Source organism: Paramisgurnus dabryanus, chromosome 4 (genome assembly GCF_030506205.2).
Source record: "Paramisgurnus dabryanus chromosome 4, PD_genome_1.1, whole genome shotgun sequence".
NCBI classification, from domain to species: Eukaryota; Metazoa; Chordata; class Actinopteri; order Cypriniformes; family Cobitidae; genus Paramisgurnus; species Paramisgurnus dabryanus.
In genome coordinates this window covers 20,932,148-21,220,505 of record NC_133340.1, presented here as the reverse complement: position 1 = coordinate 21,220,505, position 288,358 = coordinate 20,932,148, and the positions used below count along the sequence as shown (strand labels likewise).

General features: G+C 37.0%; 13 protein-coding genes and 1 long non-coding RNA gene across 16 annotated transcripts; 4 read left to right on the top strand and 10 right to left on the bottom strand.

Moving 5' to 3' along the window:
• Window positions 1–7,577: 7,577 nt before the first annotated feature.
• Window positions 7,578–56,445, top strand: LOC135760368 (uncharacterized). The gene is made up of 19 exons (XM_065274329.2): window positions 7,578–7,652; window positions 14,876–14,917; window positions 21,670–22,047; window positions 22,143–22,187; window positions 32,884–33,249; window positions 36,416–36,793; window positions 36,884–36,940; window positions 41,185–41,216; window positions 44,417–44,479; window positions 44,598–44,772; window positions 46,267–46,386; window positions 53,387–53,568; window positions 53,697–53,861; window positions 54,857–55,063; window positions 55,141–55,373; window positions 55,528–55,594; window positions 55,677–55,768; window positions 55,845–56,007; window positions 56,276–56,445. Exons 1-19 carry the CDS (start codon window positions 7,631–7,633, stop codon window positions 56,318–56,320), a joined length of 2,832 nt encoding a protein of 943 aa, XP_065130401.1. The 5' UTR covers window positions 7,578–7,630; the 3' UTR covers window positions 56,321–56,445.
• Window positions 56,446–109,061: 52,616 nt separating this feature from the next.
• Window positions 109,062–125,768, top strand: LOC141282097 (adhesion G protein-coupled receptor E3-like). Its single transcript, XM_073814585.1, has 9 exons — window positions 109,062–109,175; window positions 120,240–120,421; window positions 123,473–123,637; window positions 124,311–124,517; window positions 124,588–124,820; window positions 125,039–125,105; window positions 125,184–125,275; window positions 125,352–125,514; window positions 125,655–125,768. Exons 1-9 carry the CDS (start codon window positions 109,076–109,078, stop codon window positions 125,766–125,768), a joined length of 1,323 nt encoding a protein of 440 aa, XP_073670686.1. The 5' UTR covers window positions 109,062–109,075.
• Window positions 125,769–127,491: 1,723 nt separating this feature from the next.
• On the bottom strand, window positions 127,492–129,728 carry LOC135760369 (uncharacterized). Its single transcript, XR_010537410.2, has 4 exons — window positions 129,654–129,728; window positions 128,253–128,677; window positions 128,103–128,173; window positions 127,492–127,934 (listed from the first exon to the last, which is right to left on the bottom strand). It is a non-coding gene; the product is annotated as an uncharacterized lncRNA (long non-coding RNA).
• Window positions 129,729–136,277: 6,549 nt separating this feature from the next.
• On the top strand, window positions 136,278–173,360 carry LOC135760440 (adhesion G protein-coupled receptor E1-like). Its single transcript, XM_065274425.2, has 16 exons — window positions 136,278–136,305; window positions 136,531–136,908; window positions 136,995–137,051; window positions 139,515–139,889; window positions 140,054–140,091; window positions 141,130–141,192; window positions 141,281–141,455; window positions 141,578–141,697; window positions 142,409–142,584; window positions 143,740–143,904; window positions 171,935–172,141; window positions 172,238–172,470; window positions 172,633–172,699; window positions 172,772–172,863; window positions 172,940–173,099; window positions 173,218–173,360. Exons 1-16 carry the CDS (start codon window positions 136,278–136,280, stop codon window positions 173,308–173,310), a joined length of 2,427 nt encoding a protein of 808 aa, XP_065130497.1. The 3' UTR covers window positions 173,311–173,360.
• Window positions 173,361–175,427: 2,067 nt separating this feature from the next.
• On the bottom strand, window positions 175,428–180,811 carry dnajb1b (DnaJ heat shock protein family (Hsp40) member B1b). Its single transcript, XM_065270952.2, has 4 exons — window positions 180,690–180,811; window positions 178,253–178,726; window positions 177,017–177,588; window positions 175,428–176,919 (listed from the first exon to the last, which is right to left on the bottom strand). Exons 2-4 carry the CDS (start codon window positions 178,470–178,472, stop codon window positions 176,680–176,682), a joined length of 1,032 nt encoding a protein of 343 aa, XP_065127024.2. The 5' UTR covers window positions 178,473–178,726; window positions 180,690–180,811; the 3' UTR covers window positions 175,428–176,679.
• Window positions 179,381–192,438, top strand: tecrb (trans-2,3-enoyl-CoA reductase b). Of its 2 annotated transcripts, XM_065270951.2 has the most exons (12): window positions 179,381–179,473; window positions 181,941–181,991; window positions 183,577–183,628; window positions 183,824–183,868; window positions 184,434–184,537; window positions 188,643–188,758; window positions 188,921–189,026; window positions 190,197–190,269; window positions 190,543–190,586; window positions 190,678–190,735; window positions 190,810–190,898; window positions 191,231–192,438. In XM_065270951.2, exons 1-12 carry the CDS (start codon window positions 179,459–179,461, stop codon window positions 191,402–191,404), a joined length of 927 nt encoding a protein of 308 aa, XP_065127023.1. In that variant the 5' UTR covers window positions 179,381–179,458; the 3' UTR covers window positions 191,405–192,438. The 2 variants fall into 2 exon arrangements, with proteins under 2 accessions (XP_065127023.1, XP_065127022.1); XM_065270950.2 differs by lacking the exon at window positions 179,381–179,473 and having other exon boundaries at window positions 181,690–181,991.
• Window positions 192,439–193,457: 1,019 nt separating this feature from the next.
• ndufb7 (NADH:ubiquinone oxidoreductase subunit B7) lies at window positions 193,458–195,648 on the bottom strand. The gene is made up of 3 exons (XM_065270945.2): window positions 195,373–195,648; window positions 194,653–194,821; window positions 193,458–193,633 (listed from the first exon to the last, which is right to left on the bottom strand). Exons 1-3 carry the CDS (start codon window positions 195,482–195,484, stop codon window positions 193,552–193,554), a joined length of 363 nt encoding a protein of 120 aa, XP_065127017.1. The 5' UTR covers window positions 195,485–195,648; the 3' UTR covers window positions 193,458–193,551.
• A 568-nt stretch (window positions 195,649–196,216) lies between these two features.
• Window positions 196,217–208,698, bottom strand: LOC135752468 (transitional endoplasmic reticulum ATPase). Its single transcript, XM_065270943.2, has 19 exons — window positions 208,463–208,698; window positions 206,554–206,665; window positions 206,314–206,486; window positions 205,846–205,988; window positions 204,161–204,291; window positions 203,913–204,044; window positions 203,698–203,800; window positions 203,325–203,458; window positions 203,111–203,246; window positions 202,829–202,941; window positions 202,572–202,736; window positions 200,108–200,230; window positions 199,871–200,018; window positions 199,716–199,780; window positions 199,386–199,564; window positions 199,177–199,306; window positions 198,436–198,594; window positions 196,666–196,817; window positions 196,217–196,579 (listed from the first exon to the last, which is right to left on the bottom strand). The coding sequence occupies exons 1-19, from the start codon at window positions 208,486–208,488 to the stop codon at window positions 196,483–196,485; spliced, it is 2,421 nt and encodes an 806-aa protein (XP_065127015.1). The 5' UTR covers window positions 208,489–208,698; the 3' UTR covers window positions 196,217–196,482.
• A 3,265-nt stretch (window positions 208,699–211,963) lies between these two features.
• samd1b (sterile alpha motif domain containing 1b) lies at window positions 211,964–219,470 on the bottom strand. 2 transcript variants are annotated; one of them, XM_065274397.2, is made up of 7 exons: window positions 218,072–219,470; window positions 216,565–216,844; window positions 214,872–214,954; window positions 214,050–214,110; window positions 213,647–213,737; window positions 213,273–213,393; window positions 211,964–213,020 (listed from the first exon to the last, which is right to left on the bottom strand). In XM_065274397.2, the coding sequence occupies exons 1-7, from the start codon at window positions 219,194–219,196 to the stop codon at window positions 212,871–212,873; spliced, it is 1,911 nt and encodes a 636-aa protein (XP_065130469.1). In that variant the 5' UTR covers window positions 219,197–219,470; the 3' UTR covers window positions 211,964–212,870. The 2 variants fall into 2 exon arrangements, with proteins under 2 accessions (XP_065130469.1, XP_065130468.1); XM_065274396.2 differs by having other exon boundaries at window positions 213,647–213,752; window positions 218,072–219,456.
• A 2,262-nt stretch (window positions 219,471–221,732) lies between these two features.
• prkacab (protein kinase, cAMP-dependent, catalytic, alpha, genome duplicate b) lies at window positions 221,733–237,794 on the bottom strand. The gene is made up of 10 exons (XM_065270627.2): window positions 237,288–237,794; window positions 232,383–232,444; window positions 231,353–231,481; window positions 231,177–231,275; window positions 231,017–231,099; window positions 227,835–227,961; window positions 227,049–227,144; window positions 226,819–226,941; window positions 223,956–224,120; window positions 221,733–223,012 (listed from the first exon to the last, which is right to left on the bottom strand). Exons 1-10 carry the CDS (start codon window positions 237,331–237,333, stop codon window positions 222,887–222,889), a joined length of 1,056 nt encoding a protein of 351 aa, XP_065126699.1. The 5' UTR covers window positions 237,334–237,794; the 3' UTR covers window positions 221,733–222,886.
• Window positions 237,795–239,190: 1,396 nt separating this feature from the next.
• Window positions 239,191–243,882, bottom strand: asf1bb (anti-silencing function 1Bb histone chaperone). Its single transcript, XM_065270944.2, has 4 exons — window positions 243,382–243,882; window positions 242,629–242,744; window positions 241,834–242,010; window positions 239,191–240,067 (listed from the first exon to the last, which is right to left on the bottom strand). Exons 1-4 carry the CDS (start codon window positions 243,488–243,490, stop codon window positions 239,876–239,878), a joined length of 594 nt encoding a protein of 197 aa, XP_065127016.1. The 5' UTR covers window positions 243,491–243,882; the 3' UTR covers window positions 239,191–239,875.
• A 1,626-nt stretch (window positions 243,883–245,508) lies between these two features.
• On the bottom strand, window positions 245,509–251,937 carry LOC135752212 (uncharacterized). The gene is made up of 5 exons (XM_065270620.2): window positions 251,808–251,937; window positions 251,214–251,678; window positions 251,030–251,139; window positions 250,850–250,953; window positions 245,509–248,390 (listed from the first exon to the last, which is right to left on the bottom strand). Exons 1-5 carry the CDS (start codon window positions 251,908–251,910, stop codon window positions 248,249–248,251), a joined length of 924 nt encoding a protein of 307 aa, XP_065126692.2. The 5' UTR covers window positions 251,911–251,937; the 3' UTR covers window positions 245,509–248,248.
• A 4,172-nt stretch (window positions 251,938–256,109) lies between these two features.
• Window positions 256,110–268,074, bottom strand: LOC135760423 (uncharacterized). The gene is made up of 5 exons (XM_065274407.2): window positions 267,915–268,074; window positions 263,414–265,390; window positions 263,205–263,314; window positions 263,019–263,122; window positions 256,110–256,288 (listed from the first exon to the last, which is right to left on the bottom strand). The coding sequence occupies exons 1-5, from the start codon at window positions 268,069–268,071 to the stop codon at window positions 256,147–256,149; spliced, it is 2,490 nt and encodes an 829-aa protein (XP_065130479.2). The 5' UTR covers window positions 268,072–268,074; the 3' UTR covers window positions 256,110–256,146.
• Window positions 268,075–283,482: 15,408 nt separating this feature from the next.
• Window positions 283,483–287,333, bottom strand: LOC135760495 (C-type lectin domain family 4 member E-like). Its single transcript, XM_065274489.2, has 3 exons — window positions 287,223–287,333; window positions 284,253–284,356; window positions 283,483–283,708 (listed from the first exon to the last, which is right to left on the bottom strand). The coding sequence occupies exons 1-3, from the start codon at window positions 287,322–287,324 to the stop codon at window positions 283,567–283,569; spliced, it is 348 nt and encodes a 115-aa protein (XP_065130561.1). The 5' UTR covers window positions 287,325–287,333; the 3' UTR covers window positions 283,483–283,566.
• Window positions 287,334–288,358: the final 1,025 nt, after the last annotated feature.

Genomic DNA, 288,358 nt, shown 5'->3' with positions numbered 1-288,358 from the left:
CATCTAAACAAGAAGTCTGAGATCAGTCGCTAGATTTTCTTCTACATCAAGCAATAAACAAGCAGTCATAATAAACCACTGTTGTGATTACTAAAAGAAGACAGGCAAGTGAAGGTCAAGGGACAAATTCCTAACTAAAGGAAACACTAATCAAAATAATGGTGACTTCAAATAAATCTAAAACACACAGGCACGCGGGAACCTATTTTGGACCAGAGGTGCTGCATAACCATATAATGGATGTCTGATGTTTTCTCCCCCAGAAAATGTTTGGGATTTTGACAGCTAAAAATTTCATTTTAGCACAGTCATAGGTGGAGGGTGAATCAACTGTGTTTTTTTAATTTCACTTTTCATTAATTTAATTGTTTTTCTTTATAAACAAGAGCTGGACTGACGTGATTGGCTATCGTCTTTTGCAGCACCGCGATTTAAACGCTGAATAGTGGACCAGTTAGAAATGCCTGGAGGTGGGGCATGCATTGCAGGTTTTCTTTCGGGCATCCTCGCATTTTGTGCTGTGCTTAAAAACAATTCACTGGTGCTCTCACGTTTAAGACGTAAACACGCGGTCTGTCCCTATAGATTAAATCTTAAAATGCAAAACAAAATGTAAATAGTTTTTTCCCCAAAACCTCCAAGGTGCCACTTGCCATAGCAACAATTTACACCTCCAAGCATAAACGCCGCCCATACATTTTAAAAAGCTATACGTTCAGAAAGTAATGTTACTTTTAAAATAAAGCAGGTATAGTGTATGGGTGATTTGGCATGGCAGCCAATAATAACAAATAGCCATTGCCTTACCTCATGAAGCAAAATACTGCGTTTGGGCCTAGTCGTCTCATCATATGTGTTAATGATATCTTTAAACTTTAGTGCTGTTGTTATATTGACTGAAAACTTGAATTTGATGGGATGTTGTTGTTCTGATCCTTCTTGGTCTTGATATGCGTGTATATCCATGTTTGTATATGCTTAAAATGTTGGCGGCCTGTATAAATTCGTATTAACCTAATTTTAGGCTCAGTGACAACAATGGTTTGAAAAAAGGAAAACAATTGAGTAACCAATACGTGAAATTGGCATGAAAAAGGAAGTTGTGCCGCACATGTGAAAACGCGGACACACATCACTTAAACGCTCGGAACATTTTGAGCTAAATTCAAGCACCTTCACATTCCTATCTTACAACAGTATATCTGCGCTACTCACCTGACCAACGGTGAGCTCGAACTTCCAGAAGCTGGTGGAAGGCTCAATATCTAGTACCAGTGCTTTGATTGGCTGAAACGCTCGGGGCACGTGGAGTGCATTCCAGGCAGTGCTGCCTTGAAGGCTTCGTTGAGGGCCTAAAACACCAGCGAGTCAAGAGCTCACCTCCTGCTGAAAAACTGTGCTAATTAGCAAATCCAGGGGCCTCATTTATAAAGCGTGCGTACGCACAGATTTGATCGTAAAGTGTGCGTAGGCGAAAATCCACGGCAAAGTCCATATTTATAAAAAACGTCTTTGACGTGGAAAACTGCTTTGCGCCACGTCAGGGTCTGAGCAGACGTACGCACTTTTGCTTGTCTGATTGCTGCAGGTTTTTGGAAATATAAGCCGTTCTTGCCGTTTGAAACTGGGTTTAAAGGGGTCATATGATGAAAATGTTAGCATTGCCACTTTGTAGGTGTGAGCAAAAATAGGTCATTGAAATTTGGCTTTCATTATGATGTCATAAGGATATCTTATTAGAATAATACCACCTCCTTAATCTGAACTCTCCAACCACTGCACTGCCGTTTAGTGCAGAGAGAAAGAGAGAGAAAAGAAGGACTTGACAGCACAATTGAGTTTGAATTACAACAAACCACCATCATTGTGATCAGTGTTTGCACTTCATCCGCTCATTTGCATTTTAAAAAACACACCCAAAACGACACATTTTTGCTCAAACCTACAAAGTGGCAATGCTAACATTTTCATCATATGACCCCTTTAAACATTGACAAGCGCTTTTTATATGTCTGACATTAATTACGCATCGTTTAAAGGCGGAGATCTGAAACTGCTCGGCTGCGCGCACAAGTTCAAGTTCATTTCTGATTTATAGATTTGAAAGGGGTACGCGCGTTTTCTGCGCGTACGTTCGGTTTATGAATCACACGTACGCATTTTTGTTAAATGATCGTAAGATCAAATTTAAGATGGTTTTTACGCAGCATTTTATAAATGAGGCCCCTGGTGATTGGAACAAAATACTGGAGAGGATTTTTACTCATGGCACATGGTTTACCCACCTCTGGTTATAGCATGTTAAAATTGCAAATGTGTAGGCCTGCACCATCTTTGGGTGTGTCCTTTAAAATGCAAATGAGCTGATGAAATGGAAACATTGATCACAATGATGGTGGTTTGTTGCAATTGAAATTCAATTGTGCTGTTAATTATTTATCTTTTTTCTCTCTCTCTCTCTCTCTCTCTCTCTCATCAAAAATCAAATTAAAGTCTTCAGGATCACTTGGAAATTAAATTCAGGTGTGTTTGATTAGGGTTTGAACTAAACTCTGCAGGACAGTGGCCCTCTAGGACCCAGGGTTCCCCACTCCTGTTGTAGAAAATGGCTTACCAAAACTAAGTTACTGGGTAGATATTTATCACATTTTCTAGGTTGATAGAAGCACTGGGGACCCAATTATAGCACTTAACACTGTGAGTTTTACTGCCTACAGCTTTCAAGAGGTTGAAATGAGTTGCATTGATTTAAAATGAGCAGAGGTGTAAAATCCATGTACCATGAGTAAAAGTCCTCTCCAGTATTTTGTTCCAATCAACTGGATTTGCTAATTAACACAGTTTATCAGCAGGAGGTGCACCTCCTGGCTCCTCAACAAAGCCTTCAAGGCAGCACCCCGAGGGTTTCAGCCAATCACAGCACTGGTGCAAGATATCAAGCCTTCCGACAGCTTCTGGCAGTTTGAGCCCACCGTTGGTCAGGCGAGTAGCGCAGATATGGTAAGAAAGGAATGTGACTGTATTTTAATTCAGCTTGAAGTGTTTCCAGCGTTTAAGAGACGTGTGTCTGCGTTTTCACGCGGCACAACTTTTTTTTTCGGGCCAATTTCACATATTGGTTAAACAATTGTTTTTCCTATTTTCTTACCATTGTCGCTTGGGATTGGGGTTAAAACAATTTTGTTAAAACAGTTACATAAAATGACATCCTTACCCAACTCTAATCCCAAGCAAAAACAGTTTAAAATTCTAACAAACATATAAACCAATGCTTAAAATGACATCCTCATTATGCCAAACCCAACTCCTCGCGCGAAAACAGTTTAAATCAGACATAAAACACAAATCTAACCCCAATCCCAATCAAAATTTGAAAAAAGGAAGAAGAAAAAAATGAGTAACCAATGCGTGAAACTGGCACGAAAAAGAAAGTCTTGCATTGGACATGTGAAAATGCAAAAACCAACACTTAAACGCTTGAAACATTTCAAGCAGAATTTAAAAACAGTCACATTCCTATCTTACCATATCTGCGCTACTCACCTGGCCAACGGTGAGCTCGAACTGCCAGAAGCTGGCGGAAGGCTCGATATCTAGCACCAGTGCTTTGATTGGCTGAAACGCTCGGGGCACGGGGAGTGCCTTCCAGGCAGCGCTGCCTTGAAGGCTTCGTTGAGGGCTTAAAACACCAGTGAGTCAAGAGCTCACCTCCTGCTGAAAAAACTGTGCTAATTAGCAAATCCAGGTGATTGGAACAAAATACTGGAGAGGACTTTTACTCATGGCACATGGATTTTACACCTCTGAAAATGAGTAATAAATATACTTTTTCAGACATAGTTTTCACATCAATTTGACGTCTTATTTCCTGACATCAAATCAACATTGATTTAATGTCAATGACATTGACCTGAGATATAGGGACCAGAAAAACCATGCCAGATTGATACCTTTGTTGGGTCTCTTTACAACCACAGGGAAATAATAACAAAACATAATAAAAATATGCATATTCATTAATAGTCTTTAAAGTTAATAGTCTTTAAAGTGACAGCACACCAAATAATCCTTACAGTAGTGCAGAGATGGGCAACTTCGGTCCTGGAGGGCCGGTGTCCTGCAGAGTTTAGCTCCAACCACAATTAAAAACACCTGAAGCAGCCAATTAAGGTCTTACTAGGCATACTAAAAACATTTAGGCAGGTGCTGAGGCAAGTTGGAGCTAAACTCTGCAGGACACCGGCCCTCCAGGACCGAAGTTGCCCATCCCTGCACTACTGTAAGGATTATTTGGTGTGCTGTCACTTTAAAGACTATTAACGTTCACTTTTGACATAACTGAAAATAATTACATGGATAATCGCGGCACTTGTAAATATGTCAGTTTGAGCGCAGGAAAACATGAACTGAGTTGGGCTCTGCATGAAGCCTTGAAATGAGGCTTTATGTCCTTGCTTCGGATGATTGCACACACAAAACTTCTCAAACAGTGCGTGATAGGTGCATTGACATTTCTTTCACATCATCTTTGCTCGAATGTGTAAACTGGTAAGGCCTCAAACAATGTGCAATTGATAAAATGTTTGTTACGTCGCCGCACTGGTACAAATGTGCATGTGACAATTCTGTCAACTACAGCCCAAGCATCATTCACACTGAACGCAGGCTATACTGTAAGTTGCCAGGTTGATGTCACAAATTGGTTGAAATTTGTATGATGTGTTGATTTTGGGGTGTTTCTTAAGATCTGTCAACTTGTGAACAATGCATTACTCATATAACAAGGGTTGGGTTATACAAATGATAGGAAAAACAAGAGTGTTTATGGGTATGTGTGCACGTGTGCATTTGAATTTAAATTTGAATTTGAAGAGGAAAAAAAGAATGTGGGTTTAAATTTCCTTATCACGTTGATGAGCAGATAATTGTGCTGATTTTACTTTTGACACCCAAATGTTTACTCAGTTTATTTTGCTGTTGGAAGACCACCAGATTTAAAACTCAGGTAAGATTTTGTTTCTCCTGATAATAAATCTATTGATAAACAGCCAGCAGTACAACATTTTGTGTATTTAGTGGTGATTTTGTCTTTATTTCTGGAAATTGAGCTTATATGCTTTCAACAATATGATGGATAATGATTGTGACATGCTGTTGAATAATATGACTGGATCGCACAGTATATTATTAAGAAAGGAATAATTGACAACATATCATTAATAAGTAGTCAACTTAATGCACTCAAAATAATGCAATGTTTTGTTAACTTGTAAGTAAACATGATGAAGTAATGAAGAACTAACTGTATTGTAGTGTTGTAGTCAAGTCCAAGCCGAGACAGAATCGAGACAGAATCGAGACCGGGTCAATCACGCTGTGTTAATTGAATTAATTGATTTCACCTGCAGTGTGTTGAAGTAACATTGAAGCAGTGTTAGAGTCAATTGGATACTTAAGTGAAGATTTAAGTGATGTTTTTTTTTTTTTTTTTTTTTGATTATTGAAGACACCTGATAATGAGCAGAATCACTGAAGAAAAAAAAACACAAAAACTACAGCTGACTTCCAGCCACTGCCTTAGATAAAATCAACTCAAAAGACATTTAAATCTCTCTTATTTCCAAACAGGCTGTTCTTATTTCTGTCAGCTGTCTGCATTTGTCTGATTTTTTTAAAATCAGAGTTTAAGATGTTGATGTTTTATTGAAAATGTTAAGTCACCCTAATTGTGATCAGCGTTTCCTTTAGTTGGACAGTTTGACTCTTTGCTCTGTGTTGCTGTCTTTGTAAAAACACATATATTTTGGCAAAGAAAGATAGAAATAAAATACTATCATAGCATGTAAAATAATTTTTTTTTAAATTGTGTCTCTTATTAAAAGGCTTTATTGGGTTATAGTTGTTACAATAAGAAAAAAATCCTCACAATGAAGAAAAAAATCAGGTGTTTTTAAATCACTTTATTTTTTTAACGCACCTCCAGATATCAAGAATCTGCACATTAATCACAATCATGGTGACATAATTCATGTTCCAGTGCATTCTGGGACCCACTCCAATATAAACTCATGACTACCATAATGCATTATGTCACCATGATTGTTATTCATGTGCAGATTCTTAATATCTGGCTGTGTGTTGAAAAAAATCCCTAATATAAAAAAAAATAAATTTATTAACACCTGATTTTTTCATTCTGATGATTTTTATTTGTTCTAATAGACAAACTGAAAACAAGTAAATGCTTTTTATAAAAGACCAAACGAACAAAGGATTTTTCTCTTACATAAGCTATGACAGCTTTTTGTTTCTAACTTTTTTACAACAATTGATGTGTTTTTACAAAGATTAATAATGAAGCGTAAAACTGTCCAACTAAAGGAAACGCTGATCACAATTAGGGTGACCAAACATTTTCAATAAAACATCAACATCTTAAACTCTGATTTAAAAAAAAAAATCGGACAAATGTAGACAGCTGACAGAAATAAGAACAGCCTGTTTGGTAATAAGAGAGATTTAATGTCTTTTGAGTTGATTTTATCTAAGGCAGTGGCTGGAAGTCAGTTGTAGTTCTTGTGTTTCTCTTTTCTTCAGTGATTCTGCTCATTGTCAGGTGTCTTCAATAATCAAATAATCATCACTGAAATGTTCACTTAAGTATCCAATTGACTCTAACACTGCTTCAATGTTACTTCAACACACTGCAGGTGAAATCAATTAATTCAGTTCTTCTTCTTCGAGCTTATTGGCGGCTAATTAATTCAGTTAACACAGCGTGATTGACCCGGTTTCGAGTCGGTCTCAGCTTGGACTCCACTACAACACTACTGTTTCTGTACTGTGTCTTACGGCTCCATAAAGGATTAGTCAATTTTCTTAAAAAAATCCAGATAATTTACTCACCATGTCATCCAATTTGTTGATGTCTTTCTTTGTTCAGTCGAGAAGAAATTATGTTTTTTGAGGAAAACATTGCAGGATTTTTCTCATTTTAATGGACTTTAATGGACCCCAACACTTAACACTTAACTCAACACATAACAGTTTTTTTCAACAGAGTTTCAAAGGACTCTAAATGATCCTAAACGAGGCATAAGGGTCTTATCTAGCGAAACAATTGTCATTTTTGATGCCAGGATGACATGGTGGTGAGTAAATTATCTGGATTTTTTTTGAGAAAATAGACTAATCCTTCAACTGCTTCACAGATAAATAATGCACACATTAGAGCCTTTGTCAGCAGCAACAGCCCTGTGGTATAGTGGATGTACTGTAAAAAACGTGTAAACTCATCAATTTATGTTTTGATTAAATCTACTGTCCAAATATGATTCCCATTTACCAAAAATCTTATTTACACATTTCCTGGATTAACACAATTAAATGTGTAAGTAAGGACATTTTTTGTTTCCATAGTATTTAGATTGTGTTTGTAGCTGTGCCTTCATTCCTGCTTCTGGATTAAAGCTAAAAGTTTTTGTTTCATTGCCTCATATGTGTTTAATAAGAGCTGAAAGATCAGGACTATATTAGCAAGAGTCAGATTTTACTCTAATCTAATTTTTTGTCTCTAAAGAAACTCAACCACTGACTTTGGATGAAATAGAAAGATACTGGTCTGTCAAAAATGTTGCCAACCTCTTTTAAAAGTAAGTGTATTTTCTTGCTATTCAAGAGTAATTAATACTGATAAAGATGGTTTCAGCAACAACAACATAAATAAACGGCTTTTGTGGCCCAAACTTTAAGTCCTAATTATATCAAAACTGACAATTCTTCTTTTAAAATTGAATATTGCAAAGTTTATTATAAACAATTGATGTGTGGGGTCATTATTTTTCTTTCTTTTTAATTAAAAAAAAAAATATATCTGAAAATGTACTTCTGCCCTCTAAAGACAAATTCACACTGGTCAGACAACAACCAACTCCAACAGACACCAACATTCTAAAGTCTCATTTACTTTGATCCAACAACTGCCAACAGGGGTTTCACACTGGTCAGACAGACTCCAACAGACGCATCTGACCAGTGTGAATTGGCCTTTATGGCGATCATTCTCTGATGACATCACCTAAACAGCTTGTGCAAAAGCCCAGCAAACATAAGATGTCTACCCAATGTACAGATCATGTCTATATTAGGTCAGTTGGCCCAGGATTTTATCTGTACATCTACACAACCTGCAAATCTGGTACAGAAATGTAATTGTGTTGTTAGTTCAGTTACATTATACCGTTACTTCTGACCAATCAATGCAATTAATGTGTACTTCCAAGTGATGTTATGAGCCACAAATAAGTTGCGTTGTTAACAAACTCTTTGTACAATAATAACGTGTTACAACAAACACCATCATCAAGCGCACACACTACAATATAAAAACGAAGAGTCAAACTACCCAACTAAAGGAAATACTGATCATCATGATGGTGACAAAACATGTTCAATAAAACATAAGAAGTGAATTTGGTTTGTTTATTCAGTATGGTCATACTTCAAAACAATGCTTTGTTAAAACAACTTTTTGTAACAGTGATGACATTGTTTTAGAGAATGTACATGTAACAATTATCCAGCGAGAGCGCGGATAATCCAGGGAGAGTGAAGTTCACATCACTTCACTTCAATTATTGAATGAGAGAGAGAGTGAGAGAGCATGAAAGAGAGCATGAGAGAGAGAGAGAGAGAGAGAGAGAGAGAGAGAGAGAGAGAGAGAGAGAGAGAGAGAGAGAGAGAGAGAGAGAGAAGCATGAGAGAGCAAGATTGCAGACGCAGATAGTTAAGGTGGAACTTGTATATTTGGGAATTATCTATAAGCAATATTTCTGAATTTTTTTTCTTATATAAAGATTATATATATACATATAATGTTTAAAGTTTTACTTTGCGGGAAGGTCCCCTTGACATCAATATTGGATGTTCAGAACACGTCATAAAAATACATCATAAAACCATTAATTCTGGCTCCTCATGGGACCCTGAAAAAACGTCTTTTTGAGACGCCTTGCTCAGTGGGAGTGTCCGTTAAACATGCCCCCATTTACCCAGCTACCATACCTCTCTTTACACCACAGTGATCCATGCTCACCAACTTCTTTCATCTTTAGGAAACCAAAACATTTATCTTTTCAACAAGTTAATTGTTCCAAACAGACCGGAAGTTAACTTTGGGCCAGGCGCGTAACGTGTGGGCATCAGATGAACAAAAACCTTCTTTTAAATAATGTGTGTGCAGACCAAGGTTTTTCTAAATATAATTTACATCAGTGATCAGTGATGTGATACATCAATCTACTAAACTCTTTCGCCGCCATTGACAAGTTGTCTCGTCAATTAAGAGAAAACGCTTCCCTGCCAATGACGAGTATTTTTCAGCTTTCCGCAATACCGCTATTATCGACCAGGTTGTACTCTTCCACAACTTATAACATTTATATTTTTTCATTTAGCTGTCACTTTTATCCAAAGCAACTTACAATTGCTGTATGCAGTGGTCAACAATCCTGGTCCTGGAGGGCCAGTGTCTCTGCAGAGTTTAACTCCAACTCAAATCAAACACACCTTAGTACTCAATTAAGATCACCGAACTTTTGATGAGTGAGTATATCAGTTATGTAACTACCACCACAGAACTGCACTATTAGTTTGACATTAATATCACAAACATGTTTTAAACACACCGGGGATATTAATGTAACCAGAGAAAAATCAGCAAGCAAGATGTTGAGGTTCAAGGGTCCAACTAAAACAAACATTGATCACCATAATGGTGACTTAAAATGAAACGAAACATCAACATCTAGACCAAATAAATTAATTTTGTTTTCTACTGAAATATTTTTACAGAACATTGAGAAATAATGTTTTATAACAGTTTTAAAATTATAAAATGCTATGTTTCTCTATCATTTACATAAGTTATGTAAGTTGTTTAACCCTTAAACAGGCAATGTGCACCACGGGATACGCTCTCTTCAGTGTCTTGTTTGGGGCATAAAAAAGATTTTTCAATCAAATCCTTATATCACTTATCAAACCTTGGTCTGTCTTGAATATGTGGGTAACATTATTTGCTTCAAGTTTTTTTTAATCAATTGGTCAGCCTGACCTAAATCCAACATGGCCACCGGTTTTGCAGGACAGTCAGATTTTGTGGTAAGTAAATGAATATTAATCTTACTTTTCTTCTTTAAAAAAAATATTAATACTGCTAATATTAATTGTGAACATTGTCTTGAGGTGCTAAAGAAAAAAATTTGGTTTTATGTTGTTTATTTTGTTATTTAGCGCATTTTGAAATATACGTATCCCCTGAGATACATTGCCTGATTAGGGTATAAAAAAGGGATTAACCACAATATTGCCTATCTTTGTATTTTGAGTTGAAAAATGTAATAAATGATCAAATTTGCAGGTTAAACTGATATTCGTATATTTAGGTGACTGCATCTTAGCATTTTAACTGGATATTTTCTTTCACGGCTTCACAACAGCTAATTTTATGGTATAAGGAATAATAGGGAATATGAGTTATAGAGCTGATACCAATGAATTCTTCAGATTTTGAGAAAAGTGATGAAGATGAATTTTTTTGTGACAGTGCAGTGGTGTATTAGAACCAAGAAATTTTGGTAATTTTCCTCATACCAGGCATGCATTCCTCTAAATTGCAGCCAATAAGAGGCCTCTGATTGAAACACATATAGACCCATATAGTTTACATTGAGGGGTAGGTCAGGTAGTATGCAAAATTAATCAATTCTTAAATAATTTACCAAACTATTATTATCTAAAAAAAATATATTTTTGGCAGATGGAGCAGAAAAAGCACCAACGAAGCCAATGAAGACATTCAAAAACTGCTCATTCTTAGTTAGGCCTACTTACATTTAGTTGTGTTATTTACATGCATTGTTACTAGTAAACCTGTTGTTTACACTTTTTAAAATCGATGAAAAAATATGTATGGCATGTTTTAGAGCAAGAGAGGAAGTCAGAATCACATAATTTTTGCTGCAAATAAAAAATAAATTTTGATGACTTAATCCTTTTTTTATACCTTAATAGGGCAATGTATCCTGTGAGATACAACTCATAAAATCCAGAATATATCAAATATTTAAAAAATTCCTATGAATATCTTTTACATAAGTCCAGATGATACAAAAAATGTCATGAAATGATTTTTTGCTCAACGTTTTCCACTCTTGCCTGTTTAAGGGTTAAAACATGACATGTCATAACGTTTGAAAATGATAGAATGTAACATTTCTCTAACATTCAGACAACCAAGAAATGTCTTAATACATAGGCAGAAAACATTTTTGGGAATGTTGGAAACATTCAAGGAACGTTCTTAGAACTTTTCTATGCTAGCTGAGAGATTGTTCAACACTAACAAGCTGATGAACTGAATCAGGTGTTTCATAAAAGGAGACATCTAAAACTTTTTGGAAGGAGAGGCCCAAGGACTGGAGTTGAGAACCACTGCCTAGTACAACTTTAATTGGCTGTTTCAGATGTGTCTAATTATGGTTGGAGCTAAACTCTGCAGGACACCAACCCTACAGGATTGAAGATGCCCAAACTTGAAAGTAGTCCTCAGCTGACACACACAGACATCAAGAATCAGCATGTGATTCTCAAATATGGTGACAAGAGAAAATGGGAAAACAGTTCAGCTGCATAATTTATTTATGCTGCAACGCATGCTGGGAGTCATGAATGAGTTTTGTACTATGCTGATACTCAGCATGCATTGTATTTAAGATTCCTATAACTACCGTAACAATGAGTTTCTGTAACATTATTAGACTACTATAAGGGGTTGCCACCCATCTAATCACATATGAGCTTCTGTATAAAGTCAGTAAGTTACACATAAACATGACATGTACAGCATAACGGTCACTAGTCAGTGATTACAACTTCTTTATACTTTTTTTGCCATACCCAATGTTTTTAAAATGTAAAGTCCAAGCCAAGGATCAAGAGTCCTACTAAAGCAGGGGTGGGGAATCCTCGGTACTGGATGGCCACTGTCCTGCAGAGTTTAGTTCCAACCCTAATCAAACACACCTGCATTTAATTTCCAAATAATCCTGAAGACTTTGATTGGGTTTTTAGGTGCGTTTCATTAGGGTTGGAACTAAATTGTGCATGACAGTGAACCTCCAGGACCAGGGCTCATCACCTCTGTACTAAAGCAAACGCTGATTAAGAGAATGGTAACTATTATTTTCAACAAAAAAATCAACCGTCTCTGACGGTTTCCCAGACAGGGAGAGTCCTAGACTAGAGCTGTCCAAACTCAAAACAACTTGCACTGACATATCTTAAAATACATCAGTGCCCTTTGTTTTGAAATGTTTTTAGTTAGGCATGTTTGTTAAACTGTTAAATTTCCCAATTAAACTAAGGCCTATTCCTGGTTTAATTACCTTTCAGTAAGAGCTAATGTACATATAAAATAAAATCTAACTGATTTGTAAAAAGTGAAGATGGTAATGCTGTTTGTGGAGTTGTTTGATGATCTTCTTGTGAGATCTTAGGAAATCTGAGTAAGTCTGAGTCTCATCTAAGTCTGTAACAGAGGTGGGTAATCCATGTGCCATGAGTAAAAGTCCTCTCCAGTATTTTGTTCCAACCACCTGGATTAGCTAATTAGCAAAAATTTTCAGCAGGAGGTGACCTCCTGACTCGTTGGTGTTTTAAGCCCTCAACGAAGCCTTCAAGGCAGCACTGCCTGGAAGGCACTCCCCATGCCCCGAGTGTTTCAGCCAATCACAGCACTGGTGCTAGATATTGAGAATTCTGCCAGTTTATGGCAGTTTGAGCTCACCATTGGTGAGGTGAGTAGCGCAGATATGGTAAGATAGGAATGTGACGGTATTCGAATTTACCTTGAAATGCCTCACGCGTTCAGGTGATGTGTTTCTGCGTATTCACATATGTGGCACGACTTTCTTTTTTGTGCCAGTTTCTTGATTGGCTACTCAATTGTTTTACTTTTTTCAAACCATTGTCGTTTGTGATTGGGATTAGATTTGTGGATTTTGTCTGATTTTTAAACTGTTTTCACATTTAAAGGGGTCATAGGATGAAAATCAGACTTTTTTCATATTTAAGTGCTATAATTGGGTCCCCAGTGCTTCTATAAACCTAGAAAATGTGATAAAGATCAACCCAGTAACTTAATTTGAGTAAGCCATTTTCTGCAAGCATGTGAAAAATTAGGTCGTTCAGATTTCGCCTGTTTTGTGAGGTAGGTAGCAAGGCGAATTACAATAATACTGCCCCCTTTATCTGCACTATTCAACCACAGCACTGCCATTTAGTGCAGAGAGAAAGAGGGAGAAAAGAAGGACTTGACAGCACAATTGAGTTTCAATTACAACAAATCACCATCATCGTGATCAGTGTTTGGACTTCATCCGCTCATTTGCATTTTAAAGGAAACACCCAAAAACGGCTTACTTTTGCTCAGACCTACAAATTTGCAATTTTAACATGCTGTAATTAATAATCTGTGGGGTATTTTGAGTTAAATCCTCACCTTCACACTCTTGGGACACCAAAGATTTAACTTACATCTTAAAAAAATATCATAATATGACCCCTTTAAGGTGGAACTTTATTTATGAGCAGTGCTATGTTTTTGAACACTCATTCATATGTAAAGATTAAATTTTTTTAACAGCTTAACAAAATTTTCTACAAAAATACATGTGATGTTTATGTTTTTGGACTCAGAACTCATAGACCAAATTTGTATAAAATGTTTTTGTATTGATTTCCCAAACCAATTTTGGACGTCTACCTGATGTCCAAGAGGGGTCGTAGTCAGACGTCCAGATACTGTACCAGATTTGCACGTTGTATAGACATACTAGCCCAGTGGTTCTCAACTCCAGTCCTCGGGACCCACTGCTCTGCATATTGTGCATGTCTCCCTTATTTAACGCACCTGATTCAGATCATCAGCTTGTTAGGACAGATTCCATGAACTGAACTGAGTGTTTCAGATATGAGAGACATCCAAAATGTGCAGAGCAGTGGGTCCCGAGAACTGGAGTTGAGAACCACTGTACTAGCCTATAATAATACCTGCAACCAGGTTGCATTAGACTTTATCATGTCTCATTTACATGCTCAACACCACGTGAAGCAAGCAGATGAATGAATGATGCACATTTGCCACCAGCTGCTTAATATGGGTGGACATTTCATTTACAAGTTACAATAAATCACCCTCAGTATAATGTCAAAATGAGGCATGGCTTTCAGATTTTTTGTCACTGCTAAAAATAGTCAAAAGATAAGAACATTTTTAACATGACCTTTGCCTGGAACGTCCATTGACACAGGGTAAATTGTTTTCTTTTTTAAAACTTGAATATTTTTGCACATGAACTGCCAAATTATGGCTAAATTTGAACCCACAGTAAGGGCAATAAAGAGTGTCCAGCCGTACTGTATTTTCGGCATGCGTCTTGATTGACAGACATGTTGTCCAATCAGAAATAAGTATTCCATTCATGCAATTTTCTGGTTTGTAGATTTGTCATTGTGTTTTATCATTTGTTGATTTATTTTCTGACTAGTTATTTTGATTGCTGATTTGTTATTTTGTTTTCTGATTTGTTGTTTTGTTTTAAGATTTGCCTTTGTGTTTTTAATTAGTTGTTTTGATTTAAGATTTGTTTTCAAGTTTTGTGCTTCTCGGACACAGTAATATAATTATTTAAACCTATTTTCAATACAATACAAGTGCTCAACTATTCCAGCATCCACACACATCATTTAGTAGACAAATAAACAATCAATTCTTAATTTATGCATTATTAATTTTGATTATATTTTATTTCAGATGTTTTTAAGGCTCTGTTGACCATCATCTCTGTTATGCCGTGTAAGTGTAAACCAGATGTGTTTTCTTGTTGATTGTGCAAGTTTGACATTTGTCAATTATAAAAACCACACTTGTAACATCTGCATTTAACTTATACCATTGAGATGTTTACACATACACTGCAAATTGTGAAAACTGCAGTGCCCGGTGAGCAATTGGGGTTAATGTGCCTTGCTCAAGGGCACCACAGTCGAAACTTGGTGGCCGTGAGAATCAAACTGGTGACTTTTGGGTTACAGAAATTATACGAGATACAGAAACAAACACCCTTTATTAAAAATTACAACATTTCACGTCATGCTGCAATATCACCTTAATTTAACAGCTCGTTGTCATTAATTCCTTAACGTAACATGTATTAGCAACCAAACTTGACATGAAAAACCTCTGTATTTAATTAAAATGACTAAACTATTGTTTGTTAATTTTTTTAATGGCCAGTGTAATTTTATTTTAGCTGTAAAAGACAGGTTAAAAAGGAAATAATGATTTTCAATTAGACAAATGTAAAATGCACTTAGAAACATCCTTCAGTGTATTGGGTATGTGAAACTCTCAGATGTACCCCTCTCCTCACACTGTCTTGCACTTAATTTGAATAAATAAACAAAATACAATTCAAATGTGCCCTTATGATAAACATTCATTGATATGCAATACCAATTTTGTAAACACATGCAGATTTTTTTTTTTCAGTTTTTGACAGTAAAAATTACTTTTTGCAACGAAAGTTAGAAATAGAAAGTTATCATAGCTTATGTAAAAGAAAAATCCTTTGTTAATTTTTTGTTTTATTAAAATGGTTTATTTGTTTATATTTATTTCGTCAGAATGAATAAAAATCATCAAAATGAAGAATGAAAACAAATCAGGTGTGTTTATAAATCTCTTTTTTTATACATTGGAGGATCTTTTTCCATCGCAAAGCCAGATATCAAGAATTGGCAAATAAATCACAATCATGGTGACATAATTTATGTTGCAATGCTTCTGGGACCCATTGTAATATAAAACTCATGACTCCCACCATGCATTGCAACATGAACTATGTCACCATGATTGTGATTCATGTGCCGATTCTTGATATCTGGCTGTGTGTTGAAACAATTTCCCCAATGTATAAAAAAATAATATATAAACACCTGATTATTTTCATTCTTCATTTTGAGAATTTTATTTCTTATAGAAAAACTACAAACACATTGTTTATTGTTGTTTATTTAACAGGACAGCGCATTTTAACAACAACACATCTGTAAAAAAGCCTTTTTAATAAATGACCAAATTAACAAAGGATTTCTCTTTTACATAAGCTATGAAAGCATTTTAATTCTAACTTTCTTTGCAAAGATTGATGCGTTTTTACAAAGACAACAACTTGAAACAAAGAGTCAAACTGTCCAACTAAAGGAAACGCTGATCACAATAACGGTGACCAAACATTTTCAATAAAGCATATAATCCCTTAAATGGTTATCTTAGGTAAAGGTAATCGTAAAGTGTTTCATGACAGCGACCCCGGTTTGTTGTTATAAAATACTATTGTTGCCATGGAGACGCAACAGAAAAAACTTAAGGGTTTTTCTGCAACACCCTTAATTTTAAGGGAAACATAAGGGTGAACTTAAGGGAAAATTACACTTAAGGTGCTTTATGCAACCGGGCCCTGGTCCCAATTATACAACGGATATTTTTTGTCCAAAGTTTTTAAAACTCCTTAATGACAAACTGCTCTAAAAAGTGCAGGATCTCATTTATATTATTGACAGAAAATAAATTTTTGATTAGTAAATTAATTAGGTGATGATCTTTACCATTACATACCAACCACCTCAGGATTATTTTATTAACTTCACATGTTCATAACAAATGTGGTGCATTAACATAAAATTAACACAACTAGGGATAAAACTAGTAAGCAAAAGTGAAGGGTCAAGAGTCCAACTAAAACAAACACTAATCACAATAATGGTGACATAAAATTAAACAAAACATCAACATCTAAACCTAATAACTGAATTGTGTTTTCTACAGCAATTTATTTACTGAACATTCAGAAATGATGTTTTATAAAATATATAACAAATTTAATTAAATAAAATATTATAAATTATAAAATAATATTAAAAAATAAATATAATAAAATGTTATGTTTCTCTATCATTTACATAACAATCAAACAAGTCAATATAATAAACAGTTGTTGTTTTAAACATTGTGTGAACATTAAAACATGACATTGTCATAACGTTTAAAAATGGTAAAATGTAACATTCCTCTAACGTTCAGACAACCCAGAAACTTTCTTAGAACGTCAAGAAAACTGGACACTTTTTACGTTGGCAGAATGTTTTTGGGAACGTTGGGAACTTTAAGGGAACATTCTTAGAACTTTTTTCTGTTAGCTGGGGAATTAATTAAAGCACTGTCAAACACCCCCACATTCTGCACTCACTTCAAACACCTTGCTGTTATCTTAAAAGTAACTCTAAAAGTAAAAGTAACTCGCAATGTATGCAAAGTGTCTCTCTTCCTATCAGCGCCGATCAACAAGCATTTAAAATGCTAGACAGGAAGGCTAGAGGGGATGACTTTTTATTTTTATTAATCTTCGTGTTCTGTTATAGATTAACACATGGATACATACAAACATCTTAATACAAGCAAAAGATTGGCTAAATTAAACTGCCCATATTGTGTAAAAGTACACAGCCCACTTTGTCGGAATGGAGGTACCGAAACGCCTCTGAGCTTTTCAGGTTATTAATTGTATTTCCATCCATATATCGACATGTTGTCTGCCCGTGATGTTACCTTAAAAGACCCATGGCATGAAAATGTTAGCACTTTGTAGGGGTGAGCAAAAATGCAAATGAGCTGATGAAGTGCAAACACTGATCACAATGATGGTGGTTTGATGCAATTCAAACTCAATTGAGGTGTAAATTATTTTTTCGCTCTCTCTTTCTCTCTGCACTAAATGGCAGTGCAGATTAAAGGGCCGGTATTATTATAATAAGATCTCCTTATTACATCATAAGGAGAGCCAAATTTCAATGACCTAATTTTTGCTCACACCTAAAAAAGTGGCAATGCTAACACTTTCATGCCATGGCCCCATTAAGCAATTTTGAGTGTGGCATGGTTGTTGGTGCCAGACGGGCCGGTCTGAGTATTTCACAATCTGCTCAGTTACTGGGATTTTCACGCAAAACCATTTCTAGAGAAGAATGGTTTGAAAAGAGAAAAACATCCAGTATGCGGCAGGCCTGTGGGCGAAAATGCCTTGTTGATACTAGAGGTCAGAGGAGAATGGGCCAACTGATTCAAGCTGATAGAAAAGCAACTTTGACTGAAATAACCACTCGTTACAACCGAGGTATGCAGCAAAGCATTTGTGAAGCCGCATGGGCTACAACAGCAGAGGACCCCATCGAGAACCACTCATCTCCACTACAAATAGGCAAAAGAGGCTACAATTTGCACGAGCTCATCAAAATTGGACAGTTGAAGACTGGAAAAATGTTGCCTTGTCTGATGAGTCTCGATTTCTGTTAAGACATTCAGATGGTAGAGTCAGAATATGGCCTAAACAGAATGAGAACATGGATCCATCATGCCTTGTTACCACTGTGCAGGCTGGTGGTGGTGTAATGGTGTGGGGGATGTTTTCTTGGCACACTTTTGGCCCCTTAGTGCCAAATGGGCATCGTTTAAATGCTGCAGCCTACCTGAGCATTGTTCCCGACCATGTACCCACCCATTTAGCATGCAAACCATTGAAACAATGTTAAAAACAGTTGACTTGTCAATGTTAACTGCATATGTTATATTTACAAGAATTAAACTTCTTGATAACATTGTTTTATTTGCAATAGCAAACGTATTTTAAAACACTGCTTCAGCAGCCAAAGAAAACTTACCGTTAAAACACAAGAGTAAAGGGCCCAACTAAATTTTGTGATTTGTTGAAATGTCAATATTTTTTCAATATTAATGGAGGGTGCAAACGTGATATTGATTCAATGGTATTAACATTGAAAAATCAGCGATTTTTTAACATTGTTTCAATGGTTGCATGCTATCTGGGCATCATCTGATGGCTACTTCCAGAAGAATAATGCACTATGTCACAAAGCTCAAATCATTTCATATTGGTTTCTTGAACATGACAATGAGTTCACTATAATAAAATGCCCCCACAGTCACCAAATCTCAACCCAATAGATAGGATGTGGTGGAACGGGAGCTTCGTGCCCTGGATGTGCATCCCACAAATCTCCATCAACTAGATGGATGCTATCCTATCAATATGTCACGGAGTGACTAGACAGGGCGGAACCAAAAGTAGAGTGAAGAAGTTCCGCCCGGGCCGGTTTGCACGGACACCGGCACTTCCGGGTTTCCCGGGGATGCCCCGCAATCACCATAATACGGCACAGCTGCGTGAGCAACGTGGCAGATGACGATTGGACGAGCCACGCTGAAGAGAGGAATATAAACGGAGAGAGTAGGAGTCACTTGGAGAAAGTTTTGATCGCGTTGGATGTGTGCTGCGTATACCGGTTGGGTTGTGAGTCGTTCTGGTGTTGAAATACGTTGCTGTGATACGTCTGGGTTCTGTGAAGGGAGAAGAAACACCGTTCAAAGTCAAGTAAGAGTATCTTGTAATTGAAACGTACCCATCTGCACCTTTTGTTGTTGTTGTCTACACGAAGGATTGGGAGCTCTGCATTAACGGCATTGTTTATATGGGAGACGTCCTGAGGAAGGAGAAATAAGGAGAGAGAGAGAGAGAGAGAGAGAGAGAGAGAGATCGGTTAGAGACCCGCCAACTGTGAGTAACAGCAATTCAGCGACTAATATTGGATTGCTTGCATGTTAAAGGAGAGTGTAAACCATTTCTGAACGGCCCCTCTAGATGTGTGTAATAGGTGGGTGAGCCGAGGGGTGTGTGTATTGAGTAATACTGGACAGTGAGAGTTTGCCATCAGGTTGAGGCGCTGTACTACGTGGCCAGTACCATTCTACCCTGCTATTCAGGCACAGTCCCACCAGGAGAGGAGTACGGACCCTAACCTATCCACTGGAGTGTGTGCTGTGCAACGAGTGAGTGATTTAATTTGACGTGAGTACACAAAGCTTTTGAAGTGTTGTGGTGTGTCCTTGTTGTTCGTACTCACCTTAGGAGGGATTGAACCCTGTGGATGCCATTGGGGGCCGCCTTGACGGTGTGTGCCCAACCAACTCATTTACGCTCTGTAGCGGTGTCCAGCAGGAGCTACGTGGAAACACCGAGTGAGATCTTCGCCTGCCTAGGGAAGAGGACGTGCGGTCATTGGCCGTTTGGAGTTTACTCAGCGGGACGTAGCGTGTTGGCCCCGGCCGTGAGTGCATTGGACGGTTGCGGTGATGTATGGATTTAAATTCTGAACTTACCTTCTCATGAGCTAAAGCTAACTTACCCAGAAACGACCCACAGCCTTAGAAAACCTGTAACGCAAGGAAGATACTTACCTTTGCACGGGCTAAAGCTAACTTACCCCGCCACGACCCACAGCCCTAGAGAACCTGTAAAGTAAAGAAGATACTTACCTTCGCACGAGCTAAAGCTAACTTACCCAGCCACGACCCACAGCCTTAGAGAATCTGTAAAGCAAGGAAGATACTTACCTTCGCACGAGCTAAAGCTAACTTGCCCAGCAACGACCCACAGCCCTAGAGAACCTGTAAAGCAAGGGAGATACTTACCTTTGCACGAGCTAAAGCTAACTTACCCAGCCACGACCCACAGCCCTAGAGAATCTGCAAAGCAAGGAAGATACTTACCTTTGCACGAGCTAAAGCTAACTTACCCAGCGACGACCCCTAGCCCTAGAGAACCTGCAAAGAAGGGAAGATACTTACCTTATCGCTGGTACAGGCACCCAGAAAGAAGGCATAGTGTGAGTGATCCAACGAAGAACTTACTTTGTTGTTTATTCTGCCCTCAGGAGGAACGAGGCGCGCCACGGAAAGTCCTTATACGCAGGAGGTGGGCCGAGGATGAAGGAGCTCCGCCCGGCCCTTGCCCTGTTGTCCCCTGGCCCCGCAGAGAAGGCTTCTCCCCTCCAACGTCCCCGGCCCCGTAGTACTCCCTCTGAGGGCGAGAAGCGAGACTTTTTTTAGATTCCCTTTCCCCATTCCCCACTATAGTTTAAAACAATAAACTTTATTTAAATTATTTAAAATTACTTATCTCTTGTTGCTTGGTCATTGGAGTGCTTTTGGGACCTCCTCGAGGTGGAACTTGGGAAAGAGCGAGACGCACACAGTCTGTGGTCCGCTCCGACCTGTGACAAATATGGGCCAATATTTCTAAAGAATGTTCTTAGCACCTTGTTGAATCAATGCCACGTAGAATTAAGGCATGTCTGAAGGTGAAAGGGGTTCAAACACAGTATTAGTATAAGTCCTTTAGGTGAGTATATATATATCACTATAACAAAGTTATTTTGCTACAAAAAATTTGTATTTGTCTGATAATGTAATCTTAATATGATGCTCAATGTACACTTAAACAGCTTTAATTAAGCTCTTGAAAGAAAAAATCTTCATTTTATGTGAGCGTATTTAAAACCATGAGCACTTTTCTTGACTCAAAGCCTATTGTATAAAAATATTTAAAACCATTCAGCCTGATTTTATTTTATACAATAAACCACACATGCATCTGCATATATTAATTATTTCCTAATGTTTTCATCAAACAGATGATCTCTCTGCTGACCCCTGTGAGAACTACACTGTGCTGGACAACACTTGGAGAGCCACCAACTATTATTCCGGCTCCATGTGTGACACCTCTGTCAGTTGGGTCGGCTGGTATCGGCTTTACCTTAATGGCCAAAATGTTAGAATGCCAGAAACATGTGTTATTAACTATAGGTGTGGTACTGTCTACCCACTGTGGCTAAGAGGTGGACACCCAAAACCTGAGGATGGAGTGGTCACCAGAGATGTTTGTGGTTATGCGGACTATTACTGCTGCTATTATCAGTCATATCCCATTAGAGTCAAAGCCTGCACAGGTGGTTATTATGTCTATGAGTTTGTTAAACCAACTAGATGCAATATGGCATACTGTGCAGGTAAATATGTTTCAGTCTGTCTACTTGTACATTTAAGATTTGTTATAAGATATTTCTGTCTTTGTTCATTTACTACACTTCATTAAACTTTTCAGATCTTAGCAGTGTTAACTCCATCAACACAACAATCAGTTCAACAGGTACAGTAATGTAAAGTGTTGTGTTGTCTGTGGTGGTGTGTAAGGGTTCGTTAAATGAAGGGCTTGACATGAATTTAACTGCCTTCACTCTTATGTTGTTGGGAAATTATGTTTTGTATATGATTAGAGTTGAGTTAAAGGGGTCATATTATGAGATTTTTTTTAAGATGTAAAATAAATATTTTGTGTCCCCAGAGTGGGTAGATAAGGTTCTAGCTCAAAATACTCAACAGATAATTTATTATAACATGTTAAAATTGCCATTTTGTAGGTCTGACCAAAAGTGTGCAGTTTTGGGGTGTGTAATTGTGACTGGATTACAGTCAAATCATACTAATAAGGCCCGCACTTCAGGCTTTCAACCAAATGAAAAGGACAAGCAGAGACAAAGTCACAGATAACAAATTTATTAATCAATTAAATTACTAAAACCACATTGAGCGAGACAGTAAAATTTAAAAGACCCTTTTGACCAATGGAAACAGGTCAACAAAATAGGCTTTGTTGTGGTTGGCTTACATGGGCCGTCCACCATACACTGACCAACACAAACAAATTCAAAAATTACAAGAAAAGGAAAAGGAAAAAAGAATAAACTAATCAAGTTAGTTTATTTTCTCTGATTGCAATAAACAATTTACTGCTCAAATAATAAACACACACTTCAAACCAAATAAAGAACACAAGTATGTAAATCCACCCAACACAAACCAAATAAGGTCAAAATAAGACAAATTAAATAAGAAAACACAATCCCCACAATAACTACACTACATTCTTGAGCAGTTTTAATGTAAAGCAAATCAAAGAAATAATACCACTCGAATAACAAAACCAAAATACTAAATCAATTCAAAAAAACAAAGCCTAATAAAACTATTATACTTATACTAATAATGAAGAAAAATAAAGCAACCAAAGACAAAATTTCAATACAACTCACACACACCACACACATACAACCAACAAATACACACAAACCAAAAGATTATAACACAATCAATCTGCTCCGTAAATGAGCAGCATTAATACAAAAAAAACAGGAAATATCACAAACCCCAAAATCCAAAATAACCAAAATAAATCAATAAATAGACAGGTCTAAATAATAATACCAGATAATGTCAGTAAAAGAAAAACACAATTTTACGTTAACTTCATTGTTCACACAGAACAAATACAATGAGCAAATAAACACAGGTCAAAAGACTACACTTGATCTGCTCCGTTAGCGGTATCCATACAGAAGACAAAAAGAAATAACAAACCCCAAAATAACTGAAATGACTAAATCAATTAATAAACAAATCTAAATGATAACTGATAATTTCAACAAAACCGAAAATAAAATAAAGAAACAACCAAACAACCACACAATTTCAGTTAAACACACATACCCAACAAAATACAATCGGCAATAAATGAAAGTCAAAAGGATTGCGTCACTATTAATCTGCTCCGTAAGTGAGCGGTGTCAATATGCAGGAAGCAACCCAAATACAATACCCCAGATTTCTAAATAACTAAGTTAATAAACCATACATAAAATTAAGCCAGCGAGGTGGCGAACCCCATAAAATCCCAAAATCAAGTTACGGGTTTAGAGCGGCTCCAATGAGCCTCGTACAGGCATTAAGAATGTTCAATGAACTTGCGAGCGCTCGATACAACCACGAGCGTGCACTGCAAACCCGCTTCTCAGACGGGAACGCCGATTTAACCGCAGCAAAGCAGCAACTGGCACTCTGAAAAACATTAGACATACATTCGTTTGCTTTTCTTCTTCCTCCCCACTCCTCTCCCATTTATAATCACACCAGAAGGGTAGGGAAAAATAAAATTACCTTTTGCGTGTATAACACTCACATACTCACAACGGATGCCTGGATATACCCGACTTATCTAAAATAACACCAAGCAAGCACATTAATCACACCTGTGAATTAAATAAACTTCCCCACGAACACCCGTATTCTAATTTGTATAATTCCCTCCCCTCTATACCCTCCAATTTAACCAAACCTACCTTTACCGAGGAGTGAAGGAGATACAAGACCTACAGCAACAGGTCACATCAGTACAATTGGCACGAAGAAAGCGAAATCACCTATGCCGATATACAGCCACAGGTCACATCAGTACAATGGCACGAAGAAAGCGAAATCACCTGTGCCTATATAGCTACGTGATTGCCTGACGTACGCAACCACGCACCTGGTGCAATCTGTCCGCTCTTTTAAAGGGCTACGCCAACTATTGTTAAAGGGGCAATCCCACTACAATCTACCCCGGGATTTTCAATCATTGTCCCAATGATTCAACCTTCTACAGCCAAGGGCGGAAATGACAGTCCCTTCCCGGTCCCGGGAGGGAGTTCTCAGCGGGCAATAAAACGCTAGCGGATACATCACCAATTACAGTCCTGGGCAAATGATAACGATTAGAATGTTTCCCAGCCGTTGTCCTAGTCGATCTCCGTACGCCCTGTGCCCCCATAGTAGAGACCTCACTAGACGGCGAATTTAGACCAGAAACTAAGGGGAGGGTCCCTTCAGATGTCACATTTGGAACAACCTCCACAGCGGCAGGCGGTAAAGGTTCGATAACCACCATCACAGAGTCCCCCTCATGCAACCATTCCTGACAATCTTGTCCCTGTAAACCTAAATCAACATGATAAGCCTGTTGTACAGTTTCGGGAGCCAGCTTCAACAGGGACCTATGCACGTGTTTTACCCGAGTGCGCTCATTCAATGAAGATATACTATACACCTGACCACCTTCCTGCGGAGCTCTTACTATTTGATACAGAACAGTTGACCACAAATTCTGAATCTTGTTACGGCCCCGAACTCCACACTCTCGCAAGTGTACTAACTGGCCCACGATTAGTGGTTGACCCCTTACTGTCTGATCATACAAGGTTTTCCTATGTTCTGCAGCGGCTTCAAGACGGGCTTTTACACGTCCATATGTTACTCTTAGTCCCTCCTGATGCCTAGCCACCCATTCTTCCACACTACCCCCAACTGGATCCTCTACTCCTGCTAGCAGAAAATCTACCGGCAGCCGTGGAGTTTGCCCAAACATCAAAAAGTGAGGAGACTCACCAGTAGTCTGATGGCAAGTGGTGTTATACGTAAAGACCACCTGTGCCAAGTACCGAGTCCAGGAGCGTTTCTGTTCAGGTGGAAGGGAACGAAGGAGATCGTGCAGAGTTCGATTGAACCGTTCACACTGTCCATTACCCTGAGGATGGTATGGAGTTGTGTGAGTTTTCTGAATCCCATAAAGATGACACAATTGGGCAATCACTGCACTCTCAAAGTTTCGACCCTGATCAGAGTGAAGTCTGGCTGGCACACCCAACTTATAAAACCACTCCTGGACCAGGACATTGGCTACGGTGGTCGCTCTCTGGTCCCTAGTTGGCACAGCCAATGTGTATTTAGAAAATACATCAGTCATAATTAGGACGCTTTCCCGTCCATCACTAGATGGTTCTAGGGTGGTAAAGTCAACAGCCACTATTTGGTTGGGCTTGGATGCCAACAAGTGTCCCATAGGAGCACGAGCTACTGGATAACTGGGCTTTGAAATAGTACACTGTTGACAGTTCTGACAATGCTCTTGTACATAGGTGCTCATATTTGGCCAATAGCATCTCCTACGAATTAGCTCATACGTCCGTTCCCTGCCTTGATGGCCATGCCCATCGTGCAACTGCGTAAATACCTCGTTCCATAAAACCTCTGGTAATACCAATTGGTCCACCTCCTCCCCACCATCAGGGAGTTGGAGGTGGCGGTACAACAATCCCTCCTTAACAAACAATCGACCCCATTGTCGCAAAAGCTCCAGCCCAGATTTCGACATTGACTGTCGCTCTACCTTAGAAGGGTACTTATTTCTGGAAAAAAATGCAAGGAACTCACTCAATGTTGGATCTTCTAACTGCATCTGCTGGAGCTCTTCCTTAGAACGAAATGGGAAGGCGACAATGGCATGTTGCTCTGCACCTACCAACTCACCTTCATCCTCCTGTTGGATGTCAACTGTAGTGAGTGTCTGGGGCAATGGTGTACCAAAGGACTGTGTCGAAATGCAGGAGGAATACTGCCTTGATAATGAATCGGCATTACCATTAACCCGACCAGGGCGATACTTGACTTCAAAATCAAAAATTGCCAACTGAGACACCCACCGCTGCTCAGTTGCCCCCAACTTGGCTGAATTCAGGTAGCTCAGTGGGTTGTTATCTGTATAAACGGTACACTGATGACCCAGAAGATAATCCTTAAATTTTTCCGCCATCGCCCATTTAAGGGCGAGGAGTTCAAGCTTCATGGAACTGTAATTTTCCATATTCTTTTCTGTAGGCCTCAGCCCTCGGCTGGCATAGGCCACTGGCCGTAACTTTCCACCTTGCTCCTGACTAAGCACCGCTCCTAATCCCAAATGACTAGCATCGATGTCAAGCACAAAAGGCTTCGCAAAGTCAGCATAGGCCAACACCGGAGCTGCCACCAATTTCCCTTTGAGAGACTGGAATCCCTGCTCACACTCTGGGGTCCAACAGCTCTCTATGGGTCTACCGGAGCCCCTCTTTTTCTTTGTCCCACCCAACTCTGCTACCAGGCGATGCAGAGGGGCAGCCAACTTGGCAAACCCCTCTACAAAACGCCGATAATAACTCACAAAGCCCAAAAATGATCGCAACTCTGCAACGTTACTAGGTCGCCTCCATTCTGCCACCGTACTAATCTTACTGGGATCGGTAGAAACTCCTTCCTTTGAAACCACATGCCCCAAGTAATGAACCTCCTGACGGAAAAAACAGCATTTCTCCAGTTTGGCCTTTAAGCCCTCCTGCTGTAACCGGCTAAAAACCAACTCCAATCGTGCAAGATGTTGGGCAACATTGGTGGAAAAGACAATAATATCATCCAAGTACAACAACAAGGTTTGGAATCGTTGATCTCCAAACATACGTTCCATCAACCGTTGGAATGTACTTGGGGCATTGCACAGCCCAAAGGGCATCCGATTAAATTCGAAAAGCCCAAAGGGTGTGCAAAAAGCGGTCTTACCCTTGTCTTGCTCTGCCACAGGAACCTGATTATAGCCACTTACTAGATCAACCGTTGAAAACCACTGAGCCCCAGAAAGTGCATCTAAGGTCTCTTCGATGCGGGGCAAGGGAAAAGCGTCCTTTCTAGTCTTCTGATTTAACTGTCGGTAATCGACACATAACCGTATGTTGCCATCTTTTTTCTTAACGACAACTATAGGGGAAGCAAAGGGGCTACTACTTTCCCTAATCACCTGACTCGCTAGCAATTTTTGCACATGTTCCTTAACCGCAACATAGTCAGAAGGGGGAATTCGCCGATACCTCTGCCGAATAGGAGCAGAATCCAAAAGTGGGATCTCATGTGTGATCAAGTTGGTACACCCCAAATCAGAATCATCTGTTGAAAATACAGATCTATATTTACCCAACAGACCCCTCACCTGACTCTGCTCTTCTTCAGAGAGGTGCGAGAGATCCATCTGCTGGATTACCTCTTCTACGCCATCAACACTTCCAACTTGCGAAGAAACAACAGCCTGTTGGCAATCAACAACACCTGGACGAGTAGCAATAATCTCCCCTGGCCAGCTCATTGGCTGGACCTGACACAATGTCCCCACCACTTGTCGTGGTTGCAGGAAGACATCAAGTTCACCCATGTTAACCATAGGGACTTTAGTAATACCACCTCTCACCGGAACCAGGGATACAGATGCCAACAAGCCAGATGGAAGTGGATTCCCATTGTCTAAAGGCTCGTAAAGGGCCATAGAAAGTAACCCACACTGTACAGCACAAGTAACTGGGACAAACTGCAAGGAGTTTGCTGGAATGCGGACCACATGTTTACCCCGGACACGTACAGGCCCCCCACTAAATTCTGACCCCTGAAAGCAACCAGTCTGGCAACATTGAAGTGCCGATGTCCACGCTGGAACTTCTTTAACTATAGGGAGATTAAACAACTCTGGGCCATGTTGATTAAACAGCTCCTGAAAGCACTCACCTATAACATTCATCCCCAATAGACCTGGCAACCCTGATGTAGAAAGAACCTGAGGAGGATCCTTTACAACAAGGACACCCTTATTGTGAATACGTCTACCCAATACAACAAAATCCAACTCCAGGTATCCTACAAAAGGAATAGAGAGACCATTAGCGGCCCGAAGCTGCAACCATCCACATTCATTCAACCTTTTCTTACCCCAGGGCTCAAAATGAGCCAAGAAGAAGCTCTCTGTGACAGTGGTTACCATGGAACCTGTATCCAATAAGCATGGAACATTAACCCCACCCATATTAACTACAACTGAGGGGCATTTACCCAACAAAGTAGAGGGTCCACTACCAGTGGGGGCAGGGGCCCCTGAGCCAGGCCCTATCCCTTCCGAACTGTGGCTCATCAGTTCAGAGGGTTGCAGTTTTCCGCCTGCCCATTAGGAGGCACTACATTCCCATGTGACAAACGAGCCCGTTGATCTCTAAACTGAATCTGTCCTAGTGTACAATTACGAGCAATATGCCCAGGCTGATTGCATCGCCTACAAATGATAGGGCCAGGCTGCCTGGGACGGTTACCTACACTCTGGGATTGCAGTTGCCGTAAACTTTGAGTCAGTTCATTAAGTTGTTCTTGCTGGGCCCTCATCATTCTCTTCAGTTCTGTGAGCTCTGAAACATTTACCTCTGATGGACTAGAGGAATCTATCTGTCCCTGTACTCTATACTGAAGAACAGAGGAAGCTGGGAGCGAATGACTCCTCTCTCTCCTCTCCGAATGAAATCCCTCATCCACCCATCTTATTGCCTCTTTACGAACATCCAGAAGGGTGGAATCAGGGTCCAATCGAACAAAACGTTTGAGCTCCCGCCGCAAACCACTATCCAGCACATGCTCTACAAACTGGTCTCGAAGTAAAACCACTGAATTAGTCATACCTCCAGGGGTATGTTGTACCACCTTATCCATTAATGCAAAAAGAGCATGGGAATACTCCTGCAAGGACTCGCCCTCAAGCTGTTTACGAGAAAAAAAGTTTTGCTGCAGGGCAATATAGGACTGTGAGCACCCATAAAGTTCCTTCAAGATAGAGAACACCTGTTCTGGTGTTTCCCTATCTCCTCTTGCCCTATACTTAATCTCATTCTTGGCAGGACCCTCTAAGTGATCTATAACAAATAATGTCTCCTCAGCTGAAGGCAGATGTCGAACCCGCAAGCAGGCTTGTATCTCCTCCACCCATTCAAACACATTGTCTTCCCCTCTACCACTAAACATACGACCCCTCCGTTCCCTAGGGACGTAAACGACTCGTTCAACTATGGGGCTAGGGGCAGGTAGGACATTCACAGTTGAGGGGCCCGCCGCTCCAGTAGCCTGGCCTGCTTGCTGTTGGTGCAACCGCTCATTTTCTCCCCTCAATGACTGCACTTGCCTTCTCAACTCCTCCAATTCAGCCTCCATATCTACAAGCTTCCCCCCCCCCAAAAAAAAAAGAGAGAGAGAGAGAAAGAAAAAAAAAGGAAAACCTTACCACTTAACCCAAATCTCTTCCACTATCACAATCCTGGCTGCTTCGTACCAGCTGCTGCTTTGCTAAAAAAAACACCAAAAACACAACAACACACAACCATACAATTCTTCTCTGCGACTGTCTCTGCTTGTCACTTCGTCCTGCCGACTACGCCACTTGTGACTGGATTACAGTCAAATCATACTAATAAGGCCCGCACTTCAGGCTTTCAACCAAATGAAAAGGACAAGCAGAGACAAAGTCACAGATAACAAATTTATTAATCAATTAAATTACTAAAACCACATTGAGCGAGACAGTAAAATTTAAAAGACCCTTTTGACCAATGGAAACAGGTCAACAAAATAGGCTTTGTTGTGGTTGGCTTACATGGGCCGTCCACCATACACTGACCAACACAAACAAATTCAAAAATTACAAGAAAAGGAAAAGGAAAAAAGAATAAACTAATCAAGTTAGTTTATTTTCTCTGATTGCAATAAACAATTTACTGCTCAAATAATAAACACACACTTCAAACCAAATAAAGAACACAAGTATGTAAATCCACCCAACACAAACCAAATAAGGTCAAAATAAGACAAATTAAATAAGAAAACACAATCCCCACAATAACTACACTACATTCTTGAGCAGTTTTAATGTAAAGCAAATCAAAGAAATAATACCACTCGAATAACAAAACCAAAATACTAAATCAATTCAAAAAAACAAAGCCTAATAAAACTATTATACTTATACTAATAATGAAGAAAAATAAAGCAACCAAAGACAAAATTTCAATACAACTCACACACACCACACACATACAACCAACAAATACACACAAACCAAAAGATTATAACACAATCAATCTGCTCCGTAAATGAGCAGCATTAATACAAAAAAAACAGGAAATATCACAAACCCCAAAATCCAAAATAACCAAAATAAATCAATAAATAGACAGGTCTAAATAATAATACCAGATAATGTCAGTAAAAGAAAAACACAATTTTACGTTAACTTCATTGTTCACACAGAACAAATACAATGAGCAAATAAACACAGGTCAAAAGACTACACTTGATCTGCTCCGTTAGCGGTATCCATACAGAAGACAAAAAGAAATAACAAACCCCAAAATAACTGAAATGACTAAATCAATTAATAAACAAATCTAAATGATAACTGATAATTTCAACAAAACCGAAAATAAAATAAAGAAACAACCAAACAACCACACAATTTCAGTTAAACACACATACCCAACAAAATACAATCGGCAATAAATGAAAGTCAAAAGGATTGCGTCACTATTAATCTGCTCCGTAAGTGAGCGGTGTCAATATGCAGGAAGCAACCCAAATACAATACCCCAGATTTCTAAATAACTAAGTTAATAAACCATACATAAAATTAAGCCAGCGAGGTGGCGAACCCCATAAAATCCCAAAATCAAGTTACGGGTTTAGAGCGGCTCCAATGAGCCTCGTACAGGCATTAAGAATGTTCAATGAACTTGCGAGCGCTCGATACAACCACGAGCGTGCACTGCAAACCCGCTTCTCAGACGGGAACGCCGATTTAACCGCAGCAAAGCAGCAACTGGCACTCTGAAAAACATTAGACATACATTCGTTTGCTTTTCTTCTTCCTCCCCACTCCTCTCCCATTTATAATCACACCAGAAGGGTAGGGAAAAATAAAATTACCTTTTGCGTGTATAACACTCACATACTCACAACGGATGCCTGGATATACCCGACTTATCTAAAATAACACCAAGCAAGCACATTAATCACACCTGTGAATTAAATAAACTTCCCCACGAACACCCGTATTCTAATTTGTATAATTCCCTCCCCTCTATACCCTCCAATTTAACCAAACCTACCTTTACCGAGGAGTGAAGGAGATACAAGACCTACAGCAACAGGTCACATCAGTACAATTGGCACGAAGAAAGCGAAATCACCTATGCCGATATACAGCCACAGGTCACATCAGTACAATGGCACGAAGAAAGCGAAATCACCTGTGCCTATATAGCTACGTGATTGCCTGACGTACGCAACCACGCACCTGGTGCAATCTGTCCGCTCTTTTAAAGGGCTACGCCAACTATTGTTAAAGGGGCAATCCCACTACATAATTTAAAATGCAAATGAGCGAATGAAATGCAAACACTTATCACAATGATGGTGGTTTGTTGTAATTGAAACTCAATTGTGCTGTCAATTATTTTTATTGCTCTCTTTCTTTCTGCACTAAATGGTAGTGCTGTGGTTGGATAGTGCAGATAAAGGGGGCGGTATTTTTGTAATTCGCCTTGCTACCTACCTCACAAAACTGGAGATTTCTGTTTGACCTTAATTTTCACATGCTTGCAGTAAAAAGCTTACCCAAACAAAGTTACTGGGTTGATATTTGTACATTTTCTAGGTTGATAGAAGCACTGGGGACCCAATTATAACACTTAAACATGGAAAAAATCTCATTTTCAGGCTAAGACCCCTTTAACAAAAATTTACTTGCTTGAACCTTGAGCTTGAACCTTTAAATGTATACACCACTGTATACACCAAATTCAAGACTGCATAAAATGTATAACACTGCAGGTCAATAGCAAATATTTAGCCCTGATATGGTTCTAGAATGTTTATTTTTTTATAGAAATTGAGATTTTTATAGTGTTATGTGACATTGGTCGCTAGTGCGCAAGCAAATGGACCAATGAGCAGACACTGTGTGTAGGTAATGGGAGTTGATTGTGAATGTGTTTTTATATCAAGAATCCTGCTAGTTTATAATGATTTACAATATTAGCATTACAGCGAAATATCATGCAGCCTCCCAGGATGTCATTTTGCATTTAAATAACTTCTAATAGCCGTGTAAACACATTTGTATCTGTTTGTAAACTGAAAGGATAAACTGCATTCAAACAATGTTTATTAAAAACATGTAAATTAAGAGAATATTTTAAAATACTGAGGTCCATTAGAAGAGCTGTGATTTACCTGAATTGCTTATTGTGATGGGAGGAACACTACTTTGAAGTTTTCAGAAAACAGTGTTTTCATAACAGATAATTTCTCTGCAGACCCCTGCAACAACTACACTGTGCTGAACGATTCAAGAAGATCCACCAACTATTATTCTTCCTCCTTCATGTGTGACGTCTCTGTCAGTTGGGTTGGCTGGTATCGACTTTACCTTAATGGCCAGAGCACTCGAATGCCAGAAACATGTGTTGAAGAAAACATGTGTGGTACTGCATATCCACTTTGGCTTAGTGGTGGACACCCAAAACCTGAGGATGGAGTGGTCACCAGAGATGTTTGTGGTCATGGAAACAACTACTGCTGCTATTATCGGTCAAATCCCATTAGAGTCAAAGCCTGCACAGGTGGTTTTTATGTCTATGAGCTTGTTAGACCAACTACATGCAATATGGCATACTGTGCAGGTAATTCAATTTTATTAAACTTACAAGTCACACACCAACCTAGAACGATTGAGCTGATATGTAGTATTGGATAAATAATATATATGAGGGCATTTTTATCTGTTTATAAAGTAAAAATGTACAGTTACACAAGTAGTTCTTGTGGAGAACATTATCTCCTAATAAATGTAAAATCAAAGAAACAGATCATACCAACAACAAAGAAAACAAATAAACGTAAATTTAGTCAATCTATTAAAATACTGACATCTACTACACTGTAAAAAATTGCTGTTAAAAAACAGCCAAATTTAACAGTATGATTCTGTTTTTTAACAAAAACAGAAGTATACTGTTAAATTCTGCATTCTGTAAAAAAAACAGTTTTCAGAATAATGTGAATTTACAGCCCTGAGAGTCCACCGTTAAAGACTGTGTCCCAAATCACACCCTACACCCTCATTCACTATTCCCTACATTAGTTTCCTAATGATCCACCTGAAATCAAGTCAATGAGTTCAAGTACTGAAGCATTAATGATGGACACCTGCTGCTAATAAACAGAATCACTAAAGAAAAGATAAATACAAAGATAAGACATGAGCAGAAACACTTACAGACACAAAGACTTAGATGAACATCAACTGAAAATAACAGAACACATTACATCTCTCCATATATCACCAGATGAGAATTAAACATTTACACAAACACCATTACCATCTTCACTTATAAACCACTTTGACTTTATTTCTGTTATACATTTACAAAAGTTCTTACTGAGAACAAACAGGTGTTTACTAGACTTTACAAGCATTTTCTTTAAAGTCACCATTATGGTGATCACTGGTTTCATTAGTTGGGCTCTTGACTTGGTTTTCAGTCTGGTTGCTATAACTGTGTCTTTATGATGCATGTTTGTTATGGCAAAGAAAACCAAGAGATGATAGACTCTCGTGAGGTTGGATGTCTGAATATTGATCAGTAGTTTGTCTTACCAGCCTTATGAAGCTTAATCATAAAAATTAGTAGTTCTTAGGAATGTTTATGAATAAGTATTTGCATATTTGAATCAGAATCATTACATTAATTATTAGTATAAGAGTAATCTGATAGCTTGACAGAGTTGCCTTCAAATGTATTTTTGCAAACTTGAAAACAGTCCTCAGCTGACACTCACAGACATCAAGAATCAGCATATGATTCTCAACTAGGGTGACAAAAGAAAATGGAAAAACAGTTCATCGGCCTAATGAGTTTTGTACTATGCTGATACCCAGCATGCATTGCAGCATGAAGCTTTTCATTTGATAGTCACCATTGTTGAGATTCATAGCCTGATTCTTGATGTCTGTGTGTGTAGTTTGCTGGTGTTTTTAAATTTCATTTAATCCCAATGTTTTTAAGATTCCTCTGGCTACCTCAACACTCAGTTTCTGTCACATTATTAGACTACTATAAGGGGTTGCCACCCATCTAATCAGTTATGAGCTTTTGTATAAATCAGTAAATTACTTTTGACTCATGAGACTTACACCATAACAGTCATTAGTTAGTGATAATACTTTATTTATACTTTTTTGCCATATTCAATGTCTTTCAAATCACATTGATAAGCATGAATAATTATAACACCAAAGGGGAAACCCAAGGATCAAGAGTCCTAGTAAAGTAAACACTGATCACGAGAATGGTAACTATTATTTAGGGATTAGACTATTAGACTAAAGCTGTCCAAACTCAAAACAACTTGCACTGACATATTTTAAAATACATCAGTGCCCTTTGTTTCGCCTGAAAATGCACAAGTTATGTTTTTAGTTAGGCATGTTTGTTAAAACTTGTTAAATTTCCTAATTAAACTATTCCTGGTTTAAGATAATACCTGTTTAGGAAACCACACCGTATGATTTATTTCTCAGTAAGAGCTAATGTACATATAAAATAAAATCTAACTGGTTTGTAATAAGTGAAGATGTTAATGCTGTTTGTGGAGTTGTTTGATGATCTTCTTGTGAGATCTTAGAAAATCTGAGTAAGTTTGAGTCTCTTCTAAGTCTGTAAGTTGAGTTTCTGCTTGTTTTCTCTTTTACTTATTTTGTTCATCTTTTATTCAGTGATTGTGTTTGTTAACAGCAGCTGTTCATAATTAACTCAATCATCACTTTATTATCTCATTAACTTCAACATTGGGTCTGTTTCTTTTACTCTTTGTAGTGTGGACACATTAAGCAGTGTTCTTTTGACACCAAGGATTTTGCGATGGGGTTTAAAGGGTTAAATATGTAAGATATAAAAACACAGAATGCTAATGTTTTTTAACAGTCCGAAGGAGACCGTAAAAAAACATTATCTTGCTGGCAACCAAGCTGCCAGTTGATTACTGTTATTTAACAGAATGTGCTGTTAAAAAACAGAAAACTTAACAGTCAAATTTGCATACAGAAATATGTTAATTTCACACAGACATTAGAGAAAAGTCCTTGTATTTTGTTTTTTAAATCATGTGAACTTAAAAACTGTTCAGGGGATTTACACAAGATGATAATGTGAGAGATCTCTAAGTGTTTAATGTTTTGTTTTGTTAGTATTTGACTCAGTTTTTGGGTTACCATTGTGCTGAAGAGTAGTGTGGTTGTTTAGGTCAAGGATGGGCAGTAGATCATTGATGTTATGCTGCCTGTTGTTTTATTTTAAAGCAGTAACTGTGTAGTTTGCTCATGGTGAACTACATGAGATTTGTGTGAAAGTTTAAATGTTTGCAGTTCAATTTTAGAAGTAATATTTGTTTTCAGTGGACTCAAATTAATTAAGTTCACAATACTAACACCACCATGTAAATATATTTATTTATAAACTTGAATGGATCAGGCAATTGGTTTCCTAAATGAAATGAGTTTCTTTCAGGGCATTATAACATTAACATACTGTTAAAATAGGAGAGCTGTAAATTAACGGAAGTAGAACTGTATTTTAACAGAGGCAGAACCGTAAAATAACATTATCTTGCTGGCAACCAAGCTGCCAGTTGATTACTGTTATTTAACGGCACAATTTTTTAGAGTGTAGACAAGCTGTATTTTTTTTTTATAATAATAAGCTTTTAATGCAGCTTTTCTTAGACTCTTAGTGAAGAGAAAGAAAAAGCTTTAAAGTTTTTGAGGAAAACAATGTTTTTATTGAACAGATGATTTCTCTGCTGACCCCTGCTACAACTACACTGTGCTGGACAATTCAAGAAGAGCCACCAATTATAATTCATCCAACACGTGTGACAGAAATGTCAACTGGGTCGGCTGGTATCGGCTTTACCTTAACGGCCAAAATGTTCGAATGCCAGAAACATGTGTTGATAACTCAAAGTGTGGTACTGATGCCCCACTGTGGCTAAGAGGTGGACACCCAAAACCTGAAGATGGAGTGGTCACCAGAGATGTTTGTGGTCACCATGACAATTACATCTGCTATTTTCAGTCATATCCCATTAGAGTCAAAGCCTGCACAGGTGGTTATTATGTCTATGAGTTTGTTAAACCATCTACATGCAATATGGCATACTGTGCAGGTAAATACTTTATGTCTGTGATTCTTAACTCCATTTGTGATTGTTGTGTCTCTGTTCATTAATTCAATTTAATCAATTAAATAATTTCAGATGTTGACAGCATAAACAAAACCTACATAAGTGTCACGCCAGCGATCACCACACCTGGTAACGATAACATTCATTAGTTTATATTTCAAATTTTCACAATGTCAACTGTGCAATGCATGTTTAACAATTACTTTTTGGCTGCATTTACACTTTGCATTAACATGCGATCTCTGTGATCCGTTCACACAGATCCGATCATCAGTGTATCAGGACACGGCACGTTTACATTTGTCAACATTAAAGTGTTTTCTGTATCTGGATGTGTGATCGGATCACTTGCGGGGAGACGCGCTGAATGAATAGCTGTCAATCACAGATGGCTACAGCTGTCTTTAGCCACATGATTTAGGGTTGTCGCGGTAACCGCAATCACGTATTGTAAAGTGTTACTGAGAAGCCAACAGCAGAGAATAACTAGCAACCCCAATAACCGTGATGTTCACATTTTAGGCTTTATTTATTTCTTTTTTAGCATTAAAGGCTTTATCTTTGTGTATCTGCAACGTCCGCACCGGGGATGCACGTTTATTTTTGACAGCTGTCAGTGAGAGGAGATGAAAGTGGGTGGGGTTTTGTGTGACGTTGACTTGTAAATGCAAATACGATGGCTGGATTGCGTTTACATTACACTGAGATCCGATCACAAAGCATCCTTGACTAAGGGGCTGTTTACACTTGGTATTGAGGTGTGTTTTCATCGATCGGATCACAAGTGGACGAGAGAGACACATCACGTTTATACCTGGTATTTAAATCCGTCTCTTTTGTCTACTTTCGACCGTTTCTGTCCTGAATACTGTGAGGGGTGGTCTGTCGAGACGGTGGGCGAGTCTCTCTGCTGTCATTCAAACGTGAGCGGGAGTAATTATTACGCAAACTAATATGCTGCACATACACAGTAAAACTCCCAGTGTTAAATTAACACTGCTGGGAGCATATATGGTCCCACTCTACAGGGTGTTAAATTTACACTGAATCAGTGTTAAAGTTAATGAGGTAATGAAGTGATGATTAAGACATTAATGGTGAACACCTGCTGGTCATTTCATGTCAAATCAACTTCATTTTAGAATTGTTCCTGTCTCTAAGTTTTTATTTTATTTTTCTGGAGAAAGTAATACTAAAATAATGAAAAAGGTCAACATATTAAATGCAATAGATATATAAAAACTGCTGTGTGTATATATGATTCTATCTTACAGAGTTTTAAAAAGTTACACTGAAGCAGAGCCATCTTTAACTTTTGCCTCTCTATCATCATCTGTGTTTGAAACTTAAAGTTACAACTTGCTTGTAGAGTTACATGGATGATAAGTTTAATCTCTATACAACAGCTGTATTTCTGGTTAATAAAGTGAGTCACCATTGTCCCGATTAGTGTTTCCATTAGTTGGGCACTTGAGTCTTGAAGATTAGAGTTGGCCTTCTTTTGTTCATTGTGTTTATTAAACACATCTGTTGGAGCAGATGGAGGTGACACAGATGAAGTTATAAACTGTTGGTGTGCTACAGTAGTTGTTAAATATTGTGATTCACTGATCTCAAACAAAAAAAAAACACTAAATGTAAGTTACATTTTTTTATGTTCAGTCAAACCTGTGATGTTCCTATGCTGTAAATCCATACCCTTAAAAGTTAATTTTTTTTACACAAATCTAATCTGTGGTTTCAGTCGGACACCCTGAGACATCAACAATCACCCTATAAAACACAATCATGGTGACAATCAACAACAAAGCTTCATGACATCAACAATCACCCTATAAAACACAATCATGGTGACAATCAACAACAAAGCTTCATGCCGCAATGCATGCTGGGTACCAGGATTGTAGAAAACTCTTTCATAACTCCCATCATGCATTGCAACATGACACAGTTGTGCAACTTTCTTACCATTTACTGTCACCATTGTTGAGATTTGTATCCGAAGTCATGAAGTCTCTCTAAAAAAAAAACTATAGAATCAAAGCACCCTTATCCAAAACTATGTAATTTGCATAGAGAAACATTTTTTATGCTTTTTTTCTTCACCTTTTTCATATCATATCATATATTAATGTTTTTAAAACAAGCAATTTTAGGTGGGTTGATAAGATTTTTTCTACATCAAGCAACAAACAAGTGCTTTTATTGAAACACTGTTGCAATTGCTAATATTGGAGAGTTAGTCTAGTGAAGGTCAAGGGACAAACACCTAACTAAAGGAAACACTAATCACAATAATGGTGACTTCAAATGAATCTAAAACACAAACTGGAGATTTATTGTGATAATTTTTGTGATAAATATCCATTTGACTTGTGATTACATCGTATCAGAAAGAAGATTTGTCTACTAAATCACATGTGTGGATGCTGGAATAGTTGAGCACTTTTATTTTTTCTGACAACAGTTGTTTAGAAGTTAAACTTATCATCGTCTACAAAATAGCTCTACAACAAAGTTGTAAGTTTGGGTTTCAAACAGAGATGATGATAGAGAGGCAAAAGTTAAAGATTGCAGCTTTTTACTCTGCTTCAGTGTAACTTTTTAAAACTCTGTAAGATAGACTCATATATACACACTGCAGTTTTTATATATCTATTGCATTTAATATTTTGACCTTTTTCATTATTTTAGTATTACTTTCTCCAGAAAAATAAAATAAAAACTTAGAGACATGAACAATTCTAAAATGAAGTTAATTTGACACAGAATGACCAGCAGGTGTTCACCATTAATGTCTTAATCATCACTTCATTATCTCATTAATTTTAACACTGATTCAGTGTAAATTTAACACTCTGTAGAGTGGGACCATATATGCTCCCAGCAGTGTTAATTTAACACTGGGAGTTTTACTGTGTAGCTTTGTATGTTAGAGTCTGAATTTTCAGCGCAATTGATGAAATAGGATCGCGCAACATTCACACTTTCAAAATGAAAATACGGAGACCAGCGCTGCTTTAGTTTTATCAATGAAAGGCTAAAAATCCAGCTGTTCACCGTGTGTTCACGGCAGAAGTCAGAAAAATACGTAAAACTTCTGTTTAGTACCTCAGATTAGATAAATTGGCAGAGAGAAGGTGGTTGCGTGTGGCTGTTCGAATACATTCAACCACATGTGTGTTTACACCACAAAAGCAATCCAATCGAAAGGGGTTTTGAATGTGGTTGAAAGTGGTCAAAAGTGGACGAATTCAAAACTTTTTGAACACCGTTTACACCTGGCATTAACGTTGTCCACTTGTGAACCGATCGACGAAAACGCATGTTAATGCCAAGTGTAAACAGCCTCTAACTCTGCATCAGGACACACAGATTGGATAACATTCCAAACACAAACGTGTTTAAACTTGTCTTTTCAATGTGTATGTGGACAACATCTGGATACAGGTCGCATGTTAAAGGACAAGTTCGGTATTTTAAACTTAAAGCCCTGTTTTCAGATTGTTTATGGTCAAATAGAATGGTTTTGACTGAAATTTTGACATTTTCGGCTGCCCTGAGAATTTTCGCGTGTTTGTGTTTCAGCTCAGACCTCTACAATGGGTTTAATGGTGCACTGGAACAATCCTTCCTAAAATGCATTAAACTTTCGTTTACAAAGACGTGAAACTCACCGAGTGGTCAGGGGTGTTCACTGGTATGCTCACACAAAAATCGCTCTAAAAGACGCATTCCAACAGGTTTTAGTTTTTACCAACTCCATTGACTGTATTAGACGTCCTGTGAGGTACGGTATTACTCCGCGCCGGGAACTTTGTTTCTATTCTTGCAATTGGCAAAGGCGGATTAGCGCCACCACCTGGGCTGGAGTGTTTATTATTCAAGCTCTAAGCGGAAGAATGTACGGGTGTGAGGCGTTTGGGGAAATAGGTCCACAAGTTAACAACGAATGCTAAAACAGCTGTTGGAAAGCATCTTTTGCAGCGATTTTTGTGTGAGCATATCAGTGAACACCCCTGACCACTTGGTGAGTTTCACGTCTTTGTAAACGAAAGTTTAATGCATTTTAGGAAGGATTGTTCCAGTGCACCATTAAACCCATTGTAGAGGTCTGAGCTGAAACACAAACACGCGAAAATTCTCAGGGCAGCCGAAAATGTCGAAATTTCAGTCAAAACCATTCTATTTGACCATAAACAATCTGAAAACAGGGCTTTAAGTCTAAAATACTGAACTTGTCCTTTAATAATGTTGTTTATAATATACAGAACTGACCTATTGGTTATCTTCTAAATTTTCTCATGTACTTGATTTGTTATATTGATTTGTTTCATGGCTGTAATTTTCATTGTGTTTATGAATTGTTTCAGGTTTAAATATAACACAGCTTACAAATTGCACGGTAAGTTTAAATATTTTTTAGCTAACAAATTTCTATCAATTTCAAGAGCAGCACAAATAGAGAGTATAATAATTTAGCCTTTGTGGAGGTGAGATGCTAAATGGTCGTCTGAACATTCTTTTGTTAATTATTTTGGTTAAAAGTTGATTTTACTTCAGACTATAGTTACAAGCCAACATTTTTCCTTTATTCATATTTTGCTAATTATTTGAGTGACAGACATTGTATCTCATTTATTACTTTCTCTGACATTTTTTTCTCAATTCCGCTGACATTACAATATTAAAATATTTGTTTATTGACAAGCTGAATAAAGATAATTTACACAATTTTTGTATAGTGTACATTTTATATTGGTCATACCCAATCTCTTTTTTTAATGAGATCTACAGTTTGCGGGATCCCTTGAGTCAGGAAGATAATAATACTAAGCAGAAAGTGGGGGAACACTAGTTGGGTGCGGGAAAAAATTTGTGGGAGTGGGACGAAAAACCTCTAGTATAATGTGGTCTGTTCATTCACTTTTATTTATTTTCTAACTCTGTATAAAAGCAAAACAATAAACTTCATGATACCTTTAAAGGGCCCATGGCATGAAAATGTTAGCACTGCCACGTTGTAGGTGTGAGCAAAAATGTGTTGTTTTCGGTGTGTACTTTAAAATGTAAATGAGCTGATGAAGTGCAAACACTGATCACAATGATGGTGGTTTGATGCAATTCAAACTCAATTGTGCTGTCAATATTTTTTTTCTCCTCTCTTTCTCTCTGCACTTAATGGCAGTGCTGTGGTTGGATAGTGCACATTAAGGGGGCGGTATTATTATAATAAGAGCTCCTTATGACATCATAAGGAGGGCTAAATTTCAATGACCTGATTTTTGCTCACACCTACAAAGTGGCAATGCTAACATGTTCATGCCATGGGCCCTTTAATATTAAAACTTCTTAACACGCACCGGCCCGGCGGCGGTCCCTAGGGGGCGTTTTTACGTGTTTTTGTACTTTGTTTAACATCAAATATTCAATCAACAATCATAAACTTTGCATTATTTGAAAGTTTAAACACTCAAAATTCATGTTCTGAGCTTATTTTTGCAATCAATACACTGGTGTGGATAAGATTAAATAAAATGCAGACGGAATGCATATAAAAAAATTTGTGGGTACTCACATGTCTTGCCATATGGTTCTGATCATCTCTGACAATTCCCAAAAACTTCAACGTACATTGCAACGTAAGGGTCCACTCTTCAAAAAGCATCCCACGTTTTAATCCAAAACAACGAAAAATAGTGATAAATCCAGCAATACCCTCCTTTATTTACATCCGCGCTTCCGCTAAGTATGATCGATCATGTTTATTTTCTATCAAATATCGAGTTTTATCAGTGAAAATCCATCTCTTCCTGCTTCGTTAGACTCTTCCGATAAATATCCCGCCCTATTTTTCTGTTTTGTTCAATCAGATAAGGTTTGACAACTCAAAATGAATCGGGAACACCGATTTGCCCAGACAGATGTCCTTCAGCTAACCATAGGCTTTTGACTGGATTACGCCAAAACAAAGCCAGCCAATGCTTAGCCAGCAAAGTTTTGATGGGCAGGGGTAGTAACCAATCATGAAACGATTACAAGGATTCAACTTACGTCAGTAAAGTGTACTTCTGCGCAAATCTACAGAAGCGCATGGATAGGAATGCCCACGCCCCCTCCCTGCGCGTTTGTTTGTTTGGGTAGCATAGCAGCCGGCTAGGCTCTCCGGAGCCGCTGAGAAACCTCTCAAAGGTTAGATATAACATCTCCATTGTGGATTGTCGACTGCAGAGGACTTGTTTGTGTTGAGAGTGTTTTGGAGAAGTTGATAAAGAGCATGATCGCGGAGCAAAGATACAAGATTGGATATAAACAAACCGCGTCGTCGACGAGAGATGGACCGGACTATGAGCTCAGCTGCGCTCGCTTGGATAAAGTAAGTGGATTCTTTTGTTCATTAGTTATTTTACGTTACATTTCTAGTTTCTTGTTAGCTGTTTTGATTATAAAGTAACAGTGGAGATGACTAAAATACGAGTTTTACATGGTTTCATTTTCTATGACATGTTATATAAATGAATCATTTTTATAGCTATATGAATCAAATGCACAGAATATACAAACTAAAAACAAGATATGTGGTGGAAAATATGAGTATTACCAGCTGAGAAATATAGGTTATTTGGCAAACATAAGACATTTGTAATTATAAATATATTCATGTAATGTGTGTATGTGTGTATGTATTATGTTCATGTATATTACATCATAGTTTCTCATACAAATAGTTGTATGTCTCTAACTTTTGACTCAAACTAAAATCCTCTCTTGCTTTGTGTGTGTCTGTGTTGTGTTGTGTTGTGTTGTGATGTGATGTGATGTAACAGGTCTTCAGCTGACATCCAGAGGAGGACTGGAATCTGGAGTGCATTCATGAGCGACCACATTCAAAATAGCAAGTATTTTGTTATAATGTGCAAATGTTTTTTTCTGAAATTGTTTTTTCTATGTGCTTTGGTGGGCAGAGAAGTTCTGAATTGATATACATCATGTAATATGTAGTCCTGACTCATTTTCTTTTGATAATCATGTCATTTTGTTATCATGTGTATATTTGGAGTTTCCAAGTGCACTTTTTCTGAAAGGACGCCTGGACTTTTTTGAAATAAAAGCTCACAGAAACAACATTTTTTGGAGTATCATTCTCAAATTTGAATCACAGCATGGTCAGACATTCAGTTTACCTATATGGTTTCCCCAGGTGTCTCAGATGACCATTTCATACCTTTTTTGCTAAGTGAATGTTATTTAAAGAAAAACGGAAGTCATTTAATGTATATTTTACCTTGTTTTACTCTGTTTCTTTACTACTCTGAGTTGTTATGACTATTAGGCAACAATATGTCAAGTGTCTAGTTTCAAACAAGACCAGAATTATGAATATAGACCATAGGGTTTAAGAGCTGCAGACGTTTTAGTTTGGAGTTGTCGTTTTTCAGAAAATGCTCAAAAATAGAAGTGCTGGCTAACAGGTTAAGAAACATTATAGAAAAAATACCTAGCACTACTCAACAAATACTGTTCACAGTGTCAGTGCCACAACCACCCTCTTCACTAGTCAACCAAAATCTGTAATATGTAGTATCAGTATGTTCTTGTCCACAGGGAACTTCTTGCATACAGAATCTTCTCGAGCAGTTAGAAAATATTACAGTTCTCAATTTAACGGTAAGTCTTTCAGAGAAAAATTAGAAAATATTTGTATTAATAAAAACCAGTGCAACAAATATTTGTTAATTTGTTAAACTTTTTTAAAACCTAGCTATTTCCTTACTTCCTGAATTAGGATGTGATCAAACTTTTGGACATGGTCTTTATGACTTTAGAGGAGATAAACTCATCATTCAGTGACACAAGAAAACAAGCGTCAGATGTGTTAAAAGTCAGTGAGAAGCTTATCTCAATGTTGGTGAAGCCAACAAACACCTATGACAATGTCAGTTTCACTCGTGCAGCTGTGGGTAAGAGAGACACAACTATCACTGAAACAATATACAAGTAAGGAATAATTGACGCCAGGCCATTGAGTCATTTAATAATAATGCACACCCAAGGTGGTAATGCGACACGAAGCGAAGCAGATTGCCATTACACCATTATTTTCAAATAATTCAAAGGACCAGAGTTGATTATTCTGTTTATAAGACAGTTACCACAGACATTGTTCTGATGGTTATTTTAAGAACATTTATCAGAATAAAGCATAGACAGCCCTGGAATAAATTGCAACCAGAGGCATCATGCCAATTGAAACTGAGGGGACACGTGCCCCTTCAGATTTTTGAGCCAAGTGGATTTTGCATGCAATCTCAAAATCAGTTCAGCATCTCTTCATCTGTAACTTTGTTTCATGAACAAAATATAATCAGTGAATTAAAGGGGTTGAGGGCTTAAACCAGGAACAAGCATTTTGATTGGTCGTTTTTGTGAACCAATCATTTTCAGAGAGAGAGAGAGAGAGAGAGAGAGAGAGAGAGAGAGAGAGAAAATAGTTGACAGCACAATTGTTTTTCAATTTTAACAAACTATAAACATAATAAATGTTTGCATTTTAAAGGACACAGGACACACCCAAGAATGGCACACTTTGCTCAGGCCTACAAATGGGAATTTTAAAGGGGTCATATCACAAGGCTTTTTATGATGTAAAATAAATAATTGATGTTACCAGAGTACATATGTGAAGCTTTAACTCAAAATACCCCACAGATAATTTATTAGAACATGTTAAATTTACCACTTTGTAAGTACGAGCAAAAATGTTCAGTTTTGAGTGTGTCCCTTAAAAATGGAAATGAGCTGATAAAATTCAAACACTGATCGCAATGATGGTGGTTTGTTGAAATTTAAACTCAATTGTGCTGTCAATTTTTTTCTCTTTCTCTTGCTAAGGGGTGGAATTATTATGTTGGTAACACTTTACAGTAAGAATTTATTAAACTTAGTTTGTGTTTATTTCGGCATTTACTAATATATTTATAAAATTAAGCATTAACAAATATTTACTAATACAACCTTATTGTAAAGTATTTATATAGTAGGCTAGTTTTAGAAAACTGCTTTGAAAGCAATTAAATAAATAATAAAGTGAAAAATGTAAATTACAGCATTACATTTAGATCTGCTTATGTTGCATCAAAGGTTTCTTTTTATTAACTGTTTTTGCAGTGTTGATCATTACAGACATTCTCATACGTGACTGCTGTGACTTTATCATTTATGTGTAAAATAGCAATGAAATCATTCATAAAAGTTTCCTTTTTTGTGTAGTTATAAGAATATGGCATATAAAAGGTTTTGACGTTAATAATTATGATAACAGTATGAAGGGTAGCTGTGCACATGTGCCCCCTTAAAACATTTTGGTGAATGATGCCCCTGATGTGACTATGTGCTCATGAAATAACCTTTAATGTTTTAGATGACACAAAAATTTGTGTTTCTTTAAAAATCAGAGGCACAAGTCTTCATGGTTGGACCGCGGGCCACCTTAAATAAAATCCCCCAGCTCGACACAACAAATGCTTCTATAGACATTGATCTCATTGGGATCGCCAAGAACAACAATGGAACAGGTATGCAAAAAAGAAATGCTCACCACAGCCAATAACTATTGTAACAAGACATTATCAGAAAGCAGATGTATATAGTTTCATTTCATCTGTAAAAATAAAATGAGTTAAATATATTCATAAGAGTTGCTAAAGATATTTCCCTATAAAGATACTTTGGCTATACATCCTTGCATCCTTATTGGCATCTTCTCATCAAATTGATTTACATGTCATTCAAAATAATCATGGAAGACACAAATTGTGGTTTCCATTAGACTCTTTCTTGCTAGATCATGGTTTAGACATTTTTATATATTGATTTGTTAGACAGATAGGACAAAGACATAGTATGGTCCTTAGATTGACCAAAGTCTTGGCCAGTCCTGTATTTCAGATGAATGACCAAACTTTTTATCTTTCCTAAAATGTTTTATTGCTGATTGATAGAGCGAGTCGTAATCTTCTGTCATACAAGAACAGCATAAATGGCAGGAACCAAACATGTCTTAATATTTTTTGAATAACAAGATTACCATTCAATAATTGTCACTGTATTACAACCCATAGGGGTAGGATGCAATAAATAGTCAGTTGTAAAAGACTTCCCTAGCCTTCAGACCTAAGTGTTTTTGTTTAGGTTATAAAGGTAGAAAGCAGCAAAGGAATAATGGACAATGGCTCGTTGAATTATTCAACAAAAAAATGCACATCCAAGGTGGTAACCCTGCAAGTAAGCCTACAATGGCCCTTTATGGGCCCACTTAGGGCTAGTCTAAGGGCCCCGCGCAGGTTTGCTCATTGGCAAAACGTTGGCCCTTTAGCGCTGGCCCTGCGCGGGCAGCCCTCACTTAGCCCCCAGGAAGCCCTCATACAGAAAAATCCCCAGAGTTAAATGAACACTGCTGGATGTATATATTGTCCCATCTTACAGAGTGTTAAAAAGTAACAATGAAGCAGAATTAAAAGCTCTGTTATCCTCTTTCTCAACATCTCTGTCTGAAATCTAAAATTACATTTCACATCTTACTCGTAGAGTAATTTTCTTAACTTATGTTAAGATGTTGGCTGTTTCATTTAAAGTCACCATTATTGTGATCAGTGGTTGTTTTATTTTGACTTTGACTCTTGATCGTTGGCTTGTTAGTGTTTTCTGGCTGCTATATCTAAGTGTGTTTAAAACACATGTTATAGCAAAGAAAAGACAATTGTAGTTGAATACTGATGGTTGATACATAAACATTGTTAAACATAATCATTTAATGAACAGATTTATTAATATAGTTTTCCCCCTCATCAGAAGCATCATTTTCTGTTAATAATGAAATACTACAGTGTAAGGTCCAAAACTCTCATAGCAGTTTATTATTCTGAAGGATTTTGATTGTTTGCACATAAACATTAACCGCTGACCAATGTAGATGCACAGACATCAAGAATCAGAGTATGAATCTCAACAATGGTGACAAAGAAAATGGTAAAAAAGGTCATTATTTATTCATGCCGCAGTGCATTCTGGGAGTCCTGGATGAGATTTGTAATTTGTTGATACCCAGCATGCATTGCAGCATGAAGCTTTTCGTTTTATTGTCACCATCATTGTGATTCATACTCTGATTCTTGATATTTGTGTGTCTACATTGTAGAGCAGTTAGTTTAAAGTGTCAGTGTTTCAAAATTCTTCAGAAAGACAAACTGCTAAGCGAGAGCTGGATCTCATACTATAGTATCACATTGTCAGAGAAAGATCCTTCTGATAAGTGTGCAAACAATAAATTAATACATACGTTTTTATGTGATGATGTTTAGACCTTATTTACTAAACTGACCAACACCAAAGGATCACAAGCTGCCATAACAAACATGTCTTAAACACACAAAGTTATAGCAATCAAAAGACTGAACAAGGCAAGAGTCAAGAGTCAAGTTTAACTAAATCAAACACTGATCACAATATTGGTGACTTTAAATGAAACAAAATCTCAACCTAAAGTAAGAAAATGAATCTACAAGTAAGATGTAAAATGCAATTGTAGGTTTCAGACAGAGATTGTGAGAAAGAGGATAACAGCGCTTTTAATTCTGCTTCATTGTTACTTTTTAACACTCTGTAAGATTGGGACAATATATACATCCAGCAGTGTTCATTTAACTCTGGGGATTTCTCTATGTGAGGGCTTCCTGGGGGCTAAGTGAGGGCTGCCCATGCAGGGCCAGCGCTAAGGGGCCAACGTTTCGCCAGTGAGCAAACCTGTGCGGGGCCCTTAGGCTATGCCCATACAGGCCCATCGTAAGCTTACTTGCAGGGAATGCAGCGCAACTTGAAGTAGAGTTGACCTCAGAACAATTCTAGAATGTAAAATTGAAAAAAAAAAACTATTCTCATTGAATAAACAAAATATAACACCTCTACCATAACTACTGTACTCTAACATAAACCAAACCACAGAAATATAAGACAAAACGGCAGGTCAAAAGGATTATCTGCTGACCTTGAATGTTTTTAAGAAAGGTTACACAAAGTTTACAAACAATGGTTATTTAGATGTTGATCTGGCGGCTGATGGAGCCCTGAGCTCCTCGACCGGCACAAACATTTTTAGTTGCCAATCACAGTGATGAGGTGGAGATGCAAATTAGTGATGGGGCAGCAACACGCTTTGACACCCTTAAACTACGGGTAACACAGTTGCAGAGGTGTCAAGTAACGAAGTACAAATACTTCGTTACATTACTTAAGTAGATATTTTGGGTATCTATACTTTACTGGAGTAATTATTTTTCAGACGACTTTTTACTTCTACTCCTTACATTTTCACGCAATTATCTGTACTTCCTACTCCTTACATTTTGAAAATCGCCTCGTTACTTCTATTAATTTCGGCTTGTTTTCTTTTTTTTTACTTGTCATCGTTAAAAAACCTATCTTGATAAATTGCATCATCCAGATGAATGCGATTGTGGTTGGATGAGAAATATAAACATACACCATTCCAACTCCCTATTGGTTTGTACGCAATCCCCGCCCCCCAGCTGACTGCAGGTTATCAAAGTTTGTTCGATAACGCTGCAAAGATAACATAAAAAAACCGCGAGAGCGATTAGAAAGCATGCGGAGCAGTTTGCTCTCGCGATGCTTTGATATCATCCACCATCCGTTTGTACAGTAACAGAATGCGGCATTCTGTCTTCAAATGGAAAAGTACGAAATAAAACTCGCGCATCACTTTCAGGTCAGTTCACATTCACAAGCCTGTGTAAATATATAGCTGTCTGCTGACACCAACTCATCTGTGTGATTTAAATAGTGTAACAATACCAATTTATATCATGTTACTTCAGTTGTTCAACTTAAATGACATTGTGCTGCGTTGCGTTTTGAAGCATGGCAAATATATCTATGCCAAATACATCTGTTGTTTTGTATATGCTAATAAATGCCCTAAATTTTATTTGCATTAACTAAACCTACTTAGCTGAATGCTTGAGTGTTAAATCAATGAAACACATAACCATACATACCAACTTTTGCTTTTGTTAATAGACATCAGCTGTTTCCTTAAACCTGACTTTTAATTTACTTACAAGTAAGACATTTAGTAATTCTCCAAAATTGCTTGGATTTATACTGACTAAAGTAAAGTATATTAAAGTCCATTAGCTACACAAGTACAGATGCAGAAATATAGGCTATAATATATAATTGCATATTTGTAGTTTGTGTTGCTGTCAAAATACAATTATAAATGAGAACAATAGCATATTTCTATTCTCACAGATACTATAGTTGTGTGTGATTTTGTTGTTTTTAAACTAAAGAGGGCACCACTGTAAAAGTTTGGCCAGCAGCGGCCCTGCTCTGAAGTTTGACTTTTTGCACCATTAAAATATTTATAGGCAACATATCTTCCTTTCTATGGAACACATGTTAATGCTAAGTAGTACACATATATGGTTCTTAATGCAGTTGTTATCAAACTTTTTTTTGCGGCCTCCCTTGTGTACAGTGGATTCCTTCGCGGCCCCCCCAAAGAAAATGTATGACACAAACATTCTAAAACTTAAAATTTTAATTAAACAAAACATATTAAATTATACAATTTATTGATTTTGTTTAGTAGCCTAATTTTTCTGAGGTTTAATTACACAGAATTTATAATAAAGTAATGTATTTCATAAAATATTATAAAACTGGGGCCCCTGGCACCATCTCGCGACCCCCAGTTTGAGAACCACTGCTTTAATGTATTTGTTTGCATTGTATTGAAATGCGTTCATCACATATGGGCATATACCGTATGTGGTTGAAACAGATAGCCTAGTGCAGGGGTAGGCAACATGGAGTGCCGATGTCCTGCAGTGTTTAGCTCCAGGTCTAATCAAGCAGACCTGAACAAACTAATAAAGGTTTATAAAGTCACCTGAAACTACAGGTAACCAAGGTTTTATAAGGGTTGGAGCTAATCTGCAGGACATCGACACTCCAGGACTGACGTTGCCTACCCCTGGCCCTAGTGCATCCCAAATTTTTTAACATTAACATTTTAATATATCACTATAGTTATTATGGTCTTTAGGAACGTTTTTAAGTGTAGTGCACAATAGGCCCCTGTGGCGCGGCCTAGGCTTTTTTCTGTAATGACATTATTTTCCTTACATTACTTTTACTTTTATACTTTAAGTAGTTTTGAAACAAGTACTTTTTCACTTTTACTTGAGTAAAAAGCTTGAGTTGATACTTCAACTTCTACAAAAGTCTTTTTAAACCCTAGTATCTATACTTCTTCTTGAGTAATGAATATGAATACTTCTGACATCACTGCACAGTTGTCAAAAAACTGTCAATAACCTTCGTTAACTACTTTTTCAAAAATGTACCAGAGTATATTTTCATTTTGCTTGATAAAACTATACAGCACAAGATATGGCAGTGAACCAGCTAACAGAAAAAAGTTCTAAGAACGTTCCCTGAAAGTTTTTAACGTTCCCAAAAACGTTCTGCCAACGTTAAAAGTGTCCAGTTTTCTTGACGTTCTAGGAACGTTTTTGTGTTGTCTCAACGTTAGAGGAATGTTACATTTTACCATTTTTAAACGTTATGACAATGTCATGTTTTAATGTTCACAGTCACACAATGTTTAAAACAACATCTGTTTATTATATTGACTTGTTTGACTGTTATGTAAATGATAGAGAAACATTGCATTTTATTATATTTATTTTTTATATTTATATTATTTTATTATATTTATTATATATTATATATTTATTATATATTATATATCTATTATATGTAAGTTTAGATGTTGATGTTTTGTTTCATTTTAAGTCACCATTATTGTGATTAGTGTTCGTTTTAGTTGGGCTCTTGAGCCTTGTCTTTTGCTTGCTAGTTTTTTCCCTGGTTGTGTTAACTTTTTGTTAATACACCACATTTGTTATGAACATGTTAAGCTAGTAGTGTAATTCTGTGGTGTGGTGGTTGGTACATAATGGTAAAAAATCATTCCTAATTAATTTACTAATCAAAAGTTTATTTTCTGTTAATAATGTAAATGAGAGCCAGCACTTTCACAGCAGTTTGTCATTAAGGAGTTTTAGAAACTTAACACAAAAAAATATCTGCTGTATAATTGGGACGCACAAACATCAAGAATCAGACTATGAATCTCAAACATGGTGAAAAAGAAAATTGGAAAAAAAATCTTTATTTATCCATGCTGGGAGTCCTGAATGAGATTTGTAATTTGTTAATACCCAGCATGCATTGCAGCATGAAGTTTTTCATTTAATTGTCACCATGGTTGAGATTCATAGTCTGATTCTTGATGTTTGTGCGTCCCAATTAAACAGCAGATATTTTTTGTCCAAAGTTTCTTAAATTACTTAATGACAAACTGCTGTGAAAGAGCTGGATCTCATTTACATCATTGACAGAAAATAAACTTTTGATTAGTAATTAATTAGGAATGATTTTTTATCATTATGTACCAACCACCACACCACAGAATTACACTATTAACTTAACATGTTCATAACAAATGTGGTGTATTAACAAAAAGTTAACACAACCAGGGATAAACTAACAAGCAAAGGACAAGGCTCAAGAGCCCAACTAAAACGAACACTAATCACAATAATGGTGACTTAAAATGAAACAAAACATCAACATCTAAACTTACATATAATAGATATATAATATATAATAGATATATAATATATAATAAATATAATAAAATAATATAAATATAAAAAATAAATATAATAAAATGCAATGTTTCTCTATCATTTACATAACAATCAAAGAAGTCAATATAATAAACAGTTGTTGTTTTAAACATTGTGTGACTGTGAACATTAAAACATGACATTGTCATAACGTTTAAAAATGGTAAAATGTAACATTCCTCTAACGTTGAGACAACACAAAAACGTTCTTAGAACGTCAAGAAAACTGGACACTTTTAACGTTGGCAGAACGTTTTTGGGAACGTTAAAAACTTTCAGGGAACGTTCTTAGAACTTTTTTCTTTTAGCTGGGGAGAATGTAATGAGAACGTGAAACAGTAATGACGAATTAAATCAACAGAACGCAAGTGCTACAGATATACAGATATAATGCTCTTGCCCAAACGCCTCCATAACTGGAACAGATTTACAGAAAATACTGTAGTTTTGCAAAAAAAAGTTCAGGCAGTTACACATACTATTATATAAGTTTGTGTAACATGTCAAGGGATTTGTTGGCTAATTTTAATGTAAGTCCCAAACTCTTTCTATGTCACTGTAAAGTATTGTTCTGGTGTAAATGATGTTTGCTTCATATATGAATTATATTAGAGTTAGGTTATGAAAATTTTTTCTAAATGCATTTTCTTACTTTATCAAGCTATTTTTCATTTTTGTTCAAAAACTGGTTGGCCCAAATTACATCTGTGATAAGCAACCATCAGCAGAAACATTATTCAGCTTTGCATTAAAAACGTCATATAAATAGGATTGTCCTTCTCTGTATCTGTTGCAGGATCAGCTGCTGTGGCTTTCATGAGCTACAACACAATGGAGAACCTACTGAAACCAGACTTCTTCAACAAATCGAATAACACAGTTAATACCATGATGTCTACTGTCATCTCTGCTACTCTTCCTAAAACCACCAACACAACCCTCACCAAACCAGTCAACTTCACCCTCAGACACATCAGAGTGAGTTACTCTCATTGACTTTTCATACACATTTACTTTTGTTGACTTTTGTCAGCAGACCAAGCAACAGTTTTGCATATTCTAATTCTAAATTGTACTAATATTTTCTGAATTTTTTTCATGTGAAGGAGTTTGTATCTGGAGGAAATCTTTCCTGTGTGTACTGGAACATCACTGAGTGGATTGTAGATGGTTGCTCTGTTGTACAGACCAACAACAACTACACGGTGTGTTCATGTGTTCATCTGTCAACATTCGCTCTCATCATGCAAACCAGCAGCAGCCCATCAGAGGTAAGACAACTTAAAACAGATGATTTTTATCCATATATAGCTCGCAAGTGCTTTTAACCCTCAAAGCATCAATTGCATTTTTGGCACAAATTACAACAAAGCAAATGTATTATCCACCTAGTTAATTAGCAATATATGCCATTTATCTAAAACTACATCAATAGTGACCAGGTTCAATTATGAGTTTAAGAAAGCCACTAAATCCACTCTGCATTTGTTTCAGTACTTGTTTGTGTTCTTGTGAAAGTCTGTGTTGTGCTTTAAAAGTTCACATCTTCACAAGTGTAGTTTAAATTCATGGTTGTGTTCTTAACTCAACTTTTTTATCAAGGATGCAATGGGAGGTGCATACTATCCCAAAATGCACTGCACACTTGTGATGCATCGGGATTTTCAAAATCTTATAGTGTGAGCATGTATGAGATTTAATATAATCTGTCAAGATGTATCTAAAGCAACAAAGTTTTCCCAGACAGGGTTTAGGCTAATCCAGGACTAGGTTTTTACAAACATACCTTACAAAAACACTACAGGTGTGCATCTTGAGACAAAACAATGTCACCGAGATATATGTTAAAATATGTCAGTGCAAGGTGTTTTGAAATTAGAGCAGCTCAAACTTGCATTTTAGTCTTGGACTAGGATAAGACCTGTCCGGGAAACCGCCCCTAAGTGTTTGTGATCATGCACTGTAAAAAGTGAAAGATGGATCTACTTTAAATATTATTTCAATTTGTGCCACAAAGAAAATTATGTTTGTCCATCTTAAAATTTAAAGTGAAAAAACTTTCTAAAACTGCTTCACAATTGGTAACACTTAAAAATGTAATCTTTTTCAACTATTTGAACTTTTTTATTAATTTAAAGAATGTTTTTAAGTTAATCCAACTTGGGGCTAATTTTCAGTATTTACTGAACACAGAAATGTGCTGATTGATTGCAAAGACTGAGACATGTCACTAAGTTTGACTGTTCGATGTGACATATTTTCTCAGGATGATCATCTGATGGAGTCGATGAATATGGTGTTTGTGATCGTGGGTCTGGTGTTTACTAGTTTGGCTCTGTTGACTTTGGCTTTCTGTCGATGGAAACCTGGAGTGAACAATGTAGCTCGAATCAACCTCTGCATCAGTCTGCTGTCTGCTCATCTTCTGTTCTTACTCACACAACGATTCCTGACTCTAATAAAATATTACAAGGTAAGATGTTTAAACCGTTTTAATTACAGTATACTAATGAACTATACAGTGCACTAACATACTAACTCTGTCTTCAGGAGTTGTGTGCTGTGATATCAGGAGCTCTTCACTTCTTCTTTCTCTCCTGCTTTGTGTGGATGTTCATTGAAGCTGTGCTGCTCTTCATCTGTGTGAAGAACCTATCACAGATCAGCTCCAGACAGAGGGCGATGCTTAGCAGCAGATTCTTGATTGTGATTGGATATGTGATTGCTTTTGTTATAGTGGGCGTGTCTGTTGGACTGGTTCCTGAAGGTTATGGCAGCGAACAGTATGTTTAAAGATTTATATTATATGTCTGTTATATAAGTGCAGAGACATGTATACCATGACAGACAAGATTAAACTCTGTCAGTCATGTTAATATTTCAACACCAGACAGCTGAAAAGTATATTCAATGTTTTATGGCATTTTCTGTAAACAGATGCTGGATTAAACAGGAGAAAGGGTTCATCTGGAGTTTTCTGGGACCTGTTTGCTTTATTCTTGCAGTATGTTTAGTTTAGATTTTTTTTTTTACTCTTTTAACCACTGGAAAACAAAGTGATTGTTTCTTTACTGTTTTTTCTGCAGATAAACACGATTCTCTTCATCAGTATCATCATCAGTCTAAACTCAACTCTCAAAAAGCTCAACGCTGAAGTTTCACAGATGAAACAGACCAAGTAAATATCATTTTTAAGAGAGAAACAAATATGGACAGTAAAGAAACCCATGGATAATTTTTATATCTCTCTACAGGATTATGGTTTTTAAAACTCTGGCCCAGTCTGTGATTCTTGGTTGTCCCTGGATTCTGGGTTTCTTCACTGAAAACAATCAAATGATGAAGATTCTCTTCCTGATCCTGAACTCACAGCAAGGAACCTTCATCTTTCTGGTCTACTGTGTCCTCAGTAATGAGGTGAATCATCATTTACTCCATATCAGACTCATTCTGTCATCATATTAGATACACAATTATTTTAATGCTACCTGAGATAAAACCACACCCTCATGTAGCCCTAAACACATAAGGAAGAGAAGCAGGGAAGTCAAAGCTTTAGATTTCTGCACGACACCAGACAGAGACAGAAAAATAATAATAACCGATTCCTGTATTCTTTGTTTTATTTGTAACTTTTTGTGCAGTGTTGTAACCTCCTTCTCATCTCATCTCATCTCTTGTTCAGGTCAGACAGCAGTATATGAAGTGGATGAGAGCTCTCCTCCCTTGACACAACCCAGAACCATTAAAAGTGCCCTCCAACAAACATTAATAATTACATGATTTATGATGAGGTTGAGAAACTGATTTAATCACTGTTTTGTAGTTTATACTTATTTAATCAAAAAGAAGTATGGATCTCTTCAAATATACTTCAAATATAACATCCCAGATAGCATGCAACCATTGAAACAATGTTAAAAATCGTTGATTTGTCAATGTTAATACCATTGAATCAACATCAGGTTTGCACCCTCCATTAATTTTGAAAAAATATAGAAATTTCAACAAATCACCATTATCGTGATCAGTGTTTGCGTTAGTTGGGCCCTTTACTCTTGTGTTTTAATGGTAAGTTTTCTTTGGCTGCTGAAGCAGTGTTTTAAAATACATCTGCTATTGCAAAGAAAACAAAGATCTGATGATATCAAGTTATTTAATTTTTGTAGATATACCTAAATGATTTTAATGAAATACTGTTAAAGTTAAACAAAAAATGTATTTTAACGGTAGTAGTTGGAAACAGTGTCATGTCTGTTATTTTGAGGTTTACAAAAACACATTTAAAAAGTTAAGCTACTGAATCTATGTCTGACATCATGAATCGGTCTATAATTCTCATCAATGGTGACGATCAACAAAAGAAAGCTTCATGCTGCAATGCATTTCAGCAGTTCATCGTTTTATATGAATTTGTTTGATGATTGTCACCATTGCTGAGATTTGTAGGATGAGATATGATGTCTGAATGTGTCAGCTGTTTTTCTGTTTGTCTTTTCACAGTGTATTTACAAACCAAAATAATTATAAATGTCAAAAATGGATCAACATAATCATGTAAAGCAGCTTAATTTTATATAATCTTGACTTCTTCACAAAAAGCAACCAGTTTCAACTTAACTTTGAAACACATCTTTTTTCCATTGCACATGTGTTTTAACATAAAAACATACAAAAACTAAAAAAGAAAAGAAAAAATTAACTTAGTGAATAACAAGAGTTAAGGACCCAACTTAAGCAAACACTGATCACAATAATGGTGATTTGTTGAAATCTCAATATTTTTTCAATATTAATGGAGGGTCCAAACCTGATATTGATTAAATGCAGTTAACATTGACAAATCAACTGTTTTTAACATTGTTTCAATGGTTTGCATGCTATCTGGGATGTCACAAATTCTCTTCTTAGATGAATAGGTTATATAAGTAAGTTTTAATTTTATACCAGCTTTCAGCACTTTTTTATTTTTTTTGGGTGTTATCATGAGCATTTATGTTTCTCCTTTATTATCCTACATAAATATTTAGTTTTAATATATAGTTTTTAGAAATAAAACATATGAGCTATGCAGAGTTTGTTGTACAATGACAGATAAAATAGATGTTTCAGCAACACATTTATTAAATAATTATATCTTGCATATTAATTGTTTTCGCCATTTTATGTGTGATTATGTATTTGTCTTATTTCGATGATTATATATTAAATTATTTGAATATTATGTTAGTGTCATGCTTCTGTGTGCTCTAGGTCTTTTATTATGCCTTATAAAGAGCTACCCACTGGCCCACAACAAATATCAATGGAGTGGTGAAGGGATCTCGTGTTCTTTCCTTCCTTAGCGTTTTATAAGAATAATTCAATTTATTAGGTTTTAATTGATTTCTTTGACGTCTGTAATCTTGACTCCAATTTATAAATTTTCAATATTATTCTGATCACAATTTTGTATTGTTACGTCCTCTGTGGACATATTTATTATGTAATTTGGGGTTATTGTGACTTCAATTGGGCATCTCTCTCTCTCTCTCTCTCTCTCTCTCCTCTCTCTCTCTCTCTCTCTCTCTCTCTCTCTCTCTCTCTCTCTCTCGCTCTCTCTCTCTCTCTCGCTCTCTCTCGCTCTCTCTCTCTCTCTCTCTCTCTCTCTCTCTCTCTCTCTCTCTCTCTCTCTCTCTCTCTCTCTCTCTCTCTCTCTCTCTCTCTCTCTCTCTCTCTCCTCTCTCTCTCTCTCTCTCTCTCTCTCTCTCTGTGTGTGTGTGTGTAGCAGGTTGCTAATTGGGCTCCAGTTGAAGGACATCAGTGAGTGAACTGCAAACCAGCATAAAGCCCGGGATACATTGCACGATTATTGGCTGTCCCAGACAAAAGATTGCTATTGTGAAACAATCGTCGTGATTTCTGTGATCGTGGCTCTTCGTCGGTGATCCTGTGTCTTACAATGAGAGAGGTTCATATGGCCGTTTTCCCTGTCTTGAGTCCAAAGATAGCCCACGATACTTTTCTGACAGTGTCAGAAATTTGGCATGATCACCGCACAGTGTGTTTGCTGCTACGACCTGTGTACTGGTATTTGTTTACCACGAGCGCACGCTGGTAACGTGTGACGCAGCTGCCAAAGCTTCCGTGTCATCATCGTACAGTCTACATGCCTGTCGTGCCCGAGTTTAAACGATCCATGTCGCACAGTGTGATAAGTTAATGATCTTATAGGAGTGCAAAAATCTTGCAGTGTATTCTGGGCTTAAGAGAGCAGTGAAATCAAGTTTGAGTGCTGATTGCAAAGCGCACACTCTTTGTCCTGATCCAGAATTGTGTAGACCAAGTGTGGTCTGAGTTATTTAACTTTGTCAATGTTCAGTTAACTGATGATTGTGATTCAGCAGGCATTGCTGAGGACTTTATATTTTTATTTTATTCTTTTTACTTTCTGAGAATGCGTGTTGTTCTCAGTTTATGTAAACACTTAATTTCTTTATGTTGATGAGCCGTGAGATGTTTATATTTAGTTAGAAAGAAAAGTAACTGTTTGGTTTGTTAATTTCTTTGGTAGTTATTTAGAGGTTATCTTAATAGTTAGAATGGCTTTGTTTGTTATGTTGGCCTTGCCCTCTTCTGAAGATTTGCTTATTTTTATAACTCTTCAACATCAGCAAATAAACTAAGTTTATTGATTAATTGTGTTGTGCTGTTTCTTTTTCTGGATCAGGGGATTGATGTGACCGTCAGTCATTTAATTTATTTCGTTTTTTAGTTCCTTATTTAATTGTTACAACCCCTCCTTCCCCTAGACTTAAAGGAAGGAAGTAACAAGTGGGGGCTCGTCTAACCGTCCAATTTCCTTAATACAGTTTGTTCATTTTTATTTTTGGATCATGAATTGGATATTTCGCCGTGATAATTCTATGCATTTATCGGCCAATTGCAACCTAATTAATTCAGAATCGTTGAGGTGAGTACTCTCTTTTTCTCTCATGTTTGACTGTTTTCAATTAGAGGTAGAAAAAGAATAAGGGAGAAATAAAGGAATAATGGAGTTTGATCTAACCACTTTCACTCTTGCACTTACGTTAGAAGTATTTGATAATTGAAGGAAGAAAGAGCATATATTTTAAAGAAAAGAGTTGTTGTTGGAAATTGCTACTCTAGTAAATGTGTACAATAAATTTTTTATCACAGTTAAAATATCAGAAGTAAATAAACTGAGGACTGTGCGTTATTATATTCATTTTCATGCAGATGCAATCCCATGGACAAAAATATGACAGCAACTCAGCTAAAAAATTAAATTAAGCATAATACTTTGGCATACAAGGCTACGAACTTTACAAATGTTTGTCATGAATAAAACAAAAATTCGCTGAGCCGGGATTCGAACTCAGATCACAGATAGTACATCTGCCCTAACCGCTGCGCACAGAACTACCCACTAGACCAGCGATAATGACAAGTGAGTGCATAAGAAATGTCAAGGCAACTGTTTAGATGTAAGAGCACCACAAACACTGATATTAGTGACGTAAGTATATTTATTTCTAAAATGACTGCAAAAAAAAAAAAAGTATTCCGCTCACATAAATGCAAGTGGATATGACAGAAATCCACTCAGGGTCTCAAAATCCTCTTGCAACATGTACATTTCTACAAATGAATGCAGCAACATCATCTACAGCAGGGATTTTCAAACCTTTCCTGGAGGACCACTAGTACTGCACATTTTGCATGTTTCCCTTTTGTGACACACCTCATTCACTTACCTTACACACCCAGTTCAGGTCTTGCAGTCTCTACTAATAAGCTAAAGATTTAAACCAGGTGTGTCTAGTGAGGGAGACATGCAAATTGTGCAGTACTAGTGGTCCTCCAGGACAGGTTTGAAAACCCCTGATCTACAGCAGTGGTTCCCAAATCCAGTCCTCGGGACCCCCCTCCCAGCATGTTTTAGATGTCTCCTTATATGAAACACCTGATTCCACTCATCAGGCTAGGCTGGAAGGCTTGATTTTTTTCCCAAACCAGTTCAGATAGGAGTTTTACTTAAACATGAGCTCAGGGGCAGAAAGAAATTTGATTGGTTCACAAAAATGACCAATGAAAGTCCTCAACCGGAGCCTTCAAGGCAGCTTCTGCAATGAAGCAGTTCGAGCTCACCGTTGGTCAGGTGAGTAGAGCAGATGTTAGATAGGAATGTGACTGGTTTTGAATTCAGCTCGAAATGTTTTGAGCGTTTAAGTTACGTGTTTCCACGTGTCCGTGGCACGACCTTCATTTTCGTGCAAGATTCACGTGTTGAATACTCAAATTTTTTTCCTTTTCTAACCATTGTCGATTGGGGTTAGATTTGTGGGTTTTTTTATTTTAAACTGTTTTCGCGTGAAGATGAAGTTGGGTCTGGGTTAGAATGGCAGTGGTTTTGTACGTTTATTTGTCAGAAATTTAAACTGTTTTCACTTGATGTTGGGGTTAGAGTTGGGTTTGGATTAGGATGTCATTTTTTGTAGCAAAGTTGTTCTAACCCCAATCCCAAGAGACAATGGTAAGAAAATAGGAAAAACAATTGGGTAACCAACATGTGAAACTGGCACGAAAATGAAGGTCGTGCCATGGACACGTGGAAACACGTAACTTAAACGCTCGAAACATTTCGAGCTGAATTCAAAACCAGTCACATTCCTATCTAACCATCTGCTCTACTCACCTGACCAACGGTGAGCTCAAACTGCTTCACTGCAGAAGCTGCCTTGAAGGCTCCGGTTGAGGAATTTCATTGGTCATTTTTGTGAACCAATCAAATTTCTTTCTGCCCCTGAGCTCATGTTTAAGTAAAACTCCTATCTAAACTGGTTTGGGAAAAAAAATCACGCGGCTGGCAGGAGCCTGATGAGTGGAATCAGGTGTTTCATATAAGGAGACATCTAAAACATGCTGGGAGGGGGGTCCCGAGGACTGGATTTGGGAACCACTGATCTACAGGATCCTCTATAAAAGCACTTACAATTTTAGTCACTAGACGTCTCTGCACTTAAGTATATCAAATTGGCTTTACTAGTCATTTCAATATACTATCTACATTTTTTTGTTTAAATTTAAGTGTAATTTATAAAATATATAAAGCACTAAGGTAAAATGATTTGCACTGGCAATTTGATTATAAATTAAATACAGCTAAAAAATATTTTACAGTGTACATGATAAAAATGTGCGCAATGAATGAATGTACTAAAGCAACTAACAAGATTAAACACAGCTACTCCTTTAAAAATGGGGAGGAGACAGCAAGAAACTCTGAGTTTACAGAATAAAACCTGCTCCCGACCAGGTTAGGTTCAGAGAGTAAGTTACCCCGGAAACAGACTCTGAGAATAAGTTACCTCTCCTTCTGAAACAGGCTTGACTTACCCCGCTGTCTCAGGTTTAACCTACCTCCCTTTTTGAAATGGATAACTCAGAGTTTCCCTTATTTCAGGGTTAACAAACTCCGAGTTTTCACTTAACCACCTTTCTGAAATGGGCCCCAGCAGAACCACAACAACTACAAAAAAATAAAAAATTCTTGGTGGAGCCAATATAGACAGCAAAATCCCCAAAGTTAAATTAACATTTACACTGCTCAGTGTTTATATAGATCCACACTACAGAGTGTTAAAAAAGTAACACTGAAGCATTTTACGTTTTACTTGTAGTTATTTATTAACTTAGGTTTAGATGTTGGCTGTTTCATTTAAAGTAACCATTATTGTGATCAGTGGTTGTTTTAGTTGGACTCTTTACTCTGTTTTTGACTTAATTATTTTATTCTGGTTGTTGTAACTTTGGGTGTTTAAAACATGTTAGTTAACAAAAGAGACAGAAGTGTCCAGTGTTATCGTATGGTGGTGGTTATGATATAGTGTCAAATATGGTCATGTAAAAACTGATACACTATTTTAGTGTGCTTACAAAAAAAAAATTTCTGTCAATAATGTGATACTGAGGTTTCACATCTGGCACTCTCATATCAATTTTATTATTTTAAAGAAAGTTGAAACACTGTACAGTTCAAAATTAACTGTTGTCCAATTTAAACATGAAAAAAATCATGAACATTGTGGCATTTTTCTTTGTCACCATTGATGAGATTTATACTCTGAGACTTGATGTTTGTGTGTTTAAATTACACTATGGTTAATTTTATGTAGACATTGTTTCAAAATCTTCAGAATGACAAACCGCTTTGAGAGTGCGAGATATCATACCTTAGTGTCACGAGTGACTTTTAGGGCGGAACCAAAAGTGGGAAGAAAAGTTCCGCCTGGACCGATTTGCGCAAAAACCCGTCACTTCCGGGTAACCCCCGGGCAACCCCAAATCAAGCGAAACGCACAGCAGGTGTGCCAAACAACGTGGTGATCGCTGATTGGGTGATTCAGACGCTGTGGTGAGGATAAAAAGAGCATGCAAGATACAGGAAGTGCAGTTGTTTGGGCTAGCGATCTTACAGGCAAGTCGAAGTGTTGAAGTACTGCGGTGTGGTATACAGGCAGCGGTATTGTGTGGATTCGCTAAGCAAGTGACGACTCGAATGAGCATCAAAACAGGTTTGGGAAACAACGAAGTTTGATGAAAAGTGTACTTACCAGTGGTGTGTGTTGCACTGAAGGTTCCTGTGGGGAGCTGAGGTCAAGACGGAGCTAACATGTCACTTCTGGGCACCCGGTGGGTTGCTAAAGGAGAGAGAGAAACAAAGAGGAAGGAGGATTAAGATCGTCAGATCCGTGAGTAAAGCGGAATACTTACCTTGGTGTTTACCTGTGAAAACGAACATATAGCGTTGTGTTGCATTGTGTACAGCTGTCTAGCGGCCCCATCTTGGAAGAACGGGTGGGTGAGCCGAAGTCTAGTGGGGCAGCCGGACATTATCGATGGTCACAACGTCACTAGTTGGATCACTGTCCGTGCCAGCGACCAAATTCCCCTCTGGGGCAAGTCGCCGACCGGGTGTGGAGTACTGACCTTATTAAAGTCACCGAAGTGTGTATAGTGCAGTGGGGTGGGTTTACCTTTGACGTGTGTGCACCTGAAGCTTTGCAGTGTTGTGCCATGTCCTTTGTTGTCTGTAGTCACTCTCCAGGCCAAGAGGAGCCCTGTTGGAGAAGTCGTAAGCTGCCGCGGGTGATGGCCATTAAATACATACCTCTCCGTTCATAACCCTGACACCCGACTGTGAAGTAGTGATGTTCGTTTTCGAAGCACTGCTTCACGAGGCTTCGAAACATTTACGAATCTTTTGTTTCGAATCAGTGGTTCGGAGCTTGTTTCAAACTGGCCAAAGTCACGTGATTTTAGCAAACGAGGCTTCATTACGTCATAACTGTTTCGAAACGTTTCGAAAATCCGATGGTTCACCACTAGGGGGAGTTGATCACATGACCAGTGTCTAATAAGTTTAGGTGAACTCGGGTCAGTTTTATTATGAAAGTTCATAAAACATTTATCCTGTTCTGACTAACAACACTGCCATGTTGTCTACTTTTTGTTTATAGACAGATTTAATGACAAAAATGTGCATAATTAAAAGGGTAGTTAGTTTTATTCATTTGTTTGCCCTAAATAAAACTCAAAAAACATTATACACTTTTAACTATGTCTTAATTAAGTTAAATAATTTTTTAAACATATTTTAATAAAAATCTTGCTATTATTTTGTAAAAAAAGTGTAAAATGTGTGGACAGATCTGCTTTTACACTGTTTTGACCAGCAGGGGTCACCAGCGTGTGTGGGTTTCAAACTGCTTCGAAAAACTGAATCAATTTTCGAAGCAATTGGTTCAATTGATTCGAAGCTTCGAAAAGCTTCGTTTCTCCCATCACTACTGTGAAGAATTCATTTCAGCAAACATTAAATGAATAAATACATTTTTAAGATGATAATGTACAACATTACGCATCAACCACCATAACAGGATTCAACATGGTCTCTTCTTTACAATAACAAATACAACACACAAAGTTATAGCATGCAGAAAAAACCAACAAAGAGTCAAGAGTCCAACTAAAACAACCACTGATCACAATGATGGTGACTTTAAATGAAACAGCCAACATCTAATCCTAAGTTAATAAATAACTCTACAAGTAAAATGTAAGATGTAAGATGCTTCAGTGTTACTTTTTTGACACACTCTAGTGTGGATCTCTATAAACACTGAGCAGATGTCACAGTGTGACTTTTCCATGGGGCAGAACTAAAAGTTGGGAAGATTGGTTCCGCCCGATGATGGTTTCCACCTGGACGGCTAACCGCAAACACCGGAACTTCAGGTAGACTCCAAAAGGCAAAAGGGGGCCATATTGGACACAGGTGTGATTAATAAACGTAGCGTTTGGAGATTGGCCAGTGAGTAGAAGGAAAGGAGTATAAAGAGAGCCTCAGAAATACAAACGGAGTTGTTGTGTCGTGTTGTGTTGTGGTTGCACAAACCGATCCGGTGTGGAGAGAGCGGAGGTCTGGGCGAAGTCGTTGCAGGAGAAAACGGAGGTTGTCAACTACTGCAGTGGTTCCCAAATCCAGTCCTCGGGCCCCCCCTCCCAGCATGTTTTAGATGTCTCCTTATATGAAACACCTGATTCCACTCATCAGGCTAGGCTGGAAGGCTTAATTTTTTTCCCCAAACCAGTTCAGATAGGAGTTTTACTTAAACATGAGCTCAGGGGCAGAAAGAAATTTGATTGGTTCACAAAAATGACCAATGAAAGTCCTCAACCGGAGCCTTCATGGCAGCTTCTGCAGTGAAGCAGTTCGAGCTCACCGTTGGTCAGGTGAGTAGAGCAGATGGTTAGATAGGAATGTGACTGGTTTTGAATTCAGCTCGAAATGTTTCGAGCGTTTAAGTTACGTGTTTCCACGTTTTCACGTTTCTGTGGCACGACCTTCATTTTCGTGCCAGATTCACGTGTTGAATACTCAATTTTTTTTCCTTGTTTCAAGCCATTGTCGATTGGGATTGGGGTTAGATTTGTGGGGTTTTTAATTTTAAATTTTTTCGCGTGAAGATGGGTTTGGGTTAGAATGGCAGTGGTTTATACGTTTATTTGTCAGAAATTTAAACTGTTTTCACTTGATGTTGGGGTTAGAGTTGGGTTAGGATGTCATTTTTTGTAACAAAGTTGTTCTAACCCCAATCCCAAGAGACAATGGTAAGAAAATAAGAAAAACAATTGAGTAACCAACACGTGAAACTGGCACGAAAATGAAGGTCGTGCCACGAAAACGTGGAAACACGTAACTTAAACGCTCGATACATTTCGAGCTGAATTCAAAACCTGTCACATTCCTATCTAACCATCTGCGCTACTCACCTGACCAACGGTGAGCTCGAACTGCTTCACTGCAGAAGCTGCCTTGAAGGCTCCGGTTGAGGAATTTCATTGGTCATTTTTGTGAACCAATCAAATTTCTTTCTGCCCCTGAGCTCATGTTTAAGTAAAACTCCTATCTAAACTGGTTTGGGGAAAAAAATCACGCGGCTGGAAGGCGCCTGATTAGTGGAATCAGGTGTTTCATATAAGGAGACATCTAAAACATGCTGGGAGGGGGGTCCCGAGGACTGGATTTGGGAACCACTGATCTACTGGGTGAAGAAAGTATTAAGGATACAAATCCCTGTTCTGAGTATACGAAGATTATTTGATGTCATGATGCAGTTGTGTTTTCACGGTTGGATATTATTGGAGCAGTAGCATTGTGGACTACCCACCGGAGATATCGTCAAGGACGATCGACAGCGGCGGATAAACTGTAAAGAGAACAAGACCAGCAGAGTGTTACCAGTGTGTGTGAGTAACAATTTACATTTTACCGTGAAGTATTGAAGAGAGTGCATTACCCAACGTGTATTGTGAGTCTGATGAACAGATTTGCGGCCCCGAGAAGCGTGGGTGAGCCGGGGAGTATAACTAGAAGCCAACGTAGGAAGTCAGCTTTGTGGAGTATTGTCATCACACGTGAGTAACATTATACATTGTACCGTGTAGTGTTGGAGAGAGTACATTACCCAACGTGTGTTGTGAGTCTGATGAACAGATTAGCGTCCCCGAGAAGCGTGGGTGAGCCGGGGAGTATAACTAGAAGCCAACGCAGGAGGTCCGACGTCCATCTTCAGGTGCCTTTTCCCCTCCATTAAGAACAACGCCCAACGAACCACACGACGAACCCTAGTTGACTTTGGCTCCGTCCTTAGTTTACTTAAAGTGTGTGGAGTGCTGTGGGTGAGTCCTTGTCTTCATTGTGAGTGTGTACACTTGAAAGCTTGCAGTGTAGTGCTGTGCTTGTGTTGACAGAAGCCTCGTCGAGATTAGAGGAGTCGTGGTGATATTAGTGCATGTTGAGGCTAGAGGAGTGCTATCCGAAGGCAGATATAACTAGGACTTCCTGCATAAATTGTTGGATCCTTTCTGGCTCTGTAAGAAAAATCCATGTTTTGAGTGTTTAAGAGTTGTTTTTCCACGTTTTCATGGCATGACTTTCTTTTTTGTGCCAGTTTCACGTATTGGTTACTCAATCGTTTTCCCAATTTTACATTGTATACATTGTAGTTTGAGATTGGTGTTAGAACAAATTGCATCCTAATCCAACTCTAGCCTAAAGCGAAAACAGTTTAAAATTCTGACAAATAAAAATATAAACCAATGCTTAAAAAAAACATCTGCATTTATGCCAAACCCAACTTTAGCCTCACGTGAAAACAGTTTAAAAACCAGTCAAAAAACACAAATCTAACCCCAATCCCAAGCAACAAGGGTTAGAAAAAAAGGAAAAACAATTGAGTAACTAAGACGTGAAACTGGCACGATAAAGACAGCCGTGCCACAGACACGTGAAAACATACAAACACGTCACTTAAACGCTCGAAACATTTCGTGCGGAACATAAATATAGTCACATTCCTATCTTACAATATCTGCGCTACTCACCTGACCAACTGCCAAAAGCTGGCGGAAGGCTCGATATCTAGCACCAGTGCTGTGATTGGCTGAAACGCTCTGGGCATGGGGATTGCCTTCCAGGCAGTGCTGCCTTGAAGGCTTCGTTGAGGGTTTTAAACACAAGGGAGCCAGGCGGTCACCTCCTGCTGAAAAACTGTGCTAATTAGCAAATCCAGGTGATTGGAACAAAATTCTGGAGAGGACTTTTACTCTTGGCACATGGATTACCCACCTCTGGCTTCGCACGACCATATCTAACATCCTCTCGACGCACAGGGAGCCTCAGTGTAGGCCGGGCCACCACCTCTGCCTGTCCGGAGACCTGTAAGTTTGACTACACCCTGTGTCATAGCATCACCTCGTAAGTCCACTGCCCCGGAGCAATATTTGTGTGAAGTAACTGTTGTGTTGAGAGATCGCAGAACCACAGAAAGTCCCAGTCACCTGCGTGACCTCTACCCCCGTCCACAGCTACGAACCTACGGAGCGAGAGAGAAAAGCCCCAGTAACCTGTGTAATACTTACTTCTGTTCACAGCTAAGAGCCTAAAGCACAAGAAAGAAAAGCCCCAGTTACCTGTGTAATACTTACCTCTGTCTACAGCTAAGAGCCTAACGAGCAAGAAGAAAAAGTCCCAGTTACCTGTGTAATACTTACCTCCATCCACCGCAACGAACCTACAGAGCGAGTACGAAAAGTCCTGGTTACCTGTGCAATACTGACCTCTGTCTACAGCTAAGAGCCTAAGGAGAAAGAAGGAAAAGTCCCAGTTACCTGTGCAATACTTACCTCTGTCCACAGCTGAGAACCTAAAGAGCGAGAAGGAAGAGTCTCAGTTATCTGTGGGCTACCTACCCTTGTCCATTGCTACGGGCTGTCAGACCGAAGCGCGCGTCACCCAGGAAGGTGTAATCCAAGGCACCCTGTAGGAAGACATCGAAGGATTGAGTCTAATACCAGTCGATCTCTACGAAATTAGGTGACAGGCAGCCACTCTTTACCGGATCGAATATTGATTGTGTCTTTCTTTTAATTCTGCCTCCAAGAGAAGAGGAGGGCGCCACAGGTTCAAGAGACCAAGGCAAAGGAGCCTGGTTCCCCGGTCTTCCCCTCTCTCAGTAGTGCCCTGGCCCCTGGCACCTGCCCCCCCCCCCCTTGTAAGATCCAGCTGGAGGACAGAAGGAGAACTATTTTAACTTTCCCCTTTCCCCTTCCAAACAGTATTTTAATTAATTTAAATAAAGTTTATTTTAATCATACTTACTATCTCTCTGTGCCTGGTCATTGGGGTGGTTTTGGGACCTCCTCGAGGTGGAAACTAGGAAGGGGTGTGACCTATAACATCTGTGGTCCGCTCCGACCTGTGACACAGTGTTAATGTTAATTTAACTCTGGGGATTTTGCTGTCTACATTGGCTCCACCAAGAAATGTTTATTTATTTTTTTGTAGTTGTTGTGGTTCTGCTGGTCTTTTCTCTTTATTCTCTTCGTGTTCATCTTTCTTTAGTGATTCTGTTTATTAACAGCAGATGCTTATCATTAACGGTCAATCATCACTTCATTAATCTCTTCATTATCTAATTAACTTCTTCAACCCAACCACACCCATACTTGGGCTTTGGTTTAGTCCACATTGGCTTTAGTTTCTACAGAAGGTTCATGTGGGCTAAGTCAGATGGGGCCAGCATGGAACCCGGGTGCAAGACCAACTTGGGGCCCATATTGCAAGCCCATATGGGGCCTACACTGGCCCCACCAATTACTGCTGGCTGGGTTAATATGGCAAAAAAGTAGACTATTCCTTTAAAACATCGCCAAGCTGTGGAAAACACTGTGTGTCATGCAGAGAAAAAGTAAAAATAAAATACTTTGGATAAATCTATTTTGAAATTAGTTGGAAAGCATATATTTGCATGGTTACAGTTTATATGCAGGTATACAGTACAGCAAAGACTAAACAAATCAAACCACTTCATTAACATTGCAAATATAACATTTTGCGTTGTCCTTCTTTGTTTCTGTGACACAGAATCAGCCACTCTGGTCCTACTGTAAGCAACAACACACTGGAGAATGGGTCGTTTCAGGTCATTTTCCATTACAAAGCCTTATACAGTATCTGAGGCTTCCTCTCAAGCCCCTGCATTTTAATAACTTAAAATATTGTCACAGAATTAAATTTAAGATGTGTATGTCAATTAAGTTGTAATGATTTAACAATGCACTAGATCTGTGTATGTTTATGTGTACGAGCATGCATTTGAATTTAAGGATGAAAGCGAAAACATGTGGTTTCAAATTTCCTCATAGGCTGATGAACAGATAACTTTACTGTTAACATGCTTGACACACAATATTTACTCAGTTTATTGTCCTGCTGATGTTGGGTGAAGACCACTAGATGTAATTCAGGTAAGATCTCCTGATATTTATAAACTGCCAGCAGTATTCATAATTTGTATATGAATGTGATTTTGTCTGGTTTTAGAGAAATTCAACTCATGTTCTAAACAATATAAACTACTAAATGTTTTTACATACAGATGAATAGAATGAGCGGATATAAAATTTATAATATGTAGATAGTAGATGAAAATGTAATTTATCTAAGTTTCACTAAATCAAGTGTCTAAATAGAAGTCTCAATTACCCAACATCTTTAAAAAAAAAACAAAAAAAACGGTGGAATAAAATGTCTGTGAGATTGATTTTTTGCTTCTCTGTGAAGTTCTGTTCACTTGCCAACTTCTGGAAGGGATGTGCACTTGCAAGTTCAGAGTATTTAAAGCTTTTGTGGAAACAGATTATCTAAAAACATTTATGTAAACCAATGCAAACTTTTTAAGTAAATAATATTTATAAATTACAATTAATCCAAACTTAAAAGTATATATTTCTCTGTGTTTAATTTTAGGTACACTATACTTAACAAATGTGGTTAATGTTTTAAGTAGTGTTTAGCCTTTATTTTTTGTTCACAAGTCACAGAAACAGACAATGTAATGTAAGTGTAAAGTGACTTATCACAGCAAAATCCCCGGTGCTAAATTAACACCAGCTCAGTGTTTATATGGGTACCACCAGCAGGGTATTAAAAGTAACACTAAAGCATTCTTAGAGTTAATTAGATAATTAAGCCATCATTTGAGGGATGATTATTTAATTATTAAAGACACCTGGTAATAATGAGCAGAACTACAACTGACTTTCAGCCACTGCCTTAGATAAAATCAACTGAAAAGACATTAAACTTCTCTCATTACAAACCAGACTGACTTTTGTCTACTTTGAAATTGTTTGGTCACCATTATGGCAATCAGTTCCTTTAGTTGGGCAGTTTGACTCCTGGGTTTCCTTTGAGGTCTTTGCAACAGTGTTTGTCAAACAAATTATTTGAGGCAAAAGGTGCTTAAACAAGGATTATCAAGTAAACTTTTTACACTGTAGAAAAATGTTTTACTCTTAGATAATCAAATAGATGTTAATAAAACATGTATTCTACATTGTATTTCACTAACAGGTCTTTCCTCAGATCAAGCTTATCAAATTTCATTGTTAAACACATTCTGGTAATTGCTTTTTTTGCCTCACGTGCAGATATCATGAATCAGCCCATTAATCACAACAATGGTGACAAAATTCATGTTGCAATGCATTATGGGTGTATGTAATTATTCTGTCTTGTCAAACATGTTTGTATAAAAAACAAACAAACAAAAAGCTTAGAGTCAAACTACCCAACTAAAGGGAACACTGATCACTAATGGTGACCAAACATTTCAATTAAACATCAGCATCTAAACCTCTAATAATTCTCAAAAAGTAGAGAAATGTTGACAAATAACAAAAATAAAGTGAGTTTAGTTTGTAATAAGTAAGATTTAGTGTATTTTGAGTTGATTTTATCTAAGCCAGTGGTTAGAAGTCAGTTGCAGTTTTTGTGTTTCTTTTAAGTGATTATGCTCATTATAATCATGTGTCTTCAATAATCAAATAATCATCCCTCAAACGATAACTTAATTATCTAATTAACTCTAACACTGCTTTAGTGTTACTTTAACACCCTGCTGCTGGTACCCATATAAACACAGAGCCAGTGTAAATTTAACACCGGGGATTTTGAGCTCTGTCTTGGCATTCTTTTTAAAAATCAAAGCAGTGAAATTGTTGAATACATAAAACTTTTAAATTGAATAAACTTTTTTCACAGGTTTGAGTTCAATTCATTGTTTTAAATGAGTATATTTTAAACCCTGTTCGGGTTAACAGTGTACTTATATTAGCCCCAATGACAGCTAAGGACCAATTTTTGTGTTGCATGTTTTGTTAGGTTCGCTCTGGTCTTCTAGTGCAAAGCTGCATGAACATGGTGTTTTTATTACTTACAGTTTCTAGATTGTCTCTTTGGCTGTTTTTTTCACTGCTGTTTATTTGGTTTTGGATTAAAGGTTGAATACAACTTTTTGTTGCTTGAGAAGGGTTTGCTAAGAGGTGAAGTTAAACTCAAAAGGTTCAGGGCTTTTTATAAACAAAACTTCTTTATTTTTTCTCTATATACTAGACCTTCACAAACCCCAATTCTGGAGAAATTACCTATCCACTGGTCAGTTAAAATGTTTTCCTTCCTTTTTAAAAGTAAGTTTGTTTCCTTGTCATGATTTGCATTTAAGATTATCATGCTTATATAAAACAGTTATATTTTGGTAATGTTCATATAGAATCATTTGCATACTACATTACTATTTAATTTTCACCCTTCATATATATTTTAAAGGAAATGAATAGATATACCTTTTTTCTTAAATCCATTGCTGATGTGTCACTATTGCTGATTCCCAGCTAACAGAAAAAAAGTTCTAAGAACGTTCCCTGAAAGTTCCCAACGTTCCCAAAAACATTCTGCCAATGTAAAAAGTTTCAAGTTTTCTTGATGTTCTAAGAACGTTTTTGTGTTGTCTGAACGTTAGAGGAATGTTTCATTCTACCATTTTCAAACGTTACGACAATGTCATGTTTTAATGTTCACACAATGTTTAAAACAACAACTGTTTATTATATTGACTTGTTTGATTGTTATGTAAATTATAGAGAAACATTGCATTTTATTATTTTAAAACTGTTATAAAACATTATTTCTGAATGTTCAGTAAATATATTGCTGTAGAAAACACAATTTACTTATTAGGTTTAGATGTTGATGTTTTGTTTCATTTTAAGTCACCATTATTGTGATTGTTTTAGTTGGAGTCTTGACCCTTGATTTATTGCTTGCTTTCCCTGATTGTCTTAATCGTGTTTTTATAAAAAAACATTTGTTATGGCAATGTAAAGTTAAAGGGGACATATTATGAAAATCTGACTTTTTCCATGTTTAACTGATATAATTGTGTCCCCAGTGCTTCTATCGACCTAGAAAATGTGAAAAAGATCAACCCAGTAACTTAGTTTTGGTAAACCATTCTTTCCAAGCATGTGAAAAAATAGGTCATTGTAATTTGGCTCCTATTGTGATGTCAGAATAAGGTAATACCGCCCCCTTTATCTGCACTATCCACAGCACTGCCATTTAGTTCAGAGAGAAAGAGAGAGAAAAGAAGGACTTGACAGCACAATTGAGTTTCAATTACAACAAACCACCATCATTGTGATCAGTGTGTGCACTTCAGTGGCTCATTTGCATTTTAAATGACACACCCAAAACGGCACACTTTTGCTCTGACCTAGATTAAGACTTAGTTTACATCTTAAAAAAAATCTCATAATATGTCCGCTTTAATTGTGTGACTCTGTGGTGGTTGGTACATAATGGTTAAGATAATCATAATTGATTTACTCATTTCTTTTCTGTGGATGATATATTTGAAATCCAGCACTTTCACAGCAGTTTGTCATTAAGGATTCTTAGAAACTGTGGGCAAAAAATATCTGCTGCATATTTGGGATGCACAAACATCAAGAAATAGAGTATGAATCTCAACCATGGTGACAAAGAAAATTGTAAAAAAAAAAAAGAGTCCAACTAAAACAAACACGAATCACAATAATGGTGACTTAAAATTAAACAAAACATCAACATCTAAACCAAAAAGTGAATTGTGTTTTCTACAGCAATAAATTTACTAAACATTCAGAAATAATGTTTTATAAAATAATAAAATGCAATGTTTCTCTATCATTTACATAACAAACAAACAAGTCAATATAATAAACAGTTGTTGTTTTAAACATTGTGTGAACATTAAAACATGACATTGTCATAACGTTTAAAAATGGTAAAATGTAACATTCCTCTAACGTTCAGACAACACAAAAACGTTCTTAGAACGTCAAGAAAACTGGACACTTTCTATGTTGGCAGAACGTTTTTGGGAACATTGGGAACTTTCAGGGAACGTTCTTAGAAATTCTTTCTGTTAGCTGGGATGTGAAAGTTTGTAACAGAAAATAGTGGTTTTCATCTTGACACTTTCTTGGTATAGAAAACATTTTTTTGACAAATTTGTGAAAATGGATTTATTGTGTTTTGGAACCAAACTCTTCATATGTTCGATATATTTATAAAAAATACAGTAGCCTAAAAATATTCAACTAGAAAACAAGTAATTTTTTTAAATGCATGTAAAGGAAAAATTTAATGTTTGTGTTTGTATTTGAATTTAGATCTTTTAAAGGCTCTGTTGACTACTATTTCTGTTATGCCACGTAAGTGTAAACTAGATGTCTTTTCATGTTGATTGTACTGTAGTCTAAAAAATGTCATTTTTTGTTATACATATATAAGAGAAACAAATAAAGAGGATATTATCTTGAAGGCAATTTAGCCCTTTGGGGACGTCCTCATTTGTAAAAACACAAAGTTTTTCAAAAAAAATATCTTATATTTATCTTTTGCATCTTTTGCATGATACAGCATACAGTCACAATCTTGTGAAATAATTGCTATTTTGATTCCATCACATGTCACAAAAACTAGCACTAAATTTTAGTTTTATTGTACTTTAATAGGTGGAATATAGATTTTTATGAAAGTAAATTTTTGAGCGAAAATAACATAAAAAGGAAATAGATTAAAAACCCACAAAATAAATGCATCATTTGAGTGTTTTATATTTATTTGAAATAAAAAGGTACAGTGTGATGACATTTCTTTAAAATGTCATTGGAATTATAAAATGGACAAACTTGTCCATGAAGGATTGAAATTAAGGGTGATCTAATGAAGAGTACTGAGGGTTAAAGTATAACATGTCATTTACATTCATGCATTTGACAGAGACTTTAATCCAAAGTGACTTATGTGTTCTCTGTGGATCATATCCATGACCTTTGTGTGGGTAATCTTATTCAACATAATCCAAAAACTGTACTATAGTAATAGTATATTAAATACTGGCATTCAGTATTTTTTGTGCTTCTTATTGTTCAATAAAGCTTTCTTCAGACAGTTACGGCTCTTAGTGACAAACATAATTTGATGACAAACATTGCCTTAAATGTATTGAGAAAACAATCTTTTCATTGAACAGATGATCTCTCTGCTGACCCCTGCTACAACTACACTATCCTGAATGATGCTACTAGAGCCACCAACAATTCTAACCACTCCCATTGTGACGGCAATGTCGATGTCAACTGGGTCGGCTGGTATCGGCTTTACCTTTATGGCCAAAACGTTCGTATGCCAGAAACATGTGTTGAAAAGAATATGTGTGGCACAACTGTCCCACTATGGCTAAGTAGTGGACACCCCAAACTTGAGGATGGAGTGGTCACCAGAGATGTTTGTGGTCACTATGACAATTACTGCTGCTATTATCAGTCATATCCCATAAGAGTCAAAGCCTGTCCAGACAACTACTATGTCTATGAGTTTGTTAGGCCGACTTTAACCCACAGCATGTATTGTGCAGGTAATTATTATATGTTTGCATGATTTATATTATCTATTTGTGATTGTTGTGTCTCTGTTAATTAATTCTATCACATCACAAACTTTCAGATGTTGGCAGCATAAACAAAACCTACACATCAGTGATCAGCCCAACTGGTAATGTTGCTCCACTATAAATGTTACATTTTTTACATAAATTTGTGTGCGAAATATATGTTGTTAAGTTTAGAATAAATCATACAAGTAGACATTTACCTTAATTCTTTATTGTAAATTATGGACCAACAAACTGAATAGGAAACCAGTATTAACTCTGAAATGTTTTGTTGTTTTGACTCCTATTGGTCCCTGTTATCTATCTTGGAAATATGTTGAGGCAGTTTAAAAAACTGTATTAATACTAAAATAAGTTTTTTATAATAAACTCTCAGAAAATTGTCATTTCTGTTTATGTCGTGGAGGTTCAGGATGTTGAGCTGGATCCAGATCTTTTCAGTAAAGCTTTCTTCAGACAGTTATGGCTTTCAGAATATTAAAAACATTGTCTTATGTTTTTTTTATTGAATAGATGATCTCTCTGCTGACCCCTGCTACAACTACACTGTCCTGAACGACGCTACTAGAGCCACCAACTATTCTAACCACACCTACTGTGATGGCAACGTCAATGTTAATTGGGTTGGCTGGTATCGGCTTTATCTTTATGGCAAGAACGTTCGTATGCCAGAAACATGTGTTGAAAAGAATATGTGTGGCACACTTGTCCCACTATGGCTAAGTGGTGAACACCCAAAACTTGAGGATGGAGTGGTCACCAGAGATGTTTGTGGTCACTATTACAATTATTGCTGCTATTATGAGTCATATCCCATTAGAGTCAAAGCCTGTCCAAACAATTACTATGTCTATGAGTTTGTTAGGCTAACTTTAACCCACAGCAAGTACTGTGCAGGTAATCATATTTACATGACTCTTATTATCTATTTGTGATTGTTGTGTTCATTAATTGCATTTTATCACAAACTTTCAGACGTTGGCAGCATTAACAAAATCCACACAAATGTCACATTAGTGATCAGCCCAACAGGTAATGTGTTGTTTTGTTTATGTTGGTATGGACAGTTGAATAAATATGTGCATTTATTACCGTCACGATTGTCACCATTGCTCCCTCTGCTGGTTTTATGAGACCTTTCTACTCTTTATTCCCCATAATTCTCTGTTTGCTCATTTCCTGGTTTATTTAAACCCTGTTTGTTCACGTATTCATTGCGAAGTATTTTTAGCTGTATTTCTGAGTGTTCTTTTATATTCTCCATGGTCTCTGGTTTTCGTGTCTGCCTGGCTTTTGGGTTACCTTTGTTTCCTTTGTCTGACTGTTTTTTGGATGGATTTACTGTGTATGACCCTATACCTATCTTGTTGGATGTATGTTTTTGGATTGTCCCACTAAATAACTGCAAGTCTCGGAGCAGTATGTTACAATAACATAAAAAACTTTCAACCAGTTGATCAGGATTTATTATTTTACCTTTACAGAGTTAACCCACTACCAGGGAGTTTATTCTAAAGACCAGAATTTGCTGGGAGAAACACAGATTTGGACTCTCTAAGAATACAATGTTTTATTAAACAGATAATAGGCCTAATAGATAATCTCTCTGCAGATCCCTGCTACAACTACACTGTGCTGGACGACACTTGGAGATCCACCAACTATTCTTTTAACTCCATGTGTGACACCTCTCTCAACTGGGTCGGCTGGTATCGACTTTACCTTAATGGCCAGAATATTCGAATGCCAGAATCATGTGTTGAAAAGAATAGGTGTGGCACCAATGTTTCACTTTGGCTACGTGGTGGACATCCAAAACCTGAGGATGGAGTGGTCACCCGAGATGTTTGTGGTCACTCGGAAAATTACTGCTGCTATTACCGGTCATATCCCATAAGAGTCAAAGCCTGTCCAGACAACTACTATGTCTATGAGTTTGTTAGACCAACTGTATGCAATAGTGCATACTGTGCAGGTAATTATTTATTGTTTTATGTTTGCATGATTCATATGTACAAATCATGCAATTTTTACAATTTGTTTAATTTTTGATATTCATTAACTACATTTTATCACAAACATTTAGATGCTGACAGCATTAACCAAACCTACACAACTGTCAAACCAGCGATCACCACAGCAGGTAATATAAAATGTTGTGTTCATTTATAGTTTTATTTTTCTGAATTAAAATATGAAATAAGTACACTGCACTGCTCAAAACTTAATTGCGTTTGAATCATTTAGTCGGTATTAAATTATTTTAATATGAAAACATAGACTACTTACAGGCTGTGAGTCTGAAGCGGGCGTAATTATGATAATGGCCGTCGTGTCCACGTCAACAGTTAATGCAACCAGGGGAAAACTAGCAAGCAAAATGTCAAGGGTCAAGACCACAATTGAAACAAACACTGATCACCATAATGACCACTTTAAAGGGGTCATAACGTCATAATCGTACCTTTTTTCATGTTTAAGTGCTATAATTGGGACCCCAGTGCTTCTATCAACCTAGAAAATTTGAAAAACATCAACCCAGTAACTTAGTTTTGGTAAGCCGTTTTTGAAAGCATGTGAAAAATTAGGTTGTTCAGATTTCCTCTGTTTTGTAAAGTTAGGTAGCAAGGCCACTTACAATAATACAGTCCCTTAATCTGCATTATCCAACCACAGCACTGCCATTTAGTGCAGAGAGAAAGAGAAAGAAAAAAAATTCACATACGCACTCTGGGGACACTAAATACTTATTTTACATCTTTAAAAATATCATAATATGACCCCTTTAACACCAGGGAATTTAATTTGTTGACTTCTTAGACAAAATGTTTGAACTGTAAGTTACTATGGATAAAAGTGTCTGCTAAATAAATAAATTCAAATCTATATCAACACAGATTTTTTGCACTGGTCCAGATTAAGGCAATGAGAAAATATCACAGTAACAAATGAATCTATGTCTATGACCCAGATAGATTCCATTGAATGTTAATATGTTAAAGGGGTCATAGCATGAAAATGTTAGCATTGCCACTTTGTAGGTGTGAGCAAAAATAGGTCATTGAAATTTGGCTTTCATTATGATGTCATAAGGAGCTCTTATTAAAATAATACCGCCCCCTTAATCTGCACTATCCAACCACTGCACTGCCATTAAGTGCAGACAGAAAGAGAGAGAAAAGAAGGACTTGACAGCACAATTGAGTTTGAATTACAAACACACACCATAATTGTGATCAGTGTTTGCACTTCATCAGCTCATTTGCATTTTAAATAACACCCAAAACGACACATTTTTGCTCAAACCTACAAAGTGGCAATGCTAACATTTTCATGCTATGACCCCTTTAATACCATTGAATCAATATCATGTTTGCACCCTTCATTAACATTGAAAAAAATATTGAAATTTCAACAAATCACCATTATCGTGATCAGTGTTTGCTTTAGTTGGGCCCTTGGCCCTTGGTAAGTTTCCTTTGGCTGCTGAAGCAGTGTTTTAAAATACATCTGCTATTGCAAAGTAAACAAAGTTCTAATGTTATCAAGTAATTTAAAGGGGACATATTAGGATTTTTTTAAAGATGTAAACTAAGTCTTAATCTAGGTCTGAGCAAAAGTGTGCCATTTTGGGTGTGTCATTTAAAATGCAAATGAGCAGCTGAAGTGCAAACACTGATCACAATGATGGTGTTTTGTTGTAATTGAAACTCAATTGTGCTGTCAAGTCCTTCTTTTCTTTCTCTTTCTCTTTGAACTAAATGGCAGTGCTGTGGTTGGATAGTGCAAATAAAGGGGGCGGTATTACCTTATTCTGACATCATAATAGGAGCCAAATTACAATGACCTATTTTTTCAAATGCTTGGAAAGAATGGTTTACCAAAACTTATTTAGTGGGTTGATCTTTTTCACATTTTCTAGGTTTATAGAATCACTGGGGACACAATTATAGCAGTTAAACATGGAAAAAGTCAGATCTTCATAATATGTCCCCTTTTATTATTGTAGACACTTCTAAATAACGTTAATTAAATGATGTTAAAGATGTGTAATAAATGGATATTACAGTAGTAGCTGGAAACAGTGTCAGGTCTGTTATTATGAGGATTACAACAACACATGTAACTAGTTAAACTGCTGAATCTATCTCTGACATCATAAATCGGTCTATGAATCTCATCAATGGTGACGATCAACAAAAGAAAGCTTCATGCTGCAATGCATGCTGGGTATCATCATAGTACTAAACTAATTTATAACTCCCAGCATGCATTGCAGTTGATTGTTATATCTGAATTTGTTTGATGATTGTCACCATTGTTGAGATTTGTAGGATGAGTAATAATGTCTGAATGTGTCAGCATATGTTCTGTTTGTCCTGTCACAGTGTATTATTTACAAACCAAAATAATTATGATTGTTAAAAATGGATCAACTTAATCATGTAAAGCAGCTTAACTTTATATAATTTTGACATCTTCACAAAAAGCAAACAGTTTCAACCTTACTTTGAAACACATCTTTCTTTTCCAATGCACATGAGTTTCAACACAAATACATACAAACACAAAAAAAGAAAAGAAATATAGAAAAGAAAACTTAGTCAATAACAAGCAGAGGTGGGTAATCCATGTGCCAAGAGTAAAAGTCCTCTCCAGAATTTTGTTCCAATCACCTGGATTTGCTAATTAGCACAGTTTTTCAGCAGGAGGTGACCTCCTGGCTCCCTGGTGTTTAAAACCCTCAACGAAGCCTTCAAGGCAGCACTGCCTGGAAGGCAATCCCCATGCCCAGAGCGTTTCAGCCAATCACAGCACTGGTGCTAGATATCGAGCCTTCCGCCAGCTTCTGGCAGTTTGAGCTCACCGTTGGTCAGGTGAGTAGCGCAGATATTGTAAGATAGGAATGTGACTGTATTTATATTCATGTCTTAGTTACTCAATTGTTTTTCCTTTTTTTTCTAACCCTTTTTACTTGGTATTGGGGTTAGATTTGTGTTTTTTGACAGGTTTTTAAACTGTTTTCACGTGAGGCTAAAGTGCAGATGTATTTTTAAGCATTGGTTTATATTTTTATTTGTCAGAATTTTAAACTGTTTTCGCTTTAGGCTAGAGTTGGATTAGGCTGCAATTTGTTCTAACACCAATCTCAAACTACAATGTAAAATTGGGAAAACGGTTGAGTAACCAATATGTGAAACTGGCATAAAAAAGAAAGTCATGCCATGAAAACGTGGAAACACAACTCTTAAACACTCAAAACATTTCGAGCGGAATAAAAATACAGTCACATTCCTATTTTACAATATCTGTGCTACTCACCTGACCAACGGTGAGCTCAAACTGCCAGAAGCTGGCAGAAGGCTCGATATCTAGCACCAGTGCTGTGATTGGCTGAAACGCTTTGGGCATGGGGATTGCCTTCCAGGCAGTGCTGCCTTGAAGGCTTCGTTGAGGGTTTTAAACACCAGGGAGCCAGGAGGTCACCTCCTGCTGAAAAACTGTGCTAATTAGCAAATCCAGGTGATCGGAACAAAATTCTGGAGAGGACTTCTACTCTTGGCACATGGATTACCCACCTCTGATAACAAGAGTCAGGGACTCAGCTAAAGCAAACACTGATCACAATAATGGGGGTTTGTTGAAATTTCAATATTTTTTTCAATATTAATGGAGGGTGCAATCCTGATATTGATTCAATGCAGTTAACATTGACACATTAACTGTCGTTAACATTGTTTCAATGGTTTGCATGCTATCTGGGGAGTTTTGATAGGCCAACTTACTACATACTGTACAGCAGTGGTTCTCAACTCTCAACTCAACTGCTCTGCACATTTTGGATGTCTCTCATATCTGACACACTCAGTTCAGTTCATGGAATCTATCCCAACGAGCTGATGATCTGAATCAGGTGTGTTAAATAAGGGAGACATGCACAATATGCAGAGCAGTGGGTCCCGAGGACTGGAGTTGAGAACCACTGCTGTACTATCAATGCCTTAATGTTTGCATGCTTCCTTATACATGTTTTATTCATGATTGTTGTGTCTCTGTTCATGAACTGCATTTTTTACAAACTTTCAGATGTTACGAGTGTTAACTCCATTAACACAACTGTCACACAAGCTATCACCAAAACTGGTAACGTAAAGTGTTGTTTTGTCTTGTCTGTGATGATGTGGGAGGTTTAGAGACAGTTGAATAAATAAATGCATTCTAAATATGTTTTATTACATACAAACATCCAGTCAGTTAATTGGGATTTACAACATTTGTTGCATCTTTGTTCATTAATTACATTTAATCAACAATTTTTAGATGTTGGGAGCACAAACAAAACCTACACCAATGTTACATCAGTGATTGGCACAACTGGTAATGTTGCGCCACTTTACATTTTCATTATTCGTTTTGTAAACTATGCATATTGATAGCATTTTGGACAATTAAGTCATTGAGAAAAAAAGTGTCTGCTAAGTAAATAAATGCAAACGCATATTAACACAGAGATGTGTCATGGGTGTTTCAGTATGCAGACCAGTATCAGATGCATGTAAAAACAACGAGGAAATGGCACTATAATAACAAAATAAAAAACAAAAAAATGTACAACTTTAGTTCATACTGCATACTGTACAGTCAATGACTGTATGTTTGGATGAATCTTATGTACATGTTTTATTTGTGATTGTTGTGTCCAAGTTTTTTTTTAAAAAGCAGTATAACATTTCTTGGTTGTCTGAATGTTAGAGGAATGTTACATTCTACAATTTTCAAACATTATGACCATGTTTACTAATCACACAACATTTAAAACGTTGTTTTTTACAGTATAATTACATTTTTGCTTGTTATGTAAATGATAAAGAAATATAGCATTTTATACAATGACTGCCACTATTATCAGTCAAATCCTATTCATGTCAAACAAACGCCTGTCCAGGCGATTATTATGTCTATGAGTTTGTTAAGCCAACTTATTTTCAGAGCATGTATTGTGCAGGTAACTATTATATACTTACATGATTCTTATGATCCATTTGTGTTTGTTGCCTCTTTGTTCATTCATTGCATTTTATCACAAACTTACAGATGTTGGCAGCACAAACAAAACCTCCACAAACGTCACATCAGCGATCGGCCCTACTGGTAATGTTGCGCCACTTTACATTTTCATTATTAGCTTTGTAGTCTATGGATATTGATAGCATTTTGGACAAAAAGTCAAATGATGTGTTATTTGTAAGTCACTACCCAGCCAGCAGTGCTTGGTGGGGCCAATGTAGGCCCTATATGGGCTTGCAATATGGGCCCCAAGTTGGTCTTGCACCCGGGTTCCATGTGGACTAAACCAAAGCCAAGTATGGGTGTGGTTGGGTTGAAGAAGTGATGAAGTTAATTAGATAATAAAGAGACCATTAATGATAAACACCTGCTGTTAATAAACAGAATCACTAAAGAAAGATGAACAAGAAGAGAATAAAGACAAAAGACCAGCAGAACCACAACTACAAAAAAATAAATAAACATTTCTTGGTGGAGCCAATGTAGACAGCAAAATCCCCAGTGTTAAATTAACATTAACACTGCTTAATGTTTATATAGATCCACACTACAGAGTGTTAAAAAAGTAACACTTGAAGCATTTTACATCTTACATCTTACTTGTGGAGTTATTTATTAACTTAGGTTTAGATGTTGTCTGTTTCATTCAAAGTCACCATTATTGTGATCAGTGGTAGTTTTAGTTGGACTCTTGACTCTTTGTTTTTTTTTTCTGGTTGCTATAACTTTGTGTGTTATATTTGATATGGTGAAGAAGAGACCATGTTGCAATTCTGTAATGGTGTTTTGTACATAATGTTGAACATCTAGAAAATCTATTTATTCATTTAGTCTTTGCTCATTTAGCAGCTGTATCGTTTTCTCTCAGTAATGTGATGCTAAAGTATGATATCTGGCACTCTCAAAGTGGTTTGTCATTCTGAAGATTTTAAAGGGCCCATGGCATGAAGATGTTAGCATTGCCACTTTGTAGGTGTGAGCAAAAATGTGTCGTTTTGGGTGTGTCCTTTAAAATGCAAATGAGCGGATGAAGTGCAAACACTGATCACAATGATGGTGGTTTGTTGTAATTGAAACTCAATTGTGCTGTCAAGTCCTTCTTTTCCTTCTTTTCTCTCTCTTTCTCTCTGCACTAAATGTCAGTCCGGTGGTTGGATAGTGCACATTAAGGGGGCGGTATTATTATAATAAGAGCTCCTTATGACATCATAAAGAGAGCCAAATTTCAAATACCTATTTTTTGATCACACCCTCAAAGTAGCAATGCTAACTTTGTATGCCATGGGCCTTTTAAAACAACATGTACTTACAGATTAATCATGATGTAATTTAAACACACGAACATCAAGTCTCACAGTATGAATCTCAACAACGGTGACAAAGAAAAATGCTAAAATGTTCATGATTTTTTTTCATGCCACAGTGCATTCTGGGAGTTCTTGATAAGATTTGTAATTTGTTGATACCCAGAATGCATTGCAGCATGAAGCTTTTCATTTTTCATTTTATGGTCACCATTATTGAGATCCATTTTTTTTTTTTCAATTCAATTTTATTTATATAGCGCTTTTCACAAAAGTCAATTGTTTCAAAGCAGCTTTACATAAATAGAAGCAGTGGAAAGCACAGAAAACGACAGATAGCACAACAAAATACATGATAGCATGAGCAGTTAAATTTGCTGCGGCTATGACTCAATATTATAATTGCACGTATTACTAAAGCAACGTATAGAAGAGGAAGCTAGGTAAAGCCCAAAAAGGCTGCCTCCCCGGGGTGAAAAACCCCCTAGGAGAAAAAAACCCCCGGGCTTTTATCCGAGGAAAAATAAGTCCTAGGAGGGAAAAACCCTTGGGAGAACGGAAATGGAGATTTAGCGGAGATTAAGCGGTTCTGCCGGTGATCGTTGTCAGGTATCAGCTGGCCATAACGTTGAAGGACAGCCAGTAGATCAGAGGTGTGCCGACTTTCACATCTACCGGGACTGGGTCTGTTTGTCTCGTCCTCGGGTCGAGGACGAGACAGGGAGAGAAAAACAAAATCGTATTAGCGTAGCGGCCGTTCATATGTATTGAAGTGTCACACAGTGATGTGGTTTAACTCAGCTTAGTTCCAGACAGACTAAATATTGCGGCATAATTATGTTATCCACAGTTGAGGATTTAGCAAATTGGGGGCCCAATGCGAGGGTATATATGGTAAATAAGGTTCGCCTTCCGATCTTTAAGAGAAAATGAAACCTGACGACCCGTTTGACTAAGGCCTAAAGCCCCACTGTCGTCGTTAATGCAGGTTCAGTGGCAAACGGGTCTATATTGTATACCATTTACAGGACCAGGAGAAAACGCCAAAAACATCGCAACCCGACCATACGTGTTAACCCGTTTGACTAAGGCCGGAAGCCCCACTGTCGTCGTTAATGCAGGTTCAGTGGCAAACGGGTCTGTATGGCATACTATTCATAAGACTTACGATAGCGCCAAAATCGCAACCCGACCATACGTGCCAACCCGTTTGACTAAGGCTGAGAGGCCCCACTGTCGTCGTTAATGCAGGTTCAGTGGCAAACGGGTCTGTATGGCATACTATTCACAAGACACACGAAAGCGCGAAAAACGCAACCCGACCATACGTGCCAACCCGTTTGACTAAGGCTGGAGGCCCCACTGTCGTCGTTAATGCAGGTTCAGTGGCAAACGGGTCTGTATGGCATACTATTCATAAGACTTACGATAGCGCCAAAATCGCATACCGACCATACGTGCCAACCCGTTTGACTAAGGCTGGAGGCCCCACTGTCGTCGTTAATGCAGGTTCAGTGGCAAACGGGTATGTATGGCATACTATTCACAAGACACACGAAAGCGCGAAAAACGCAACCCGACCATACATACCAACCCGTTTGACTAAGGCTGGAGGCCCCACTGTCGTCGTTAATGCAGGTTCAGTGGCAAACGGGTCTGTATGGCATACTATTCACAAGACACACGAAAGCACCAAAATCGCAACCCGACCATACGTGCCAAACCGTTTGACTAAGGCCGGAAGCCCCACTGTCGTCGTTAATGCAGGTTCAGTGGCAAACGGTGGCAAACTATTTAATGCAATTCATTTTAAGTGTTCATGCAGAAAAGGTTTTTATTTATTTATTTGGTTGGTCTGTGTTATGACCGTGAGTGCTTTGTTCCGTGAAAAAAAACTATTGCGAGTTAAGAACCTTTACTAGACAAATTATGCGAATGCTTTGTTGAAGAGGAAAGTTTTAAGTCTAGATTTAAAATGATCGACTGTGTCTGATTCTCGGACATCGGTTGGTAAATCATTCCAGAGCTTAGGGGCTAAGTAGGAAAAGGATCTTCCACTTTTAGACACTTTTGATAGTCTAGGGATAATCAATAGGCCAGAATTTTGCGACCGTAGTGTGCGTGATGGATTGTATTCTGATAGTAATTCTCTAAGATATGAGGGTGCTAAGCCATTTAAAGCTTTGTAGGTGATTAGTGATATTTTAAATTGGATGCGATATTTAACTGGTAGCCGATATTATGTGGTCATACTTCTTAGATCGAGTAAGTACCCTTGCAGAAGCGTTTTGAACTAGCTGAAGCTTGTTGATCTGATTTGAATGGCATCCCCCGAGTAGCGAGTTACAATAGTCTATTCTAGAGGTCATAAAAGCATGAATAAGCTTCTCTGTGTCAGATGTAGACAGTATATGGCGTATTTTTGAGATATTTCTAAGATGGAAGAATGCTGTGCGGCAGACGTTGGCGATATGACTATCAAAGGATAAGTTGCTGTCGAACATCACACCTAAGTTCCTAACCGTGGAAGATGGCACCACAGTACAGCCATCTATGTGCAATTTGTAATCTGACATATTATGTTTGTAGCGATTTGGTTCAATAATAAGTACCTCTGTCTTATTGGAGTTGAGCTTAAGAAAGTTATGTGCCATCCAGTCACTAACATCGCTAATGCAGTCTTTTAGCTTAGAAAACGTGTGTGTTTCGCTGGGATGCGAGGAGATGTAAAGCTGGGTATCATCCGCATAGCAGTGAAAACTTATGTTATGTTTCCTGATAATGTCTCCTAGGGGTAACATGTATAACGAGAACAGGATAGGACCTAAAACTGATCCCTGCGGTACACCGTATTTAACCAGGGAGTGATATGACTCTTCCTCATTTACATAAACAAAGTGATAGCGATTGGTTAGATATGACCTAAACCAGGCTAGCGCCTGACCACTGATACCAAAATAGTTTTCTAGTCTATTGAGTAGGATTCTGTGGTCTATTGTGTCAAATGCTGCACTAAGGTCTAGTAATATAAGAATTGAGATTTCACCACGATCGGATGTTAATAGGAGGTCATTTGTAACTCTAAGCAACGCTGTCTCTGTGCTATGGTGGGGCCTGAATCCTGATTGGAACTTTTCATATGTACTATTATTTGTCAAGAATGTGCGTAACTGGCTTGCCACTACCTTTTCTAATATTTTCGAAAGAAAAGGGAGATTTGAGATTGGTCTAAAGTTATTAAGTTCTCCTTGGTTCATGAAGTCGTTACTATTGTGTTGAAGTTTACTATTGGTTTCTGTTTGTTCTTTGTTTCTAGTCAGTTTCGCAACTGTGCTAAAGAGGAAACGAGGGTTATTATGATTCTCATTTATAAGCTTGCTAAGATATGTAGATCTGGTGGTTTTAATAGCCTGTCTGTAGTGTTTAACACTCTGTTTCCATGCTGCGCGCCATACTTCTAACTTTGTGCTTCTATAATTTCTTTCCATTTTTCTAGCTGCCTTTTTAAGGGCTGCTGTGTGATGGTCATACCATGGAGCTGGCGGTTTTTCTTTGAATCTCTTTTTTCGAATGGGAGCAACGGCATCCAATGTGTTAGAACAGACATTGTTTAGGTTTTCTATTTCAATATCTAGATCGTCACAGTTATCTGCTACATGTTTCATTTGGGACAGGTCTGGAAGAGTGCTAATAAAGCTATCTTTAGTGGTGGAAATAATTGTTCTGGCTAGTCGGTAGCATGTTGTAGATTGAGTGATCCTATCTAGAAGTACAGTGTATGACACAAGGTAATGGTCAGAAACTGCATCACTCTGAGGTGATATTTCGACGTCATTAATATTGAGTCCGAGTGACAGAATTAAGTCTAATGTGTGATTACGAGTATGCGTTGGTCCTGTCACGTTTTGTCTAATATTGAGAGAATTTAGAACATCTATAAACGCACGTCCTAACGCGTCTTTTGGGTTGTCCACATGGACATTAAAATCACCAACAATAAGAGCTTTATCTACAGTGACTACAAGCTCAGATAGGAAATCTGCTATTTCATTAAGGAAATCTGCATGGTGGCCCGGTGGTCTATAGATTGTCGCTAAAGCAAAAGAAAGCTGTTTGTGGTTACGATCAGTTATTTCCATATTTAACAACATTACTTCAAATGATTTAAATTTTAGCTCAGATTTTTTGTTTACTTTAAAAATTGTGTTGTATATTGTAGCTACACCACCCCCTCTCCCCTTTAATCGAGGTTCGTGTTTATAATAATAGTCTTGTGGGGTGGATTCATTTAAACTAATGTAGTCGTCTGCTTTAAGCCAGGTTTCTGTTAAACAGAGTACATCTAAGTTTTGGTCTGTAATTATTTCATTGACAATAGGTTCTTTATTGGTAAGCGATCTAATGTTAAGAAGGCCGAATTTTAACATTCGAGATTCATCTGTTAATGTATTGTTTTCTAATTTTATTTGAATCAGATTTGTACCAGATGTAACAAGCGGTGCCCTGTATTTATTTGTTCGGGGAACAGATACAGTTGAAATGTACTGATATTTCGGTAAGATTGACTCGAAGTGCTGGGATATAAGTGGTCTTAACATATCACGGCAGCTAACAGATGGACGGTTAAGCCGATCCGTCTGTTTCCTGACCTGGACCCTGGATAGTCAGACTATATCAGAATTAAGACTATTGATCAGATTTTTAGTGAGTATAGCACTTCCTTCCGATGACGGATGAAGGCCATCTCGGGTTAGGAGAAATGGTCTTCCCCAGAAATGCTTCCAATTGTCTATAAACCCTACGTTATGCTGAGGGCACCACTTTGACATCCATCCATTGAGAGACACTAATCTACTATGTGTTTCATCTCCCCGGTAGGCGGGGAGGGGACCAGAGCATATTACATTGTCTGACATTGTTTTTGCAATTTCACACATCTCCTTAATATTATCTTTGGTGATTTCCGACTGGCGGAGCCTAGTGTCATTCGTGCCGGCGTGAATAACAATCTTAGAAAACTTCCGCTTAGCATTAGCCAGCACTTTAAGTTTGGATCTAATGTCAGACGTTCTGGCTCCCGGTATACAGTCGACTATGGTGTTTGGTGCCTCAATGTTAGTGTTCCTGAGTATAGAATCTCCAATGACCAGGGCACTTTTAAAAGGTGTTTCAGCTGGTATACTCCTTAGGGGATCGAATCTGTTAGAAATTGTCGTTACGTTATGGGTCTTAGAAGGACGCCTTATATGACTATGCCGCCTAACAGTCACCCAGTTTGAACGCCGACTTGACTCTGATGACGGAACCGAGCCATGTGTATTTTGATAAACACTATGCGCGCTCGATACAGTATTTGTAATATTTATATTAGCATCTGATGTCGGAACCGAGCCATTAGTCTTTTTGCTCGATAGATTATTTGCGACAGTAACATTAGCGGTTTTGCTATCCTCAACTAGCGTTCGGATGCGCGATTCTAGTTCAGCAACCTTCTCAGTTAACCTTAATACTTCAATACACTTAGTGCATGTAAACCCCTCTATGCTAACAGCAGAAGCTAAACTATACATGTGGCAAGTAGTACATGTTACAATAACAAGCGGAGTCTTACCGCTTTCATGCTGGGCGATGGCGTCTTCGTTTACCCGAACGCGGTCCCCGGAGCTGCATCGCGTGGGGTGTTCGGTTGTGACACGCCTCGGTCGCCTGCGAACGTCTGGGGCCAGGGTGATGTTTGGCTTGTTGAATCTGCGAAGGCCGGGCAGCGGTTCCTCCACAGCTTCCTGATCGCTTTCATGTCGTTCACGGTCCGTGAAGCTGCATCGCGTGGAATGCATGTTTGTTGCTCGCTTGTGGATGTCGGAAGGCAGGGTGAAGTGGGCGCTGTACCTCGCCTTGGATCTGCTAAAACCGGGAAACAACTCCTCCACAGCTTCCCGCTCAGGTGAGGATAGGTCAGAAAAGCATATATCAGATGAATCCGCCATTAGATCGGAAAATGCTAGCTTCAGCCTCCACCGTGTGGATGCTAGCGGGCTATATGCTAACACTGGGTGTTTAGCATACTCTGATTCTTTATGTTTGGGTGTCTAAATTGGACAACAGTTAATTTTAAACTGTACAGTGTTTCAACTTTCTTTAAAATGACAAACTTTAGTCCATACTACATACTGTACAGTCATTGACTGTATGTATGCATGATTCTTACGTACATGTTTTATTTGTGATTGTTGTTTCTCTGTTTATTAACTAAATATTATCACAAACTTTCAGAAGCTGACATCATTAACAAAACTTACACAGCTGTCACACCAGTGATCACCACAACAGGTAATGTTAAGTGTTGTGATAGACATATGAGGTGGTTTGAAGCCCGTGCCGCTGCTAGCCATTTTGGTGCCCTAAGCATATTTCCTTTAAAATGCCTCCCGACCTTGAGATTTTTTTTTTTTGCCAGTTTAACTTTTTATTACCAAACATATAAAATAATAGCAGAAAGTAAAATCTTCACAGCTTTAGTCAACAAACACTACACATTTGAAAGTGCAAACTTTTATAGAATAGCAAAATAGAAAAAAATTACCAAACTTAAATAGAATAGCAAAATAAAAAATAAAAATAATCCAGACATGTTTTTCCCAAGTACAATGTCACTTTTAATAAATTACATTAAATAAACACCAATAAGTAAACAAGAATGCTCAATATTCTTAAATAAAACAAAGATTTAGAGAACTAAGTGTCACAGTAATGTTTGCTTCATATTATGGTGACATTATATTTTTATATATTTAACAGTCAGGAATTGTTAGCCTACCATGTGCACTGACTGCTAACATTAACTTATACTGAGAAAGTATTAACCAGCATCACGTCAAAATAAACCACAAAATAAACTACTGCTCAATATCTAAAGAAACGTAGTAAAGAAAGTAACAGCTGCCGTCAGTTATTTGTAAAATGCATAATGTTTTACAGTAAAATCTAAATTTAGCTTGCACTGAAGTTATAAATTATAACAACATAGTTTCCTAACATTAATGTCAGCACAGCAAGTTCGAGGCGCATTACGATTAGCAGCAGCTGCAGCACATGCGCATTTCCCTTATTTAGGAGTGAATGATAAAACATGATGGATTTACCTGCAAGTGATGCACGGGCATCATCCCGCAGTTTCTTCTTTTTTCCGATCATGACTCCTGCTGTCTTTTCGGGGCCATTTCCAGTAGTTTACTGTCTGGCCGTTTCTCAATCCGAAGGCTGCAGCCTACGCGAGGTCGCATATGCAGGCTGCATACGTCATCAAGCCTGGTTTATTTCAGTTAACTGAACATTACATTAGCAAGTCATAAGCATATCATAAGCGATTAACTAAGAATAATAGTCAACTTTATAATGGTTAATATTACGAAATAAGAAAGTTTTGATGACGTATGCAGCATATAAATGCGACCTCTGGAGGCTGCAGCCTTCGGATTGAGAAACGGTCTCTGTCAAACTTCGTCAGGTGCCCGCGCGATCAACCTGCACGGACCATCAAAGGCTGGGGGGCATACTTTCTATTCTAGAGCAATTAAATTATCTCGTTCCCCCTTTTTTGTAACATATACATGGATAAAAAGTGCCAAATAATATTTCTACAGGCTAATGAAATTCTATCAGCATTATAATTTTTTTTCATTAGGCTATTATTTTGGTGCCCTCTCAGCACCTGGTGCCCTACGCACAGCGCGTGATGCGCGTTATGGGAGCGGCGGGGCTGCACGGACTTATCGTTATCTGATCTAGATGCCGATCAACATCTAAGTCTACTGAACTCTGCCTGGCTGGATGTTTTAAATATAACTGCTGAAGCACAAAGCCAAATCTGCTCCATGGCAAAACCGAGACACTCGATTGGCTCGTCAAACTTGCAGAAAGGCCGAGCGTAAATGGAAAAAGGACAGGCTACACGTCTCCTTTCAACTATTTAAAGACAGCTTATCCGCCTATCAGTCTGCGGCCAAGTCTGCTAAAGCTATATATTTTTCAGACTTAATTTTGAGAAATCACTCCTCTCCTAAAGTCTTGTTCTCTGTAATAAATTCTGTCATTAATCCGCCTATGAAATATGCTCATGCTGCCTCTGCTGCTCTATGTGAAGGCTTTTTAAAACATTTTATAGATAAAATATCAAATTTGAGACCCAATTTTTGCTCTACCATTGCATCTATTGAGCCCCCTCCCCTCTGCCCGCCTCCCGCATTCTGGGACAATTTTGAACCTGTTTCTCTCCCCTTTCTCAAAAAAATAATTGAAACCACCAAGCCATCCTTCTGTCCCTATGACACCATTCATCCTAAATACTTAAAAACAATCATTGACACTATTGGGCTTGATCTGGTTTCCTTTTTTAATAAATGCCTGGAATCTGGCTCTATTCCCACTTCCCTCAAAGTGGCGACTATCACCCCACTTCTTAACTCTTTCCCCGCCATTGACGAGATATCTCGTCAATTAAGAGAAAACGCTTCCCCGCCAATGACGAGATTTTCCGTCTTTCCGCAATACCGCTATTATCCACCAGGTGGCGCCCTTCCGCAACTTTTTAAAACCGGAAGTATTGCCCTATGGCAAGCTGCTGCATGTCCGTGTCTGTTTTAAAGATCGCTCTGAATATGATCTCTATGAAAAATCCGTCATAAAAATGGAATTATCTCTGCTTTTTGCTCAAAATATGGTGTTTTTGCAAAAACCTACCCATATTCAAAAGCTGATTGCAAAAGAACCACTAAAGGTAGGATGAAACGGTTTTTTTTTGTTTGAAAGCAGAGGGTCTGTTCTTTCATTTGGTATATTGTATGTTTATATATTTAAAGAAGAACATTTTCTGGAAGGCATTAAACTTTGGTGAAAATCATGAAAAACGCTGGCGCTGGCTGGCAACTTTTTTTAAAAATGCTGGCGGTGAAAGAGCTAAGAAGCCTTCACTAGACCCCTCTATTTTAAATAATTTTCGCCCAATTTCAGTTTTACCATTTATCTCAAAGATTTTAGAAAAAATTGTACTTGACCAACTACAGTCCTTTCTTCATCTTAATGGTATATCTGAAACCTTTCAGTCTGGTTTTAAATCTGCTCACAGCACAGAAACAGCGCTTCTTAGAGTTTTAAACGACATCCTTTTAGCCTCTGACTCCGGTGACTCTGTGGTCCTGGTTCTCCTAGATCTTTCTGCTGCCTTTGATACTGTGGACCACTCCACTTTGTTACTTAGATTAGAATCTGATGTGGGTCTTAAAGCCACGGTCCTCAAATGGTTTCATTCTTTTTTAACTGATAGACAATTTTTTATAAAATTAGATGACTTTTCCTCTTCTGCTGCTCCTCTCTCGTGTGGCCTCCCTCAAGGGTCGATACTAGCGCCAATACTTTTCTCCTTGTACATGCTTCCCTTGGGCTCTATCTTGAGAAGGCACGGGGTACGTTTCCATCTCTATGCAGACGATACACAGATCTACCTTCCCATTAAGAAAAATGACTTGGCTGCTCTTAGAATGCTTTTAAAGTGTCTAGATGAGATTAAAATCTGGCTTGCCCAAAACTTTTTAACGTTAAATGAAGATAAAACAGAGGTGATTGTTTTTAATCCTACTGACCACCGACAGGCTTCCACGGTGGACCTGGGCAGCCTTTCAGCTTTCAGATCCACCCACGTGCGAAATCTGGGGGTCCTTTTGGATGAGTCCCTAAAATGGACAAACATATCTCCTCTGTTGTTGGTGCGAGTTTCTATCAACTACGTCTACTACCCAAGGTTAAACATTTTTTAAATCACAAAACGCTCAAAATGGCCGTGCATGCTTTTATTACCACTCGTGTGGACTACTGCAACTCACTCTATAGCGGTATCCCCAAAGCTCAACTAAACCGTCGTCAACTTGTCCAAAATGCTGCTGCTCGCTTCCTTTATAACAGCCGCAAAAGCGACCATATCACTCCCATCCTAAGATCCCTGCATTGGTTGCCGATCCAACTCAGAGTTGATTTTAAAATCCTTTTACTGGTTTTTAAATCGTTACACAACCTTGCCCCCAATTATTTATCTGAGTTGGTTCATCGTTACACTCCCGCCAGAAACCTGAGATCCAATGATCAGCATCTCCTTTTAATTCCTCCATCAAAATTAAAACGTAGAGGGGATCGAGCCTTTTCGGTGGTAGGGCCCCGTCTATGGAACAATTTGCCGCTCAAGATTAGAGGGGCACCTTCTATATCTACTTTTAAGTCCCTTTTAAAAACCTATCTGTTTGAGCTGGCATATTCATTTTCAATTGCATTTTCACTGTAGTGTATAATCGGTTGGTCTTAATCTTAAATTGTTTTTAGATTTAAATGCATTCTGTTTTTATCTTTGCTTTATTTGTCTTCCTTTACTTTTAATGTACAGCACTTTGGTCAGTCTTGTGGCTGTTTTAAATGTGCTTATAAATAAATGAACTTGAACTTGAACTACTTTTGGGAGCTTTTCCATTGGGTGCAGTACGTAGTACTCAATACTCAGTTGGGGTTCCACCTCAGTTGGGGTTCCAAGCGACCCGAGCTGATACCAGACGTGACATGAAAACACTGTAGATCACTGATTGGTCTGAGAGAATCGTCACTACCAGCATCATCGCTATAATGTAATTAGCTTTACCTTAGTGCTAGCTTGCGCTGTCTCGAGCAAACATGTTGTCGTCTGTGCCCTGCTATAAGTTCCCAAACTCCATTTTAGCGATGAAAACATCCACAGGTTGAGAATAAGGGACACCATACCAGTTTTTTCCAAACTTGCAGTTTGTGGCAGAACATTCACGACGAGCACGTCAGCATTATATGCTTAAATGCAACTTCAATGAGGCTCAGCAGAAACTGAAAAGCGCCATATTAATTGATTTACTTACTCATTAAAAGTTTATGCAAATGTATATCAACACAGATGTTCTGCACTGGTCCAGACATATGTAAAGGCAATGAGAAAATGTCACAATAACAAAAATCATTGAGAATATCTATGCCTACGAGTTTGTTAGGCTAACTTTAGTTCATACTACATACTGTACAGTCAATGCCTTATGTTTGCATGATTTCTCTGTACACGTTTTATTCATCATTGTTGCATCTATGTTCAATAACGGCATTTTATCAAAATCTTTCAGATGTTACGAGTGTTAACTCCACTAACACAACTGTCACACAAGCCATCACCTCAACTGGTAACGTAAAGTGTTGTTTTGTCTGTGATGATGTGGGAGGCTTAGAGACAGTTGAATAAATAAATGCATTCTAAATATGTTTTATTACATACAAACATCCAGTCAGTTAATCAGGACTTACAATATTGGTTTTTCGACAATCATGTAGCTTTTGTTACATCCTAATGAAGTGTTGCATCAAACCTTAATTGTAAAGTTTGCTTGTGACAACAAAAAGAATAAACCCACATTTAAACCTTTATGAAGATAAACAGTGTTTAAAATATACAGTTACAAAAGTAGTTTCTGTGCAAACCAGTATCTCCAGATATGCATAAAGTGAAGTCATTTAGAAAAGGTTTAATTTGGAAATAACTACAAAGAGAACAATGAAAACCTATAAATAGTAAATCTATTAAAGTACTGGCATCCACTAGAGCAGGGATGGGCAACTTCGGTCCTGGAGGGCCGGTGTCCTGCAGAGTTTAGCTCCAACTTGCCTCAGCACCTGCCTAAATGTTTTTAGTATGCCTAGTAAGACCTTAATTGGCTGCTTCAGGTGTTTTTAATTGTGGTTGGAGCTAAACTCTGCAGGACACCGGCCCTCCAGGACCGAAGTTGCCCATCTCTGCACTAGAGCATTGGTTCCCAAATCCAGTCCTCGGGACCCCTCTCCCAGCATGTTTTAGATGTCTCCTTATATGAAACACCTGATTCCACTCATCAGGCTAGGCTGGAAGGCGTGATTTTTTTCCCAAACCAGTTCAGATAGGAGTTTTACTTAAACATGAGCTCAGGGGCAGAAAGAAATTTGATTGGTTCACAAAAATGACCAATGAAAGTCCTCAACCGGAGCCTTCAAGGCAGCTTCTGCAGTGAAGCAGTTCGAGCTCACCGTTGGTCAGGTGAGTAGAGCAGATGGTTAGATAGGAATGTGACTGGTTTTGAATTCAGCTCGAAATCTTTCGAGGGTTTAAGTTACGTGTTTCCACGTTTTCACGTGTCCGTGGCACGACCTTCATTTTCGTGCTAGATTCAAGGTTGAATACTCAATTTTTTTCCTTTTTTCAAACCATTGTAGATTGGGATTGGGTTTAGATTTGTGGGTTTTTTAATTTTAAACTGTTTTCGCGTGAAGATGAAGTTGGGTCTGGGTTAGAATGGCAGTGGTTTATACGTTTATTTGTCAGAAATTGAAACTGTTTTCACTTGATGTTGGGGTTAGAGTTGGGTTTAGATGTCATTTTTTTTGTAACAGAAAGTTGTTCTAACCCCAAGCCCAAGAGACAATAGGAAAAACAATTGAGTAACCAACACGTGAAACTGGCACGAAAATGAAGGTCGTGCTACGGACACGTGAAAACATGGAAACACGTAACTTAAACGCTCGAAACATTTCGAGCTGAATTCAAAACCAGTCACATTCCTATCTAACCATCTGCGCTACTCACCTGACCAACGGTGAGCTCGAACTGCTTCACTGCAGAAGCTGCCTTGAAGGCTCCGGTTGAGGAATTTCATTGGTCATTTTTGTGAACCAATCAAATTTCTTTCTGCCCCTGAGCTCATGTTTAAGTAAAACTCCTATCTGAACTGGTTTGGGAAAAAAATCAAGTGGCTGGCGGGAGCCTGATGAGTGGAATCAGGTGTTTCATATAAGGAGACATCTAAAACATGCTGGGAGGGGGGTCCCGAGGACTGCATTTGGGAACCACTCACTAGAGCAGTGGTTTTCAACTCCAGTCCTCGGGCCCCCCCTCCCAGAAAATTTTAGATGTCTCCTTATATGAAACACCTGAATCCACTCACCCAGCTAACAGAAAAAAGTTCTAAGAACGTTCCCTGAAAGTTCCCAAGTTCCCAAAAACGTTCTGCCAACGTAAAAAGTGTCCAGTTTTCTTGACGTTCTAAGAACGTTTTTGTGTTTTCACAACGTTAGAGGAATGTTAAATTTTACCATTTTTAAACTTTATGACAATGTCATGTTTTAATGTTCACACAATGTTTAAAACAACAACTGTTTATTATATTGACTTGTTTGATGGTTCTGTAAATGATAGAGAAACATTGTATTTTATTATTTTTAAACAGTTAGAAAACATTATTTCTGAATGTTCAGTAAATAAATTGCTGCAGAAAACACAATTCATTTATTAGGTTTAGATGTTGATGTTTTGTTTCATTTTAAGTCACAATTATTGTGATTAGTGTTGGTTTTAGTTGGACTCTTTACATTTTGTTTGCTAGTTTTTTTTCCTGGTTGTGTTAACTTTTTGTTAATACACCATATTTGTTATGAACGTGTAAAGTTAACAGTGTAATTCTGTGGTTCTTGATACATAATGTTAAAGATATTCACGTTATTAATTTTCTTATCAAAAGTATGTTTTCTGTCAATAAAGTTTGAGATCCAGCACTTTCACAGCAGTTTGTCATTAAGGAGTTTTAGAAACTTTGGACAAAAAATATCCGCTTTATAATTGGGATGCACAAACATCAAGAATCAGAGTATGAATCTCAATCATGGTGACAATTAAATGAAAAAATTAATGCTGCAATGCATGCTGGGTATCAACGAATTACAAATTCCATTCAGGACTCCCAGAATGCACTGCAACATGGATATATAATTATTTTTTATTTTTATTTTATTTGTCACCATGGTTGAGATTCATACTCTGATTCTTGATGTTTGTGCATCCCAATTCTTCAGCGGATATTTTTTGTCTAAAGTTTCTAAAACTCCTTTATGACAAACTGCTGTGAAAGTGCTGGATCTCACTTACATTATTGACAGAAAATAAACTTCTGATTAGTGAATTAACCAGGTGATGTTCTTTATCAATATGTACCCACCACCACAGAATTACACTATTTACTTTACATGTTCATAACAAATGTGGTGTATTAACACAAAGTTAACACAATCAGAGAAAAAACTACCAAATAAAACGTTAAGAGTCAAGAGTCCAACTAAATCAAACACTAATCACAATAATGGTGACTTAAAATGAAACAAAACATAAACATCTAAACCTAATAAGTGAATTGTGTTTCTACAGCAATTTATTTACTGAACATTCAGAAATAATGCTTTCTAACAGTTTTAAAATAATAAAATGCAATGTTTCTCTATCATTTACATAACAATCAAACAAGTCAATATAATAAACAGTTGTTGTTTTAAACATTGTGTGAACATTAAAACATGACATTGTCATAACGTTTAAAAATGGTAAAATGTAACATTCCTCTAACGTTGTGACAGCACAAAAACGTTCTTAGAACGTCAAGAAAACTGGACACTTTTTACGTTGGCAGAACGTTTTTGGGATTTTTGGGAACTTTCAGGGAACGTTCTTAGAACTTTTTTTCTGTTAGCTGGGTGAGTGGATTCAGGTGTTTTTTTATATAAGGAGACATCTAAAATTTTCTGGGAGGGGGGGACTGGAGTTGAAAACCACTGATTTAATTACTTTCTGGACTCGGGCGGACTCGACTTGATGTTTAAGGACTTGGTCTTGACTCGTACTCGACAAAGGTGGACTCAGACCCAACTCTACCAGTATCAGATGCACATAAAGACAATGAGGAAATGGCACTAAAATAAAAAAAACTACATATGTAGTCCGTATTTCATACTGAACAGTCAATGATTGTATGTTTGTTTGATTCTTATGTACATGTTTTATTTGTGATTGTTGTGTCTCTTTGCATTAATTACATTTTATAACAAACTTTCAGATGCTGACATCATTAACAAAACGTACACAACTGTCACACCAGCAATTACCACAACAGGTAATGTGAAGTGTTGTGATTGAAATATGAGGTGGTTTGAAGCATTTAGTAAACTTGTACCCCAGCTAACATTTCATAAAAACATTTCTTGAAAATTCCTAACGTTCCCAAAAACATTCTGCCAACATAAAAAGTCTCCTTTTTTAAGTTGTAAGAACATTTCTTGGTTGTCTGAATGTTAGAGGAATGTTACATTCTACCATTTTCAAACATTATGACCATGTTAAATAATCACAGAATGTTTAAAACAACTGTTTTCTATGTTTACTTTTTTGCTTGTTATGTAAAGGATAAAGAAATATAACATTTTATTATTTTAATAATGTTATAAAACATAATTTCTGAATGTTCTGTAAAAATATTGCTTTATAAAACACAATTCACTTATTAGGTATAGATGTTGATGTTTTGTTTTATTTAAAATCACAATTATGGTAATCAGGGTTTGTTTTAGTTGAACTCTTGACATTGTGTTTGCCAGTTTTGGTTGCATTAACTTTGTGTGTATAATTTTTTATGGTAATGTAAAGTTGAACAAATAAATAAATGCAATCTAAATGTGTTTTATTACATACAAACATCCAGTCAGTTAATCAGGACTTATTGGCTTTCGACAATCATGTACACAGCAAAATCCCCAGAGTTAAATCAACTCTGCTGGTTGTACATATTGTCCCAATCTTACAGAGAGTTAAAAAGTAACTCTGAAGCAGAGTTAAAAGCTGCAATCTGTAACTTTATCCTCTCTATCGCCATCTCTGTTTGAAACCTAAAATTGCATTTTACATCTAACTTCTAGAATTTTTTTCTTAACTTAGGTTTAGGTTGTTTCATTTTAAGTCACCATTATTGTGATCAGTGGTTGTTTTAGTTGGACTTGACTCTTAGTTGCTAACTTTTTCAACTGCTATAACTATGTTTGTTTAAAACATGTTGTGTTATAGCAAGGAAAATACAACAGAACAATTTTATAGTGGTGCTAGTACATAAAGTCTAAACATCATCAGCATCTAGAAAACTTATGTGCAGGTGTAGTGTTTGCACACTTATCAGAAGTATCCTTTTCCATTAATTGTGTGAGACTCTAGTATAATACAGCACCCTCATAGCAGTTTGTCATTCTAAATGATTTTGAAACACTGACACTTAAAATTTGGCTACTGTGTGGCGCACACACACAAACATCAAGAATCAGAGTATAAATCACAATGATGGTGAAAATAAAATGAAAAGCTTCATGCTGCAATGAATGCTGGGTATCAACAAATTACAAAGCTTATCCAAAACTCCCAGAATGCACTGTGGCAGGAATAAATAATGAACATTGTTACCATTTTCTTTGTCACCCTTGTTGAGATTCATACTCAGATTCTTGATGTTTGTGTGTCTACATTGTGCTGCGGTTAATTTTTAAGTCCCTCAAAATCGTTCAGAATGACAAACTGCCATGAGAGTGCTAGATATTATACTACAGTCTCACATGATTCATGGAAAAGGATACTTTAGTGATGGTCGTTTTCGAAGCACTGCTTCATGAGGCTTCGAAACATTTACGAATCTTTTGTTTCGAATCAGTGGTTCGGAGCGTGTTTCAAACTGGCCCAAGTCACGTGATTTTAGCAAACGAGGCTTCATTACGTCATAACTGTTTCGAAACGTTTCGAAAATCCGACGATTCACCACTAGGGGGAGTTGATCACATGACCAGTGTCTAATATGTTTCGGTGAACTCGGGTCAGTTTTATTATAAAAGTTCATAAAACATTTATCCTTCTGACTAATTACACTGCCATTTTGTCTATTTATTGTTTATAGACAGATTTAATGACAAAAATGTGCATAATTAAAAGGGTAGTTAGTTTTAATGATTTGTTTGCCCTAAATAAAACAAAAAACACATAATACACTTTGAACTATGTCTTAATTAAGTTTAATATTTTTTTAAACATATTTTAATAAAAATCTTGCTATTTTTTTGTAAAAAAAAAAAGTCTAAAATGTTTGGCCATATCTGCTTTACACTATTTTGACCAGCAGGGGTCGCCAGCGTGTGTGCTGTTTCGAACTGCTTCGAAAAACTGAATCAATTTTCGAAGCAATTGGTTCAATTGATTCGAAGCTTCGAAAAGCTTCGTTTCTCCCATCACTAGGATACTTCTGATAAGAGTGTAAACACTACACCTGCACATAAGTTTTCTAGATGCTGACAATATTTAGAATTTATGTACTAAAAAATCACTATGGAATGGCAGTATTGTTTATTCTTTGCTATAACACAACACGGCTTAACCATATAAAATTATAGCAGTTGGAAAAAACTAGCAACTAAGAGTCTAGTCCTACTAAAACATCCACTGAGTACAATAATGGTGAGTTTAAATGAAACAGCAAACATCTAAACCCAAGTTAAGAAAATAACTACAAGTATGCAATTTTAGGTTTCAAACAGAGATGGTGATAGAGAGGATAAATGACTGATTGCAGCTTTTTACTCAAATTCAGAGTTACTTTTTAACTCTCTGTAAGATTGGGACAATATGTACAACCAGCAGAGTTGATTTAACTCTGGGGATTTTGCTGTGTAGCTTTTGTTACATGCAAATGAAGTGTTGCATCAAAACCTTAAATCTAAACTTTTCTTGTGACAACAAAAAATATAAACCACATTTGAACCAAAATGAAGATAAAACAGTGTTTAAAATATACAGTTACAAAAGTAGTTTCTGTGCAAACCAGTATCTCCAGATATACAGTATACATACAGTAAAGTTATTTAGAAAAGGTTCGATTTAAAAATAACTAAAAACAGAACACTGAAAACATGGAAATAGTATCAAAGTAAGGAGCTGTGTTTTATTCGTATTGCTTATTGTTCAAAAAAGCGTTCTTATGGCTCTTATATTAAATATTGCTTTAAAATGGCTGAGAAACTGTTTTCATTGAACAGATAATATATCTGCTGACCCCTGCTACAACTACACTGCGCTGGATGAACTAAGAAGAGCCACCAACTATTCTATCCACTCCTACTGTGACGGCAACATCAACTGGCTCGGCTGGTATCGGCTTTTCCTTTATGGTCAAAATGTTCATATGCCAGAAAGATGTGTTGAAATATACATGTGTGGCACTGAAGTCCCAATGTGGCTAAATGGTGGACATCCAAAACTTGAGGATGGAGTGGTCACCAGAAACGTTTGTGGTCACTGGAACAATGACTGCTGCTATTATCAGTCAAATCCTATTCGAGTCAAAGCCTGTCCAGGCGGTTATTATGTCTATGAGTTTGTGAAGCCAACTTATTTCCACAGCATGTATTGTGCAGGTAATTATTATATGGTTACATGATTCTTATGATCCATTTTTGTTTGTTGCCTTTTTGTTCGTTAATTGCATTTTATCACAAACTTTCAGATGTTGGCAGCACAAACAAAACCTACACAAACATTACATCAGTGATCGGCACAACTGGTAATGTTGCGCCACTTTTAGATTTTCATTATTCATTTTTTAAACTATGCATATTGATAACATTTGTGTCTGCTAATGATTCTTATGTATATGTTTTATTTGTTATGGTTGTGTCTCTGTTAATTAATTAGATTTTATCACAAACTTTCAGATGCTGACATTATTGACAAAACTTACACAACTGTCAAACCAGTGATCACCATAACAGGTAATGTAAAGTGTTGTGATTAAAAATATGAGGTGGTTTGAAGCATTAGTAAAATTGTACCTCAGTGAACAAAGTTTTAAGAACTTTTATAAACATGGTATTTTATTATTTTCTGTTTTAAAAGATTATTTCTGAATGTTCAGTAAAAATGTTGCTGTAAAAAACACAATTCACTTATTAAGTTTTAATGTTGATGTTTTCTTTTGTTTCATTTAAAGTCATCATTATGGTGATCAGTGTTTTTTTTGTTGGACTCTTGACCCTTTTTGCTTGTTAGTTTTGCTCTGGTTGAATTAATTTTGTGTGTATAAATCACATATGTGACCAGTCACGGAAAGTAGGGACACAAGTCGGATCTGGGGCATTTTGAGTTATTCATAGATTGTGAAAGTGCAGTTTCTAAGCTTTCTAACGATGTGTAACACATGGAAATCTGATAAGTTTTGAGATACAGATGTTCTAGCATCACATGTAGTATTTTATTACAGAAGTCCGAATGAACAACATGCAAAAATAAACAGGACTTTTACCTTTGTGGGGATCACAAGTCGAATCCAGTCTGTTTCAGATGTGTGAATCATCCAATGATTTTTGTACACAAATGCGTATAATCCGTGAAATATAGATATATAAAGTTTATTGTTTACATCAGATTTCGCATGAACTTCTGGTAATACAATATAATATACAATCTGAGGACTACATCGTAACATGTAAGGGTATATCAGATTACACTCCGGTATTTACGTTCCGTCAAACACATGAACCCGCCTTCAAATTTTGTATTTAAAATTGGGACGTAGTATAATAGATAATCCAAAAACAGCACTGTCGAAAACGTGAAGTCCTTAAGGGATGTTACCGATCGCTCGCTCGTTGCGCCATCAGCCAATGACTTCATGGAAAATATTGATAGACAAAACATGTAGCCAATGATATAAAGAATTCTACGATCTCGGTGTAACTTATGAGTTTGACTTCATACTGCGCTGCAAGACGTCAAAGTACCGTGAGAGCGAGTTGAAATTAAACTACTCCGTAAGATTTCTTGAAGAGCTCTCGCGGTACTTTGACGTCATCCGACTGTGGCGCCCCATAAAGTCAGTGACGCGGCTGACGTACGATGCGGCTGACTGTTGTTTGTTCCGCCCCAGCTTCTTTTATTTTTCTTTTGTTTTGTGCGCCCGAGCTTCATTTATAGTCTGGGGAGTCGCACGCTTTAAGTAAAAAAAAAAAAAAACTAAGCAAACATGTCTGAGGAACAGGGCAGCTGCGTCACTACAGTCACGTGACTTCACGCTCGAGCCGGAAGAGAAGACAATGCTGAATAAAGTCGTAATTCTTGCTATTTTTGGACCAAACTGTATTTTCGATGCTCCAACACAATCTTACTGACCCACTGATGTCACATGGACTACTTTTGATGATGTTTTTATTACCTTTCTGGACATGGAAACCGTACAATGGAGTAGACAGAAAGCACTCGGACTAAATCTAAAGTTAAAACATCTTAAACTGTGTTCCGAAGATAAACGGAGGTCTTTCGAGTTTGGAACGACATAAGGGTAAGTCATTAATGACATTATTTTTAGTTTTGGGCGAACTATCCTTATTCAGTAGTCACGCTGTTCCCTTTGGGGGTGCGTGATTTTTTTTCCCAAACCAGTTCAGATAGGAGTTTTACTTAAACATGAGCTCAGGGGCAGAAAGACATTTGATTGGTTCACAAAAATGACCAATGAAAGTCCTCAACCGGAGCCTTCAAGGCAGCTTCTGCAGTGAAGCAGTTCGAGCTCACCGTTGGTCAGGTGAGTAGCGCAGATGGTTAGATAGGAATGTGACTGTTTTGAATTCAGCTCGAAATGTTTCGAGCGTTTAAGTTACGTGTTACCACGTTTTCACGTGTCTGTGGCACGACTTTCTTTTTCGTGCCAGTTTCACGTAATGTTTACTCAATTGTTTTTCCTTTTTTCTTACCATTGTCGTTTGGGATTGGGGTTAGAACAACTTTCTGTTACGTAAAATGACATCCTAACCCAAACCCAACTCAAACCCCAACATCAAGTGAAAGCAGTTTAAATTTCTGACAAATAAATGTATGAAGCACTGCCATTCTAACCCAAACCCAACTTCATCCTCGCGCGAAAACAGTTTAAAAATGAAAAAAACCCACATATCTAACCCCAATCCCAAATGACAATGGTTTGAAAAAAGGAAAAAAAATTGAGTAACCATTACGTGAAACTGGCACGAAAAAGAAAGTCGTGCCACGGACACGTGAAAATGTGGTAACACGTAACTTAAACGCTGGAAACATTTCAAGCTGAATTCCAAGCCAGTCACATTCCTATCTAACCATCTGCGCTACTCACCTGACCAACGGTGAGCTCGAACTGCTTCACTGCAGAAGCTGCCTTGAAGGCTCCGGTTGAGGACTTTCATTGGTCATTTTTGTGAACCAATCAAATGTCTTTCTGCCCCTGAGCTCATGTTTAAGTAAAACTCCTATCTGAACTGGTTTGGGAAAAAAAATCAAGCCTTTGGCGTTGGAGGCGAAAACACAAGCTTATCCAGTATGTAAAAATACACACAGACAATGACGCCCCCCGCTGCACGCTAGTATCTCCGGAAAAACAAGCCTATTTCAACCGCAAAATGTACGCTTTTAAATATACATAAACTGCTATCTCAAAGATGGAGAGGCTTCTTTGTGATCTCAACTAACAGATTCTGCAATAAAACGAAAATCACAAATTTTGAAAAAAAAACCTTTGATTCTCATTTTCTCGAAACTCGCACTGCCAACTTGTGTCCCTGGTTTCCGTGACGGGTCACATATGTTAACAAAATATGCTGCTGGTACAAAATAACAGACCTGACACTGCCTTTAACTACAGTAGTACTGTAATATTATACATTTTTACACATCATTAACAGTATTTTACACATCATTAACAGTATTTTATCAATACTATATATATATATATATATATATATATATATATATATATATATATATATATATATATATATATATATATATATATATATATATATATATGTATATATATGTATATATATATTAGGGCCGGGACTTTAACGCGTTAATTAAGATTAATTAATTACACAAAAATAACGCGTTAAAATTTTTTAACGCATTTTAATCGCACTTATTTTTGCACCGCGGAACATTTCTCATGAGTTTCGGCGGACCGATTATACTGGAGCACCAACTAGCGTTCATGACTTCACAACAAACCACAGTGAACATGAACCAAGAGGCTGATGAGATCGCTTTGGTTGGCCCCGTGGATGGGAATTTTTTTATAAAAAACGAACGGATGTAAGCGTCGATAAAAGCATGGTTGTGTGTAAGCTATGCAACAAGGAATTCACATATCACCGCAGCACATCGAGCATCTCAATGCAAAACATACAGCAGCTAGCGTGGACATTAGCCCGACTCCGGGCACAACGACTTATTCGGACGGGATTAGTTTTACATAGGGATGTGGGGTAAAGCAAGTTTTTATCAGAGCTTCTCGGTGATTTTAGTCCAGTCCGAATGCTCCATGTCAGTAATCATTACGGACAATGTCAGTAAAGATTACGGCGTCTTTTACCTTCTGTAAAAAGGTCCGGAGAAATTACCTCAGGTAATACAAATCCAGTGCGAATAGACCAGCTGTAAATATACACGTAAATCGCGTCATTTCCTTTTAATTTGCGGGTTTCTTTTAAATATAAAAGCGCTTAAAGAAGCGTTTACTTGCGTTCTAGACGGAGAAACAAGTCAGTTACAAGTCAGTTTCTGAATAAAACACGACACAAACTTTAAAAAAAAAGTCAAATTTACTTCTCAGAGGCATGGAACTGTTTATGAAACTGACGTTCTCCCCAAACTGAAATTAAACACAGTGTTTCGCGTTTTCCTTGTCTGTGTCATGTTGTTTGCACATCTGATATCTGGAAGCAAGGTAACGTGCACGTGAAGACGAGAGGTGACGCGCTGCGCCAACGAGTTACCCCTCCCACTTCTGAATGTTTTACAGAGATTTCTAATCCCGTCCGAATTGACCATTAATATTACCGACGTCCTGTGGTAAAATTACATTACGCCATCTACCCCTGTAAAACCAATCCTGTCCGAATAGGGCTCAATAAACAATATTTTGTTGCTTAAGCTTATGTATTCAGTCATTATTCATGGTACACTCTAAGAACGAATGTGTTAAAAACAACACATTAGTGTTGATTCTGGGACAACACACTAACTGCGTCGTCCTGGAATCCACCCATCTCTGTGTTATTATTGAAACAACACATTTTGTGTTACTTTTAACACAACATGTGTTATACTTGAACACAAAATCAAGACAAAATGACTCATAATGTGTTAAAATTACACATAATGTGTTAAAAGCTTACAGCACAATGATGTGTATAAAATTAACACATCCTTTCTAAGAGTGTATACTAAAATCCATGTAAAAAATTACTTCTTAATGTTCTCAGGTCAAATATTTATATGCGATTAAAATGCGATTAATTTAGATTAATTAATTACAAAGCCTCTAATTAATTAGATTAATTTTTTTAATCGAGTCCCGGCCCTAATATATATATATATATATATGTATATATATATATATATATATATATATATATATATATATATGTATATATATATATATATATATATATATATATATATATATATATATATATATGTATATATATATATATATATATATATATATATATATATATATATATATAATTAACTCTATATATATATATATATATATATATATATATATATATATATACAACAATTAACCTACTTGATCACATTAGAGTTTTCTTTGCAATAGCAGATGTATTTTAAAACACTGCTTCAACAGCCAAAGAAAACTTACCATTTAAACACTAGAGTCAATGGCCCAACTAAAGCAAACACTGATCACTATAATGGTTTGTTGAAATTTCAATTGTTTTCCAATATTAAAGGAGGCTGCCAACGTAATATTGATTCAGTTGTATTAAATTGACAAATCAATGATTTTAACATTGTTTCAATGGTTGCTTGCTATCTGGAAATGGTGAACGTCATCATCTAATAACATTTTTAAACTAAAAACTAATAACATAATTAAACGTTTATGCAAATGTATATCAACACAGATGTTTTGCACTGGTTCAGATATATTTCACAAGTGACAAAGTACTGTATTTGTAACATTTTTGATCGCAGTTCATTAATTGCCTTTTATCAAAACCTTTTAGATGTTGACAGTGTAAACTTCACCAACACAACTGTCACACCAGCACTCACAAAACAGGGTAATGTAAAGTGTTGTGTCAATTATAGTTTTATTTTACTGGATTGAAGTATGAGCCAGTTTAAAAAATTTCATAGAATTGCATGAAAGTGTTTTAAAATATACATTTTGGAGAAATAAAGAGCCAATCAGATTTCAGTTCATTTTATTTGTATATGTATGTTTTCATTTGTACATCTGATATTTGCATCTCTGTTCATTCATTACAATTCATCAAACCTTCAGGTGTTAGAAGCATCAGCACCACTGGTGCAACCATCACAACATCAACCACCACAGTTGGTAATATGAAGTGTTGTCTAATGTTTTAATGTCTGTATCAATTTATACAATTCTCTGTAACTTAAAAGTTATTTAATTTGTTTATTGTGTTTATGAATACTTTTAGTCTTAAATATGGCACAGTTTGAAAATTGCACGGTAAGTTGACCATTTTTAATTTTGTCAACAACTGAATTCTATCCATTTTATTCTAAAGAGTGGTGCAAATACAACACATAATGCACTTTATATTTATTAACTTAAATTGTTTATACTGTATCTGTATATTGTACTAATTGATTTTCATACTCTGTTTAAATGTATCAATGATACATTTTATAATGCTTTTAACATTCTAACAATACTGTTCCCACAGTCAGTGACACAATTACCATTGATAGTGAGGATGATATCTTAACTAGTCAATTAAAATCTTTATTATACTTATATGTTTTTATCTACAGGGAACTTCATTAGCACAGAGTGTTTTAAAACAATTAGAGAATATTAAGGTTCTGCCTTTAATGGTAAGTCAATCAGATAAACATAACAAAATGCATTTATCACACATTGATTCTTTGGAACTATTGCCATTTACTTTTTCACTTACTACATTAGAATGTCACCAATATTATGGAAAAGATCTTCAATGTCCCAAAGGTTTCCAAAACACCGTCAACTGACCAGAAGAAATTAGAAGGAAATGTTGTATTAAATACTGGTGAGCAGCTTGTCTCCAAGTTGGTGACGCCAACAGACACCTATGCCAATGTCAGTTTCACTCTTGAAACTGTAGGTAAGAGAGCCACAGATATGACTCAGACTATATACTAACATAACTAAATTACTTAATATATTCTTGTTAAATTGCTGTTTCTTTTATAAATCAGAGGCGAAAGTCTTCATGGTTGGACCGAATGCGTCCTTGGGTAAAATTCCTCAGCTTGATACAAAAAATGCTGCAATGGATATTGATCTCATTGGAATTTCCAAAAACAACAATGGTATGTAAAAGCAGAGCCGGCGCCAGACCATAACTAACAGGGGGCACGTGGCTTCCAACGGGGAGCATGCAATTAGCAACAATAACTTGCAAAAACAAGGAATTAAAACAACAAATACAGTGCAAGCACACACTCATACAACTCATACAAACTGTCAGCTCATTTCCCATATAAAGTGCAGAAGATCACAAACTATGCGCAAAAGTTAAACTATTTTGAACTTTGACTGCGGCGTGAGCGCAAGCTGCAGTTTGCTCGACGCAACAACAAACCGCCCTCACGCGGCGCAAGCCATTGAAATTAATGGGTTTCATAGCGCAGCGCACACCGCGTCCTAAAAGCCGCTTTACCATAATCACGTCGTAATGCTGTTAACGGTCTATAGCCACACTTCACATTTAAACTTACGTAAATTAAAACAACGCTAACTTACCTTTAAAAAAGCTGAAGCCGGCGTGTACGAACATTAAACTTCCTTAAAATAGTGTCCTGTATATTTGAAAATTCCACCTCAACCTCTAATCTCTGAGTTTGAGCGACACTCCGTAAAAAAACGGATAATGTCCTAGCAGAAAATTACCGGTACTTTCTCCGTTATGGTTACAGACATTTCCTTTTATTCAAAAACTGAACATTCTGTGGATTTACAGAACACTGTCCATAGATTTACAGAACATTTTAAGATATGGCAGTGCAATTTGTTTTCAGTTTGGACAGCTCTTACATTTATTTTAGTCTACACAGTAAAATCCCCGGTGTTAAATAAACACTGCTTGGTGTATATATAATCCACTCCCACACGGGTGTTTAAAAAGACTGGTGTTAAAAATATAACACTGAAGCAGTGTTTAAGTTAATTAGATAATGAAGTGATGATTAAGACATTAATGGTGAACACCTGCTGGTCATTCGGTGTCAAACTAACTAAATTTTCCTGGATTTTTTTTCTGGATAAAGTAATACTAAAACGATGAAGAAAGACAAAATGCAACAGATGAATACAGCGAAATCCCCAGTATTAAATGAACATTGTTGGGTGTATGACTCCAAAAGCTGCAAACTTTCATGTTTGCCTCTCTATCATCATCTCTGTTAAAAAACTAAAATTATAACTTGCAAGCGTTATTTTCTAAACCAGGATGATAAATTTAACTTCTAAACAGTTATCAGAACAATACAAGTGCTCAACTATTCCAGCATCCACACACGTGATTTAGTAGACAAATCTTCTTTCTGACGTGATGTAATCAGAGAATGTATCACATTAAATCTTAAAGGGGACATATTATGAAAATCTGACTTTTTCCATGTTTAACTGCTATAATTGTGTCCCCAGTGCTTCTATCAACCTAGAAAATGTGAAAAAGATCAACCCAGTAACTTTGTTTTGGTAAACAATTTTCTGCAAGCATGTTAAAAAATAGGTCATTGTAATTTGGCCCTTATTGTGATGTCAGAATAAGGTAATACCGCCCCCTTTTTCTGCACTATCCAACCACAGCACAGCTATTTAGTACAGAGAGAAAGAGAGAGAGAGAAAACAATTCACAGCACAATTGAGTTTCAATTACAACAAACCACCATCATTGTGATCAGTTGTTGCACTTCATCCGCTCATTTGCATTTTAAATGACACACCCAAAACGGCACACTTTTGCTCAGACCTAGATTAAGACTTACATCTTTAAAAAAATCTCATAATATGTCCCCTTTAAGTTTGTGTTTGTTATGGGTTCATTTGAAGTCACCATTATTGTGATTAACGTTTCCTTTAGTTAGGCAGTTAAGCTATTTTTTCTCTTTTAGCTATTTTAACATTGTTTTATTAAGACTGCTTGTCCGTTGCCTAATGCAGAGAAAAAACCTTTCATAGCATCTGAGGTTATTTATTTATATTATACTCTGCCATTAATTAAAACATTTGATCATAAATAAATGATAAAGACAATTATGCAAATACAAAAATCTTCTATGAATATGACACTGTTCTGAATAAGACTGATGTAATGCTTTAGTTTTTTTTTTTTTTTTTTTTTTTTGCTTAAAGGAGCATTTCACCCATAGAAACATTAATTTTTATTGAAAGTGTGTCATATTTGTAGTCAAAATGTAACATACATTTAGAATTTGGTGCCTATTTTACCGATAAAAGGGGTGTTTGCAGTCTCACCCCCTCAACAAAGATAAAGCACTTCCTTCTTTCAATGATGCAAAATGATATTTTTTTAACATCATTGAAAGAAGGAAGTGCAACACTGAAATCTGTGTTTCTCCTGTTTCAGTGGCAACTGAGGAAATGTTGCATGACTGGGGTTCTAACTATACAAAGCTTAATGCAAATGAGTGAAGTGTCCCTTTAAGAGAGACATCATAACTTCTGATACAAATCTCAACAATGGTGACAATAAATGGTAAGAAACTTGCACAATTTTGTCATGTCACAATGCATGATGGGAGTTATGAATAAGTTTTATACAATCCTGGTACCCAGCATGTATTGCGGCATGAAGCTTTGTTGTTGATTGTCACCATGGTTGTGTTTTATAGGCTGTAGTGATGTTACGTTCGTGAACGAATCGTTCTTTTTGAACGAATCTTTTATGTGAACGAATCGTTCTCGTTCACGCCATCCATTGACTCATATTTCTCGTTCACTGAAATTTCCCTCCCTTCTTGAGGAGCACGGACAAATGATGCGCGGCTTTCTTTCCGCCTTCAAAGAGTGACAAAACTACGAGCCAATGGCAATCGAGTATAAGCTGTGGCCGAGCATATGATTGGCTCAACGTACTGAATGAATATGCCCTTCACTGACCGAGCTGCTGTTTTGAGTCTGAACGAACGAGAGAGAGATAGAGAGATCGCGTTCTTAAACAAACTGAATGACTGGTACAGGTTACAACCTAATGAATGAGAGAGATCGTATAGATAGCGAGTGCAACGTAAACAATCTTGTGAAAGAATCATGTGGTTTTATTTTAATAAAGTTATAGTAACCATGTTTAGGCGGACTATTTACCTTAATACAAATGATAAGCAAGGTAATTACTGTTGAAAAAATTGGTATTTCTGTTTAATATAGTTTTATATGTCTATATAGTTTAATCCACCCTTTCACCGAACTTAAATCAGTCATCTGCGTCTGAACGAAGTCTTGAAGGACATGACCGAAATTATATGATTCGTGAACGAGGATCTGATGACTGACTGAACCAGAGGAGGCATGCACGGGAGTCTTTATTTACAACAAATCCAGATTAGATGTACTATGAATGTACGTGTGTCTTAATATATTCGGTAACTTGATAAAATTATGCTTAGTATTTCACAATTTGAGCTTTATTAAAAACTAATGAGTTTTTGCAAAAAGTCATTCATTGTCTTATAACACATAATGACACACATCTTCGCCACCTATTGGCGTATTTTTGTAAAATTAAGAAATGGTCACTGAACGAATCAGTGAACGAGTCTGAACGAATCATTTTGGTGAACGAACTGAAAATGAACGAGTCACCTAAATGAACGAAAATTTCCATCACTAATAGGCTGATTGTTGATGTCTCAGTGTGTCTGACTAACACCACAGATTAGATTTGGGTGAAAAATATTAACTCTTAAGGCTAAATGGATTTCATGGGGTGTACTGAATATATTTTGTTTTGTATGAGATCATTGAATCACAACACTTATGTTTTCATATTAATTAAAATGTACACAGTTTAAGACTTAATTTCTCTCATCTTTATCTGCTATAACAGATGTGTTTTAAAAAACACACTACCACAATGAGCAGAAAAAAACTAAAACTAAACTTTAAGACCCAAGTACCCAACTAAAGGAAACACTAATCGGCACAATGGTGACTTACTTTATTAACCAGATTTACAGCAGTTCTTTAGAAGTTAAACCTATCATCCATGTAACTCTGCAAGCAAGTTATAATTTCAGTTTTCTTCTTCTTACTCTATTATTATGTTCCCTTTCTGGAAATCTCGTGACCTTTTCTGAATCCTCCAACCGAAAATCATGCGAGCCTACACAATAAACTTTATGAAATGCAAACTTTTATAGAGACAAACGTTTGTTTTAGTTTTGATATAAACACACATCGCTAGACAGTTGGGACCACAATCTACTCAATATTTAAAGGGGACATATTATGAGATTTTTTTTAAGATGTAAACTAAGTCTAAAATAGGTCTGAGTAAAAGTGTGCCGTTTTGGGTGTGTCATTTAAAATGCAAATGAGCGGATGAAGTGCAACCACTGATCACAATGATGGTGGTTTGTTGCAATTGAAGCTCAATTGTGCTGTGAAATATTTTATCTCTCTCTTTCTCTCCATACTAAATGGTTGTGCTGTGGTTGGATAGTGCAGATAAAGTGGGCGGTATTACCTTATTGTGACATCACAATAAGGGCCAAATTACAATGACCTATTTTTCACATGCTTGCAGAAAATGGTTTACCAAAACTAAGTTATTGGGTTGATCTTTTTAACATTTTCTAGGTTGATAGAAGCACTGGGGACACAATTATAGCAGTTAAACATGGAAAAAGTCAGATTTTCATAATATGTCCCCTTTAAAATAATTTTTATTTTAAATTGTAAAGATTTTTATATGTAATATTTAATAATATTCCTCCAATTTTATGCATGTATATGTAAGAACATAATTACAGAGCTTTTCACAATGTACTGTTTAAAAAAGTCAGCGAGATGTTGGTTTTGCCGGTTGTTGATGAGTAACAGCTGTTAACTCTTTCACCGCCAGCGTTTTTAAAAAAAGTTGCCAGCCAGCGCCAGCGTTTTTCATGATTTTCACCAAAGTTTAATGCCTTCCAGAAAATGTTCTTCTTTAAATATATAAACATACAATATACCAAATGAAAGAACAGACCCTCTGCTTTCAAACAAAAAAAACCGTTTCATCCTACCTTTAGTGGTTCTTTTGCAATCAGCTTTTGAATATGGGTAGGTTTTTGCAAAAACACCATATTTTGAGCAAAAAGCAGAAATAATTCCATTTTTGTGACGGACTTTTCATAGAGATCCCATTCAGAGCGATCTTTAAAACAGACACGGACATGCAGCAGCTTGCCATAGGGCAATACTTCCGGTTTTAAAAAGTTGCGGAATAATGGTGGATAATAGCGGTATTGCGGAAAGACGGAAAATCTCGTCATTGGCGGGGAAGCGTTTTCTCTTAATTGACGAGATATCTCGTCAATGGCGGGGAAAGAGTTAATGATCACAACGCGCTTAAGCAGCCACGTCACAGGAGAATAAGTGAACAATGTCCCAATGTGAAGTGAGCTAAAGTCCTTACCAGTGCCTTAACCTGCATACAGATTCACAACCTCGGGAGCTTGAACGAATTGAGACGCTCGCCGAGCAGCACCCGCAGGCGCCTACACGCTTGATTTTTTTCCCAAACCAGTTCAGATAGGAGTTTTACTTAAACATGAGCTCAGGGGCAGAAAGAAATTTGATTGGTTCACAAAAATGACCAATGAAAGTCCTCAACCGGAGCCTTCAAGGCAGCTTCTGCAGTGAAGCAGTTCGAGCTCACCGTTGGTCAGGTGAGTAGCGCAGATGGTTAGATAGGAATGTGACTGGTTTGGAATTCAGCTCGAAATGTTTCGAGCGTTTAAGTTACGTGTTAGCACGTTTTCACGTGTCCATGGCACGACTTTCTTTTTCGTGCCAGTTTCACGTAATGGTTACTCAATTTTTTTTCCTTTTTTCAAACCATTGTCGTTTGGGATTGGGGTTAGATTTGTGGGTTTTTTTTCATTTTTAAACTGTTTTCGCGCGAGGATGAAGTTGGGTTTGGGTTAGAATGGCAGTGGTTTATACATTTATTTGTCAGAAATTTAAACTGCTTTCACTTGATGTTGGGGTTTGAGTTGGGTTTGGGTTAGGATGTCATTTTACGCAACAGAAAGTTGTTCTAAGCCCAATCCCAAACGACAATGGTAAGAAAATAGGAAAAACAATTGAGTAAACATTACGTGAAACTGGCACGAAAAAGAAAGTCGTGCCACGGACACGTGAAAACGTGGTAACACGTAACTTAAACGCTCGAAACATTTCGAGCTGAATTCAAAACAGTCACATTCCTATCTAACCATCTGCGCTACTCACCTGACCAACGGTGAGCTCGAACTGCTTCACTGCAGAAGCTGCCTTGAAGGCTCCGGTTGAGGACTTTCATTGGTCATTTTTGTGAACCAATCAAATTTGTTTCTGCCCCTGAGCTCATGTTTAAGTAAAACTCCTATCTGAACTGGTTTGGGAAAAAAAATCACGCCATCTACACAGTGGTTGGGTGCGCCGCTTTAATTTGCCCGTGTAGAACGTTGTGTCGCATTCGTTCCCCTTTTGGCGCTCGCGTGTAAAATCAAAATAAATTCATACTTTTGGCAACGGGGTGGCCAGGGACATGTCTACAGAGGTACGGGCCACCCTTGGCCTCCGTGTAGAACCGCCACTGGAAAGTACACTTTCATTTCAATATACCTTTAAACACTTAAATGCACTCTTTAAAAATGCACTTTGTTATAATGTCTTATTAAGTTTAACTTAACACCAGCTCGGTGTTAAAGGGGTCATAAGGTGAAAATCTGACTTTTCCCATGTTTAAGTGCTATAATTGGGTCCCCAGTGCTTCTATCAACCTAGAAAATGTGATAAAGATCAACCCAGTAACTTTGTTTAGGTAAGCCATTTACTGCAAGCATGTGAAAAATTAGGTCGTTCAGATTTCGCCTGTTTTGTGAGGTAGGTAGCAAGGCGAATTATAATAATACCGCCTCCTTTATCTGCACTATTCAACCACAGCACTGCCATTTAGTTCAGAGAGTAAGAGGGAGAAAAGAACAGACCTGCCAACCTTGGAAATTTTATTTGAGTACAGTAGCATCGGCCGAAAGGACAGAACACGGCTTTTTAAAGAGTAACTAAACCCCAAACCAACTTTTTTTAGTTAATGATCTGTAAGAATGATGCTTTATTAGTGCTGTTCATTGATTTTAGTAAGTTTTTTGACATTTGGATATAAAGTGTTTCAATACTACAATATATGGTGTAAAAACGTCTGAGTGCTGCCCTCTTGAGGTTGAACGGTGGCTACTGCAGTTGAATTTTCCTATTGGATGTTGGGTCCAAGAAATGACTCGTGACGTAAGCAGGTTCAAGCTCACCACGCCCTTGTTACGATCTCACCACACACTTAGTTCGTCCCCCCTATCTCCGTTGGGATCTGCCCACTTTTTCTGCATTTTTCAAATATTGCAGTGGGTGGAGTCAGGCTCTGACCAGGGGTTTAGTTACGCTTTAACATATAATTTAACACATGCACGCGCACATGCACGCACACACACCTCTTGGTAACTTTCAAGGTAACATGCTGCACATTGCACTCACTTTTTCCCCCATCCTGCCATAATCTGCTTTAAAAATAATTATAAATGTGAATAAAATCATGTTTAACTAAATTTGCCTTACATGGTGATTAATAACATTATTAATGTTAAATACTGTATTCTCCAAAGTTTAGCATGTCTGCACAAACACTGTTAAAAGTGATATTACTGTTAAATAGTGGGAGATGGTTAACCCACAAATGAAATTCTGTTATCATTTACTCAACCTCATATTGTGTCTAAGCTTCATGATTTCTTTCTTGAGTGAAACACACACAAAAATTTGAGAAAACAAATTGTTGTTTTTCCCTGACTAGCAAAAAATACAATGGAGTGGGGACCAGACACTGTGGTTATCATCACTCTTTAAAATAACTTGTGTTCCACACAATAAAGAAACTCATAAATGTTTGGATGGTCTGTTCTGTTATGTAAACTATGACTGAATAACATGTTTTAAGTTAACTATCCCTTTAAGACAGTATTTTAGAGTTAACACTGCTTTAAATTCAACCATAACTGTGACAGTAGTGCAGTTAACTGTATGTCTGTCTGTAATTTATTGTAGCTTTGTTTACAGTGCAGTACAGTACGGTATAGGCACCTATCACGTGGGCGCTCGAGACACGAGATATTCTCCATTTATAAAACTTTATTTAATGTGGTTTGTATATGACGTTTTATTTTATTGACAATTATCAAGAGCGCGTTATTTCAGAACGCATTTAATCCGCTTCACTCGGATGTCCGGTGGATTCCCTTCACTGAGAGTGAACTTTCCGTTTTTATTTGACTAAAACTGGATGCTCTCCCCATGGTTAAATCATTGTACTTTTTCGTAAGCGCTCAATTATAAATGATGCTCATTTACAAATCAGAAGTAATGTTAGCGCATCTTGCGGTCAAGTGCACGTTATGAAACGGAGCCCGCGCGACCGTCGACTTCAAAGGATTAAGCTAATGCATTATTTGCACATCCACCCTGACCAGTTTACCTTAGCGGGTCAGACGTCTTGACTCTCCGTTGAAAAAGATGGTCAGAAACTGCGGGTGGAGGAAGGAGATCACGCTGGATTTTGTGATTCCATCGATAGCAGACTCTTGTTACTGATTGGCCATACGACGTGTCAAACATCCCGACTTTCTATGTGGTGGATGAGCCCAGTGCTATGATTGGACATATTTTTCTTTTTTCTGTTGCTTCTTTTGAGGACTTCGCGCGGCAAAGGGCGTCATCAGGTTTTTGCGTAGTTTAGAGTGACAAATCGTACCACCGTACTTTGAGGTCAAAATGAGTACCTGCTACGCAAAATGCGTACAGGTTGGCAAGTCTGAAAGAAGGACTTGAAAGCACAATTGAGTTTCAATTATCCAAACCACCATCATTGTGATCAGTGTTTTCACTTCAGCCGCTCATTTGCATTTTAAATGTCACACCCAAAAACGGCTCACTTTTGCTTTGACCTACAAATTTGCAATGTTAACATGCTGTAATTAATTATCTGTGGGGTATTTTGAGTTAAATCCTCATCTTCACACTCTTGGGACACCTAAGATTTATCTTACATCTTAAAAAAATCTTATAATATGACCCCTTTAAAAGTAACACCGAAGCAGTGTTAGAGTTAATTAGATACTTAAGCAATCATTTGAGTGATTATTTGATTATTGAAGACACCTGGTGATAATGATTAGAACTACAACTACAATTTCCAGCCACTCCCTTAGATATAATCAACTGAAAAGACATATCTCTTATTACAAACCAGACTGACTTTTGTCTACTTTGAAATTGTTTGGTCACCGTTATGGTGATCAGTGGTTCCTTTAGTTGGGCAATTTGACTCTTGTTTACCTTTTGAGGTCTTTGCAATAGTGTTAATTGAACACATTATTTGTTGCAAAGGTTGTTAAAACAAAGTTTACGTAGTTTTTATAACAGAGATTATAGATTTAAGTAAATTGTGTGCACAGTCAATAAATTCAGTATTCATAGAAAATTAGATGTTCATCAAATATATATTATTTTCTGTTGGATTTCACTAACACAGCTTTCCGCAAATCAAGCTTCTCAAATTTTACTGTTAAATACTTGCTGGAAATACTTTTTTTGCCTCACGACCAGATATCATGAATCACCCCATTAATCGCATCCATGGTGACAAACATAATATAAAAGTATAGTATAAAACTCATGACTCCCATTATGCATTGCAATATAATTTATGTCATCATTGTTGCGATTAATGGGGTGATTCATGATATCTGCTCGTGAGGCAAAAATTTATTTCCAGCAAGCTCTGTAAGTTAAATCTAATAGAGAATAATACATAGTTGATCAACATTTTAATTTCTATGAGTACTGAATTTTTTTTGATTGTGTAAATGATTTACTTTATCATATAATCTCTGTTATAAAACTTCATAAACTTTTATTTAGCAAACATTGCAACAAATAACGAATTCAATAAACACTGTTGCAAAAGCCTCAAAGGTAGAAACAAGAGTCAAACCACCCAACTAAAGGAACCACTGATCACCATAACGGTGACCAAACAATTTCAAAGTAGACAAAAGTCAGTCTGGATTGAAATAAGAGAGATGTCTTTTCAGTTGATTTTATCTAAGGCAACTAAGGAAGTTGTAGTTGTAGTTCTGCTCATTATCACCAGGTGTCTTCAATAATCAAATAATCACTCAAATGATTGCTTAAGTATCTTAATAAACTCTAACACTGCTTCGGTGTCACTTTTAACACCCTGCTGGTGGTACCCATATAAACACTGAGCCGGTGTTAATTTAACACCAGGGATGTTGCTGTGCAGCTAAAGTATCAAAAGACACGCTATTGTTTCCTCTATTTTGTGCTAAATAATATTTTTTTTTATTTTCATACCTACCAAAGTTGCATTGCATCAAATATAACAAGCATTTTTTTTACTTTTTAAGCAAAAAAAAAAATTAAATGTGGTATCGTCAGATCAGAGTGATATTGACCACAAAGTTGACTATAGCAGTCGTCGTCACACAAAGTGGCTATTTGATTTTTGAGATAGTGCCTCTAGTGATGGAGTTATAAACAGTTTGACAACTTACTTGTGTTACAACTTACCCCGCTCTCCCCTACACACACACACACACACACACACACACACACACACACACACACACACACACACACACACACACACACACACACACACACATTCAGGCTGTTGGTTGTAAGTCAGTTGCCAGTGTGTTGTAAATAGGAGTATATTATATAACAGACAAGTGTAAAATTAATAATGTATTGTTGTATTGTTAAAGAGATAAGAAAGTGGTTTTAGAATAAGTGTGAAATAAACAGCTTCTCTTCGTCATCACACTGTGAAATCAGCTGCTCATTCAATTGTCTTCTATAAAGCAGCTCAACTAGTTCTTGCTCCGTTTTTGTGCATGACATGGGGGGCATGAGTAATAAAATAAGAGGCATCATGAAATAAAAATAATATTTCCCCTTTCAGTGAACGTTGAGCTTTATAACTCTGCAGATCTTTTTAACATCAATGTAACACACCATGTATATTTGAAAAAGTAAGAAGAGAAAACATAACATGACTCATAAACATTTGATGTGTTTCTGTAAAACAGGATCGGCTTCTGTAGCTTTCATGAGCTTCAACACAATGCAGGACCTACTGAAACCAGATTTCTTCAAGACATCGAAAGACACAGTTAAAACCATGATGTCCACTGTCATCTCAGCTACTCTTCCTAAAACCCCCAACACAACCCTAACCAAACCAGTCAACTTCACCCTCAAACACATTGGAGTGAGTTACTCTCATTTGCTGTGTTACCATTATAGAGTTGTGCAAAAGTTAAGCATTATTTTCCCATTGTCGACCAAAAAATACTATTTTGAAATTAAGGTGTTTCCATTAAAAAACGCATTTCATAAGACTTTTTTAAGATGTAAAATAAATCTTTGGGGTCCCCAGAGTACATACACAGGAAAATCCCCAGTGTTAAATTAACTCTACCAGTGTTAAATCAACACTATTTGGTGTTTATATAATCCACACCAAGATCGGTGTTAAAAAAGACTGGTGTTAAAAATATAACTCTGAATCAGTGTTAAAGTTAATGAGATAATGAAGTGATGATTAAGACATTAATGGTGAACACCTGCTGGTCATTCAAATCAATTACATTTTGGACATTTTCCTGTCTCTAAATTTTTATTTTGATGACTCGTTTTCTGGGGAAAATACTAAAATAATAAAGAAAGACAAATTATTAAATGCAATAGATTAATACTGTTGGGTGTATGCCTCCAAAAGCTGCAATCTTTCACGTTTGCCTCTCTATTAGCATCTCTGTTTGAAAAATAACATGATAACTTGCAGAGTTATTTTCTAAATGGATAAGTTTGACTTCTAAACAGCTGTCAGAACAAAATACAAGTGCTCAACTATTCCAGCATCCACATGCGTGATTTAGTAGACAAATCTTCTTTCTGACGTGATGTCTCACAAGTCAAATAGACATTTATCACAAAATGTATCACATTTGTGTTTGTTATGAGTTCATTTGAAGTCACCATTACTGTGATTAGTGTTTCCTTTAGTTAGGCATTTGTCCCATGACCTTCACTGATCTAACTCTCCTCTCATAGCAATAACAACAATGTTTTAGTAAGACCACTTGTTCATTGCTTCGTGTAGAGGGCATACCTTCCAGATCTTCTCAGTTTATTTTTATTATAATCTACTCTACAAATCATTGAAACATTTGATCACAAATGGATTGTGAAGAAACAGGCATATAAAAAAGCTCTATGCAAATGACATTGTATTAAATCAGACTGTCGTAATGCTTTGGTGGTTTTTTTGTTTGTTTTTGGCTTGAGAGACTTCATGATTTCTGATACAAATCTCAATAATGGTGACAGTTAATAGTAAGAAAGTTGCTAAATTTTTGTCAGGTTGCAATGCATGATGGGATTTATGAATGAGTTTTCTACAATCCTGGTACCCAGCATGCATTGCGGCATGACGTTTTGTTGTTGATTGTCACCATGATTGTGTTTTATAGGCTGATTGTTGATGTCTCAGTGTGTCTGATTTGCACCACAGATTAGATTTGGGTAAACAATATTTAACTCTTCAGGGTATGTGGACTTTTACAGCACTGTTGGATTTCATGGGACCCTCACGTGGTTGGCAGAACATAAATTAAACACTTATATTCAGTTATTACTTTTTTATGATATTATTGAATCCCAATACTTATACTTTCATACTTATTAACATAGTAACAGTTACACACTTAATTTCTCTCATCTTCTTCTGCTGCTGCTTTAACAGATGTGTTTTATAAAAACACTGCCACAATCGGCAGAAGAAAACTAACACTAAACTTCAAGACCCAAGTACCCAACTAAAGGAAACACTAATCGGAGCAATGGTGACTTACTTTATTAACCAGATTTACAGCAGTTCTTTAGAAGTTAAACCTATCATCCATGTAACTCTGCAAGCAAGTTGTAATTTTAGTTTTCAAACAGAGATGATGATAGTGTTCATTTGGTGAGTTCATCTATTGCATTTAATAATTTGGCTTTCTTCCTCATTTTAGTATTACTTTCTCCAGAAAAAGAGTTAACAATATAAAAATTTTAAGACAAGAACAATTCCAAAATTGAGTTGATTTGACACGGAATGACCAGCAGGTGTTCACTATTAATGACTCAATCACTTCATTATCTTATTAACTTTAACACTGATTTAGTGTTTTTTTAACACCAATCTTGGTGTGGATTATATAAACACCGAGCAGTGTTAATTTAACACTGGGGATTTTGCTGTGTATAGATAATTTATCATAGGATGTTTAAATTGCCACTTTGTAGGAGCGAGCAAAACTTTGCTGTTTTGAGTGTGTCATTTAAAATGCAAATGAGCTGATGAAATGCAAACACTGATCACCATAATGGTGGTTTGTTAAAATTGAAACTCAATTGTGCTGTCAATAATTTGTTCTCTCTCCTTCTCTCTGTACTAAATGGCTGAGCCGTGGTTGGAAAGTGCAGATTAAGGGACGGTATTATTATTATAAGATCTCATTATGACATCATAAACAGTGCCAAATTTCATTTACCAAATTTTTTACGTGCTTGCAAAGAATGGTTTACCGAAACAAAGTTACTGGGGACCCAATTATACCACTTAAAAGGAATGATGTGTTCTCGTGAGAAGTCCGTCATGCAGATAACATCAAAATACAGCGAGAGCAACTCGAAAGCATACAGAGCAGTTGACTCACAAATCATTCTTGGGATTTTGTTGTCATGTGCTTGACGGTTCTTGTGAAGCTACACGAGGTCGAACACACATCTTCTGTCTTATCCACCAATCAAACACACCATACCACATTATGAATGATCATCTGACTTTTACACATGTCAGGTGACCTGTTAATGCAAAAAAAAATTACCATTGAAGTTTTAAAATATATTTCTTTTTCATTTGCCTGAAAAACCACAGCACCTGGGCATTTATTTATTTTGCAATATATGGGAGTTTATAAGAACAGAGCCTTGTAGAGCTCCAGTGCAGTGTTGATTGCATTATCAGTTAACTTGTTGGCTCTGTATGCAAAAGATGTTGAACCAGGGTAGGAGGAAGAGCATTTGGTCTGTAGTCATTTAGGCTGCTGATAGCCTTGCCATACATGTTGGTGGTCCCTATTACTGAAGTTGCCCTCAATTTTATGTTTGTAGACTGCATATTGTCCCCCTTTATCCAATGTACGTGCTGATTAATGATTAATAGTGATATCTTTTTTCCTTAATTGTCAAAATATTTTTTGTTTTTGTAAAGAAATTTGAATCTGAAGGAAATCTTTCCTGTGTCTACTGGAACATCAGTGAGTGGATTGTAGATGGTTGTTCTGTTGTACAAACCAACAGCAGCTTCACTGTGTGTTCATGTGTTCATCTGTCAACATTCGCCCTCATCATGCAAACCAGCAGAAGACCAACAAAGGCAAGAGAATGTAACATAGGTGGACTTACCATGTGATGCTCGCAAGTGTTGTGAAGTGCCCCTCAGGATAGGTTGCCTGAGACTTACAGTATATTAATTCTTGTAAAAAAGGGGCATAATAGGTCTCCTTTACAAGAGTCACTTGAATCACAAGAATGGTCAGAGTTCTTAAACTTTGAAGCTGTATGTCCATCATGCTGTGAAATACCACAGCGTTATACAAATTGAATCTGACCCCAATGCACAGGGGCAAAAGGAAAGCTTATAAAACTGTACAAATGTGTTTGTACGAATTAATTTGATTTAACCACCATGTAAAATACGTACGAATTTCCATGAGATAGCATTGAAAGAAACCTTTAAATGCCTTTTATATAGATACAGTATAATAGTTAAAGTACTTTTTGTAGCTCAGCATCATAAATGGCTTATATCTCAAGGCCAATCAGACCAATACAACAAGCTTTTGAAATAAATGATTTTGTTTGCATTGGATTAGTGCGAGCTGGCCTTAAAAGTGTGGAAGTGTTACATTTGGTGGCTGTGATCATGAGGCGTTCAGTATTTACTGAAAGCAGAAATGTGCTGATTTACCATTGATGCAAATATGATAAATTATATGTACTGAGAAATGTCACTAAGTTTGACTGTTCAATGTGACATATTTTCTCAGGATGATCCTCTGATGGAGTTGTTGAATTTAGTGTTTGTGATCGTGGGTCTGGTGTTTACTAGTTTGGCTCTGTTGACTTTTGCTTTCTGTCGATGGAAACCTGGAGTAAACAATGTAGCTCAAATCAACCTCTGCATCAGTCTGCTGTCTGCTCATCTTCTGTTCTTACTCACACAACAATTCATCAATCTCATAAAACCTTACAAGGTGAGATTTTTAAAACATTTTAATTACAGTATACTAACTAACTATACTAACATACTAACTCTTTCTTCAGGAGTTGTGTGCTGTGATATCAGGAGCTCTTCACTTCTTCTTTCTCTCCTGCTTTGTGTGGATGTTCATTGAAGCTGTGCTGCTCTTCATCTGTGTGAAGAACATATCACAGATCAGCTCCACACAGAGGGCAGTGCTTAACCACGGATTCTTGATTGTGATTGGATATGTGATTGCTTTTGTTATAGTGGGCGTGTCTGTTGGACTGGTTCCTGAAGGTTATGGCAGTGAACAGTAAGTTTGAAGAGGATTGTTTCTGATGTATAAGCATGCAGATGTATGCATCATGTAAAAATCAAATTTGTCACAAGACAAGAACGGGTATTGGGTATTGGTTTTGAGACAACTTTTAGGAAAATTTTTAATCAACATCAAATGCTGACTAGTGTATTTCAATTGTGAACATCTGAAATAGTATTTTTAAACTTCACTGATTGTTTTCCTGTAAACAGATGCTGGATTAAACAGGAGAATGGCTTCATCTGGAGTTTTCTGGGACCTGTTTGCTTCATTCTTGCAGTATGTTTTAGATTTCTTTAACTCGTTCTACTACTACAAAAGAAAGTGATTGTTTCTTTACTGTGTTTTTTTCTGCAGATAAACACGATTCTCTTCATCGGTATCATCATTAGTTTGAACTCAACTCTCAAAAACCTCAACGCTGAAGTTTCACGGATGAAACAAACCAAGTAAATTTTGTTTTAAAGAGAGAAGCACATTGACAGTAAAGACACTCATGGATAATTTTTCTTTCTCTCTCTGCAGGATTATGGTTCTTAAAACTCTGGCCCAGTCTGTGATTCTTGGTTGTCCCTGGATTCTGGGTTTCTTCACGGATATAAATAAGATGATGGAGATTCTGTTTCTGATCCTAAACTCACAGCAAGGAACCTTCATCTTCCTCATACACTGTGTCCTCAATGATGAGGTGAATTATAACACTCCATCACAGACTCATGCTGCATCATATTTCATATCAAGTTAATTTGACTGCAGACACATTGTAAAGAGGATAAACATAAATACTTTTGTTTACAACATCATTTTTCTCATTTGATTCTTATTCAGGTCAGACAGCAGTATGTAAAGTGGATGGGTGTTCTCTCTCCTGGAGTCAAACCCAGATCCATCAAAAATGCCTCACAGAAAACACTGATGAGCAGTCTGTCCATATCCAATTAATTAATAGCACATTCTAAATTATTAACTATTAAAAAGGACAGTAAAATGCCACTGAAGCATAATCAAAGTTTAAAGAAACAGTATGTAGGATTGTGGCCAAAACTGGTACTGCAATCACACAACTGGTGGCCAATACACAAAATGACAACATAAACATCAGTTGAGGGCTGCAACTCCACTTTTTAAATGATAATGTGCTGGCCAGACCACTGTTGTCAGTGATATAAGTATTTGAAACGAAAATGATTTCTTAATGTCTAGTGACATATCAGGGCCATTTTATAATTAATTGATATAAATTTCCTACATACTGTTCCTTTAAGCTTTTAAATGCAATTGCACACTATAATCTCTTTAAATGTTAGTAATGCACGTTATATTGTCTTAAGCTGTCTTCATATATTTTACATTTATTTAACAAATGTCAGTCTTTTAATATACATCTTACTTCTATTTCTCTTTTACTATTACAAAACTTGTTTTTTTATTATTATTGAGAAGTAAATACAAAACTCAAAGTTCTTTCAATAATAAAGTTGTTTTTTTGATTACTTTAGATTTTAACGAATGCTAACTAATAAAAACCTTGTTGAACAGTTTTCTATGAATTTACAAAGAAATAACAAATATGTATGAAATTAAATCTAAAAAGACATTTGAAAGATATTAACAGAGGTGTAAAATCCATGTGCCAGGAGTAAAAGTCCTCTCCAGTATTTTGTTCCAATCACCTGGATTTGCTAATTAGCACAGTTTTTCAGCAGGAGGTGACCTCCTGGCTCGTTGGTGTTTTAAGCCCTCAACGAAGCCTTCAAGGCAGCGCTGCCTGGAAGGCACTCTCTGTGCCTCTCCAAGTATATATCGCTGCAGCCCGGAGACTGCAGGTGGGAGGATCTTATGCCGCAAGTGGGAGGAGATTATGCCGCAAGTAGGAGGGATTTCAGAAATGTGCAAGTAGGAGGAGTTACACTTTAAATGGGACGGTGGTGAATCCTCTGGAAGTTTGTACAGCCCACTTGCTGCTAAAGCTCCACCCACTTGCTGCTAACCCACCCATTTGCAGCATGTAAAGCAGCTTAAAGGGGACATATTATGAAAATCTGACTTTTTCCATGTTTAACTGCTATAATTGTGTCCCCAGTGCTTCTACCAACCTAGAAAATGTGAAAAAGATCAACCCACTAACTTAGTTTTGGTAAACCATTCTTTCCAAGCATGTGAAAAAATGGGTCATTGTAATTTGGCTCCTATTGTGATGTCAGAATAAGGTAATACCGCCCCCTTTATCTGCACTATCCAACCACAGCACTGCCATTTAGTTCAAAGTGAAAGAGAGAGAAAAGAAGGACTTGACAGCACAATTGAGTTTCAATTACAACAAACCACCATCACTGTGATCAGTGTTTGCACTTCAGCCGCTCATTTGCCCAAGTATATATCGCTGCAGCCCGGAGACTGCAGGTAGGAGGACCTTATGCCGCAAGTGGGAGGAGCTTATGCCGCAAGTAGGAGGGATTTCAGAAATGTACAAGTAGGAGGAGTTTACGCTTCAAATGGGACGGTGGTGAAGCCTCTGGAAGTTTGTACAGCCCACTTGCGGCTAAAGCTCCACCCACTTGCTGCTAACCCACCCATTTGCAGCTGGCTCCGACCCGCATGCTCAGACCCCTCGTTTTTTGAGACAGCGCCCCCTGCTGTTTGGAAGACCGTATAACACCCTTATCCAAATGGCATTGAAAACAATAGGATGCAATATTACGGTCTCGTTTTATTTAAAGTTATCCAAATAAATATTTGCATTCCCGGCTTAATGCATGTGCCAAAAAACGAATTGTGTTCTCTGACTAACAATTTACCCAGTAGTTATTTTTTTGAGCGTGGGTGTAATTAAAAGAAAATTACTGATGGAAGGGATACAGTTACAGATTGAACTATCTTTAGAAAAATATTATGTAATATTATATTGCTACAATGTTGTTGTTTTTTTAATTAAAATTCTATTTTTTTTGTTCAGTTCAACCTGTAATGGTCATTAACATCATGCTAACATTACAAAACCTGTTTTTTGATATTTTGAATCCGAAGCTAAACTTAAATAAGAATAGACAAAACACCAATAATAAACAATTCTGTACTTTATTGAACAATCACCTAAACATCATCTTGCTGTAAACAGGAGAAAGCAAACAAAAAAGAAAGAATTGTGTTAGTGACTTTACTTTTCATTTTCAATTGCATTAAAAATAACTCCTCATTTATAAGTCACTTTAGATAAAAGCGTCTGCTAAATGAATAAATGTAAAATAATGTAAATTCATAAGGTAAAATAATTACTTCCTGCAGGTGATTTTTTTTCCTTCTTTTTCTGTCTTTTGGAAACTGCTCTGTCAAATTCCTCGACTTCACTAAAATAAAACATTGCCATTGTCAAAAATGTTGTGTAATAAAAATACTATTTTTTGCAAATACAAATTACAAGCATACCTAGAGTGATAAGAAGGGCCACTGAGGAACACCTGCTCAGCTTCCTGCCAGGATAATGCCTGCATTTCACATAGGCATGGCCTGTCCATATAAACAAATACATCAATTAATTAATATAAAAACATTGCATATATGACAATAATAGAAACAATCCAATTGACAAACATGTTGGGCCTACTTCAGGAAAAAAGAAAACTACAAATAAACTCCACTTCATTCTTGAAGTTCAGTTGAGTTTTTGATTTATAAAGCAGAGCTTTGAGGCATTGAAAAAGAATAGCAATTTTACTGCTGCTCACTGTCCATGTAGACAGGCACACATGGCTTTAGGGGGAACCACTTTGATGGTAGTCAAAATCACTGCAGCATTTGTGACATTTTGGAATTTCTGGAAGTGAGTCCCCCGTTTGAATTGTTATATCCATCTTTAAAAAAGAGAGAGAGAGAGTCAAACTCAAATTCTAATTTTAAGACCACTCCACAGAGTCCATACAAGGAACCCAAACAAAAGGCCAAATGACACATTCTAGCTGACATGTTAATATCATAGGCTGGTTAATAAATAGTGAAGGCATAGTACCTTTGATTATTAGTCAATTGTATGTTGTTAATGGCCGGCAACAACTTAATATCACAGTTAAATTGATATTGATTCATTTTAATACTTACTTTTTTTAAGAGCTCATTTAAGTAAAATTATATACATAAATTATATAAAGTAAAATCATTTTTCCTGCATTAATTAATTTATATAAGTTTAAGTTAATTAATTAAAGTTTAAGGAGAAAAGGTCCGGTAATTAAAAAAATGTCAAATGGTAAATCTGATTAAATTATTAATGATGACATTCTTTGATATTAACACACTTTGGGGTGGTTTCCCGAACAGGGATTAGTTTAAATCAGGACTAGGCCTTAGTTTAATTAGAAAATATAACTAGTTTGATCAAACATGCCTTATTAAAAACATTACTTGTGTACATTTTGAGGCCAAGCAATGGCCACTGATGTATTTTAAGACATAAGTTGTTTTCAGTTTGGGCAGCTCTTATATTTATTTTAGTCTAGGACTAGTAATTCTAGTCCGGGAAACTGCCCCTTAATGTATTTAATTAGTCTACTTTAATGTCAACAAATTTTAATCAAATTTTTACAATGGCTTGTCTACAAAAAGTCCAAGGTTAAAAGCTAACGTTAGCTAGCTATGTTATTTAGCTATAAATGTTTTCGGGTAAAAAAGGCGACAAAAAACATACATTAACGGCTCGAATTTGTTTACAATCTATCTTTACAAATATTAAATGTATAATTTATATGTTGGGTTATCGATTAGCTAAAGTAGTTTGATTAAAAAAAGAATTCGAATGAGTATAATTCGCTTAATAACATTAACGATACTCACGTTTCTTCAAATGTTTATCCGATCCAATTTGATCGCCGTCTCGAAAAACGAGGGGTCTGAGAATGCGGCTCTCTGGGCCGGGGTCTGTAGCTGCAGGCTCCGAGTCTGCAGCTTCATAATATTGGACAAAACTTGCGACCATATTGCTTACGGGAAACGCACCCCTGGTGATTAGAACAAAATACTGGAGAGGACTTTTACTCAATGTTGTTTCAATGGTTTGCATGCTATCTGGGAGTTCATCTGCACAATGCTCCTGAAGTGAGGAAATGTCATGGAAAACTCATGGAAACAGTGAGTTGATTGATAAAACAGGTTTCTTATCAGATATCTCGCCTGCCTGTTCCTTCTTGGGTTAGTTGGAAACCTGCTTTATACTACTTTATTTGAATATACAAAACTAGATTTTTGGAAACTTGTATAGACATTGCACTCATCAAGAGCTTTTGCAAAATAAATAAAAACAAAAGAGAGGAGTGCTGAATGCATCTTTACATTCATAACATTGTATTTTTTCGTAGGTACATCATGCATTTAATTCATTAAGCAGACACTCCAAATGAGGAACATCATAAGCAATTTTTCAAAAGAGCAAGTTTGGTTGCACAAACTCTAAAAATGCTGGATTAATGCTGAGAAAACAGTTTGCATAATGTGATGCAGGTGCAATATAAGACGCTTTTGAAAGAAGATGAATGCGGAGGTTGTGCTCATGCATTAAACACATAACTTCTCTCATGATCATGGAATTGTGTATTTTTATTTTATTTCATAAAAAAATCTTTATAAATGTTTCAATGAATGTTTAAATGTTTTAAAAATTTATTTAAGTTGGATAGTATTACATTTTCTCTAGAATGTGTATGTTACAGTTTTGTTTGTTGCACTTATTTATTTTTCATTATTGATTATTTCTAAATTATTATTAAACACCTTTTCTCAAAGTTTAATGTGGTTTTGTAATGTATTTATTGATTGTGTGTTTTGCCAGCAATGAAAATAGGGGGTTAAAGAAACAGTGTACATGTGTGCCTTTGAGTATGAAGAGAACAGAATGTGGGTGTATATTTCCTTATCATGGTTTGATGAACAGATAACTGTACTGCAAACACTCTTGACACAACAAATATTTACTCATTTTTTGTCCGATTGATGTTGGGTGAAGACCACCAGATTTAAACTCAGGTAAGATTTTGTTTCTACTGATAATAAATGCATGATGAACTACCTACAGCATTTACACACTGAAAAACAAACTTTTTGGTGTAGGAAAATAAATTAGATTAACCCTCATTTTCTACATAGTAATATTAACATTTATTGAGAACTAGATTTTCCTAAGTTTCCTGTGTGGGGATAGTACATTTAAATCAAAAACTTTAGCGCGTTCACTCAGGGCCGGCCCTTGGGGTTATGGGGACTTGGCGAGACCTTGAAAATGGGACCCACAGATGTAAAAAAATTTATAGCAATGCAATTTGACAATGTGAAATTGAAACAGATAAAAATGAAAATGTATATATTTAAGTGTGAAGTGTCACGGAGTGACTTTAAGCTGGCAGAACCAAAATGGCGGAAATAGTTTCGCCCGGACCAACTTCGCTGTAACACCTGGCCGGTTCCGGCCAACTCCGGGCAAACAAATCAAGCGCTATGGAGATCAGGTGTGCTTAGCGAGTGTGGTGATTGGACGTTGTAGGGAAGAGGAGGCCCATAAATAGGGAGTCAAGAAAACCGAAAGGCGAAGTTTATTCCGGCAAGCACCGTGAGTGAGGCGGAGGTTGATTGTGTATTTGGAGAGACGTTCCTGTGTAGATTTGCAGGCTTGGGCGAAATTGAGTTGGAGAATTGGGCTGGAACAGCGACGAAGATAAGTGTTTAATCATTCATTCTGCAGTACTTGTCATTGATTCGACTGTGCAATGTGAAGAGATCTTGTCTGTTGGAAGGACACTGGAAGCGGATCTAAGGGTACAAATTAGCGACAGAAGAAAATGGAGTAATGTGTGGAAACTAGGATTCGGGTGTATGAGACATCGACAATGATGAGGGAAGTATCAAATAGTTAAAGGAACTGTGTCACGTTGGAATTCGTCTTGCTGTTGCCTTACGCTGCATTGTAAGATCCCCTACCTCAACCGATCCACTTCTGTGATACCATCCGGTGGGTGTGTTTGTCTAAATATTGAAGTAGCCTTATCCTGTGTCTCCATCTGCCCCTCTTTGTCTGAAGTTAAGAGGTGTCGCGTCTCTCCTCGCATGTTCACTGAAATATTATCACTCTGAATGAAATTTGTGTGTCCTCTGCTGCCAGTCTGGAGGTCTGAGCCGAGGGCTCTGTGTCGTCGTGGGCCTGTTCCACCATATGCTGAAAAGCCAACGCCAAAGTGGTTGTCGTAAGTCTGTCCGAGAGCGGAAGACTAGGAGTTCGCTGTGGGCATATACGTCTTCTCCAAACACCTGAGTTCCGAAGGGCTAAAGTCCTGCGCATTCGTCCATTCACCGGCCTGTAAGTCAAATCCACCCAAATCTAAAAGCTACTTATCAGTGTACTCACCTGTATACCTCCCTGTATACCTAAAGCTAAAAGCCACTTACCAGTGTACTTACCTGTATGCCCAAAGCCACTTCCCAGTGCACCCACTTGTATACCTCCCTTTACGCCCAAAGCTACTTCCCAGTGCACCCACTTGTATACCTCCCTGTACGCCTAAAAGCTAAAAGCCCAGTGTATGTACCTGTATGCCTCCCTGTATGCCCAAAGCCACTTACCAGAGTATCCACTTGTATATCCCCTTGTACGCCTAAAGCTAAAAGCACAGTGTACTCACCTGTATACCTCCCTGTATGCCCAAAGCTGCAAGCCAGTGTACTTATCTTCTTACTTACCAGTGTACTCACCTGTATACCACCCCATATGCCAAAAGCTGCAAGCCCAGTGTACTTACCTACTTACTTACCAGAGTACTCACCTGTATACTTCCCTGTACGCCCAAAGCTGCAAGCCCAGTGTACACACCTGCTTACTTACCAGAGTACTCACCTGTATCTATCTTACTGAGCCCAGGAAAAGAGGCTAGAAACGTTCACGTGTAGTTCACCTGAGAAACACGGAGAGAGGAAGCTGGAAAGACTTACATGTAGTTCACGTGGGGTCGAAGAGAGAGAGAAATTCAGGAAGACTTACCTGCAGTCCACGTGAAATTGTCAGAAGCGACTCGGATTACCGTTCCCCTCTCCCCTTTCCCTTATTTTTTATTCAATTAACATTGTTAAATTGTATTCCTCTCGTCTGTTTGGTCATTGGGGCATTTTGGGACCTCCTCGGGGTGGAAACTGAGGGAGGAGCGTGACACACGATAGGGGTTGTCCGCTCCGACCTGTGCCAGAAGTTTTTATTAAGTGCAATATATTAAGCAATGTTGTTAAAGTGAAACAGTTGTAGTGCAACAGAGCTACAGTATGTATCAATACAAATATCATGGATATTAATACAAAATAATTATTATAGGGTGTACAGTATTCTGTATACAGTTTTTGACCCTACTATAGTTAATTTCTTGTATCTAAGAATTTTACTATACAGTTTAGTGCAGTAAATTATATAGTATAATAGTCTTTTTTCAGGTGGGTTAATTTAGAAAGGGTGATGGAAATTTTTCTAATGTTTTTAAATTAGTATAGGAATTAAACAATGTAAAGCAGAAAATATGTTTGCCTTGTGATTGCTTTTCTTTCTCTGCTTTTCTCTTTTTCTTTTCAGCATCTAAAAGGTATTGTTTTGATGCCATAGTTTACCCATTACCCATCCAATCCAAAACGTTTCATTTCCAAGCATACGCAATGAGACACACCTCCGCAAGCAGCATCACATCATTAACATTAACCAAATTAGCCCACTCTGTTCTTATTTTGTAATGTTTTATGTCTTTATTTATACTTAGGTTTTGTATTTATTATCATTTTACTATAGATTGTTGTGTGGGGAATTTACCCTGTTGTTCAATCCCTGTGTTTTTTTCACCTACCTTCTTTATGATCTCTATTTTAATCAATAAGGTCCCTGCACATGCAGTGCATACTGCCTGCTGATCGTGTTTATGAGATTTGTGCAATGACAAAATTATTTTTATGCATGGAGGACCCTTGTTTTGTCATGGGGCCCCAGGCAATCACTTATTGCCTGTTGGACGGGCCAGCCCTGCACTGGGACGTAGCACAAGGTCCTGGGCACTATGTATAGCCCCCATTTTTCCATTTTAGTTTTCTACATGATAAATAGATAACTTTTAAAGGGGTCATAACGTGAAAATCAGACTTTTTCCATGTTTAAGTGCTAAAATTGGGTCCCCAGTGCTTCAATCAATCTAGAAAATGTGATAAAGATCAACCCAGTAACTTTGTTTGGGTAAGCCATTTTCTGCAAGCATGTGAAAAATTAGGTCGTTCAGAATTCGTCTGTTTTGTGAGATAGATAGCAAGGCGAATTATAATAATACCGCCCCCTTAATCTGCACTATCCAACCACAGCACTGCCATTTAGTGCAGAGAGAAAGAGAGAGAAAAGAAGGACTTAACAGCACAGTTGAGTTTCAATTACAACAAATCACCATCATTATGATCAGTGTTTGCACTTTATCCGCTCATTTGCATTTTAAATGTCACACCCAAAAATGGCACCCTTTTGTTCAGGCCTACAAAGTGGCAATTTAAAGATGCTATAATTAATTATCTATGTGGTATATTGAGCTAAAACCTCACTTATGCACTCTGAGGACACCAAAGATTTATCTTACATCTTAAAAAAATCTCACAATATGACCCCTTTAGTTTAAGAAGTTTATGCAACCGGCCAAAGGAGTCAGTATTTTACATGGCTCTAATGCTAAGCTTTTTCTTTTGTCTCTAAGGGAACACAACCCCTCATTTTGGATAAAATTTAAAGATACTGGTCTGTCTAAAATGTTGTCCACTTTCATTAAAAGTAAGTTTATTTTTTCTGTCATAATCTGCAATATTTAAAAGTAGTCATATACTAAAACTTATACTAATCAAAAAATATGCAGCACAAAGTTAAAACAACTTGGTTTTGCAAGTCAATTCAACCTATTTTAAGTTTTGGCTTAAAAAGTTGACATAATTTATAAATTCAAGTTACAATTGTTTAACTTATTTTTATACATTAAAGTAACTGAAAATATGTGTTGATTTGACAAAAACACTGCAAATTCTTTATTGTGTAACTTGTTACAAAATAAATCTTACCTCTTTACACACTACACCCCTGAATTTATTCTCTCCATTATATTAACATGGGGTTAAATTTTCCCCAATGCGGGGCCAAGGCCAGCATTAACAAAAAAAGTCAAACCTAGCAAATGGATGGAAATAATAAGCCATCCTTTTAGAGTGCGTTTATCATTGCTAATTACATTTTAATATTTTATATCATAATCAAAATCGCAATACAACTAATTTATATGTATTCCCAGATAGCATGCAACCATTGAAACAATGTTAAAAGCCGTTGATTTGTCAATGTTAATACCATTGAATCAATATCACGTTTGCACCCTCCATTAATATTGAAAAAATATTGGAATTTTAAGGGGGACATATTATGAAAATCTGACTTTTTCCATGTTTAACTGCTACAATTGTGTCCCCAGTGCTTCTATAAACCTAAAACAATTTGAAAAAGATCAACCCAGTAACTTAGTTTTGATAAACCATTCTCTGCAAGCATGTGAAAAAATAGGTCATTGTAATTTGGCTCCTATTGTGATGTCAGAATAAGGTAATACCGCCCCCTTTATCTGCACTATCCAACCACAGCACTGCCATTTAGTGCAGAGAGAAATTGAGAGAGAGAAAATAATTCACAGCACAATTGAGTTTCAATTGCAACAAACCACCATCATTGTGATCAGTGTTTGCACTTCAGCCGCTCATTTGCATTTTAAATGACACACCCAAAACGCCACACTTTTGCTCAGACCTAGATTAAGACTTAGTTTACATCTTAAAAAAATAGAAATTTCTATATTTTTTAATATTAATGGAGGGTGCAAACCTGATATTGATTCAATGCAATTAACATTTACAAATCAACTGTTGTTAACATTGTTTCAATGGTTGCATGCTATCTGGGTTGAGACTCAATGCCTTATTCAAATTATTTTAATATAACTATTAATTACAAAAAAACATTAATTTGATATAAATCAATTCTTAATTTACATGTATATATTATTAATGTTTGTTTGTATTTAATTTCAGATGTTTTTATAGCTCTGTTGACCATCGTCTCTGTTATGCCATGTAAGTGAAACCAGATTTTGATTGTTTTAGTCTAGAGACACTTTTGTTATTACACATAATTTATATTTTCGTACAAACACACATTTTATTTCTGTAGTTCTCAAAATCCATATACTTTACATTGCTGAAATGAAAATATATAGGTTTACCAAATGGTTCAGTGATTAACCATTAAGATCAGTTGGATTTAGTGCTGGTCAAATGTATTTATGCAAATCAGATGAGAAGCGTATCAAAAGTATTGTGAGCATTGCATTGTGAAAGACAGTTACTTCATATGAAAGGTATTTCTTTGATGACACAATGATTAAGTGTGGTGAAAAAAGTGAAGGTATAAATTTGAGTCTTGTACTAAGTCAATTGAACATGTGATTACATGTTTGGAAAAAAATGACTTTTTGATTATCTGCTTTGAGTTTTGTACTAACAGTTGTGAGGTTTTACAACATAATTGTGAAAATAGAAAAAAAAAACTGTAAAACACCTCCATCCACTAGAGGAGCTGTTTTGTTTTAAATTGTGTTATTGTTCAATAAAGAAGACTTTTTCACAACAGATAATCTCTCTGCTGACCCCTGCTACAACTACACTGTGCTGGATGATCCAAGAAGATCCACCAACTATTACTCTTACCCCCCAATATGTGACACCTCTTTCAGTTGGGTCGGCTGGTATCGGCTTTTCCATCATAGTTTGAACGTTCGAATGCCAGAATCATGTGTTACGATACATAGGTGTGATGCTGACATCCCACTGTGGCTAAGTGGTGGACACCCAACCCAAGTCGATGGAGTGGTCACCAGAGATGCTTGTGGTCACTGGAACAATAACTGCTGCTATAACCGGTCACCCATTAGAGTCAAAGCCTGCACAGGCGGTTATTATGTCTATGAGTTTGTTACTCCAACAGTATGCAATAGTGCATACTGTACAGGTAAATACATTTGATTTAAAACTGTCTGTTTGTACATTTGATATTTGTGTTTGTGTTAATTAACTTCAATTTATTAAATCTTGCAGATGTTATGAGTGTTTACTCCACCAACACAACTGTCCTGTCAGCGATCAGCCCAACTGGTAAAGTATAGTGTTATCTATGGTGTTGTGTGAGGGTTACAGGCAGGTTAATGAATAAATGCTTTCTGGATATTTTTTATGTTAGGAATGATGTACACTCAGCCAGTTGTTATCACAGAATAAATCCCAACAGAGAACAGTAATTTCTAGTGGCTTTAAAGGGACACAAGGCAGCATTTTTATGTTAATAAATCATCTTCGTAAGTCGGTATATGGTTAAATGACTAATTACCGAATGAATAAAGACTCTCTCGCCCGCCCCTAACGTCTGTAGGAAGAATACCCCACTTGCAAGTTCACTGTATCCGACCCGGTGTCCTTCAGTCTCGCAAAGTCTCAGATATCGCGAGAAGCAGGATCACTGTACGACAATCAACACAAAGGCAGTCGAGCAAAACATGGCTAGCGATTGTTACAAATGGCAGAGCCATTGCCGTTGCCAAGAAGCAACAAAAACCCCTGACGGAAGACTCCAAGAAAATAAAAAGAGCTTCTGAACTAATATGTACACATTATTAAAGAATTGTGACAGACAGCTTGAAACACAATACTGGTCATAGGGTGTACACCTGGTAAAATGATAATGACAATGACCCCGATCTGAGTTTTTCCGCATATTATATAGTGGTCCAATAGTGGTCCAGTAGCCCTGCCTTTCTTTCACTCTGTACTATCCCAATGCTCAGCAGACTCCTGCCTTTTGGCCCCTTAGCTCCTTCTCATAACTCATGACAACTTGGTGATGCTGTGGCTTTATCTCTATAACATTCCAAGCTGGTACATAAATCCTCCCATGGGTGGTCAAACAGTGTCTTTGTTCTCTAACACATCACACAACTATTTCGCTATCCTTACCAAGGACACCCTTATCTCCTCCAGGCCCAGCTATGGAATAACACATTCATATGCAAGCAACAGAGAGACAACTTAAAACTTGATTCATGTAGACCTTAACCATGAAACATATTAAAAGCATACTATATTATACTAATCTGTAAGATAAAACACTCAAAATTTCTCTACCATAATACACATACACATACACATACACATACACATACACATACACATACACATACACATACACATACACATACACATACACATACACATACACATACACATACACATACACATACACATACACGCCACTCTTCCCAGACACAGATTTTGGGTGCATCTTCTGGAAGTCATATTTGTCAACCGCATACGTCATAGTTCAACTAAAACAAACACTGATCAGAATAAGGGTGACTTTAAATGAAACAAAATCTAAACCTAAAGTAAGAAAATGACTTTACAAGTAAGGTGTAAAATTCAATTTTTGGTTTAGACAGAGATGGTGAGAGAGAGAGGATAACAAAGCTTTTAATTCTTCTTCATTGTTACTTTTTAACACTCTGTAAGACTGGGACAATATATACATCCAGCAGGGTTTATTTAACTTTGGGGATTTTGCTGCATGAGGACTTCCTGGGGGCTAAGTGAGGGCTGACCATGCAAGGGCCATTGTAGGCTTGTTTGTAGGGCCTGTTCTGGCCCAGATCTGGGCCAGTTATGGGCTATTGTCTGTAATCCAGAACTGGGCCATTGTGGGCCGTCACTCTTCATTGTATGTGGGCCGAGGAAAACTGGTTGTGTGGTTTTTGCGGAACAAAATTGCTATGTGGGTTTGTTTACAAATCTGCAATAACGGACATTGCCCAAATCTCCTTTTTCCTCTGTGCGTCATGTTGTTATACTACCAGAACCGAAAATACATTTTTGTTAGGCTTCTGATTAGCCAAGGTGGCTTTACGATTTGGGTTATGTCACGGTCTGCTGGTTTGCTGCGTTAAAAAATCAGGAGCTTACTCTAGTAGTGACATAATTACAGAATGCGAGCTGAGTCGCAGAAGCCCCTCCCATTACACAAATTTCTGTGTGAATCTCTCAATGACTAGAATTTCACGTGCGGCTTTCACACACAAATGAGCTAGTAAACTCAAAATGTTCAAGCGGCAAACCAGACGTGGTAGACGCGAATCTGACGCCTCAAACGCGGCTGGTGTAAATCCACAGTTAGAGTAAATTGGATACTTAAAGAGGACATATTATGAGATTTTTTTAAGATGTAAACTAAATCTTAATCTAGGTCTGAGCAAAAGTGTGCTGTTTTGGGTGTGTCATTTAAAATGCAAATGAGCGGATGAAGTGCAAACATGGATCACAATGATGGTGGTTTGTTGTAATTGAAACTCAATTGTGCTGTCAATTATTTTTCTCTCTCTCTCTTTCTCTCTGTACTAAATGGCTGTGCTGTGGTTGGATAGTGCAGATTAAGGGGGCGGTATTATTCTAATAAGATATCCTTATGACATCATAATGAAAGCCAAATTTCAATGACCTATTTTTGCTCACACCTACAAAGTGGCAATGCTAACATTTTCATGCAATGGCCCCTTTAATGTTTTTTTTCAACAGATAATCTCTTTGCTGATCCCTGCGACAACTACACTGTGTTGGATGATCCAAGAAGATCCATCAATTATTTCCCCTCCATGTGTGACCTAAATGTCAACTGGGTTGGCTGGTATCGGCTTTTCTATTATAGCCAGAGCTTTCAAATGCCAGAAACATGTGTTGCAACGGATAGATGTGGCACTCAAATCCCACTGTGGTTAAGTGGTGGACACCCAAAACCTGAGGATGGAGTTGTCCTCAGAGATGTTTGTGGTCACTGGAACAATAACTGCTGCTATTATCAGTCTTATCCCATTAGAGTCAAAGCTTGCACAGGCGGTTATTATGTCTATGAGTTTGTTACAACCAAATACAACTGTTCTGCATACTGCGCAGGTAACTATATTACATCCATGCTGGCTGTACGCTGCAAGCACAATAAAAAACATAATACACAGCATTGACAATTGCCCGTGGTGGCCATCATCTTAATTTTCTCATGTACCTTAATATTCATGATTTGTCATAAGTGTGAATAAAATGTATTATTGTGTTCATAGCTTCAGGTTTAAATCAAACACTGCTTGAAAATTACAAGGTAAGTTGACAAAATGCTCTACTAGCTAACTGTAGGTTTAATTCTTTAAATATAATGTGCTTGAAAGCAACAACTAAGCCCCAAGAAGCAGTGGGTTACCAGTGCATTTTATAACAGCTAAGGGCAGCAATGACACAATGGAAATATGATTAAAGACTGTGGTGTTTATTTTCATAAATCAACATTCCTCTAATTTATACATTAACATTTATATTGTGCAACTGTTGAAGTGATGATCAAATATGCTTGGAAGCATGCTTAACTCTTTTCCTGTCAGCATTTTTTTTTTTAAGTTGACACCCAGTTTTAGTTTAATGCCTTACAGAAAAAGGATCTTCTTTAAATAAACATAAAATATCAAATGAAAGGACAGACCCTCTGCTAAAAAAAACTGTTTTATCCTACCTTCATTTGTTCTCTTATCACCTATCAAATTTTCAGCTAAAAGCGGAGATAATTCCATTTTGGTGAAGAACTTTTGTAAGAGATCAGAATCAGAGCCTGATCAAAACTTACACTGTGTTTTTAGTGTTGAGTGAACGCGTTAGTGGTTAAGTTAAGATCGCCACCCAGTGGATAATAGCGGAAATATTTGAGGTAGAAACTGCTCAGGGAACGTTTTCTCTTTATTGACGAGATGACTAAACAAATTTTTTTGCCATTTATCTGGATATCGCCATTAATTAAAAATATGAAAAAAAGACTTTATTTTTGTTTATTTTCATAAATCAGTATGCAGCAACAGTGGTGCAGTGATACTTATGTAATGTGGTCTGAACCGTGGGGTTACCGGGGTATTTTATCACCGCTTAGAACGCATTTCAACCAATCAGAATGAAGAACCAGAATGAAGAACCAGAACTGCATGTTTTATTAAATACATTTTACAATGTCTTTTAGAAACAGTACAAGAAAAAATCTAACTCTGTTCAACAAATACTTTCCTCACATTAGTGCCACAACCATATAGACTGTGATGATAATGTCTGTGCTACACAACCAAAATCCATTAATATGCTGTTATATTCTTATCCACAGGGAACTTCATTGTTACAGAATCTTCTTGACCAAATACAGAATATTACAGTTCTCCCTTTACCAGTAAGTCTATATGAGAAACACGACTAAATTAAATAATGAAATTCTTTTGGAAATATTGGCATTTGTTTATTTTTTCTTACTGCATTAGGATGTGATAGTACTTTTGGACTTGGTGTTTAATACTTCAGAGAAGATGACCTCATCCTTAGGTGACCAGAAGGAACTGGCGTCATATGTTATAAAAGCCAGCGAGAAGCTTGTCTCCATGTTGGTGACTCCAACAAACACCTATGAAAATATCAGTTTTACTATTGAGTCTTTAGGTAAGAGAGACAGATATGACTCAGACTATAATGTCACTAAAATTTAGATAATGTGAAAAATATCCTTTGATGTTTTAGATGAGATAAAAGTTGTCAAATTAATGTTTTTTTTTATAAACCAGAAACACAAATCTTCATGGTTGGACCAAATGCCACCCTAGATAAAATCCCTCAGCTCATCACAAGACATGCTTTAATGGACATTGATCTTTTGGGAATCGCCAAGAACAACTATAAAACAGGTATGCAAAAGAATGACAATGAGTGCGTTTACATGCACAGTCTTACGCCGATTATTCTTAATAAACTGATAACACGTGGGCTCATGTAAACACGTAAAACAGTTTTCCTTTATCAGGGAAAGCCCATAAATGGCGTAAGCAAAAAACGATCGGCACAGGTAGTTTTTTTGCTCATTACGCCGATTTCGTGTGGCATGTAAACACCTTAACCGGCTTTACGGTTTTATCTATGCACTGAAAAAAATACTTTGCTGCCTTAAAATGTTTTGTTAAATCAACTCAGATTTACAAGTCATGTCAACAGAGATGAGTTGTCACAACTTATAAAATATAGTTGAGAGAAGTCAACTTAATTTTATAAGCTATAACAACTCACCTGTATTTATAACAACTCATCTCTAGGTACGATAAATAATAGTAAGTTGAAATGACTTGTAAATCCGAGTTGATTCAACAAAAAATTTTAAGGCAGCAAAGTATTTTTACAGTGTGTGCGCATGTATCTGCGTATGAAAGACATTTTGCCATAGAGCAAACCTGCAGGGCCCTAAGGCTAGACCTAAGTGGGCCCATAAGGGGCCATCGTAGGCTTCCTTGCAGGGATATGATTGGGTGAACTCAACATGGGGGCTCATTGGCTTCACGATGATTACTAACCCTGCGTCCTTGAGAATGTCAGTGAAATGGGATTGTCCTGTGTCTCTGTTGCAGGATCAGTGGCTTTCATGAGCTACACCACAATGGAGGACCTACTGAAACCAGACTTCTTCAACACATCAGATGACACAGTTAAAACCATGATGTCCACTGTCATCTCTGCTACTCTTCCTCAAACCACCAACACAACCCTCACCAAACCAGTCAACTTCACCCTCAAACACATCAGAGTGAGTTACTCTCATTGACTTAATTATCCAAAATATCGCAACTATCCTGTCAATAGAGAGTGACAAGAAGCCCTGCAAGCAAGCCTACAAGGCCTTTATGCTTGGGCCCACTTAGGGCTAACCTTAAGGCCCCGCGCAGGTTTGCTCATTGGAAAAACGTTGGCCCCTTAGCGCTGGCCCTGCACGGGCAGCCCTCACACAGAAAAAAAACACTGCTGGATGTATTGTCCCAATCTTACAGAGAGAAAATAATTGACAGCACAATTGAGTTTCAATTGCAACAAACCACCATCATTGTGATCAGTGTTTGCACTTCATCCGCTCATTTGCATTTTAAAAAACACACCCAAAATGGCACATTTTTGCACACACCAACAAAGTGTCAATTTTAACATGTTGTAATAAATTATCTATATGGTATTTTGAGCTTAAACTTCACGTATGTGCTCTAGGGACACCAAAGATTTATTTGACATCTTAAAAAAGTCTTGTGCCATGGCCCCTTTAAAGCACACACAAAATGGCACAATTTTGCTCACACCTACAAAGTGTCTATTTTAACATGCTATAATACATTATCTATATAATAATAATAATACGTTACATTTATATAGCGCTTTTCTCAGTACTCAAAGCGCTTTACATATGAATGGGGAAATCTCCTCAACCACCACCAATGTGCAGCATCCACCTGGAAGATGCGACAGCAGCCATATTGCACCAGAACGCCCACCACACACCAGCTTATTAGTGGAGAGGAGACAGAGTGATATAGCCATTTAGTATGAGGGATGATAAGTAGGCCAGTGGGCAAGTTTGGCCAGGATGCCGGGGCACATCACTGCTCTTTTTCGAAGGACATCCTGGTATTTTTTATGACCACAGAGAGTCAGGACCTCGGTTTAACGTCTCATCCGAAGGACAGTGCTTTTTTGACAGTATAGTGTCCCCATCACTATACTGGGGTGTTAGGACCCACACAGACCACAGGGTGAGCACCCCCTGCTGGTCTCACTAACACCACTACCAGTTGGTATTTTGAGCTGAAACTTCATATATGTGCTCTGAGGACACCAAAGATTTATTTGACATCTTAAAAATTATTGTGACATGTTCCTTTTAAAGTATTTTTTTAATGTTTTTCTTCATGTAAAGGAGTTTGTATCTGGAGGAAATCTTTCCTGTGTGTACTGGAACATCAGTGAGTGGATTGTAGATGGTTGTTCTGTTGTACAAACCAACAGCAGCCACACTGTGTGTTCATGTCTTCATCTGTCAACATTTGCTCTCATCATGCAAACCAGCAGAATACCAACAAAGGTAAGAGAACTAAACAATGGTGAAATTTATACATTGGGATTCTCACAAGTTCTACTAACCCTCAAAGCATCGTAAACATTTTTGTTACAAATGACAACAAAGCAGTTTTATTATTTTGACATGGTATTTCTTCCAAATGCAGAGAAGAAAACTCAAATAATTTATAAAACACCACTGTTGTCATTTCACTCAGTGGCGGAGCTAGACTTTTAAAACAGGGGTGGCAAAAGGGTGGCAAGGTATTATTTTGGGGGGTCAATATACAAAGTGTTCAATTACACTAAAAATAAATTATTTTCCACAAAATGTATATAGATTAAATTAAAGTTGTTTATTTTTCAAAATGTACACAATTATATATGTATTAAGTATACAGCAAAAATAGAACAACTGGGATCTGTTTGGCCCTGATCTGCATCTGACTTTTGCTTCTTTAGAAAGAAGTTGGTAATATCGCTGTCCCTATAGTTACACACCTCACGAAGACACCAAAATTTTGAACAATTCCAACCCTCTCAGACCCAAGTCACCCAAACTGACGTTTAAAAAGCACGAGGCGCCGAAAAGCGCGCTGTTTACATCCCTGTACTACAGTCATGTGAAAAAATTTGGACACCCCATTACATTTTCTGTTCTTTATTACGAAATATTTACATATCACTGGTTTTCATCTTGTTTTTATTTTTGTCTGGAAAAGAAAGTGATTTAATTGCAGGTAAACAACAAAAACCAACCTAGTTTTACTCATTAAACAAAAGATTGACAAAAATGTGAATTGTCACGAAGGAAAAAGTTAGGACATCCCAACAATTATTCCCACTTATATGGGCTAAAATCACACACAGGTGTATCATAACAAGTAGACATGATTAGAACATTGATATGAGGAGGCTTGCCCTATTTAAATCTACTACATTTGGTTTGGTGTGCTCTTGGCTGTTGATGTGAGAGTGGACACCATATTGAGATAAAAAGAGCTATCCGAGGCCTTCAGACAGAAGATTGTAGAAGCTTATGAGTCTGGAAAGGGATTTAAAAAGATCTCCAAAAACTTTGAGAGTCATTCCACTGTCTGGAAAATAATCAAAGGACATTCAAAGCAACTGTCAACATGCCCAGGTCTGGCCGCCCAAGCAAGTTCACCTCGAGAGCAGACAGCAAGATGCTAAAAGAGGTCACCAAAAACCCTAAAATTTCATCACAGGACCTACAGCAGGCTCTTGCTATTGTTGATGTGAAATTGCATGCCTCTACAATTTAGTAAGAGTTGTAGTTTTTGTGTTTCTCTTTCATTCAGTGATTCTGCTCATTATCAGGTGTCTTCAATAATCAAAAAATCATCACTTAAATGTTCACTTAAGTATCCAATTGACTCTAACACTGGCTGCGTCCGAAAACTCAAGGCAGTGACTCGTTGCCTCGCTGCCTTATGAGGAAATGACTTCGGAGGCATGAAGGCAGCTCAAAGAAAAACTTTTGGACACACTTCAAAGGCAGCATGTTTGAAATATAAAAAGAGAACGCCTTTGTGATAACTAATCACATATTTGAAAACCACAATACTAATTTCTCGCTAGAAATTAAAATGTGTAAAAAGTGAAAATCTACCTTTATTTACAATAAATTTGTGCTCCAGTCGCTTCCTTGGCCGCCATTTTATTTTTTCGAACTCGACCAGGCTCGACCAATCACATTCTTATTGTACGCACACGCATAGGTATCTCAGGAGACAGGAAGTATACCTAACATTGAATCTAAGTTTGACTGTTTGATTTGATATATTTTCACAGGTTGATGATCAGCTGGTGAATCTGTTGAATTTGGTGTTTGTGATCGTAGGTCTGCTATTTAATTGTTTGGCTCTGTTGACTTTTGCTTTCTGTCGATGGAGACCTGGAGTGAACAATGTAGCTCGAATCAACCTCTGCATCAGTCTGCTGTCTGCTCATCTTCTGTTCTTACTCACACAACAATTCATCAATCTCATAAAACCTCACAGGGTGAGAATTATTCATGACATACAGCATCTTTAAATGTGAGCTATAGCTGACTGCAGGCTCTTTGTGTAAGAATGATTTATTATTCAATAATCTTTCAATCTCTTTTTGAACATTATATTTATTGGGTTTTTCCATCAAATAAAATAAAGTAAAACAAAGTACAAAATGAATAATTCTTTCCATATCACAACCCAATATAACACCCCAGACCTCCCTCCCACAATGCCACTGAGAGACCATAAACAAATTAAATATGAAAAAGGAATTTAAAGTCACATGAGGTTTAAGTATTTTGTCCTGCTATTGTTATACCCATATATGAAAGAAAACTGCCCCAGTATTTAACAAACAGGTCTTGACGTTTCTTCAAACAAAATGTTATTTTTTCAAGAGGTACATATGATGATACTTCTGTAGTCCACATAGAAGTAGTAGGTGGTTTAGAGTCCTTCCACCTCAATGTTATGCATTTTATTGCTGCTAAAAGAGCTAGTCTAACAAACCTCAGATTTATCCCCTTGTGTTCATCCAGTAATGAAGTGTCCCCCAATAGGGTAAGCCTGGGCTCCCTGGGAATATTAGTACCGACAACTGTGCCAATGATCTCTAAGACTCCTTCCCAGTATACCTCTAGGTCAGGGCAAGACCACAACATGTGTAAAAGTGTCCCTCTCTGCACTTTACATCTGGGACATAGCTCCGAGTAGGTACTTTTAAAGGTGTGTAGTCTTACTGGGGTATAGTAGACTCTGTGTATTACATTAAATTGGATGAGTTTATGCCGGCTATTGATAGATAAAGTCTGAGCTTTCTCACATATGATTTCCCATTCATTATCATTGAATGAGCACTCCAAGTCCTTCTCCCATTTAGATTTAGCATTGCAAAGATCACCAGCCATCGAATGGGATAGCTTGCTATAGATAAATGATACGAGACCCTTAGGGTTGCTTTTACCAGATAAAATGTCCTCCAGGGGGGAGAGGGGGAGATTGGATAAGCGACCACCTTGCTGAGTTTGAATATAGTGTCTAACTTGTAGATATTTGAAGAAAAATTTTGAAGGGAGATACAATTTCTGTTGTAGCTGCTCGAAAGACATGAGTGTATCCCCCTCATAAAGTTTATCGAAAGTCTGAATACCGCGGCCATACCATTGTTTGGTTATGCCATCTTTAAGGACTGGGGGTAGGAAAAGATTATAATAAAATGCAGTGGATCTAAATAGAGTTTGTTTGCATTTCATCTTTTTCCTAAGGTCTGTACAAATGTTACAGGTACCAACGATCAGAGGATTAGAGGTCAATTTCTTTACGGATTTCAGAGGAATAAAAGGTGTTGCAGCAAGAGTTATACCCTGTACTTGTGTTTCCTCTAATTGTCGCCAGGCCGGAGGAGAGGCGCATTCTGATCTCCAAATCCAAATTGAGCGTAGCTGAGCTGCACAGTAATACAAATAAAAATTGGGTAACTTTAGTCCTCCATTCCGAAATGTCATAAATAATGAATTTAGCTTGACCCGTGGGACTTTTCCTTTCCATAGGAACCTCGAGATAATTCTATTAAGGTCCTTAAAAAAAAACTTTGGTAAAACAGGGGGCAGTGCTTGAAACAAATATAAAAACTTTGGTAATATAGTCATTTTGATAGAATTTACCCGGCCAATTAATGAAATAGGGAGAGATTTCCACCTATCTAAATCCCCTTCTACTCTTTTAAGTAAAGGAACATAGTTTAAGTTATATAACTGAGATAGATCTCTGGATATTTGTAGTCCTAGATATGTGAATTTATCCATATTCCAGGTGAAGGGGAAATTTCTAAGGGGTAATTGAGTAGCAGCTATATTAAGGGGCATGGAGACACTCTTATTTACATTAACTTTATAACCAGATATATTTCCATAATCTTGTAGTAGAGTCGTCAGTGCTGGTATAGAGGAGTTTACATTGATCAAATATAACATGATATCGTCTGCGTATAAAGAAATTACATGCCGAGATTGAAGGGTTGTAAAACCCCTAATGACATCATGCGAGCGGATTGCGATAGCTAAAGGCTCTATTGCTAGGGCAAATAAAAGGGGAGACAGTGGGCAACCCTGTCTCGTGCCCCGCTCCAAGGAAAATAGGGTTGAGATTTCACTATTTGTCTGAATGACTGCTGTTGGGTGATTATAAAGCATCTTAACCATATTAATAAATTTGGGACCAAAATTCATTTTTTGGAGGACTGAAAGCAGATATAGCCACTCGACTCGATCAAAGGCCTTTTCGGCGTCTAAAGAGACGGCAATAACAGGATAGGCCACCTGAGAGGCGGAAAAGATGACATTTAGAAGCCTGCGAACGTTGTCAAATAGGCATCGATTCTGAATAAATCCTGTCTGATCCATATGTACTAACTGTGAAATTACTTTTTCCAGTCTTAAGGCAATAATTTTGGCAAAAACCTTGTAGTCTGAGTTGAGTAGTGAAATTGGCCTATATGAGCCACACAAATAAGGGTCTTTACCAGGTTTAAGCAGGAGAGTTATCATAGCTTGTTCGAGGGAATCTGGTAAACGTTGAGACTCTATAGCCTGCACATACATGTCCTTTAGTGGCCTAATTAATTTGGGTATAAATGCTTTAAAAAAATCTACAGAGAAACCATCCATACCAGGCGACTTGCCAGCAGCTAGGCATGATATGGCCTCTTGTATTTCAACCTCAGTGATTTCCCCCTCTAAACAGTCCCTGGAAACTTCAGTAAGAGATGGTATATCTAAATTGTCCAGGAAGGTGTTTATTGTTACAGTATCCGTACCTTGGGAGGTATATAGCAATTTATAGAATTGCATAAATTCCTGATTAATAAGAATAGGGTCTCTTATAACAGTATTATCAACTCGACGTATTGCATTAATAGACCTCACTGCATCTTCTTTCCGTATTTGCCAGGCCAACAGTTTGCCAATTTTATCTCCTTGCTCATAATATCGCTGTTTGGACCTAAGGAGGGCACATTCTGCTTCTTTAGTGGACAGCATATCATATTCGAGCCGCAATGTATTTAGTTTCTGAAATAATCTTTCAATCTCATCAGGTGTTGTGTGCTGTGATATCAGGCGTTCTTCACTTCTTCTTTCTCTCCTGCTTTGTGTGGATGTTCATTGAAGCTGTGTTGCTCTTCATCTGTGTGACGAACCTATCACAGATCAGCTCCAGACAGAGGGTGGGGCTTAGGAGCAGATTCTTGATTGGATATATAATTCCTCTGGTTATAGTAGGCGTGTCTGCTGGTGTGTTTCCTGATGGTTATGGCAGTGAAAAGTAAGTTTGAAGATTTATATGTGTTATATGTGCAGACATTGGATCAAAATTACCCACACAATTAAAACATACTGATTATTTAATTCTTTACAAGACCTGGGGCCTCATTTATAAAATGCTGCGTAAAAACCATCCTACATTTGATCTTACGATCATTTAACAAAAATGCGTACGTGTGATTCATAAACCGAACGTACGCGCAGAAAACGCGCGTACCTCTTTCAAATCCATAAATCGCAAATGAACTTGAACTTGTGCGCGCAGCCGAGCAGTTTCAGATCTCCGCCTTTAAAAAATGCGTAATTAATGTCAGACATATAAAAGAGCGCGTGTCAATGTTTAAACCCAATTTCAAACAGCAAGAATGGCTTATATTTCCAAAAACCTGCAGCAATCAGACAAGCAAAAGTGCGTACGTCTGCTCAGACCCTGACGTGGCGCTAAGCACTTTTCCACGTCAAAGACAGTTTTTATAAATATGGACTTTGCCGTGGATTTTTGCCTACGCACACTTTACGATCAAATCTGTGCGTACGCACGCTTTATAAATGAGGCCCCTGAAGTTTTTATTGAAACATTAGTGTTTTTCTATAAACAGATGCTGGATTAAAGAGGAAAGACGCTTCATATGGAGTTTTCTGGGACCTGCTTGTTTTATTATTGCAGTATGTTTTAGTTTCAGACCATTGGACTTGTTAAAAAAAATAAAAAATAAAACTAATTTCTTAACTGTGTGTTTTTTTCTGCAGATAAACACGATTCTCTTCATCAGTATCATCATTAGTCTGAGAGCAACTCTCACAAAGCTGAACACTGAAGTTTCACGGACGAAACAAACCAAGTAAATATCATCTTGTTTGAAACATGTTCAAAAGAAAAACACATAAAACACTCTCTCTCTCTCTCTCTCTCTCTCTCTCTCTCTCTCTCTCTCTCTCTCTCTCTCTCTCTCTCTCTCTCTCTCTCTCTCTCCTCTCTCTCTCTCTCTCTCTCTCTCTCTCTCTCTCTCTCTCTCTCTCTCTCTCTCTCCAGGATTATGGTTTTTAAAACTCTGGCCCAGTTTGTAATTTTTGGTTGTTCCTGGATCCTTGGCCCATTCTCTGAAAACAAAAAGGTGGTTGAGATTATCTTCTTGATCTTAAACTCACAGCAAGGAACCTTCATCTTCCTGATCCACTGTGTCCTCAATAATGAGGTATGAATCTTCCTACAATCTTCTTCTACAACTACAACTTACTTGCACCTTCTGAAATCTCTTAATAATGTAACAGGTGTAAAGTGTCACAGTGTTTGCTCTTTATCTGCCCATGCCCATCTAATTAATCCTTTGCACCATCATCTCTTGGTCTTTCTGGTGTCTTTAAGTGCCTCATCTTAAGCCTGGGATACACTACACGATTTTTGCCTGTCCCAGACGAAAGATTGCCATTGTGAAACAATCATCGTAATTTATGTGACCCTTTGTCATGCCGTGAGAGAGGTTCAAAGACGGGCATTTCACCAGTCTTGTGACCAAAGATAGCATATGATAGTTTTCTGAGAGTTTTAGAAATTTAGCATGATCAGCGCACAGTGTGTTTGCTGCTACAACCTGTGAACTGGTATTTGTAGCGCATGCTGATGACCTTGCGTGTGTTGCAGCAGTCACAGTCTACGTTCAATGGAACGTTTAATAGTGTAATCATAGTACAGTCTACATCCTTGTCGTACCCAGATTTAAATGCTCCATTCCGCACAGTGTGATGAAGTCTTACAGGAGTACAAAAATCCTGCAGTTTATCCTAACCCTGAAGACCCTGTCCCGGGTCCAAAATATAAAAATAGGGTCACTTAATATAAAATATTCTTTTAATCTTTAATGGTCCGTCATGGACCCCAGTAACACATATGAGATACTGTTTGAAAGCTTAGAGTCTCTACTTTCTGCAGATATGCATCACTTTGAGATATCTTTTACTGTAAGAAAGTTATTTACACTTAATTTACACTATCACCCCCCCCATAAGTCGTGTACATTTACTATACTGTTCGGGACTCTATTATATCAGATTTCTGTATGAACATTTATTATAATTTTGAATTTGAGAAGGGAAATGAAACAGACTGGGGGGGGGGTTATTTACCATGTTTCCTCATTTTGCCGATGTTAAGTTCAGAGGTGGGTAATCCATGTGCCATGATTAAAAGTCCTCTCCAGTATTTTGTTCCAATCACCTGGATTTGCTAATTAGCACAGTTTTTCAGCAGGAGGTGACCTCCTGGCTCGCGAAGCCTTCAAGGAAGTGCTGCCTGAAAGGCACTCCACGCCCCCGAGCGTTTCAGCCAATCACAGCACTGGTGCTAGATATCGAGCCTTCCGGCAGCTTCTGGCAGTATGAGCTCACCATTGGTCCAGTGAGTAGCGCAGATATGGTAAGATAGGAATGTGACTGTATTTATATTCAGCTCGAATGTTTCGAATGTTTAAGAAACGTGTTTCCACGTTGTCGTGGTGCGACTTTCTTTTTCGTGCCAGTTTCGCGTATTGGTTACTCAATTGTTTTCCCAATTTTCTTACCATTGTAGCTTGGGATTGGGGTTAGAACAACTTTCTGTTACATAAATTGACATCCTAACCAAACTCTAACCCCAAGCAAAAACAGTTTAAAATTCTGACAAATAAAAATATAAACCAATGCTAAACATAACATCCGCATTTATGCCAAACCCAACTTTATCCTCGCATGAAAGCAATTTAAAAATCTGACAAAAACCACAAATCTAACCCCAATCCCAAGCAACAAGGATTTGAAAAAGTGAAAAACAATTGAGTAACCAATACGCGAAAACTGTCACAAAAAAGACAGTCGTGCCACGGACACGTGAAAATGCAGACATACGTCACTTAAAAGCTCGAAACATTCATCTTAACATATCTGCGGTACTCACCTGACCATTGGTGAGCTCAAACTGCCAGAAGCTGCCGGAAGGCTCGATATCTAGCACCAGTACTGTGATTGGCTGAAACGCTCGGGGGCGTGGGGTGCCTTTCAGGCAGCGCTTCCTTGAAGGCTTCGCGAGCCAGGAGCTCACCTCCTGCTTAAAAACTGTGCTAATTAGCAAATCCAGGTGATTGGAACAAAATACTGGAGAGGACTTTTACTCATGGCACATGGATTACCAACCTCTGGTTAAGTTCACTATAACATAATAGGAGGTTAGTGAAATCTATGTAATCTATGTAAAACAGCCCCTTTTGCTCTTCAACGCTTCCTTTTTAAGCTCTTAAAACAAAAACAAAAAAACACAACAAAGATCAACAATCAATTTGAATTTGACTTTGACTTGAATCAGATCTAAGTGTAAATACTTCTGTTTTCAAAGAGTTTGGATTCACTAACATTTAGTTTAGTGGTTGCTTTTTGGATTAGTTTGGATTATGGTTTCCAATTGCCAAGATAAACTAAACATTAAAATAATTATTGACCAATTAATAAATATGTGTGATTGACAAAAAGAGAAAAACATGCATAAATACATATTAAATACAAAATCTTACCACAGAGTACCACAGAATCAAATAAATCTGAATACATGCCACACAAAAAAAAATTATGCACGTTTTGTAAATCAGTAAAATGAGAGAACTTATCAGGGGTCAAAAAAGGAACTAAACATTTAAATGAGTAAAAGCAAAAAAGAAAAGAAGTTACATTTTCTCAACGGACTGATAATCAGATAACAGCTCTATAAATACTTGCTGGTGTTCAGCCGTGTCAGGTGAAGATCGTTATATGTATTGTAACGTACTTTAGGTAAGAATTATTTTTTCTCGCACTAAATGGCAGTGCTGGTTGCATAGTGCAGATTAAGGGGCGGTTTTATTATAATAAGATCCCCTTCTGACATCATAACGGGAGCTTAATTTCAATGGCCTAATTCTTCACGTGCTTGCAAAGAATGGTTTACCAAAACTAAAAGTTACTGAGTTTTTCTTTTTCACATTTTCTAGATTGACTTAGGACTGGGACCCAATTATAGCACTTAAACATGGAAAAGTCAGATTTTCATGATGTGTTCCCTTTAAATAGATGTGCTCACCATGCATCTTGTAGCGATGTCGCCATAGTGCTTTGTTTTTCTCACTTTTGTCCATCTCTTCCATTTGTTGATCAACCCTTTTGGTTTATCTTTTTGAGTGCTTTGTCTAGTTCATCTCTCTCTATCTCTTCACAAAAGAATACATTTATTAAATAATGTTAACTTGACTGAATACTTAATTTCCTGAAACACCACACATACACAAATTAATTTTGCTTCTCTCATTTCATTCCTGTTTAGGTCAGACAGCAGTATATAAAGTGGATGAGTGCTCTTTTTCCGAAGCCTTAAACCTAAAACCATCAAAGATGCCCCCAGAAATAACTAAGGACCAGACTGTTCGCATTCATAAGAACATACTGAAGATCCATTAGTAGATTTTTTTTTATTTATTATGATAAAAAACACTATAGCAGAATCAATGTTTTTTTTTTATATCTCATTTCTAATTTTTCTCATTCTTATTTGAAAATGTATGATCTCTTGATGTCCTATTGAATATTTAGAATAAGTCTTTTATCAGCTGTTTGTTTGGGGAGTTATATTTGTATTGCTTTTATATGTTTATGTATATTGTGTATGGTTACATATATTAGATTGCACATGTGAAAATTTTTTTGAGTACATTTACTATATTGTACAGGACTCAATTATATAAAATTTTTTATAATTTTGAATTTGAGAAGGGAAATGAAAGAGACTGGGGGGGGGGTTATTTACCATGTTTCCTCATAATGCCGATGTTAAGTTCACTATAACACAATAGGAGGTTAGTGAAATCTATGTAATCTATGTAAAACAGCCCCTCTTGCTCTTCAACGGTTCCTTTTTAAGCTCTTAAAAAAATACACAACAAACATTAACAATCAATTTGAATTTGACTAGAATCAGACCTAAGTGTAAATACTTCTGTTTTCAAAGAGTTTGAATTCACTGACATTCAGTTTAGTGGTTGCTTTTTGGATTATGGTTTCCAATTGCCAAGATAAACTAAACATTAAAATAATTCTTGACCAATTAATAAATATGTGTAATTATTGACCAAAAGGGAAAAACATGCATAAATACATATTAAATGCAAAATCAAAAATAAAACTGAGTACCACAGAATAAAATAAATCTGAATGCCACACAAAAAAATTATGCACGTTTTGTAAATCAGTAATATTAGAGAACTGATCAGATGTCAAAAAAGGAACTAAACATTTAAATGAGTAAAAGCAAAAAAGAAACATTTCCTCATCGGACTGATAATCAGATAACAGCTCTATAAATACTTGCTTGTGTTCAGTCGTGTCAGGTGAAGATCATTATATGTATTGTAACTTACTACAGGTAAGATCACCTTTACATTAATACTTAAGATAAAATTTTGGTTGTTGTTTTGATTTTGCTGTTTTGCTTGTGATATACATGAGTAGCTGTTTTTAATGATATTTGGTTATGAAAGTTTATATTTTTTCACCATAATTTTATAGTAATTACTTTGCAAAATGATTACCAGTATATTACTGTTTTTCTACAGTTTACTTGCCATAATTAATTTTTTATTTTCACTTTAAGCCTTTTAGCACCACAGCAAAAGAGTCAGTTTCAAAAAAATAAAGAAAAAAACTACTGCTGTTTACAAACAGAATCAATGAAAGAATAATGGACAAGAACAGAATAACTGACCTACAGTCAAACAGCCTTAATTGAATATTAACTCTTAAGAACAGATTAAATAATACATTAAATAAAAAAATGAAGGTTTCCAAAAAAAAAACGAAAACTAAACTACAACTATAATGTGGACCTGCCAAACGAACCTATCTAAATCAAATTTAGGAAAACATTACTTGCGTTTTTGTTTTTTAAATATTATTAAAACATAATCTCATTGCTACGGTTAGTTTATTAAGACAACCTGCCTTCTGCTGGCAAACCCTAAAATAACTGAAGGTGGCTTAATTATTTCAGTGTACTATACTCCCCGAAGCATTTAAACGTGGCTGAAAACGCCGATACTATTGGTATCAAGTAGGATGTGCTGATTCACTCTAAATTCTGCTGGGTTATTTTTAACCCAATGCTAGGTAATTATTAGACAGAACACATGTTGGGTTATAAATAAACCTATGCTGGGTTGTTTCAATGAAATGCTGGGTTGTTTCAACTAATGTTTGGGTTAACAACAACCCAGCATAGGTTTATTTTATTACCAAAAATGTATATTTATATTTGTATATATTTACCATGCAAATAACCCAACAGAATTTAGAGTGTTGGGCTAGTGTGGAATTTGTCCCGTCCTTCCTCCACTTTGATTGGCAGGACTAAATAAAAACAAACCTTATTTAAAAAAAAATCCTCTTATTCTCCTCTTATTTTCAACATTTCCAGATTTGGCAATGTGTATGTAAACTTTTGACCACCACAACCATGATATTACTAAAGATAGACTAAAACTTTATAGTATAGACTAAAACTATACTAAAACTTAATAAAAACTAAAAGTAAAAATCAAAACTATTTATGCACCACCAAGAAGAACTAAAACTAAACTGAAATAAAATAACACATTACAAAACTTAATAATAACTTAATAACTTAATTTTAAACTAATAACCCTGGTGCAAACATGATATTGATCATTTTTAACATTGATTTAATGGTTTTTGTCTTGTCCCTTGCTATCTGAGACAGCTCTAATGCAAAATGTATTTTTTTTTGTCTTTAGACCTCTACAACCTCTGAATATAACATTTACAACTGATCTATCAAAAATGCATCCACCCTTCTTAAATGGGTCATATTATCAGTTTTTCTAAGATGTAAAATAAATCTTTGGTGTCCCCATAGTACATATGTGAAGTTTAAGCTCAAAAGACTCCACAGATAATCTATTACAGCATGTTAAAATTGCCACTTTGTAGGCCTCAGCAAAAATGTGCCAATTTTGGGTGTGTCCTTTAAAATGCAAATGAGCTGATGAAATGCAAACACTGATCACCATAATGGTGGTTTGTTGAAATTCAATTGTGCTGTCAATTTTTTTCTCTCTCTTTCTCTCTGCAATAAATGGCAGTGCCGTGGTTGGATAGTGCAGATTAATGGGCAGTATTATTGTAAGAAGATTTGCTACCTATGACTAAACAGGCGAAATCTGAACAACCAAATTATTCATTTTTCACATGCTTTCAGAGAATGGTTTACCAAAACTAAGTTACAAAGTTGTTCTTTTTCACATTTTCTAGGTTGACAGAAGCACTGGGGACCCAATTATAGCACTTAAACATGGAAAAAATCAGATTTTCATGCTATGACCCCTTTAAGAGTATGTTTGTTTTCTTGTCATGACTTTTAAGAGTAGTTACATTTTGCAATTAATTCTAAAATATAGAACATACTGTACACAAAGATTTAGTTTGAGAACTGTTTGTGTAGATCAAGGCTGGGTTATAATTTTCATAATTTTATTTACTATGAAATATGAATGATCATTTCTATTTAAAAGCAGTGAGTAGATAAACCTTGTTTTAAATCCAATGCTGATATGTATTTTTTTTCTAATTGTTATTGCTAATTTTTGTATGATAAATATTGATATTAAACTCAAAATGTCAAAAAATATAGTTTAGAGTATAGACCTTTTGTTGCCTTAATTCATTAATATAGTTATTTATAAAAAGTATTCATTCATTTTGTTTGTGATTTATTAATTGTGTGTTTGTTTTTGATTTCAGATATTATTATGGCTTTATTGAGCATCATCTCTGTCATGCCATGTAAGTGTAAATCAGATGTGTTTCTTTGTCAATGTGTCAGCAGTCAGGGTTGGGCAAAGAAACATTTTAAAATAAAATACCAAATACCTTAGTTTTAAGTGTATTAAAAGAAACTACAAAATACGGCAGCTACAAAATGTATCAAAATAAACTACTGTATTTTTGTATTTTGAAAATACTTAAAATACATTTACAAGGGAGCATTAAATTTCTTCGCAAACCTTCCATTAGTTGGACTATTTGATCTATTGCTTCACCATTACATTGACTCGGATTGAGTCATGCAAAGATCTGACATATGCAACCAGTAACGAAGGGCCAACTTTGCAAAAATTTGTTTCTAACTAATTAATTATTTGATTGTTATCATAAATATAATAATATATTGTGTGTCAGCAGTGGGGAACCTTCAGGGCCTTCTACGCCTTCAGAGAAGGCCTAAAAAAATTAATAAAAAGATTTTTTATTATAATAATACAAATAAATAATATTAAATAAAAAGATGTTTTTACATTTTTAAATTTCTATTTAATTCAATTTAATACAATACATGTAATATATTTTCTGTCATCTATGTTCTAACGTAAAGCTTACTGTCAGGTTCATGTCACGAAAACATCTAATCCAATCAGAATCGTCTGTCTCTATTAAGGCCCGGTTATCTGGCTCATTCATTGGTTAGGACTTCATGAATCCCAGGGAAGGCCAAGCTATGTGTTTTGGTGTGGAGAGTGACGGGCAAATCGACCAATCACGTTTTGATTTCAAGTGGGCGGGTAAAAAACAAAACATTGTAAGCCTTCATGAAGTCCTAAGCATGCAACAAACTGGATGCGAGCAGCCGTTGAACACCAAAGACGAAGATCATAGACCGTTAATATTAATAAAGTCTAATGGCCCGAATCTCTGCGGTGAGAGTGGTTGAGGTAAATGGCGGAAAACGTGATTGACGTTGTGGTTAGCTAGGGCTGAGGTAAAAACGAAATTACTTAAGCGGGTACTCGTGTGAAGAGCACAGCTGGGAGAAGCGCGTGCAGAGGAGACTGTGCATATGACGCGAACATGAGAAAATAATAGGTTTAATTATACTTTTACTTCCTGACAGTTTCACTTGTTACGTGAGGATAGTAATGACTGACAGACGACGCCGAATTACATACAATATAATTTCCTAACTAAATCTGAGAGAATGCGAAAACATTCAAATATTTTTTACCTCGCTATACCCGATGGGCAGGGCAGAGATACATTTTGGTAGCCCGACAAGAATTCGCAATAGCCCCGGGAACTCGGGGCTCGGGCTAGCGATTTTGCGAGCCCTGGATATCTTATAACAACAGTTATAAGCCACAAGGAGGTGCACTGAGAACGCAGGGTGCTATATTTCCCCTTATGAAAAAGATTAACAAGGTATCCTACAGCTAAATATATATTTCCAAAAATAAAAAATAAATTAAAGAACATAATTTAAGCTTGTTAAATGCAAATTTACAGAGCCCCTGTCATTACAGAGCAGCAGAATCTGTATTTGTGTTTATCAGTTAGATTAAAGTAATTTTAAACTTTAAAACTGCATTTAAAGGCAGACAATGCCCATTCTGTAATTCAACTTTGCGTGCTCAGAATTTTTACACGTTCACTGTATGATTTAACAAAATACGAATAGCCTAGTATTATGGATGGAGAGGCATTTGCACTTCATTGCATATTTTGAAGGCCCAGCTGAAGTACCCACGGTGCGCCACTGTGTGTCAGGCAGTCCTTCATGCAATGGTATGCAAACCAAACTATTTAGCCTAGGCTAAACAAACACCAAAACTTAACATGAACTGTTAAAGATTATAGCAAATTGATGAAAAGCTGGCAGCCTGCACGTTTCTTACACAGGAAAATCCCCAGTGTTAAATTAACTCTACCAGTGTTAAATCAACACTATTTGGTGTTTATATAATCCACACCAAGATCGGTGTTAAAAAAGACTGGTGTTAAAAATATAACTCTGAATCAGTGTTAAAGTTAATGAGATAATGAAGTGATGATTAAGACATTAATGGTGAACACCTGCTGGTCATTCAAATCAATTACATTTTGGACATTTTCCTGTCTCTAAATTTTTATTTTGATGACTCGTTTTCTGGAGAAAATACTAAAATAATAAAGATAGACAAATTATTAAATGCAATAGATCAATACGGTTGGGTGTATGCCTCCAAAAGCTGCAATCTTTCACGTTTGCCTCTCTATCAGCATCTCTGTTTGAAAAATAAAATGATAACTTGCAGAATTATTTTCTAAATGGATAAGTTTAACTTCTAAACAGCTGTCAGAACAAAATACAAAAAAAGTGCTCAACTATTCCAGCATCCACACGCGTGATTTAGTAGACAAATCTTCTTTCTGACGTGATGTCTCACAAGTCAAATAGACATTTGCCACAAAATATATCATATTAAATCATAAGTTTGTGTTTGTTATGAGGTCATTTGAAGTCACCATTACTGTGATTAGTGTTTCCTTTAGTTAGGCATTTGTCCCTTGACTTTCACTGATCTAAATCTCCTCTTTTAGCAATAGCAACAATGTTTTAGTAAAACCACTTGTTCATTGCTTCATGTAGAGGGAAGCCCTTCCTGACCTTCTCAGGTTGTTTATTTTTATTATTTTCTACTCTACAAATTATTGAAACATTTGGTCACAAATTTATTATGAAGAAACAGACATATAAAAAGCTCTATGCAAATGACAGTGTATTGAATGAGACTGCTGTAACGCTTTAGTGTGTTTTTTGTTGTTGTTGTTTTTTGCTTAAGAGAGACTTCATGATTTCTGATACAAATCTCAACGATGGTGACAGTTAATGGTAAGAAAGTTGCTAAATTTTTGTCATGTTGCAATGCATGATGGGATTTATGAATGAGTTTTCTACAATCCTGGTTCCCAGCATGCATTGCGGCATGAAGCTTTGTTGTTAATTGTCACCATGATTGTGTTTTATAGGCTGATTGTTGATGTCTCAGTGTGTCTGTCTTGCACCACAGATTAGATTTGGGTAAACAATATTTAACTCGTCAGGGTATGTGGACTTTTACAGCACTGTTGGATTTCATGGGAGCTTCACAGGTTTGGCAGAACATAAATTAGACACTTACATTCAGTGATAATTTTTTTTTACAATATCATTGACTCCCAAGTTTTATACTAATTAACATAGTGTTAGTTATAGACTTCACTTCTCTCATCTTCCTCTGCTTTAACAGATGTGTTTGATAAACACACTGCCACAATTAGCAGAAGAAATCTAACACTAAATTTCAAGACCCAAGTACCCAACTAAAGGAAACACTAATCGGAGCAATGGTGACTTACTTTATTAACCAGATTAACAGCAGTTCTTTAGAAGTTAAACCTATCATCCATGTAACTCTGCAAGCAAGTTGTAATTTTAGTTTTCAAACAGAGATGATGTTAGTGTTCATTTAACTATGGTGATTTCATCTATTGCATTTAATAATTTGGCTTTCTTCCTCATTTTAGTATTACTTTCTCCAGAAAAAGAGTCAACAAAATAAAATTTTTAAGACAGGAACAATTCCAAAATTGAGTTGATTTGACACAAAATGACCAGCAGGTGTTCACTATTAATGACTCAATAACTTCATTATCTTATTAACTTTAACACTGATTTAGTGTTTTTTTTAACACCAATCTTGGTGTGGATTATATAAACACCGAGCAGTGTTAATTTAACACTGGGGATTTTACTGTGTACCTTGACAACCATCTTTCACATGGATCAATTTTCTGGTCTGGGACTGGGCAAAATTCTCAGTACGCACCGCATTTCTATGGTCATCATGTAGACTTCTTACAAAGTATTTTAGAGTATTTTAGAAACACAAAAATACAAAACACTAATGTATTTCGATATAAATACGAAGGCATTTTCATCGACCCCATCAAATTCACAGTAAAACTCCCAGGGCTCTATCTAACACCCGGCGCAATGCAGCGCACGTGCGACACAAGTGTGTTTTGCTAGTTTCGACCCGGTGCAATTATAATTTTCACGTTTAGAGCCACGTTGTTTAAATAGCAAATGCATTTGCGCCCATGTTTGCACCCATGGGTGTTCTGATCTAAAAACGAGGTATGTTCAGGCGCATTGTTGGCGCGTTGATATTTTGAGGCAACTAAATTAGACTACGCAATATGTTTTTTGTTATTTAAAGAGCGCGTTAGAAAAATTTGTTATATAAACGGGACGACAACGCAGGTTTTCTTATCACATATGAATGCTCAGCAGCACAAAAAACGCTTTTAAATATAAAAAGATTAAAGGATTGAAATGTAAAAGATTGTTATTGAGTCTCTTGGACATAAATGAGGACTAATTATGATACGTTAGAAGGTGCAACGAGCTGATTCACCTGCAGCCTGGTAAGTAAATAAATGCTTTGCTTTAAACAAATGCATCTGTCTTTAAATGTTTCTTTAAATGCTACCTCACAGATTTATTGACTCTGTACCTGTGGATATGGTGAGATGAAAAAATTTTTTAAGTAATGCTTAAAAAAAACTCTTTGCTTAAAAAAAGTGCTGAAACGTGTGAAGAGCCGTTTGTAAATTCTTTGTCTCCTGTTTGCTACAAATAAAGTATTTTTAGAGTACAAACCTTTTCTTACATACCTGTAAAAAGTTTTTTGATGATATTGGCTAGCCATACATTTAAAACAATTAAAAGCCTGCTTTTTTAATTGCATGACTAAAAGAAAATGGGTTTTAAAGGTTTTAATAAAAAAAAAATAACAATTTCAATACAAGTGAAAAACAACACAATTATTTAACATTAATCTTAAACTGGGGATCTTCTTCCTCCGCTTAGTTTTTCAGTTTACAAAGTCCGTCATCTAAATGGATTAGACATAGCGCCAGCGCAACAGGCTTTTAAAGGGGATGAGAGCTGAGACTCTCATTGGTTTATTGCACGTTACGCCCAAAATACTCCCATTACTCATTAAAAAAAATCCACACATGTGATATATAGTAGACCAATCTTCTTTCTGACGTGATGTAATCACATGTGAAATTGATATTCATCACAAAAACTATCACAATAAATCTCCAGTTTGTGTTTTAGATTCATTTGAAGTCACCATTATGGTGATTGGTGTTTCCTTTAGTTAGGAGATTGTCCCTTGACCTTCTCTGAGCTAGTGCACCACTTTTAGCAGTTCCATCAGTGTTTCAATAAAAGCAATTATTTGTTGCTTGATGTAGAAGAAATCCTATCATCTCATCTAAAATTGTTTGTTTAAGCAACTTATATACGAAATGTTAAGAGAAAGGTAAAGAACAAAGCACAAAAATGTATTCTCTATGCAAATGACACAGTTTTGAATAAGAGTGCTTTTGTGTTACAGTTTTTTTTTTTTTTTTTGGTTCAGAGAGACTTCATGACTTCTGATACAAATCTAAACAATGGTGACAGTAAATGTTAAGAAAGTTCCACAATTGTGTCATGTTGCAATGCATGATGGGAGTTATGAAAAAGTTTTCTAAAATCCTGGTACCCAGCATGCATTGCGGCATGAAGCTTTGTTGTTGATTGTCACCAGGGTTGAGTTACATTAGCTGATTGTTGATGTCTCAGGGTGTCCGACTGAAACCACAGATTTGATAAGTGTAAAAAATTAACTCTTAAGGGTATAGATTTACAGCACAGAAACACAACAGATTTGATAGAACATAAATTTTTTTTTTAGCTTGAGATCATTGAATCACTATACTTAACAACTAGTATGTCAACAGTTTAAGATCAATATCACCTCCCTCTGCTCTAACAGATGTGTTTTATAAACACAATGAACAAAAGGAGATTACCCCTAAAGTTCAAGACCCAAGTGCCCAACTAATGGAAACACTAATCGTGTTGATAGTGTGAGAAATGACAGTGTCAGAAATTCAGCATGATCAAGGCACAGAGTGTTTGCTGCTACGACCTGCGCGCCAATATTTGTTTACCACGAGCCCATGCTGGTGACATTGCGCAACATGTGACGCTGCCGCCGAAGCGTACAGTCTACATGCCTCTCGTACCCGATTTTAAACGAGCAATGTCGCACAGTGTGATAAGGTAATGATCTTATAGGAGGGCAAAAATCGTGCAGTGTATTCCGGGCATTAGAAATGTCAGCCAGAAAACGGCCCAATCTGAAAAACTGATGCTTATGACATCACAGGCATCTAACTGCCCCTGCATTTTAAAATAATTGGCTAAATTTTTTGAGTGGCAGCAAAGTCAGCCAATCAGTAATGAGATTGCAAGTTAAGCCAGTAGGGGGAGCCAAATAGGTGCAAAAACACTTGTTTAAAATCCCCCACCCTAATAGAGATATCTGAGAGAGGTTTTTAGGAAGCTTCTAAGGCATTACAGACCCCCCCAAAAAAATGTTTGTCTACATGTCACATCACAGAACAAGGATAAATACCCCGTTCAATCATTCTATGTCACTTTTAAGTTGATTTGACACGGAATGACCAGCAGGTGTTCACCATTAATGTCTTAATCATCACTTCATTATCTCATTAACTTTAACACTGATTTAGTGTTAATTTAACACTCTGTAGATTGGGACCATATAAACTCTGTACTGTGTTTTACTGTGTACAAATTACAAAATACTATTTTAAATTGCTCGCCAAAGCTTTTTCATATGGGTTAATATGGAATTAAAAACCTTTGACAACTGTCACCCTTTTGGCTTGCTTACTGGGAGACTGCTGACATCATCTTAACTTGAACTTTCTTTAATACATTATGTTAATATAGTTTTGAATTGGAGTATTACTTAATGCACTATTGAGATCAAAATAACAACAACAATAAAAAACAACTGATTGTTCATGTATATGTGGAATGTGAATCTACTAAATACTGCCATCCGCTATATGAGCTATGTTTTATTTGTACTGCGTATTGTTTTATGACGCAGATAGTTGACTGTAGTGATGGGAGAAACAACTTTTACATGTTTTCCTAAAACAATGTTTTCATTAAACAGATGAGCTCTCTGCTGATCCCTGCAACAACTACACTGTGCTGGATGATCCAAGAAGATCCATCAATTATAATTCTTTCAACCCCATGTGTGACAGAGATGTCAGTTGGGTCGGCTGGTATCGACTTTACCTTAATGGCCAGAGTGCTCAAATGCCAGAAACGTGTGTTAAAAAAAATATGTGTGGTACTGCATATCCACTTTGGCTTAGTGGTGGACACCCAAAACCTGAGGATGGAGTGGTCACCAGAGATGTTTGTGGTCACTATAATTATTACTGCTGCTTTTACCAGTCATTTCCCATTAGAGTCAAAGCCTGCACAGGTGGTTATTATGTCTATGAGTTTGTTACACCAACTAAATGCAGTATGGCATACTGTGCAGGTAATCATATTTGAATCAGATTATTTTTACATTTGTGATAACATGTTTGAGTCTCTATTTTTAACTTCTATTCATAAAATGTTTCAGATGTTAGCAGTGTTAACTCCATCACAACGATCAACTCTACTGGTAATGTAAAGTGTTGTGTTGTCTATAGCGATGTGAAATGCATAGAGGCAGCATAATGATAAAAAATATTCTGCGTAAAAAGTTATTTAGGATTAACTATATGGGTTTTCAGTTGACTATCATGCATGTTTTGTTACGTTCTTTATATAGTTATGCCTCTTAGTAATGGGATAAACAAGATTTTGCATTTTTCAGAAAACAATGTTTTTATTGAGCAGATAATCTCTTTGCAGATCCCTGCAAAAACTACACTGTGCTGAATGATTCAAGAAGATCCACCAACTATTATTCTTCCTCGCCCATGTGTGACACCTCTGTCAGTTGGGTCGGCTGGTATCGACTTTACCTCAATGGCCAGAGCACTCGAATGCCAGAAACATGTGTTGCAGTGAATAGATGTGGTACTGATATCCCACTGTGGTTAAGTGGTGGACACCCAAAACCTGAGGATGGAGTGGTCACCAGATATGTTTGTGGTCACTCATATAATTTCTGCTGCTATTATCAGTCAAATCCAATCAGAGTCAAAGCCTGCACAGGTGGTTATTATGTCTATGAGCTTGTTACACCAACTGTATGCAATATGGCATACTGTGCAGGTAATTGATTTAAATCTGTCCCCAAAAACCATATACTCATATCTCAACATTAATCTGTAGAACTGATAGGGGCACTGTGTTTTATTTTTTGTACCTGTAATTGTTGAATGAATCTTTCTTCAAAAAATTATACCTATTTTTATATACCTATAGATGATCTCTCTTCTGACCCGTGCTCTAACTACCTTGTGCTGGATGATCCAAGAAGATCCACCAGCTATCCTAACACCTCCGTCTTTGATGCCTCTGTCAGTTGGGTCGGCTGGTATCGGCTTTACCTTAATAACCAGAGTGCTCAAATGCCAGAAACATGTGTTGCAATGTATAGATGTGGTAATGAAATCCCACTGTGGCTAAGAGGTGGACACCCAAATCCTGAGGATGGAGTGGTCACAAGAGATGTTTGTGGTCACTCTGACAATTACTGCTGCTTTTTTCAGTCATATCCTATTAGAGTCAAAGCCTGCACAGGCGGTTATTATGTCTATGAGTTTGTTAGACCAACTTTATGGGATAGTGCATACTGTGCAGGTGATTATCGTATGTTTTTATTATTCTAATGTATAAGCTCTATTTAACAAACACCAAAACTTAACATGAACTTTTAAAAGTTATAGCAAATTACGCAAAAAATTGATGAAAAGCTGTCAGCCTGCACGTTTTTACTGTACCTTGACAATCATCTTTCACGTGGATCAATTTTCTGGGCTGGGGCTGGGCAAAATTCTCAGTACGCACCAATCAGAGACCGCATTTCTATGATGTCACCATGTAGACTTCTTACAAAGTATTTTACAGTATTTTAGAAACACAAAAATACAAAACACTAAAGTATTTCGATATAAATACCAAGGCATTTTCATAGACCCCAACAAATACAAATTACAAAATACTATTTTAAATTGCTCTCTAAAGCTACTTTTTCCTGTGGTTTATTATGGAATTAAAAACCTTTGACAACTGTCACCCTTTTGGCTTGCTGGGAGACTGCTGACATCATCTAAACTTAGGACTTTCTATAATACATTATGTTAATAGTAGTATCCCAGCTAACAGAAAAAAGTTCTAAGAACGTTCCCTGAAAGTTCCCAAGGTTCCCAAAAACGTTCTGCCAACGGAAACAGTGTCCAGTTTTCTTGACGTTCTAAGAACGTTTTTGTGTTGTCTCAACGTTAGAGGAATGTTACATTTTACCATTTTTAAACGTTATGACAATGTCATGTTTTAATGTTCACACCATGTTTAAAACAACAACTATTTATTAAATTGACTTGTTTGACTATTATGTAAATGATAGAGAAACATTGCATTTTATTATTTTATAAAACATTATTTCTGAATGTTTAGTAAATATATTGCTGTAGAAAACACAATTCACTTATTAGGCTTAGATGTTGATGTTTTGTTTAATTTTAAGTCACCATTATTGTGATTAGTGTTTGTTTTAGTTGGACTCTTGACTCTTGAGTTTTTGATTGCTTGTTTTTTCCCTGGTTGTGTTAATACACCACATTAGTTATGAACCTGTAAAGTTAATAGTGTAATTCTGTGGTAGTTGGTACATAATGGTAACGATCATCACCTAATTAATTTACTAATCAAAAGTGTATTTTCTGTCAATGATGTAAATGAGATCCAGCACTTTCACAGCAGTTTGTCATTAAGGAGTTTTAGAAACTTAACACAAAAAATATCTGCTGTGTAATTAGGACACACAAACCTCAAGAATCAGAGTATGAATCTCAACTATGGTGACAAAAAAAATTGCAAAAAAACATTACTTATCCATGCTGCAGTGCATGCTGGGAATCCTGAATGAGATTTGTAATTTGATGATACCCAGCATGCATTGCAGCATGAAGTTTTTCATTTAGTTGTCACCATGGTTGAGATTCATACTCATACAAGTCCCAATTATACAGCAGTTATTTTTTGTCCAAAGTTTCTAAAACTCCTTAATGACAAACTGCTGTGAAAGTGCTGGATCTCATTTACACTATTGACAGAAAATAAACTTTTGATTAGTAAATCAATTCAGTGATGATCTTTACCATTATGTACCAACTACCACAGAATTTCACTATTAACTTCACATGTTCATAACAAATGTGGTGTATTAACAAAAGTTAACACAACCAGGGAAGAAACTAGCAAGCAAAAAGTCAAGTGTCAAGAGTCCAACTAAAACAAACACTAATCACAATAATGGTGACTTAAAACTAAACAAAACATCAACATCTAAACCTAATAAGTGAATTGTGTTTTCTACAGCAATATATTTACTGAACATTCAGAAATAATGTTTTATAAAAAAAATAAATGCAATGTTTCTCTATCATTTACATAACAGTCAAACAAGTCAGCATAATAAACAGTTGTTGTTTTAAACATTGTGTGAACATTAAAACATGACATTGTCATAACGTTTAAAAATTGTAAAATGTAACATTCCTCTAACGTTGAGACAACACAAAAATGTTCTTAGAACGTTAAGAAAACTGGACACTTTTTCCGTTGGCAGAACGTTTTTGGGAACCTTGGGAACTTTCAGGAAACGTTCTTAGAACTTTTTTCTGTTAGCTGGGACATAGTTTTGAATTGGAGTATTACTTAATGCACTATTGAGATCAAAATAACAACAACAATTAAAAACAATTAATTGTGTATATGTGGAATGTGAATCTACTAAATACTGCCATCCCCTAGATGAGCTATGTTTTATTTGTACTGCGTATTGTTTTATGACGCAGATAGTTGACTGTAGTGATGGGAGAAACAACTTTTACATGTTTTCCTAAAACAATGTTTTCATTAAACAGATGAGCTCTCTGCTGATCCCTGCAACAACTACACTGTGCTGGATGATCCAAGAAGATCCATCAATTATAATTCTTTCAACCCCATGTGTGACAGAGATGTCAGTTGGGTCGGCTGGTATCGACTTTACCTTAATGGCCAGAGTGCTCAAATGCCAGAAACGTGTGTTGAAAAAAATATGTGTGGTACTGAATATCCACTTTGGCTTAGTGGTGGACACCCAAAACCTGAGGATGGAGTGGTCACCAGAGATGTTTGTGGTCACTATAATTATTACTGCTGCTTTTACCAGTCATTTCCCATTAGAGTCAAAGCCTGCACAGGTGGTTATTATGTCTATGAGTTTGTTACACCAACTAAATGCAGTATGGCATACTGTGCAGGTAATTATATTTCAATCTGATTATTTGTACATTTGGATAACATGTTTGAGCCTCTGTTTTTAACTTTTATTCATAAAATATTTCAGATGTTAGCAGTGTTAACTCCATCACAACGATCAACTCTACTGGTAATGTAAAGTGTTGTCTATAGCCATGTGAAAGGCTTAGAGGCAGTATAATGATAAAAAAACTATTCTGCATAGAAAGATAGTTATTTAGGATTAACTATATGGGTTTTCAGTTTACTATCATGCATGTTTTGTTACGTTCTTTAAATAGTTATGCCTCTTAGTAATGGGATAAACAAGATTTTGCATTTTTCAGAAAACAGTGTTTTTATTGAGCAGATAATCTCTTTGCAGATCCCTGCAAAAACTACACTGTGCTGAATGATTCAAGAAGATCCACCAACTATTATTCTTCCTCGCCCATGTGTGACACCTCTGTCAGTTGGAACGGCTGGTATCGACTTTACCTCAATGGCCAGAGCACTCGAATGCCAGAAACATGTGTTGCAGTGAATAGATGTGGTACTGATATCCCACTGTGGTTAAGTGGTGGACACCCAAAACCTGAGGATGGAGTGGTCACCAGACATGTTTGTGGTCACTCATATAATTTCTGCTGCTATTATCAGTCAAATCCCATTAGAGTCAAAGCCTGCACAGGTGGTTATTATGTCTATGAGCTTGTTACACCAACTGTATGCAATAGCGCATACTGTACAGGTAATTGATTTAAATCTGTTCCCAAAAACCATATACTCACATCTGAACATTAATCTGTAGTACTGATTAGATGCCATTTTTTATGAGTTAATTTTTATGTTATAAAGTAAAATCTGTGAAATATGTTAAAGTCAAACTGTTGAACACAGGCATCCACTAGGGGCACTGTGTTTTATTTTTTGTACCTGTAATTGTTGAATGAATCTTTCTTCAAAAAATTATACCTATTTTTATATACCTATAGATGATCTCTCTTCTGACCCGTGCTCTAACTACCTTGTGCTGGATGATCCAAGAAGATCCACCAGCTATCCTAACACCTCCGTCTTTGACGCCTCTGTCAGTTGGGTCGGCTGGTATCGGCTTTACCTTAATAACCAGAGTGCTCAAATGCCAGAAACATGTGTTGCAATGTATAGATGTGGTAATGAAATCCCACTGTGGTTAAGAGGTGGACACCCAAATCCTGAGGATGGAGTTGTCACAAGAGATGTTTGTGGTCACTCTGACAATTACTGCTGCTTTTTTCAGTCATATCCCATTAGAGTCAAAGCCTGCACAGGCGGTTATTATGTCTATGAGTTTGTTAGACCAACTTTATGGGATAGTGCATACTGTGCAGGTAATTATTGTATGTTTGCATGATTCTAATTTATAAGCTTTATTTGTGATGTCCATCTCTGTCATTAACTCAATTTAATTCTGAATCTTTCAGAAGTCAGCAACATAAACAAAACCACCCCAACTGGTAATGTAAAATGCTGTTAATTGGTTTATATGTTGAATTAATAGGAATACCGCCAGTCTTAACCAACATGCTAATTGCATAATGAAATGTATTTTTTTTATAAATATATACAAAACTGCTATCTTTTAAAAAAACTTTGATGTACTTGGTTTCTTATGATTTGTTACATGTGGCTACTGTGTTTATGAATTGTTTCAGGTTTAAATATAACACAGCTTACAAATCCCTCGGTAAGTTGCCAAAATGTACTGCCAGCTAAGAACTAGATATCAATTTTAATCTAAAGTGCAATGCAGATATAAAATATAATGTGCGCTTTATTTATTAAAGGGATAGTTCACCCAAAAATGAAAATTCTTACATCATTTACTCACTCTCATGTTACAAACCTGTATAAATTTCGTTGTTCTGATGAACAGGAAGGAAGATATTTTGAGAAATGTTTGTAACCAAACCATTCGTGGACCCCATTTACTTCCATAGTATTCTTTTTTCCTAATATGGAAGTGAATGGGGTCCAAAACGGTTTGGTTACAAACATTTCTCAAAATATATTCCTTCCTGTTCATCAGAACAACAAAATTTATACAGGTTTGTAACAACAAGATGGTGAGTAAATGATGACAGAATTTTCATTTTTGGGTGAACTATTCCTTTAAAGAGTAACTAAACCCCTGGTCAGATCCTGACTCCACCTACTGGCAATATTTGAAAATTGCAAGAAAAGTAGCAGACCCCAACGGAGATTAAGGGGATGAACTGAGCTCGTACTAAGGGTGTGGTGAGATTGAGCCTGCTTATAGGGTCGTACTGCTTACATCACACAGTACCGCAACATCCAACAGAAAAATTCAACTGCAGTAGCCACCGTTCAACCTGAAGAGGTCAGCACTCAGACGTTTTTACACCAGATATTGTAGCATTGAAACACTTTATTAGCCTGACTATGTCAGACTTTGTATTTCCGTTAAATTTCATTACGCTTCTGTACTAAGTCCGAGATATCTCCCATTCTAACCGTTTTCCTCCGGCTTTAAAACATATTGCCCAATCAACAAACAGAGGTCGGGCTGAGAGCCGTGATGTAGATGCTAAGCGCCGAATGTAAGGTTGTAGTTTACAGTGGACTTGGAGGCACAGAAAGCTATTCCCTCTGTTGTGGTGAACTTAAGCCCGAACAAGAAGAGTGTTTGTTAAACATTTTGAATAGAGATGATGTTGTTGCCCAACTCCCGACAGGTTTTGGGAAAAGTTTAATTTATCAACTACCGATCGTCAGCGAGAAACTGTGTGCAGCATAGCTTGGCGTGCACAATGATTGAAAAATCATGGAGGGGAATTTCATTGTTGACAGTTCATGGTGGAGGACGCGTGGGCAAACATTCTTTGGTGACGTTCATGATTAACCAGAAAAAAGGTAGGAAGATTTAATTTACATATGGTTAGGGCTGTCTGGTGGAATAGTTTTTGAGTTTGGGAGGAGTTTATCCACTTAAACGTGAGTGGAAAGACACCGTAAGTACTGTGTTCAACTAGCTCTGGCCCGATTTACTTTACATAATCTGCAAAAGTCATGTTCACTTTGGTATTTCGCTCGATGGCTTTGTTTTCACACCATACGTGTGTTTTACAGTGGAAATTCGATGCGGCTGAGTCTTGGCTTACGTTTACACCAATGATTTTAAACTTCAGACAAGCCCCTCCCATGAGAAGGAAAACGATTGTCAATTATGCCCAGCCAGACCAAATGTCAAACAAGTTGGTTTAGGGTTTAGTTACTCTTTAACCTAATAAATTATACAAATGAATATTTTTGAAAACTATATATAGAGAATATTAACAAATGCAGCCTTCATGATACCACAACCAAACCGTTAGGATGATGTCATGCTAACTTTCGTGGCTGTAATTGAGAGATGTTTAATATTTATTGGGGAAAAAATGTGCTGAATTACCTTTAAAGCAAAGATGATGAATTATATCTCTACTGATAAAATGTCACACGTTTGATATTTTTTTTCAGGATGATCAGCAGATGGATCTGTTAAATGTGGTGTTTGTGATCGTGGGTCTGGTGTTTACTAGTTTGGCTCTGTTGACTTTTGCTTTCTGTCGATGGAAACCTGGAGTGAACAATGTAGCTCGAATCAACCTCTGCATCAGTCTGCTGTCTGCTCATCTTCTGTTCTTACTCACACAACAATTCATCAATCTCATAAAACCTTACAAGGTGAGAAGGTTAAACCATTTTTATCACAGTATAAAACATCCTTAGTTTAACTAAAAACATTCTTCTTCATTGCTTAAACTCTCTCTTTCTCTCTAGGAGTTGTGTGCTGTGATATCAGGCGTTCTTCACTTTTTCTTTCTCTCGTGCTTTGTGTGGATGTTCATTGAAGCTGTGTTGCTCTTCATCTGTGTGAAGAACCTATCACAGATCAGCTCCAGATGGAGGGCTGTGCTTAGCAGTAGATTCTTGATTGTGATTGGATATGTGATTCCTTTCATTATAGTAAGGGTGTCTGTTGGACTGGTTCCTGAAGGCTATGGCAGTGAACAGTATGTTGGAAGATTTACATTATACGTTTGTCATATGAGCAGACACCTGTATTAAAATGACATATACAATTAAAATATTCAGTATCTGGCATTCTGTTCATTTTCCCTGTACTATTTCAATAGTATTTCTGAATATTTCATTGAGTGTTTTTCTGTAAACAGATGCTGGATAAAAGTGGAGAGAGGCTTCATCTGGAGTTTTCTGGGACCTGTTTGCTTCATTCTTGCAGTATGTTTTGGTGTTAGTTGATTTTCACATAGTTTTTCAATCAAATAAATTGACATATGACTTTTTTTGCAGATAAACACGATTCTCTTCATCAGTATCATCGTCAGTCTGAACTTAACTCTCAGAAAGCTCAAAACTGAAGTTTCACAGATGAAACAAAACAAGTAAATATAATTTTTAAGACAGAAACACATATGGACAGTTTAGAAACACGTGAATAATTGTTCTTTCTCTCTGCAGGATTATGTTTTTTAAAACTCTGGCTCAGTTTGTGATTTTTGGTTGTCCTTGGATTCTGGGTCCCTTCATTGACAGCAGAGTGGTGAAGATTCTCTTCCTGATCCTGAACTCACAGCAAGGAACCTTCATCTTTCTGGTCTACTGTGTTCTCAGTGATGAGGTGAATCATCATTTACTAAATTACATACTGCCATCATATCATACATGCAGTTCATTGAACTTTTAATACAGTATTAAGATGGATGCATTTGTTGTTCTCTCCTCACTTTAATGATCAGGTCAGACAGCAGTATGTGAAGTGGTTAAGAAATCTCTTTTCTGGACTCAAACCCAAAACCATCAAAAGTGGCTCCAACAACACTGCGGACTAGATCAAATTAATGACTTCATTCAGTTTTTAGATTTTATATAACAAACTCTCCTTAAATGTCAGCTGTCAGTACTTACAACTGTCAGTACTTCTTTCTGGGTGAATGTCATGTTTTGAATTTTAATGTTTTAAGAAATGCAAAATATAAGATATGTTGGTATTTTAACAAAGACAGATAAAATAGATTTTCTAGTCTTACACCTTATTCTAAAAATTATTTTCTCTTTCATATTAACTTTATTCTTATCGTCTGTTTGATGATGCTTTGTTTTATTTTGATGATTAATCATTAAATGGTTTAAAGACTGTTCAATATTGTAGCGTTGTTGTTGTTGTTGTTGAGTAGTTCCCAAATGTAAAGTAAAATGCTATGGGAATGTTCTCTAAACTATCACGCACAACCAAAAACAAACATTCTATTTTGTTAAAAATAAAGAGATATTACCAACAAGCAGAGTTGTATAGTACTTAAGTATTTGTACTTTCTGCATAAAAGTAAATTTCATTTAATCGTATTTTATTAGTGTTTTTCTTTGGAAAACATACATTCCAAAACACATTATTATAATTTTTACTCCACTACATTTCATAATTTCAAGTTTTTGTTTTATATTTAAGTACATTAAACATCTAGTAATTTTTTGTACTTAAGTAAAAAAAAAATCGTACTTTTACTCAAGAAAGTAGAAGTACACAATTTTTATGTAATTAGGCATTAAATCACTTTTAATATGCAATATATAATGAATACACAGTATGATTCTATGCTTTAGAATGTAGTTAAAAATTTTTAGTAAAGAAAAGTAAATTTTTTCCCAAGACAAGCACTCTGATAAAGCACAGATGCTTGGCAAATGTTACTAAAATACTTAAGAATTATACATCTCTGCCAACAAGTAAAACAAATTTAAAGGTGCAATTTGTAATATATTTGCAGTAAAATATCCAAAAGCCACTAGGCCAGTGTTATATATTTTGTCCAGCTGATTACTATCAATATCTCTAATATTTTCAACTACTTGTAAATCGTGATAAAATTGCCATTCTAAACAGTGACACGGGGCAGTGCAGTCTCCTGTCAATGACGTTAATATCCACGTGACCCTTTGTTACTGCCTTTACTGACATAAAAACCACATGACAACAGTGTCGTGGACAAATGCGGAAGTATGCGTTAGTGCCCGTCGGGTCATGCCCTTGTTTATGGATTAAGATTACTCTTTAACGTCTGCCGCTGGTTGTGTCAGCAAAGACAGCTCCCGTAAGCGTACGAGCGCTATTATATCGATCACAAGATTAGTGTGACCGTAATCAGTGCGTCTTCCCGCGTACGATATAATGCACATCAAGAGGTATTGTACTGCAATATAACATAACATAACACAAATGGTCATTTTCAGACACTTACTAATATAGTTTGGTAATTTTACATCATACAATTTACAATGATTTTTCACATAATCTATTAACAGTACAAATCTCATTGTGAGGTTAAGTTTGAACACTTAATTCTGTGCTGGGATAACACAGCATCCAATTTGGACTAATACTGTAACATCTAACAATTTCATTTTGAACATTACATATAACCTTAATAAATTAAAACGATGTCATCAAAAGCAACATTTATAAGACTTGATTACCTTATCTGTCAACGTGATTTCTCGTTCGCGTCTGATTGATGGCCAATCAGCGATTGAGTTAAAGACTACAAATCCCATAACTCCACACTGCTTCAGAGCATCATTAATCTATGTCATTTGTTATTATCATTGTTTTGCCGCCATCTAGTGGCGAATTCTACGTATTCCACCTTTAAGCAGCAGAAACGGATCAGATACAGGTGTGTTAAATAACCGAGACAGTTAAAATTGTAGTTCGTTCTTTAGCAAAATTACTTTAATAGAATGATCTTAGGATGTTAATTTAAAATATTTATTTAACTATAAACTTACAGAATTGTCCTTTAAATCTACAGCTACACTGGTCATGTTTTACAGTTTAGGAGTGCATCAATTCAGTTTAAAACAAGTTAAACTGTTTTTATCAGCATTTTTAAACTTGAAATGTTTTTTTTATGTGCTAATGACTGTAAACGTTTAAAACACATTTGTCATCTATCTTAAACTCACAAACATTTATTTTGTAATAAAATATACAATTAACACCTTAAAAAACAGTAATACAAAACCCCAATTTTACAATAGCAGCAAAAAAAGCACTGTCAGTAACTAAACAGCTGGAATATTCTGTGTAAATAGTGTTATCTATATTTCTATTTGTACAACAATACAGCTATCCAGTGGCTGTATAGTTATATTGCCATATTGCCACAGGAAAAATTTTGCTTTATAAACAAAATTAGACTGATTAAGACAAACAAGCTTATTTATATAAAAATAAGCCATCATCAGATAGACAGGTACGTCCTGCACATCAAAAAAAGACTTTAGCAATTTGTCAACATTAAATCACCAATGAGCACGCTCAAAATTGCTGGGTTATTTTTTCCAATATTTACCTGCATGACGGGTAAATATTGGACAGAACACACCGCTGGGTTGAAATTGACTCAATGCTTGGTTGTTTTAACCCAACTGCTGTGTTATTATAAACCATGGTTGCATAACAACAAGCAAACATTGGATATTTTTTTAACCCAGCATAGGGTTATTTTTAACCCAGCATGTGTTCTGTCCAATATTTGCCCAGCATGGGTTCAAATAAAAAAAAATATAGTGAGAGAACCAAATTTACAAAACAACCATGTTTTCTTTTAAACAAAAATGAAGCCCCGAGATTACCAGTTGAAACATTTTATTTGAAACAAAAAAAAACCCAACAAAAAAAAAACAAATTAAATTCTCACAGTGTTTGTGTGACCTCCTGCTCGAAATGATGATTCACATACAAATCAAGAGACTCAGATGAGGAAGAACCCAAGCAGTGTGCACACAGTATTAACTTAATAACTATAAATGATGTCATTTTGGGACCATCATTATAGAGTATCTGTTATTCACTTTTAAAGACATCAACCAGCTCCATTAGAACTCCCTTTGGGTGTCTTAGAAATACTTAACATTCAGGAAAAAAAACAACATTTATAATCTCAAGTGTAGTGCTCAAGGAACCTTGGCCAACAGGCCACAGCTGGAACATGTGTGGACTTTCTGCCGGTCCAGACCCAAAGGAAACTTGGGTTTACAATGTACACAGGCAAATCCAGCTATATTTTCATCAGATAGTCTTTCAATGGCAGTATGTTGCAAAATAATCATGCATTTCTTAGGTCAACCTAATTCAGGTGACCTCACATTTTAGCCATTAGTAACAGAAGAATTTCTAGTGGTGTTTTTATAAACAGAGCTCAAACACTCAGAGCTGGCAAAACACTTGCGATCGTGTCCTTGGCACTTTGACTCAGTCTTTCAGGGAACTTAACCTCGTATTCCACAATCAGGTGACCACGGCGATCTGGGGATTTTGGAAGGGGAAGACCTTCTCCGTTGACACGGTGTTTCATCCCAGGCCGAACAATGTCCTTAGTTGTTATGGGGACCTTGCGGCCATCTAATGTTGGAACGTTAACGGTGCAGCCACAGAGTGCCTAGGGAAGAATAGAGGAGATAACATGAAATAAATGAGAAACAAAAAGTGATGATGAACAGTAGGTGTTTGAAACAAATTTCAGGACTCTCTTTTACCTCTTTAAGTGTAATTTTTGCTGGGTAAATGATGTCTGATCCATCTCGCTTGTACACGGAATGTGGTTTATCCTTCACAACAAATACAATATCTGCAGGGATATTTGTTGGCGTCTCGTCGCCTTCTTTGGGGAAAGTAATCTTGGTTCCTTCTTTCCACCCCTTCTTTACTTCCACCGTAAGAATTTTGTCCTCAGAACGTGTCGTTCTTCCATCTGGGTTCAGGCGTGTGCGTGAGATCTTCATCTTCTTTGTGCAGCCAGTGAAGACTTCCTCAAGGCTCACCCTTAAGTCATGGGTCACCGGAGGGTCCTGCTTTTTCCCCAGTTTACCACCATGAGCATGCGTGTTAAAGGACCGAGGAAAACCGCCCATGCCACCCATCCCAAAACTAGCAAAAGGATCGTCTGTTTCCATGTCCTCACCCATGCCACCATTCCGGCCGAAAAAGTGCTCGAAAGGGTTTTGCCCTCCAAAAAATTCTGAGAACATTGCATGAGGATCACCTTGGAATGTGTAGGTGAAATTACCACCATTTCCTCCTCCACCTCCAGGGACACCTCCTTTGAGCCCTGTACATGAACAGAAAGAGTACACATTTTACATTTCACTAAGGTCTTTATACAAAAACATACATTTGGTTATTTACATGTTTTAACCATATTCATAAAAACAGTTGCAAGTTACCAGCACTTGCATAATACTAGTAAAAAATAAAACTAATATCAAATTTTTAATTAAAGTATTTTATTTACTTGATACTTTGCTATTTCAGGCCCTGACTGCACATTGATCAACTGCTTTGTTAAAATAATATGTATAAAATAATAATTTATTATTTATTTGTTAAATATTAAACCAATTCGTGATTCTTTCTGTTAGCATATGTCCTAAACAAAGGTAAACACAACACAAGCAATAATTTGAGGTGTTCACTGTGTAACTTCTATTCTTCCCACTGACAGCGAGCGGCCGCTCCGCCTCTTTCTACCACGTGACCGATGATGAATCTTCCAGCAAGTTCAAGCATGCACAGCTCAAGTAGCCAATCAGACAACAACATAAATCATGTCTACTTTGCGTCAGTGAACTTACAAAACTAAACTTTAATAACTAGGGCAGGGCGTGTTTTCTCACGACAGATCAGTGTTGACGTAAATACTGTATTTGACAATATTTTTAAATATGACTGTTTAACACAGTTGATAAAGCCTTAAAGAAATTGAGTTTACTCACCTTCTTCGCCAAATTTGTCATAGATGTCCTTCTTTTTCGGGTCACTCAACACGTCGTAGGCTTCCGCGATCTCCTTGAACTTATCCTCAGCACCGGGCGACTTGTTTTTGTCCGGGTGGTATTTGAGCGCTTGTTTGCGATAAGCTTTCTTGATCTCGTCCTCAGAAGCGCCCTTCTGAATCCCCAAAACACTGTAATAATCCTTTCCCATTTTCACCATTTAGCTTTTTCACACGAAGATAACGATTTCCAAAAATAAACAAAAAACGTATTTAGTCCAATCCTTGCGTCCTTGTTTTTAGTCCAGTCAGAAAAGCGTTTGCTGAACTCTCTTACGTAGGTGTTGCGCCGTCAGCTTGCCGTTCTGATCTCGCTGAGTTGCCACCCTATTTGAAGTCCTGTCGAAAGATCGAGAAACTTCTCCACAGCTTCCGAACCACGTGAACGCGCTACTCCACCTCAAACTACTGCATGCTATACATGAAACCAAAAGTAAGAACAAAAAGTGTGTCTTTAAAAAAAAACGAATAAAAATGATGACAGAAAACTATACACAAATGTGTACATGTGAATGTAGGACGGTTGCATAAACCATGTACAGTTCTGACCGAGTGACCTACAAACAATCCAAGGCATGCCGTCATTACAGCATATATAATCTGTAATGGAACATCTTGTAATGAGAAAAAAATGAATTAAAAGAATAAGACATATGTTTATTAAAACCACAGCATCCCTGCTAAAATGGAATATAAACCATAGAAATTATATATTTGTTATAAAGGTACTGGCTTTACTATAATGGTCTTTGGGGGTCTGTAGTGGTAATATTTTTTATGTAATGTCATTCATACAGAAATAAAATAAAACAACACTACATAAGAAAAGTTTGTAATGGTTTAAACAGCGAATGTATCATAATGGCGTGAATGCTTAGTAGTTAAACGTATTCAGGAGCATGCGTCTTGCCAAATCTAACCACTAGGGGGCGCTCGCTCGTGATGTTGTTTTAGCGCTAAACAGACCCCGATTGGTCGAGGATCCAAAAAGGCGGGTCTGATGCGCTTCGCCAATCACAGGACCGAGCGCACATCTACGTATTTGCTGGAAAAACTGCCTATTGGCTGTGCGGCATCTTCCGTTAAAATTGATTGGACTTCATGCTTGTCTATCGTCTTGTTAGGATAAGGAATTTAAACTGCAAAAATGAAGCATTACGAGGTAAGCTATTATAGCTGCTTTTTAGACTTACCCAAATAATTTAGGCATTGGGACACGCTATTGTGATGCGTTTACGTTTGTGTAAAGATTGGGCCGCGTGAGAAATGAATGAATTTCTTGCATTTTAAAGATATTAATGGGGTTAGAGATTAGGCAACACGCCACTGTCATTCTCAGCGTGACAAGTGCCTCGGCCTAGTCCACAGCCTTGGATTTAAAATGAAGTTTTATTGATCACGCGATAAACACAGGCATTTGTAGCATTATATTGGATGTGGAACAGGGATGATTGTAGTCTGGAGTATGCTGGCATCTCAGCAGATTGGTGACATTGAAACGGCCCTATATAGGCGACACACAATCACTGCTTGTTGTTACATGTATATCAGAAGACTAGACTGCAGCATAAAACGACTGTGATTGTTCCTCAAACATTTGTATTAAATGTGGAATAAACCTACAAAACGTGATGTAATGTCGCAACCTTGTGTGTTTTGAGTCTCGTACGTTACCTGTGTGCAACCTTCATTGTTGGTTTTAGTCTTTCAACAAAGTCTGTTATATCTTTTCCGATCAAAATTAAAGTTTTGTGTTTACAGTTTGTGAGTTTTTGTTCATGGAGCCGGCGTTCGCGTGGGACTTTGGTCGATCTGAAATCAGATTCAGACACTGCGGCTCTCCCCGCACCCGGAAGTGGCTCATTATTCCCGCCTGAATTAACTGCCAGCGCGCTTCAAATCTTACCTACTGTTAGTAAAACGTCGTTTAGTATTATTTTACACAATTATATAATTTGTCGCTTAAAATGATCATTTTAACACGCTCCTCTATTTTGTAAAGGGAAACTAACTTGGGCGATGTCTTATGACGTCCACTAGAGGGAGATAAAAGATTTCGCAAGTCTCGTGCAATCTTTGAGACAAGTATGAAAGTAAATATTACGAATAAGAAAAATATGAGGAAACTACACACTAACATTTAACCCTTACGAAAATTATAGTTTAACTGTTACTATTAACTTTTTGATTTATTTGTAGTAAATCCACAAATTTTAAGTCTTACAACAATATCCATATTTTAACATTGGTATGTATTTATAGTAAAACTATGGTAATAGAAAATGTAATGAACAGATAACACAAGATCACTTAATAAAACCATATTAAGTTCAACAAAAATAAATCAATGAAATAGACGCTGTCAGTCCCTCACTCACCTGCTTTTCTAAGGTAGGCTAAAACATGTTGATGTTTGCTGTCTCCTGTATGCTGTTCTCTATTTTATTGACTTTAAACTTTGTATTTCGTCAGTAAAACTCATAACATTACATTAATTGTGTTGCTTGCAGCTGTCTGTGGTGTTTTTTTTCCTATGGCAGTGGTCATCTGCTCATGTTATTAATAGTAAACCTCCACCTACCACCCCCAAATAAACCGTGCTGCTTTACTGCATCCGGGTATTTTTCACCACGATTATTTTAATTAATTATTATTAAATAACTTTATTTATATAACTATATGCACAACAGTTTTTTGTGTGTATTGATTACTATTTGGAAAACCATGTTTTTTTTTGTTTTACCTGTAGTAAAACCATTGTACATTCTTTGCAAGGGTGCAGCGGGTTAAACTGGATTGACAGACTGGTTTTGGACAGTTTTTCACTTATAGTTGATCAGAATGAAAGACCAGTAAATCCATCAGCCAAAAACAGTTTTTCGAGGTTGGGAGTACCAGCTAAAACCAGACCATTTTAGACCGATTTTACCTTTTTGTTTTGCACTGAAATTTTTCAAATACTAATATTTTATATATATATTATATTTTATATATTTTATATATATATTACATTTTATATATTTATATTTTATATATTTTATATATATTATATTTTATATATATATTTTATTTTTTCAATAACATTTGGATGGGTGATGTTTTGGGCATACAAAATATCATTAACTGTAAAAGCCATTAAGTCAGAAGAAGGTCCTCAATGATAGATTTAGGTTTAATTAATTTAAATGATAGATTTAAACTCGGATTTAAATATATAACATTTTATCTGCAGGTTCAAAAGTGAACAAAGAGTGTTTAATGTGTCTATGTGTTATGTTTATTTGTTTGCACATGTATGGGGGGGCGGTGGGGCTAGTGACCAAATGTAGTCGAGAGCAGGAGGGCGAGAAAGGGCAGGGTTGAGTTATGGAGCGAGAGATTTATTTCCACAGCTGACAGTGAAGCTCCAGTCCCACACTCGATTTAGAGCTGTGCTTTGAGAGGGGCTGAGAAAGGACTGACAGTTAAAAAAAGTGGAGAAATAAACAGATAAAATGGACGCTTTGGCTTTAGAGGCGACACTGCCCAAAAAGGCTCAGAATGGAGCCGTGCCAGCGTTGCCCCCACCGCCCACCCCTGCCAAACGCAAACCTGCTAAAAAAACTAAGAAAGCTGTTGTCTTTTTTGAGGTGGAGATTCTGGACGCCAAGACGAAGGACAAGCTCTGCTTTCTGGACAAGGTAAGAAACACATTTACCTTTTATTGGTGTATTTGATAATATATTTCATGCGGCATAACAGGTATTTATAAAGATTGAAAAGTTGGTTTTGATGAAGTATAGCCTGTTACAAGCAGTTACTTGAGCTGGTATTACTTCACAGATTACATTAATTTCATTACATCACATTACAGATACTGAATAATACAGTTCACAATCTCATACCCTGTACAATTCTCAGCTGTACAGTAGAGCTATCTATAGAAAATGTCATGGCCTTCTGAAATGAACTCAGGCTTGTGGTGTACTCTTGCATATCTGGCTATATACTAGCTAGAAATCTTACTGTAATGGTTTTAGTAAGGTGGCGTCTGAACGAGGGCTCTAAAAGGTCAGGAGTAACGTTACGGGATTATCAAGGATTGCACGAGTACTTCCTCGGATTAACTGTGGTGATTCCCGGTGATGTCATTGCACATGTGCTGTGATGTCAGAGAGTAACCTTAAATGATGTCATCATTTATGCCAAGCAGAACTAACAATTTATTTATATAAGCTTTAAGAAAGAAGAGGCAGTAAAATTACAGACTAAATTTATTTTTAACTTGTGATGATTATAAAAAGTTTTTTTTTGCCATTTTCAGATGTAATTTAAAAGTACTGTGTATTGTCATAATCATAATTGTCAAGGTGCTACAAAGAAGCAATGTAACTACAGTGTAAAAAACTGTATTACTGTATTAAATATGATATGCATACATCTTAATTTCTTTACAGGATGTTAAGTGTGGTATATATCAGATATGAGCTGTTTTAATACAGCATGGACTACCGTTTGCTTTAAGAGTTTTGTGGAAATTAAAAATTGAACATCTCTAGATGTGTTTTGTGAAGTGGTTAGTCGACTGTTTGTGTGCGCCTGCATGTTTTACATGTCACAGAACAGCAGCTGAACTAAAAATCACATTGCCTGGGGATTGTAGCTATAGCGGCTAAATTTAGCTCACACAATAACACACACAGACACATACACACACATACTTGTATATGTTGTTTACAGGGACTCCCCATCATGACTAATCTACAAACTTCATATTCCTTCCTCTAACCCAGTGGTTCTTAAGCATTTCGGCATCTTTGAGTTTAGGGTTTATATTCCTTTGCAACCCCCCAAAAAAAAATTCATAATAAAACCTTTAAAATTCTTAAACTTAGAATTTGAATTAAACAAAATGTATTAAATAATACAATGTAGCGCTGTTGGTTAATAGATTTATTTTCTGATGTTTAATAACACAGAATTGATGATAACATTTATATATTAAATAATATATTAATTTAATAACCCCCCAGTTTGAGAACCACTGCCCTAACCCAACCCCCAAACCTAACACTCCTAGAAAACATTTGCCTTTTCATTTAATATTCATTCAAATATAAATTTTTAATTTATATAAAAAACTACTACTATGTTTTTTTAAGCTATTTTGTTTTACAAGTGCCCATGTTTATATTGTTATACACATCTGGTATGTAAACACATATACCTGATTGCAAACATACACAGAGTACTGTATCAGTGTTTATGTGTTTGTTTAATTGGCAGGTCGAGCCCAATGCTACAATCTGGGAAATCAAGTCTATGTTCCACAAGAGTCGTAAGTATAAACCGATCTGATATTTACACATTTATATATTTTTGTCTTTTTTAACTTAAATGGTAAAAAACGTAATGTTACAAACTTGGCATCATTTACATGTTTTTCTCGCCTTGTATAAAAGTGTCTGGCTGTTGAATGAATAAATGTTTTGTTCTGTTTTGGTCATTTCTGGATGAATTTTGTGTGTTTCAGACCCACAGTGGTATCCGGCCCGGCAGTCCATCCGTTTGGATCCCAGTACGTACTGACCTTTAATTCAACACCAGAGTTTGCGCTGATGTTCTTTGGACTTTGTGATTGGACCTTAGATTTGAATCTGGTGGTGATAGCATATCTCAGCATATTTAATGTTTATATAATACATGCAAAAAATTGCATTAGCTCTCTATGGTGTAAGTTTATTAATTTTATCATCTACAAAACCTCAGTGAACGCCCCATTTGGATTTATTAGACAGTTGTGTGGGAAATATTATTCTGTCTGACATCATGTCTCTTAAAGGGACCGTTCACCCAAAACTGAAAATTCTGTCATTATTTATTCACCCTCATGTTTTTGTAAACCTGAATGAGTTTCTTTATTCTGTTAAACACACAAGTTGACGTAACACACAGTTGACGGTACCCACTGTCTTCCGAATTTTGCGATTTTTTTTTTTTTTTTTTTTGGTCACAATATTAAAAAGCATGTATTTAATATATATGGTAGAAGCAGTTTTAGCAAATTGTGGTACAGCTGTGTGGATAAGAGCTTTTATATCATTGACGTTTGTTTGCTAATGTGTTATGGGTTTGTCGCGCAGAGGGGAAATCACTGAAGGATGAAGATGTGCTTCAGCACCTGCCTGTAGGAACGACAGCAACCTTCTACTTCAGAGACCTGGGAGCTCAGATCAGCTGGGTCACAGTAAGACACTGAAACATTTTAACACTGATTTTTTTTGTATTATTAACTTTTCCCACAATATAGACTTGTAGTATAATGTAGTCAAGAACTAAAATATCTTAAAGGTGCCATAGAATGTAAGACTGTATTTAGCTAGGCATAGATGACTAATAAGTAGGGATGCACCGGTTGACCGACCAGAGATCGGAACCGGCCGTTTTTTTGCGCGATCGGCAACCGGCTGTTTTTGTATTTTTTGGGATGATTTTTCCTCAAGTGCACCTGTGTGCACGGACTACATTTTTATCATTCGCAAACCTGTCTTTTGTGTAAAAGCATTTCGAAATCTGTGCGCAGGACATTAAGATTGCAAGCTGCAATGTCTGTAAAGGACAAGTTAATCGCGGAGAAACTACAGTACATTCGCAGGGCTCTCAAGTCTCATGCATTCACTGTGAGATACACGCATTTCAATCAGTTCACACACTCACACCTTGTATTTCTAAGAGTGAACAGAGCAAGATCCGATAAATGCTGAAACGCAGGTTTCTTGAATATAGCCAAATACGTGTTGTTAAATTATGCTTGATTTATTAAAAAAAACTCTCCAACTGAGTTCTTTACATGATAAAGATCGTGAGCCTCAAACACGATTGTTTCCTCCTCATTTAAACCTTGTGCATGCAAAAGATTGCTGAAAAATAGACCAATCTCAACAACACCGGCTCTGACTTTATGCTGATGTTGAATTGTTGTGATGTTTTATTAAATTACACATTAAGTTAAGTGCAATATTGTTACAATGCTAAAAACAAAGTGCTAACTGCTGAGTTAACACTACATGCTAGTTAATGCAATATGTTAGAGTTTAGGCTGAAATTCTACTATTGACGTTACAGTTATGTTTTGCAGGTCCATACTAAAAAAATAAACACAAACTTACCACACAGAAACGCCAATTAACAATCTCCAAACAGTTGATTACTCCTTAAAATCTGTATCTTCGTCTGATACAGGCTCAAACATATAAGGTCTGATATCTACAAGGACCTTCCATGTAGATATCAGAGAATACAATTATTATACTATATAAATGCATTCTTTGTCACCTTTAAATATAATTCAAACGAGGTTAAATGAATAGTTCAGCCAAAAATCGACTAACACTATCGGAGTTATATTTGAAAATCTCCTGGCTGTTCTAAGCTTTATAATGTTACCATATGGTGCTTCTGATTTGAGCCCAAAAAGTCAACTTTTCCTTTACAGAAGTAAACCACACAGCTCCAGTGGGTTAATAAAGGCCCTCTGATGGCAACTTTTGTCTGAGGGCTCTCTTGTGAATGCATGTCAGTCTATGTCAGAAAGCTAGTTTGCTAAGTTTTAAATATTTTTTTTTTACAAAATCACATCGATTACTCTCAGAAGGCCTTATTAACCCCATGGAACTGCGTAGATTACTTCTGTAAAGGGAAAGTTGACTTTTTGGGCTTCAAATCAGAAGCACCATTTGCTACCGTTATAAAGCTTAAAACAGCCAGAGCATTTTCAAATATAACCCTGATTGTGTTTTTGTCTGAAAAAAGTGAATCATTTACATTGAGGATGGCTTGAGGTTGAGTAAATCATGGGGCAATTTTAATTCATGGCTGAACTATTACAGTTATGCACACTCTGGTCAATTCACTTCATGAGGTGCATTCTGGGATATATCCTAATGATCTATGTTGCACTTGTTGGCTGCTATTCCAACCAGTTTACATACAAATAACTCGTACATTAATATTATATAGTATGCCATTTTTTAAACATGTAAGACCATGAGAAACAAATTTAGTTGTGCGTGTCCACATTTTTGGTTCGTACCATATTTGTGGAAAATATTGAGTCATTCTACGCACGCTGTGTGTTTATATGTAAAAGACTTAGAGAGGATTAGAGAGTGCTATATTTGTGCTTTGATATGACCTACAATGCTATGATAATCCTCTGCAGAGATTAGTTGTTTTGTTTGTGCCAGTTTAACATTATAACTCCAGGGGCTTGTACCATGAAGCTGGTTTAGTTGGCAAGTTGGGTGATGACTTTCTGGGTTTTGGGTACCATGAATGTAGCTTTGGTTTGAGCTGTGTTCAGCACCACACGAATAACCAGGAGCAGGTTATGTTCTGGATCAGAGATCACACTCCATAATGCAACCAATTAGCAAAGCAACACGTAAGCGATGCCACACAGTACGAGTTGAATTGGTTTTCATTCGATTTTATTTACACACAAATGTAGGAAAGTTAATCATTCATTATAGTAAAAGTGTAGTAAACATGTTTTTTGGTAGATTGATTACCATTTGTGCTTTCCTGGACAGGGCTTATCTTAGTCCTAGACTAAAAAGTATGTTTGAGCTGCCTTCATTTAAACACATCTTGTACTGGCATCTCTTAACATATATAATTTCCTCTGTTTTGTCAGTATCAACACCTTTGTTTTTGTGTGTAAAACTACTTAAATGTCCTACTATAACTAAGGCTTATTCCTGGATTAATCTAAACCCTCTCTGAGAAACCGCCCCTGTATGTTTACTATAAAAAATATAATTGTTAAACTACGGTTACTACAGTTCCAGTAAGACCCTGGTAAATTAGTGGTTACTAACACTTAAGGGCGATTTATAGTCGTGCGTAGGTGCTACGCCGTAGCTACGGCGTAGGCTATCCGTAGCCTGTGCGTAGCTCTGCGTAGCCTGACGCGCACCTCACAAAATTCCTAACAGCGCGTCGGACCTACGCGGACCGCAAGCTCTGTGATTGGTCCACCAGAACCCCTCCCGTCAGGTAAAAAAAACTGCGTCATAGGTATTTCCGGTTGAGACGGTGAAAACAAAGATGAGCTAAGTCGAGGAGTGATTTAACTAAAACTGCAACATAAGTCGCTGTTTATTTACTTACATCATTGCTGGTCTTCTCAAATTATACACAACAAGTTGCTATTTTTTCTTCGTTTGTGGGTTAACTTGCTTAGCTTCTTCTTCTGTGACGACTTCTGCTGCTACTGTGGTTACACGCGTGATTACTGCCAACCAGCGGTTTCGCGTGTCTTTGCACGTCGACGCGGACGGCGACGCACAAGTATAAATGAAAACCGACGCGGAACCTACGCCGTCGCTGCTACGCCGTAGGACCTACGCACGAGTATAAATCGCCCTTTATTACTACTAAATAAAAGCTCAAAATTGATAACTTTATTTTTTATATTTAAATGTTTTTTTTTTATTAAATGTATTTTTAAAACACATGCATCTTTTATCATTCCTATAGTATTATGCATATTTGTTTTACATGCGTATTAACTCAAATATCATCATCAGCAAACTTTATCCAACAGTTGCTTTTAAAGGCTTATATAATTCTGTGCCTGCAATACATTTTTGTATATATAATATTGGTTCGTGATTATAAGAAATGATTATCAAGTAATCATAAGTTTAAGATCAAAGCCTGAGTTGATAATCTGCTTCATGGTACCAACAAAACCTTATCGCATTGGTTTGGTTTTGTCAAGTTGAAACTAATCCTGTAACCCCGTGTTTGTTTAAAGGGGACATTTAACAAGACTTTTTTTATATATTTTTTAAATAAATCTTTGGTGCCCCCGAGTACATATGTGAAGTTTGAGCTCAAAATATCATATAGATCATTTATAATAACATGTTAAAATTGACACTTTGTAGGTGTGAGCAAAAAATGTGCCATTTTTGGATGTTCTTTTTAATGCAAATGATGCAAATGCGGATTTTTACACATTTCATATTTTTTCATATTTTTCTCAGGTTGTTAGAAGAACTGGGGACCTAATTATGACACTTAAACATGGAAAAGTCAGATTTTCATGATATGTTCCCTTTAACTATCTTCATGATACGGACCCCTTGGTCCTGTATTGTGCTTGTTTTTGTTTTGCAGTGTGTTAATTTGTCTCGCCGAACTGTGATCCATTCAGTCCCTGACACATTATCTCTCCAAGCGACAGAGATATTAATAACCTCTGCGCACATCTATGAACGATTCCTATGACTGTTACTGGTGTTATGTGCACCACTTATAACACTCTTTATTTTTCTTTCTCTCAGGTGTTTTTGACCGAGTATGCCGGCCCGCTCCTGATTTATTTGATGTTTTACTTCAGAGTTCCATTTATTTATGCACCTAAATATGACTTCACTACCAGCAAACACTGGGTTGTACAGTAAGTGTCTTGAGTTTTGATCAAACACATCTGCTTATAAGAAATCCAGATTCATATCTTAAATACGTTTCCCTTCAAATCAAAGTCTGTAATGTCGTGATCAATCCATTTTGATAAGCTGAAAACTACAAGCACTGATGCGTAATTGTTTTGTTTTCGCAGTTTGGCATGTATGTGTCACTCTTTCCACTACGTTAAGAGACTTCTAGAAACATTGTTTGTTCATCGCTTTTCCCATGGGACGATGCCTCTCCGCAACATCTTCAAGGTGACTTAACCATGGAGACAAACACGTCACACACAAATACATACATGTGTACTCCTGTAGATATAGAGATTCAGATTCAATCAAAGAGCTCGGATGCAAAACCCTCAAAGTGTGTCAGACATGTTTTATTAAGCATAGGACTCCTAATGGATTCTGCCAAAGACCAGTATTTCTGAATGTCTTGAGTCCTGGGAAATTAAAGTTTGTTGAACATATAATGCATGCCAAGTGGATTTGGCTAAATATCATTAACTTATATTTGACGGAGGGAGCATTTAGCGGATTTTGCACCTGAGCTCCTAAATTTGTATCACAGAGATCGGTTACACAGAGGGCATTTATGTTTAAGTTATTATAATTATATAGATTTCCCCATTAATACATCCAGAAAAAGAAAAATAAGTTTGATAGACATAAAGAACATTTTGTTACATTTTATTATTAATTTTATTTGAATTTTAAAATTATAGTTTCACTATTATTTGAATAATCTGATCTTATAAATATTCAAGCCTGTACAAAGCTTTACTTTAGATGTTTGGTTTCATGTTAATATTTTGTTAGTAAATGCCCGCAAGCACAAACATGCAAGATTTTTTAGCAGACATTAATTCATCATGTCATAATATGGCTAATAATACAAATACAATATTTGACTCTGTGTTTGTTTAATGCAACAATATATTCCTAAACAGCTCTTGCATATTGTGGAGCTTATGCAGTTCAATAACATATGGTAATATTATTAAAGTAAAGGTACAATTAAATGGGATAGTTCCCCTAAAAATTAAAAGTTTTTCATTATTTTCTTACCCTTATGTCATTTGAACCCCCAATGTCTTTTGTTATTCTTTAGAACCCAGTCACAGATTTTTTTTAAGTGTTGTTTAGGGTTTCAAGCCTCAAAACGAGACAAAAATATTAAATAAATCCACTGGACTGTAATATATTTTAAGTGTCCTGAAGACTTTTACTTTCTTGTTGTGGATATTGCTATTGTTTCAGATGTTACACATTATTTAAAAGTCTCTAAAAAAAATAGTAAATATGATAACGTTTTCATTTTGGGGTGAATTTTCCCTTTAATATTTTCACTTCTTGATGTAAAATTTGGGTTTAGAAACAAAAAAGCTCTTTAAAGCCTAATAACTAATGAGATGTGTGTTACAGAACTGCACATATTACTGGGGATTTGCTGCTTGGATGGCTTATTACATAAATCACCCGCTGTACACACCGCCAAGTGAGTAAATAATAACCACACCAATCTGACCAATCAAACAACCGTGTTGATTTATCTGTTATCAGCAGTCCATGTCTGTCTGGTAATGTCATGACATTTATTCATGAGGTCTACAGGTTTAGTGGACTTGTCATTGACCTGACATGGGTTGATCCCTGGGCGCTGTAGTGATAGCAGCCCACTGCTCTGTGTGTGTGTTCACTACTCACTTTTGAGTATACAGTCATGTCACTTTTTTAAGTATTATAATGTCTGTTGTTGTCTGTGTTTCAGTTTACGGAGAACAGCAGATCAGACTGGCTCTCATTGTTTTCCTGGTAAGCGTATTCCTTATGTTGAATCCCTGTGTTGTGGAATGTTTGAGAACTGCAAAAACTGATTCAGGACTAACATTTTCTTTATGATCAGTTTTGTCAGATTGGAAACTTTTCCATCCATATTGCCCTGAGAAATCTCCGGCCACCAGGTAGTTTCCCACTAAAATCTCTTCTCAAGTATTTCTTTAGTTGCGGTTATTTATAATGTTTTGCTTTTTTGCAGGATCTAAGACGAGAAAGATCCCGTACCCGACTAAAAACCCCTTCACCTGGGTCTTCCTGCTCGTCTCCTGTCCCAATTACACTTACGAGGTCAGGATGACCCAGCGGTCCATCGCACACGAGACATTCAATTTACTTCCATTATATTTCTAAAGTGCTTTGTTGTAGGGAAGCTTTGAGTTTTTATACAAAGAAAACAGGAGGAAAAAACTGAAAAGAAAGAAATCATTAAAAAACACAATACAATTATGAGCACAGATGTATTCTTAAAACCATGTTAAACTTGAGTTTAACTTAAAAATGTCACATAGTTTGATCAAATTAACTTTTTGTTAGACAAACTTCAATAATCTTTCCAGTGTTATTTTGACAGGTATTAACTGTACTTTCTCTCCGTTTCGATGTGTGTGTGTGTTAAACAGCTGGGTTCGTGGCTGGGCTTCACTTTGATGACTCAGTGTCTGCCTGTGGCGTTTTTCACCCTGGTGGGCTTCATCCAGATGACCGTGTGGGCAAAAGGAAAGCACCGCAGCTACCTGAAGGAGTTTCGCGACTATCCGAAGCTCCGCTCTCCGATCCTGCCCTTCGTTCTTTAGGACAGAATCAGTATTCGGCTCGGCTTTTAATCCCGTCTGCATCTCTCCCATCCCTCTTTTATAGTATCTCATGCCCCTCCTCCAAACTTTATCCATTTGCTTGCTTCCACAAAACTCCACCCTCTTTTTACATGCATCTGTCTTATAGTCTTCAAGCAGCAAACATCTTGCATATCTCTGTCGGATCACTTGGAATGGACTCTGATCCAGAACTGAAACTCTCTAATAGGTTATCGAAGACATCATGCTAATGCCTCTGTATGACCCTCTATGTATGAGATGGCGTCTGCTTGAACCTCACTAACACCGTCAAGAACATGTTTGGGTTTTATTTCACCCCAACATCAAAATAAATGACATCTTGTGTTACATAAAGAAAATGAAGCCTATTTGTTTTTGCTTTGTGAGTGGAGAGCAAAAAGGTACACTTAAAAAAAGCTTGATTATTTTCAACCTTTCATGGGTCAAAAAGGTATGAACCAACCGCTGGGTTAAATTAACCCAGAATTTAGGCTGTAGCTGTATCGTATCTAGCCAGAACCGCTGTTTTTTTATCCTAATCCTATCCCCAAACCAACATTTCACGGTATTTGGCACTAGCTGTATCCCCTCTTGCCAGAACTAGGTTGGGTTTTCCCTTTTTGACCCATTTTTTAAAGTGTACTTTTTGAAGTATTCATCATGGTAGTATTTGCTGTACTAAATTTAGGCTAATGCTATTTTTCTATAGGGTGAATTTAATGTACTACAGTAACTTGTCTCATTAAAAATTGAATGAAGTTGGTTATAGAGAAGATATTGAAGTTTGCTGCATCTGTTTGATTGATTGCTCTGATGCTAAAGTTCTGCTTTTTTCCTCATTGTTAAACATCAAAACAAGACCACTGACTGTATTTAACACTGTAGAGTGTTTTTCTAACATGCCATACTGTATTACAAGACACTAAAGGTAATAACACTACAGATGTCAGACTGATCTCACTGATACTTTGTTGACCTAACATAAATAATTTATATTAAACGAAATAAAACAACTGTCTTGTGGTTTGTATGCACTCAAATATAAATATGAAGAGCACTTTTCCAGAACGCTATAAATCCATTTCAATAGTTTTCAGAAAAAGTACCGTTTTTTTACCTAGACCCACACATTTTGTGAATATTCAATTTATTCTGTTAAAATTGTTTTTTTTCTCATTCTAAACATGTTGAATAATGATTATTAAATCAAACAACAATATTGTTGATTATAAATTCAACGTTAATTTTGTCACATGTAAATAATCAATATTGCATGTTTAAATATCACCTAATGTATAGTGCTTGAACATACATGCAACGTTTATAAATAGTGGATAAATTGTTTGGATTATATCCCTTATTTGTGACCCTGGAAAACAAAACCAATCATAAGTTGCCCAGCTACATTTTTAGCAGTAGCCAACAATAGAATAAAAATTGTATGTGTCAAAATTATCAGTTTTTATTACAAAAATCATTTGGATTTTAAGTTAATTTCTATCAAGGGATTTTATACATTTTCTACACTGTAAATTTTTTTTTATCTACTCCAATTTACTAGTCATGTCAACTTATTTATCTTGACAAGAAATGGGATGCTACAACTTAAACAATGAATTTGACTTTATTCAACTATATTTTATAAGTTATAACAATTCATCTCTAGTCAAGATAAATAATAGTAAGTTGAAATTACAGTTTTTTAAAATTAAGGCAGCAAAGATTTTTACAGTGTACCATTAGTATAATAAAAGTATAATAAGAATTTATTTATCATAAGGTAATATGTGTTGCTAAGGACTCTGTTTGTACAACTTTAAAAGACAATTTTCTCATTATTTAGATGTTTGCATCAGATTTTCATATAATTGTATCTTGACCAATATTATATTGTCCTAAAAAAACCATACATCAATGAAAAGCTTATTTATTCCGCTATAAGATGATGTATAAATCCCAATTAAAAAAAAAATATCCTTATGACTGGTTTTGTGGTCCAGGGTCAAATTTAAGAAAATGAACCTGATACAAGTTCTCATGAGATACTCTTTATTTTTGAGAGAGCTATTTATATACACAGCAGAAACAGGAAGAAAGTGATGGGGTGAAAAGGGAGAATTGAATCTTTATGCTGCCTGTGCCTCGAGCCTCTTCTTCCTCAGGTTGAGTCTTCTCTCTCGCTCGTACTCTTTCATCCTCATCACATAGCTGCAGAGAAACATAAAGATCTCTAAGAACAGCAGGAAAAACCACACATACATTCACAAACAATAAACAAATCCTAAATGGTAAAAAGAGGCAAAAGGGAAGAAGCTTGCAATGGTGCGCCTGTCTAACATTAATTTTTTCCTTATTGTGACAGCAAAAGCCTCAAACGTTATCTTTTATCATTTGTATCATCAAATCAGATTTGTTTATGTTCTAGTCAGTTTTAAAATGGTTTAAATGTAATGGCACCATAAGAACACAAGCATGTACTTCATAAATAGTGCAAAAATACATTGCTGCTCAAAACTAAGCTTAGAGAAAGCAACAAACTGCTGAATTGACTAAACCTCTTATACTCTGCACTCCTAACAATGCAACCACCGGTGATGTCTACAACAAACAAAAGCACAGGTGAAAGACTGCATTTGTGCTAGCACTGTGACCTATTTCCTTGTTAAGAAAAAAACATTATTTTGTGTATTTGGTGTAATACAATGTGTTCGTGTGGTTTATGGTTTAAAAAACACATTATTTTCCACATACTGTACATTTTTGTGGCTCCAGATATCCCTGCTTTGCTCAAACGCATAGATTACAAAGTCATCGATCTAAAAAGTGCTGTGTCCCTGATTGGCCAGTAAATATCTGTAAGTTGTGATTGGCCTGAATACCTCTGACGCTCCTTAACATGTTTGAAAGATTCGCTCACAATGCAATGCTAACAGGAGTTAACTCACAGACTGTGAGTCTGAAGCGGGAGGAATTATGATAATGACGGTCTTGTCTACATCACCAATCCCAGGAAGTAAACTGTTGCCTACAATCCTTGTATTTGTTGTTTTCCAAGAAAATAAATTTATTTTGGAGATGATCACTCACGTCATCATTTACTTTGGGGTTTGTACCTTTTGCATATCGTTAACATGTACTAATACACACTTACATACCAAAGGACATGTAAAATCGTGAATCGGACAATATGAGCCATTTAAAGATACAAACAGAAATGCATTTCTTACTCCTGATGCTGACAGTAGTCCCAGTCATGTCTTTCGTGCTTGCAGGCGAGAAAATTGGGAAAGTTGTCCCTCTTGCACTTCATGAGTTTGAGCAGGTGATGGGCACAGTAATCCCGCTGCTCCACCGGGACCATCGCAAGATTCATCTGCTCCTGCGTGGCCACCATAACTAATAACATAAAAACAACTCAAGTGAACATGGATTAATAATAATAATAATCACTGATCTTAAATTGAGTAGTCCAAAAGACGTGATAGTAGGGTTAGGTTTAGATAGTTTAGCAAAAACTAAATATGTTGTCATTCCAAATACTCATGAGGTTTGAATATTTATTTATATGTATCCTCATGTATTAGTAAGACACGGTTCTACTTTTGTTGTTTTAATCTTGTCGAATAAAAAATAAATATGTTTTATTAAAATGTTATAGTGAACGTGTGAAGTAACCATATTCAAATAACATTCCTGTATGGAGACCATGATGAGTTTGCGCTTTCTATGGTTTAAATACAAATATTGTTAAAATTAAATAATTATGGGTAACTTTACTCCAGTTAAACCCGTTGTTAATTTTCGTAAGGTGTCTCAAAGTTCACGGTCAATCCGAGCTCCAATAACTAGCCACGCTTTACACCCAAATTATATGTGAGGAACTGCTAGAAGCTATGATAATGTTTATAATGAGCGGATAAATGTGTTTTTAAACGGGTTCATGTCACCTCTCTCCTTCCGCTCCGCGAAGCCCAGCTGTGGGTCATATGCAGAAGGCTTCGTCGGGTCTGGCGTCGTGTCCGTCTCCGTGATATAACTTCGCACAAGATGAGACCCCATTCTGGCAACGGTAAATCGAGACCGACAGCACAACTGACCGTTCAATCGTTACGCGTCAAAACAATCCGTTTACAAAGCAACTAAATTCTTATTACTGACATTCGGTCACCTCCAGACTCCGAGGCTTCCGGTCTGCGCAGGAAGTAAACACGTACGACGACTAACACGCTCCTGAATGTCCCTGACACATTAATTATTTAGTTCCGCCTCGAGAGGTCCCATATAACTCTTGCTAAAATACAATATTTTAATGTTAACTATATTTAATGTTTACGCAAACAGCATTTCTTCTACACAAACCTTATTTTAATTATGATTATACTGTTTAATTAACTTTAATAAACCAGAAACATTAGTTTCAGCGTTTGGTTCAGAAGTGCGCGCGTCAACTGCCAAACAAATTTGACACCTACGGACATTAACGACCAGCCAAACAGTCTAGTTAGTATGTTTAACCAAATAACTGCTTCTGAGTGCCTGTTAATACGCAGTTTAACATAATATGAGCTTATAAGTATCACCGAAAATATCGTATTGTTTAATGTTTACTGACAGACTGAAATGGTCTTCATAATACGACCTGGCAAAATGAGTTTATGGTAAGAATATTGACATCTAATGTGTACATTTAAATAGAGTTTTCTGCCTAAATTGAGATTTAAGAATGCCAAATGAATTCGTTTTCTTTATGATGTTAAGATTGAATTTGCTGGAGAAAGAGACTCCTCTTAGTGTTGTTATAGAAACTTTATTTAAATTGCTTTATAAGTATCAGACACACATTCACATCAACACACGTATTTAACAACACCAGCAAAGTGTGAATAATATAGGCATTAAATGTTATATTTCTGTCACAAAATTGTAAAATCTCTGTCAGAATACAAAACAACACAGAGAGTTTCTCACTATTTAAAAAATCCAAATGTGCAAATTCCAGTTGTAAATCAATTCAATCTCTCACACATCACAGGTTTGGGTCTGGTAGATGATCTTGATTACTGATAGAGATCATCATCTCCATCTTCCCTGAAATTACCTCCAGAGCCTTGGCCTGACCCCTGACCTCCACCTGACTGAGGTGCTGTGGGAAACCTGTGGGCGAGTGAAAAACAGAACCAGGTAAAGACCTTCACAGAATGAGGTAAATGAGTAGTTTGTTGTGTGCACCCAAAAGTTACCTAAAGTTGCCAAATCCACGGCTCTGCTGCAAAGTCTGAGCGAACATCTCATACTTGCGTATGTCATTGTCACTGACTGACCGACGAGCAAATCTCATGGCTTCTTCAAAATGATCCTTTCTGATCTCAGGCACTGGGTCATAATCATCATCCTGATGGGGAGAGATGAACAGGCTCAGTGGGATGCATTTATGTTTTAGTATGACTGAATGATGCAAAATTACTAAGCTAATATGTTTTACACTATATTACACCCCCTTAATATTCCTAGTCCAAAGAATGTTTTGGAGCAGTCCATCACCCTTTAGTTAATCAGAACTTTACAGATTATGGAAATACACAGATAATGTATCTGGGATTTGCCCCAGGATCTTTTAATTTTGGTTAATACACACTGCCAGTGATTTTACACCCGTAAAGAAGGTTTTTTTTCTCCAGCCTCTTATGTTTGCTTATTATCGGCTATTTATCTCTTGATAAACTATGCTCATGCATTTTTTTTTTTTTTTTTTTTGAATGCCAACTACTTTGTTGCGACAAGCACGATTCCACAGGATGAACTCAGATTTTTTTGCAATATTACCAGGTACCCATTCCAGGAGCGATCTGGTAATTTTATGTAATCAGCCCGCTGTGTGGAAGGCTGCATTTACACCGCGTGTGTGAAGTGACTCAATTCCGATTTTTTTCTCTTATGGGGCACAGATCGGATATGACCCACAAAGGTGTAAGCAGGAAAAAATGCATAGATTGCATTATTCACAAATCGGTTTCCGGCCTCAATTTTTTTAATATATTACTTATAACTAGTTATTCCTTTCAAAAGTAATATTATTACTTTACTTAATACTCCCGACCAACAGTAATTAGTTACACTACTAATTACATTACTTTTCCAGTTCACCCCCCCCCCCAAAAAAAAAAATTATGGTAATTGCATAAAAAAAATTGCAGTCTGTGAATCCTCAAAAATGACAGATAAATTACTGGCTCAAACTGTTTTTAACAATTTCTATAATTTAATTGTTTCATTTAGTAAAGCAATAAAATATATACTAAAATCGACAACAGGGCTCAAGCGGATGGAACCAACCCAAAAAAAAACTAGCTTCTTGCGTTGGTGATGTTGTGACAAAGTAACTAGAATTAGTAATTAGTAATTAGAACTAGTAATTAGTTACACAACTTTTTTACCAGGGAAAGTAATATTATTACTAGTAATTAGTTACTGCCCAACACTGGTGGAGATCGGATATGAATCTAATACATGCATTCACGTCTGCAATGCAAGTGGACAGATCGGATATTCCCATGTCAAATCATGTCATAGGTCATTGAAAAAGTGACATTAGCAAATGAGGTCAACTCAGGTGGACAACACTTGTGATCACATGACTCTTCATAGCAGCGCAGTTGCCGGCCGACGGCTCCACTTAGTGGAATAACGCTGAAGTTTCATGTCTTTTTTACAGACATAAAGCTGTATAATCTTGTATTTAAATATTGTATAATAATTTTGTCTGTGCCCATTGCACACTGTGATGTTTAACTTCCCTTATGATTTAAGCTGTTCGAGGCCAGTATGTCGACCTTGAATTGTTTTGCCAAGTGTTTAGTCTAAATGCTGATATCAGATTTGAATCCATTTTAAAAGATGATGCAAGCGGGTCTGTCAAGTCAATAAATCAGAATTCTGCATCAAGAATTTTTCTCCTGTACACACAGCTGAACAACACAGAGCAGTGACTTTACACACAAACACACACTGACCATAGCGGTTTCTTTCCCGGCCTGCCGCTGTCTTTCAACACGAATCTCTGCCTCTATAGCTTCTCTTATGGCAAGTTTACAGGCTCTCTGACAGATCTCAGTCAGGTCTGCTCCTGAGAAGCCTTCTGTTATCCGAGACAGATATGCCAGGTCTACATCCTGAAAAGCACATGCACACACATTAAGAGGGTTGAGTTTTGTGTGGAGATTCATGTGTGTGTATCTGCACCAGACAGTCAGTATTTTTATTTTAACAAGCTAGGCAATGTCACATTCATAATTGCAGATTATGTCAGCGATTATGAACGTGATATTGCCTAGCTTGTCGGTGAACTACGGCTCTTTGTAGTAAATGCCGCTCCATCTGAAAGCAGATAATGGCGATTTCTTACAAATCACAGAACCGGCTTTACTGACGAGATGCGCAAGATAATTGCATGCAACTAAATAATCGTGCATCCCTACCAGTCATTCAGTATGTTTGATGATAAGTGCTCTGATGGATTTAAAATGTTCGTTTAACATTTTAACACATGACTTTGCAAATCTGTTTGATCAATTTATCAAGGAAACCAATTGATAAGAGCCATTTATCAGTATGCTTGTTTTGTGTATAGTCAGTAAGACATTTATCGCATTTAATTTTGAAGCATTTGTGTCACAATATTTTAGATGTACCAGCATCTATGTGGTATACATAAAATATACAAGTGTAGTGTTGTGTGTGCTTGTGTGAATGACCTTAGCGATAGGGGACTTGCGGAGGTTGGCTCTTAGGATGGCACTGCGGGAGAGCATGTCAGGGAGAGGGATATAAATCAACTGATCTAATCGACCAGGCCTCAGGATGGCAGGATCAATGATATCAGGCCTGAAGGAGAAACACAGGAGATGTCCTACATATCCCAGAGTCATTTACCCACCGCTCTCATTTACAGTAGCTTTTTTACCTGTTGGTGGCACCAATGATAAAGACATTCTTCTTGTCGCTCATCCCATCCATTTCTGTCAGAATCTGGTTAATGACCCTGTCGGCCGCACCCCCTGCATCCCCAGCACCGCCCCCTCGTGCTTTAGCAATGGAGTCCAGCTCATCAAAAAACAGAATGCACGGGGCAGCCTGTCGCGCCTATTACCACAATAACACAAGTAACAGAGAATAAATGGATTGCTTAGTTTCACAAGTAAATGGGGTTGAAAGGGTTTGTGTTCAATACTTCATTTGGAGCGGGTCAGAAACGCAAAAAATACATAACATGTGATGTATCCTAACTGCTCACCTTATCAAACACGTCTCTGACATTTGCCTCTGATTCGCCAAACCACATGGTGAGCATCTCTGGGCCTGCGGGCAACAAAAGACTTGGAATGAATTACAGATACACACTTGTGTCCAGCATGTCCTTTTTGTGACTTTGCTCTTTCACACACATACCTTTAATAGACACAAAGTTTGCCTGGCACTCGTTGGCAATGGCTTTAGCTAGTAGGGTTTTTCCACAACCTGGCGGGCCATAAAACAGAACCCCGCGAGATGGAGTCATTCCAAACTTTAGAAACTTGTCAGGGTACTCTACCGGATACTACCAGAAAGAGAGAGAGATTGAAATAGTGCAAGGCCATTTCATCATGCCTGTTTTTGTTTGTGTATGCGTGTTTTTGAGGGTATTACCTGCACAAGCTCCTGTAACTCTCTCTTCACCTCATCCAGTCCTCCAATGTCCTCCCAGTTTACCTGAGGAACCTCCGCTATTGTCTCCCTTAGAGCCGATGGGTTACTCTGACTCAGAGCCCACTGAAACAGAGAGAGAGAGTAATAGACAACAAGCCTGTGAGACTTTTTAATATCTTAAAATTGTATCCAAGACACAATAAAAGACTATAAAGAGATGCCATACAAAAAAAAGTTTACGGCAGTCTCATTGCCCCAAAAGATTTTTTTCAAAATGATAAAGTTATCTTTTTGTTTTTAGATTTTACAAGATAAACTATTTCTGTAATAAAAAAATAAATATTTCATGTTTTGGAAGAAATTTATATGAAATATTTATTTTTAAAATACCGATTGGCGGCCGGTGACTTCTTTTTGAGGAAGCACAATGCGAAGCTCATCAAAACATGTATATAGCCCGTCATGCGTGTGGCTTCTTCATGTCAAAATGTGTTTGGCACATCATGTGAATCTTTATGCATCTACCATCCTGTCAAAATACATGCCTGCTGCAGATGCTCACTTAATTTCAGGTGTAATCAGAGTATAGTGTTAAGTTAGTGTCATGTGAGTATTTTGTGAATGCGAGCATCTTTCAAATTATAAACCCTTTCAAAGCGTCTGCAGCACACGTATTTTGACATGATGCATGATGCACATAGGTTCACATGAAGCGACAAACACATATTTTGAAATGACGAGCCTCACACGACACTCTGAACACATATTTTAAATTTTAAAACTCTGATATCTTATAAAATACAAAAACAATATAAAAATCAAACATAACCAAAGAGCATTTGAAAATCAGAGTTTCACTGTAATTTGAGGAACATGTAACTAAAAGTAAACTACCTGACCAAAATAAAAGCGTAGCTAACTCCTCCCCCTCCCTTCCATGCTTTCATGAACGCGCCCAACCCTTACCCCCAAATCCTTCTTGTCGTTTATTGGATGGAACACTTTGTTTTGTTTCGTGGTGCTAGGTTTGGCCACTGTGTTTATATTGAAGTTTGTAGAGCCTGGGCTGTCCACAGAGATTTTTACAGCGTTTTTTTACAGTTTGATCAGCTTACAGGCAGCAAGCAGACAGTGTGGAGATGTTTGCTATATGTAACGTAAAATGTTTTATGGTCTAAAACGTGTGAATTCGCTTAGAGCACCTTTAACCGTCGAAGTTCAATTCCAATTTTCAAGAATTCGCATGAAAATACCCGGATGTGTTCTTGTTATTGAGGATGCTTTGAGTGCAGATTTGCATGCTGAAACTGCTTTACGCCCCAGAAGTCATTGCGGCAAAACAATGGCGGAGATCAGGTGACCAACAGGAAGATTGCACAGATCTCAATTCTCACAAGTGAGTTCTGTGTTCTCGCGACCTTCTGAGTTCGTTCTTTCAAGGTCGCCTGGCAAGATCGATCCCCACAAGAACGCAAGTCCGTTCTTTGCATTCATGGAATTGAGAAACAGCCCTAGTTTAGCTCTAGCCCTGATAAAACACACCTACGCAAGCTAATCAAGGTCTTGAGAAATACCAGAAAATTGCAGGCAGGTGAGTTTGATCAGGGTTAAGCTGCGGTCACATTAGACTTTGAGCATGCAAGTATTTGTCAGACGTTGCTGCGGGGAGTGGGTGGGGAGCAACTCATCAATATGATCTTTGGCTTCTTCAATTTGTGCTTTTCAGTAGAGAGAAAGGTCACACACTGACATACCGGTTTAGTACCGGTCACAAAGCTTCACGTGTTACAAATTTGCAGGTCAGAGTTCACCAGATTTGAACTTAGCTAAGCAGCGACCTGCGAAATATCATTGCACCGCCACCAGCGAGAGCATCAATAAAAGCTCTGGCTGCCCTACCAACGACGCTATAGAAAAGGTGTAGTTGACCCTCAAATGCATTTTCTGGAATCCTCTCAAGCGGAGATTTCCACCTTCCGACTGATTGTCGACAAACATTTCTGCCTTTCAATTGGTTTCCGCCAAACGGCGTCATAGCACATTACCATAAAGTTGAGCTGATTTCAACTCTCCTCAATGCTCACACCGTACATGACGTGCCGCTGCTTAACGGAGCTTGTAGCTGTATCTCATTGAAAATGAATGACTTCCGGCCACTTTGACGCTCCCGCCGGTGGTGGTGTGAAAGCACAGTTAGAGCTAAACTCTGTAGGAAAATGGATCTCAAGGGTCAGAATTGAAAACCTCTGATCTAATCAATTTCTCCTTGTTGATTGAGATCCCTGTGTAGGCAAAGCTTTCATTCGCGACATCACAGAAAAAATAACACATTCCACTGTTGCTGCATCTCGTCGTGGCTGGACAAAAACAAAAACTTAGGACAAAAACTCTGATTAACAGCTTTCTGTAGATGGATGAGATTTTAAAGTTTGAACGGAATATGTCTGTGAACATTGACCCTGACCTTAAAGTCATCCATGGTGACGGCGAGTGAGTTGAGAAGGTCCGCATCAATACTGTCATCTTCCAGATCAATTAGGATCATCTTTTTGCGGATGGCCTGAAGTGCTGCCTCTGAACACAGAGCTGCCATATCTGCTCCCACATGCCCATGTGTTTCATTGGCAATCTGCCATACACAAAACCACAGAGACAGACAGATGATTCATAAATCATCTGACACAGTTTATCCTCTCCACCTTTGATTGCTCTCACTCTTACCTTTTCCAGATCCACATCATCTGACAGCTTCATGTTTTTGGTATGAATCTGTAAAATCTCCAGCCTGCCCGTGGAATCAGGGATGCCAATGTCAATCTCACGATCAAACCGACCTGCACAGAGGGGCCACTTTAAGACTTTACAACAAGGATACGAATAGGTTGTTCACACTGAGGATGCCAAGCTGCTATACTGTTGGTAGACATTCGTACTTGATTACAGGTTCAACTCTGCTTAAGTTAGAATTTTGTGTCTTTTGTGTGTAATTGTACTATGCCGCACCAAAACGGCGAAGTGCGGGGTCAATAGTGTTGGGTCGGTTCGTGGCTGCCATGACGACAACATGAGCACGCTGCTTCAGGCCATCCATCAGGGTGAGCAGCTGAGAGACGATCCTTCGTTCAACCTCCCCATGAGTCTACAGACAATGACGTCAAACCTTCAAACCAATAGCACATAACAGGAGCATAACAGGGACAATTTCTTTATTTCTTACCTTCTCTCGTTTTGGAGCAATTGCATCCAATTCATCAATGAAGATGATTGCAGGGGCATTTTTTTCGGCCTCCTCAAAGGCCTTTCGTAGGTTGCTCTCAGATTCTCCTGCCAGCTTACTCATGATTTCCGGCCCTGCAGTCCAAAGATAAATCATCAGAGGAGCAAGTGGACAGAAAAGACAGCATCAAAGAGTTACACAATTTGATTTAATGATACAATATAATCTCCTTGTTTTCCCCGAGAAGAAAACCTTTGTGTGTGTGATTGCAGTGCACCATACGATAGTTGCCTTTTGTAGTATAAGCTTTGACATACTGTCTACTGTTTTTGTAAAACAGTAGTTTTCAAATTTTGCTTTTTAGTGTAAGTACCATTGATGAGAAAGAAGAAAGCTCCCGTTTCGTTAGCAACAGCACGAGCCACCAGAGTCTTGCCTGTGCCGGGCGGGCCATACAGCAGAATTCCCCTCGGAGGCTGTAGATTGATGGTTTGTGTGGGTAAATATACATGCGACTGATTTCTTTACGTATAAATAATAAATTGATGGATGGATAAGATAATAAACATTGAGATGATTGATTCTTACCTTCACTCCAATGGCTTTGAACAGGCCAGGGTGCCTGAGTGGCAGCTCCACCATCTCTTTAATCTGAGCCAGCTGTTTACGACAACCCCCGATGTCATCATACCCAATGTCATTCAGACTCTCCTCCTCATCCTGACATCATCAACATTACATAACACACCATGTGACATCATCAACAGCATCTGTAAGCACTGGAATGGAGAAACTGTAGCAGTATGGAGAAAATAGCAGAGCAATCATTTACAAACCTCTCGTTTGATCGGCTCTCCGTCGCAGTGGACAATGGTATCTGGGGCAACAATGCAGTGCGGTGTGGGGTCTGTTTCTATCACCTTAAACTCCACTGCCCTCATACCTCCTCTTACCAAGAAAATGTCATCTAAGCAAAAAGATTAACATTTTTAAAATCATATTTGTCTACGTAAAAAATATAGGATCTTATGAACAGCAAGTGAGTATCAGACTATACTGCGTAATACTTATCTGTTGCGGTACTGTACTGTATTTAAAATTATTTGCTGTGGTCAAGAAGGTCCAAGCTAAATGTAAAGGAACAGTATGTAAGAAATGTATATCAATGAATCATAAAATGGCCCTGATATGTCACTAGACATTAAGAAATAATTTTCATTTCAAATACTTATATCAAACTGATATTTATGTTGTTATGTTGTGTGTTGGCCACCAGTTGTGTGATTGCAGTACCAGTTTTGGCCACAATCCTACATACTGTTCCTTTAATGTATGTCTCATTTGCTAGGTATTACCTTACTGTATCATCAAATCATCAAAAATAATATAATGATTTTAAACGAATGCTCTTGGAACATATTATACGTTCATCAAATACTTTTGCTTCAAATACGCTCAAACACGGTCTCAGGCCATTCAGAGATATCTGGTTGTTGGCAGAATTCTTTAAATGCCACAGCTTTTTAAGCAAAGTCCTCTAAGTGCACAAAAGATAAATTAAATAAATAATGGCACATGTATATCGAAATGCAATATTTTTTATCCAGTTAAATGAGATATTAAAGGGATAGTTCACCGAAAAATTAAAATGCGGTCATCATTTACTCACTCTTATGTAGTTACAAACCCACATACATTTCTTTGTTCTGATAAACACGAAGGAAGATATTTTGAGAAATGTTTGTAACCAAACCGTCTGTGGACCCCATTTACTTCCATAGGAAAAAAGAATACTATGGAAGTAACTGGGGTCCACGGACGGTTTGGTTACAAACATTTCTCAAAATATCTTCCTTTGTGTTCATCAGAACAAAGACATTTATACAAGTTCGTAACTACATGAGAGTGAGTATATGATAACAGGATTTTTATTTTTGGGTGAACTATCCCTTTAAGCCCAGAGTATAGCGAATGTACACACGGTCGAATGCACAGCTTTGCAGAGTATACTTTATTTGACTCGTACATGTACACAGGGATTCAAAATGTAGATACATCTGGGTTACATACTACATCTCCTGTGCGCGCATTGTCGCAGGGTTTCAAAAAGTATTTGCGCATTATTCTGATGATGAAAATTGCATCACGCGCACTCTACACATACCTTCGTGTACGAGTAAAAATCATCATACTTCAGTCTTTTTTCTATCCAAAATTCAATCCCTGGCAGATTACGTTTGTTTTATTGGTTTTCCAAAAAACCTAATCATTAACACAACATTTTTACTAATCTTCACATAAATCTAATCCTTACCCCAGCTGTCCCAAAAATCTCAACCTAAATCCTGATAGAGGTCCACATCTCAGCAATGGTTAATGTCATACTTAACCCAAACGCAACATCTGAACATGTTTATTGTTGACTTTAAGATGGATATTCAGTGCTCCCTCATTTGTCGCTAAATTAATTAATATAAACGCAGCTCTGCTCTTCAAAAACAAATAAACCAAGCATATGTACCTTTATGAACAGGCCGGTAGGCCTCCAGGAAATAAGGCTTTAGAAAAACCTCAAACAGGTTGCCAGTCAGTCCTTCAATGGTGTCATCAATGGGTAGAACATGGATGCGCTTCCCATATTTAACATCTGGACAGGCATGGATACTATACGGACACACACATACACACATGCATGTACTGCGGCAGTCTTTCACAGACAGACCATGCTTCAATTTTGTTTTTGTACTTGTGCTTATGGGTCAACAACAACTTAATGATCCTTATGGCTTACAGAAAATGTCGCTATAGCTTGATTGATTTCACTGAATTAGATGTTATGGAGTTTTACACCAACTCAAAAATTAATAACAATGGTTATACCAGTACAATGACATTATTGGAAGAGGGGGTGTGTCTATATAGGGTCTACATTTGGCAAAGTTTCATAATGACTTGATGAAAAAAAAATTGTAATAAAATTGATGCATACCTGATGACATCACCAAGACGCACACGCAGATTGTTTCGGGTGACACGGTTCATGCGCACACGTTCAATGGCACACGTGTCGTCTGTGAGAACGATGCAGACTGTCTGCCTTCGCTTCCGACCACGTAACACCACAGTGTCTCCACGAAACATCTGCAGCTCCTCCATTTTAGCCTTTAACACACAAGCTTATGTTCATGAATGTGCACAAAATTGCTAATTGTACACACGTTTTGTTTACCTGTGAAAGGCACACAATGCTGTTGTCCTCATTGGCAGCTTCATCCACTATGAGTCGATTCGGCCGAATCTTCTGTTTCAGTATAGCAGTGGAGTAATCCTCAGGCTTTGGACTGTTTAAAACACAAAAAAAATATTAAAGTCGCCATGAAAATAAAATGAAAAACTGTAATTTGTTTTTTTATTTTTTTTTTTTTTTTTACAAATGACTTATCTGTGAGCTTAATTGTTTTAAAAAAATATATGTGCTCTTATAATCTATAATCATAACCTCAAATCTCCTCTCCTTCTCAAAACGATCTCTCTTTACTTCCGGGAGAAGATCGCTGCGATAAGCAATTAGCAACACAATCCCACTTCAAATTATCAGATCTCGATGGACAAATTCAAATCCAGCCCTGCCTTATTTAATTTCAGAAGCGGTTTTACTCAAATATACATCAGCACCTGGAAAATATGATAATCCCAACTTCTGTTTCACAGCGACTTTAAAGTGTACATAATTCCAGTTTTTAAGTCAGAACATAGTACTTATATATTGAGGTTTCATCAGACGCACGTGCGCTGACGCGATACACGTCTGGATCCGAACTTTACTTCCAGTTTCGTTTTTTTTTAATGATCTGACTAGTTGCTAAACTGATCTCTTGAACAAATGCCTCGTCAAAAATATCAAATGTTTTTGTTTCCTAGGTAATCTATGTGTTGTAGTTTTTTGCCGAGTTTACCGGAAGTTACGTGCGGACCACCGCAGCCGCTGGTTTATGTTGTTACTGCTGAAACCGTCTATACATTGATCAAGCCATCCTCATGGGGCATCTTCCTTTTTGGCTGAACTATCCCTTTAAAGGAACACGCCAACATTTTGGGACTTTAGCTTATTCACCATATCCCCCAGAGTTAGATAAGTCCATACATACCTTTTCCATCTCAGTGCATCCCAAAACTCTGTCTGATGCACCCACCGCCAGCTTAGCTTAGCACAGCACAAAGACTGGAAGTAAATGGCTCCAGCTAGCATACTGCTCCCAATAAGTGACAAAATAACGCAAACATTTTCCTATTTATGTGTTGTGATTTGTATAGTCACACCATGTACAAATAACAAGGTCATATGAGGTATCTTTTAACAGTATACATACTGGGAACTATATTCTCAGAATACGAAGCACTGCTACTTGGGCGGAACTCTGGGGGATACGGTGAAAAAGCTAAAATCCCAAAATGTCAGTGTGTTCCTTTAAATGCACCCCAGCACCACCCACCTACAAAATTGAAACAGATTGTAGCTGGACCATTACAAGAAAAGCTATAAAAACCTTAAGCTAAACTAAACTAATGTCAGCCGTCTCCCAGTAAGCAAGCAAGCCAATGGGCAACAGCGGCAAGTAAACAAAACTGCACTTGTGGGGGAAAGAAAACTTGTGAAAAGCAACGCTCAGCCAGGCTTATCCCAGCTACATGTCAGTTTGGAATAAATTGGTAAACTTTAAAGGATAAAGCACAACAAAGCATTTGTAAAAACACAACACAGTTTTTGCTGATCACACTTATGTGATCAAACACACACACACACACACACACACACACACACGGCTGTTTGGTCTCTTGTTTCTTCATGTGACGCTGGTCTGTTTTTAGAGCGAAGTTATGTCTACTGCAAAGATCAAACTACCAGACAAACATTCACACAAACAAACGTATTTATCAATGTTTATGTTATTGATTTTAAACCTTACAAATAAGAATTAGGTACATCGGGTCACTTTAAATGAATCACCATTAAAATGATAAACTTTCCGCCAGTTTAGCAATACTAGGCTTATTTCAAGCTGTTTATCTATGTCATCTAAAGAAATGCAAACTCGAACCAAAATTCTGGTTATGGTTAAATAGCCGCTTATACTCACTCTCCAGAAGCTCCTGTTGTGGGCATTGTAAGGAAGGCTGGTAGAGGTATTTGGTTATAGAAGTGAGGTTGTTTTGGGTTTTTAAACAGGCAGAAGCCTTCTCTGTTTTGGAGGTCAGGAGTTTGTTGTCTCTGTCAAGTCCGCCGTCTTTCGTCTTAGTTCAGTGCAGTGCGTTTCGCAGTGTCACTGCACGCTTCATGCCAAGATAATTGTGTTTGTGTGGCTCCCTCTGCTACACACTCAGGCTCTGAAACTTATCCTACCACATGTTGACATTATGACACAATAATCTGTGCACATGTGCAGAAGAACTTAGCCATTTCATTTTTTGTATTGCGATAAACTGATTGTGTTTGTCCTCTTGGTCATTCTCATTACATCCATTATCTCATCCAACTTATTACAGACATTTCTGACTCTGCACCACAAAACCAGTCATAAGGGTCATATTTTTTTAATTTGAGATTTATACATCATCATGTAAAAGTTGAATAAAAGCTTTCCATTGATGTATGGTTTGTTAGGATATGGCCATATTTGGTCAATATACAACTAATTGGAAATCTGGAATCTGAGGGTGCTAATGATAAATACATTTTTGATATATTTACGGTAGGAAATTTACTAAATATCTTCATGCAACATGATCTTTTTAATATCCTAATAATTTTGGCATAAAACATTTTGGCCCATAAATTGTATTGCTACAAATATAACCAAGCGACGTATGCCTGGTTTTCTGGTCCAAGGTCACACGCATAAAATACAGAGATTTAAAGACATGCATTATGCATAAGGTCTTTTGGAATGTCCTTTTAATGCATTTATTCAAAAAGCATTTTGTATTTTCATTACAAAACATTGGGTAAACTTGACATAAAGAAACAATTCAATTACAGAACAAAGTTTCTTAAATAATGAAACTAACTGTGTGTATGATGAAATAAACAATCAATAACTTGCAAATATTCAGCATAAATATTTGGAGAATGTGTTATACTTCCATAGCTGCTTATGAGTCATTCAATCACAGCATCTACAGTCATCAAGGTGGATACTGGTGTAAAGTTTATTTTTGTAAAATATATTGATTGTTGTATTGTAGGTAACGTTGGCTTTTACGACTGGATACCTTGTTTGGTATCCACGCTGCCCTCTGCCGGCAAACAAAATGTTATCTTTCCTTAATATGTATTAATTGCTTCACCTATGAATGACGAACCAACTTTCTTTTAAGCCGAGATGCTGCTTAAGTTTAAACTCTTTTTTTTTACAATCCAGTTTCCTTTTTTATTTGGAATGATGTCATGAGTGCCAGATGTGGCGAATATTGGTCTAAAGCCCCGTTCAGACCGACAGTGTCTAGCAGTGGCAGAATGAAATGATCTCATTCATTTCAATGAGAGCTTGGCGACTTTCGGCCACAAAAAAAAGTTAAAGTGACCACCGGTGACAGGAAGTGGGTGTGTCCAGTAACACAAAAAAAGTTTCTTGAAAACTTTATGCAAATATGAAAGAATTTTAGGAACGACTTCCATTTCCCGTCAGTTATTGCAGTAGACACAGCCTGATCTCATGAGAATTCGTACGTGTTGGCGTGGTGGCTAATTCGTATGAATTCGTACAAAGTGAATCAAACAAGAACGAAACTCGACCCTTAACCCCAACGTCACAGGGGCTAATGCAAACAAAAATGTATGAATTAATAAAATTAGCCACCTTGTAAAATACGTATGAACGGCAATGAGATAACATTGGTGGACAATATTTGTTTTAGGAACAAAATAAGTAACGCCTCTTAAAGACCTCATTTAAGGGATTGTTCGGCCAAAAATGATATTAAACCCATGATTTACTCACCCCCAAGCTGTCCGAGTTGCATATATCCATCGTTTTTCAGATATTTTATAAAATGTTTTAGATCTTTCAGTTGATTAAATGTAATGTTACGTGGCCACGATCTTCAAGTCCAAAAAAAGTGCGTCCATCCTTCACAAAATAAATCCAAACGGCTCCAGGATGATAAACAAAGGTCTTCTAAGGGTAATCCGCGCGGTGTTGTTGTAGAAATATCCATATTTAAAACTTTATTAACGAAAATAACTACCTTCCGGTAGCGCCGCCATCTTAGTCCCGTCCGCATTCAGGATGAGAGCGCAGCCTATGGAGGCTACTCTGCTGCTGCTCTCTGCCCCGCCCTCCGAATTTGTCATACGTCACTAAGAAAAGTGCGTACACTACGCTAATACTCACTCCTGAATACAGAGGAGTCTAAGATGGCGGCGCTACCGGAAGGTAGTTATTTTCGTTAATAAAGTTTTAAATATGGATATTTCTACAACAACACTGCACGGATTACCCTCAGAAGACCTTTGTTTATCATCCTGGAGCCGTTTGAATTTAATTTGTGAAGGATGGGCGCACTTTTTTTGGACTTGAAGGTCGTGGACCCCGTAACATTACATTTAATCAACTGAAAGATCTAAAACATTTTCTAAAATATCCGAAAATGTGTTTGTCTGAAAAACGATAGACATCGTAGACAACTCGGACAGCTTGGGGGTGAGTAAATCATGGGTTTAATATCATTTTTGGCCGAACTATCCCTTTAAACAAGACGGACGACACACAGCAAGAAAGTCGCTGCCGCTCTGAACGAGGCTTAAGTCACAGGAAAACATATGTACATAAAAACAATGTAAATAAGACCAACGTGTGAGACGTTTCAACAATCAATGTAAAAATGATTATACATTGTAGTTGAGGGATTAGGTCACTGTAGCAAAATGACCAGCATGAAATGTGTTGAAAGAAATGGCAAGCATGATAAACAATGCTGTCTCCAGTTTGATTGTAGCCATGAAATTATGTTGCGTAAAAACGACATCATAACTTAAATCAACCAAGTACCTCTGCACATTTTAGTAATGGAATATCATTACAAAGAAAAGACAATAAAACACAAACAAACATACAAACAAATAAATAGATCCAGACAGATAGGAATTTAAGGTGTCAGTCAAACCAAACGTTTCTATAATCCAATATTCGATCGACCTATTGCACAGTGCAATTTAAACCCATCCAGGGATTATTCACAATGTAAATGAACTGGCCTTTAAAGATATATAACAATAACCTTCTAGAAACGGTAACAGTCCAATTTATATGGTCCATTTTAAGCATACATGGTGCTGCTTCATGAATAAACTGATATGACAATGAAGCTAAAGGCTTAGACATCAATGTCTTTTATGTTATAAAGATGTTTGAGATTTCATCCACATCATTCCTTCAAGACAGATCCCTGTGCATCTGTGGACATACATTATAAACCTGCTGGTGAAGGAATTCACCTTAAAATGTACACATAGCTGCCGATGACAGAACGCTATGGATGGCAAATCTACAATTAAAGGAGTAATTTGCAGGCTTTAAAGGGATTTCCTCTGTGAGACAGGACAACTTGATTGTGTGCAAAAGATCTGCATTAACATATAGTCTCTGTTGAGTTTCTTTATGACAACGGTGCAGGACACAAGAACACTGGATGGGAATGTTGGATGTTTAAGAAGTAAAGTTCAAGGAAGGAAATAATCCAGTCTGTATTTGAGGTACAACAATGGTTACAGTGTCACTGCAACAAGTTTGAAGAACAAGTTCACGATGAAGAGGAGGATTCATTATCCAATCAGAATTGTCCTCTTAAAATGTAACAAGACAACCAGCTTGTTCATCGCTGGAAGAAAAGTAACAAAATGTTTCATAACATTCATCTGTCTGTAACATGAAAATCATGAAGAATTCATTTTTGGATTTTCATTTGGAGGTCAAAAAAATCCATTCTGCCCTCTGCTGGACTAATGAGATCAAATCCAGTTGATGAAATGAAAGTTCACTGGCCGAGCAGCTGCTTTTCTGTCCCAATCCTTTATCCGCCATTTTGTTTTCTTCATTTCAGTCTTGTTTTCGCATGTTAATGTACATTTTTTAGGAGTTCTGCACGTGTGCGTGTAAGTGTGTGTAAAGCAGGGGTAGGCAACGTCGGTCCTGGGGTGCCGATGTCCTGCAGAGTTTACCTCAAACTCTAATCAATCACACCTGAACAACTAATCAAGGTCTAAAGAGTCACCTGAAAACTACAGGCAGGTGAGATTTTATCAGGGTTGGAGCTAAAATCTGCAGGACATCGGCACTCCAGGACCGACGTTGCCTACCCCTGGTGTAAAGGAAGTGGGAATTCTGGAATGTTCTTAGTATTCAGCAGCAGACAAATCCTCATTAGTAACTGTGCAATTGAAAGTTTTAAGCATGACCGTGTACACATCTGGAATCGGTTATGAGTGAATATCGTTCGATATTAGTAGCTCATTTGTCACGGACAATAGCTAATATACACGTGTGCCTATCAGCAAAAAGCTTCATCATCTTGGAAGTGAGTCTTCTGGAGAACCTTTACGTGACGTTCATAGATCTTCAGGGCGGGGCCAAGCCTGATTGACAGACCTGTTAGCACATCGCTCCTCTGCATTAGGAGAAGAGATTTTCCATCAATTTCCTGTCAGAAACAAATAATCTGTTAACACTAGAAAGACATATTCCCTGCTATTATCAATTCACTGGAATATATCTACATTATGTTTTGGATTGCTGGGTCCGAACCGAACCTGCATGCTCTATGAATGTTACTTTTTGAGTGGTTAACAATGTCCCGAGGTGCATGAAGATAATAAAATGCAGCAGTATTATTCTTTTCCAAAGTCCAGTACAATAAAAAGCTGTTCAAGCCTTATGTAGTCAAGTTTTGTACCTGTGTCCTGAAGGCAAGCGCCTGCTCGGGGAATCCAGCCGCAGTAAAGTAGCTGGCTACATCTGCCACCGTCCAATCAATGGGATTCACACCACCTGTCTCCAACTTCACAAAGCCTCCTCTGACACAGCACAAAACAAAGAAATGAAGACAACCAGGTCTGTTTTCCATAAAGAAAACTCAAGCAAAAATCCATGTTGATAAAGCAGCAGCCAACATTTATCTTTCACTTCTCCTTCAGAACAATACGTTTGCTTGTTTCTCATTTCTTTCACTCCACTTCACGTCTAGTTATTATGCTGGAAGGCTTTTTGGTGTTTTACAGACTTCCAAACAAAATCATATTTCTTTCTCTTCTGTTATATTGTACTTACATTCCTTCATTTATCCCTCGTTCTTCAGCTGCTCCTGGGGAGGCAGAAGGAGTCAGCAGACATGATGACGCTCCCACTTCCAGCTTACAGCCTGAGGAACACACAACTAGATAAAAACACAAACATACCGATGTTATAACAAAACACAACTATATTATAACAAACAAGTATGGACGTTTATAAACTATGATCACACAAAGAATAATTAAAAAGGCACAAATAACCGCATAAGAAATATGCAATAAAACAGAATAATGCAAATTGAGCTTATTATAAAACCAACATATACATGCGAAGTGTGTTTTAAATATATTTAAACAAACTATTCATAAACCCCCACTTAAACCAACGTAACACACAATGACAATCACATAGGGACATGAGCAAAAAAGTAAACACTTACAGTTTCGTATAGCTATTGATGATGGAGGCTTAACAGTCTCTTGCATTACAATCGCATGATCCTAAAAAAAATACAAAGAGATTAACTTAAGTTCACTGAAATTTTTCCATTTTGTCATCATTTACTCACCCTTAAGTTGTTCCAAACTTTCAACTTCTAGCTGAATACAAAAGAAAATATTTTGATCTGGGGCACCATAGACTTCCATAGAAGGAAAAATAATACTATAGAAGTGAATGGTGCCCCAGATTTCAGAATGAATATATTTTGAAAAATGTTAATATCCAAGCAGGTCTGGGGCACCATTCACTTCCATAGTATTATTTTTCTTCCTATGGAAGTCAATGGTGCCCCAGATCTGCTTGGGTACAAACATTCATCCAAATAGCCCATCTTCCTTTGTATTTACCAGAATAAATAAATGTATACAAGTTTGGAACAACCTTGGGGTGAGTAAATGATTTTTGATGAGGAAAATTATAAATGTTTATTATTTGGAGAACCATCCCTTTAAGGAGACATGATAGACTAATAAAACATTTAAATGTGAAGTGTGTCCATTCTGTAGCGCTAAAAATATTTTCACAAAAACTGCTGTTAGACTGTTGGTTGACAATGGGCAGCTCATAAAAACAGAGTAATGTTTAGCAAATGCTAAGCACCACAGTGAGTCATCTCTTCAGGAAGTTAACCTATGATTGGCTTACACACAGTTTTCTCTGCACAGTCAGCTGAGATTGAAGAAAATATATTAACATCAGAAACAACACACACTTCCCCTTTTGAGGTTTTGAGTCAATTGTGTGAACTGCCTGAAGTTACCTCTGTGTTAAGATGTAGTTGATCAGGAGTAGCTGAACTGCTGTCAATATCAGCGTCATCAGGCTCAGTAGACACTGTCTGCTCTGAAATAGACAGGTTATAATGTTATCATTACATTTACATTTAGCAAATGCTTTTTACAAGGATAAGGAAACAATAAAGCGATTTGTTATATACAAGGATACAAATACAAGGAGTGCTTATTCCAAGTTACTAGTTTTGGATTTTTTTTTAAGAAGAAATAGAAGAGCATTCAACGTCTACTTGTCATTCTTGGTGGTTATGAGATTTCAAATCGACTTTAGTTTAATATTTTTGTGATATAGACATCTTTCCCCATCTACTGCACATTTCTTTAAGTCTGCACTAAAAACCACACATTTTTATATTTTTTGATCTGAACTTCAGGGCCTCACAGGATAATGTTTAACTTTAAGTGATTGAAATTATTGTTGCATATATTAAAACAGTGGTTCTTAACGTTATTCCTGAAGGCCCACTGCTCTGCACATTTTGTATCTCTCCCTTATTTAACACACCTGATTCAAATCATCAGCTCATTAGAAGAGATCTCAATGAACTGAACTGAGTCTGTGAGATAAAAGACACATACAAAATGTGCAGAGCATTGGGCCTCCAGGAACGGAGTTGAGAAACACTGTATTAAAAAATAGTATTGAACAACTGCGCTAATCTGTAATGCATTTTTTTATTAAATCTACCACATTAACAAATCAAAACAGTCTGACAAAAATGTATTTTGCTGTAATGCCAACTGGCTAAAGTCATATCCAAAGCACTTTGCTGGCCAATGTCTGTTTTTATAATCCACCATCCATATGTAATTTTAACTGGAGTTAAAACTGGATTTTGTGATATGCATAGCAAAAAACCTAAAGTTGGATTAATTTAATTAATTTAATTGGTAACTCAGAAAAGGTAAACTTTTAAAACATAAATATTTAAGTGTTACCAAGTAGATCCAACTTGCAACTTTTTAAAGTGCCGATTTAAAAATCAGATGATAGGTGTGAATGGTTTTAGGACACACGTTTATTATTACTGTGATATTTATGTTGTCTAAAAGATTGCTCTTATAAATCTCAGTGGTAGAGCATTGTGTTAGCAGCACAAAGGTCATGGGCTCAAAGTCAGGGAACAAATATTATCTGAATTTGAAAACACAGGCCATGAGCAAAAATGTTTTCTGCATACCATGTTATGGGGCCATCAAGAATGATAGGTGGTCAAGACTTGAATTTGAGCAATAGTATAAAATCTTACATTCCATTTGTGTCTAAGATTATAAGCCTTTACGACACCTTTATAAGGTTTCATTTCGAATGCTTACTGATTATTATAAGAAAAAATATATTATTTCAAAATAATATCCTATTTTTGACTGGCTAGACTTTTTGTTATTGTGCACTGCAGTAACCGCTGCAGTTTGTGACCTGTTATTTACCACAAATATGCTAATGTACCTGGCAGCATGCACGCAAGCAAAAACACTTTATTTCTATTGGTATTGTCTCTAGTGTTTGAATAAAACAAAGTCTGTCTGCAAGATTTTTGGACATTGTAGTTAATTTTTTTTTTGACAAGCCTGTTGAAAACCATCCAACTATGTAAAGAATCAATTTATATAACAGTAAACTGAAGCTATGGCAAAACAAACAGACGCAACGAGTACCTTCACTTCCACCCACGTCTACTTCCTGTTGGGAGCATTGGTTTGATGACTCTAGCAGTGAAGATGGTTGGGATTTCCCCCCAGACGTCACGGTTGACATGCTGCCATTATCATTCTCGACCTCCATGTCAGTTGAGATTGGGTCAGAGCAAGCTTTGACACCTGTCAGACCCCCATCAGTGATGGCTTTGGGAACATCCTCTGCTGTTCCTACTAAATTTTCCTCTTTTCCATCCTCTTCACCTTCTGTCTCTATTTGTTCTTCCTCCTTTACCTCTTCCTGCAAAGCAGGAATGCAGACACACTTGGAAACACATTTTAAAATGTTCTTAATAGACTTTAACCAACACTAGACATTATAAAACATCACTGAAGTGCTTTATTTTTAAAGTAACTCTCGGTTGTGACAGACATTGAAGAACATCACATTAAGGCTGCTGAAATGTGCGGGAAAGTATAGAGTAGTGATTATTGACGCCTCCGCAATGGGAGAATGCCAAACACTGTAGCGTCGATAAGGTGCGCGCATCTCAAACCACCGTCCATGGTTTGCAGAATTGACACACGAATTGTCGACAACAAATCTAAAACTGCTATTTTTACATGCCAACGATTTCCATTAGTTAGATAACAACGATTTGGCATAATTCAACGGTAGCCTAACTGCAAGTGAGCGGGACAGCGCACGAGAAATCTGATCAACGCTGCGCACATAACAAAGCCAAACACGATGACAACATGTTAAACTGGCTGGATGAACTGCGCGGAACGAAACTAAGAAGCTTTGGCGCGTCACGCATTGAATTTCCGCCATCGCGACTGTTTTCACCTCGCATGACCGAAGTATCGCACGAGAACTGCGCGCTCTGTGCGCTGAGAAAACAGACGCGAGCCCCGACTACCCCCTCCCTTTTGCATTTTCCGTGCGCGTCTAACTTAACAGACACCGCCTAGTGAAAAATATCCAGCACAACTTTAACGCCAAAATAACCGCAAATTCCACTAATACTGACTTCATGTTGACTACGCTGATATCTGTGGTTTGGTCACGCACCGGCCGCGTCTGCATCTCGACGAGCGCGCTTGTGTGCGTTGAGTGTCTAGAGCAGATGAACAAGAGAAGCGAGGATGTCTAGCTCGCACGCACGCAAACAGAGGCAGGCGGGCGCTGCCGAGCGCGAGTCCGCACCTTTTGTGCTGAGACGCTGAAGTGAAACATGGCACGCAGACAGTTGCGCGTCAAACGCAACCCGCAATTGAGGTGTCGCTCTCCCATCGTTTGCACACAACATGATCTCGAAACAATCACAAAAACGCAGACACGCACAAGCGAAACAGTTTGGATGTGTTGGCGCACACTTGTGCGCGAGAAAAGAGCGGAAATCAGATGGTGTGGTTCTGATTTCGTCCTGCGCTCTTTTCTTTCGCTTTTTCTGAAAGAGCGTTATGAATTTACACAAAGGCGAGGTGTAACACCAGGCACGACGTGTCGGAAATATTAAGTTACCTTTTTCGCGAGGTGTCTGTCCTGCAGTGCGCTTTTCAGGAGTCGCGCGGACGGCTTGGCCGCCCCCATCCCCCTCGCGAGAAGAGTGATGTGGCCGAGGCGCGTTCTGCGGAGGCGACCCCTCTCGATCTCGCGCTCCAGCACCACTCTGACGCGGTTGCGGGTCAGCTTTTCCCCGGGAACCCCGCTTTGCGTGCTGAGGTAGCCGAGAATTTCTTTTAGTCCCAGTGGCGCGTGGCCCCGTGTTGCGGCGGAGCCCCGGTGTCTCTCGGACATACTTCGGACCGCGGCAACCAGTCTGTCGCCTAGATCGATACTCTTTTCCTCCGGAGACTCCGAGCAGCTCGCCCCGGACCCCTTTGCCCCCACCTTGAGTTTGGGTTTTAGGGGCGATGGGAGCTTGTTTCTCGGAGGCGTACTGATGACGGCCGAACTGGCGCTCGAGCAAGTTTTCTGTTCCTTTTCATTACTGCCCCCCTCCTCGTGGCCAACACCGAGCGCGTTTTCTCCTTCGGCCCGTCTGCTCGCACTTGAAGCATCGCTCAAAACGTTCGCTCCGTGATTGCTGCGGAGAGAGGAGCCGTTAACCCCCGCCTGAGTGATTAATCTGTTGTCTTTCGATGCACTTGCCTTGACGCTCCCGACGGAGCAGCCCGTTGCGCCACAACTAACAAAACTGTTTCCGCTAGGCACTGGCGAAACATTTTCTCCCTTTTCATGAGCGGAGAGGGAGGTTTGGGGCACGGGGTCAAAACACGGGCTCTCGGGCTCCCTATCTTCGCACTCCTCCTGGTCCGTGAGACTGTGCGCGCTGTCGCCGTTATTATTGAAATTGGCGTGTTTGGTTTGTTCAGCCACAGACTCGCCGCTGCTTTGCTCGATCCGTTTTCTGCATTTTCTTTGCACTTTAGCGGCGTTGCGATACGAAATCGAGCCTTTGTAGCTAACTTTGAGCACAGTTTGCTCCTGGATCAGTTTTTCCAGTTCAGCCCTGGTTTGGTCCGGGTCTGACCCGTGTCTCCTTCGGACCATTCGGCAGATCCTCTCCAGGTCCGGCCGAGCTTTTCTCGAGCGCAGGGAGTCGATGGTTTCCAAGATCCATTCTCGGTATTTTGGCTCCGACATGTTGCGGTACCGGTTCGGTCAGCTTTGGCCGAGCGCCTCTCTCGTCTCCGAAGTGACGCTGTGAAGGGCTGCGATCCGCTCCAAGCCCGGCTGTGAATGAAGCGGAAGCCTCGCTCTACGCCTGCGTTTAGCCACTATGTGCGCTTAAGGTGGAATGTTTGCAACGAGAAGCCTCCGCTACGGCTCTGCGCTGATGCGCGCGGGTTATTTAAGGTGGTATTGTGGAGTTACGCATTGTGCGCACCTTTTCGACGGGCCTTTGTTCACGCGCACGCTGCAATCCTTCACACAAAATGCGGCTTATCTTTTATATACTTCATCTGTCAGCGACGTTTAAAACAACTGTGTGTTTACTACTAAAATGACAGACGATTCAGCAGCAGCTATCCAAGTGAATATTTTGAGTTCAGTCTTGTGTTTGAAACTCCTCACGTCGCTGTTTGCTCTTCACACGGTGTTTGGGGTGAAAAACTGTACATAATAAAATGTAATGGCGTCTTAAATATTACACAAGCTAACACTTACGAAAGTGAACCATGGTTTTACCAAAAAAATACCTTTTACTAGAAAGGATGTGTTAATTATTTAAAACATTGTTTTGTGCTATCCTATTTAACACATTATGTGTTATTTTGTGTTGATTTTGAAATAAATAAATAATATTAAAAATAAATAAATGTGAAATAAATAAAAGGGACAACACAAGATGTGTTAAAACAAGACAAAATGTGTTGTGTCTAGTTAGATGTGATGTCCTTAACTAGACACAAAATGTGTTTTAACACAACCGTTTTAAGAGTGTTAAACCATGGTTGGCACAAATATGGTTTTGCTTACCACAGTTTAAGTATTTTTTATCCAAACTGAGGAAAACAATAGAGCGAATCATCTTATTATGAGTAAAATCATGCTTGTATAAATGTTAATAATAAAAAAAAGTTTACTACACTTTTACTATAATTAAACCATGGTAAATTATGATAAGGAAATGGGTGGGAAAAAAAACAAAACAAACAAAACCTTGCATTTTTATTGGAATTACCTATATTAAAATTACAAAATTAAAGTAATTTTAGTTTGTAATCAGCAAAGCATGTCAACTATTAAATGTTTGACAAACAGCACTTTAATTTTGAAAAATATAAGACCAGTTTAATTTTTTTACTTAATATTTATATAATATTTAAAGCTCCTTATAAGAAGAAGTGAAGTGGTAAAATCTGCGCAAACTGAATAATAAAAACAATCTAAACTGTAAAAAATGCTGTAGTTATGCAGCTGTTTGCCAGTAACTTACTGTAGATTTAAATTTGTGTTATTTTCAGGCAACAGTTTGTTCAAAGTTAAATGAACATAAAACATTAACAAATCTTTGCATTTACAGAATAAAACTATAATCAGTCCCTCCAGAAAAAACGCATTTATGCGATTGCATGATTCAACGCATAATCAGCCAATGTCTGCATATTTAAGCGGGGGCTGCATTTTTTTTAAATACACCGCACTTTCGCAGCATAAATTTGCAGATTTCCGTGCGCAAAATATGCGGGCTTGCATGATTTCATAATCTCCCCATTTTCATAGAAAAAAATCACATATACCTTAGCAGAAAGCTGAAAAATGTTGCATTTACTTCACACAAGCGCAGCCATGTCCTGTTGCCATGGGAATGTTATAAAGTGATGTGATTATGTGACGTTAACATCATTGAAAAGCTGCAAATAGTTTTTGCAAGTTCCCGCCATTTTTGCAAAAATTATCCCACATATTACATCGCATTTTTTAAGAAAACGTGCCACTAGATCACAGACTTTTGCCCGTAACAATCACAAAAAAAACCTCTGCGTTTTTCTGGAAGGACTGTATAATATAAAGCCTCATGCAAAGCATTCTGGCAACCAGAAATCAACATTTTTAATATTTTTCCTTCAGATTTTGGTTCCCAGAATTTGCATGAGGCTGTTATTTTAGTTTTATTCTGTAAAGACTTGTTAATGTTCATTTAACTTTAAACAAACTGTTGCCAGTAAAAACATAAATTTAAATCTACATTAAGTTACTGGCAAACAGCTTGCAGTAATACTGTCATTTCTACAGATTTTTTTTACAGGGTTGTATTATGAATACAAATGATCTCTCTTTAATATCTGTTTTTGCAGAAAGCCAGGGAATGGTTAAATATCCTGGCGCTGAGGTGGATCTGTAATTGTACAGGCAGCCATCTCACGACAGTCATTTAAATTTCTCCGTAGCGGTGTGAAGCACTAGAAACATAAATCTATCAGATGTATCTTATGCAAACATTCCCATGCTTACATTTCAGCATCGTTTCGTCTTGAATTTGAGAGGTGATCAGATATACATTTGTTTTTGAAGTTCTGGAACATTGGGTGTGAAACAGTTATCTCTTTTTTTACGGAAAAGGTGCTGTTGTCCACTCCATAAAGTGGAAAACAGGACCGAAGCTGAAGGGCGGCTGATGTTACTATAGTGCAAGGTATTTTTAGTATTACACAGAAACAGGACATAAAACCAGTTTGGTATTTATAGTAATACTTTATTGGAATGATTCTTGTGGTGCAAAATATCACAATTGACTTGAACCATGTCCTCAGGAGTAAGTACTGGTATCCACTGAGTTCTTCTCCAGCTCTGGAGATTTTTGTAGCCTAGAGAGTTAAAGACTTGCGTGTAAGACATTCTCACCCAAAAAGGAGCAAGATGCACTGCGCCCATTCAGAGAGAAGACTTTACCTATTTAAAAATGCAGAAATGGAAGGGGGGATGGCGAAACTAAAGAGCAAGGCGGCTGCGAGTCGACCGCAAGGCTTCCCAGTGTGAATAACGCACAAAGCGTGTGGAGTTTTGTCAGCTATCGTAAATGTAACCCGCCGACAACCGTAACAATTATAGTTATAACAATGAAACTAAACAAAAACATTCATTCCCTCTTATGCACGTGTCAGTCTACGCACAGCAGCCTTTCGGGCTCATGCTATCGGTCAGCTAATCAATAAAACAACTGATGAGTCAAAATATTGACACTTGTAGGATTTCATGGCACATTTCATAGGTGAAAGTTCAAAGTTCATCAGTGAATATTTTACAGAGAGTGGTGGACCTACGGCCAAAAGGAGGAAATAAAACTTAAAAGAGGTGCTTGAATCATGAAATCATGGCTTCATTTCTCTTTGCCACTTTCACTTTGTCATCCCTTCAGTGCATTGTTAAGAATAAAAGAAACACATGACAGTATACAGGACCAAAAATATTTCGGTTATTACACAGGAATCTCTTTTTTTTGTCTTTTTAACGGTGACCTAGTGGATATCTTGACTCCTCAAGATCTCTGTATAGACAATAACTAACCCATGTCTCTTTGTGCAGTAACAATTATTCCAGTCCACTGGCCAACATTTATACATCCTATGAATCAATCATGATTAATATCACATGAACAGAAGTTTAAAAAAAAGAGAAAATTACAAACGTGATTAAAATAGAGGAGATGATAAAGGCCTCACTGTTTATCCCTGGAGGTCTTCTCTGCACTTCCGCTGCTTTCTCTGCTGTTTATCAGGAGGAAGGATCGTTTAAAGATTCATGCACTTTCTGTCTCTCTCTCTTTCTCTCTCCACCTATATTATTTTTCTCTCTCTCTCATTCTGACTGTTTTTATCACCTCTTCCTCTAAAACTCGGCAAATTCTTTCCCACACTTCTCCGTGAACGACACGCGGATCTCTTCTTCCTCGTAGTCATCAAAGTTGCTGGTATCCCCTGGACCTCTGCATTTAGGCACAAATGGGGCCTCCACCTAATAAAACAAAAGCACAAAACTTAATATTTGCCCTACCTTTACGTTAATGGTATCAAGTTTCATAATATGTAGTGATGCACCGATGTATCGGCCGATTTTCGATGAATTTGAAACCATCGGCATATCGGCAATAGCACGAGAAAGGCCGATACCGATTGTTTATTAATTAACTGCATAAAGAAATCCGTTATATGTAAAAAAATTAGTTAATGTTGTTAATAAAATAAAAACCACCTTTAAAGGTTGTCATGCTGTCTTATTATATTTGTTTTAGCTTAATTTGTGCCTCTCTTATTATGTTGGTCAGTTGAATGTTAATTAGATCCAATCCATGTTCAGCAAAAATAATTTGATGCAAAAGTAAACTAGCTAATAGACCAACTGTATAGTATTGTTTACAAGTGTTTAATATCGGTATCGGCATCGGCCAGAAGTTGTCTGTTTAAATCGGTATCGGCCCAAAAATCCTATCGGTGCATCCCTAATAATATGTGCTTGAAAATGTTCAACTGTCTCTTAACCAGGCGTTTGGTGATAAAGCCACCTCACTGTCCGCAGAAAGGTACAAAAGATGTACCTCTGAGGTACCAATAAGTATCTGTGAGGTACAGGAGTTCACTTTTTTTATAGGGTACCGGCTCAGTGACAGCGTTTGTACCTTTTTTCCTGACAGTGCAGCCGTGGCAAGCTACAGTGGACTTTAGTCGCTCAGTAAAATCGGACTCTTCCAAAATCTCACTTTACATAACTGTATATTATAAATGGATGCGATTGTGTCACACTTTTTCGACTTCAGGCATCGTACAAAGGTCGTTCAAGTCAAACCAGGCCATTTTGTCTCATGAGACGTTCTCATGAGAGAAAAGTCCCAGTTCGACTTTTGAACTTGTTGCATTACACCTGGTTAGGGTTAGCACTGTGTTAAAACTGTGTTTCTCACCCGTCGTTGGTAAATGGCTATCCAGTCAGTAGTGGAGAACCACTTGTGTCCTTTGATGTCATTAACTCCGTTTTTAAGGTTGCCGTAGCGTTTTGTCAGGTCCACCTGCAGCAGGTTTCTCAGCAGATCCTTCAGGTCAGAACTGAAGTGAGATGGGAATCGTACCTGTGGAAGACCACGGTAACTTGTGATATAGTCTGTATACTCGGTAAATAAAGCCAGAACATCTGTACCAATATGAAATGGATTGACTAACAAAGTAACAATAATAAATAGGGCTGGGACGATGCATCGCGTTTTCCATTAAAATAACTGTCCGAAATATTCTTTATTATGAAAATCCCTGAAACAATGTGAAGAACAGCGATGTAAATATGCTTATAGACATTTTCTGGAATAGCCTCCGTAATGCTACTTCTTCTGTGGTGAAATTGGAGTTTCTGCACGAGAGCGTCCTCCGGCTTTTGGATGTGGCGGCATTTCACCGTAATTCATTCATTCAGAAAATGCACATTTGCACAATTAATCGTCCCAGCCTTAATAATAAAGTATACATTTGATAACCATGCGTAGTCCCTGAAAAGCAAATTAAGACCTTGGCATTGCTGGTGCCATTTCAACTAATTGTGACCCCGCCTTTGAAACCCCGGCTAGTCCATAATCTAAAGCCCGGAGTATAGCTGGTTTTTCTACATGTAGAAAATGCAATGCATCTCCTGGGCTACATTCTCCTGTGCGCACATGCGCATTTAAAAAATGCGGGGGTGCACACAGTACGCGTGCACTCTTCTGATGATGAAACTTGGGGAACGTAAAAAGTAGACCATACTGCCTTTAGAATGAGTTGTGCGTCAAAGGAGTCATGACCATATAAAGGACAAAACTATACAATTTGTGATTATTGCTGTAAATGACATTAAAGGGGTCATAGCGTGAAAGTCTGACTTTTCCATGTTTAAGTGCTATAATTGGTATTCTATCAACCTAGAAAACGTGAAAAGATCAAACCAGTAACTTTCTTTGGGTAAGCCATTTTTTTTTACAAACATGTGAAAAATTAAGTCGTTCAGATTTCACCTGTTTGCATTTTAAAGGACACATCCAAAAACGGCATACTATTGCTCAGGCCTACAAGGTAGCAATTTTAAGATGTTATAATAAATTATCTAATGAATATTTTCAGCTAAAACTACACATACACACTTTGGGGACACCAAATATTAGTTTTACATCTTAAAAAATCTCATAATATGACTCCTTTAAAAAAGTCTTCAATATACAAAGCTTAAAGGGGTCATATTATGAGATTTTTTTAAAAGATGTAAAATACAGTTTTCGCTCAAAATACCTCACAGATAATACCTCAAAATACCTCACAGATAATTTATTATATCTTAATTGTGCTGTCAATAAGTTTTCTTTCTCTGAGCACTAAATGGCAGTGCAATGGTTGGATAGTTCAGAGTAAAGGGCGATTTATAGTCGTGCGTAGGTCCTGCGCAGGCTATCCGTAGCCTGTGCGTAGCCTGATGCGCACCTCACAAAATTTCTAACAGCGCGTCGGCTCTACGCGGACCGCAAGCGCTGTGATTGGTCCACCAGAACCCCTCCCGTAAGGTAAAAAAAAAACTGCGTCATAGGTATTTCCGTTTGAGACGGTGGAAACAAAGATGAGCCAAGTTGAGGAGTGATTTAACTCAAACTGCAACATAAGTCGCTGTTTATTTACTTCCATCATTGCTGGTCTTCTCAAATTATACACAACAACTTGCTGTTTCTTCTTCGTTTGTGGGTTAACTTGCTTATCTTCTTCTTCTGTGACTTCTTTTGCTGCTACTGTGGTTACACGCGTGGTTACTGCTGTGTTTGCACGTCGACGCGGACGACGACGCACAAGTATAAATGAAAACCGACGTGGAACCTACGCCGTAGGACCTACGCACGACTATAAATCGCCCTTTAGGGATGGTATTGTAATTGGCCTACATCACAAAACAGACAAAATCTGAATGATCAATTTTTTCACATGCTTGCAGAGAATAGTTTACCAAAACTAAGTTACTGGGTTAATCTTTTTCACGTTTTCTAGGTTGATAGAAGCACTCAATAGATAAAGACTTAATTATAGCACTTAAACATGGAAAAAGTCAGATTTTCATGCTATGAACCTTTTAAACGTTTATTTATAACATGAAGTACTTAAAATTAATGATTTTATTGACACTACCATTACTATTCTGCACAGAAATACCTGAACGTAAACATTGGCTTTGATTATCTCTGTTTTCACTTTAGGCACAGAAACAAATGATGATTCTTTTTTCGTTTGTTTCAGGGACCTCTTTTCTATTATTAGATACTGAAAACAAACCATGATATTAAATTGCATGAGTGACAATCGGGTCAGTGCAAAGTAAGGCATAAATATTGCGACTTTAGCCCGGTTCTTTTATCGGTACAGATATTTTTTCGTGTCATCTTCAAAATTCTGGGAAGAGCTTATCTGTTTTGTAGTTCAACGTCTGACAAGATAACCACCCTATTTTAAATACATTTTAAAGCTGCTACATGATGTGTGTGATGATCTCCAAGGCTGTGTATTCAGAGCAATACCCGGTACAATGATTTCAATGTTTATTTTTTGCATGCATGCACATTTTCAAGAATGTTCCTTTATATGTGTAAAGTATCACTAAAAACGGGTTAATTGCAGGTCTTACTCAGTCAATATTTAAGATATCATGGGATTTTTTTCACCAAATGTTCTTTGCTTTATATGAAATGATTTTATAAAAAAACTTAAATGACCAAAAAAATGGTAATCTTGGTTAGGTAAAAAGTAATGAAACACCACTAAGCTCACCTTTCCTGAGACTATCTTTTCATAGATCTGAATGGGTTGATCTGCAAAAAATGGAGGGTAACCGGCAGCCATCTCGTACATGAGCACACCAAGAGCCCACCAGTCCACAGCCTTATTATAACCCTGTGAGAAGAATCATGTGAGATTAATTTTCATTTTAGACGAGCGCTCAGTGTAGACACCGTGTTAGCACCCCGAGTCTTTCGAGAAATTGGGACAGCATGGCTCACCTTGCTGAGGATAATCTCTGGAGCGAGGTACTCGGGTGTGCCACACAACGTCCACGTGCGACCCTTGACTCGCTTGGCAAAACCAAAATCTGTCACCTGAAACAAAGTTGGAGCAAAGGACGCCGTTAGATAGCTGCACCATAAATGGTGATGTATGCAATACATGTTTCTGGATGTAATGATCAAAAAAGCCACGAGGGGGCAGTATAGGTAAGATTATGAGACTGACAGAACATCTACGATCACTTGTTTTTTTTTGTAGATGCTTTTATGTAGACAAAGGCCGCGTTCACACTGCAGTTAAATGTGGCCCATATTTGATTTTTTTTGCTTCATATGACGTTTTTTTGGATGACAAAAAAAATCTAACCGAATCCAAATCACACTGAATTTTTAATATCAACCTGGGACAATCAAAAGTGGAAACCATTTATCAAATTGTTTTAATTGTGACTTCAGTAAATCTCGACATTTATGATAATTGTTTACTTAGTTTTACAACAAGGATAAACCATTTATATATTGCGCTTTATGAGATATTACATATATATGATAAAACAAAAAATATAGTAAATCTATCTAAATCTAAAGCTATCACTCACATCAGACTTGCTTTGAACAGTGACAAAAACACTTATGGTTCACATATTAGAAAAAAAAGTCATTAAATCATATTATATTGGTATATAAGATGCTCATTCAAGATTTATGTTTGAATAAGCACTATATGCTTGTGTATGTGTATATCTAAACTGTTTTTAACTCTTTTATGAATGTGCGTGTTACCTGGATATAGCCCTGCTGATCTATGAGGAGGTTCTCTGGTTTAAGGTCTCTGTAGATCAGGTCAAGCGCATGCAGATATTCAAATGTCAAAACTATTTGTGAAGCATAGAACCGTGCATGAGGTTCACTGCATAAGAGAAGATACAGAAAGAAACAATAAGACGACACACACTTGAAGACACTTCTAAGAAAAGTTCTTACACATTTACAAGGCAAGTGTTTTATACCAAAATGTATCCACAAAAAGCCACAAAATCTCTGAACAATAATGAATCTGATAACAAAACATCAAACTGACTTCCATATTTATAAGACACAATAACGTTCACAAGTTTTATGCTGCGTACACACCAAACGCGATGCATCGCATTCCTCGCTCTAGATTACTCGCGGGATTTAACTTTGTGTCATGCAAATTTTTTGCTTAATTTAAATATTTTTAAGTTGCACAAAGTTGTGTTTTAGGTGAATAGCATGTTTTCACTTTAATCATACCGCCCGAATCAAGTCATTAGCATCACCCCGTGCGAGTTCGCTTCTATTCATGTCTATTCGGATCTTTGCATTGACTTTGTATGTAATCTACTTGCGCAAATTGTTGAATTCGCGTTTGGTGTGTACGCCTCATTAAAAAGCTTACTTGCTTTGTAGTTATATTTTTTTCACATTTTAGAGTAATTGTAAACTCATTAAATCATTAAACACACTTTGTCAACACAACATGACATATAATGTGTTAAATAACACATAATGTGTTAAATAGTTTAACACAACATCATGTGTTAAAATTTCCACATCCTTTCTTAAAGTGTATATTTTATATAGTTTAATTTTAGCTTCTTCAGTGTGGTCACCCTTTGCCTAGAATTTGTAAAAATTAGGGATTCACCGATAGGATTTTTTTGGGCCGATACCGATTTAAAGAGACAACTTCTGGCCGATACCGATTCTGATGCCGATATTAAACACTTGTAAACAATACTATACAGTTGGTCTATTAGCTAGTTTATTTCTGCATCAAATTATTTTTACTGAACATGGATTTGATCTAATTAACATTCAACTGACCAACATAATAAGAGAGGCACAAATTAAGCTAAAACAAATATAAGAAGACAGCATGACAACCTTCAAAGGCAGTTTTGGCTATTCAGCATTTACTTTAATAACAACATTAACTTATTTTTTTACCTATAATGGATTTCTTTATGCAGTTAATTAATAAACAATCGGTATCGGCCTTTCTCGTGCTATTGCCGATATGCCGATGGTTTCAAATTCATCAAAAATCGGCCGATAAATATCGGTGGCCGATACATCGGTGCATCACTAGTAAAAATGTTCTCTCGCCATTTTATAAAGAAATTTCTTGATGTTTTGACCACCCTAAGACACTTTATAAACAGTACTGAATGAGTTCTCATCTACTCTGAGCTCTAATTAACTGCTTTTTCTTAATTATTATGTCCAATTTATACATACGTTTTACATAAAATTTGGTTCCCACAAACATTTTTACTCTGACAAAAGTTAACTCAAATATTTCAGCATATTTCAGGTTGAACTAGCTTGTTAAAGTTGTTTTATCCTGTATATTAAGTTAGAGGAAACTGCCTTAACCCTTTAGAATCTGAAGCAAAATAGGTTGTTTTCACAGATTTTTTTGATTGTCAAACTTTGACACAATGTGCTATCATCCAATATATCTTTTTTTTTCAGAAGTAAAATGGCTTTTAATTTCAATTATTGATTATTACTGTGTGTTGTGAGTTTGTAAATAGACAAAAAAAAATCTATACTTTAGTCATTTTAGTGTTACTGATTTACAAAGTTTTCATTTAGGAGGCTTTTTTTTACCACAGTCCCTCTTTTTTTTTACTCCATTGACTATGTGTGGCCCCCTTTCTAACCTAATGGTGCTTTTTCTTTGCATAGTACCCCACAGGTAAGGTTGTGTCAGCTCACTTTTGGGGGCTTTTCCACATAGTACCTGCTACTTTTTTAGTACTACCTCGGTACCAGTGTTTTTCAGGCTTGCGGTTTGTGGTGGCACATTCACGGCGTGAATGTCCACATGCACAGCTTTTTTGGAACTTAAATGAGGCTCAGTGGAGCACCAAGGGTGTTTGTACAAAAACTGTCTTGTAAGACAGAGGTAATGATAAACGTGATATGCAAACATTTATTTGTAGTGGTCAATGTTGATTTTGGGGCGGACAGAGAAATAAATTAATGTATGGGAAACACTGCATTCCAACGATGCTCACTTTGTTGCTCGCTCCCACTTTTTGTATGATGTCACAGCAGTAGTCAGCACAAATATAACGACACGCCTATAATCCCTCCCACTCTGAAGTGGTATTAAACCTGACCCATGGGGTAGTATGCAATGGAAAAGCTTCATTATATACTCCAAAACTAGCTGTTTAAATCACCACTTCCTCTCTCTACGAAAACAGAAAGCAAGAAATTATAGTTATAAACCATATTTCGTCAAAAAGTAATTAGAATTTTTTTGATAGAGCAAATGGTTGAAGAGTTATGGTAAAATTAATTGAGCTTGGCAGAATGTGTCGGCGAAGACACATCTGGTTTAATAGGGTTAAAGTTAAAACAGACAGGCATGATGACTGATAAACATTTTGTCAATAAATTCCTATTTATGTCATGATCTATAACTCATACACTCTTCAAATTAAGTCTTCCACATTCTTCTTAAACATGAAAGTTTGATCTAAAAAGTGAAATTTTACCCATAGTTGAAAATCCCCACTCTCAAATCTCATTTACGTTTAAGATTCAGAAACATCATTGTAATTTTATAGCCCCAGTTCCTATTCACATTAATTGTGTAAAAAACATTTTAGATATAATGCTAAACTCCCAAGAAAATCAACAAAATTATGACAGAATATACATTTTTTTTTTAGTAAATGTATAGTTAGTATACAGCTACATATAAATATATGGAGTTTAATAGACTTTATAAGATAAAATAAAAGTTGTATATATAAATTTAATAAACTATACTGAACAATAAATGAATAAAGTCTATAAAACTCCATATATTTATATGTAGATGTAAAGGCCTTATATACATGTTTTATTTTGTAATTGCACTTTATCTTTGCCCATCTGTGACTAATAAAGTGCATTGTATTTTAAGATGTAAATATATTCACCTGAACCTGCCGATTCTACGCAGGTGTGAAAACATCTCTCCTCCCTGGACGTACTGCATCACCATGTAGAGATTAGTATTATCCTAAAAGCAAACACACACAATTACGGTTCAGTGTCCTTGCGCATCAGCCAAACGTTATTGTTGAATACCGAATTTACCTTGAAGGAGTATTCAAGCCGAACTAAGAAAGGGAAGCTGACGGCCTGTAGTATCCTCTTCTCGTTCAGAGTGTGTTCGATTTGCTTCAGTTTCACCACCTTATGGAGAGGATGACCAGAGGTTTTACAAGATTGTCTCGTTATGATGTCATCACTTACACATTAGCCCCGCCTACCTTCTGTTTGTTGAGAATCTTCATGGCGTAGTGCTGCCCGGTCTCTCTGTGTCTGACCAACATCACCCGGCCAAATGAACCTGTGCCCAGAGTTTTCAACCGGTCAAAGTCCTCCAAACATGCTGTATTCTGAAAGAAAGACACAAGGACAATTTTACACATTTAACACACAGATTTCTTAAAATTCATCAAATGTTTTTAAAAATACTTTAAACAATGATTGCTAAACTGCAGAATCAACTGCTGTCCCAACAGCCATTGATTTCTTGTGCTCAATTAATGGAAACGACCCCGCCTTCTTTTTGCATATCAAATCAATATTTCACATCGATTCATTTGCTTACTGTAAATTAAACTTGAGACCTGCATCTGAATGCCTGCATACTTTGCATTAAAAAGCATGCTAGTTAAAATACAGGCCCAGTGTGAATAATGCTCGCGCCAGTTGACAGAAAGTCACAAAAGTATATAACTTGCATGTGCTTGAAGGCCTTGCCAATTTAAACGTTCAAGCAAAGAAAATGCCTAATAGGGCGTATCACCAAATGCATATTCAACGTTTTGCGCGAGTAGATTACGTATAAAGTCAATGCAAAGACACGAATAGACTTGAACTCGCACAGGTCGATGCAAATGATGCAAAATGTTTTTATTTATTTATTTATTACATGGACAATGCATATTATTAAACATTTAAATCAATATGCCAGAGTCACTCTAAAAAAAAGAGATAAAAGTAGATAAAAGTACATAGTTTAATAACAATAAAACAACTACAATACATTTAGTAAAAGTACTATTAAGCTAAAATTGATTAAAAACAAATCAGTGCGAATTACGCATATTGGGCAGCGCGATTGCCGCAAAAACATGTGCTATTAAATGTTCGACTCAAGTGAAGAACGCAATGCTTTATGTTTGTTGTGTACGCAGCATAAGAGATGTCCATGCATTACTTGTGCTGTGTTTTTGCATGTTACAAGCTGTTTAAGCAAGGTTCGTGTAATAAATGCAATGCCAGTCATCTCACCTGTGCAGGACTCTCCCATTTCCTGAGGAAATCTTCTTTGGCGAAGGCCAGAAACTCTTTGACTGTGGAAAGAGACAAACACACACATACATTACACATTACAGTCCAATTAGCCAACATATTAAATAAACGAATGCGCAAGGTGGGCCTGACTGTAAGAGATTATGACAGATGACCATTGATCCAAATATAGCACGAGGGACAATTGAAAGATTCTCGAACAACAAGAAAACAATGGATGGAAAAAAACTAACCAGTCTTCTGATGTTTTGGTCACTCTTGCACTCATAAAAGCCGTTCACATTACACTAAGCTCTGACGTCTTTACGATGAATGTTTTGTAAAATCCTGGGATATGGTGCCTGAAGGCCAATTTTAACCCTGGGTTGAGCATACTTGTAGTTGTGAATGGGAGTAAAACCAACATGCTGCATTTAGCTCTTAGTGTCTGAGGGAAACAGATACCCAAGCAGTTATTTGAAAACAGGTTGCATGCCATACCTGGTTAATAAGTGTAAATATGCAAATGGTTTAACCTGGGTTTAAGATACAGAAACGCGTGTGTCAATGTACGTAATATCCAATGCTAGAGATACATTAAAGTCCCAGATAGCATGCAACCATTGAAACAATGTTAAAAATCATTGATTTGTCAATGTTAATACCATTGAATCAATATCAGGTTTGCACCCTCCATTAATATTGAAAAAAATATTGAAATTTCAACAAATCACCATTACTGTGATCAGTGTTTGCTTTAGTTGGGCCCTTTACTCTTGTGTTTTAATGTTAAGTTTTCTTTGGCTGTTGAAGCAGTTTTTAAAAATACATCTGCAAAGAAAACAAAGGTCTAATTTTATCAAGTAGTTTAATTCTTGTAGATATACCTAAATAATATTAATGAAATACTGTTAAAGTTGTGCAAGAATTAGATATTACAGTACTAGTTGGAAACAGTGTCAGGTCTGTTATTTTGAGGATTATAAATACACATCCAGAAGGTTTAATTACTGTATCTATCTCTGACATCATGAATCGGTCTATGAATCTCATCAATGGTGACGATGAACAAAAGAAAGCTCCATGCTGCAATGCATGCTGGGTATCATCGTAGTACTAAACTAATTTATAACTCCCAGCATGCATTGCAGTTGATTGTTTATCTGAATTTGTTTGATGATTGTCACCACTATTGAGATTTGTAGGATGAGTAATGATATCTGGATGTGTCAGCAAATTTCTGTTTATCTTGTCACAATGGATTTACAAACCAGAACAATTATAACGGTCAAAAATGGATCAACATAATCATGTAAAGCATTTAAATTTTATATAATCTTGACAAATTCAAAAAAAGCAATCAGTTTCAACTTAATTTTGAAACACATCTTTCTTTCAAATGCACATGTGTTTCTACACAAACGAGTAAAAGAAAAGAAAGATTTAACTTAGTGAATGTCAAGAGTTAAGGACCCAGCTGAAGCAAACACTGATCACAATAATGGTGGTTTGTTGAAATTATAAATTTTTTTCAATATTAATGGAGGGTGCAAACCTGATATTGATTCAATGCAGTTACCATTGACAAATCAACAGTTTTTAACATTGTTTCAATGGTTTGCATGCTATCTGGGGTACAATCACAGGCAGTGAAGTATCACACAGAACTTGCATTTCATTTGCACACAGTGGTCACGATCGCGTTTTGCTGTGTAACGCTGTGGTAACCACTGCAGCGAGACTGCATACCTATAATCAAAATATCTTTTTGATTAAAAAAGATAATATCTTTATTTCTGAGAAATGTTTCATGTCGGCTGATATGATAATTAATATAAAATCTCTAGCATTAGTTGAGTCGATGACAAGTGGACATAAATTAATGTTCTACAAATGACAGATAAAAAAATATGGGAATGGAGGGCATTTCACATTTTTCTAAAAAATTATTGGTTAATTATTGCAGTCTCACCTCCATCTGACATGTATGTGTTCAGTAGCGCAAACCCCTCATCTCATGCAACCATCTCAAGCAAATCCAAGGACTCACAACTTAATGTAAGACAGTAGCTACACATTCTCAATTCATCCTTGTGTGTAGCGTCTGTACCACTGTATGCTGATGGACAATCAGTCTTTTCAATTCTGTGCCTAAGCTATGCCTTTTACTTTGTCCACAATGAGGGTGCAAAAATTATTTTTAATGCAGTCCGCAGCATCTAAAGTTTGCAGGACTTTAAATATGTCACGTACGGCATCTTTACGGGATGTGCGTGAATGCACGCACAGATTCTAGTAAATCAATGGCTGTGTGAATGACCACAAAATCAAACGACCCCAGACAAATCCTAGACGCATTTTTCGTGTACATTTTGTAATGTGTGTGTGAAAAGGGCTTGAGTGATTCTGTACATCAACTGACTTTTTTAAACTACACTTTATGGCCTTTGTATTGATTCTACGCTTTTTGTACTTTCTAGTGTACTCTTGTAAATGTTTCGTTGCTTTCATTGTTACAGTGTCTATAATTACAGTACATAGATTATTTACCATCCTAGAGTGTAAGAAAGTTTTAAAGGGCACCTTTTTCATTGCTTAAAAACAACTTTATTTTGTGTATTTGGTATAATACTGTATGTGTTCTCGTGGTTTATGGTTAAAAAACACATTTTGCACATACCGTACATTTTTGTAGCTCCAGATTTTACTCCATTCCTGAAACGCATGGATTTAAAAAGCCCTGTGTCCCTGATTGGCCAGCTAAACTGTATTTTGTGATTGGCCTGAATCCCTCTGACGTAAGCCGGAAATGTGACGTTCCTTACCATATTTGAAAGATTCGGTTGCTAACAGGAGTTAACTTACAGGCAGTGAGTCAAAGCAGGAGGATTTATGATAACGTCGATCTTGTCTACATCACCAATCCCAGGAAGTAAATTTTTGCCTACAATCTGAGTGTTTGTTGTAGTCCAAGAAAAGAGATTTACATTGGAGACCTTTTGCATATTGTTAACATGTACTAATACACACTTACACACCAAAGGAAATGTTAAAACTAGGGCTGAAACGATTCATCGAGTTACTCGATTAACTCGATTCAAAAAATTCCTCGAGGCAAAAATTCTGCCTCGAAGCCTCGTTAAATTCCTATGACGCGCACTATACGCGCATAGATCTGATTCACACAGACTGTTGTTCAATGTTCAGGAAGCACATCATAGCGCGTGATACATTTTGAATTTAGTTGGCGCGGTGGCGGAGATGTCCATAAACGGCAGACAATGCCTGAAGTTCTTATCATTACATTACATTCAGCATCTGACCCGACAACATCCACTGCTGTTTTTACCAAGCGTCGTTGAAACAAGGTAACGCCTAAGCCTATTGTTCGCTGATTTTAATCCCATACTGTATTTGTAGCGATGTCGTTATGCGGTTTGACTAGATATGATGTTTAGCTTTGATGTTTTTAAGTAGTAAACGTATTCACATTCAATTTTTTAGAAATAAAAGCCAAATGCTTGATCATTTTACAGCCACGTCATTTTCATTATGCATTATTGGTTTTGGTTGTTTAAAAACATACACAAAATTTTATCCGATTAATCGATTGATTCAGTGCTATAGATTACTCGATTACAAAAAGAATCGATAGCTGCAGCCCTAGTTACAACGTGAATCAGACAATAGGTCCTCTTTAAAACCAACAAGGAGAAACTCACTTCTGTCAATGGCTTAAACAAACACAGTAATCAATAAGCAACTATTTCAAAATGGCCAAATATCATCAGACTACTCATATTTTGGTCTAGCAGTGCCCAGGATTGTTTATTAACCCTTGCTTTACAAATGTAGCCTACAATGTGAAATCCTGAATATAACCGATCAATAGTTGAAACATGAAACAAAACAACCATGGATTGTGTTTAGTTAACCCAATATAAAAAATGACTTAATAGGCTCAAGTGTAAAAAAACAACGGACAGATGCTATATGGCAGTGGTCTCCACATGGCGCCCGCACACAGTCTGTGAGTTGCCCGCCAAAACACATTCTATTAATAACCTCAATTTTCATATCTTTATATAAGCTTGGCTTCTTTTATGCATGTTGACATGTTACGCAATGATAAAACATTAACAAGTAAAATAAAATAAAATCAAGTAAAACTTAAAAGTTTTAAGTAGACTATATCAAAAAATGTAGCCCCCCCGTTTTATTTTGGTAGACCTTGCTTACAAAAAAGTTGGAGACCCCTGCTATTATGGGCACAACCATTAATGTGGACAAACCCCACTACCCCCAACTATATGCATATTCCTCTATTTCATATTTTCATTTCAAGAATGCTTACAGTATTATATTATTTTGGTGCCAGATGGGCCACACTTCATGTCAGCTGTCAAAAACTAAACGGCATTCGTATTATCATTGACCAACATGACGAAATATTAAGCTTACCACTACCCAATATTGAATTACAAATAGCAAACTGGACACCCCATGGATACCGTTGGGTTAAAAATGTTGCCAGGTAAACAGTTTCAAGTGTTAAAGCCCAATAATATACAGATACTAGCATGCTATGATGATTGGGTTCTTCCTGTTTACCTCATACACCTTAAACACACATTTTCTTTACATCCAGCAAACACACTAACCTCTATGTGTCAAACACCCCTGACATACAACAAAACAGGGTGCAACACAAACACACACTAAACCCCCAAAACCAAGCGCTTGCCTTATTAAAGCATCAACACATTGTTTGCGACCCAGATCGCCATGACAGCATCAGCAGCAGCATCTTTACACCAAGCGCGTCCCCGAACTCCGATCAGCTTCTGATCGTAACGACCATGTCGATGACTAAACAGAATCACGGACGAGCGTGAAAACACTCACCGCTTTCCATCTCGTTGCCCCGTTTGGCGGCCGGCGTGTTGCCCATGACTCTGGGCCTATCAGGCGCTGGGGAACCGCAGGTACGGAAGGATGCTGCCGTGTCTGCCGCGCCTCTCACGGTCCGTCCGAGCGAATGCGGTTTGCCGATCGGCGTCGAATGCAAAAACAGAGGACGTCGAGTCCGAATTTTTCCGGCGATCCCTTATGAATGCAGCAGCATCCGCGTTTAAAGGGCGGACGGGCCGCCAGCATCAAACCGGATTCGGGCGTTCCTGGCCTGCCTGGCTATCCGCCGCCCGCACGAGGCCCCGCGGTCCTCGCTCTCCTCCCCTCGGGGATCTTCCGTGAGCGGCGCTCGCGGGAACAGGTGCCGTTCCGGGGGAAAACCGTGGCGGTAAAAACACGGAGCGAGTGCGGGCTCAATGAGAGATCATCGCTCATGCAGCTGCGCTTCCCGTAGCCATCGACGGAGACTCCGCCTCCGTTCAGGGCCCGCCCACCGCCTCATCCCATTGGTTGGATAGACGGACAGATGTGTGGAATGATTGACAGCTTTAAATGTCCTTTTTTAAAGGGGTCATATTATGAGATATTTTAAGATATAAAATAAATATTTGGTGTCCCGAGAGTGTGTATGTGAAGTTTTAGCTCAAAATACCATATAGATAATTTATTATAGCATGTTAAAAATCGCAAATTTGTAGGCCTGAGCAAAAGTGTGCAGTTTTTGGGTGTGTCCTTTAAAATGCAAATGAGCGGATGAAATGCAAACACTGATCACAATGATGGTGGTTTGTTGTAGTTGAAACTCAATTGTGCTGTCAAGTCCTTCTTTTCTCTCTCTTTCTCTCTGCACTAAATAGCTGTGCTGTGGTTGGATAGTGCAGATAAAGGGGGCGGTATTATTATAACTCGCCCTGCTACCTACCTCACAAAACAGGCTAAATCTGAACGACCTAATTTTTCACATGCTTGCAGAAAATGTCTTACTCAAACAAAGTTACTGGATTGATCTTTATCACATTTTCTAGGTTGATAGAAGCACTGGGGACTCAATTATAACACTTAAACATGGAAAAAGTCAGATTTTCACACTATGACCCCTTTAAGAAAATTATTATATAACTATTTCATTGATCAGACTTAAGTTTGCATTAAAGTGGATGCTTTGGGAAATAAAAATATAACTTCATGTGGTTGTCATGGAGAATAACGTGAAATTATTAATTTTTTTTACATATTTATACTGACGGTTGTGTATACTAAGTAAAGCTAAATTTACCAGGAAACCAATCCTTTATCGTTTATTTTACTTAATGTAGTGACATCTACATCCTGACGCTCCTTGGTGACACTCAGGGTAGACCGTCACTGTGGGCATATCTCCGTCAGAGGACACAGAAAAGAGGGGTGGAAATTGAAACTATGGCATTAGGGCAGAGGGGTGAAGGTGGGATAAAAGGACAAGTAGTTGTCTGATGTGATGTGGGGATCAAAGGTGGAGCAACCCAAAGTGCCATCTCTAATACCTGTTGCTTAGCAACATCATAAAAGACACAAACAGGGTGTGTGTTTAAAATAGCTAGAGGGTCGAGATGAAACCAAAGCGAGTTTTACAAAGAGAAAAGTTAACATTTATTAAATCTTTTAAAAAAAGACTTTTAAACAAACATCACATCAAAATAGCTGTGAACCAGCGTTAAAACTAAAACATACAGTTTTTAAAAAAAAAATAACCACTCAAACAAAAATAACAATCTTTTACTATGTGATCACAATAATCCCTGTACCCTATATGTAGAGGTACAGATTGAATGTGATGAGTCCCAGATGTCATCTTCTAGCAAATATATCCCAAAAACTTTGAGTCTAAACCATTATGGGTACATTTCACGAAAACACAGGCCACTATAAAAATTGAAATAAAATGTCACCCTAAGAAAATATAGCCTATTTTTAGTTATCTAAGAATTTTAACACCAAGATTTTAATGACAATTAAGTAAATTTTCTGCTTACTGCTGTACTTGAGATTTTTTTTTAATGCCAATTCTCAGACATGTAATACTGTATTACAATAAACATTTACCATAATACAATCATTTGTTACTGTAACAATCATTTAATCTTCATTACATTTATGACAGTTAAAGAAAAACTCCTTAAAATGCAAAAAATCTTTTCTTGAACAGCCCTACAAACAGGCTTCATTTTCTTTACGCAAAATATAGTTAAAGTCAAAAACTGAACATGTTTACAATTTTCCTATGATTCTGGTCTCACACAGGATAGTTTTGAAGAAAGCCATCCATGTCAGCCACTTCTTAAAGTGTGGCCCTCTTGTGTCCAGAACAGGGAAGGCAAGAGGATGCTTGTGAAGTCCACAACTACTTTCACAAGGTTTAGATGTGATATCAAGGCAGTAAGTGCCAAAATACTGAGGTAAGTCTTTGTGTAGACGTGTGTGTCCAGTTACACCCGTCCCAACAGCTGTATTGCCAAATACCTTTTTAGGGCAACTGTAAGAGCATTTCGAGGTATAAATAAAAAAATATTACATAATATGCAAAACCAAAAAGAGTTTATGTTCTATAAGCAGTCCATAGAGTTGTCAGGCATGAGTCCTAGAGGCGGGGCTTTTCCAGGCATGGAGGTGGGTGGAAGCATGCTGTTGGGGGCGGGATCTACATTTTCTGAATCTTCCATCTTGTCCATCGTTGCTTCCCAATTAATGTGGAATCGGGTCACGCGAGGGTTAGATGCCAAGATGTTCCTCTGCAGCTGTGAATTAACACAAAGAATTAAAAAAATGTACATGTAAGAAAAAGTTTTGTGCAAGATTAAGTAAACTGTTCATTTATGTATCAAACATGAACAGCGTTTATATATCCTATTCATCAAGCCGTTTAATAACCTCTCAGTTTGTAACCAAATTAATGGAAATGTTGTATTCTGTAAAAACATGCAAGCTGGCAGTGACCCAAAATGAATGAATTACAAACACGGACACCAGACAATACAGCAGCCACCTGCATCTTTGATCTGGCCTGCATTACTGCACTTTAAACATCTATAGAGATCTATCACCGAAATATAACAATGTGCACTGTTAATAGCATTTATATTTAGATTTACAGTTTACCTGTAATTAACATTAAATAACATAATACCATACATGAGGAATATGCAGGTGTAAACTAAGGTCAACTGCATCTAGGCCTGTCCCGATGATTACTTAATCAACTTATCGCATGACTAAAAAACATGACCTAGATATATTGCCATAGTGTTAACATGTGTTTGTTTGCATAAAAATTAATGTCATTAGCATTTTAGCCGATCACGATTGCCTCTCTGTGTCATTTCTGTCAAAATACCTATTTTTATAATACGTATTTATGTTTAAAATATTTTGAATATTTTTTTTCTTACATTCCATGTAATGTCTAAATATTCTTAGAAATTATGTATTTGCATTATTATGCTTTTTTATTGTTGTTATATAATCAGTGATATAAAGTGGTCTTAAAAGATAATAATATTGATTATCGCCATTATTTCTGGGGCAATTATCCGTATTATGAAAAGTAGCTATGGTGACAGGTCTAATTGACCTATGGCTAAGCCACATTTGTTTTTTTTTCTTGTCATTTTAAGTTTAAAATGGTAAAACGGTACATGCAACTCCAACATTAGGTATCCCGAGAGGCTGGTCAATGTTGTGTATTTTTTTTAAACCTTTCCCAAGCCACATCTCAACCGAGACGACGTTAAGTGTCTGCTCTGGATTAAGTTATGCGGTAGACCACAACAACTAAACGTGGATAAATTAAACAAGGCAGTCTACATCTGTTCTAAGCTAAGTCAACGTTATCTTTAAAATCTCTTAACGTAACGTCACTTAGCTTCATTAACGTATCTGTAAATAACCAAGATAACAAATGTTATTTGTAATAGCGATGTTGTGCTGAATGATTCATGTAAATACTGTAGCACCAAACTAACAGAGAGGTTATCTTGTTAAAGATGATAAAAAGGCTTGTCCTGTAAATGTATGCAACTTAGACATGTACATATTTAATTTGATCATGATGGCAACGAGATGCGTTTTTTTGCGATCACACTGTGACTTGTAAATTTTTGCCTGGAGCTGAAGCTTTTTACCGACCTTTTCAACAATAAAATTATTAATATAACCCTCCGATGTATAGTTAAGGCCCTTTTGGTGTCAAAACTTTGACACCAAAAATCATCAATTGCCCCTTGTGAAATATCTCCTACTTTGCCTGTCACCAAGTATTGATTGTTTGTCCAATTGAGTGGAGGGGGCGTGGCTTAGCCATAGGTCAATTGTATCACTTAAAAATATTTACTGATGTCACTGTGTCGCTTTTTTTATATATTATGGTCATATATATGCACGTAATCATTGCTGTTCATGACTATGTGTTCTTAGATTGATACAAATATATTGTTTAGTATAAAACAGTGGTAAATATGTAAGACATACTTCATCTACTAAATCAGATCATGTTTATTAGTCTCACCTGTGTGTAGTTTGGTTTTACTGGTGGATTTTCCCGTAGCTCAGGATCTGTATACTCATTGTTTACATAGTAGCCAATGCGAATGAATTCTTGTCCACGGTAGGTGCATGTGATTAGCACGACGGTCACACCCACTGCGTCGCTCTCTGGGATCAATCCGGTATTTGGAGCATCAGCCTGTATAAAGAGCAGGCATTTAGTTTCTATAAATGGCCCATTAGATTTTATAAACAAATTAATTGAAATTTTTATACAACTTGCTTTGATGTTAATTCGTAATGTTTTGTATTTGGACTCAGTTTTGAAATATAAAAGTTCAGATAAGCATATAAGTATATACGTATTCCTAGCAGCCTATCCTGGTGTGTCTATATTTGTGAACTTTATTGCACAAGAACATACATAGTTTTAAATTTACCAATGTACTTTCTCAATTTATCTCTAGATGGCAGCATTGTGTCATCAATTTACTACGAAAGTAGTACATTCACCAGTAACCGTTTACAATAGTTTTACACTGCTTTGAGTTGAATTTTGGAAGCTGATCCTACTGCAGGGTTCCCCAAATCTTACCCTGGAGGGCCGGAGCACTACAGAGTTTAGCTCCAACCCTGATCAAACACACCTGAGCAAGCAAATCAAGGTCTTCATGATCACTAGAAAATCATTGCTGGGTAAGTTTGATTAGGGTTGGAACTAAACTCTGTAGTGCTCCGGCCCTGCAGGGTAAGATTTGGGAAACCCTACTGCATTGAATCTAGAAAAAGATCTTCCGGATCAGAACGGCAAGCACACCTGAAATACAAACATGTGTCTGCCTGCAGGAACCGGGCCGACCAGAACTGAGTCCAGAGTCTGGTCGTACTCCTCACTTTCTGCAGAGCCCACATAGATGATCTTCCACTCGAGATCTAAGAATGGGACAGAAACAGAGTTATAAGCAGAATATAATAAAAGACGTCTCATGTTTGAGTGCATATCAGAACTCAAAGTTAAACTTAACCTATTTTTGTCCTTATACGCATCTTAACATTAACAGTGATAAATACAAACTAAACAAAACGAGGTGGCATTAAACAGCCTTTTGCTCCTACATTAAAACATTAATGCTGAATAAAATGATAATATACAAATACAAAATATACTCTTTGCGGCAGAATATGCATTTTTATATGCTCCCACGTGAACATTTTCACTCATACACTGTTTCTACAAAATAGTCCACAACATTTCCTCACTGAACACAAAGTCACCAAAATCCGACCAATCAGGAAAGCCATAGAAACCATGGTCCCGCCCATATCTACTTTTTCGCCAATCAGGAGAAGAGGCGCATCCCCGCTGTGTCACCGATCTCCCCGCCGGCGCCAAAATGTTAAACGCCTCAGTTTTAACAATAGTGACAAAAACCGCGCTTACATCATTATTGTATGTATAGTACTGTTTTTTTTTTAAAGACGGCGTACGTAAACCATCGCTAAAGCCGTTCGCTTGACCAAGAAATCGCAGTTTATGTGTAAACTGGCGTAAATTTATGATTCCTCTCACCTTCAGGTAGGTCCTCCATACACTCAAATGTGATCTCGAACTGAAACGGGTTTCCAAAACGACTCGGATTATCCAAAACAGCCACATTTAGCACTTGTACTTTGGCCATGATTCCTCACAGGGTTGGATCAACAGAATCGGCCTCGTGTGTATATTTACTAGAGAAGCTCCAAAATCCTGCGTGAAACTCGTAAATCTGAACTAGATCCAAATGAAAGCGTCAAATTCCGGTAATGATCCTCTATTTTAGTAGTGTTTGTTTTTTAGGAGGTTAATTCAGACACAGATCAGGTTGTGGCCGTATATCCATTTTAGTTATTGCAGTTCGACGCGTCTTGTCATTTCATAACAGGTGATAGATAAACAGTTGTGCAAAGTAAAATCCGTCTTCCCGCAAAATCCTTAACCAAAACCTCCTTGAAAATAGCAAAGACTGACAGCAGCAGCAACAACTGCTGTGAAGAGAGCTGAAGTGCCTCTTGTTCTTCTGCTTCTGTTGTGTTTAATGGCGGTTGGCAAACCAGGTTTTGGTGCATTTCCGCCACCTACTGGGATGGAGTGTGAATACAAAGGAGGTGGGAAAGGCAAATCTTCCAGTAAAAAAAAATTAAAAACCTTAAATTCTGTTTATCAAACTTGTATCTCTCATATACTTGGATAATATTGGGTAAACCTTGGTTTGTTCCGGTGCACTCTGGAATAAATCTTTAATTGCTAAATTAACATTTAATCCTTTTAGTTGTTCTACAAATTGAGCTCTTTCATTCCTTTAAAGCTCAGTGAACAAGCACCTGTTCGGACTTGCAAGTTCAGACTCCGAAGAACGCACTCCCAAGGATGGGAGAACGCTAGTCCGGCTATATTGCAAATGGAACAGCAAAGTTTTTCAGGTTGTCATTCAGTCTAACCAAAACGTGCAGTCCTGGGCTGGTTTCTCTTATTTTAATGCATTTTTAACAAAATATATAAAATGCAAAACCCTGGTTTTGTTTTGAAAATATGAAATATGTGGTTAAGGCAGCACGTGCATACGCTGATTAGCTTAATGTATTTATCACAAAATGAAGTATGATATAATAAAACACAACTACAATAGTCAACATTCGAAGTGGATCAAAACCATTCATAAAAGTTTACATAAAACCAATCCCTAATACCCGTTCTTGTCTTAGGACAACTTTAATAAACGTTTTTGATCCACTTCATATGTTGACTTGTATTTTTATTTTAATACTACAAAACTTTGTACAATATGAAATAAACACAATAAAAAAAAATCAGTTAAAGTAAAGCACAGTAATTTACTAATTATATAAAAATAAGTGATTTAAGTTATGAAACTTAACTTTAGCATCAGTTAAAAGGATAATAATAAATAACAGACTTCATAATGAATAATTAATAGAAATAAATTGATGAGACAAAAAAATGCCAGTTAGATATATCCAAAGGCAATATTTTATGTTTGACCATCAGACACCGAAGGTCAAGCACCTGCACTGAGACAGCGTCAAATTTTAGATGGACTTGCCAAGATGAGGCTGCCCTTGTCGGTGTATAGGCCTTTGCTGCTGACCACCCGCTGTTTCCCGGAACTCACATATCTAAAAGGAAATTTAAATATAGGTGCTATCTTTACTAACCAAATATTTGAAGTTTATTCATCTATATTCTCAACTAAGTGGCTCTAAAAACTAAATTTTATGACATAGAAAGAGTTAATTATGCTTTTGCTTTTTAAGTAAAATCACTAAAAGCATTCTTTCAGCTGGAAAAAATACTTCCCTGACCGACTGTGAACATAACAGAATGTTTAACCTTATATGTTTACTTTGCTGAGGGTGCTGCACAGGGATACACGTAACCATTGGGTACAGCAGTCGTAGATCTGTTTTATAGTAAATAAAACTGCTATTGACCAGTCAGAAACAAGGACTGGAACTAGAACCATAGAAGCAGAGCCATACAAAAAAACATACAATGACTTCAATTTGTAACAAATTGATGATTTTATTTAAATGGAAAGCAGAAAATATAGTACAACAGAAATATAATATAAAGGTTATAACAAGGGGGCAAGCAGAAGAGAAACAATTACACTGGCCACTAGGGGCAGACATAGGGGCTGAGCTAAAACTCTCTGTTCTCAACAGAAGGAGGCCCAGATTGAAGAAGGTGGAAGAGGTTGTTTGGTACTGTTTAATTCTTGAATGAAAACATGTGAGTTATTGTTTTGTGTCTATACTTAAAAATAAAAACTGAGAGACAGGAACGATTCTAAAATTAAGTTGATTTGACACAGAATGACCAGCAGGTGTTCACCATTACTGTCTTAATCATCACTTCATTATCTCATTAACTTTAACACTGTTCAATGTTAATTTAACACTTTGTAGATTGAGATCATATATACTCCCAGCAGTGTTAATTTAGTTTTACTGTGTAGTCTGTATTTGAAGATTTGTCTCTTAACGGTGTAAAGGTAGTCTGCCAGGTTGTATTTTCTGTGATATTGTATTATTTGGCACCATATGAATGAAGCGGAAATGGTAATGTGGTTATTCCTCATCAGGACACTGTCCCACCATTGGATACAAGGGTTGTACAGTAGTAAAACCAAATTGCAGTGACCCACCACCCTACCTAGCTGGCACATTGCACTGTATGGTCAGTCTTCTGTTTTATTCTTGATGTATGGTTAATGCTATCTAATCTTTCCTTTTAAACTGATGTTAATGGAAAGCTTAAGTGATTGTTACCTTGATGTAAAATATTAATCATTGTGAGAACATAACTTTACATGTTTGAAAATGACAGTTGCTTTTTTTGCAAAACTTTATTTTTGTGCAAAACTATAAGACATTAAATTGGCTCCATAGAAAGCTAGTGAATGAACAGAGACACAGTGGCGCTTCAAAACAAATGCGTCAGTAGCCTACATCTTGTTCATTATATCACAATATCTGAGCTTCGCAATATTTTCTGCCACACTGCTCTTATTCAATACAATGGATTGTTTTAATAGGCAAGGCAAGTTATTTGTATAGCACATTTCATACACAGAGCAGGGCTCAAAATTAACTTTTTCATTTGGTAGCACTGGTGCTCCCAACTTTGAAGAGTTAGGAGCACCAGCAAAAATTTAGGCGCACTCATCCAAAAATTATGAAGCACCAAAACTACGATGTATAAGTTATTAGATATATTTTATTAATAATTAAACACCACAACTGGTGATACAATAAATACATCTGTATCAGTAATCTTGATTTAAAACAGTTACCAAAGGCACAATACAGTCAGTCGTTTAAATACTGCCACCTGCTGGTAGAAAGGGGGAACAGTTTGGTCCATTACGGTGGAAACCACATTAAATATTAATTTAATTATATAATATAGCGCTAACAGTAACAACTCTGCACACACAATAAGTTCTTAGTACTGTATTGAACCAAACAATGCGCTCATTAAACGTGAATGGTGATGTGTACGTGGATAGGAGTGATATTAAATCACAGTAATAAATTACTGTTGCTAACATATTTCTTTCGGTTCAGGTTTATATAAGCCTATTTATTTATTGATTTTTTTTCTTCTAACGTTACTCTGGTGTAACGTTAGTGCTGCATATTATTATGTCTGTTCTAAAACCTTGGTTTTTATTTTGATAGGCTGCATTTACTATAACTTCCGCGTCACGTGGCCAACCTGTCTTTCTTTTTATGTAGATCTTCAAACGGAGAAATGAAAAAAGTAATTTCCAAAAACCAAAATCGGACCGTTATTTGAATTTGGTTTAGTCGTTTTTTGTTTTTGGATTCAGAAACCAAAAACGGAAGAACGGCTCTTTTATAGCGTTTTTTTTTTTTTTTTTTGAAACGACAAACGAAAAACGTGTGGTTTCTCGTTATTTTGTTTTTTTGTTTAAACGAAAAAACAAACTATCAAAACGTACACGGACTTTCACATTTTTGCGCTTTACGCACCAACGACAACGTAGCACGGCAACAAGGAATGATTGACATTAATATTAGCCAATCTGCGGTCTTCATTAAACGCAATAACTTAATGTTGAAATTTGATTGGTTATGTGATGTTGGAGAGAACACTGAACCTGGAACAGCACACAGCATACACAATCTAAATCAAGTCACACCACAAAATAGGCAGTCGCAAAAATGCTCCCAAATATATTTTACAGATTTTTACAGATTAAATTTCAGTCGCATATGCGACCAAAACAGTTGCAATTTCGAGCCCTGACAGAGGTCATTCAAAGTGCTTTACATAGAAATGAGAAAACAATATATAAAAGAGAAAAAAAAAAAATAAGAGACACACGATAAAATCACAATAAAACAAAGATACATGAGAATTTAAAATAACAATTAAAAAACATTATTGTGATTTTAATAAAAACAGTTTAGAATATGTTAATAGATCGTCAAATATTTTTATTTGAATCAGCCCTTAGGTTACCGATGTAGGTAGTGATTTATAATACAAAAATTGCATTACCTTTGCCTGCATAAACTGTTTATTTCCTTTTTGAATGACAACGTCAACATTGTTGCGGTTTTATTATACCAGAAAATTAATGGTGGTGGACAAAATAAATTGTGGATGAAGGGTTTAATACAGGTTCAAGTTTTAATCTAAGATTTGTTAATCGGTGTTAAAATGTAAGTGGCGCAACACATCTCAAATTAAAATTAAACTGAGATCAACAAACCCTAGATTAGCTCTGAACTCTGCTTAATTTAAAGGGGCCATATCAGAAGACTTTTTTAAGATGTAAAACTGATGTAAATGCATAAGCAGTGATCCAATAACAATTGCTTATTTTTGATGATCAAAAGATTGATTCTCACAGATTCTCACAAATCCATTTTCTCTTCTGTGCGCATGGAAGATCATTCCAGTTGTTTAGGATAGGTTTTAAGAAACTCAGGATTTCAACACAGTCCCCATTATCACGGTCGTTATTTGGCTCACCTTTGTCCCAAAACCTGAAATGTTTAATCAGACTTTCAGATGCTGTACAGTATATACTAGTGATTATCTAAAAAGGAACATTTTAGACACATTTTGTCAAAAGCCATAACAAGAACCATGAGATGTTTGGTTCTCTAACAGTCAAGGGTGTGAAAACAGCAGAAATATTATTATTATTATTAATAATCAGCCAGTATCTAAAACAAATACAGCTTTTAGGGACCATGTCACAAGACTTTTTTAAGATGTAAAATAAAAATAAAAGAGTACACATGTGAAGTTTTAGCTCAAAATACCATATCACTGAAAAAAATATTCGTTGAATTTAATAAATTTTTAATGTAAGTGGTTGCAATCAATTTATTTAAGCTACATTTAAACAAAAAAGATTAGTAAAATAAAATATAAAACTTTTGTTTAAATGTAGCTTAAAGGGGACATATTATGACTTTTCACAAGTATGTGGTAAAACTTCACAACTGTTAGTACAAAACTCAAGGCAGATCATCAAAAAGTCAGTTTTTTCAAAAATTTAATGACATGTTCAATTGACTTAGTACAACACACAAAATTATACATTCACTTTTTCACCACACTTAATCATTGTGTCATCAAAGAAATAACTTTCATATGAAGTAATTGTCTTTCACAATGCAATGCTCTTAATACTTTTGATACGCTTCTCATCTCATTTGCGTAAATGCATTTGACCAGCACTAAATCCAACCGATCTTAATGGTTAAACACTGAACCATTTGGTAAACATATATATTTTTATTTCAACAATATACAGTATATGGATTTTGAGAACTACAGAAATAAAACCTGTGTTTGTACGAACATATAAATTATGTGTAACCACACATGATAAAATACTCTTTATTGCTAATTGATTTTACATAGTGGTAACCAAAGTTGGTCATTACAGTAGATACAGTTTACTGTAAAAGTGGGGCTGAAACACTGGCAATGTATTTCAACATGAAGCAGGACAGACAGCAAGGAATAAGAAGATCTTGTGGACAAGGGATCCGTCAGAGAGGTGGGCATAGGCACCCACAGAGAGGTCAAAGAGATGGACGAAAACCTACGGCCAAATGCTCAAGACAGGCTTGATCCAAATTACTGTAATGTAATGTAATGTGTGCACTTAATTTTATGTTTTCGTTTAGTTACATTATAGAAAGTATAGCTATGTTACTATTATATCTGAGAAATAAAAACTACTGTAGTTTGCTCAAATGATTGTAGGCGATGTCTTCATTGATCCTTCACTTGATTACACATAGAATGAATATTTTGGAAATTATAGATTATGTAAGTAATGTAAGTTTATTGCCTAATGTGAAACTGTGTAATATGTATTTTATAGTACTGTAGCATATTAATTTAAGCACTTTTAAGGCTGATTTGAAACATTTATCTTGTATTGTTGTACAAATTATTTTCCCATTAATTTTCAATTGAGGTCATATTGATGGGGCACTCCCGCAAATACTTGCCTTTAATGACATTAACTTTTATTGGCTATGTCTTGTAATAAAAACTTTTGAATATGTAAATATGCTGTTCATGTTGCATTTACACACCGGGTAACCAGCAGATGTCCTCAACACGCTGTGTTTCGTGTAAGTCTAAACAGTGAATCCAGTTTGTGTAATCTAAGTTAATATCTTACCTTTTGGCATAGTCAGTGTGTTAGGAAAAAAGCATTATGTAGTGAATTTCACAGCAACTGCATCAGCGCTGCATACCTGAGGTAATTTTATGTTATAGACCTCAGTAATGAGCTTGTCCACTGTCATTTCAAGTGCGCGTGCACTTGAAGTTCAAATAAATTTGATTGGCTATCAATGGTTTATGGTTCAACAGGTGGGGAAAAATTCCTCAGAAAGTGATCCCAATGATCATTGTATCGGTATCGTTATAATGTGAATGGCCCTTAAGTATGGTGCCACAAAATAAATGTGGTGATTTTTTAAGCGGATAAAAAATAACTATATTGTATAGTTCGACCTAGGCGCACAGTAACCTCATCACTCCTGACTACTCTTGCTCAAACTTTCCTCAACATTACTGTGCCCGAGGTCGTAGTGCTGCAAGCTAAGTGCACTTCCCCCATAGAATAGTTCAAATTTTTAATCTGCTTAAGTTAAACTTATCATCCATGTTTAGAAAGTAACTCTGCAAGCAAGTTGTAATTTTAGTTTTTCAAACAGAGATGGTGATAGAGAAGCAAAAGTGAAAGATTGCAGCTTTTTACGCTGCTTCAGTGTTAGTGTTTAGTGTTTTACTGTTTATGAAAAGGTTAGAAAGAAAGGGTTGTTTGAGGAACTGAAAGGGGTTCTTCTATGGCAACACCATGAAAAACATTTTAAGCACCTTTATTTTTAAGAGTGTTGTATATACTTATTTACAACAGTAACAGAAGTAAAACAAAAAGGCACATACAGTACAGAGGTTGTTTGCTTACGATTTATTCAATGGTGTGTTATCCACCCAGGTCATGCTTCCTTCCTTTTCTATGTCAGACAAACCAATCCACACTCTGCCCTTGGCAATTGAAGATATGTATCTCTATGTATATAAAAAAGCTAATATATAATTTCATCTCATTCTTTACCAATTCTCTTACTACTTATACAAACTCTACCTGTTCTTCTTCAGTGTTGATAATGACCAGATCTTGACCACGATCCCTGCAGAACTGCCTGCTGTCAGACCAACTCTTCATCTCAGTGGATATGAAATACATGTACGACCCTTTCAACACACAAAAAGCACATATCACAAATACACTTATTCTTATATTTAACCAACACGCCAGTTATACAAACCTGATTTCTTCATTAGTGCATCGTTCAAATTCTTGACTTTGGACTCCAACTGCAGTTTCTTCTCACTCATAGAGCTAAAGTTTTTCTTTAGCTCTTCTTTCTCATCAGTCAAATGTTTGTTATCGGTCTCCAACTCCAGTTTCTTCTGACTCAAAGAGTTAAAGTTTTTCTGAAGCTCTTCTTTCCTGCCCTTCAAACGTTTGTTATCGGTCTCCAACTCCAGTTTCTTTTGGCTCATAGAGTTAAATCTTTTCAGCAGTTCTTCTCTTTCATATGTCAGTTGACTGAAATTCATCTTCAGGGTGCTCAGAGTTTCATTGTATTCTTCAAATATGTTCATGTAGCCCATCTTCATCAGATCTCTCTCTGTGGAGAGTTTAATGTGCTGCACCATGATGGCAACCAGCAGTAAAACACAGATGAGCCCGAGTAACACTGTAATCATCACAAACCATCTGCTTCTTTCTGTTAGAGATGAGAAAAACAGCACAAAATTACACTTAAATAATATTTCCATATTATCAGAAATTAAATTTCAAATAAATTATTATTAGATTTGTAACAATCCCTTAAATTTTAATGACATGTTCTTACTTCTGGTTAGAGCTTCACTCTGGTTCTGACTTTGTGTTTGAGGTCCAGATGTGTTCACGTTAACCTTTTTCGGAATATTTTCATAAATGGCTTCTATTTCCATTGTTTGCTTGGTATGATCAGAGATGATCTGCTGTCTTTGAATAATCTTTGAGTGCTGTGTATTATAGTGTCAACTTTTATCAGGATGTGGTTTCATAACTCAGATAAACTAGTGACCTTTTACTGTATAGAGAAACTCATATCTGTCTCAAATACAGTCAGTCAAGTGTCAAGTTTTTTTACACTAATACTAAAATGACCAGCAGAAACTTGGTTTATACTGGTCTTCCTGGTGAATCTCATATTGAGTAATGGCATCGAAAACATAACATATGCTGCTGTCCCCCATGCTCTTTGTCTTCTCCATCGTTATGTCATCCACTGTTGACCTCTTGTAAAAAGCATTTTGATTTTCTATGTTCACAACTACAAAAGCCACATCAAATGTTTTCTAACTTCATATGTCCAGATCTTCTACTGATCTGTTGCAAACAACACTGGAATCTAGCGAATCCTTATTTCTATCACTTTTGAGGAAAGACTCTGAGTATTAAGACTCTGCTGACTGCACTTCTCTCTAAATGTGTTGCTTTTTTTAAAATATGGGTGACATTTTACACACTGCTTGAATGCAGATGGTTAGAAATACAAGCCTGTTAGTTACAGTGTCGTTTTCTTTTAACAGCCCTGCAAGCAAGCCTACAATGGCTCTTTATGGGCCCACTTAGGGCTATCCCAAGGGCCCCGCGCAGGTTTGCTCACTGGCAAAATGTTGGCCCCTTAGCGCTGGTCCTGCATGGACAGTTCTCACTTAGCCCCAGGAAGCTCTTATACAGAAAAATCCCCAGAGTTAAATAAACACTGCTGGATGTATATATTGTCACAATCTTACAGAGTGTTAAAAAGTAACACTGAAGCAGAATTAAAAACTCTGTTATCCTCTTTCTAACCATCTCTGTCTAAAACCTAAAATTGCATTTTACATCTTACTTGTAGAGTCATTTTCTTACTTCAGGTTTAGAATTTGTTTCATTTAAAGTCACAGTTATCGTGATCAGTGTTTGTTTTAGTTGAACTTGACTCTTGACTCTTGTTGACTGCTATAACTTTGTGTGTTTAAAACATGTTTGTCGTCGGACCGATAGCACTCTTTTCACTGGTGACTTTGTGTGTGAGGCCACATAAATGTTACAATGCTGTCATTAAGTTGAAGTTATCACATTATAACGTACAGTCCTCGCTCCGCCCTGCTCACTCACTGTTTGGTTTCATTACAGTGTACTTAGTACTGAGCTTCCTCCGCTGTCCATAAGATGCCTCTGCGCACCAGCCATTTCAAACCCAGCCTCCAGTATCTGGGCCACGCCTCCTTTTTTGCATACACTCCTCAATCCTCAAATGCCTAATCCTAAATCCTAAATAATTAAATGCCCAATCTTAAATCCTCAATAGCTTAATGACCAATTGCCCAATCCTAAATACAAAATTCATTTTCGACTTCGACTTTTAATTTTCGACTTTTATTTTTCGACTTTTAGTTTTCGACTTCTTCAACTTTTAGTTTTCGACTTCAACTTTTAGTTTCAAATTTAGACTTTTCGTTTTCGTTTAAGACTTTTAGTTTTAGACTTTTAGTTTACAATCTGACCCGAAAACCCCTCCATACTAGTGTGCATTTGGGATGCACAAATATCAAGCATAATACGTTTTTCCATAGCCCCTTAAAATCCAGTCAGTAAGTAGTTTAATCAGTTGATGATCCTTATTATTATGTACCAACCACCAAAGAATTGCACACAAATTCATAATTTTTCTTTTGGTTATGTGTGTGAACATAACATAAATGAGGTCACACCCAAAGACTCATTTAAGTAGAGGATTTATTAAAGGGTAACCCACAATTTTCAGAGGAATCAAAGGTTAAAGAAAAAACTAGAAGAAACATGACCACTGCCGAACTGGTCCCGTGGCGTAGTCCCCCACCAAGGCAACAACAACATAAACAAATGGCTTTTGTGGAGTAAATTTAATGCAACTTCCGGTAGACTTCCAAATAGGATCAATAAGAACAGAGTCCTTTTAAAGTAGTTTATTTCTGATAACAAGGGAAATAAATGACAAGTCATATACCTTTGTTCAACTATTACACTGAGCTAACATTACTTTGTAAAATTAATATATACATAGTTAGCTGCAGGTCCTTGAATTCTTGCCTTCTATTATTAAAATAAAAGAATAAGAGACCAATATTTAGAACCCACCAGTGTTTTTTTTTTCTATTTGTTCATGCTGACCAGAGTTGTAAGAGATTATTAATTCAGAATAACAACATATGTGTTGCAGGCACATAAAAAGATAAAAAGCACTTCACTTATCCCAGTGAGTAGAGAACACACGCACACACTCAGAATGCAGTGGTTAGCTATCACCGCGGTGCCCAGGGAGCAATTAGGGATAAGATGCTTGCTCAAGGGCACCCCAGTCACAACATGCCATTGTGAGACTCCAACCAGCATGCTTCAGATTATATACCCGACACTTTACAGTGTTTCCCACAGGATTTTGAGAGTTTTGTGGCTGTGATGACGTCACACGCTAATTAGCATATATGTGACGTCATCACGTGTTTGAGTTTGATCGAGTGTTGGCACCTGAAATATGTTTCACTTCTACTCTTTGATCTGTCACGTTATATTGCATTTTATCTCAACTGATTGCTATTTTTACATATTATCAGTTCTGTTGTCAGACATAAAATGAGTAGACTATAGCCCTATTCAGATGGGATTAGTTTTACGGTTGTAGATGGCGTAATGTAATTTTACCACAGGACGTCTGTAATATTGATGGTCAATTCAGACTGGATTAGAAATCTCAGTAAAACATTCAGAAGTGGGAGGGGTAGCTCGATTGTGCAGCAGGTCACCTCTCTCGTCGTCATGTGCACGTTACCTTGCTTCCTGATATCAACATGACACAGATGAAAAAACTCGAAACACTGTGTTTAATTTCAGTTTGGGGAGAACGTCAGTTTTAGGAACAGTTCCGTGCCTCTGAGAAGTGAATTTGACTTTTTAAAGTTTGTGTTGTGGTATTCAGGAACTGACTTGTTTTTTCACCTAGAACGCAAGTAAATGCTTAAGCGCTTTTATATTTAAAAGAAACCCGCAAAATAACAGGAAATTACGAAATGTACATGTATATTTACAGCTGGTCTATAAATCACCATACATTTACATTGAAGTCTTACTGCTGTTGCTCTTCTCATCAATGTCTTGTTATGAGCCCTTTTTTTATTTAAATGTGAGTTTTATTATCGCGTATAGCGTAGACAATTGGGTGCAAATTCAGAAATATTAGAAAATACACAGTAACTGTTACAAAAAGTTACTACAAAACACGTGCGCAGGCATACCGCATCATAGAGAGGAAGAGAACGGGTGTGAGTGTGGGAAACACTAATGCTAACCTTTCGTCAAGTCATGATAAACTCAATCAGCCGTCTTCTCTGTCAGTGAAATCTATGACTGTTAACGTTTACGCGAAAAATAAAGTATACGGAGGAATGGACATTGAAAACACCGCCACCTTTTCACTTTTATGTGAGAGAGAGAGGCGCGCGCGGCATGCCACATTAGAGAGAGGGAGGGGGCGTGCTGGGTGCTTGCAACAATGAATTAAAACGTTTTTAAACCGTAAAATGTAAATGGGAATCATGAAAAATCTATTTGTGGCGGCCAGTGTTGATTCTGTGGCGGTGCGCCACGAGTAAATCAATGTATAGGAAACACTGCTTTATCAACTTGACCTCTGCTGGTATGAAACTTGATAAAATATGTGATGTACATTGAGGAATATAAAAGCACTTGATGGGGCATCTGACCAATCAGAGAGAAAAAAAAACACAATGATTACAGTTTGTCATTTTTTATTCAAATAGAAAGCAGACTTAAAAAAACTGAAATATAATGTTAATATTATAAACTGACACAAACGCAAACAGAATAGTTGGAAACAGTTACAGTGTGCCACTGGCCACTAGGGGTAAATTAATATTGGGGCTGGGGACCGAGCTAAAACTCTTGGGTCCGAACAGATGGTGGCAGCCATATTGTGCAGCCAATAATACATTATACAACAGAAATTATAGCAGTAAAGCAGTTTAAAGTAATTTAGCTGCCATCGTTTTAAAAACAGAAGCGTCAATCAGAAACTGATTTAAATGCATAAGCACTGATCCAATAATTATGGCTTGAAAAGTAAATAAAAACATTTTTTATTATCACAACATTGATTCTCACAGATTCTCACAAATCCATTTTTTCCTCATTGAGCATGGAACATCATTCCAGTTGTTAAGGATAGGTTTTGAAGAACTCAGGATTTCAACACAGTCCTCATTTCCACGGTCGTTATTTGGCTCACCTTTGGCCCAAAACCTGAAAGCGTTTAATCAGACTTTCAGATGCTGTACGGTATATACTAGTGATTATCTGAAAAGGAACATTTTAGAGGCATTTTGTAAAAAACATAACAAGAACCATCAGCTGTTTGGTTCTCTCACAGTCAGGGGTGTGAAAACGGCTGAAATATTATTATTATTAATCAGCCATTATATCTAAGACAAATACAGCTTGCACATGATTCATGTTTTAAAGTGCCCTTCTTATGATATTTAAAAGTTGCCTAATATTGTTTTGAAATCCTCTTCAACAGGTTTTTAAGCAATACCATGTAAGTCTAGCTCACGGGGTCCCCCTACAGTTGGGAAACAATATTGTCTTCTACTACTGTTGTAAAATCTGTCATGGTTACACCAGGGGTAGTCTCAGCCTCAGACGTCATGCCCAAAGACTGTTGGCTTAACAGTATTGAAGGTCTGGCTACGCGAGACTACACCAGGGGATACACGTGTGAAACCCACAAACTCTGCATATATTTCAGCATATTATATATTAAATTATATTACATCATTATACAATATACAATATATTCACACTATATACAATATAATATCCATGGGTTTTATTTTTTTTAAACACCAAAAGATCACGTAGCTCACATTTACAAGCCAGCGTTATTATAGTAGTCTATTATCTACTGTTTTACAGAATGGATATGCCAATTCAATTTATGTGTTGTAAATCAATGTTTGTGTGATAGGTAATAGCCATATATCGTCAATATTAGAATAACAAGCTACCATAGATGAATCTGCAAAGTTGAAAAATCGATTTGCATTATAGCCTGAGGTAAGACATTTTCACCAGAAAAATAAATAAACAAACATGATTATCAGCCTGCAGTCATCAGGCTAGTTAGCCTAAAATATTAATTTGTCCATCTAATAATGTATTATTAACTTGCAAGAATGTAGCCCCTACCAAACTTGTACACACGATTTAGACATATAATAATAATAATAATAATAATTTGCTCCTCTACTAGCATTACTTGATTCATGAAGAGAAATGGAGGACCAGATAGATTCCGTAACATAGTCAGGCAGACAACAAATTACTTCAATACTTACTAGTCTAACAGCATGACGGCTAAGTCAGCATCGGTCGGGCAGCCCTCCTTTAGCTCACCTCAGCGAGCAAATGCTGTACCAGTGTTAATCCTCGTATCCTCGCCTTTAATTTTTTCACTCTCTTCCTAGACTCCTCAGACAAAACCTTTGCCTTCTTGGGTTTTGTTGCTGCTTCAGTGGCCATGATAACAACATACACTCGTGTGACAGCACAAACAAATGCTAGTTAGGCTCTCACATCTGAATTTGACGAAATGTGGGTGGGGGCGGAAGTGAGGTATGCGGTAAAGCAGTCAGATTTTGTAGTTCTTTTTGTACTCGGGTTACTACACGCACCCCGAAGTTCCGTGGTGCGAGTAAAAGCTATACAGGCCCCGTCAGGCTATGGCATACATGCCATTCAACCTACTGTAAGTCAATGTACCATCACAAGGGTCATGGAAATATATTATGAAGGTTGAAAAACTACTTGGTGTTGCTTTATAGGTGTATATATATATATCACCTAATTTATTAAAGATAGTGAAACGTTCCATTCGAAGCAGTTCACAGATTCAGGCCATTTCTTAGTTTTGGTAAACCATTCTCTGCAAACATCTGAAAAATTTGGTTGTTCAGATTTCGCCTGTTTTGGTAGGTAGCAAGGCCAATAACAATAATACCGCCCCATTAATCTCCAATATCCAACCATGGCACTGTCATTTAGTGCAGATAGAAAGAGAGAGAGAAAAAAATGACAGCACTCATCTCAGCATCATTGTGATCAGTGTTTGCATTTCATCCTTTCATTTTGCATTTTAAAGGACACACCCAAAAACGGCACATTCTTGCTCACACCTACAAAGTGGCAATTTTAACCTGCTATAATAAATTATCTCTAGGGTATTTTGAGCTAAAACATCACATAAGTACTCTGGGGACACCAATCTCTTATTTCACAACTTAAAAAAGCCCACAATATGACCCCTTTACAACATGTAACGTATACAAAGATGCACTCTGTCTCATTTACGTGCACACACACACACACACACAGAGGGATGAGAACCATTAAACCAGCTAGAGCATGAGCACTTTAAATGAAAACACAATGGCCCTCATTTATCAAAAGTGCGTACGCCAAATTTCCAGCGTACACCTGGCGTACACCCAAAACCACAGTGACTTTGAGATTTATCAATATGGACGTTGGCGTTCGGCACGCTCAAATCCTACGCCAGCTCAGGAGGTGGTGTACGCACATTTTGAGTTAGTGCAGAAATGCGCAAACAATTCCTAACACCACAAAACGCACTGACAAACTAAAATATATGATATATTATGACCCACTGTAAAAAAACAAAAACATAGTAATTATAAACTTCAGTGTTTATTTTTATGCAACATGTACTTCAATGTTTAATTTGTGAGACTTTACCGAAGCATTTGATTTGTAGGCATATGTATTCCTTCAGTTGAGAGCCTGGGCGCTTTACCTTACGTTTCAGGGCAAAGCATGTGAGCGGAGCGGAGCCTCTGAAGCGGCACATTGCAAGAAAGCACAAGGATGTGCTACGAAAACATGGTAATAATGCATCAAAAGGTAAGCTAATTACATACCATTCGATGATAAATAAGTAGCTACACATGAATAGGTAAGGTAAAATGCTTGTGTTGAATGGAGCCATAAATCCTATCATGATGACATGCGGACAAAATCATGGCCACAAATTATCTTTTATGCTACATTATGAACACTTCTTTTTCTTATTTAGTCTAAAGTATGGCCATAAATATAAAATTCATTCCCAATATTCAACAGTTTGTTCCTTGGAATTAATTATTATAATATTTCGTAATTACTATTACAATTATTATTACTTCAAATTATGAATTAGTCTAGTAAAACATGAGGATGTCGTGGAAACAAATTGTTAATTTGAATTATATACGGAGCTCCGTATCAAACTGGATCTTAGCTAACAAACAACTGTATGTAAATACAGAAACACTACAAAAGTTACTACATTATTTTAAAATATTATTTAAAAATAACTTAACCCAACCATTAAGCAGACATATAATTTAGATGTAGGCAACAGTAAATAATAATAATAATAATAATAATAATAATAATAAATAATTATTCTTCTAAATATCAATTAAGCGTCATTAATAATAAAAATAATAATACATATATTACAAAACGTCATGCAATTATTAATGTGTCTTTAATCCTGCTCTTTAAACTCCCAAATAAAACAATTTTGTTTCTTTCCACTTCCCTGGTTTCTCTTCTTTGCCGTCTTCCATGTATCAATGTCGTAAAATGAGGGCGTGGGGGAGGTGGAGACTTGAATTTATATGGGCGTGTTATTCTAATGACGATCGTTTTCAGCCGCAGCATTTATGAAGGGCAGATATTGCTTACACCTGAATTTCAGAGGTACGCACAGCTTCATAAATCAGGCGGTGAGAGGAGTGTAACCATAATCTTACGCCAACATATACGCCCATTTCTACGCAAGAATGATAAATGAGGGCCAATGTGAGCACCAAGCTTTAAAGCACGGCTATTCAAATCTTACCCTAGAGCAGTGGTTTTCAACTCCAGTCCTCGGGCTCCCCCTCCCAGAAAATTTTAGATGTCTTCCTATATGAAACACCTGAATCCACTCACCCAGCTAACAAAAAAAAGTTCTAAGAACGTTCCCTGAAAGAATGTTACATTTTACCATTTTTAAACGTTATGACAATGTCATGTTTTAATGTTCACACAATGTTTAAAACAACAACTGTTGGTAACACTTTATTTTACGACCCGCAAAGTACCGCGTAATTAAACCGAATTTACAGCGTACCTATTTGTAACAACAGAGTACCTCTACAGTACGTACTTGTAGTTATAAGGGAATAATATTTTAAGTTTGGGGTAATAAGGGGGTAAGAATATATGGAAAATTATTCTCTAAGTATTTCATAACTACAGGGTACCTATTGTAATATTACGTGGTATGTATGACTTACGTCTATGGGTAATATGGTCTATGTGTAATAGGTTTTTTTTTTTCATATTTGCTACTTACCTGATGAAGTGTTTTGTATAGCCTACAGTTGATGTCTACAAGCCACGTCGGCAAATAAAATATAACACACAATAAAGATAATAGCAACTTGTACCTCTTTGATCTGTATATGTATACAGGAGTTACCAGGTAACTCTTATATTTGCGGGCTGTAAATTGAAGTGGGGCTTATTCCCCGCTTGTTCTGTGTATGTACCAGGTAACTCTCATATTTGCGGGCTGTAAATTGAAGTGGGGCTTATTCCCCGCTTGTTCTGTGTATGTACCAGGTAACTCTCATATTTGCGGGCTGTAAACTAAAGTGGTGCTTTGTTCACCTCTTGTTAATAAATGTTATAGGGTAAATACCATAAACATACAGAATATTGTTATTTTTATTTTAAAACAACTTATTTCAAAACATCTTTAAAACACTATAATTAAGCCAACACTTAATGTTTATTATCACATAACTTTTATTTAAAATAAAAAGTCATGACAATTTTTCATTGTTTTTGCGGCTTGGCTTCCTCTGTTGGTGTTCTTGTCCACTCGGATGATGAGTTGATGTCGTCTCACAAATGCTGTTCTGCATTACATATAAAAAACATAAATGAAAGCCTTCAGTAAATGTTTCTTCACTGTGCCTTGACAGAAACAGAGTTTTCTAAGCCAGTTACGTTTATAAATTTTAGGCTTACTTATGTGCTAGCTAACCTGCTACCGTTAGCTAGCAACTTTCTTGAAAAACATTGTTTGAAATGCGTGAGTCATGTATTAACAAAACCAGTCACCTTATTCAGCATGCGGAACCTGCTAACATCATTCGCAGCTGTACTCCACAGTGTAGAACGTTTTTAAAATCTCTTAAAGAAATTTCACCTCAGGATCGCGTTCCAGCAAACCTCCTGCAGACGACCGCGCGCTCTACACCTGCGCAGTAGTCTACGCATGTAGTCGTCTTTTGCTTTAGCGGGAGCTAATATCTGCTGTTGTTTCATTCTGGTTTGCCATTGCATAAATTATATTTGGCTAAAATACTTGTGTTTACAGTAAATAAATTGCAAAGCACCACTTCAAATATGTCCGCAAATGTAGGAGTTTCCTGGTAAATAGGGAATAAGTTGCTATTTTTATTGTACTTACCTTAAAAAAACAGATAACCACATTAAATCAGCTTGACTTTTGTTATTAAAAGCAAGTAATATAGGCTACTAAAATAAAAGTGATATGCTGTTATATTTATTTGTCGATGTGGCTCGTAGACATTGACTGTATACAACATTCAGTAGTCAATATGAAAAATTCACAATAAAAAATAAATAAAACATAATTTCCCCATAGACTTGACTAAGTCATACATACCACGTAATATTACAATAGGTACCCTGTTGTTATAAAATACTTAGAGTATAAATAATTTATAATTCTTCATATTCTTACCCCCTTATTACCCCAAACTTAAAATATTATTCCCTTATACCTACAGGTTACCTACCCTGTTGTTACAAATAGGTACGCTGTAAATTCGGTTTAATTACGCGGTACTTTGCGGGTCGTAAAATAAAGTGTTACCCAACTGTTTATTATATTGACTTGTTTGATGGTTATGTAAATGATAGAGAAACATTGCATTTTATTATTTTAAAACTGTTAGAAAATTTTTTTTCTGAATGTTCAGTAAACAAATTGCTGTAGAAACACAATTCACTTATTAGGTTTAGATGTTGATGTTTTGTTTCATTTTAAGTCACCATTATTGTGATTAGTGTTTGTTTTAGTTGGACTCTTGACTCTTTACATTTTGCTTGCTAGTTTTTCCTGGTTGTGTTAACTTTGTGTTAATACACTATATTTGTTATGAACGTGTAAAGTTAATAGTGTAATTCTGTGGTTCTTGATGCATAATGGTAAAGATCATCACGTTATTAATGTACTTATCAAAAGTTTATTTTCTGTCAAAAATGTAAATGAGATCCAGCACTTTCACAGCAGTTTGTCATTAAGGAGTTTTAGAAACTTTGGACAAAAAATATCCGCTGAAAAATTGGGACGCACAAACATCAAGAATCAGACTATGAATCTAAGTGAGGGCTGCCCATGCAGGGCCAGTGCTAAGGGGACAACGTTTTGCCAGTGAGCAAACCTGCGCTGGGCCTTTAGGCTATGCCTATACAGGGCCTTCGTAGGCTTACTTGCAGGGTGTTTTTCTCCATGGCAAAATGTATGTCATTGTACTTCTTCAAGTAGTGACCTATTAACATTTTACATTTTCGGTTAAACTTATCATCCATGTTTAGAAGGAAACTCTGCAAGCAAGTTGTAATTTTTTGTTTTCAAACAGAGATGGTGATAGAGGCAAAATTGAAAGATTGCAGCTTTTAACTCTGCTGCAGTCTTACTTTTGTGTTTTACTGCTTATGAAAAGGTTAGGAATAAAGGGTTGAACCTGAAAATGGTTCTTCTATGGGAACACCCTGAAAAACTTTTTAAGCATCTTTATTTTTTAAGAGTGTTGTATATACTTATTTAGAAACAGTAACAGAAGTGAAACAAAAAGGCACGTACAGTACACAGATGTTGTTTGCTTACGTTTTAATTAACGGTGTGTTATCCACCCAGGTCATGATTCCTTCCGTTGTTATGTCAGACAATCCAATCCACAATCTGTCCTTGACGATTGAAGATATGTATCTCTGTGTGTGTATATGAAACAGCTAATAATATTTGATTCATGTCAATCTGTACCACACTCTTACTAACTTATACAAACTCTACCTGCTCTTCTTCACTGTTGATAACGACCAGATCTTGACCACGATCCCTGCAGAACTGCCTGCTTTCAGACCAACTCTTCTCCTCAGTGGATATGAAATACATGTACGACCCTTTTAACACACAAAAAGCACAGATCTCAAATATACTTATCCTTCATAAAAAAAATAAAACATTTGAAAAAAGGACCACAACACGCCAGTTATACAAACCTGATTTCTTCATTAGTGCATCGTTCAAATTCTTGACTTTGGTCTCTAACTCCAGTTTCTTCTGACTCAAAGAGTTAAGGGTTTTCTGTAGCTCTTCTTTCTCGCCAGTCAACCGTTTGTTATTGGTCTCCAACTCCAGTTTCTTCTGACTCATAGAATTCAGGCTTTTCGTTAGCCCTTCTTTCTCGCCAGTCAAACGTTTGTTATTGGTCTCCAACTCCAGTTTCTTCTGACTCATAGAGTTCAGGCTTTTCGTTAGCCCTTCTTTCTCGCCAGTCAAACGTTTGTTATTGGTCTCCAACTCCAGTTTCTTCTGACTCATAGAGTTCAGGCTTTTCGTTAGCTCTTCTTTCTCGCCAGTCAACCGTTTGTTATTGGTCTCCAACTCCAGTTTCTTCTGACTCATAGAGTTCAGGCTTTTCGTTAGCTCTTCTTTCTCGCCAGTCAACCGTTTGTTATTGGTCTCCAACTCCAGTTTCTTCTGACTCATAGAGTTCAGGCTTTTCGTTAGCTCTTCTTTCTCGCCAGTCAACCGTTTGTTATTGGTCTCCAACTCCAGTTTCTTCTGACTCATAGAGTTCAGGCTTTTCGTTAGCCCTTCTTTCTCGCCAGTCAAACGTTTGTTATTGGTCTCCAACTCCAGTTTCTTCTGACTCAAAGAGTTCAGGCTTTTCGTTAGCCCTTCTTTCTCGCCAGTCAAACGTTTGTTATTGGTCTCCAACTCCAGTTTCTTCTGACTCATAGAGTTCAGGCTTTTCGTTAGCTCTTCTTTCTCGCCAGTCAACCGTTTGTTATTGGTCTCCAACTCCAGTTTCTTCTGACTCATAGAGTTCAGGCTTTTCGTTAGCCCTTCTTTCTCGCCAGTCAAACGTTTGTTATTGGTCTCTAACTCCAGTTTCTCCTGACTCATAGAGTTCAGGCTTTTCGTTAGCTCTTCTTTCTCGCCAGTCAACCGTTTGTTATTGGTCTCCAACTCCAGTTTCTTCTGACTCATAGAGTTCAGGCTTTTCGTTAGCCCTTCTTTCTCGCCAGTCAAACGTTTGTTATTGGTCTCCAACTCCAGTTTCTTCTGACTCATAGAGTTCAGGCTTTTCGTTAGCTCTTCTTTCTCGCCAGTCAACCGTTTGTTATTGGTCTCCAACTCCAGTTTCTTCTGACTCATAGAGTTCAGGCTTTTCGTTAGCCCTTCTTTCTCGCCAGTCAAACGTTTGTTATTGGTCTCTAACTCCAGTTTCTTCTGACTCATAGAGTTCAGGCTTTTCGTTAGCCCTTCTTTCTCGCCAGTCAAACGTTTGTTATTGGTCTCTAACTCCAGTTTCTTCTGACTCATAGAGTTCAGGCTTTTCTTTAGCTCTTCTTTCTCGCCCGTCAGATGTTTATAATTTGTCTCTAACTTCAGTTTCTCCTGACTCATAGAGTTCAGTGTTTTCTGTAGTTCTTCTTTCTCACCGGTCAGATTGTTGTAATTGGCCTCTAACTCCAGTTTCTCCTGACTCATAGAGTTCAGTGTTTTCTGTAGTTCTTCTTTCTCACCGGTCAGATTGTTGTAATTGGCCTCTAACTCCAGTTTCTCCTGACTCACAGAGTTCAGTGTTTTCTGTAGTTCTTCTTTCTCACCGGTCAGATTGTTGTAATTGCTCTCTAACTCCAGTTTATTCCGGCTCATAGAGCTAAATGTTTTCTTTATCTCTTCTCTCTCGCCAATCAGATGATTGTTATCGGTCTCTAACTTCAGTTTCTTTTGGCTCATAGAGTTAAATCTGTTCTGTAGTTGTTCTCTGTCATCGTTCAATTTACTGTAATTCATATTCAGGCTGTTCAGAGTTTCATTGTATTCTTCAGCCATGTTCCTGTAGCTCATCTTCATCAGGTCTCTCTCTGTGGAGAGTTTATTGTGCTGCACTATGATGGTAACCAGCAGTAAAACACAGATGAGCCCGAGGGACACTGTGATTATCATGAACCATCTGCTTCTAACTGTTAAAAAAACACACAATATCAATCTACACGTGTTATAATTGTTAAGGGTGTTTTCACATCTGTAGTTCGATTCATTTGGTCCGGACTAAAAGCAAAAAATTATCCATTGTAGCTTTTTTGTAGCAGTTTTGGTTCCTTTTCATACCACATTGATTATTCTGGTCCGCACCAGTTAAAATGGACCAAAATTCGGTCGTGTGATAAGATCCACATCACTCATTGGCCACATGTCTTTGAACGTATTTCCTAAACTGCTTCTCGATTGGTCAGAATCAATGTGCAGTAAATTCCAACAGAATACCGGAAGTAAAAAAGGGAGGAAAATACAGCAGACCCCATGAGACAACTGCGTGCTGTACTTATGTCTATGGTTGTTATACATATTTTGTATACAGCACTCTAGACAACTTGTTCATTTCCAGAATGAAGTACGGATGCAGTTTAAAAAAAACAAAGTTTTAATGCACTACAAGTATAGGGATGTCATGGTACCAAAAATCTAGTAGTCGGTACCAATACCACAAAAAGTACACGGTACTCGGCACCCAAGTCGGTACTACAGTGTGTAAAAAAATAACAATTATACTTAAACATTTGTTTTATATTAAAACATTTCAACATTATAGAAAAACTTTTAAGAGCTTCTGTTTAGGTTGTCTGTGTTAATGTTTGTTGACTTTTCTCCTGACTCTCTTGGTGTACATCCTCCTATGGCTGATACTATCAAAAAGAGAATAAGAAAGATATTTTATTTATTGAACATACTGTCTGAAAATTTCTAATAAATCAGCTATAATAAATTAGGTGCACTTAACACACGCACACACACATACTCTGAATGCAAGCATTGGTTTAATATCACTCACGCTGTTGCAGGATGAAAAGAGTTATTAAAACCCTTAACATTTCAATAATTATTTAATCCAGTGACATTAGGCTACATTTTGCAGACAGGATGGCTAAAAGACGATGCATGGTAGCTAGGGGTGTCAACAATAATCGATTCGGCAATGCATCGCAATGCGGGCATGCACGATTCAGCATCGATGCAGCAAAGTGCCATAATCGATTATGTCACTGTTTATTTTCTGGCCTCGAATGGACAATAAAGTTGTGAAGTTTCAATTACTTCCGGGGGCATAACAACAACAATCAAAACGGCTAAGGCGGAGAGATGACCGTGATAGACTGGTAAATAAAAACCCACCCTTCTTCATGGAAAGTGGACATATTGGCACATTTCGGATTCTATGAAGTTAATGGGAAACTAGACAAGACTTATGCTGTGTGTAAAATTCTCATCTCAGGTATATAATTGTCATTGTCTTAAAGCTGCTAAGCTTCCGTTTTTGTTGAGAATAGTTGCACTTGACTTTACTACTTGACTGATTAAAAATTTGCCTTGTTGTGTACAGTAGAATTCTGATGCATCGCAATGCATCGTAGAATCGAATTGAATTGAATCGTTACCTGGTGAATCATAATTGAATTGAATTGTGAGGGCAGTGCCAATGCACACCCCTAATGGTAGCCCATTTATAGATAGTTTATAATGTTGCAAATGCAGCGTCATTATCAAATAACTGACTTACACAAAACATTAACATCTAGCATAAAGTTAGCTGGTTACACGGCATTAATGCCAGCTGCCTCAAACAAACATAATATAGGGTCTGGCTTTCAGTATAAAATTAAAGTTTTACAGTTTTTATATGATGTTAAAATTAATTAAAACCTACCTTGAATTCTTTAAAGAGATCGGGGTGTTTTTCTTTCAAGAGCTTTGCCAAATTCTTTGTTTGATAGGGACAAGTTACTTTAGAAGGGAATCCCGTGTGCTCGTAGGAGGCGTTCTTCCTCTTCTTTAACTCTTGTGAAGCAACAAATACACTCGCGCATATATGCTGCCCCATCAGTACCGGAAGAGTTGTGCAACCTCGGAACCTCTGGTACCAGAGAAAACAAGTACCGTAATGTAAAAAAAAATGTTGGTATCGACTTTGTACCGAAGTATCGGTTCTCGTGACATCCCTAACTGCAAGCAGCGAAGCCCCCAAATTTCTGAGGCTCTGCACCTCCTCGCAACTCCAGGTATGTCTGCGATCTGCCATTGGGCAAAAATTGCTAATAGAAACTGTCAACAAACACTTCCTTATCCCATAATACACAGCACAGCTGACTACGGAAGCTGGTTTAGTCCAAAAATGCGCAGTACTTTTGCAGTAAGGTCTGTTCAATCTTGGATCGTGTTCTTACCACAAACAAACCGCTCCAGAGTTTGTTTGAAAGCGTACCGAGACCTCTTCAAGGTGCGCACCAGAGTTCGATTGCTGCATTCTTACCTGCCCAAACAAACCGCACCAAGTGAGCAATTGAACTCTGATACAATTTAACCGAACTAAACAAAGCAGTTGTGAAAACACCCTAAAACATAAAAATGTTATTAAAACATTATATTACTGATTAAAAAAAGGTATTACTACAATGTGCAAACAACTCTTTAAAGTAATTATCATCTTACTGCAATTGACTGGTTTATTCTGGATGAAACTCCTGCAGTGTTTCTGGGTATCATCTGTGTGATTGTCATTGCTGTTAATATCTTCTCCGCTCAGGTCTCTCAGGTTAAACAAATTTTTGTGCTCTGAACTGAAATAGATGTTCTCTGACTCCATCATTCATGTGTGTCTGCAAAGTTTAGCTGTGATCTTTAGCATGAAGTGATGCGTTTTATAGGACACTTCTCTAAATATTTACATACAGTATTGCTGACTTTCAAAATACAAAACCCCATATTTGGTTAAAGATGTTAAAGGAAAATCATACATAGCAAAAGCCCCAGAGTTAAATGAACATGGCTGTGTGATTATATGACCCCATCTTACAGAGTGTTAAAAAGTAAAACTGAATCAAAGTTACTGAGAAACAATATTTCACTTTTGCCACTCTATCATCATCTCTGTTGGAAACTTAAAATTACAACTTGCTTGCAGATTTACATGGATGATAAGTTTAACTTCTAAACAACTGCTGTATATCTAGTTAAAGGGGTCACATCATGAGACTTTTTTAAAGGGACCATAGCATGAAAACCTTACCTTTTCCATGTTTAAGTGCCATAATTGGGTCCCCGGTGCTTCCATTAACATTGAAAATGTGATAAAAATCAACTGGTGCTCAGTGTTTGCTTTAATTTAGTTTTAACCCTTTACACTAATTGTTAGCTTTTTAGTCTTTCTTAAGCAGTTTTATGGCACAAATGCCAAGCCAAACCGTGGTCAGAAAATGTTGGCTACCTCTTGTTAGAAAGAATGTCAAGAGGATTGATTATTTGATCTCATCTACAATGTTTTGTCAACGTACTGTTTTATTGTCAGTCTAAAATTTAAGGCTAAAAGCATTGAAACAATGAAATGTTTGAATAGACTGTTTAACCATCATACACCATACAATTCAGCTGTTTCTTAATTTAAAGACACACAGACATCGAGAGTCAATTAATTAATCTCATCAATGATGTGACTAACAACATAGCTTCACACTACAACGCATGCTTGTAGTCATGGATAAGTTTTGTTATATGATGGTACACAGCATGCATTGCAAAGCTTTTTTGATATTTTTCCCCACTGATGAGATTCATATACTGATTCTCTATGTTTTTGTTTCTAACTTTCAGAGCTAACACATCAGTCTTAAATAGCAAGTTAAACACTTGTGGTGTACATATAAGTAAGACTAATGTCAGTGACACAAATTCAAACACCACTAATTTTTCTATTAACAAATGTGATTAATGAAAAAAGTTATAACAATCAAAGAAAGATGAATATATTGATGTCAAGGGGCAAGAGCTCAACTAAAGCAAACACTGATCCCCATGATGGTGACTTTAAATGAAACTAAACCAACAGCATTTTTTGTTGTTGTTGTTCAGCAATTATTTTACAGAAGATTTAAAAAATAAAGTATTTCATAATAGTTTTAAAATGATAGAGCATAATGTTCCTCAATCTTCTAACCAAGAAACATTCCTAATGCATTCATATGAACTGGTAATTAGGGCTGAAAGGATTCATCGAGTTACTCGATTAACTCGATTCCAAAAATTCCTCTCAGCAAAAATTCTGCCTCAAAGCCTCGTTAAATTCCTATGACGCGCACTATACGCGCCGAGATCTGATTCACACGGACCATTGTTCAATGTTCATAGGCGTGATACATTTAGAATTTAGTTGCACCCTCATCTCTCTCACGCGAGTTAGACCAATTGCGCAATGCATCACATATGCTTAAACTTTTATGTAGCCACACAACAATAATTTCAGCATGCATTCACTGTATACACCGGGACGTGATGTTGTTTCGAACGGATATTTCACCTTAAATGCACCGAAATGCAAGTGATACAAGCCAAATGCAGCGTTCTTTTGAAAATGAATGTATGTATTTCTGCCGTACCAAACTGCAATGAAGCAACTGGTCTGACTGGGGAATCACTCTTCCTCACGCAAAGCACGCGTGCACACACAAACACACACGCGCACACACAGGTTGTTACCATAGCAAATAGGCTCACCCCAGAAATTATAAATTATTTGTTAGAAGCCTAATGGTAAATTCTGCAGGTGTAGAAATGTACATAAACCAGATATTTACTAGGGCTAGATTACAGCATGAAACCTGTTGTGCATATTAATAATTTTAATTGCTTAATTGGTGGCACTGGCACTTATAAACACTTAATGGGAAGAATGGAAATAAATAGGCTTATTTTTTGTTTTGTTTTAAATAAAAGCCAAATGCTTGATCATTTTACAGCCACATCATTTTCGTTATGCATTATTTGTTTTGGTTGTTTAAACACATACACACAAATTTTTTATCTGATTAATCGATTAATCAATCAATTAAGTGCTAGATTAATCGATTACAAAAAGAATCGATAGCTGCAGCCCTACTGGTAATTAGGGCTGGGCAAAAAAATCGATTTTTCGATTAATCGTTTTTTTAAAACGTGGTTGATTAAAAATCGATTCTCAAAGAGCAGAATCAATTTTTTTTTCATATTTATTTCCGCAAACATTGAACGGAGGAATGGAAGCATTTTAGATTTCGCAAGCAAGATGTGTTGTGGCTTTTAATTTCTTTTTATTAATTACCCACTTGTAAACTGTTGTTCACTGTTCTTTTTTATTAATATAGTATGTGTATTAAATCTATATTCATTGAGTTGAATCCAGAATCGAGTATAAAAAGCTACCTGAGAACCGGAATCGAAAATTTAATCGTGAATCGGAATCGAATCGATTTTATAGCTTGCGAATCGAAATCGAATCGATCTGGAACATCTGAATCGATACCCAGCCCTACTGGTAATGCAACATAGTTGCTAAATATGCACTATAATCTGCACTATCCAACTACGGCATTAAAGGTGCTCTAAGCGAATTGAAGCGTTTTAGACCATAAAACATTTTTTGTTACATACCGGAAACATCTCCTCACTATCTGCTTGCTGCCTGTCCGCTGATCAAACTGTAAAAAAACGCGATCTCTGTAGACAGCCCAGGCTTCACAAACGGCAATATCAACAAATGGCCAAACCTAGCAGCACAAAACGAAACAAAGTATTCCAGCCAATAAACGACAAGAAGGATTTGGGGGTGGGGGTTGGGCGCGTTCATGAAAGCACGGAAGGGAGGGGGAGGGGTTAGCTACGCTCTGTCTGTTTGAAAACAGTTCAAACATCAACAGGAAGTGACGTCGCACATTATTCGCTTAGAGCGCCTTTAAGTGCAGAGAGAAAGAAAGAGTGAAAAAAATTGACAGCACAATTGAGTTTTAATTGCAACAAACCACCATCATTGTGATCATTGTTTGCATTTCATTAGCTCATTTGCATTATCAAATACACACCTAAAAATGGAACACTTTTGCTCAGGCCTACAAAGTGGAATTTTTACATGCTGTAATAAATGAAGAGTTTGGTTCCCAAATGCAATAAGTCCATTTTGATTACAGTTTTTTATGATTGCTAAATGAAGTTTATTTAACTAAGTTCGGGAGGAGCATGGTCATGTGATCCAACCAATCAGTGCAAAGAGGTGCCTATAAATGGCAGTCCCTCACCTCTGTCCCGTGACAGATTTTTTGCAGCATCCCTCCTCCACCCCATCACCTCACTCTCATCTAGATTCATTCATCACAGTTAAAGAGAGGGGAGTACTCTGGGTTCGGGCTAAAATTCCGAGCTCGGAGCCCTCTCCTCGGACAGCACGCCAAATATGCTTTATCTCATTCCCTATCGATTACATGTTAATGCGAACTCGTGAAATGACAGTGAGCACAACTTGAGCTACATGTGCAAAACTCTAACTACCGTCTGCACTACCAACAGTCACCTGAGCTAAACAGCAAAACTCACTCCAAGCAATTCAACTCTTAACACATGGCTCAAAACAGGCTCAGTGCAGCCAAACACAATGCACAACTCTCACTGAGATGACACAGACGTTCACTCAGAACACACTGATAGTAACACTAACATCAAACACCAATACAGAAAATACAAACTTTTCATCTTTACAGTTTGAACAATTTCAGTTCTTTCACATGATTTATTTAAATTTTTAGAACATAACAATTCTTAAGGTAAATGAAAATTAGCAATTTGCTTCAATAGTTGTAATACAGTTTTTTACAGATGCTAGGACACATTTCTCAATACATTAGGTCACTTTTGCAAAACTCTTCACACAGTGAGCACAACAGAAGTCTATGTGGCTAATCTGAGGATCAATTATCATTGCTTTGGCACAAAATGCATTCAGTGACTACATCTCTCAAATTTCATGAATTATTTTCTCACTCAGACACAAAAACTGACAAAACTCTTTGTACGTACAGGCCAATTTGCACATGCTTACATACTATTTTCAAAACTGTTAAACTTCTGTTAAAAACAATAACATAATACAAAACTGAAAAAGACAGCAATTTGCTACATTTCTACAGTAATATTTTAATGAAATATATTTTAAACCTATGCTATGAATGCTATGAAAACAATTGGACAACTGGAACAGCCACAGCTGTCCATAGCCGAGTAGATTAGCATTACTATTGTATCTATCTGTATCAGTGGAGTGTGTGTATACAAATTCTTGTATTTTGGAATTATGCAATGCAAAAAGTAAAAATAAATAAACAACATAAAATATTGAAGAATTCTGCATCATATCTGTTTCATTCAAGTAACATATTATTGCAGTGAATTATAAACGGAGATGTGTCCTTGTTTTACACAAGAAAACATTGCATAATGCTACATGTTAGTGTGTTTTAGGTCATTGTTTTGTGGGTGACAAAGTGTGTTTGTCGGCTCTGAACCTTTGCTAGTGTTCTGGAAGAATGAGATGATTTGAGACCTGAATAAAGTATTTTGGTACTTGTAGTGCATTTTGAATGTGAAATGAACTGATTTGCCCAGCTAAAAGTCGGTTAGGAGAACTGTGTGAAGAGTTTTGAAAAAGTGACCTAAGTATTGAGAAATGTGCGTCTGTAGAAAACTGTAATTTACGTGTTTACGTGCAGTGTTTGAAAGGCACAAGGCTGAAATCAATTCTGTTTTGAAAGTGTGGTTTCCAGTTTTGTCAGCAGTGTGTTAGCATTTGAACAAAGTGCTGTAAATCCACAGTGTTGTGCAGGTTGTGGTTAAAGTCATGGGATATGTGTGTAAAGTTCTGAAAACTGTGTTTAAGCAATGAAAAACGAACTAGAGTTTAGTCCACAACTGGTTTGATGCACAGTTCTGGTGGTACCCATATAAACACCAGGGGCCTCATGTATAAAACTTTGCGTAGATTCTATCCTTAAAGTGTGCGTACGCACATAAAGCAGAATTTGCGTACGCACAAAAGTTTTCAGATTTATAAAACCATGCGTACTCCAGAAACTGCGCAAAATTCCATTCATAAATCCAAGTGAGCGGAAGATTGTGCGTACGTGAGTCCCGCCCCATCTCTTCCCCGAAACAACCATATATGGAGCGTACAACCCTTAATTTTACTGGGCATAATGTGGTCTGCATATCATTTTAATATGGATTGACGTTACAAAACGCAAGGAAAATATCGTAAAAATATATTTTTAAATTCAAAATATACAAAAAATGCCAAAAAATATATTTGCTGAAATATATTTTGAAATAGGTTTACAAAAATATATTTTTCACAAGTAAATACATTTTAAAGCATTAAAAATATATTTAGCCCTTCATATATTTTAATTCAAGGAAATATATTCACGTCGCATTGGAAGACAAACTTTGTTACGAACCTGTAAACAAAACAGTTTTAAAAAGATTAAAATGAAATAGTTTCAACTTAAAAAAATATACTTTATAAAATTAACTTATTTAGCATATAGTTAAAATATACTTTTGGCCAGAGAAATTATTCTCTGGCATATGGGTTTTTATGAAATTATAAAAACAGTGTTTAAACACTGGCATTGTCAAAGTTGATACTGGTTTCACATATGGCCAGACAGGTCTCATTATATTCATAACATTTTTGATATAAAACAAACTCAGAGGGAGATTAAATGTTTTTGACCAGCGGATGGTGGAGATCGTTTCAGGTCATGTTCGTCTTTATCTCAGGTGGCAAGTGCATCAATTATACCATTGAAGGCTACTTAATGGATTAAGACTGCAATATTACATACCTTATAAAGAATAGGCTGCTATAGGCAAGTAGACGAGCCCAGCATATAAAAGTTTTGCGTTAAGTGTTTCCCATAATAAAACATAAAGACAATGATGTATTACGCGGCGCTGCCATAAGGCATTAAGATAAAAAAAGTTCAGTAGCTACAAACTAAAAGTTCAGTACAAACCTTAAAAAAAGCATATTTACACATAAGCAGATGAAACCAGAATATAAAAACCAATAAGTTTAAATACTTGTAAGTTTTTTTCTTATATAAACCTGCATTGTAATAACGTCTCTTTATATTAGGCTAAACTTTAATTATTAAATGTCCGAGACGAGTCGAGTGCATCACATTTTTTTTTCATCAACTTACAGGTTATAAAGTCTATTGTAGCAATGTAGTCACTCGGTTTGTTTCTGTCATTTGGCGTTACTAAATTAAAACTATTATATATTTTTTTTTACAGTTTTGTCTATGATTAGATGATAAAGACTAATACACGAAACATTAGCCTTTAGGGTTTGTTGAGTGAAGAAAAGCTTATTCATGTAGTTCTTTATAGCCTTGCGTTTCAAACACGCAGACGCGCTCATGACAGATGTGTGTGGCACTCCATTCACCGTAGAGGCTTCGTCTTTTCAATAATTGTCTACGTTAAATATTTGCTACTCATAGGCAGGTGCGACTCCTAGATGCAATTTGAGTGCTGATCTTCATGATTGAAACAGGAATATTAAAACTAAATGTGTATAAAAATAAGAACAGAGTTTGTGTTCTTTCACTCCGCTCAAAAAGAGTGCGTACGCACAGTGGAGAGCATCCGTACGGTGCGCACTTATTTACGACAAGTTTATTTTTTATAAATCCCGATATGTGCGTGGAAAATTGCGTACGCATATTTCTATGACCATTTTGTGCGTACGCAACGTTTATACATCAGGCCCCTGGAGTGTACATTTAACACTGGTGAATTTGCTGTGTGCTGTGCAGACTAGTTAGAGTTTTGCACATGTGACTCCACTTCACAAAAGTGACTTCAGTGCCCACTGTTGTTTAGCAATCGAATAAAACTGTAAGATAATCCCTGTCCGTGAAACCGCCCCATCATCCATGTTTAGAAAATAACTCTGCAAGCAAGTTTTAGTTTAATTTTAGTTTTCAAACAGAGATGGTGATAGAGAGGCAAAAGTGAAAGATTGCAGCTTTTTACTCTGCTTCAGTGTAACGGTTTAGTGTTTTACTGTTTATGAAAAGGTTAGAAAGAAAGGGTTGTTTGAGGAACCAGAAATTGTTCTATATACTCATTTAGAAACATTAACAGAAGTGAAACAAAAAGGCACGTACACACAGCAAAATCACCGGTGTTAAATCTACACTGCTGTAGTTTATATGGGAAACACCAGACCTGGTGTTTCCCATATAAACTACAGCAGTGTAGACCACTGTAAAAAATTGCTGTTAAAAAACAGCCAAATTTAACAGTATGATTCTGTTTTTTAACAAAAACAGAAGTATACTGTTAAATTCTGCATTCTGTAAAAAACAGTTTTCAGAATAATGTGAATTTACAGCCCTGAGAGTCCACCGTTAAAGACTGCGTCCCAAATACCACACCCTACACCCTCATTCACTATTCCCTACATTAGTTTCCTAATGATCCACCTGAAATCAAGTCAATGAGTTCAGATACTGAAGCATTAATGATGGACACCTGCTGCTAATAAACAGAATCACTGAAGAAAAGATAAATAAAAAATAGAGGAGATTAGCAGAAACACTTACAGACACAAAGACTTAGATGAACATCAACTGAAAATAACAGAAGACAATAAATCTCTCCATATATCACCAGATGAGAATTAAACATTTACACAAACACCATTACCATCTTCACTTATAAACCACTTTTAATTTTAAGACTTTATTTCTGTAATACATCTACAACAGTTCTTACTGAGAACAAACAGGTGTTTACTAGACTTTACAAGCATTTTCTTTAAAGTCACCATTATGGTGATCACTGTTTTCATTAGTTGGGCTCTTGACTTGGTTTACAGTCTGGTTGCTATAACTGTGTCTTTATGATGCATGTTTGTTATGGCAAAGAAAACCAAGAGATGATAGTCTCGTGAGGTTGGATGTCTGATTATTGATCAGTAGTTTGTCTTACCAGCCTTATTAAGCGTAATCATAAAAATTAGTAGTTCTTAGGAATGTTTATGTATAAGTATTTACATATTTGAATCAGAATCATTACATGAATTATTAGTATAACAGTAATCTGATAGCTTGACAGAGTTGCTTACAAATGGATTTTTGCAAACTTGAAACCAGTCCTCAGATGACACTCACAGACATCAAGAATCAGCCTACGATTCTCAACTAGGGTGACAAAAGAAAATGGAAAAACCGTTCATCGGCCTAGTGAGTTTTGTACTATGCTGATACCCAGCATGCATTGCAGCATGAAGCTTTTCATTTGATAGTCACCATTGTTGAGATTCATAGCCTGATTCTTGATGTCTGTGTATGTATTTCGCTTTTGTTTTTTATATCATTTATTCCAACAATATAACATTATAACATTTTTATATCATAAGATTCCTCTGGCTACCTCAACACTCAGTTTCTGTCACATTAGTAGACTACTATAAGGGGTTGCCACCCATCTAATCACTTATGAGCTTCTGTATAAATCAGTAAATTACTTTTGACTAATGAGACTAACACCATAACGGTCATTAGTCAGTGATAATAATTATTTATACTTTTTTGCCATATTCAATGTCTTTCAAATCACATTGATAAGCATGAATAAATATAACACCAAAGGGCAAACCCAAGGATCAAGAGTCCTACTAAAGTAAACACTGATCACGAGAATGGTAACTATTATTTAGGGATTAGACTATTAGACTAGAGCTGTCCAAACTCAAAACAACTTGCACTGACATATTTTAAAATACATCAGTGGCCTTTGTTTCGCCTGAAAATGCACAAGTTATGTTTTTAGTTAGGCATGTTTGTTAAAACTTGTTATATTTCCTAATTAAACTATTCCTGGTTTAAGATAATACCTGTTAAGGAAACCACACCGTATGATTTATTTCTCAGTAAGAGCTAATGTACATATAAAATAAAATCTAACTGGTTTGTAATAAGTGAAGATGGTAATGTTGTTTGTGGAGTTGTTTGATGATCTTCTTGTGAAATCTTAGAAAATCTGAGTAAGTTTGATTCTCTTCTAAGTCTGTAAGTTGAGTTTCTGCTTGTTTTCTCTTTAATTCGGTTCTTGTTCATCTTTCATTCAGTGATTGTGTTTGTTAACAGCAGCTGTTCATCATTAACTCAATCATCACTTCATTATCTCATTAACTTCAACATTGGGTCTGTTTCTTTTACTCTTTGTAGTGTGGACACATTAAGCAGTGTTCTTTTGACACCAAAGATTTTTAAAGGGTTAAATGTGTAAGATATGAAAACACAGAATGCTAATGTTTTTTAACAGTCCGAAGGAGGCCGTAAAAAAACATTATCTTGCTGGCAACCAAGCTGCCAGTTGATTACTGTTATTTAACAGAATGTGCTGTTAAAAAACAGAAAACTTAACAGTCAAATTTGCATACAGAAATATGTTAATTTCACACAGACATTAGAGAAAAGTCCTTGTATTTTGTTTTTTAAATCATGTAACTTAAAAACTGTTCAGGGGATTTACACAAGATGATAATGTGAGAGATCTCTTAGTGTTTAATGTTTTGTTTTGTTAGGATTTGGCTCAGTTTTTGGGTTACCATTGTGCTGAAGAGTAGTGTGGTTGTTTAGGTCAAGGGTGGGCAGTAGATCATTGATGTTATGCTGCCTGTTGTTTTATTTTAAAGCAGTAACTTTGTAGTTTATGATGAACTACATGAGATTTGTGTGAAAGTTTAAATGTTTGCAGTTCAATTTTAGAAGTAATATTTGTGTTCAATGGACTCAAATGAATTAAGTTCACAATACTAACACCACCATATATATATATATTTATAAACTTGAATGGATCAAGCAATTGGTTTCTTAAATTAAATGAGTTGCTTTCAGGGCATTATAACATTAACATACTGTTAAAATAGATGAGCTGTAAATTAACGGAAGTAGAACTGTATTTTAACAGAGGCAGAACCGTAAAATAACATTATCTTGCTGGCAACCAAGCTGCCAGTTGATTACTGTTATTTAACGGCACAATTTTTAACAGTGCAGGGGCGCTGCTAAGGATTTTGGGCCCTATGAAAAGAATCTTGACAGGGCCCCCAACACAGTGGAGACTTTTTTCATATTAATTTACATAAAATCATGCGCTTTTATGGTATTTTGACTGCCAATGGTGTGAGAAAATTTTACTTGAATTAAGTGTTTAAGAAAAAAGAAATCTAATTTCACAATTTTTTTCTCACCCCATTGGCAGATCATTTTGCTTGTTTTAAGGACAATTTCACTTAAATTGTATATTAATTTGTCTTAAAACTAGACTTATTTACTTAGGTCATTTTGCTCATCAAGAAAAAGCATTTTTAGATATTTCTACTGAAAACAAGACAAAAATACTAAGTAAGAAAGTCATTTTTTTGCAGTGTTGAACGTTTAACTAAAACTGTATCATGCAGTTTTAACACTAGAACGGCCACCAGCAGTCATTTTAACAGCAACATTTAAACTTATGCACTGCAAAAAATTATTTTCAAGAAAAAAAATTCTTAGTATTTTTGTCTTGTTTTCAGTAAAAATATCTAAAAATTCTTAAATTAAGATGCTTTTACTTGATGAGCAAAACGACCCAAGAAAATAAGTCTAGTTTTTAGACCAAAAATATTACATTTAAGTGATTTTGTGCATTAAACAAGCAAAAAAATCTGCCAATGGGGTAAGCAAATTTTTCTTGAATTTAGTGTTTAAGAAAAATGTTCAAGATTTTTATGCTTACCCCATTGGCAGATTTTTTTGCTTGTTTTATGCACAAAATCACTTAAATTTAATATTTTGGTCTAAAAAATAGATACATTTTCTTGGGTCGTTTTGCTCATCAAGAAAAAGCATCTTTATTTAAGAAATTTTAGATATTTTTACTGAAAACAAGACAAAAATACTAAGAATTTTTTTCTTGAAAATCATTTTTTGCAGTGTGATAATTATCGTTAACACTAGAACGAAGAAGGCGTTATTTTGATCGTTTTGAAATTTGCATAGTCAATAACTTTCATAAAGCCTTGCTGCTCCCTGACTTTTCCTAAAACTACATGAATTTTCATTTAAACAAACGTTTAAATATTTATTTTGTGAATAAAAACAGAAATATAATCATTTCTATCTATAACATCCACAGGCAGTCATTTTGCGCAGGTGAAATTGAGTTTTGCCGAGTCGGTCTGAATCAGATAATGTGAAAGTATTACAACTCCACATCATCTTCAAGATATGCACTAAAACCTCACAAACAGCTGATAGTAGTTTGTACAGTAGCTGGCAGAGGATTTTAATCAGAGTTCATGAAGTTAGACTGCTTGCAAGACAGGTGCAACAGCGTGGACCGCTGCAGGGTGCTGAAAGTCGGCGAACCGGCGGAGCCTCGTACAAAGATGCCGACAACGGCTGCCTGTGAGGCAAAGCTGTGCACCCGCTGCACCCTGCTCTATCGAAATGTGCTTACTTTTCGAAAATGCTACCGTAGAGACCTGATGAGAGGCCTCATGTACAAAGCGTGTGCGTAAGCACAGAAAAGTGCCGTAGGCTACGATCATTGTCACGGGCGGGCGGTCCACTAACAATTTAGGCTTACTTACAAACCCACTTTTTCTTGTGAAAAATTGGGTAACATAATGTCGACCCTTTGCTTCTTTCACTTCTCTTATTTTTTTCTCTTTACATTTTTGACTTCCAGATTTTTGAGGCATTTTCACTTCCTCGTCAGTCAAGTTGATATTCTGCCAGCGCTATAAGTGAAGTAAAGCTGTGTTGCCTGGATTATACAATTTGGGCGGACTGAACCATTTTATGAAAATTGAGAGGGGGGAAACGGGTCTACAGACGTTTGTGTTTCCTAAACAAATATTTTTTTTTTGATACCAGGAAACGGCAAATAGAATAATTTATATTTAATATTTTTTACTATTAAATATTTGTAGCACCACAATTTTGAGGGCTTCTCTGGGCCCCCTCTTACTCGTGGGCCCCGAGAATCGTCATTGTTTAAACGCTTGAAACATTTCGAGCTGAATTGAAGTACAGTCACATTCCTGATCAACACAATTATGATCAACACAGTGATCAAATTACAGTTTGCCATTTTTATTCAAATAGAAAGCAGACTTTAATATAATGTAAATGTTATAAACTGACACAAGGGCAAGCAGAAGAGTTGGAAACAGTTGCACTCACCACTAGAAGCAGATTGATGTAGGAGCTGGGGGCTGAGCTAAAACTCTCTGATCTGTACAGGTGGGGGCATTGGTTGTTTGGTAGCCTACTGTTCAATTATTGAATGACAACTCATCAGTGAATGTTTTGTGTCTCTACTTAAAACTAGAATATTGAGTTTAATTTCAGTGTATTTGTCATGTTGCACAGCTATCATACATCTTCAGAAATATTTAACATTTTTATTGTGCAGCCAATTTTACTTTATAGCAGTAAAGCAGTTTAAAGTAATTTATTGCTTTAAAAAAGAAGCATCAATTAGATACTGAAGTAAATTCACAAGCAATGATCCAATAACAGAGGTGGGTAATCCCTGTGCCATGAGTAAAAGTCCTCTCAAGTATTTTGTTCCAATCACCTGGATTTGCTAATTATAGCACAGTTTTTCAGCAGGAGGTGACCTCCTGGCTTGCTGGTGTGTTAAGCCCTCAACGAAGCCTTCAAGGCCACGACTATCTTTTTTGTGCCAGTTTCATGTATTGGTTACTCAATTGTTTTTCCTTTTTTCAAAACCTTGTTGCTTGGAATTGGGTTTAGATTTGTGATTTTTGTCAGAATTTAAAACTGTTTTACTTGGGGTTAGAGTTGGGTTAGGATGTATTTTTATGTTAAAGGGGTCATAGCATGAAAATCAGACTTTTTCCATGTTTAAGTGCTATAATTGGGTCCCCAGTGCTTCTATCAACCTAGAAAATGTGATAAAGATCAACCCAATAACTTTGTTTGGGTAAGCCATTTACTGCAAGCATGTGAAAAATTAGGTCGTTCAGATTTCGCCTGTTTTGTGAGGTAGGTAGCAAGGCGAGTTATAATAATAGCACCCCCTTTATCTGCACTATCCAACCACAGCACTGCCATTTAGTTCAGAGAGAAAGAGAGAGAAAAGAAGGACTTGACAGCACAATTGAGTTTCAATTACAACAAACCACCATCATTGTGATCAGTGTTTGCACTTCAGCCGCTCATTTGCTTTTTAAATGTCACACCCAAAAACGGCACACTTTTGCTCAGACCTACAAATTTGCAATTTTAACATGCTGTAATTAATCATCTGTGGGGTATTTTGAGTTAAATCCTCACCTTCACACTCTTGAGACACCAAAGATTTAGCTTACATCTTAAAAAAACCTCATAATATGACCCCTTTAAAAGTTGTTTTAACCCCAACCCCAAGCTACAATGGTAAGAAATTGGGAAAACAATTGAGTTACCAATATGTAAAATTGGCACGAAAAAGAAGATCTATCACGAAAACATGGAAACACGTCTCTTAAACACTTGAAACATTCAAGCTGAATATAAATGCCGTCACATTCCTATCTTACCATATCTGCGCTACTCACCTGACCAACGGTGAGCTCAAACTGCCAGAAGCTGGCGGAAGGCTCAATATCTAGCACCAGTGCTGTGATTGGCTGAAACGCTCGGGGCAGTGCTGCCTTGAAGGCTTGGTTGGCCCCGTCCCAAATGGCACACTCCGGACTTGTGGTCCTCCTCAGAGTCCACACTTTGATGACATCATGTAGTCCAGACTTTAGGGACCCTTGATGCAAGTCCACGGCGTGATTTTTTTTCCCAAACCAGTTCAGATAGGAGTTTTACTTAAACATGAACTCAGGGGCAGAAAGAAATTTGATTGGTTCACAAAAATGACCAATGAAAGTCCTCAACCGGAGCCTTCAAGGCCGCTTCTGCAGTGAAGCAGTTCGAGCTCACCGTTGGTCAGGTGAGTAGCGCAGATGGTTAGATAGGAATGTGACTGTTTTGAATTCAGCTCGAAATGTTTCGAGCGTTTAAGTTACGTGTTACCACGTTTTCACGTGTCCGTGGCACGACTTTCTTTTTCGTGCCAGTTTCACGTAATGTTTACTCAATTGTTTTTCCTATTTTCTTACCATTGTCGTTTGGGATTGGGGTTAGAACAACTTTCTGTTACGTAAAATGACATCCTAACCCAAACCCAACTCTAACCCCAACATCAAGTGAAAGCAGTTTAAATTTCTGACAAATAAATGTATAAACCACTGCCATTCTAACCCAAACCCAACTTCATCCTCGCGCGGAAACAGTTTAAAAATGAAAAAAAACCACAAATCTAACCCCAATCCCAAACGACAATGGTTTGAAAAAAGGAAAAAAAATTGAGTAACCATTACGTGAAACTGGCACAAAAAAGAAAGTCGTGCCACGGACACGTGAAAACGTGGTAACACGTAACTTAAACGCTCAAAACATTTCGAGCTGAATTCCAAACCAGTCACATTCCTATCTAACCATCTGCGCTACTCACCTGACCAACGGTGAGCTCAAACTGCTTCACTGCAGAAGCTGCCTTGAAGGCTCCGGTTGAGGACTTTCATTGGTCATTTTTGTGAACCAATCAAATTTCTTTCTGCCCCTGAGCTCATGTTTAAGTAAAACTCCTATCTGAACTGGTTTGGGAAAAAAAATCAAGCGAGTCCACGTGGGTGCACCGGAGTCGTATTTTGGGACAGACTCAGGCATCACACCGGAAAATAGGTAGAGAAGTTGCCCGTCAGTGTGAACTCCTCCCTTCCGTCGTCTGATTGGTTCGATTGCCCTTTCGCAAGGACTTCTGGGTTGGCAAAGTGCGCGAAGCCTGCTGCAGTGCGGGCTTCGCTGAAGACCGCATCAAGGGGGCAAAGGAGGCGCTGATGAGCACACTTCAAAGCGTAAAAATGACAGATGGGACACCCTACGGACTCGTAGACTAAGCGAGAACGCGCAATTTAAGGCCACGAGACCGAAAGTCCACATGAAGTGCGCCATTTCGGACAGGGCCGTTGAGGGCATAAAACACCAGCGAGTCAGGAGGTCACCTCCTGCTGAAAAACTGTGCTAATTAGCAAATCCAGGTGATTGGAACAAAATACTGGAGAGGACTTTTACTCATGGCAAATGGATTACCCACCTCTGTCCAATAATAATTGCTTAAATTGTAAATAAAAGCATTTTTTTTATTATCAAAACATTGATTCTCACAGATTCTCACAAATCCATTTTCTTGTCTGTGTGCATGGAAGATCATTCCAGTTGTTTAGGATAGGTCGTGAAGAACTCATGATTTCAACACAGTCCTCATTTCTGAGTTCATCATTCGGCTCACCTTGGTACCAAAACCTGAAAGCGTGTAATCAGATTATTTAAATGCTGAACCGTATATACCAGTGATGACCTGAAAAGGAACATTTTAGATACTCTTGGTCAAAAACAATAACAGGAACTATGAGGTGTTTGGTTAGTCTCTCACAGTCAAGGGTGTGAAAACAGCAGAAGAGGCTTTATTCATCAGCCATTATCTAGGACAAATACAGCTTGTACATGAACTGTTTACACACCATGCTTTAACAATTTTTTATTTTTATTTCTGTTGTTATACTTATACTTTTTCAAGTAGTGCCAACATTTTAAATTGTCGGATGATGCTGTAGAAGAACCGTTTTTAGCTAAATGGTTCCATAAAAACCTTTAACATATAAAGGTGAAAAGATTAGAAGGAAATGTTTTGAATACTATTTTACTTAAGAGGTGTGTGAGGAACCAAAAAATATTCTTCTATTGCATCACCGTGAATAACTTTTTAAGCACTTTAATTTTTTTAAAGTGTTGTATATACTAATTCAGAATAACAGAAGTATAATTAAAGCAGAAATTGTTTGCTTACCCTTTATTCAGTGGTGTATTATCCACCCATTTCATCTTTCCTTCCTCTGCTATGTCAGACAAACCAATCCACACTCTGTCCTTGGCAATTGAAGATATGTATCTCTGTGTGTGTACAATACCAATTAACATAGTAACAGTAATAGACTTCTTTTCTCTCATCTTCCTCTGCTTTAACAGATGTGTTTTATAAACACAGTGTCACAATTAGCAGAAGAAAACTAACACTAAACTTCAAGACCCAAGTACCCAACTAAAGGAAACACTAATCGGAGCAATGGTGACTTACTTTATTAACCAGATTTACAGCAGTTCTTTAGAAGTTAAACCTATCATCCATGTAACTCTGCAAGCAAGTTGTAATTTTAGTTTTCAAACAGAGATAATGATAGTGTTCATTTAACTATGGTGATTTCATCTATTGCATTTAATAATTTGGCTTTCTTCCTCATTTTAGTATTACTTTCTCCAGAAAAAGAGGCAACAAAATAAAAATTTTAAGACAGGAACAATTCCAAAATTGAGTTGATTTGACACAAAATGACCAGCAGGTGTTCACTATTAATGACTCAATCACTTCATTATCTTATTAACTTTAACACTGATTTAGTGTTTTTTTAACACCAATCTTGGTGTGGATTATATAAACACCGAGCAGTGTTAATTTAACACTGGGGATATTGCTGTGTGTCCACTCAGATTTGTTATTACCTATGTTCACATAGTAACCTCTTCCTTGTAGGTATGTTTTAAACCATTTGAGAACCATCCCAGAGAGCCCTACCCAGTTTTCCAGTCTATGTATGAGTATGGTGTGATCTACTGTGTCAAAGGCAGCACTAAGATCTAGTAGCACCAGCACTGATATTTTACCTGAATCAGAGTTTAAGCGAATATCATTTATTATCTTTATGAGCACTGTCTCTGTGCTGTGATGCTGACGGAAACCAGATTGAATGTTGTCCAGATAGCCATTTGAGTTTAAGAATTTGTTCAGCTGATTGAAAACAACCTTTTCAACGATCTTGCTTATAAACGGAAGATTTGAGATAGGTCTGTAGTTGCTAAGTATGGTTTTGTCTAGGTTACTCTTTTTTAGGAGAGGCTTAACAACTGCTGTTTTTAATGACTCTGGAAAAGGGCCTGTGATCAGAGAGGTGTTTACTATTTTTAAGAGGTCAGTTTCTAAGCAGTTAAGCACCTTTTTGAGAAAAGATGTGGGGAGAGTGTCAATGCTGCAAGTTGATGCTTTAAGATGTTGTACTGTTTCTTCCAAGGTTTTTATATCAATTATGTCAAATTCTGAGAGAATGACTAATTTCTGAGGTTGTTGCAATGCTATCTGACTGACCACAGTACAATTTGAGGTCGTATTGATTGCCATTCTGATATTACTGATCTTCTCAGAGAAAAACTTAGCAAACTCATTGCATTTGTTGTCAGAGAGCATTTCACTAGGAACTTGATTTGGGGGGTTTGTTAGTCTCTCTACAGTAGCAAAGAGAGTGCGAGTGTGGTTTATGTTGTTATTTATAATATTGGAGAAGAAGGTCTGTCTAGCTGTGCCTAGTTCTACATTAAAAGCACGAAGACTGTCCTTATAGATGCTATAATGTACTTCAAGTTTTGTTTTCCGCCACATACGTTCAGCTTTTCTGCATGTTCTTTTCATGTGCTGTACTGCTGTTGTGTTTCTCCAGGGTGCTTTACGTCTGCCAGTGATCACCCTGACCTTTACTGGAGCTATACCATCAATGGCATCTTTAACTTTTATGTTAAAGTTTTCAAGGAGAACATCAACAGAGTTTGCGGATATGTTTGGCAACATTGACATAGCATTCATAAATACCTCACTGGTGTTCTCATTTATGAACCTTTTTTTGATATAGACAGATCTAGCATCAGTGGCAGGACAGATCAATAAATCAAAGTAAACACAGAAATGGTCAGATAGCGCTTCATCCTTGATTACAGTGGATGAAATGTTTAGACCCTTGCTAATGAGCAGATCAAGAGTGTGTCCCCGATTGTGTGTAGGACCTTGCACGTGCTGGGTCAGATCAAAAGTGTTTACAAACATTTAACAGTTCAATCGCAGTATTGTTTTCTGAATTGTCTATATGAATATTAAAATCTCCAGCAATAACAAAATAATCAAATTCAGAGGAAATTGTTGATAAACGTTCTGTGAATTCATCAACAAATGCTGAGGTGTATTTGGGAGGTCTATAAATAATTGTAAACAGAATGCGTGGTGTACCTTTTAGAGCAATACACAAATATTCAAAAGACTGGTAATCACCAAGTAACACTTGCTTGCATTAGATTTTCTATATCTAAGAAAATAATTTATTAAAAATAATCTAATTATTATGAACACGAGCAAAGCAAGCTAACGTTAGCTCATCCTGTGCAGCTGTCAATCAAAGAACGATATCATCTACTGTCAATCATCTTGCCTCAAGACCCACCCCATTCAGAACGTTTAGAATATGTAGTCGCACATTCAAATCACCATTACTGTAGCAGTTAAAAGTTTACAATTTTTATATGGAGTTAGTACATTTGATGGCAGCACAATCAACTACATATATGTGATGAAATATAGTGTTGGAGCATAATGTTGTTTTAGGTTGGAGTTCCGCTTTAAGGGGTTGTTTGAGGAACAAAAAATGGTTCTTCTATGGCATCACCGTGAATAACTTTTTGAGCACTTTTATTTTTAAAAGTGTTGTATATACTTATTCAGAATAGCAGAAGTATAACTAAATCAAAATTAGTTTGCTTACCCTTTATCCAGTGGTGTATTATCCACCCATTTCATCTTTCCTTCCTCTGCTATGTCAGACATACCAATCCACACTCTGCCCTTGGCAATTAAAGATATGTATCTCTGTGTGTGTATATAAAACAGTTAAAATGTATGATTTTCATTCTTTGCCTCACTCTTAGAGACTTATACAAACTCTACCTGTTCTTCTTCAGTGTTGATAATGACCAGATCTTGACCACGATCCCTGCAGAACTGCCTGCTTTCAGACCAACTCTTCTCCTCAGTGGACATGAAATACATGTACGACCCTTTCAAACCACAAAAAGCATATATCACAAATACACGTATCCTTTATAAAAAAATAGAAAAAAAACAACACGCCCCCACATAGCAATGCTGTTCCGGCCCAGCTCCGGCCCACACAACCAGTTTTCCTGGACCCACATACAACGAAGAATGACGGCCCTACAATGGCCCAGTTCTGGATTACAGACAATAGCACATAACTGGCCCAGACCTGTGGCCTCATTTATAAAGCATCGGAGATCTGAAACTGCTCGGCTGCGCGCACAAGTTCAAGTTCATTTGCGATTTATAGATTTGAAAGGGGTACCCGCGTTTTCTGCGTGTACGTTCGGTTTATGAATCACACGTGCGCATTTTTGTTAAGTGATCGTAAGATCAAATGTAGGATGGTTTTTACGCAGCATTTTATAAATGAGGTCCCTGGGCCAGAACAGGCCCTACAAACAAGCCTATGATGGCCCTTGAATGGGCAGCCCTTACTTAGCCCCCAAGAAGTCCTTATTAGGGATGGGACGATTACCGGTTTCATGATTAACCATGATAAAATGTCCTGGCGGTTAGTATTATTGTTTAAAATGTAATTATCATAACAACCGTGTTTGATTACCGTGATTTTGAAAACTCGCGGTAAATCCTGTCCAGCCAGAATCAGTTTGACGCAGGCGCGCGCATGCAACATTGGTTTTTGCACTAGAAGGCGTGGCGGAAGGCAGTAACAGGTGCACTGTGTTTTATTGTTGCTTATGTGTGCATTTGATGGTCTTATTTAAGGTACTGTTCATTAAAACAGGTTCATACATCTCAGGGCTCCATGTTAATGTTCATTTAATGCAGGGGTGTCCAATACCACCTGTCGATCCAGTCGATCCAGTCGATCGCAAATGCAATGCCGGTAGATCGCACATAAGTTAATAACTGTGTATGCTGCTCCAAGCCTCCACGAGCTTCGGAAAACAAAGCGCTAAATTGGCATCATGGTCTTAGAAGCAAGTCTTTTGAGGTGCTGCGCATTTCTTCTCAAGTGTGTT

Coding starts and splice junctions, on each gene's coding strand:
- LOC135760368 (XM_065274329.2), top strand. CDS start 7,631: ATGTTGCCAACCTCTTTTAAAA. Junction 41,217..44,416: donor CACAGCTTACAAATTGCACG/GTAAGTTTAAAT, acceptor TCTTGTCCACAG/GGAACTTCTTGCATACAGAA. Junction 56,008..56,275: donor ACTGTGTCCTCAGTAATGAG/GTGAATCATCAT, acceptor TCTCTTGTTCAG/GTCAGACAGCAGTATATGAA.
- LOC141282097 (XM_073814585.1), top strand. CDS start 109,076: ATGGTTGGACCGAATGCGTCCTTGGGTAAAATTCCTCAGCTTGATACA. Junction 124,821..125,038: donor GAAGGTTATGGCAGTGAACA/GTAAGTTTGAAG, acceptor TCCTGTAAACAG/ATGCTGGATTAAACAGGAGA. Junction 125,276..125,351: donor TCACGGATGAAACAAACCAA/GTAAATTTTGTT, acceptor CTCTCTCTGCAG/GATTATGGTTCTTAAAACTC.
- LOC135760440 (XM_065274425.2), top strand. CDS start 136,278: ATGATTAAGTGTGGTGAAAAAAGTGAAG. Junction 139,890..140,053: donor CTGTTCTGCATACTGCGCAG/GTAACTATATTA, acceptor TTGTGTTCATAG/CTTCAGGTTTAAATCAAACA. Junction 172,864..172,939: donor TCACAGATGAAACAAAACAA/GTAAATATAATT, acceptor TTCTCTCTGCAG/GATTATGTTTTTTAAAACTC.
- dnajb1b (XM_065270952.2), bottom strand. CDS start 178,472: ATGGTGAAAATGGGAAAGGATTATTACAGTGTTTTGGGGATTCAGAAG. Junction 177,589..178,252: donor TGACAAATTTGGCGAAGAAG/GTGAGTAAACTC, acceptor GTTCATGTACAG/GGCTCAAAGGAGGTGTCCCT. Junction 176,920..177,016: donor CAAAAATTACACTTAAAGAG/GTAAAAGAGAGT, acceptor ATTCTTCCCTAG/GCACTCTGTGGCTGCACCGT.
- tecrb (XM_065270950.2), top strand. CDS start 181,806: ATGGACGCTTTGGCTTTAGAGGCGACACTGCCCAAAAAGGCTCAGAAT. Junction 190,587..190,677: donor TGGCTCTCATTGTTTTCCTG/GTAAGCGTATTC, acceptor CTTTATGATCAG/TTTTGTCAGATTGGAAACTT. Junction 190,736..190,809: donor GAGAAATCTCCGGCCACCAG/GTAGTTTCCCAC, acceptor GCTTTTTTGCAG/GATCTAAGACGAGAAAGATC.
- ndufb7 (XM_065270945.2), bottom strand. CDS start 195,484: ATGGGGTCTCATCTTGTGCGAAGTTATATCACGGAGACGGACACGACG. Junction 194,822..195,372: donor CGCGGAGCGGAAGGAGAGAG/GTGACATGAACC, acceptor TTATGTTATTAG/TTATGGTGGCCACGCAGGAG. Junction 193,634..194,652: donor GACTACTGTCAGCATCAGGA/GTAAGAAATGCA, acceptor GTTTCTCTGCAG/CTATGTGATGAGGATGAAAG.
- LOC135752468 (XM_065270943.2), bottom strand. CDS start 208,488: ATGCCCACAACAGGAGCTTCTGGAGA. Junction 202,942..203,110: donor CCCCGCACTTCGCCGTTTTG/GTGCGGCATAGT, acceptor CCCTCTGTGCAG/GTCGGTTTGATCGTGAGATT. Junction 198,595..199,176: donor GCAAGTCCCCTATCGCTAAG/GTCATTCACACA, acceptor TGTGCTTTTCAG/GATGTAGACCTGGCATATCT.
- samd1b (XM_065274396.2), bottom strand. CDS start 219,196: ATGTCGGAGCCAAAATACCGAGAATGGATCTTGGAAACCATCGACTCC. Junction 214,111..214,871: donor AACTACATCTTAACACAGAG/GTAACTTCAGGC, acceptor TATTTTTTTTAG/GATCATGCGATTGTAATGCA. Junction 213,753..214,049: donor ATCAATAGCTATACGAAACT/GTAAGTGTTTAC, acceptor GTTTTTATCTAG/TTGTGTGTTCCTCAGGCTGT.
- prkacab (XM_065270627.2), bottom strand. CDS start 237,333: ATGGGCAACACGCCGGCCGCCAAACGGGGCAACGAGATGGAAAGCG. Junction 232,445..237,287: donor GGGCAACGAGATGGAAAGCG/GTGAGTGTTTTC, acceptor CTCTTTCCACAG/TCAAAGAGTTTCTGGCCTTC. Junction 226,942..227,048: donor CAGAGATTATCCTCAGCAAG/GTGAGCCATGCT, acceptor TTCTTCTCACAG/GGTTATAATAAGGCTGTGGA.
- asf1bb (XM_065270944.2), bottom strand. CDS start 243,490: ATGGCCAAAGTACAAGTGCTAAATGTGGCTGTTTTGGATAATCCGAGT. Junction 242,011..242,628: donor GACACATGTTTGTATTTCAG/GTGTGCTTGCCG, acceptor CTCTTTATACAG/GCTGATGCTCCAAATACCGG. Junction 240,068..241,833: donor TAAAACCAAACTACACACAG/GTGAGACTAATA, acceptor GTTAATTCACAG/CTGCAGAGGAACATCTTGGC.
- LOC135752212 (XM_065270620.2), bottom strand. CDS start 251,910: ATGGAAATAGAAGCCATTTATGAAAATATTCCGAAAAAGGTTAACGTG. Junction 250,954..251,029: donor TCAACACTGAAGAAGAACAG/GTAGAGTTTGTA, acceptor TTATATACATAG/AGATACATATCTTCAATTGC. Junction 248,391..250,849: donor AACACACCATTGAATAAATC/GTAAGCAAACAA, acceptor TAAACATTTCAG/GTTTTGGGACAAAGGTGAGC.
- LOC135760423 (XM_065274407.2), bottom strand. CDS start 268,071: ATGATGGAGTCAGAGAACATCTATTTCAGTTCAGAGCACAAAAATTTG. Junction 263,315..263,413: donor TGCACTAATGAAGAAATCAG/GTTTGTATAACT, acceptor GTGTGTTAAAAG/GGTCGTACATGTATTTCATA. Junction 256,289..263,018: donor AACACACCGTTAATTAAAAC/GTAAGCAAACAA, acceptor AAACGCTTTCAG/GTTTTGGGCCAAAGGTGAGC.
- LOC135760495 (XM_065274489.2), bottom strand. CDS start 287,324: ATGTATTTCATGTCCACTGAGGAGAAGAGTTGGTCTGAAAGCAGGCAG. Junction 284,357..287,222: donor TCAACACTGAAGAAGAACAG/GTAGAGTTTGTA, acceptor GTACACACACAG/AGATACATATCTTCAATTGC. Junction 283,709..284,252: donor AATACACCACTGAATAAAGG/GTAAGCAAACAA, acceptor ACACGCTTTCAG/GTTTTGGTACCAAGGTGAGC.